The sequence below is a fragment of the Gobio gobio genome (assembly GCF_949357685.1).
Source record: "Gobio gobio genome assembly, chromosome: 9".
Taxonomy (NCBI): domain Eukaryota; kingdom Metazoa; phylum Chordata; class Actinopteri; order Cypriniformes; family Gobionidae; genus Gobio; species Gobio gobio.
This window is the reverse complement of record NC_137115.1, coordinates 6,237,789-6,526,146: the sequence shown is the minus strand read 5'-3', so window position 1 is coordinate 6,526,146 and position 288,358 is coordinate 6,237,789. Positions and strand designations below refer to the sequence as shown.

Genomic DNA, 288,358 nt, shown 5'->3' with positions numbered 1-288,358 from the left:
TGCAGGCTGGGCGACACCCAACACATTCGCCAGATTCTACAATCTCTGAGTGGAGCCAGTGTCCGACTATGTACTCGCCCCTACGGGTGGCCGGTAATGGGCCAGGCTCAGGTGTCTTCGCTTGCTCGCCATTCCACTCCAAGGACTGGATACGTGCGATATTTTCCTCAGGTGAGCTCCCCGAGAGCCCTGAGCTCCTCCAGCACTGCTTACGCCGACATCAGTTCAGTCTGCCCTTTCGAGCCCAGACCCTCATGTCCGGCCAGGTGCTCCGTGTGCATGGTTCCCTCCGGCAACCCCCACACGAGTATTTCCACCGTAAGCCTCCTCAGTGAGCAGGTGTCTTTCCCTTGGCAAGTCCCTGCCACCCCTAGGGTTAAAAATCCACCTTCGGCTGGTACCCTAGTGATCTTCCATATGCAGCCCTCAGCGGGTCATATATGTATTCTCTAAGCCCTCCCTTCGGTAGGCATCTTGGCATTCCTTCACTGGGATATGCTTCCCAGTGTACCTTGGTATTCCTGTGATAAGTGGGAGTCCTTCGTCCGTACTAGTCTTACGACAGGGTACTCACACTTACGCAGGGCACTGGATGACAGCTGAGTGGCGTTGTTGTATTGGAACCCCCATTCGTTAGTCACTAACGTACGTCGTAGTGACTGAACGAAAGGGAACGTCTCGGTTACGTATGTAACCCTCGTTCCCTGAGGAGGGAACGGAGACGTACGTTTCCTCTGCCACGTCAGCTGTGCTGCCTGGAACGCGGAGTTCAGTCTTGGCTCCTGCAGCAGTAACATAATGCGATGTTGCCAGCGTACTTCCTTATATACCCACGAGGTGGGGCGGAGTTACGCATGCAAATTCCGCATGCCCATGGCATTGGCACTGCCATTGGGCGCTGTTGAATACTCGAAGATAATTGGCTTCTAAGCGAAACCCCCATTCGTTAGTCACTAACGTTCCCTCCTCAGGGAACGAGGGTTACATACGTAACCGAGACGTTTTATAAAAGCTATTTATTATTTGTCGTAAAGTGTAAGAATCACCTCAGAAAAATAAATGATTCTGTCAGGCACAGTTGAAGCCTAGGACAAACACTGTCAAGATGAGATGGTGTAGCCAGGCTATGTCTGTGTCATTATTCCATCATCATGTTCATAACATGTTACGGAAAAAAAAGTTTAATACCTCAGAAAAATGAACTTTCCTCTCTTGTCAACATTAACCTGGTGTGAGCGCGGCGCGCGCTCTTCATGTGGAGGCGCGCGCTGTATATCACGTCACAGAAAGACGTGCACTCAAAGTAATCGGATCAGGTCGTTTACATGGTGGAATTTTTCGTTTGATCGGTTCATGAAAAGGTTTATCCCACCCCTCTCAAACCGATTACAATTTCATTCGGTTTGGCCATTTTTATTCCGATTGAGGTGTTTATATGGTGCATTTTCATTCGGATTGGACTTTTAAACCGATTACAGTGCTCCATGTAAACGCACTGATTGTTTGTACTCCTAGACGTGTATTAAATAAGGAATACAGTATGTGAATAAATACTCATCCTTCTGGCTAAGAATAGAAGGACCCTGTGAGGTATAATTCCTCATGAAATGGCAGAATGAGGTGCTGTGCAAAAGGAAAACAGGCAAAATACTCAGAGTCATCATATTAAAGCACCCAAAACTGGAGCAGCACGAGGCGTGACAAACTTTCAGTAATGTAATCTCAGTGACGTCATATTTAGCAGTATTAGATATATCAGTGGTTCTCATTTTTTTTATCAGGCATTGCAGGTGACCCAACATGACGCCAAAATTATGTTTGTACTCAAGTAAATAAGTAAGAAATATGTGCATGAAATGAAACATGGAAATGTATTAATATTGCAATGCACAGGGCCAACAATATGCAGAATGTTTTTGGATATCTCTTGCATTTTCACATTGCATCGTCGACAATAAAACAAATGGGAAGCATTTTCCTGCTCTTTTAAATTTTGATACGTTTGTATTGCTAATGCAAGATTATATGACCATATAGGATATGATGATATAATAATAAGTTTATCATTTGCATCAACTCTTTCCCCCCTGCACTCCACAGCTCAGAACCGATGATATAAGCCTTTCCGCAAGCGGGACTTCCATTAAATTGAATGTGAGATTGAAATCGTCCATCTTTGCAGTGAGAATTTCAGGGCCTTAATGACAGGGAATTTAAATTCTATTAAGTCACAGATAAAAGCCTGACACAAAATTGCATCTATATTTCATGAGGGAATAAGTACCTAATGAGCAATTAACGCCTACAGCCTTCAGCCACTTCAAAGATGCTAAAGTGATAAAGCAGTCATGCTTTAAAATATGCGTTTTAGCTAGCAGATGTTATAATTATGGTTGAAGAGATTTGACCTATAATGTAACCTCATTAAAATGAGCAATATGGGTCGAACATGGGAAACTTGTTGTTTCATTGTGATTTACTTGTACCTGGAGCGCTCGTACACCTGTTACCATCACTATGGGTGAGACTGTGATGTAAAATAAACTGTTGTTAACCCCTGCACCAATGATTTGTCATTACCTGTGAGCCAGTCCCCAATCAACTACTGTGGCCGTTTACCCTATAAATGTAAGGGCTTGTTTCTGTTTAAGTTTGCTATGTGTTGTAGTTCTGTGTCCTAGTTTTCAGGTCATTGCTATGGTTTCTCATTGATTTGGTTACGTCACACACCTGTTGTTGATTTCATTGATTCGTTCACCTGTGTATTTAAGCACTGTGTTTCTTTCAGTTCTCGTCGCATCAATAGCTCTTCACCGCAGTACATGAGATCCAGGGGGTGGAGATGGATAGGTTTAGGGATCAGTGTAGGCAGTCAATACTGTGATTGACATGACCAATAAAATCTGGCTTCTGATGTCATGCTCGGATGTGGTCCATGTTGGATGTGCACCGCAGGCTGCAGGAGGCGCTTCTCATATGTAAAGTGGGAGGAGTCGGATCTGGATCCAACCTCGCCCCCTGGATCTCGTGCTCTGCAGAGATGACCATTTCCGTCACATTGGTTGTTTTGTTCTTGTTTCTAGTCTTGAATTCGTTTGTAAAATAAAACTGCTGATTTAGATCCGATCTATCTTTGTTATTTGCAACAATCTGTGTCAATTCATAGTTTTCACGTTAGGTCACACGCTTATAAAGCCCACCTGGAGGGCAAAACAAGGCTTTCCTCCATTGCCCGCCAGTCATTTTTACCAGGTTTCTAGACCGTATTAATGCAGTAAGACAGTGATATTAAAAGACCAAATTCAATACACACCTTATTGATATTGCATACTTTGTACAGGCAAGCAGATGAACACAGAATATTAGTGCAAACCGAGGTTTCTCGTTAAGTGTTTTTCCCATCGAAAACCATTATAAAGAAAACGTTCATATTGTTGGCTCATCTACTCGCCTATAAAGTATGCATCATCAAAAAGGTGTAAACTGAATTTAATCTTTTAATATCACTGTAAATTAAGGTACTTTAAGGGTGGTTTGCATTAATATGAATTTCTGACACGTGACTGAAAACTATGAATAATGAGTTATATTTCACAATATTACTGCTTTTACCCTATTTTTCATCAAATAAATGCATCATTGGTGAGTATAAGAGACTTACTTTCAAAAGTATTAAAATATCTTAATTAATCTAAAATGTTGTGTGTATGTGTGTGTACAAATATATATACACCGAGGGGCCTCCATGGATCTGACTTTTTTGTTCGTGACACCAGGATGCACTATGGGAAGAAGGCAAGCCGGCGGAGGCAGTGATGCTTTGGGCAATGTTCTGCTGGGAAACCTTGGGTCCTGCTATCCATGTGGATGTTACTTTGACACATACCACCTACCTAAGCATTGTTGCAGACCATGCACACTCTTTCATGGAAACTGTATTCCCTGGTGGCTGTGGCTCTTTCAGCAGATAATGCGCCTGCCACAAAACAAAAATGGTTCAGGAATGGTTTGAGGAGCACAACAACAAGTTTGAGGTGTTGACTTGGCCTCCAAATTGCCCAGATCTCAATCCAATCGAGCATCTGTGGGATGTGCTGAACAAACAAGTCCGATCCATGGAGGTCCCACCTCGCAACTTACAGGACTTAAAGGATCTGTTGCTAACATCTTGGTGCCAGATACCACAGCACACCTTCAGGGGTCTAGTGGAGTCCATGCCTCGACGGGCCAGGGCTGTTTTGGCAGCAAAAGGGGGGCCGACACAATATTAGGTCATAATGTTATGCCATATATATATATGTAACCCCTGGAAGTATGTTGGCCAGCCTGGAAGATCAATATGGTCCAGCTTAAACCAGCTAACATAATAAAAACAACCTTAAAGCTGTTTTTCTTCATCTGGGTTATGTGTAATTTGTGTTATTCGGGAGAAGAAAATTGATCAAAGTCAAAATCAATTGTGTGAAGCAACATTATTGATGAAAGATTCATTCTGAGCAATGTAGTTTAGAAAAGAACATCTTACTACATAAAATCACTCATTTCATCAGGAGACAAACAGTAAAAGTATTGTGTTAGGCTGTGCTGGGCATCTGGGGATTTGCAGAGGGGGAAAACACCTGGAATCAAGAAGTTTCATTCAACTATGGAGAAATGAAATGAAGCTAATAATGTACAGATGATACGTTTACTGAAACTGATGTTCAGTCAGTCTTTTCCTTTCTCAAGAAAACTGTAAAAAAACACCTTTAACATAATTCCAGTAGTTCAAAGTAAACATGTATACAACATTATTTACACATCATGTGTCCAATCAAAACATATGTGCATAATTATTGGCTGTAACCAACTTTATATAAAGAGCCGTACGATTAATATTACATTGCAACAAACAAAAAAAATTCAGTTACGATTTGCTAGTACTTCTTGTTTTACATGAGTATGTATACTGTATGTATGCAGGTAAAATATGATTTCCAGCTTTTAATATATCACTGGGTGATGTAAAGCAACTTGTAACTCGCAACACATACAGTACAATCAATCCTCAGCATGCTATGATCGGACTGAAATAATTCTTTCTACATTTTTCTACATTGATAGTGCATTATAATGATCAATGTACTGATTAACAAATTAAGGTGAAAAGTATTACACCTGACTGGGATAAGATCATGATTTATAGTTTGTCCTGTAGTTTTCTGGCTGATGAGATCAGATGCAGTGAATCAGCAGGGCAGGACTAAGGGACGCCTGATAAGCACTCAACAAGCCTGATATCTGCTGTAACCCCTGTTTACACCTGCTATTAAGATGCGTTTTGGTCGATCGGATCGCATGTAGACGAGGGAGACACATTCCTGTTTACATCTGGTATTTTAATCCGTCTCTTTTGTCCACTTTCAACCACTTCTGTCCTGATTTCATCGATGGGAGGGTCTATGGGTGAGTAAATCAATGTGTTTTTTCCAAGCGGCAACCTCCCGCAGTTTCTCTTGAAGCCAATACGCAAGTGACTTAAACTGCAATTCATCGACTGGCGGCTAGGGACAGGCTCCAGAAAGGAGCAGAATCTCATTGAGCCCCATGTTAAAATGGCCAACTTTACAGCAGAAAAACACATGTTTAAATCATGGAATTTTGAAATGTACCTTTCATGTAGTGTGTAACATAGATCTAAGTGAACAAAAACATCCTGTGATAGCTTGAAATATGACAGTGCACCGTATATATAGTTATTTTCTTTCAAAAGTAAGAGTCGACTCTGAGTCATTTTTAAGAATCGTTAGAAGACCGAAGCTTTTTCTCTGACTAGATGACGTCAACTTGTCAAGTTATTTGAATACGATACGCCCACTTATTGCGCTCCAAGACGCCAGTGAAAACTAGAAAACATCATGGCGACGAGACGCTGTGTTCTGAAGTGCAACTCAAAAGCAAACTTCTTTCATCTGCCCAAGGATGAGCATTTGAAGACTAAGTGGCTTGAAGACAAACCATACATCGTCGCGATTGTGTGTTTATTAGTCGTCAAATGTATGTTTCGCGATCTCAGGAAGCTTTTATTATGGACTTCTATTATGGCACATGGTTCTTCTTCGTCTGTCTGTACCATACATGGACTACATGTGCACAGAGCGCCCTCCGGCTGCCAGTATGAATTGAAAACAACACATAAGAGACTCAATCGCTCATGATTAGGCTATAACTGCCCATTTTGAGGAAGTATTGAATAAAAAATACTCCTCTGTTTAGAAATTTGACACAGACATATGAGAATCTATCAATATGTCTCCTCATCTGCACACTTTTGAACTAAAAGCCCTGAGGGATGTTGATTTGTCGCGAGTCTTCGTGAGGAGAATAGAGGAGTTTTTTATGAATGAGATCAGCTGAGGCTCATATTACAATCAAACAGTACCGACGCGGTTTTCATATTCATAACTCCTGACACATATTAACAAATTACTGTCACTATAAGACTTTGATGGGCGTTCCGTTTCCGAAAATATCTGCACAGACTAAACCAATCACAACTGACTGGGTCATCGGACCAATCACCGCAGATTAGCGTCACGTAAAGGCGGGGTTTTGAAAAGTGAATCACTAAAGGAATCATTTGAGAATCGCTGTCAAAACAGGTAAAAATAAATGCATATTATAAGAAAACTAAAGTCTTTTTTGTCATTGCATGCATGCAAAACTGTTGTTGGGGACTTCTAAAACAATATTTGGAACATTTTAAATGCCATGATAGGTGCTCTTTAAGGCCTTTGCACACTGAGTCCGAAAATTTCACATGCGTCTTTTCGTATTAGTGATCCGAAAAATTCGTCACGCACAGAGACCTTGCACACTGAGTCCGATGCGTACTAATGAATGCGTTACGAAAAAAAAAAACGCAAAACAATACAAAATGCCGTCTTCAAGTAGTGAGGATGATTTTTTTGTCCTCTTTCTTCTTATATTCCAAAAGAGAAAAAGAAAGAGGAAATAACGGGTCCATCATCCACTCCTGCGATCGCGTAGAGAGGAAGGTGAGTTCCACCTCCTTATCAAGGAGCTGCGTGATTATCCAGACCGATTCAAAGTTTACTTTAGAATGTCAGTGACTCAGTTTGATGCTTTGCTTTGCCACATATTAAAAAGAAGACCACCAATTTCCGTGAAACAATTGATCCTGAACAGAGACTGGCAGTATGTCTAAGGGATCCGCGCGCGCACACACACACACACACACACACACACACGGTTTACAGGGACTTGGTGTGCTATAATTACAGCTGTGATATAATAAATAGTGGTTTTGGTCTATATGACAAATTTTGCCCTTCATGACAACTGTGAGGGGGGTGAATTTTTTTATAACTCATTCGTTTACATTATATAAAGCCTTCAAATTCTGCATAATTAAGGGCGTGGCCACTTCAAGGTGGATAGCCATTTATCTGCTGTCTGTTAGTCATCGCGTCACTTCAGCTCCGCCCACGTCCCGCCTTTTTGCCCATTTTCTGTTATCCGGGAGCTCGTCCCTACTTTGCACTTCAAAACTGCTCATCAGAATCCTATGGGTGACCTCACGGACACTACGTCCATATTTTTTTTACAGTCTATGGTTTTTTCAGATCTTTCGGTCTAATGGACAAAATGTACATGGTCTGTGTCTAGTCGTAGCTGGGGGCGTGGCATGGGGCGGAGTCAGCGTGCGGGAAAACAATCCTTTCCCCCTGACTGGAAAAGCATGGTGTTAACCCAGTACGGCCCATGCAGAATCACTTCTGCCACCCGAAAGAGCATGATACAGAAAAAACTGAGCCGTATTGGGTTTGTCCATACAGTATCTATAACTGGACAAAAAAAAACCCAACCGAATAGTGTCGTTTCCTCATCTAAATGCATGCTGCTCCCCCAAATATTATAATATCATTGCGCCGCTGCACCCATGGCACGGCAGCAAAGTTTCTTGATTATTACGCAGGTATGAGAGTATAGTTCCAAGAAAAATCGCAACTTTTAATTTTCTGTCAGTCTTAGTACACAATGTAACTACAGAAGAGTCAAGTTTTAAACAGGAAAAATATCGATACTCTTTGGTCATTTTTTGGAGTGAGATGCTAACGGTCTAATCAGATTCAACGATCTACGCTAAGCTATGCTAATAGTGCTACAGCCAGACACGGAGATCGGTAGCCTGGATGCCAGCCGAACTTAGCCCCGCCCACAACATTTGAGGTCGAGAAGTTCGGTCTGGACTTGATCCGTTGTGGAGCAACTATGCTCGAACCAGAGCTGTTCGGACCAATCAAATTTTCAGGGCGGGCTTTATACGATGATGGACAGATCATCAACAGTAACAATCATCACGTCACCAAAGAGCGCTTGGGTTGAATTCGTTCTAATCCTAAACGGAGAACTTGTTCATATATGAACATTCACCTTTACAATTTCTCTCAGAAATGATGATGGTGTTGGTAAGTACTCCGTGTAGCCTTAAATTATTTTTACTACACCAGCAAAGATCGTTTACACTCATCTTCTTCTTCTACTTCTTCCAGCGTGCGTGCAGTTGAGTTCTGTTGACAACTATGCGTTGCTCTGATTGGTTGTAGGTCTATCCAATTGAGTGCAGAGGCATTTTCTTTCCTGGTTTGGTTGAAACACGCCTCAGAATCACAGCCCAGAGCAGTATCAGACTCATATTCTGACTTGAATTGAGTGTGACGACGTCAGGCTAGGAGATCGGCAATGGATTCAAAAACAGTAAAACTCAACTGTTTATCTCTAGGGGAGTTGGAAAATAAGCCTATTTTCAAAAATAGTGGCGTGTTCCTTTAATGAGTGGAGAGAGCAGGTCTGATTTGGAGGGAATATGTATGACCATATGCCACCTGCCTCACAGAGTTTTGCATAATTTAAAATAAATATCCCACAAAACATCCTTAATCAAAACATTGCTAAATCCATTAATGACAAACTGCATTAGTTGAAATAGCCGCTTTATAAATACCACCATTAGCTGATGTGATGGACTGAAATGAATGCAAACCTCTATTCAAATATGTTTTAAAAAGAAGTGCTTCCAGAACATTATGTGTGTTTCCAGGGAATTGAGCTTATATGGTGCTAAATGTCATCATAAATGCCAGAATCAATCCATTCAGCAGACACACATTGATGAAAAAAGAGATTCTCCTCGCCTGCATTCAGTCAGGTTCCAATATCAGATACTAAAGCAGAAATCTCTGCCAATTATCATAAAAATAGGAGAGGAAATAATAACACACACACACACACACACACACACACACACACACACACACACACTCGCCCAAACGTGCATCACCTCAGTGTGAGCCAGTTCAGTGAATAAGCTTGATAAACAGGTTTGAAACAGCCTCCATCAAGTCTCTCATTGGACATTGTACATCCATAAAGGGCAAATGGAAAATGTATTGTATCCCATTTATTGCTATAAAAGGCTAACAACATTCTATGAGGTTTCCCAGATCTGGTACAATTACTCCTAAATTGTTATCTCTTCAGATGCCCTGCTGCATTTCTCTTGGTCAAAAGAATGGTTTCAAATGATTTGAGGCTATTTAGGCTTAAGCGACTACACACAGATCATAATACAACACAGAATTCAATTTCACCAAGCAATAACAATTCTGGATGCTGAATTATATATATATATATATATATATATATATATATATATATATATATATATATATATATATATATATATATATATATATATATATATATATATATATATATATATATATATATATTTAAATATAAAGCTAAATTTGCTTTTATATAAAACGATTAATAATAGTCAGTAAATGCTTGATTTAGATGACTTTCTCTAAAAGATGGGATGGGATTGCGGATGGCAAAACGCTGGTACATGAGATTTTTGTCAGTGTAAATGATATTTAGTTAAACATTGTCTGTGTGTAATTAACTGGTTTGTCAGCACTTATTAATGCTTCATTGTAAAATAATAGAGTAGAAAAAATTGTCAAATGCAAGTGAAAGGAATTTGATATTGAAAGTTTTTTTTTTTTTGCGACAGCATGCTTGCTGAACAAGTGAAGACAGAGATGGTGTTCTTTCAATAAGATGTTCTTTCCGAGGGAGTTCTCAGAGAAAAACAAAAGCATATTGACACTCGTAATGAAGATTTCTGTGAGTCATACAGTCGTGATTTCCTAAGAAGAACCTGTAATAAGTGAAGGAAACCACGGAGCGACTCCATTAAAAGTAGGAATAGTCACTTGTATGTTGTTCGCTTAAAAAACGCTATAGCTAGGGAAATGTACACTATTTTTAGAATAGACTATTTATTTCCCCTATAGCTGAGCAGGTTGGTAGTGCTCATTAAACCATCCCTTTCAGCGGAGTTCATCTTCATTATACCTGCTGAAACTCACGGCTCAGTGGCAGGAATTTTCCAGAAATTTCCCAGATGATACTCGTGTTCAGCAAAGCATAAAGCTGATCTGAGCTATGACAAACATCACTGTCAAGCCACAGTCAGTATATTCATGCCTTCACGGCGGGTTAAAGCCTTTATGTATAAAATATAATGCATTATAAAAGTATCTGAATGCATTAATTATGCCTGGTAATGCACCTTATAATGCATTGCATGGTCTCATTAATAATTGTAACCCCAGTTATAAAACATCATAATACACTTTTAGAAAGTAGAATGCATTAAAACACAACGAAATCCAATTTCAGATGTACCAAGGAATCTGCATTTTGCATTATAATATTCAATGCATAATACCACTGATTATGAAAACATTTATAATGCATTATACATAAAGGCTTTAAAGGTGCACTATGTAGCTTTTCCGTCCGCTAGAGGTCACCTATTCAAAACTAAGGCGTAGTTTGATGACGCCACGTTTGAGCGCAGAATCTTGGGACATGTGGTCTTCACCTCACAGCCGGTGGGAAAGAATCGGGATAAGACTCGGGCAGAAATCATGTTGATGTGATTATTAACGTTACTGTAGTCTGAAGCAGAGCAGGACCGAGTGTTGTGGAGCTGAGGAACCGCTGGAGCAATTGTTAATAAGATGAACGCAACACACGCCTCGCAAGCAGCGGGACTTTTATTATGCCAAAGTCGCCGGCGCCCCTTCCACTTTTCCGGTCATGAGTATGAGGTAACGCAGCTCTGTTTATCATAACAGATGCATTTGAGTGTGTTGAAAACACAGATATGACGGCACTGACAGGCGACTCCCTCACACGTCCCGGTTCCTTGGTTAAAATAGCAATTTTCTCACGATTTACAAAGAGTTGGAAACATTTGGGATATTGTAAGTACTCAACTGAACACAATATATAACACTGGCCTAGTAGTTTTTGGATATTTTACTGAAAAAAAATTTACCTTTAAGTAAAGTGTTACCAATAGGTTTAGACAATTTTAGTTTTTTGCAGAAAACAAGCCCTTTCATGGATTCGTACCAAACGGCCTGTTCAAACTTACGGGATAGAGAACAAGAATTGAAGTTTATCAATGAAACACTTGAAATATAGCACATATACTGTATAAATGATAAATTATATTTATGGTCCCTTTTTTAGCTTTCCAGCCTATAAACATTGTATGGCTGTATAGGATTCTTAAAGAAATATTTATAATGTGGAAATAATTTCTTAAAAGTACCACATTAAGCTGAGAAAGATGCCAAGGGAGACATTTCTGCAAATCTGCATTTTTAGGACCATTGGAAAAAAAAGACTTGTTAAGAACATATTAAAGCAATCTTCGGTTGTTCTATGGTTTGGAAAGGGGTTTTAGAAGAACTGTGCCTCCTGAGGTCTTGTGGGGGCAGGAGAGAGAAAGGCTTCCCGGGCTAATAGGTAGGAAAACACCAGGCATGCCTGTCTTTGGGGACTCGTTGCTATAACAACCTCAGGTTTCCATACAGCCGAAACAGGAATGGTACTCATGACCTTGTCTTGGAAACTCAAATGAGACACTACACTATCTGAAGATGCTCATGTTGAGTCAGGCTTAGATGTTCATAGCAATGATGCAGTACACAAGAACACATGATATTCTTTCTAGGCCCTGGTTCAGTTTAGTTTAGTAGATTTAAATAGGAGTGCAAATTCATTGGACATTGTGCTTTATGGCCAAATATATGGCCACTATATCCATGCCCTTGTTGAGCATTTACTGGAAATGACTGCATCCGTTTGATGTATCCATATTCCATGTTGCCCATTTAAATTTTTGTATGGTTTAATGGTTTAATTAAATTTTAATAATCAAAAATAATGTTTAATCAATTGAGTTCATAAAAAAATGGGTCACACTTTAGATTAGGGTCCAATTCTCACTATTAACTAACTATTAACTATGACTTTTGCCTCAATAAACTCCTAATTTCTGCAAATTAATAGTTAGTAAAGTAGTTGCGTTTAGGTATTGGGGAGGATTAAGGATGTAGATTATGGTCATGCAGAATAATGCATTAATATGTGCTTTATAAATACTAATAAACAGCCAATCTATGCATGCAAATAAACAACTAGTTAATAGCGAGAATTGAACTTTTAACTAAAGTGTTACCAAATAAAAAAAATTGACCATTTAAATTGGATTCAATACTAATTTATAATCAAAAACAATATTATTAATCACAAACAATTTTACCAGTTTAATTAATCTTGTAATCAAATGAATTTTGAACAATTCAATTCAACAAATTTCAATTAAAACATGGATGAAAATGTTTGTAATATTCTGTGATATTCCTTAAAAATAATGTTTTAATAGACTGTATTATTATTATTACTTTGAGAATAACTTTTTACTGTACAATAGTAATATATTTATGTTGTAATTTCTTCAAGCTAATCCAAACTTCTACTTTGATGGGATGTAGTGAAGAGCTTTGAGTTTCTGTGAGTATCTGGAAATAGTTTTTCTCAAATGAAAAGGTGAGATGCTGGTGAAGTGACTCTCAGAGCAGCTGTGGAGAGAAGTTCATGTGTTCATGTCCTCATATAGTGAGACGGCAGACGCTGAAAACACCACAAGTGTCACATGTGTGTTCAATGTGTGTGTGTGTGTGTGTGTGTGTGTGTAGATGAAACTGAGGTAGGCATACACCGAAATGAAAATTCTTGGCCGAAGCCGAATACCGAATGCGGTTTTTCATTTTTTTTTTTGCTAATTTTTTCACCATTGCATAAATTAAATTGTAAAAATTTGCTTTTTACTATTTTGTCTTGCTTTTTTTTAAAGAAAAATAAATTACAAAACAACAATTGAAAAATATTTATTTAACACTGAACACTTTTTAGCATTCCAGCAGACATTATACAAACAAAACACAATATAACAAAAAAAAAAAAATTAGATTTAGCCATCTTATGCCATCTTCTCTTATCTTTGGCTTATTATGCCTACAGGTCTCATAATCACATCACTGAGGGTGCTTCTGAAATCACTGAGGGTGCTCTAGTAAAGTGCAGATGTAGGCTAAGCAACGGCTCCACCACAGCACTGAGTGTACAGTGAGACATTTAGGATCATTTAGAATTTCACAAATATTTTGCAACACATATTTTTCTATTAATCTAGTCTGCCTTTACATTTGTTTAATGCATAACCATTTCACTTCCGAAATTTTGCATCGTGCAATTGGCCATTAATCCTTTTTGCAACATGAAATTTTTTTTGTAAATGGCAATTTTTGCATCTATCTCGGACACTTTAATGCTTCCACACTTCCGACATGTTTTCTGCATTTAGAGGCGTACGCGCCTCTCTCTCACATGCTGTATTTGATCGCGTCATCAAAAACCTCATTGTTCGGCAAAATTTAGTCTTTTCACTTATTCGGCCAAATAATTTTGTTTGTCGAACATTCGGTGAAACCCCTTACTGAGGTATTCATTCACACAGAGACAGAGCATGCAGCTGTAAACTTCCATCCATTTAGCCCAAAAACCGGATGCTAATGGCTTGGTCAAAAGGAATTCTGCGTGTAAGCCTTTTCAGCATTTTGGTGAAGTTCTCTTAATTTATTGATATCTCATTTCAAATCTGACTCCATTAATAATTGTATCTTTTATGTGACTCCATAAAGTGTGTTACGTTTAGAGTTTATTAGCTGATTTTAAGATTAGTTGCGATTTAATTTAGATCGTTGATTTTCTTTGTATCTTCCTAGTTTTCATATTCGTTCATCGAGAGACCCAAAATCGCAGAGAAACAGATGCGTCCGAACGCGCGTTCACGGACACAAAATGAATACTTCTTAGATTAGTCAGAGGATGCAGAGTGGATATGTTACCTTTAAGTGGTTGCCCATGCTCACTCAACAAAAAGCGTAATTTTTTGTCATATCCACTGACTACAACTTGCTAATCCAGCGATAATCGCGCACGCTGCGCCCCATGCTTCAGTCGTGCCGTCATCGGTGTGATCTATCATAACACTAGATTTTGCGGTAATTAAGGAGTCTACATCGATCCATACTAGAAAAATGATTTCAGAATAATACAAGATAAGTCAAGATTAACATTTATTTTGGCCAGACAGGAAAAGTAAATAAGTAAACAAGAATCCATGGTACACAACTGATCAGCGTAAAAACATAAAACACAATTGCAAAGCAATATGAAAATAATTTAAACGAGTCATCTTGTCTGGCTCATAGTCTACAAGTCGTGTATGTGTGTGCCCCAAAGACACAGACACAGCACCACATGGGGGTTCTGGCTACAGAATTTTTCCCACTGAAAGCTTGGTTACCCTGCCTTAAATACTCCAACTAGAACAAAAGGGTTGTAAATATTTCTAATACTACTAGTGACTGCAGTGAAACTGAGACCATTTTACCATTCGCACCGAGACCTTTAAAAAGACATCAAACATGAAAGGGATAAAACAATAGATTTACAAGATACATCATCACTGGTATATCTGGATTTGGTGACTTGAAAACAGGGCAAGGAAAGGGCAAAATGGGGAGGGGGGAGAAATGTTTCATCAGGGTGCTGTCACACAGTTTCTGTGAGATCTTCTCTCAAGATTAGTGACTTTTATTGTTCTATTGCTGGGGTTTGTATCTCAGCTTTTGTCTTAGCACCAAAACCGATCCTTACACAGCCTTTAGTAATAGCTGTATATTTGGCTAGTCCATATCGCAATTTAACTGTACAGCCCTGCTTTTGATTTATTCCTCCAAATTTCACCAAATTCTGTGATTCAGTTTTCTGCATCTCTGAAATCATAGGGCCCTAAGTCTGTTAATTATAAAGAGGTGCCCATATACTTTTGGTCATGTACTGTAAGTCGCAAATTGTGTTTTGGAAATATTTCATTATCTGATACCCAGCTAATTGTTGTGGAACAGATCACACTTAGCTGTTGCTAAAGCAACCGATTTTCATTCTACAATGCACACATGAGTCCAATTACAGACAGACAAAAAACACACAATGAAAATGCTGCATTGTTCTGCTAAACATGTGTTCTGCTAAACATGTAATGTGTGAATACATTTCCCTTGAGCGGACATGGATATCTTCTCTTGACCAGACTTCAACATTTAAAGAACTCTTAATTATCCCATTACAGGCGTTTAACTCATTCAGTCAGGCGTAGCATCACATCTAAGTGGCTCTTTGATTGATCAGATGAAAACTACTGCTGAGCTATTAACTTACTCCAGCAGGACGGACATGATGAAGCTTTTCAAAGAAAGATTTTTTTTAAAAGAAACGTTCATGGATTTTACAGTGCAGATCTCAATAGAGTCCAATGATCTGACAAATACACAGCAGTAGATTGAGTTGAGAGTAGATTGCTGAGTGAATTGGGAGGGTGGAAGAGTAGATGGGAAAAGCCCCAAAAAACTTTAAAGCAGAAAATCACATTCTGGTCATTACTCTATTAGAAAGAAAACATGTAGACATTTAATAACTACACAGGATTGCTCAGCATGCCTCCCTTAATGCTAATCTCTCCTCTGATTACAGCAAAGCCTGACAAATATGTTCCCCATTTCCCACAAACTATAGATCACGTAGACCATGAAATAAATAGCTCATATCTGTCACCGTTCTGTTTAGTTTTGTTCATTGACTTTCAGTTTGTTTTCATATGTCACGTTTCTTTGTTCAGTTTCCCGCCACTCGTCTGTCTCCCCGGTTACCGTCATTATGAGTTTATTTAGTTCAGCTGTCTGTTTAATTATCTTTTTTGTGTTCACCATTTAAGTTGTTCCTTCTCCTGCACTCCTTGTCCGGTCACCGTTATGTTAAGTTGTGTTGTGACAATATACATTATTAACCCAATATAATAAATAAATAGAAATCCTAATATTAGACGATAGTCAGTATGGTACCATTATAGAGTCCCTAGTACTTAGATATATTTCTCATTTAAAAGCAAAACATAAAGGGTTCATATCATTTATTTTTTAACACAAACATTAAATAAATAAATACATACATTCATACATAAATAGATAAATGTGTTCAAATTACCATTTTCTGCCCTCTCTCTGAGCCTTAGAAGTAAACAGGCCTTTTTACTGCCTTTTTTCTCTTTTTCCTACAAATTATTAAGATCAAAATAAAAGAAGAACTCTTTCCCAATTCCATAATCATTCAAAAAGTTGCCGATGTTTGGAAAGAGCCATATATTTTTATCATAGCACACTGAACTCAGCAGTCTTCACAGCAGGAACTTTATCATTTGAGGCTATGATCATTCTGGTTCCTCTCTCCTTTGATTAAGACTATGTGTTCACCCTCAGAAAACTTCACACAGCGCCTCACATGCCAGTTTTACCATAAGAAATCATTCTATTAAAGGGATAGTTCCATATTTAAAGGGTTACTTCAGCGATTTAGCATTAGGCTTTGTATCAGTAGAAGCCAGGTAGTAAACTTAAATGATGGTGCCCCCACATATCCCCCTGAGACGAGAGATTTATGCATTTTATGTCTGGAAAAAAACCTCAGATGATGCAAATATCGTCATTTTGCGTCATCTGATGCTTTTGGCCAGAGGCTAGAGACTACAGCCAGTAGTAGGAGCTAGTTCCGCATGTTTTAAACCCCGTCCATAGGGGTGGATCTCACTCACAGAATGTAAGACACAGACGCAATGAATTCCTATAAAAGTTAAGCTTCCATAGACATGAACTGAAAACGCGCCAGACTGGACACGCACCGTGGCCGAGGCCGTGAATGAATGACAATGCGGCCGTCAATGAATGCCGAATTCGGGGCGGGTTCATGAAAACACAACAGCAAAACGGTACAATGACAAACTCACTTAAATAGCCGCATTTCACTTTGAAACCAAATCTTCCGCGATCATCTGGTCTGTCAGCTCGACTAAAATTACTAGCTTCCGGCGGTCAGCGGTACGCAAGTCGACTTGCGCTAAAAGAGTATCCCCTTGACCCGATGTACAGGAGCATCGCCAGCTTTGACACCTCTCGTGGATAGGGCTGGGCAACTAACTCAAGCCCCTCTTCTCTTATATCGAAATCTTCAGCCATTTTTCTTTAAAAATTCTCAATTTAGACTCTAATTCATGACTGGTGTTTTGTTTTGCTCTATCTTCTGCGCTTCTGTGTTTGTCAGTACGCATGCGTCAAGGGTTCAAGGGTCAGGGGTTACTCTTTCACCAAAGTCGACTTGCGTACCGCTGACCGCCGGAAGCTGGTTATTTTAGTCAATAAAATTTTTAATATGGATATTTTTCTTACACAAGAAAAAATGTTGGCCACTTCGCTTCAGAAGGCCTTTATTAACCCCTCCGGAGCCTTGGGAGCACTTTTATGACAGACAGATGCACTTTTCTGGACTTCAAAAACAACCCATCAAGTCAATGCCATTATAAAGCTTGGAAGAGCAAGGACATTTTTTTTATATAACTCTGATTGTATTCGTCTGAAAGAAGAAAGCCACAAGCCACATTTCAACCGCAGGAACTTTCACCAGGAACTAGGGACTTTGGGGTGGTACTCGGTGTGTTTGGACTGCAGGAACCGGGGTCTAAATAAAGTTCCGGGTAAAGATTTCCCCCTCGAAATGTCTGTGCTCGCTAGGGTTGGGTATCGTTTGGTTTTTTTTCGATTCCGGTGCCAAACCGATACTTTAAAAATGGTTCTGGTGCCTAAACGGTGCCTGAACCGATCCTTTTTTTTTTTTTTTTAAAAGGCCACAAAACGAGGTGGATGAAATTAAATGGCTTTTTATTTATTTATTTATTTTTTATTTAAATTGAACCATTTATTAAAAGTTTAATGTATACTTAAATGTATGAATATAAATAAATACAAAACACAATTTACTTATTTACGAATTATAATTGACTTATTTACAAATTCACAGTAAAACCTAAGCCACCCAACTACAACAAGGCTAATATAACTCTAAATAACAGTTACAGTAATAACAGCAGTAGTCTGTTTTCTTGGTATGCTACTAACCAACTTCGAGCTTCAGCTTTACTTTGAAATATGATGATATTCTCTGGCTAAATATTTTAGAACGCATCGCCTTAATGTTTCCATGGCGACGCGTCATGTTTCTCACATGACACACAGCAGCCGCAATAGCGCTGACAGCTCAGCTGTATCGGGTTTATTTGTTTTTTCTTTTTATTCAAAATATTCACAAACTTCTTAACTGTGTCACGAACTATCTGATATTCAAATGTGTGAGTGAATGTGTGTTAGTTGATCTATTAAGCGCAATGGGCGGTGCCATGTTAGTTTGCGCCTCAGAATCGGATCTGCCGGATTTACAACACTTGAGTTCATTCTCGTCTCACGAAATACATGAAAGTAAGTGACCAGTGAACTGGAAGAAGAATAGAGTAAACTATATAGTTACTATATAATGTGCATGGATCTGATGTGAATAAAACATGTAACGTTAGTCAAATTATAACCGTCTGAAAGGATTGTCATTGCCGCTTTCATAGACATCAGTGTGTGTTTTTTGCTAGTAGCCTACTTATGAGCATTTAAATGTCAGAAACCTGAAATAAACATGATGTCGTTGAAAACACTGGATAGTTGTCATGAGTTGTGATGTGACCAGCGTTAAGCGTCTGTTTCTGGCTCGGTGCCAGCCAAAGCACGCGAAAGCACGTTTGAATTTTGGCACCGAAATGAGGAACCGAAATCTGCGTTCTGATTCGGTCCGGTACATACCGGTTATATAAGTACCATATTGGCACCGGGTTTCGGTACCCAACCCTGGTGCTCGCGAGGTAGTACTTTTTCAAAGTTCAGGAACTTTCAAGGGTGGGACTTAACATGCTGTGGCGCTGAACATGCTGATTGGTTGAGCTCACGCAGCATTTTATTTCAACCTAAAAGTCTGTTGCGGTGCGTGCAGTCAGAGTTGTTTGCAATTCGAATCAACAATGGAGTTTAAAAAATGTGACGGATGGGTTGACGGAGAGGTAAAGGCTTTATTAAGTTTATTTGCGGAGGATGAAATCCAGTGGGTTCTGGAAAGTTGCGTGTGGTCCTACGTCACCGGACTAATCTTCGCTGTACTGTAGACCGCGATGTAAGCGCAGACAGCAACAGGTCTGGGGGGAAAAAGAGTTCCTGAGGGTGAGTAAATAATGGGCTAATTTTCATTTTTGGGTGAATTATACCTTTATTAAGGAAACTACACTGTAAAATGTGGTAGCCTGCAATTGTTACCTTAAAGGGCTATATCTACCTGATTTGACTCTGATTTTGAAATTAGTATTGTTGGTATAAATTAATGTATTTAGGTTGATTCAGCGACATTAAGTAATATTTTTGACTTTTTTAATTATGATGTTATTATGTTCAGGTTACCATTTTTTTCAGTGTACCAATGGATAGCTCAGTTAAATGAAAACATGTGTTAAACGTTTACAGTGTGGTCAGTAGTTTGCAGTAAATTAAGAATATAATTTTCCTCATTACATAGTTTTACACATACAAATGAACAGTAGTTCCCTTTCAGCCGGTGACGTCCGACGTACATCTCCGTTCCCTCCTTCAGGAAACGAGGGTTACATACATAACATTTAAAAATATGTTTAAAATAAATCATGTGCAGTCAGTCACATGAGATGAAAACGCCACTAATATTAGTAGTCTAACAAAAGTTGTCTTGTTTTTCACCTCCTCCTGGAGGTCGCCATGTTGGGATCACATGACCAGCTGTATACTACTTCCTTCATCTTCCAGTTACTGGACATTATTTATCTTGCCTGATAGAAAATAGCACATTTCTACAATGGCATTTGTAACCAAAGAATTTAGCATCAAGTCCAAGATGACTGCTACATCAACAAAACAGTGAGTGAACCCTAATAATTAAATTAAATTTGAACAAAAACTAAGATTTAACAAAAATAACAATAATCATCCACAAAAATAACTGTGATCTCTGTGTGCTTTCCTTATTATCTGGACGCCAGCTGTTTATTATGCAGTCCATTGTGCTACAGAAGGCCACGAGGGACATTATTTAATAAGAAGTAATAAACTGAATACAGAATCAATTACAGCTCCCTTGGCTGATGCCGATGATGGCATTCCCTTCCTATTAATATCTCACACTAGCCGCACTCTGAATGCTAAAATGAGGATGTGGCATTTGGATGTCAATTCAGTGGCATTTGGTACCAATTTTTGACAAAAGTTAAATTTTAAGAGCACATTTTAAATTATATTTTCTTGCACAGTGAGTTGTGGGTGCTCAAAATCCATCAGTGCATCCTCACATGAGACTGTCAATCCTGGGATTTTGTGGGTCAGTGCATAGATGCTTCAATCAGATAGTAAAGTTAATAATGGCCTGCTGGTCAAGATTGTGTTTTTGAGGGGTTTTGGTTCAAAGGCCAACAATTGTCCCTCCTTTTCAGCAAAAGAAAGTGTATAAAAGCAGCTAAGGTTAACTTGATGTTAGCTATTACATTTGAGTCTTTTCAGTGATTACAGAACTTTGCAGGTCTATAATACAGATTTCTATTCTAAATGATTGAAATACAGTTTTTATGACACAGTCTTGTGGCTCTTACCAAATACGACTTTTTCTTTTACTCTGTATATTTCTTGCCTGATGCAATACTCAGGGCTCACATTTTCCTCCCAAGTTATTAAAAGGGGAAATCTTGAAACTTTTGGTTCAGTTTCCATGTTCTTTAATAGAGGGGTCTTCAACATTTTTCAGGGCAAGGACCCCTTAGGCGATAGAGACATGGAGCCGCCACAAAATGTGTCAAACAGAGCTACATATTAAGCATTATTAATAGAAACTTATATAATGATTAAGAATCAGTTATATTATGTTAAGACAGTAGATCAGAAGTATGCACATTATTGTTGTTGCACGCATGACTGTATATTACTTTTCATTGTTAAAATTGAGATTTATGCATCATAATAAACAACATGCTGCAGTAAATTATTGCTGCAGTTGTTGTAAATTATTTTAATTGAGATGGACAATTAAACATTTACCTGAACCTCACCGAGAAGACCCCCGAAAGTGTTTGGTCAGATCTGTGCTCTCTTTTCTTCAAGACGGGTTGGAGCGAAAGCTGTCTCCCTCCACCCTCAAGGTGTATGTTGCCGCTATAGCCGCAATCATGACCTGGTTAATGGTGAGTCCTTAGGCAAGCACGATCTGATTGTCAGGTTCCTGGGGGGGCGAGGAGATTAAATCCGCCTCGTCCTCCCTTTATACCCTCTTGGGACTTGACTCTGGTGCTGACCGCACTTCAGAGGGCGCCCTTTGAGCCTTTACAGTCAGCGGAGCTTAAGATCTTGTCACTAAAGACAATACTCCTGATTGCATTGGCCTCAGTTAAGAGGGTAGGGGACCTGCAGGCATTTTCGGTCGACGAATCGTGCCTGGGATTCGGGCCAGGTGACTCTCAGGTAACCTGAGACCCCGGCCTGGATATGTGCCAAGGTTCCCACTACTCCCTTCCGGGACCAAGTGGTGAGCCTGCAAGCGCTGCCTTCGGAGGAGGTAGACCCAGCCCTGGCTTTTCTCTGTCCAGTTCGCACCCTGCGCATCTATGTTGCCAGAACGCAAAGCTTTAGGACCTCAGAGCAGCTCTTCGTCTGTTACGGAGGACAGCAGAAGGGAAAGGCAGTCCCCAAGCTGAGGATGGCCCACTGGATAGTGGATGCCATCGTCTTGGCTTATGAAGCCCAAGACGTGCCCTGCCCGCTCGGGGTTAGAGCTCACTCCACCAGGGGTGTAGCTTCTTCCTGGGCGCTGGCTCGTGGCGCCTCGCTGACAGATATTTGTAGAGCTGCGGGCTGGGCGACACCTAACACGTTCGCTAGGTTTTATAGCCAACGTGTAGAACCGGTGGCTTCTTGTGTGCTCGCTTCCCATAGTCAGCTTCACTGAAGTGCCCGTTCTAAGTGTCGGCTTGCTGCGCCATTCCCTTCCCCATGGAACGGATACGTGCGCTTATTTTCTCCAGTCGATTTCCCCAGGATTGGCGAACCCTGTTGAGTCCTCCGCACCCCTCGGCAGTCGGATGTGGCGGAGCGTTCGACGCCAGGTCTGGCACTTGTATGCATTGGTGGAACTTGTGTCGGACTGGGGTCCGTATGTCGTGACCCCTACGGCGGTCCCATACGTGTATTCTCCATGGTACAGCTCCCTAAAGCGAGCTCGTGTCTTTCCCTTGGCAGAGTTCCTCTGCCGTCTCAGTTCGGTGTCGTCCCCCGCCTGTATAGGCCGGGGCCACCTCTGGGACTTCTGTATGTTGTGCTGCCCACGGCCAGCCCATACGTGTTCCCTCCACATGGTAACTCCCCCCGGGCATGATGTGGCTCCCGCAGCGTCCTTCGGGCACGCTTCCCCAGCGTTATCCAATAAGTCTGCTGAATGGGTCTTGCGGAACAGCAGTGTGACTCTCCCTGCGTGAATTTCCCCGCCCGCTTCAGAACGGGGTCTGAGGGGCTCTCGCTGGGCGCTGGAAGTGGTAGTAACTGTGGCGTTTTCCATAGGGATCCCAATTCGTCGGTAATACCGACGTACGTTGTAGTGACTGACTGAAAGGGAACGTCTCTGTTACGTATGGTAACCCTCGTTCCCTGAAGGAGGGAACGGAGACGTACGTCCCGTCGCCACAGTTCCTTACCATCACTGCATGGCCGAGTCACTAGTTCGGCTCCTCAGTGAAAAACGTCAGTGCGATGCTCTCGCTTCCCGTTTATACCCGCAGCGCGGGGCGGAGCGCGAGATGCAAATCTCGCACGCCAATGGCCCATTGGCCTGTTCTCTAAATCTCGAAGCTGATAGGGGCTCTCTAAAGTGATCCCAATTCGTCGGTTATTACCGACGTACGTCTCCGTTCCCTCCTTCAGGGAACGAGGGTTACCATACGTAACCGAGACGTTTCTTATTTAAGGTATAATTTAATTTCAATTTCAAAAACAATTTCATACTTCCATATTATTGAAAAAAGGTATAGTTCACCCAAACAATATTTATTTCTGATCTTTTGTAATGTCTATTTTTGTCATGTCTAATTTAACAGTGAAGCACTGAGCTTGAATTGATATTTTAAGTTAAAATGAACTTTTATTAACAACAGTAATGTGCAAAAAACTCATTTTTTATGGCAGCGGCTATTTGCACCAAGTGTACATGGCAACTAGATTCTACACTCAGTGAAAATAACATATTTTCTTAGCGATAGATGCTATTTACTAAAAGTAGCAGTTCTTTGCAATATGTGTAAATAGTAATTGCATGCAATGTATACTTTATTTTGAGACATACATACTAAATGCACCTCAGTATTGTTTTACATAATAATAACATGGAGTGTAAATGATTATATGTATTAAAATTATTAAATGGATGCCGCCTAGGACAATAAAAGCCCTCCCTACACCTACCCCTAACCCTACCCAATAAATGCTTATTAGTTTTAAACATTTCGATAGGCACTTTATTTCCATTTTTAGAACATTTTCTCAATTTTTATTTAAAATAAATGCCTTTCCGATGTGATAAGGCATGGGAAAAGAGAGAAGAGCGAACTCTGCAAAAGGCGGATTCGAACCCGGGACGATCGCGTCAAAAGCTAGCTCTTGAAGCCTTATGCTTTACTGATTACATCACTGAAAACATTGAAATACGCCCGTTATTTTTTTAATCTTGTTTTTCCCAAACATTGTTAGGTGGAGCTAGTGCGAATAGCACTTGCCAACAAGGCACGCTATTTGCACTTGGTGTGAATAGACACTCTGATTTTTTTAGGGAAAATATGGTTAATAAGTCAATAAGTGATCCTCTGAAGCCATCTACTGGTTATAGAGGTAATGTCATGTATTTTTTTAAATAAAAGTGTTTGTTTGCCACAGTGTGTTTTCCTACACCTTTAAACCTTTAGTTTTATAAATCATCACATTTAAAATAACATTAAAATTGGATAATATTTTGAGGTTTGAAGTGATTGAAAATGTGTGAAGCCGAAGCTGAAAAGTGAAAATATTTCTTTCTGAAGCTACTTTTTGTAGTCTATTTGATGCTTAACACAATAATGACTTAATTTCTCAGCAAAATTTGATGTGCGATTAATTTGCAATTAATTCGAACACATCATGTAGGCCTAATTTATTAGATATAAAATTGTAATCGCTTGACAGCCCTATATATTACATAATTGATGTTTGATTGGCCAAGACAGATTGGGCCAAAATATACTTTTACATTTCACCATTTAATAACTAAAAAAAACAAACAAAAAAAAACACACACACACCCTAATCCTAAGTACATAGTTAACTACTATTACTCAGTACTTAAATATATAATTACACTGTAACACGGACACCTTAAAATAAACAAAATATTAAATACTGCCTGGCAACTATATGTTTTTATCATTGTTGTCTTTGCACCTTATACTGAGATTCGAGAATAAAATATTTTAGACACAAGTTTTGAGTACCATTTTCCAAGAGGAACGCAATTATTGCAAAAACTGTGCTGTGTGACATTCTCTGTTAATAAATAAAGGTAAAGAACGTGGTGGCAATCATGCAGTAGAGTTGTGTGATTTGACCTCTGTAACCTCTGTCTGTCTTGGTTATGTCATCCAGATTCACAACCTATAGCAAAAAATCAATAAGCCAACATCACACTCACTTTGCCCTGTTAAGTGAACAATCTGCACAAAAACAAGAAATGAATGGCAGAGTTTTATGTTTTTCAATCTGCCATATGGTTACAGGGGCATAAAGCAGACCCCATTATACACCTGAGACTCTCTTGAAAAAGAGAGAGAGAAAGGAAAAAGGTGGGTGAGGATATGGCTGGAAAAGATCATGAAAGAGATCAAGAGATGTTGCTGGGGGAAGGAAAATGGCAGAGGAAGAGACAAAACAGAAGGGAACAGAGAATTATCACACTCCGGATTCACGTCCATTGAACAATACATGGCTGCAGAATCTCCAAAGATACCAGTGACATTACAAAGAGAGATAAACAACAAGAACAGATTTATTTCAGACAGTATTTCCACTTAAAGTCAACATAACAATAAAACATCTTCCTTTCTTGATGCACATTCCTGGTCTTATTGTGCACAATTCACTGATTCACCTGCTTCTCTTAAACTTCAATCAAAAATATAATAACTTCATCCGCCTATGAAGTGACATTTTCTGCTTGAACCTCTCCCCTCCAAACACTAGAATATTTTGCATGATCCAATCAGCTCCCAGTTTCACCATATTCTTTCTTATTAAATTCCCTGTTTCACCCAGAAATAACAAATTACAAAACTAAAGCAGTTGTGAATGCCGTTTCACATGGACTCCAAAGGACAATCCCTTCTTATCCTGAGCTATTCATAAACTCTCAATGGTACAATGAGAACTGAGCGTACATTGAGTACAACTCTTAAAAATAAGGTCATTAAAAAAATCCAGTTTAAATAGCACTATTTTTATTCACTATTGGCATGAACATAAATAATACATCGACAAGACATGCAGATTGAATAAGCACAATCGATATCATTTCCAAAATATATGATTTTTTTTTTAATAATCTAGAACATACTTTGATTTATATTCCAAAACTAGGGCTCCAGACTAAGATTAGATTTGGCACTATTGTTTTGCATTAATAAGTGCAGTTACTAATAATTTTAAATGGGGCGATTATGATTATGAGGCGTGTTTCAACCGAACCAGGAAAGAAAATGCACTCAATTGGATAGACCTACAACCAATCAGAGCAACGGAGTAAGTGAAGTAATTTGAGTGATGCATAGTTGTCAACAGAACTCAACCGCACCACGCTGGAAGAAGTAGAAGAAGAAGATGAGTGTAAACAATCTTTGCCGGTGTTTTAAAAAGAATTTAAGGATACACAGAGTACTTACCAACACGATCATCATTTTTTAAAGAAATAGTAAAGGTGAACGCATATACAAACAAGTTCTCCGTTTAGGATTAGAACAAATTCAACCCAAGCGCTCTTTGGTGACGTGGATGATGATTATGTTACTGTTGATGATCTGTCCATCATCGTCTAAAGCCCGCCCTGACAATTTGATTGGTCCGAACAGCTCTGTTCGAGCATAGTTGCTCAACAACGGATCAAGTCCAGACCGAACTTCCCGACCTCAAATGTTGTGGGCGGGGCTAAATTCAGCTGGTATCCAGGCTAACTTTTTTCCATATTATGGAGTGAAAATGGCTAATAAGTCAATAAGCGCTCCTCTGCAGCCATCTACTGGTTATAGTGGTAATTTCATGTCTTTTTAAAAATTAAAAGTGCTTGTTTGCCAAAGAGTGTTTTTCTACACCTTTAAACTTTTAGTTTTATAAATCATCACATTTAAAATAACACTAAAATTGGATAATATTTAGAGCTTTTGAAGTGCTGGAAAATGTGTGAAGTACCTGAAAGGCCTTGAAAAGTGCTTGAATTTCCCTCTCAAAAGGTTGTACGAACCCTGAGATGAATAATGGAATTAAATGTGCATTTACATGGGGCGTCGAATTGAATTTTTTAAAAATATTTTCATCTTTTCAAGCGCCAACACAGGCCAATCAGATCCTATGTAAAGGCCAATCAGGCCAACACAGGCCAATCAGGTACTATGTAAATACCCTAGCGCAGACGCTATCCAATTGTGTTTATGCAACACAAGAAAAGTAATTGTGATTGGCTGTTGTCACTATGACGGTTGAGTCAGCACCAAGCTTCATACACGCCCTCCGTCAAGCGTTGACACCCCGTTTGAATGCAGTGTAATAGTGTCGCATGACCAAGATCAGCCTGTGAGTAAACCTGTTCTGAGCTCGCGCTGCACTGTCTATTATTGCTCCGAGCTGATAAACGGTCCCCGGTGCGCAGCTCAAACGAGTAGCGTGATTTCGTTCCACTTTCATTTCTTTTCCGCTTGATGCTTCTCATATTCAACAGAAATGTCAGCTCTTCTCAGTTTGGAAACGTGGTGGTGGCACCAGTGCGACCTCTAACAAAATGTAGTCGCACCAGCAGTAAAAAAAAAGGTTGCAGTCTGGAGCCCTGAAAGTAACCTATAAAATGCAATTAAAGATGCAGTAAGCGATTTCTGAGAAACTCTGTTGAAAGTGCAAGTGTAGCCAATCAGCAGCAGGGGGCGTGTCCACTCATGATGGGGGAGGAGAGAGAGAGTGAAGTAAAGACTGTAGAAAGAGAGACTGTAGAAATTGAGTGAGGGAAACTATGTTTGGACATTATAGTTGTATATTTGCGTAATTTTATTTTTCTGTATTTTACATTATTTCTGAATGCAAAAATAAAATGTGACTTATACACCAATGCAACTTATCTGTGCTTATTTTTTTTACCCAATGCGACTTACAATATGGTGTGACTTATTTTCCAGAAAATACGATAATATGGTTTTGATTGAAGTGTGTATGCTCTTATTAAGCAGAACTGGAGTAAAATTGTGCCTGTAAACAAACTCAAAACTCAAAACAAGATTAATATTTCATATATAGAATGTCCTGATATGAAACAGAACAACACTAATCATCATGACTCAAGTATTTTGAAGTGCTTTGAAAGACCTACAGTACTCAAACGCTAATGAGTTCCATTTTTGTTGCTTTATCATTATACAACCACTGTTTTTATAGCAATAGCAATATGTCAGAAACAGACATAAGCAATCCTAACACCATCTTCCTTATTTCTGACTGGATGCAGCTTAGAAACTACAAACGGACTCCATTTTCCATCATTGTAAATTATGAATGAGTCCTTAGACGGCTGTCCCTGTTGTGGAACGAAACCATCCCAGCAGTGTATATCTCTGTGGATGAACGCTAGCATTAATGTGTGAAAAAAGAGAGACTTCCTATTCATCGATCTCATGGAATAGCCAGTGCACACAAATGACAGACCACTTTGTTCTTGTATTTAACAGCACACAGAAAGACCAGTTGCTGGGGATTGTGGGTAAGAGGACGCATTTTCACGGCTACTTAAGACTTGCTAATGGCTGGTTGGTCTCAGGGTGAGGATTTCTTGCAACTGCTCCAGGTATTTATAAGTGCGAACAACACATTTCCCACGTGAAATGACTGATTAAGGGACAGCCACCTTCTCAAATTAATTAGCACAGCATGAGGTAGCACTTTACCTTGTTTATCAGAGTAACCACGTTAAAGCCAGCCTCGAATAAAAATTAACCGTTTACTTCCTTAATACAGCTTTCTGATCTCATTGTGAACACCTCAATTTATATATATATATATATATATATATATATAAAGCAAGTCTTAAAGGGTTAGTTCACCCAAAGATTAAAATGTTGTCATTAATTTCTCACCCTCATGTCGTTCCAAACCCATAAGACATTCGTTTATCTTCGCAATACAAATGAAGATACTTTTGATGAAATCCGAGAAGTTTTTGACCTACGATAGACAACAACGTTTATTATCACTTTCAAGGCCCAGAAAGGTAGTAAAGACATCATTAATATAGTCCATGTGACTCCAGTGGTTCAACCTTAATGACCAAGATTGTGACCAAGATGGCGGCGCGAGTAGATCGCGAGGCTCAGCGTCTCTCCAGATTCTGCAACTTTGCGGTATTTTTCTTGTTCATCTCGGGTCTGTTCGTACAGAACAGTTGTGCTTTTACATCGTACACCCGTTGTGAGCTTTTGGATATTGGTTTGCGAATTTCCGACAGTTTTATGGACAATCTTCAACTCCTTCCTGAGATCGCTAGGACGCCCGAGGCGATGCGCTCTGCCCGGCCGGGCGGAAGTGCTAGAAGGCGGCGCTGTGATCGTAAACAAAGGCGGGGTAAGCGTGGAGGTCTAAGAGCAAAGCTAAGGCTAACTCCTTACCGGCTCTCTTTACCCAGCATTTTCCTTGCCAATGTACGATCGCTAGTGAACAAAATGGAGGAGATTCGACTCAGCATTACACACAGTAAGAAACTTTTGAACTGTAACGTCCTAATCTTCACTGAAACCTGGTTAAACAGCGGAATACCGGACAACGCTATTGAGCTAGCGGGACGCCACACACTCCGGGCGGATAGAACACTAGATGGCTCCGGGAAGAGCAGAGAGGGTGGATTGTGCATTTATATTAACAAAGCTTGGTGCACAAACTCTGCTATTGTTGGGAGTCATTGTTCAGCTAACCTGGAGTTTCTCATGGTTAAATGTAGACCGTTTTATCTACCGCGGGAGTTCACTTCCACCATTATAACTGCAGCCTATATTCCCCCGGATGCTGATGCCAAGCTTGCTATGAAAGAACTTCACGCAGCCATCAGTAAACAACAGACTGATCACCCGGAAGCTGCGTTTATTGTTGCAGGTGACTTTAATCATTCAAACCTAAAGTCAGTGCTACCCAAGTTTCACCAGCATGTTTCCTGCCACACCAGAGGAAACAAAACCTTAGACCATGTATATACAAACATGGCTGGAGCTTACGTTGCGACACCCCTCCCCCACCTGGGACAGTCAGACCACCTCTCTTTGTTTCTATCACCCAAATATTCACCCCTCATCAACCGTGTGAAGCCATCAGTAAAGACCATCAAGGTGTGGCCTGCGGGGGCAGACTCCACACTCCAGGAAAGGTTTCTAAACACAGACTGGAGTATGTTTGCTTCTCAAGCCACCAGTGGCGCTCACACGGACATTGACTCATTCACTTCCTCTGTATTGGATCATATCAATACCACCATCGACAGTGTTACAACCCAGAAACAGATCACCACATACCCTAATCAGAAGCCTTGGATGAACAGGGAAGTTCGACTCCTGCTGAAGTCACGCAATACTGCCTTCAGATCAGGTGATGCACAAGCCTACAGTACGTCCAGGGCAAACCTGAAGAGGGGCATCAAAAAGGCCAAGCACTGCTACAAGCTAAAGATAGAGGGTCACTTTTCCAACTCTGACCCTCGATGCATGTGGCAGGGCATTCAGGCTATCAGTGACTACAAACCCACCCACTCCACCCCCGCAGCCACTGATGTCAACTTCCTGAACGAGCTAAATTACTTTTATGCTCGTTTTGAAAGAGACAACAGAGAAACTGCCACCAAGCTCAAACCCTCAGCTGACCACCCACCAATCACACTCTCCTCCACAGATGTCTGCAAGGCACTGAGCCGGATCAGCGCACACAAGGCTGCTGGACCAGACAACATCCCTGGACGTGTGCTCAGGGCATGTGCGGAGCAGCTCGCTGGGGTTTTTACAGACATTTTCAACCTGTCTCTTGCCCAAGCAGCTGTACCGACATGCTTTAAACGCACTTCCATTGTGCCAGTGCCAAAACACTCTAACCCGAGGTGCCCTAATGACTACCGCCCTGTAGCACTCACACCCATCGTTATGAAGTGCTTTGAGCGGCTGGTCCTGGAACACCTAAAAGACTCTCTACCATCCACATTGGACTCACACCAGTTTGCCTACCGCAGCAATAGGAGCACAGAGGATGCCGTTTCCATGGCACTGCACTCTGTGCTCACCCATCTGGACCATAAGAACACGTATGCACGCATGCTGTTTGTTGACTTCAGCTCCGCATTCAACACTGTCATCCCATCCAAGTTAATAGCCAAACTTGGAGACCTGGGCATCAACACTTCAATGTGTAACTGGATTTTGGACTTCCTAACTGACAGACCCCAGAATGTTCGTTCAGGATTCACCTGCTCCACATCCATCACACTCAACACTGGTGTACCACAGGGCTGTGTGCTAAGCCCGTTTCTCTACTCCCTCTTCACCGCCGACTGCAAGCCTGTGTATGGATCTAATTCTATCGTCAAGTTTGCGGACGACACTACGGTGATCGGGCTCATCAGCAACAACGATGAGACTGCCTACAGGGAAGAGATCCAGCACCTGGCCACATGGTGCGCTGATAATAACCTGCTCCTCAACACCACCAAAACGAAGGAGCTCATCGTGGACTTCAGGAAAGAGTCAAGAGGCACACACGACACCATCCACATCAATGGAATGGCTGTTGAGCGTGTCTCCAGTTTCAAGTTCCTTGGGATCCACATCTCGGCGGACATGTCGTGGACGACCAACACCTCCAGCCTGGTCAAGAAGGCTCACCAGCGCCTCTTCTTCCTGAGGACACTGAGGAAGAATCAGCTCTCCTCGGCTATCCTGGTGAACTTCTATCGCTGCGCAATAGAAAGCATCCTGACCAACTGTGTGGCAGTGTGGTATGGGAGCTGCTCTGTTGCGGAGCGCAAGGCACTGCAGCGGGTGGTGAAAACTGCCCAGCGCATCACAGGGACTCCACTGCCTGCCATCGAGCACATCCAGAGGAAACGCTGTCTGCATCGAGCTCGCAGCATCCTCAAGGACTCCTCTCACCCAGCCCACAGACTGTTTTCTCTCCTGCCCTCCGGCAGGCGTTTCAGGATCCACCGGACCAGGACCAGCAGACTAAAGAACAGTTTTTTCCCCAGAGCTGTCTCTTTATTGAACTCAAACCCCCGTTGATCCACTTCCCTCATAAACTGATAACTCTCCTACCTCACATCTTCCTTCACTTTGTTATTTGCACTACCGACTGTTTATCACAGTAACAACTGTTTACATATGCATCTTGCACTGACATATCTTAACTGGATTATGCTCATTTGCACTGCCGACTGTATTTATAGTACCAATGTTTACATTTGCATTTTTGCACTGTACTTCTAACTGTAATATGCAACCACTTTCCACTGCACTTTACACTTTTTTTTTCCGGATAGCTCTGTCCATAATTTATTGCACTACCCTAATCCACTGCTATTCCTCATATTAGCCTAACATATTATTGTATACCTTTATCTGTAAAATTCTGTTTATAGTAATAGCCATCTGTATATTGTATTCATAGTACATATTCACCTGTAAATTCTGTTTATAGTAATAGCCATCTGTATATTTATTCACTGTACATATTCACCTGTAAATTCAGTTCTGTTTATAGTAATAACGTCTCTCTATTTATACATATTTATACATATTCAGTACATATCCATGTCCTGCACTTACGCATCCATTGTATATCCTGCACTTGCTGCTATTGCACTTCTGGTTAGACCTAAACTGCATTTCGTTGCCTTGTACTTGTACTTGTGTAATGACAATAAAGTTGAATCTAATCTAATCTAATCTTAATGTTATGAAGTGACGAGAATAATTTTTGTGTAAAAAAGTGTAGCCAAGTCAACAGGGGGCGCTGCTGGGCATATTTGTAAAAGGTACTCTGGGCCTTTAAATGCAGCTCTTCCTTTGAAGGCTTGTAGTGCCTGAATTGTTTGGTGTGCAGGTGGTGGTTAGTCGCTGGAAGAACAAGTTCTGTTGATTTTAGATGTGTGCTGAAAACATCTTACTGCTAATTAATTTGGACTGGAAGAGCAGAAACTGCTGAACTATTGCACAGAAGTGTACTTTAAAAGCCCTTAAATGTTAATGAGTTGGATGAGCAGTAGTTGCTGAATGTTTGGTACGAAATATTGCACAGGAGTGTACTTTAAAAGTCCTCACATGTTGAGTTGGATGAGCAGTGGATGTTGAAACGGCGGTTCAGACGCCTGTGGCACACAACAAAGAGTCTCGTGCTGTTGATCACTGTTTTCCCTACCTTTATTTTTGTTTATTTCACTTAATATTTTGTTGGTTTCGTGAAATATCACCCATTTAGTTTTGTATTTTCTTTGTATTGTTTGGTTGGCCCAGTATTAGTCAATTTGTGTTGTATTTAAATGGTTTATTTTGTGTTTCGCCACTAGGCCGTTCCAGCTAGGAGTAACCAAGAGGGGACATACTCACTTCCACTTCTATGAGTGCGGTGTGAAATGGTGTGTGGTTGAGTTTATGTATTATTGTGGTGTATATGACATTGTATTTCCTTTTGGGGTTGATTTGTATTTTTTTGATTGTGTTTCTTTTGAAGTGTTATGTCACACCCTCTAGCTGCTACTACTACTTTTATAACATCAATTGCCTGTTTTGAGTGAAACCAAATGAGACCAGAACTTATGTATCTAAATAAAAGGTCTTGTTTATAGTAATTCTGCCTTTAAGTTTATTCATTGAATTGAATAGCCGTGCGGGGAAACCTTTAAGTGATTTGGGGATCTCCTACCCAAGTAAAATCGGAGTGGCGTAGTCAAGAGCAGTTTAAAGCAAATAAAACATTATTTAGCCCCATTACAAAAGTAATGACTTTAAAATAACGACTTTATTCAACAATTTTTCTCGTCTGTGTCAGTCTCCTACGCTGTTGACTTAGTAAATACAGTGCAGCGCTTCCAAGAACTTCCATGGATCGGGCTTGTTTGTTCAGCACATCCCACAGATTCGTGATTGGATTGAGATCTGGGCAATTTGGAGGCCGAGTCAACGCCTCAAACTCATTGTTGTGCTCCTCAAACCATTCCTGAACCATTTTTGCTTTGTGGCAGGGAGCATTATCTGCTGAAAGAGCCACAGCCACCAGGGAATACCGTTTCTATGAATGCTTAGGTAGGTGGTACGTGTCAAAGTAACATCCACATGGATGGCAGGACCCAAGGTTTCCCAACAGAACATTGCCCAAAGCATCACTGCCTCTACCGGCTTGCCTTCTTCCCATAGTGCATCCTGGTGCCATGTGTTGCCCAGGTAAGTAACGCACACGCATCCGGCCATCCACGTGACGTAAAAGAAAACGTGATTCATCTGACCAGGCCACCTTCTTCCATTGGTCCAGTTCTGATGCTCACATGCCCACTGTTGGCGCTTTTGGTGGTGGACAGGGGTCAGCATGGGCACCCTGACTGGTCTGTGGCTATGCAGCCCCATACGCAACAAACAGCGAAGCACTGTGTATTCTGACACCTTTCTTTCAGAACCAGCATTAACTTCTTGAGCAATTTGAGCTCCAGTAGCTCGTCTGTTTGATCGGACCACATGGGCCAGCCTTCACTCCCCACGTGCATCAATGAGCCTCGGCCGCCCATGACCCTGTCGCCGTTTCACCACTGATCCTTCCTTGGAGCACTTTTGATAGAGACTGACCACTGCAGACCGGGAACACCCCACTAGAGCTGCAGTTTTGGAGATGCTCTGATCCAGTCGTCTAGCCATCACAATTTAGCCCTTGTCAAACTCGCTCAAATCCTTACGCTTGCCCATTTTTCCTGCTTGTAACACATCAACTTTGAGGACAAAATGTCCACTTGCTGCCTAATATATCCCACCCACTAACAGGTGCTGTGATGAAGAGATCATCAGTGTTATTCACTTCATCACATTCACTTCACACACACACACATACATAAAAAAACACAACAAATAAATACATTTTGGGTTACAATTTATTTCGATAGTTCACTTTAGACATTCAACTAACTATAACTAACTTTGCAACTACATGTGAATTTATTGTAATAAACCAAACTCTAAACTAACAGTCTGTTAGTTGACATGTAGTTGCAAAGTTACTAACAGTTAGTAGAATGTCTAAAGTGAACTATCAAAATAAAGTGTAACCTAATTTTTTTGCTCTTCATTTGGCAAAAACTTCCATCGTGTATACATAACACAACGTCAAACAAAGATATTTTTTTCAAATCAATATATATATCATTGAATATCCTTTTTCAGTCTGAAATACATTGCTTAAGTAAATTTGGTTGAAAATGCTGTTTCATGTAGACTGAATTAGCTCCAAGTTTGTGTAGGTGTAGAAAACAATTTTCGTTCAGAAATTGCTTGTTTTCACAGTTAAAATGTCCATTACAAAGGAACAGCAAGCAACACATCGAATTAAATGCAACATTTTGAAGTAGAAAAACTTAAATAGTATTTACTCCAATAATCATATTAATTTATTTACAACTTCGAAGAATCATTTTTTGCAGTCTAGTCAGTATCGTGTGGCTTTGGAAAAGTCACTAAAGTGCCCACCCACATTCTTTCCATGATTATAATGTTGGCGCGGAAAAGTGGGTGGATTATTTCTTAATAATCGCTCATGTCTGACATGTCATTCCACACACTAAGCTGAGAAAAGGATCACAAAGGTGTACAATCTGAGGTGCTCAGTTCAGTTTGAGGATAGAATATCTCATCATCCTCCGTCTCCTCAGGCAAACTGCCAGGGTGTGTTTCTGATGTAACTGAACGGAAACCTTAATGCGTTTCAGAAACAAATGTTTTGCCCATGGGGAATAACCTACATTTAATACTTCTGTCCTCGTCTGTTGAACTGCTGGATAGGTTTTTGTTTCTGAAGGCATTTCTGCTGACCTTATATCACACTACAATAAGTCATTAATTTATTCATTTTATTAGTACCGCTCCGAAGCAATTTCATTGTGCCCTGAGCTCAGGCTACTTTCCACAGAGTTTATTTACATAGAAGCGGCGTTCAACATAGTAGAGTTATGATCGCTCTGGGGTGGAAAGTGAAGGACGATGACTCTTAGATGGTCCCCGCAGCAAGAGACTTAACCCTAATGGATTCTCCTCTCTGCATCTCTCCCGTCCTCCATCTATTACCCCTCTCTGAGCTCATTACAGCTCTGCTCATTATGAGGAGTACAAGAGATAGATGCATTCAATAGTACAAATGTCTCACATTCTTCATGATGTGTTTTCATCAACATGCTGATGTCTTTCTTTCCTTTCAAACCCTTAACAATACAAACAAACCACCTCAGATCCAGCCGATTCTTAACAATACTAACTAAACTACCTCATATCCAGGAATGAATAAATCAATTAATCCAAAGTAGGGCTGTTCACTTTAATCAAATTGTGATATGGACAACTGTCTGCGAATATTAAATGTGTATCTGTGTGAATGAGCGCCTCAGTCTCATCTACACACACACACTGAACGCACACGTGATGCTCGTGGTGTTTTCAGCGGCTGCCGTCTCACTATATGAGGACATGAACTTCTCTCCACAGCTGCTCTGAGAGTCACTTCACCAGCATCTCACCTTTTCAGTTGAGAAAAACTATTTCCAGATACTCAGAGAAACTCAAAGCTCTTCACTACATCCCATCAAAGTAGAAGTTTGGATTAGCTTGAATGGTTTGACTTTATTTTGATGGTCCCTTTAACCCATTCTGTTGACTATAAGTAACGTTGCACCTACTGTATATGTCTACTAACTCTCATTAGAGTGTTAGTAGAGTATTAGTAGACTGGTAGGGTTAGGGTTAGAATAAGTTAACATGTAGTTGCAAAGTTACTTATTGTCAGTAGAATTTCTGTTGAGGACCATCACAATAGAGAGTTATGCTGCGTTCACACCAAACACAAATAGAGCGTCAGGAGCAAGTGATTTCAATGTTAAGTCAATGGAAAGGCCCGTTGATGCGTGTCTGGAGGTCCTGCGGCCGCGCGATTCCGCCTCATTCGCGCGTCCAGTTTGCGCGAACGACGCGAATTGGACGCGAATTGAGCGTCTTGCGCGATACGCGCGAGTGGTGCTTTTTGTGCATTCACGCGCTTGAAGCGAATTTGCATCTGACGCCCGAGTTGAAAAATTTGAACTTTGAATAATTTGCGCAGCGTTAACCAATCAGGAGCCTGCTTGCTGCGGTCACGTGGTAAAGTGACATGATGAGAAACCCGCATAATTAAAAAATACTACTAGTGTGTCACAAAATGAGGTTTTAAGACTTTTTCAGGTGAGAATGTAGTTGTTTAAAGCTCAAATCTGTGTTTATTTATAAAGAGAGCGCCTTTTTACTATTTAAAAAAAATAATCTTGTGTTTGTGGAGTTGTGAGATCCAGGCGATCACCAGGCGCTCAGCGCTCATTAACCCCGGTGAGAGCAGCCTTTCCTCGGCCAGTCCTTCTGGTGTTTGCCGCTGGCTCTGATGTCCTGTAGTGGTTCGTCTTGTGTGGATCTAACGGCCGATCTTTGCTCTCATGAATCTATAATTTGTTGTCTGCCAAATCGTTTTGACTGAGGGCAAAGAGAAGTTTCATAACTTTATTTTTTAAGGATATTTAAATATACATGCAGTGAAGATAATGTAGGAGTTGTCTGGACCACATTTGTGTGGCTATTAATGTTTAATAAATATTTTTAATGAAAATGAAAAGAGGCAGAGTGGTGTTTTATGACATATTTCTCCTGGAGCGCCTTGAACGCACGTCTATTTAGCTTCAAACACTCGATTTATACACGCGTCCAATTCACTGTGGACGCGCGAATGGATTCAAAATGTTCAAGCGTCCAACTAGACGCGGTAGATGTGATTTTGACGCTCTATTCGCGTTTGGTGTGAACGCAGCATTAAGGCTGCAACATACTCTGCGAGAACAGAGAAAAAAGTTCTCGCTCCCAGGGCTGCGAGAAAATGACGTCATTTTGTTCTCGGAGCCCTGGTTTGGGAGTTCTCGCAGCTCATTCTCGACACATCGTCTGAGCAGAACTTTTTTCTTGTGGGTGTCCGAGAACTATTGTGTGATTGGTCAGAATTTTATAGTGAGCGGGGTAAATGCGGAGAAACGGAGATGTTCGGCACCTGCTTTTCTCGTGAAGTATGGAATGTCCTGGCCAAAACGAACTTTGTTCTTGCTCTTGCCACCTCGAGAAAACAAACAAATTTCTTTGTTCTTGCAGAGCATGTTCCAAGCTTTAGGCCCCGATCAGACAGAACGCATTTTTGCATTGAGAGGATCCTTTTTTAAATAGTTTTCTGATGGCAGAGAGCGTTTTGCAAAGACATCCTTTTTCATTATTAAAATGTAATTAAACCATTAAAACAGAATCCAGAAAAATTAAAATGGACAAAATCAGAGCAATTAATTTGCCAATTCAAGAGCCCTATACAGCCAAAAAAAAAAATTATAATTAGTTTTGTCCCAAATGACCCACTATACACTATGCACTTATACTCTTAACATCTAGTGTATAATTCTTATAAGGTTTCTGACATTCACATTGGAGTCGGATAGCCCCTTCCACTACGACAGTTGAGTACATGAAGAGTCTAAGGGGCCATTCACAAAGAACATTTTTGCTGTTAAAAATGTCCGACGCAGGTCAGTGGAGTGAAAAAGTCAGAGCGCTGCATATTTAAAAAAGAAGCATCATGCATGAGACGCAAAAAACGCAAGATACTATCACGCGTTTACAATGAAAAACAACGGAAAAGTAGCACAGTGGAATGGAAAAATGCGTTCTGTGTGAATGGCCCCTAACACTCCACACCAAATATAGGACCAGATTTACTAAACAGGGAAAATTAGTGTGAGAGCGCAATTCCAAAAAAAGCCCAGATGGGTGTGGAAAGATGTGCATGTGATCTACTGACAAAGTGCAAATTAAAGAACACAGACGCAGCTGGATCATTTCCTTAATGAACGACACAATCTACCAAGAGCAGCGCAAATTAGCGTCTGGTTTGCATGCCTTTTTTGTAGGGGCCTAAAAATAATGGCGCAAATACCAGTAAATTGACGAGCTCGCATGATTCATTTAAATACTCTCCTCCCATAAATTTTGTATCTGAAAGGAAAACTTCTACAAATTGCATATGCAATAAGGTCAGCCGCAAAAATAACCCTTATCCACGCCTTTTCAGCGCTAATTTCTCACTGCACGTCTTTAGGAATTAAATCAGGAAAAGTCATTCAATCTAAAGCAAAAAAAATGATGTCAATCGTGTTTTTACAGACGTTAAACATTGAATGGGGTCAAATTGACCCCAAAGATAATAGGAGGGTTAAATGGCAAAAGAGAGTTTGTGCTGGCCCTTTATCTGTTAATTAAGCGCATCATCTGGATATTTGAATGGCAAGTGGTTGTTTTTTGAGGAGTTTTCAGTGAAAACACACTATTTATATTCTATTTATACTAAAAAATGTCACAGAATAGTACATGCTGTAAGTACGAGCTTTGGGGGTCTGATAAGAAGATGGAGAACAAAGGAAGAACCTTTGTTGGCCCCACTTTATATTAGGTGGCCTTAAGTACTATGTACTTACATCCAAAAATAAGTACAATGTACTTACTGTGTTTAAATTGTATTGCAAAACACCTCGGCTGATATTGAGGTGGGATACGGGTAGGGTTATGGACAGGTGTGGTTGTATGGGTAAGTTTAAGGGTAGGGTTAGGTGTAAGGGAAATGTCAACTGTGTAATTGCAAATGTAACTACAGAAATTAATTACAGATGTAATTACATGCAGGTATTTTTTTAAATGTAAGTACAATGTAAAAACATGCATGTACACAACAAGCGCATTGTATCAAATGATTAATTAAAATGTTAGTACATAGTTAAGGCCACATAATATAAAGTGGGTCCCCTTTAGTTTTAAGAGTGACTAAATTAAAACAAAATGACACAAAACAGCAAGAATCTGGCTCAGCTGTAAAATAGTTGGAAATAAAACAAACAAAATATTCATTTACGCCTATGTTTAGGAATTTACTCGTCCATTGCAAAAATCTATTTTACTATTTTGAGGTGTATTGTAAGCAAATATTGGTGTGTATGAACCACATTCTATACACACTGTCTTGTGCACCACACTGATCATTTACAGTTGCATGCACTTCTGGTTAAACACATTTTATTGGTTCTCTACTACTATGCTACTCAATGCCAATCAAGTCATATATAATCAAACAGCTTTAGAAACTGAAATACTGATGGGAAGTTGACAAGTTCTGCTGTGTAAATGCCATACTTCATCTAAATCCTCTTACACACAGTAAAGGGGTTTTATTACCATGAGCTCAAATTATTTAGAATAACTGAACTTTAAAAGATTCATGTCACACTGCAACACTGTTGAAATGAGCTAGCAAAGGCAAAAAAGTGAATAAATGCTGAACAAAACAAACACTTTCCCTACATTCAAATACAACTGAATGTCAATCTCATAGATTACGCATCGCACAGCCAGCAGAAGTAATCGAAGGTTTAATGGTTATTTAACAAGGGAGCATTTACTGTCAGACGGCTGATTCTCAGTTACAGTATGTATGCATGTGCGCACACACACACACAATAATACACATCCACACACAGCATGCAGCAAGAAAAACAGTGCAAAATAAGAGAGGAAGAGAGGCAAACACACAGAAAGCAAGCTCCATCCACACATTGACTCAGTGATGCTCCGTTACCTTGCAGCAGCTGAAGACAACACACTACGAGAGCGCTTCACTTTGCCATGCCATCTGCTCCGAGCACAGGGTGCAAAGACCAGGACCAACTCTGTCTTCCAACTCTGACGTTCCCGTGCTCTCTCTCTCTCTCTCTCTCCCACTTTCAGCGGACGGACTGCTCCTGTAGGATTTTTCTGAGGATTTTGCTAATGGAACTACATGTACACCTCTCTCTCTTTTTCCTCCTTCTTTCCCCTCCTGCTGTCTTTCTTCACAGTCTTACTCCAGCTCTGCCTTCAGCTCATCGTAGCGCTCTCTCTCTCTCTCTCTCTCTCTCTCTCTCTCTCTCTCTCTCTCTCTCTCTCTCTCTCTCTCTCTCTCTCTCGCTCTCTCTCTAACCCCCTCTTTCCCGCCCTCATTAGATCACTGAAATGACTACTTCTCACATGTATGTTTATTTATGGAGAAATTAGTGTGTGTGAACACATGTGCACCACTGGTTTTCCATATTAACCCTCTGATGCATCACAATGGAAAAATATTCATTTGTTTTTCAAAATAAGAAAAAAATCATCAGTTTTTCATTATTATCATTATTTTTTCAAAATGATTTTTTCTAGAGAGAGGTAAACACCTCTACACGTCTGTGGACACCTTGCATATAAACAATGTCAATTTTAAACTATCAGTTGCTATCTGTCTGTACTATGTGTGTTTGTATGGGAGAGAGAGCGGGAGAAAGAGAGAGCGTGCTTTCCATAGAGAGTGAAACGTAATTGCAAAAACATGGAAAACGTTTGTTATTTTTATCCTGTTGTTTGTCATATATTTCTTTGCTTGGTCAGTGTCTTTGTGCATTTTGTTTCATTTGCTGTTGTTGGCTGTAAGGACCTTTGAAACTATAATGCGGTCAAGACCTGCCTGGAACTAAGCAGATTGTTTACTGGAAAAATTTGCAACTTTTGCACACCTTAGAATGTACATCAGCCAATCAGAATCAAGCATTCAATAGCTCCGTAGTATTCACCTTTTCCAAATGAAAGTTTTAGATCAGGGAAGGCAATTTAGGGAAGTTTAACTCGGTAAGACTGAAACAAATCATTTCAAATCATAAGATTGCACTACAAATAGTCCTTAAAATGTCCTTTATGTCTCATGTTCAGACTTCAAAGAATAATGCAACACTTGGTATTTTAATGTGATGTGGTATCACACGAATATAGCAAGAACTATTTTCAATTGCTGCACTTTTCCTCCTGATTATTTTCTTTTTTTTCTCCTTTGTATTCCTCTGTATCAGTATGAAAAAGGATACTGCGCATTTATGGTCTGCTCTCCTGATTCAATTTACGATATATCCCATTAATAATTCACTGGAATGCACTAAGAACCTTTTTTTTTCTCCAAATCCTCACGTCTCTTTCCAGGTTTGTTTTCGCACGGATGCTTTAAAATGTAATTGTCTCCCCTTTTCACTATTAAATCCCTATCAGCAGTGTTTACTGGGATGTTTCTAAAGCAAGTAAATACAATATTTATTGTCTGTCAAAATGTGTGCATGTTGTGTGTGTGTGTCTAACCTCAAGTTGGAAGGCTGATACTGTAATAACTATACTGTTAATTATGGATTAAAGCATCTGCTGACAACTGCTATTCACTTTGTTACTAAATATAAACCTCAACATAAATAATATATGTAACATTATCTGTTTGCAATTAAATACACCCTAAAACCAAAAGTTTTGTCTAAAAACAAAAAAAACAAACAAACTGCATTGAGTTAGAAGAGTTTAATGATTTGTAGCATAAACAGTAAATAAACACATGCTAAATGTAACTTGCATGTAAATTTATTGAACAAGTTATATATTATTTTTCATTACATTGCTGATAGAACAACATTCAATGTAATGTATACCTTCATGAAGTCATGACAATCTCACCATGAGCTCTACTCTTCAGCACAATAATAACAACAAAACTTCAACAATATCAAACATAACGTCTCGGGTTACGACTGTAACCCTTGTTCCCTGAGAAAGAGAACGAGACACTGCGTCGTAAAGCACTTTGGGGACGCTCCATAAGCGTAGCGCATCTGAAGTATGAATGAAACTATTCCAATCCTGATTGGTGTTGCTTCATGGCGTAAGTGTCTCGTTCCAGTATCTCATTCCCTTTCTCAGGGAACAGTGGTTACAGTCGTAACCCGAGACATTCCCTTTCAAGGGAACTCGAACTGCGTCGTTAACACAGTTTGGGGAACGAGTACCCACTATGCCACACCGAAAATCATGCCTGCCCTAGTGTGAAGCTGGAAACCAGGTACACTTAGAACAAGAGCACCCTAGCGTCCCAGGGAGGTGCAGACTATAAAACCTAATGAATGTGTGCGGGGTGGCCCATCCAGCCGCATCACAGATCTCCTGTAGCAGAACTCCAGAAAGGAGGGCCCTAGAGGACGCCATGCCTCTAGTAGAGTGAGCCCTCACGGCCACAGGTGAGGACAGATTGCGCACCTGATAGGCAGAGGCTAGAGCCTGGACAATCCAATCACTGACTGTCTGCTTAGATGCAGGCAGCCCTTTCCTGGATGAGGCAAAGCATACCCACAACTGGTCTGACCTCCTCCACGAGAAGACTTCTCCATATAGATGTTCAGTGCTCTGACCAGGCACTCTCTTCTTCCACCGACGAATGTGGTGAAGGATGGAATGCCTGGAGGACCACTGACCGTGCCACACTTGATGGCACCTTAGGCATGTAGCCAGGTCTAGGATGAAGGATGGCCTTGACTCCAGCGGGGGCAAACTCTAGGCAAGTCGGCAAGATAGCCAAGGTCTGAAGGTCCCCCACTCTCTTGAGAGAAGTGATAGCAAGGAGAAAGGCCATCTTCAGGGTCAAGTTCTTTGCCTCAGCCGACTCGAACGGTTCGAAGGGAGCCATAGACAGCCCTTCAAGAACCATTGCCAGATCCCAGGTTAGGAGTCGCAGGCCTCATCCTCCGAGCACCGCGGAGGAAACGTACAACCAATTGGTGCCAATTGGCCCATCACTTAAAGGAGTGTCGAAAGCCGTACTGGCAGCCACATACACCTTGGTGTGGACGGGGCAAGACCAGCAATAAGAAACGATCTTGGAGGAACACCAGCACTGAAGCCACCGGGTAGTTAACTGGGTCCAACTCACGCTCTCTACACCAAGTGGAAAACACATTCCACTTTAGGCTGTACAACTTCCTTGTGGAAGGAGCCCTGGAGCTAAGTATGGTCTCGACTACACCTGCTGATAGGCCGGCCTCTAGATACCGCAACCCCCTCAGGGGCCAGAGCCACAGCTTCCACAACTCTGGCCAGGGGTGAAATATTGTGCCCCCTGCCTGAGACAGCAGGTCCCTTCTCAGAGGGATCTGCCATGGAAGGCCTGCTAGCAGTGCCATGATGTCTGAGAACCATACTCGGGCTGGCCAATAGGGGGCTACTAGAAGTAGACGGATCCCTTCTCAATGGACCCTCTCCAAGACTCCCGGGAGCAGAGCGATCGGGGGAAATGCAAACAGGCGTAGCCTCGGCCACGTCTGCACCATGACATCCAACCCCAGTGGAGCAACTCATTGTGCAAGTCAGGAAAAAAGGGTAAGCCCCGGAGCTGAGGTTGAGACATGTGCTTAAGAAAGCATTTGTACTGCTTGCTTTTTGGCTGGACTTCCTGCCTCAGGAAGGACCGGCCACAGCATGGGTCAAAACCTCAGCCAGCTCCTCCTGAGCAGGTGAATGAAGCGGGAGTCTTTGATGCAGTTTGAGTTCCCTCGTAAGGGAACATTAAACACTAACAGGTCTTTCCCTTTACCAAAACCCATACGACAACACTTAATTTTATTAACTAGAAATCCACTGCCCAATTTCTAAAGTTATGACAACTTAAAAAAATAATGTCATTTCAGTCAAAATTAAATTCCACCAACATTGTCAACAGAAATCATCAAAATAATTTTTGCAACTTAAAAGGTTTAATTAAATCAATAAATTAGAATTTGTATCTTGCAACCAAGCATTTAATTAAATTGTGGTAATAAGTCCCATGAGAGTGTATAAAGACAACAGATGGAAAATTAATATTAAAAGGTAGCAGTTTGGAAGTTAGTTAGCATTAGTTTACATTTATCAGACGCTTTTATCCAAAGCGACTTACAGTGCCCTTATTACAGGGACAATCCCCCTGGAGCAACATGGAGTAAAGTGCCTTGCTCAAGCCTTGCTCCGCTGGGATCGAACTAGCAACCTTCTGCATATCAGTTCATTGTTTAACCCACTGGACCACCATCTCACCATAGTTAGTAACAAATATTAAAACAATTTGCATGATCAAAGAAACATTGAATTCCTGGAATGTCAAATTAAAAGGGTTCTTTATGTAAAAGACATACCAAAACAATTACATAGAAAAAGTTTAATCATAAGCAATAAGTGGATTATTTATTTATTTATAAACTGGCAGGATAGCTGTTGTTTTAAATATGAGGATTTCATTTTTTTCAGTGTCTGTCATCATTTTATGCACACATCTTCATTCGTGTCTTATCATCTGACACTCACTGCAGTGAGCGCACTATGCCCATGTTTCATTATGAATACATGCAGCACGATGAGAGAACTATAAGATTTGTGATGAATTATTGCTCTCGAGTGAGGGAAGTAGAATGAGGTCTGTTTTAAATAAACCTTTTTAGATGGTTTTTGAAAGGCTAGTATTTATACGCAGTGACTGAATGGGGCATATCAAAATCCTGAATCAAAAGGACCTGAATTTACATACAAATTCCCTTTATATTGACTATAAAGTCTAAGTGTGAGACTGAGAGCTTTTATACTTTACTGCTTTTATTTATGATAAAATACACCGCAGTCTCCTGTAATTCAAACATTTTGTTATTACAGTCATATTCTGACACATTTATGCATTTTAAAGAAATAAACTCCCATTATGGTGCAAAATCACCTGTTGAGAAAAATTGGACAATTTGCAGAATTTAAGATCTTTTAAAAGGGAATAACAACAAAAACCTGGCTGTCACATTAATGCTGGTGTTAATTAGTTGCATTAACAAAATGGGCCCTATTTTAACGATCTGAGCGCATGGCGCAGGTGCACTTAAAGGCCCCCTGAAATCAAAATTTTATTTTTTTAGCTTTTAGTTTGACTATGTTAGCCTTAAGGTTATGAATAAGCTGGTGTGTTCCAAAACAATGACAAAATTTGCATTTAGGCAGGGCTCGACATTAACGCTTGTCCGGGACAAGTGGATTTTTTGAAGGGGCAAGTGAAAGAGAATTTTACTTGCTCGACGGACAAGTAGCCTGATAAAACGTCATTAACAAAAAATAACTAGGGAATCACCAAAATGCAAGAATGATTCTGCATTCATTACTGTAAGTGGCGATTGACAGTGAATGATAATAATGTATAATGAACTGACGTAACTAACGTTGCACTGTTGACGCTTGCGCAGCCTCTCGAGGAGAAATCGAAACAAATGTGCACTGCTCACACAGATAAACTCTGTTAACACACTCCCGTAAAAATTTAGAAATTTGGAGTTAATTTATATTTATAACATGATACAGTTGCAACATCACATTACCAAGAGTGCTGTTTTCCTGAATAACATCACGACTGAAAATGACACTGATTTCATATGACAGTTCCATAAACAATTATTAACATTAAGTCACTTACATTTTAGATGCAATATTGAGTGTTTTTGTTCTATTTCAGCAGCGAAAATAGTTCCAAATATCACAGCAGAACGAGTGTCACAGCAACAACGTGTTAGTGAATGATTCAGCGTTTCGAATGAATCGATAGAATCAAAGATTCAATGAACTATTCGTAAACGACTGCCTCATTCTTGAATGAATCAGAGTTTGAACGAATCGACTCAATGACTCACTCATTCAGACGGTCACCTGCTGCCACCTACTGGTGGTTTAGTTTCATCTTTCCAACATTTCTTATTTGTATATTCAAAAAATATTTAAAACAATCTCATAACATTATTTAATGCAGTTGTAATTTTTCAGTGTAAATTATTTAATTTGACTGGTAACAGCCAGTGTCTTCTTCTAATTTAATTTATTGATCCAATTTAAGAATATAAAAGGAAATCTGAATCATAGCCTACATTTAAAAAGATTAGGGGAAAAGTGCCCTTTATAAAAAGGTAAAAATATCACAGATATGCATATGTCAAAGCTGATTGAACACTGGTGAGAATATTGCTTCAGAATAAATTTTATTTACAACACACACACAAAAAAACTTTAAAAAATTCCGGACAAGCACATTTTTTACTCGGACAAGTGGTTAATGTCAAGCCCTGATTTAGGAGATATAAGCATTCAAAACTTAGTCTCTCACTTCCGTTAAAATGAATCACAGATTTTGATGACATCGCAGACTTAATCTTCTCATCACATCTTCTGTCCAATCAAATGCTCTCTAGAATCTGAAGCGTCCCGCCCCTACGCTATAAATAGACGCTAAAGTTGCTGAAATCGGTCAGCTGTTCACACATTTACTATTTTCTACATGGTGAATGGCACATAGCGCACTATACATGCGATAGGAAACGATTCAGACAGTGTAAATATGCTTTCGGTTGAGGCGAATTAAGTCTGGTTTCATGTTAGTTTTGCACGCACCGCGGCAGCGCACACACATAGTCTAGACCAGAGCTGTAGACTAGAGAGACACGAGAGCGCATCGCAGATCATATGCGTGAGTCGGTGCAGACAACAAAACACATCGGACCCGTTTAAATTCTGCACAGAATGCTGTATTTCAAAGCGATATGGAGGAGATTATGATGATTAACGGTTAGAGATTAGGAGGAAACTCTTACCAAACAGAAAGGCTCTAGTCAAACTGTGGTATTGACAAAACGCTATTGGCTGTTTCAAAAAAGGGGAGGAGCTGCTAACAGCTGGAGCCGTTTCAGGGGAAATGACGTCAACACAAGGAGGTGGCTCCCGGCTCTAGCTCCGGGATGGGCGTTGTGACAGGCTCTGGCTCCGAGGGTGAAGGTGGCTCTCGCACATGGTTTGTGACAGGCTCAGACATCGAGGTCAGGTCCGCTGCGGAAGATCGCTCATGTCCTCCGGGACACTCTGGAACGATTGATCCAGTCCGGAGCAGGAAGATGACTGCTGGAGATGATGGATATCTCAGGGAGTCAGGAATTGGTGAGGAAGGATCCGCACAGCTACAAAGTGTAATCCACAAATTCAGCGAAACGAAATCCTTCCCCATAAGCAGCATCTGGCCAAAGATATCAGCCATCCCGCTCCATAGACATGTTTGAACATGTCATTGTCCCAGTGCACCTCACTGTAGATGTCCAGATAACTCCTCACGTAATCCTCTAGCATCCGGCTATTTGTAGAAAACAGTCCTCTTTAACAGATAAAGAACTGGTTGGTTCTTCTCTCACGTTGATGCTGGTGTTAATTAGTTGCATGGCACAGAGTATGTGTCTTGTTAAACATTGATTAAAATAAAATTCTGGCACTCAAATGAAGCCAACTATTTCATCTAAAAACAAATCATGTGGAAGCATGGGGACAAATCTTGTTAGTGGAGGTCAGAGAATCTCTGAGTGCAATTGCTATGGATACCACTGGAAATGGGCCCATGCATCTCACTGGAGAGCTCTTAAAGTAATGGTCATGTCATGGGCAAGCACCAAACAGGTCAAAGGTCATCACTGAGCATGTTTACATGCACACCAATATCCTGAAAACTATTGAAAAATCAGCGTATTAAAGGGTTAGTTCACCCAAAAATAAAAATTCTGTCATTAATTACTCACCCTCATGTCGTTGGACACCCGTAAGACCGTTCATATTCGGAACACAAATGAAGATATTTTAGTTGAAAGCTGATGGCTGAGAAAGGCTTCAGAAAGGCCTCCATTGGCATTCAGTACATTGACACTTCCAAGATCCATGAAAGGCACTTAAAACGTCGTTACAAAGTCTATCTCACCACAGTGGCTCTACAATAACTTTACGATGCGACGACAATAGTTTTTGTGCGAAAAAAAAAATCTAAATAACACCTTTAACCAACTTGTTCTCGACTTCCGTGTGTGCCTCCACGACGCATGCGCGAGAATATGACGTAGCGCCGGCGTTCGGGAATCCATGAAATGCACACTTTAACCCCATTTTGAGAACTACGCCGAGACCTAAAGCACGATCAATGTAGAATCCAACAGCTTAGATACACGCGTCTTCCTCTGCTCGTAAACAACTCGCTTCTGGGTCATGTGTCCGAGCGCCGGATCTGCGTCATATTCTCGCACATGCGTCGTGGAGGCACACACGGAAGGGAAGAACAAGCTGGATAAAGGTGTTATTTAGATTTTTTTTTTTGCACAAAAACTATTGTCGTCGCATCGTAAAATTATTGTAGAGCCACTGTGGTGAGATAGACTTTGTAACGACGTTTTAAGTGCCTTTCATGGATCTTGGAAGTGTAAATGTACTGAATGCCAATGGAGGCCTATCTGAAGCCTTTCTCAGCCATCAGCTTTCAACTAAAATATCTTCATTTGTGTTCCGAATATGAACGGAGGTCTTACGGGTGTCCAACGACATGAGGGTGAGTAATTAATGACAGAATTTTCATTTTTGGGTGAACTAACCCTTTAATATATTCCGTTTTACAGATTTACATGCAAACTAATAACCTAGAAATGCAAGAAAAACAAACGGATACAGCATTTTGACTTTACCACTTTTACTTCAGCTGCATGCGATGAGAACACATTTTTCATTCTTGGGTCAAAGAAAGAGTCTCGACTTTTTCCTCCCCTACCACAAAACACTCAACACTGTGGCTTGATGCTCTTAAATCTTCAGTGATGACGCTTTCCTGTCACATACGTATCATACATGCGTACTTCAATAAGCCGACAAACAAAGGTTAAGCTGTTTACATGCTGGGCGAAATCAAGGTAATGGACAGAAACCTAGCTGTGCCATTCAGTTAATGCTTAAGGAAAATGGGTTAACTGTGTTTACATGGCCACACACTTTGTCGGCTTATTAAGCATAATTGGGTTAAGAACATACATGTAAACATGCTAACATGTTGCATGCACACAGACAGGTCTTAGCAGGAACATGAAAACACATTACATTCTGCAGTGACGTTCACACTGTAATTGTGTTTGAATTGAGTACAGTCTGACTTTTGCAAGATTCAGAGGTCACCCCGGGATTTATTCATTTATCCAAACGAGCACCCTCACACACTCTTCTATGTGAACAAGTAATGCAGGAGATATAAAAAGATTGACTTTTCCTTCTGTCAGTTGAGTAAGTTTCCATGATGGTGCAACTGGATTAATTTAGTAATGTTTATTACTTTAAAGTAATGTATACACACTATCTATCTATCTATCTATCTATCTATCTATCTATCTATCTATCTATCTATCTATCTATCTATCTATCTATCTATCTATCTATCTATCTATCTATCTATCTATCTATCTATCTATCTATCTATCTATCTATCTATCTATCTATCTATCTATCTATCTATCTATTATGGTGTGGGGTTGTTTTTCAGGGGTTGGGCTTGGCCCCTTAGTTCCAGTGAAAGGAAATGTTAATGCTTTAGCATACCAAAACATTTTGGACAATTTCATGCTCCCAAATTTGTGGGAACAGTTTGGGGAAGGCCCCTTCCAGTCATAACATGACTGTGCACCAGTTCACAAAGCGTTGGTCCATAAAGACATGGATGAGCGAGTTTGGTGTGGAGGAACTTGACTGGCCTGCACAGAGTCCTGACCTCAACCTGATAGAACACCTTTGGGATGAATTAGAGCGGAGACTCTCCAGGCCTTCTCGTCCAACATCAGTGCCTGACCTCACAAATGCGCTTCTAGAAGAATGGTCAAAAATTCCCATAAACACACTCCTAAACCTTGTGGAAAGCCTTCCCAGAAGAGTTGAAGCTGTTATAACTGTAAAGGGTGGGCCAACTCCATATTAAACCCTACGGATTAACAATGGGATGTCATTAAAGTTCATGTGCATGTAAAGGCAGGCGTCTCTAAACTTTTGGCAATATACTGTATGTATGGCCCAAATGTATGAGACCACATTAAAAATGTGGCATTCCAAAATCTAATTTTAACAAATGTTAAACATTTGACTAATCAAACATGTATATGTGATAATCTGAGTGATGTTCTTGCTTCAATTAAAGCTCAAGATGCTCCTCAAATCAAACTGGTGAACGTGAACATCAGGTTTTACACAAACATCAGGAATTCATAAAGCTTGAGTGCTGCTGTCATTGAACAAATAGGAGGAAAACCACATACAAAGACATTCTGGAATTCATATTAATTTGCCACTTAATATATTTTCTCTCAAATTATGCTGATAATATCTTTGGTAATGTTTTAAATTAGAAAAAAGGCAAAGTGCAAGCATTTTCACAACTGGTCTCTGACTTTTGGACCCCCCCACTACACATACTGTATATATAAACACACACACATGAAGTGCGATAGTTCTCCTGAAAGTGAGCGCTCACATGACCATCACCTCTGCTTCTGATTGGTAGATGGTATCTTGCTGATGATGTACATTCCTGTGGGCTGTTTAATAACAAAGCAGTCAGTGAAGGAATCCACAGTGTCACGTTCAACAATCCTGTTTGGTTTGAAAAGTAATGTTTGCTGTAACTGACATTTTTGCAATCTTTAAGCATGAGTGCTATCGATTCATGAAAAGACCAATGCACAGAAAACCCCTTTCAATGTAGACAAAGTGCAATTCCAGGCTTCTGTTAAATACAATCCAAAATACACCCAGTGAAATGGAGGATAAAGAGCATATTCTCTACTTCCTGTCAGAAAAGCTTGTTTTAGAAAAAGAAATTAGCCTGGTTGATAAACAAGTTCATTCAGTCGTTTCAGAAGCCTTTTCTTTCATTCCCCTTTTGAAATGATATACCAACTCCTGTGATCTGACAGAGCCACTGACATCATGCAGGAATATCTGAAGAAATATGGCAGTGGAAGTTTTCACGCATACACAGCACAGGGACATGATGTTTGGTTGAAGGACTTAAAATCTTTTTAATTGCATGCATTCATCTCCACTGACACAGCAGACACAATTAAAACACGTTGATGTCCATGGAGAATTCTATGGGAGTGTGAATAATGGTTTTAAAATAAATGCCAAATAACACAGCATACCACAGTGACTAACACACTTTGTAAGCTTAGATAAGTTTGAAACTGTTTAAATAGTTTGCTCGTGGATTGAGTTGTGTAAGCCAGCAAGAGCATATCAGGAACAATGCTATTCATTAAGAATTCAGAGAATGCAGGAGAAAATGCGAGTGTAATGACAAAGTGCAATGTAGTTTCTAAGAGTAAAAACACGGCAGGTCGTTATGCCGTTGCTAGGGTGTTCTGGGTGATTGGCAGGTCATCACGCGGTTGCTAAGGTTTTCATGAAGGTTGCTATATTTTGTTACTTACTGGCTCAAGAGCCTGACTCTATGGCTGCATCCGAAATCGCATACTCTCTTGAGTAGGTACTTATTTTAAATTACTTTGTGACGGCTATGAATGACACAGTATGAATGTGTGTAAGTAATCTGGACATGGTCCATTCACCTACACTCCAAAAAAATTGTTTGTCTAAACATAATATTTATGTATTTGAATTACCAGACTGATCTCATGAAATAGCGTATGTATGACACGCCAATTCGCTATGCCATTTTGGCATGCTATCAAGACGCATAATCGCTTTTTAGCGTGTTTATCAACGCAGTTTCATTCTATCCCCCTACACTGCCCCTACCCCTAAACCTACCCATCACACACACACACACACACACACACACTGCCCCTGCCCCTAAACCTACCCATCACAAGAAACATTCTACATTTTTACATTTTCAAAAAAACATAATTTAGTATGTTTATAAATCCATTTACATTCATCAATCACACGGTGTAGACATACACGCGGAATCACACGGTGTAGACATACACGCGGAATCACACGGCGTAGACATACACGCGGAATCACACGCCGTAGACATACACGCGGAATCACACAGCGTAGACATACACGCGGAATCACACGGCGTAGACATACACGCGGAATCACACGCCGTAGACATACACGCGGAATCACACGGCGTAGACATACACGCGGAATCACACGGCGTAGACATACACGCGGAATCACACGGCGTAGACATACACGCAGAGATTATGGTTCGTTTCGGCGTAGACATACACGCGGAATGACACGGCATAGACATACACGCGGATAGCTCAAAATGCGTACAGATAACACGCCATTTGGCTTTAGAAAGTGCCGTGTATGCTTACGCAAAGTCATGATGTCATGTTGGAATTACATATAAATTTCCCATGCATTTGGATTACATAATTTGAACATAAACAAATTAATAAACTTAATGTGATTCATATATGTAAGTCATACATAAATGTTACAGGTAAGATTTATTTAATTGTATTGATAAACTGAAAGTGATTCATATATGCCAGTTTTACGTAAATTACACAGTTAAGATTTATGTAACAGTGCACTGAAAAACGGCCATGTAAAAAAAAAAAAAAAAAATTCAAAAAAATTTCAGATAAACAGATCAACTGTTGGGGGGCCCCATGTGTCCCAGCATGCATTGCATTATGAATAAATCATGCATCTGAATTGTGACAAATTTCCTTTGATACTTACTAATTGCTTTTACTTTTGCTGTTTTTGTTGTGACATTTTAGTTGCTTATTTTATGTTCAGAGTTGATCTGTTTATCTGAACTTTTTTTGATTATCATCATTGTAGAGATTCATACACTGACGCATGATGTCTGTGTGTGTCTCAGTAATGCTGTCGATTAGAACCTTTTGTGCACTATTTTTTATTTATCTGCATATTATTTGATTACCACAACCGTCCTGGATCGTGTGCTGTAGAATCACATGGCTATTATTATGAATACTACAAAATTAATAACACATTAACTCTATAACCAGAGAATTAGATTCTGAATGAGATCAGTGATTCTGGCCACTACAAATAGCCAACATCACCTGATAACATTTTCTCTTGGATTCCCTTGACATGACAAATGTGTTTTACAAACACACAGTCATAGGAGCCAGAGAACAACTAAAGTTAAAGAGTTAAGGGTCAAGAGCCCAACTAAAGCAAACACTGATCTCCAGCATGGTGACTTCCAACGAAACTACTATTATCTGAGTATTTCACAATCTGCTCAGTTACTGGGATTTTCTCGCACAACCATTTTTAGGGTTTACAAAGAATGGTGTGAAAAGGGAAAAACATCCAGTATGCGGCAGTCCTGTGGGCGAAAATGCCTTGTTGATGCTAAAGGTCAGAGGAGAATGGGCCGACTGATTCAAGCTGATAGAAGAGCAACTTTGACTGAAATAACCACTCGTTACAACCAAGGTATGCAGCAAAGCATTTGTGAAGCCACAACACGCACAACCTTGAGGCGGATGGGCTACAACAGCAGAAGACCCCACCGGGTACCACTCATCTCCACTTCAAATAGGAAAAAGAGGCTACAATTTGCACGAGCTCACCAAAATTGGACAGTTGAAGACTGGAAAAATGTTGCCTGGTCTGATGAGTCTCGATTTCTGTTGAGACATTCAGATGGTAGAGTCAGAATTTGGCGTAAACAGAATGAGAACATGGATCCATCATGCCTTGTTACCCCTGTGCAGGCTGGTGGTGGTGGTGTAATGGTGTGGGGGATGTTTTCTTGGCACATTTTGGGCCCCTTAGTGCCAATTGGGCATCGTTTAAATGCCACGGCCTACCTGAGCATTGTTTCTGACCATGTCCATCCCTTTATGACCACCATGTACCCATCCTCTGATGGCTACTTCCAGCAGGATAATGCACCATGTCACAAAGCTTGAATCATTTCAAATTGGTTTATTGAACATGACAATGAGTTCACTGTACTAAAATGGCCCCCACAGTCACCAGATCTCAACCCAATAGAGCATCTTTGGGATGTGGTGGAACGGGAGCTTCGTGCCCTGGATGTGCATCCCACAAATCTCCATCAACTGCAAGATGCTATCCTATCAATATGGGCCAACATTTCTAAAGAATGCTTTCAGCACCTTGTTGAATCAATGCCACGTAGAATTAAGGCAGTTCTGAAGGCGAAAGGGGGTCAAACACAGTATTAGTATAGTGTTCCTAATAATCCTTTAGGTGAGTGTATATGAATCACATTACGTTTATTAATTTGTTTATGTTAAAATTATGTAATTCAAATGCATGGAAAATGTATATGCAATTCAAATACATAAATCTTATGTTTAGGCATTCTTTTTTTTTTTTTTTTGAGTGTACCAGCTTCACTTTCATCCCCAAATCCTCTCCCGTGGCATCATGGGATAGTAAAGTTTCCATTGAATGCACACTTCAGAATCTCGCCGGAAAGTAGTAGGTCATCCGAGTATTTTTTGCCTACTCTTTTATGAGTACTGTAAATTCAGACATGCTTCTTTTCTTATATATACTGTTGTTCACCTACTATACAGAAGCGAAACCTGGAAAGTTTATGCCAATCTTTTGTTGAACTTGTAAGTATGTTTGCTTCAAAATGTAAACACACACCTCTTCTCAATGATACAAAATGTGTTCCAGATGTGACGATGAAGATCATGCCTTTTATTTGCTGTTGGCTCTCATTATTATTATTTATAGCATTGGTTTGTGGTTTTGCACTCAGATTGTTGTCAAACAGTGAATGGAGATAGATTTGCATATCAAATGAAATATCCCCAATTTGGCATGAATGTGATTTGTGGATGGCTAATCCTGGGAGACAATAATGAATCTGCTTTAGTCCAGTTTTCCATCTCAGTCTTTGAGCAATTGAGTTATAAATCAATTTATTCAACACGTCCAATGCAGTTTCGGAGGGTGTGCGTGCGTGTGTGTGTGTGTGTGTGTGTGTGTGTGTGGGTCACATTAGCCCCAAAAATGTTGTTTGTGCATTAAATATAAATAGTGATATCAATAAGGATTTTTTGTTGATTTATAGGACATTTTGAATTATTTTCTGGGAGAACACTGCCAGTTCTGTCCGGTAACATAAAAAGTGTGGTAATCTAGATTAACTGGTTTTATTCAAGTATATGTTAGAAGTGATATAACAAAGCAATAGCAGTTTAAAGGATTAGTTCACTTCAAAATGAAAATGTCCTGATATTTTACTCTCCCCCATCTCATCCAAGATGTTCATGTCTTTCTTTCTTCGGTCAAAAAGAAAAAAGTTTTTTTGAGTAAAACATTCCAGGATTTTTCTCCACACCATTGACTTCCATGGCAACCAAAATATTGAAGGTCTAAATCAATGCAGTTTCAAAGGAAAGGCTTCAGAGGCTCTGCACGATCTCAGACTAGGAATAGGGAAATTTTCATTTTGAAGTGAACTTATCCTTTAAGGCAGTGGTTCTCAAAGTGTGGTAAGCGTTAGTGATGTGTCGTTCATGAACGAGAAGACTCGAGAGATGAATACATGCGTTTCCGGACGCATGTATTACATATATGAGGCTGTCACGATGACAAAAGAAAGAACAATTTAGATCGGGAGGTGAGGTGAACTAACTGACAGCATATAGTATATAGTAAGATATAGCAATTAATGAATCATTTCTTTCTCAAAGTTTGGCCATGGCTGCATTAGCTTATAGTTTATTTTTTATTCCAAAAGTACTAAATGTGTTGAAAAATGTAACAAGTAACATTTTAATTAGATTCTGCTGAAATGAACGAAATTACATGAAAAAAGATTTGTTCATTTTGCTGAACGAGATTCAAAGATCCGAGTCAGTAAAATGATCCGAACTTCCCACTACTAGTATGCGTACCACAAGTGGTACTCAGGCTCCCTCTAGTGGTATGCAGAGGAATCACTAAATTAAAGTCGCTGTAAAGGCGATTCTAAAATTTGTTTCTAAACACATTGTCACAGGGTGTTTTGGTGTTGGTTCATGTTCATGTTTCATGTTTTCAGTTTGTCATGTTCACAGTCATGTTTGTCTTGTCATGCACTTCCTGGTTTTTGTCATGTGACTCCCATGCCTTCATGTGATCTTGTTCTGTCATTGGTTTATTGTTTGATCACTGCATGACTGTACAAGAGGAAGAATCGGCGACAGCTCTGTCCCGTCTGCAAATTACGCTTCACAACAAAACACACGTGAGAAGGAAACCATGCGAGATCACACGTGCGTCAGACCGGAGTTCTCGCGCAAGACTGGAATTATTATTAAAAATATAGACTGCAGTGCAGAAACTTGCAGTCCAAATTGTCTGTGCGCTGATTTGCAGCAAAAGGGAGAACAAGAAAAAAGATTATTGTGGAGGAAATGATTGGGGAGACACAGGGAGCAACAATTGTGTTCTGCAAAGAGAGTTGGAGGTAAATAAATAGTTTTGCAATGTGCTGCTGTTGCGGCTGGTCAAGCAAATGTTTGTGCTTTGTTTCTGTTTGATATAATTGTAAATATATCTATTAAAATACTAATATTCGGGTCTATAACTCCTCCCCGAACCTCCCGCTGCCCTGTATCTTGCTCTCTCATTGGCTGTCAGTCTTTGCTGATGTATTTTTCAGTCGGAAAACAGTTCACACAGCAGGAGTTTGAATCGCCGACAGGTCCAGATATTTAGCATGGCAAATATCTCGCGGGCGTCAGCGACTCATCGCCGAGTCTCTGTGATCGCGTCTTTGATCATTCACACTGCGTGATTGTCACTCGCGTGCACGAGCACCGATTTGCCTATGATTTCAGGCATTTGTCAGCGATTTCGCAAAACCTGTCGGCGAGTCAAAATCGGGGCTAAAATCGGGCAGTCTGAACTAGGCATTACTGTCACTACCGTTAGTTACTACAGCCAACAGTTAGCTAGCTAGTTATGCCTTCATCATGTAAATGCATATTACCTAGTTGTAAAACGTATAAAAAACATTTACATTATTTAGTCATTTAGCAGACGCTTTTATCCAAAGCGACTTACAAATGAGAGCAAAAGAAGCAACTAGAACAGTCAAGGGAAACAGTATGCAAGTGCTGTAACAAGTCTCAGTTAATCTAACAGGACAGAATTTTTTTTTTTTTTTTTATAAATTAGACAGACAGAAAATGAATAGAATGATAAGTGCTATTCTTGATTGGTCAGGTGCTGCTGGAAGAGATGTGTCTTTAGGTGTTTTTTGAAAATGGCTACAGACTCGGCCGCACGAATTGAGATAGGCAGGTCATTCCACCAAGTGGGGGCGGTCCAAGAAAAGGTCCTTGAGAGCGATTTCATGCCTCTCTGCTATGGCACCACAAGGCGTCGTTCACTGGCAGAACGCAAGTTCCTGGTGGGTGTGTACGTCTGAACGAGCGAGTTTAGGTATATTGGTGCAGAGCCAGTGGTTGCTTTGAAGGCGAGCACCAGTGCCTTGAATTTAATGCGAGCGGGTATTGGTAGCCAGTGCAGACGGATGAAGAGAGGTGTGACGTGCGCTCTCTTCGGCTCATTAAAGACCACCCTTGCTGCTGCATTCTGGATCAGTTGCAAGGGTTTGATAGTGCATGCCGGAAGGCCTGCTAGAAGAGCATTACAATAGTCCAGTCTGGAGAGAACAAGAGCTTGGACCAGAAGTTGTGTGGCCTGCTCTGATAGGAAGGGTCTAATCTTCCTAATGTTGTATAACGCAAATCTACAGGATCGGGTTGTTGCAGTGATGTGGTCAGTGATTTTTAGCTGATCATCAATCACAACTCCAAGGTTCCTGGCTGTCTTGGACGGAGTTATGGTTGATGAACCTAGCTGAATGGAGAGATTGTGGTGAAGTGCTGGGTTGCCTGAGACCACAAGCAGTTCTGTCTTTGCAAGGTTGAGTTGAAGGTGATGTTCCTTCATCCAGGCAGAAATGTCTGTTAGGCAGGCAGCGATACGCACACCAACTGTGGGATCATCTGGTTGAAATGAGAAGTAGAGTTGAGTGTCGTCGGCATTGCAGTGATAGGAAAAGCCATGTTTCTGAATGACAGATCCCAGTGATGACATGTAGATGGAGAAGAGGAGTGGTCCAATCACTGAGCCCTGGGGAACTCCAGTAGCTAGATGATGTGACTTGGACACCTCACCTCTCCATGAAACCCTGAAGGACCTACCTGAGAGGTAAGACTTGAACCACTGGAGAGCAGTTCCTGAGATGCCCATCTTCATGAGAGTTGCCAGGAGGATCTGGTGGTTAACTGTGTTAAAAGCAGCAGACAAATCCAGTAAGATAAGTACTGTGGATTTGGAGGCTGCTCTTGCCTGTCGCAGTGCCTCCGTAACCGAGAGCAGGGCAGTCTCAGTTGAGTGGCCCCTTTTGAAGCCGGATTGGTTGATGTCCAGGAGGTTGTTCTGTTCAAGAAACGTAGACAGCTGGTTAAACACCACTCGCTCAAGTGTCTTTGCAATGAAAGGCAGAAGGGATACCGGTCTGTAGTTTTCTAAAAGTGCTGGGTTTAGAGAGGGTTTCTTAAGCAGTGGGGTTACCCTTTTTTTATAAAAAAGTTTATAAAAACTAAATCGATGATATGAAGAAGAGGTGGAGTAATTTTTTGAACAGCTACCTTGATCACCACCAACACCTGCCTCTGCAGTGATCATTTTACACTGGATAGTTTTACAAACGTTCATCGGAGACAACTGGGATACACAGATAATCCACTGCAGAATGGGGCCGAACCGACTATCTCCCGCCCCGGCCCGTCCCACCAACATTTGGTGCCATCGTTGCAGTACGTGCCACTGCCCAGTTGTCTTGTGTGCTTACTGCGGCTTTCCCGCTAGTGGGCAGGGTTTCAGCGCAGCCAGCGGACACGCACCCAGCGTTTGAGCACATAATGCTGCTTTTTTTTTCAAGATTTTTTATCATTCAAATTTGGCTGGGTGGTTAATAACATTTTTCTGTGGTGTGACAAACTCAGAACAAATATTTGATTCGGACTTTAAATATAAATTAATTTTAAAACAATACATTGTTATCATTTTAATTTTAATTTTTATCTTTATTTGAGTAAAGTTTTTTTTTTTACATTTAAAGCTACACTGTGTGATATTTTCCCCCATCTAGCGGTTAAAAGGTATATGACCATCCAGTGAATATTAGTTTCTCTTCCTCGCAATTCCGATTTCGTTTTAACTCCTACGGTGGCCGATTTAGTCCAAGATTAATATGGCTTCCAGTTCGACCTCATCCACATTCGACACGGTGCCATCGAGTGTTAAAACGCGAAAGGCGAAGCTTGAATTTACGGTTATAACCCTCTTTGGCTGATGTACTTTCAAGATGGAGGGGCAACATGGCGACCGGCATTCGAACCCATTACCGTATGTATTTTCAATGGCATATAAACTTACGAGAATACTTTATTACTTGAAAGAAGTAAATATACATTAATGAGCACATATATTTTTGAAAGAACTAAGTGTTTTTAGCTAAGAATAAACTAAAAAAGATACACAGTGTATACTTTTGGGTACAACACATTTTAATTTAATAATTATTTTATTATTTTATTTACCTGTATGTTAGCAAAGTGCAATGTTAATGTACAATCTGTGTATTTACAATGTTAAATTGTCTGACAACAATAAATATTCTTATTAGGAATAAACTGCCTCGTTTTTGAACTGTGCAGAGCTGTAGCTGAATTAATTAGGCCTACTATGCTACTGTATTTTAATGTTGGTCATTATGGTGGTACTTGGAGATCCAAATATTTTCTGAGGTGGTACTAAAAAGTTTGACAACCACTGCTTTAATGCAATTTCATTAATCAGTTTCCATGGCCAAAAACATTTTTAAACCAAATTGTAAATAGTGTAGTATAATTTGTGTAATAAAACATTTCTACTATGGTAACATTAAACAAAAGTAAAGCAGTTCACTAAAGTATGTAAAATGTTATTTTTAAAATGACATTCACAATTAATCAAACTTTTAAAAGTATTTTGATTAAGTTTAGTTGAACAGTATTAAAACTTAAAACTAGCCTTTACTGAGATGACTTCTGTAAAATAAATCCACCAGACGCTTACTCTTTTACAAAGTTGTGAGTGGAGCTTGCATAATTATGGAGCGTGATGCTGATTTAAGGGAATTGTGTGGCATTAGGGAAGACTTCTAGGAAAGGATCTTATTTATTATTTAAACTGGTTGTCATGCCAATAAAAAAATAAATCATGCTAACCAACTTAATTATGAATATGATCCGAGTACACATCATCTGTGTAAATAACCACAACAAATAATAATTCATCTGGAATGTTTTGTGAAAACATGTGAAAGTCATAGTATAAACTGTCAGATTTGAAATGGCTCAAGATGGCAGCAAATCTATTTTAATGTGTTTTTTAAATGAAAAAGGAATGGTGGGGCAGAGCTTCCCCCTCCATCTACTACAGTATGCAGGAAATCAATAGCATACAAGATGTTGGTTGCTGTTGAAGTGAACAGAAAAATTATGAGAATAAAGTGAACATAAGAGCTGATTTTTTTTTGTGTGTGTGGAAATCATATTGCATAGTCAGCTGCTGACATCATCAAAAAGTCACACGAGAGCTTATAAACCACTGTGACTGTGACTGGGAATCAACCTCGTGTGGCCTTTCAATATCCGGGGCGGGTGATTCTGGCAATAAACAATGGTCTCTTATGAAAGAATGAAACTTCTTATGAAAGAATGTCATTTATGGACATAAAGAGAATGTTATGAATCATTCTCAGCGTGGCGTTCCGTTCCGTCTGCGCTGATCAAGAAGACACTTGGAGATGAGGGGGCATTTGTCATTGTTAATGTGCAAAGTGCCTGGGCAAATTAATCAGAGGATTTTTGTGCACAGTTCAAAGCTGCTTCATCCCAGAATAACACTGCTTAACTGTTACAACCATGAGCATGAACTTCCAAAACATGTGCTAAAATAAGCGCTTAAAACTTTCCAGGTTATTTTCGGCTTTAAAACAAAATAACTGAATAATTTTGAAGCACCCATACAAATACATGCTTGAGGCTTCCAGTAACATGCAGAGACACAGATGGTGCGATAACAATTGAGGAATAATTGACTCTGGGCCGTTGAATTATTAGAAAAATAATGCACACCCGAGGTGGTAATGCGGCCACGACGCGAAGCTGCCGCTCATTTTATGCTTACCACACATCAAAACACTGTTGAGAGGATGTATTTCATGACATTTGTCAAGTTTTTGTCCTAAAATGCTCTTGTGTGTACAACTAATTTCTTACGCATCTCATCCCAAGCCCTCGTTGCTAATTCCAAAACGCCATTTAAAGCTAGTAATGGAGGCTTGAGCCACTGATAGCAGACTAATGCAGTTATTAATAGGGCTTGGGCGTCGTGACGTCATTACTTGGCGTGGCGGCCATGTTGATGGCCTCCTTTACTGCTACTCGGACTACTAAGCACTGTTTATAGACGTACTCCCTCTCAGTCGTGTGTCTTAATTTGATTAATTTGCCGTCGAAAATGTATTAACTTTCCACCGCTTTCCTGCTTGGAGGCGCAACCACAGAGACCAAGTATCTGAGGTAACAAAGAGTCGTCTGCTTTCACAAAAGGACGCTGTCAGCTGGATGCAAGAGATGTGGAGAGCACAAGAAAAAATGCCCACCTCCGAATTCACGTGGAAAGGGCGACAAGTACACTATTTGTCAGATAAAGTACTGATTCACATGGTGTTGCCAAGCAAGGATGGAGACATGACATTCCTCGATAAGATTGTGCCTGAATGTTGTGCTCTGACAAACATGAGCCCTAGTGTTGTCCTAAAATAAATGTGCATTAAATACAGCCACAAGTGTCTGTTGCATCCATACCCACAATCTTCACAATAAATATACTTAAATTAAATGCACGTGTCTTATAAACAAGACGCAATAACAGTATAATGTGCAAAAGCAAGAAGTGTCACACAATCAGATGTTTTTCAGTGTTTATTTGCAACCTGAGAACGGTGCAGTGCAGTTGAAAGGTTAACGTTACATAGGCTTCATGATCTGCAGCTCCTGAACCCATCCATTTGTGAACTGCACATTTCATATGGATCCAAACCGTTAAAGGGGTGGTAAAACACATTCTTTTGAAGGCTTGACTGTGTTTGTGGGGTGCACTGTAATATGTGTTCATGCTTCGTTTAAAAAAAAAAATTGCCTTATTTTTCATATATTTGACCTTTATTCTACACTGCTCTGTCCCTCCTTGTAAAACGGTCTGATGCTTTCCGGGTTGTATGAAGCCAGTCCCTCAAAAATACGCAATGGGCTCAGATTGGTTAGCTGGCCCAGTGTGTTGTGATTCGCTAAACGCCTAGTGCACATTTGTCGGAAACGTCACGCCCCTTACCGGAGGCTGTGCTTTGGTCAGTATTAGAAACAACGGCGTCAATAAAACCATATGAGCCCGAATCAGACCCAGAACATTTGAGTGAAGATGATCGAGCAGAACCTGTTCAGTCCTCAATAGTAAAGACTGCGGATCTATAATCGCTACTGAATGGCACTTTAACTTTTGTATTTTTAGAACGATTATAGACAAATATCTGTCACAAGAACTAACCCAAAACGAACACTAAGCACTGGCTTAAACTAGTAAGTTAGCCAAATCACACACAGAACCATGTTTAGCATGCCTGTAGATAAACAATACATAAAAGCTCTAATCAAAGAATCATTTACACTAATGCCAGGTTCGCTGTTGAGATTTTAACGTTAGTGTTTGTAACGTTAGGTGTTCGTCGGATAACGTTAAGTATGAATGAGCATTTAACAGACTGGTTTGCAGAACAGCGCTGTCATCTGTTTACTTCCTTGCTACAATGTACAACCTATTACAGGAAAACACATCGATGAAAAATAAATCAGACTTACAGGTTGTGGCCCGTAAACAGCTTCTGTTTGTAAATCCAGCTTTCAGGACAAGCCGTGGTGCATATCCTTTATTGAACTCGCGAAGTTTGTGGAAGTTGTCCTCCGTGAGATGTGCAGCGAGCACGTCGTGCATCCACGCACTGGCAGTGTTTTTTTCACGCAGCTGACGTTGTGCAAATCCGGCATTGAAATCGCGAAGACGGTGGATGTTTTCCTCCGTGAGATGTGCTGCGGGAGCCCCGCGCGCGCCTGTTCCCCGCTGTCTCATACACACGTGCATATAACATGCTGTATGTTAAACGCTCTGCAACGCACCCCCGTCCCAAGGAAGGCTGAACAGAGCAAGTACCCCAGACCTGCAATCCGGATGAAAATAACAGCGTTTGCTTGGCATCGCGGCAACAACACTCCAGCCTACTATACCACAACAGCGCCGCGATACAAAATGGCCTCACCCCCCCTTATTTAATATTCTCGGAGGAGGGGTTTATGTAAATATTGAGCCTGGTGATGTCACCAACCCTGGAGGAATGTCTGTAGTCGCCTAGCGGCCGTTTGCTGTAGTCCTTAGAAACTGATTTCTTTAAAAGCAAATATCTCCCTTTGCTTTAAACTTTGAACGTTGTAACTTTGCAGATGTTGTTTATGCTCAAGCAGCAACATTACACACTAGCTAAAGTTAGAATAGTGAAATCGTGGTTTACCACCCCTTTAATAGTTCCGATTTTGTCCATATACCGGTCCCTGGCTGCCCTATTTAACGTATCCCGGTAAATTCCACATACTTTTCGGGATTTTAACATAGTTTTTCTTTCTCCCAACTCAGCTTCTCCTCGTTCAATTTGCTGTATGTTTACATTAGTGAGGCCATCAACATAGCCGCCACATCCCAGAATGCAATGCGGCACCAGATCCAATCACGTGATCGGAAATCGGGCCCGATCATGTGGTTTCAGACTCGATCGGAATCGGATGTTACCTCCCGATCAGGACTCGGATGTATATATGTACTGGATTAACATACGGGCTAGCTAGGGCTGAAGCCCCAGGGCCCGAGCACGGAGGTTTGATTGGCCGAGGAAATGATTGACAATTCATTGGCAACTCGTTCAGCAATTTTGCCGCTCTATTGACGTGATAACAAGTTACGAGCACCAGGCAGTCGCTTTATAAATTTGAATTTGATACAAGCGCATAATCACATGTACAGTAAAGGCTCTGTGGCGAAACTAGCTGAACAAGACTGAAGAGCTCCGACCATGTAAACTGAAGTGTTGAGGTAAACTAGGCTGCCTACACGATGGCCGTAGCCAGCTATGAGGTCTGGACCTCTGTATTTTTCCGAGGTGTACATAATACATTTAGTCATTTAGAAGACACTTTTATCCAAAGTGACTTGCAAATGAGAGCAATAGAAGCAACTAGAACAGTCAAGGGCAACAATATACAAGTGTTAATATGTGTTAAATGTAATAAATGTTGCGAAATAATTGCCTAATAGAGTATTAACACTACTTTAATGCTGCAAGGTTATCTTCTTGTCTGAGCTGGCCTGCCTGCGGTCTGTCACCGCTCATCAATGTCAAAATATTTGAGATGATCAATCAAATGAAAATTATGCGGGCTTTATACGCAGAACCTGCTGTGCGAGTAACACAACGCTTCAGTAAACGGTGCAAGATGCAAGCAGCCAAACTAAACATTTCATATTTGACAGCTGTTTTAGTATATAAAATGTTAAACAATGAAAAGACTATCAGCCAGAGCTTAGGTTTAGGAGGGGAAGAGACAGGGCAAGAGAAGGAGACAAAAAGAAATGAAGTGATGGAAATGAGGAGGCTTATAGAAATGAGAGAATGATGAAAAAGGAGAGAGGAGGTATGACAGATAATCTACTGCCCACTAAAATATAGAAGTATATACTTATATTATAGAAGTATATACTTATATTATAGAAGTATCGGATCGGGACTCTGTATTGGTAGATACTCAAAATCAAATGACTCGGACTTGCACTCGAGGGCAAAAAAACCTGATCGGGACATCCCTAGTTATTAATCCAGTTATTAGAGAGAGAGAGAGAGAGAGAGAGAGAGAGAGACAGAGAGAGAGAGAGAGAGAGAGAGAGAGAGAGAGAGAGAGAGAGAGAGAGAGAGAGAGAGAGAGAGAGAGAGAGAGAGAGAGAGAGAGAGAGAGAGAGAGAGAGAGAGTGAGTGTTCGGCAGAAGCATCTCTCTCTACTAAAAGCGAAACTGTTTATCTGCTCCAAGAGCAGCGATGTTATTACCTCGCTAGTGAGAAATGTCATGTAGCTTTTTAGTTGTTAAACTATTTTACTGATAAAATCGTCAACATGTTTCTGTGCGAGTGTGTACTGCGTACTGTATGTGTGTGCGTTTGAGTAAGAGACAGAGCGGGAGAAAGACAGTATGTGCTTTCCGATCATAATAAAACGTAATTTTGTGGCAAAAAACATGGAAATAATTTGCTGTTTTGATCCTATTGTTTACTATATTTATTTTCTTGGTCAGTGTCATTGTGGGTTTGGGTTCCTTTGCTGTTGTTGGCTGTAATGACCTTTGCAATTACTGAAATCATTTGGCAAAGTGATATGGAACTGTAATGTGGTCATACCTGCCTGGAACTACTTTAGCCGTTTTTCCCTGAAAATAATTGCACACTATGGAATGTTCGTCAACCAATCAAATTCAAGCATTCCACAAGTATAAGATATTTTATAAAGAGGGTATGCACGTGAGGTCACGTCAGCTCGAGTAAAAAGTATTTCGGCAAAAAGACTAAAGGCAGCATTGGTTTTCAATGTGAATGCCGTGAAAAACACACAAAACCAGGCCCGGCACCAGAGGGGAGGTCGGGGGGTCTTGGCTACGGACCCCATGGGCATCCCTGTGCCCTCCTCCGGACCGAGGGAGACGGACTTAATAATAGCGTGTAATTTTCTCACTCAAACCACTTCCGCTGCTACTTCTGCTACTGACTGCTTTTAGAGGGAAAGCTGCCCATAACTGCTGGTCTAAAATCTGTTTTCTTTGTAATAATCACATATTATTAGCGAAAAAGAGTTGTCTAACGATCCAGTGCGTTTCTGTATTTGCGCATGTCAAATGATTACATTTCCGATGTGTTTTCGCTTCAGTTAATAAATGTAGCCAATCACAGACACTTTTGTTTATTTCTACAACACAATGGCCAATCCCAGGTGTTGAAGTTAGAATCCACTCACCGCTCAAGTGTTTGTCCAGTGCCGAGTTCTGCACGTGCGCTAATCCTCTCTAAGCGTGGACACTGGTCATCTTCACTGATTAAAATAACGGAACCGTGTGAGATTGTGTTCAATGAATGAGTGACAGCTGTTAGTGATTATAAAGGAAGCACTCTTTGCACGCTCTCTAGGCGATATAAAAAATAATTAATAGGCCAATATTCAGAATTTGAATAAAACTTTAGTTTTCCATTCTTGACAAGAGGCCACATACATAGGCCCATCCACATATAGCCTACATGCGGGATTCACTCTCGAACTTGTGATGACTGACAGTAATAAATATTTATGTATTGAATCAGGCTCATATAAATGTCAGGAAAACACGATTCCTGGCTGCATGTCAATATCCATAAATCACTGGATCTTTGACAAGTTGTAAGGAACACTATATTGAGTCCAGTCTTTATTTTAAACTGAAAACAGTTTGTTTTACTCGTTTTCCCCTATTAACTCCAGTCATGCAGCAGCTCTTCTGCCACTCAGCCCCGGCTGCGATGCATACCGTCTATATACACTATATTGCCAAAATTATTGGGACAGCCCTCCAAATCACTGAACTCAAGTGTTCCAGTCACTTCCATGGCCACAGGTGTATAAAATCAAGCACTAGTCATGCAGATGCTTCTACAAACATTTGTGAAAGAATGGGCCGCTCTCAGGAGCTCAGAGAACTCAAGTGTGGTACCATGATCGGTTGCCACCTGTGCAATAAGTCCATACGTGAAATTTCCTCACTACTAAATATTTCACTGTCAACTGTTAGTGGTATTATAACAAAGTGGAAGCAATTGGGAACAACAGCAACTCAGCCACAAAGTGGTAGGCCACGTAAAATCACAGAGCGGGGTCAGCGCATGCTGAGGTGCACAGTGTATAGAAGTCGTCAACTTTCTGCAGTCAATAGCTACAGACCTCCAAACTTTGTGTGGCCTTCAGATTAGCTCAAGAACAGTGTGTATAGAGCTTCATGGAATGGGTTTCCATTGCCGAGCAGCTCATCCAAGCCTTACATCACCAAGTGCAATGCAAAGCATCGGATGCAGTGGGGTAAAGCACGCCACCACTGGACTCTAGAGCAGTGGAGACACAAATCTTCTAGAAGAATGGTTAAAAATTCCCATAAACACACTCCTAAACCTTGTGGAAAGCCTTCCCAGAAGAGTTGAAGCTGTTATAGCTATAAAGGGTGGGCCAACTCCGTATTAAACCCTACAGATTAACAATGGGATGTCATTAAAGGTCCTGTTCTTCGAAATCCCATTTTTCAAACTTTAGTTAGTGTGTAATGTTGCTGTTAGAGCATAAATAATACCTGTAAAATTATAAAGCTCAAAGTTCAATGCCAAGCGAGATATTTTATTTAACAGAAGTTCCCTTTCAAAGCCTACAGCGAACGGCCGGTTCGGACTACATCCCTGTACTTCCTGCTTTAATGACTTCAGTAAAACAGTTTGGTCTTGTTGCTCCCTCGTGGAGAAGAGGAAGTGTTGCGTTCGGTTCGGTTGCGTTTGTCGCCATGTCGTTCAGACGCTGTTATTTTCATCCCGGAGTCAAATCACCTTTGTTTGGCCTTCAGGGGCTGTAGTTTGAGCGCGTTCATCTCCCCGTTATGGTAAGAGGCGTGACCTTTCCGGGCAACGTGCGCTAAGCTGCTGTCGAATCACAACACGGGAATTGCTGGCACAATCAGAACTCTTTACGTATTTCTGAAGGAGGGACTTCATAGAACGAGGAAATTCTCAGGCCGTTTTGAGGACAGTGAAAACAGCGGTATACAGATAAGTAAATTGTGTGAAAAATACTGTGGTTTTTTTACACATGAAACATGAACACATGTTATATTGCACACTGTAAACACAATCAAAGCTTCAAAAAAACACGAAAAACGGGACCTTTAAAGTTCATGTGCATGTAAAGGCAGGCGTCCCAAAACTTTTCGCAATATAGTTTATATATTTTTCTTCTTATCTTTTATTACATTTTAACTGCATGCATGTATTTCCATATAACAGAAACAACAGGAACAAGAACAAGAACAAAAAAAAATTATAGCACTTTGACAGTGTGCAGAGTTCACAATCAAGCCTTCTGTCGCCAGGCCAAAAGAACCCAATTTTATTTTCCCAGACATATCCTTAGAAACAAGCAAAGTCACTGGATCAAAGAGTCACCGACCCTTCCTTATTTAAACCCAGCAGGAAGCAGTGGCTCAATGCCCACTAAACCAGACACAGTGCACTACACTTCACACTACATGCATTCAATCAGAAAAATAGCAATGTGAGCAATGTGAGTTGGCGTGCATTTCTGCTACAAAGATTAATATGTGATACAGCAGAGAGAAAATGTTTTTTGAGATACATAAAAAAAAATTAAAGTCAAATTTCAAGTTGAATTACTAGTACAAGCACACATTTCAAGCAAAACTTTTTACACAAGAATTTTGTCATTCAAAAGAAATGAATACTTTTATTCAGCAAGGACAATTAGATTGATCAAAATTGACAGTAAAGACATTTATATTGTTACAAAAGTGTTTTTTGCAAATAAATGCTGAACGTTTTATTCATCAAAGAATACAGAAAATGAATGATTTCTGAAGGATCATGTGACACTGAAGACTGGAGTAATGATGCTGGAAATCCAGCTTTGATCACAGGAATAAATGACATTTTCAAAATATATTCAAATAGAATTTTTTATTTATTTGTATATTTCACAATATTAGTTTTTACTATATTTATGCATTTTAAATGTTCGATCTTTTGAATGGTAGTGTGCTAGGTAACACTTTATTTTAAGGTGTGTATGTTACAGTGTAATTATATATTTAAGTACTGAGTAATATTGGTTAATAGGGTTTGGTTGAGGGTTAGTAGCATGCAATCGTGCATGATTTACTGTTATTACTATAGTGCATGTAACATATGTAACAAGGACACTGTAAAATAACGTTTTACTCTATAGGGTTAGGGTTAGGATTAGGATTTGGATTGGTTTAGGGGTAGTTGCATATAATTATGCATAATTTATAGTAATTAGGCTTATAGAAATGAGAGAATGATGAAAAAAGGAGAGAGGGGGTATGACAGATAATCTACTGCCCACTAACATATAGAAGTAGATACTTATATTATAGAAGTATCGGATCAGGACTTGGTATCAGTAGATACTCAAAATCAAATGACTCGGACTCGCACTCGGGGGCAGAAAAACCTGATCGGGACATCTAGTATTAACACTTAATGACATTTTAATGACAAATTCAATTTGTACCACTATAGTTTAGGTCAAGAAAAATATGCATGACACGGTTATAAAATAATTTGACAAGAGTATTGACACTTAATGACATTTTAATGACAAATTCAATTTGTACCACTGAAAAAAAGAGGTCATAAAAAAATTCATGACATTATAATGGCCTCATGACAGCCAACGTCAAAACCAACCACATGACAGTTTACTGTTAACCCATAAAGCTAAGAAGTTTCTTAAGTTTGATAATTAATCTGCTATGTCATGTTTATGACAGGTTATGTTATCTTGGTAATGTCAAGTTGTCATGACAAAGACACTGACAGGTTATGATCTATTGGTTTATGTCAAGGTGTCATAACTAAGACATCTCAAATAATGTCATTTTTGCATTAAAAATGACATGATTGAGCGAATTACACTTAATTACAGTTGTCATTAATCATGCATAAAAACTCATGTGTCATGCCATGATTATGAAGGTGTCATGACAGTCTTATGCACACCCCTTCAAGTAAAGTGTTACCAAATCACAAAAGAACCAGATGTTTAAAAGTAATTCCCTCGCCAGATTACAAGTCACTGAAACAAAAAAGGCTCAGAAAATCGACATTAGTTCTGAGAAAGGCTCAGAGACGTTTTGTTTGGTGATGCCACTTGGTTAAGTTGGTTTGATTTTTGAATGCAATGAACGTTTACTAGCCCTGTCTCCTTTTTCTGCATTTCTCTACAGTCTTCTTTGTGCAAGTATGACACCAAGTGGCTAAAAGGCTTTGTTGCAGAATGGCCATGTACTTTCTGTACCACCTACCACAGTAACCAAGATTGTGTTAGATTAAAAATGCTCCTCCTACTGTGTTTATGCTTCTTTTGTCAGTCATGAAAGCCATTAAAGTGACAGTATATAGAGAGAGAGAGATGACAGATACATATATAAACAGAGGCAAACTTAAAAGAATGAGACAGTTACCACCAAAGTTAAATTCATTTCCAGTGGGGTGAAAGGTGGTGACAATTATAGGGGCCCTCACTGCCCAGGGGGCCCACTAAATCCAGTAGTTATGTTATATATTCCCCTACTCTTATTAATCATTATAGTATATACATTTGTATGCCTGAGAGTTAAATGAAAACCACAAAAAATGCAATATAGTTAAAAAAGTCTCCTCTCTCCCCTCTCTAAAAAATAGTTTAGTCCGATAGTTATTAGACCTAATTATTTCAGATCAGTCAGTGGCAAAACAGGAAAGAGACCCAATAAAATCGCACGTCCTACCCCAGCTAGTGAACAAGACCAATGCTCCGAGAACAGTTGAAGTCAGAAAAAGTGTCAGTGGTAGTGAGACTGACTGAAAATGTCGGGGGGGTCTGGGTACAAGAAAGGGAGGCCAGGAAAATTGCTAAATCAGTCAAAACGTTCTTTAAAATGGATTTATTCGTCTGTTTTGTTATTTTGTAAGAGATCTTTATTAGGTGCATGTCACCAGATGTGGGTCCATCTTATAGGGCCACTGTATATTATATGAGTGGCGTTGGGGGCCCACATCATGTTTTTTTTTTCAGGGGGCCCAGAATTCCCTAGCCACGGGTCTGTATTAGGGGTCGACCGATATGGATTTTTTAGTGCCGATGCCGATACCGATTTTTTTTCATCAGCCTTAGCCGATGACCGATACGGGCTGCCGATTTTCTTGAGCCGATATTTGAAGCCGATACTGCTTTTGCTCCCTCAATTTACAACATAAAAATGACACAATGATCAGGATGATAACTTAAAATTTACAGTTGAAAAAAAGGAACATTTATTAAACTAAAAAAAAAATATTTAACAAATAGTAAAAACAGGTGAGGTAGAACAAGAAAAAAAAAGAGTTCAGTGGTGAAAATAGATATTTAAGCATAAATAAAATAATTACACTATTGCACACAGTATCAACAAGCAAGCAGCATAATAAAGTGTACTGACTGTACTATACTTAATTTTAAAACTATTTACAACCTAGTCATTTAATGGTTACACTCTAAAAAATGCTGGGTTAAAAATAACCCAAATTGGGTTGAATATGGACTAACCCAGCAATTGGGTTGTTTTTGACTCAGCGGTTGGGTTAAATGTTTGCTTAAAACAACCCAATTGATGGGTTAGTCCATTTTCAACCCAACTTGGGTTATTTTTAACCCAGCATTTTTTAGAGTGTAGGTGCACTTAACTTAATCTCTTGTGGAGCAACACCAGCGGTAATTCAGGAAAAAAATCTCCCAATGCTCCACGTGAAACTTCAGTCTTTCGACCTTTTACCATCGTGTCAATTCTCAATTGATTTTGATTAATATGCGCGAGGGAGGGAGAGCAAGAGAGTTTGAAGACGGTGAGAGCTGCCTGTGGACGCCTGTCTGTAAATAATGCAGGGAAAAAAAATATCGACGAACGCAGCAGCCTTGTATCGGCCGATGCCGATACACGTAAAAATCGCAACTATCAGTCTAACACTAGTCTGTATATATATAATAGTTCCATTTTAGGGCTGAAACAATTAGTCGACATTGTCGACAAATATCTTTGTTGTCGAGTAGTCGTTTGATCTCATGTGGCCCAATGTAAGCGCCTGCAATATCGCGATTTGACCGCTACGGCGCTGTAGCGCTAGAGTGTAATGCAGCCCTTACAAATGTTGCGGTAGAAGAAAACAAAAACAAATCTGAACTAGCAAGATGTTGGAAAGTTTCACAAAACTTCAAACTAAGGCTGCGTCTCAATCAGCTCCCTAGTTCAGTAGTCAGGGCACTGATCAGGGATCAGTCCATTGACTCTTGTCCTGATCAGTGCCCTGACCTCTGAACCAGGAGCTGATTGAGACATGCAAGGCCAAACTTTTCACGGGAGCACAACATGCATGAACTAACTAACTAGCGGTAAATCTCTTTATTACAGAATGCAATACTACTAATAATTGTAATAATATTAACAATAATAATATAATTACAGTAATGTGAAGATTTATTTAGCATAGAATAAAGTTTGATCGAGCTTGGAGTCAGGACTGTTTTTATTATTATAACACTATTATTATAGTCTCATTACTTGCCTGTATTTTGTTCCATATGCATGGACGTACAAAAGGCGATGTTAGGAAGAATATCATGTCAGTTAATTTTTCATATTGTTAATTAAAAGGTGAATGAGAATCTGTCAGTTCAATTGTCATGTAAGAGATTAATATTATATTATGTATTTTTGTCTGCAATGTCATTTGCAGATTAATATTGTTACCATTCTTTGTGTCCTGAAGTAAATGTCCTCTTTTTCTGTTTCAGTTCTAAGAAAAGCAGTGGGCCTATTATTGTTTTACAAATGATGCTCTTAATACTGCGGCCAAGAGATGTTTTTTTTTTTTTTTTGTTGTCTGTAATGCAGCTAATTTTTGTTTATTATTATTTATTTTTTTCAATTGAAAGAGAACAGAATATTTAAACAATGCTTAGAGAGCATTTGTGTGTGATTTGAGTTCTGAGAACTTGGCTCAAAGTTAATTAAAACAACCATTTTAAAAGCTGAAGTGATTTTCTTTTTTATATATTATAGTTAGAATATGTATAACTAAATAATATGTAACTCAATGTTTTAACTAATTGAAAAAGCTGAATAATCGTTCAAAATTTACTGATTAGCCGTTGATGTTAATAATAGACGATTAGTCGATTAATCGTTATAATAATCGTTATATTAATCGATTATTAAAATAATCGTTTGTTGCAGCCCTATTCCATTTAATCTCTTACTTTCCAATAAATCATTTAATGCAGTGAACCCCATATAACCATTTCCTCCAGCCCACAAGACCATCACCAGCACAACCAGAAGACTTCTAGAAAAGAAGATCTAAGTCATTGGCCTGCTCTCATCTTTTGCTCCCTCTCTCTCTATCGCTCTTCCTTAAGCTGCCATGAAAAGGTAATCCTGTAGTTCACAGAGTGCGGCGCACCGAGAAGACCTCAGAGAAAGAGAGTTGGACATTTAAAATTCACAGTCGTGTTGCTTTGAAGTCGGCACAGCCAAAAGCTAATCAGAGAAAGCTGGCACGCTAGATTTGGCAGGATAAAGGTTTGTGATTATATTTACTGAAACCCAGCGCTGGGTCTCGTACCTCTAGGGCTTTAATTGAGTTCTCACATCAGGCTGCCAACAGCAGAAGATATGAAACATAGAAAAACCAGGCCTACAGTAGAGATCTGTTTTGGTAGAATATGCCTCCTGAGGTAAACATGCATATTAGTGCCTCATGACTCTTGTCTCTTGTTACCACATCCATGCCTTCTTGTTTGCCTGTTCAAAGACTTTGTATATAACACCCGATGAGCATTACACGAGTCTGTTTGTACAGTTCTGTAATTATTCAAAAATGAAGTAACTTTTTAAAAGTGGAATTTTGAATGTGATTGTAGCACTGTAAAATCCAACAGTTGTTCTTACTAAGACTTTTTTAGTAAACTTTACTTAATGTCCAATCATTTGTTGAACTTACTTAAAACAATTAAGTAATCTGAACTATTTGCATGCTATGCCTTCGTTACTTAGAAAACTCAATTAAACATTACTTGACTGGTTTAAGTACCATTTTGCCAAAGCAAAAAAAACAAGCAGGCGGACGGGCAAAGTGTTTTTGAGGTGGTGCAATTTTGTATAGTCTTATCACTCATTTCCTCCACTTCCTCTCACCATAATTGTGATTAGTGTTCCCTTTGGTTGGACACTTGGAACTTCATTCATATTATAGTAATTAACTTCCTATGAATGCAGCAATGCAACAAGAAATCATAGTTGTATGATTTCAAAAGAAGGGAAGTAATATATATATAAAATATTTGTCCATTAATGATATACAACATAACTATATTTAATGTCAAATAATGATCTTTTAACAATATTTTTGCTAATATTTATGGCATAACCTTTTAATTGAATTGATATAATCCCTCTATATTTGTCACAATATAATTTGACCATGCTTGAGTGTGTCACACACAGACTTCAACATTCAGCATGCAAAACACAACAATGGTAACAAGGATTTTTTTATTTTTGATTATTAATACGACCTTTACTATTTTACTTGCTGTCATTATTCGGGTTATACTGACAAAAGACAAATAGTAAAATAAAGCTAAAAATAGTAAAACGAAGCAATTAATTTATTCATGCCACAATGCACTCCGGGAGTACACTTCCTCAGATCCCAGATAGAATTAAGTTGACAACTTAAACGGTTTAAGTAAGAACAGCTTAATGCAATCAAGTAATGCTTACTTAATTGTTTTTACAGTGTAGTACCTGTAGACTATTGATAAGTAATAAATAAGTGTTGAATGGAGTTCAGTTGTTGCTTTTTGTCTTCACTTATTTTTTTTAAGTTCAGCTTACTTGAGAATTTTAAGGCAATCGGTTTCCTAATATTTTCCTAGTAATGTGAGCACTAATAACAAGTTAACATAACTAATAATTTTGAGTTAAGTATACTTCATTATCAAGTTTTCTGTACAAATTTTGTTAAGTTTTGCCGACAAAAAAATAATACGCTGCTTTACTTGAAAATTTTAAGGCAATCGGTTTCCTCACTTTTTCTAAGTAAAGTCACTAAACCAGTCTGAATCATGTATTTACATGTATTTAGTGCCCGTCCACTTTTTCAACAGAAGTATTTTCCATGGAGATTTATAGAATGATGCATATGATGCACAAAATGGGAAACATTTCGGGAGTTTTGAAGTCGGCATCTGATTGGTTGAATTCTCCAGGATTTTCGAGAGATGTGTGTGTTGCGTTCTTTAATGGTCCACCTGGAAACAAAGCCGCTGTGATGCAAAATCCCCCCATGGAAGAAGAAAGCCATCATGTGACAAACTGTGACACTGAGCTCTAAATGGATTTTCAAAAGGATGTAAAGCTCACAGCACCATTGTTGCAGTAAACTTGCACAACCTGGTCTGTTATTGAAGTAGGGACATGGACTTTACATTTCCACACCCCTAAACATGATGCTGAACAAAACAAACTGTGATTAGTTGCTTTGTTGGTCAGACGTCCTCTGGGCGGTCCTTGACCACTGAAAGCTGCGATGGAGTCCAGACCTTCTGCTGTCAGTCTGAAGGTCTGGCTAAGCGAGACTAGCGAGGGAAGGGCATAAAAAGTGGACTTATGCAGCCATGGTCTCTTTACTTAAGAACGGAAGTTAGCTCATTGGCTCCACATTGTGACTTAAAATGGTAGTACAATGACTACTGATTCCAGTTAAAATGGCCTTTCAATAGCCCAAAATCTTAATTATTAACTGCATTTTCCAACTTTGAAGCTTGTCACAAAAATAATGATAACATATATAAAAATATTAGGGGTAAAAGTAATAATTGTATACAAGTCTCCCCTTAATTAATTTAAGGAAAACTTTTTCTCAACATTGAATTACATTTTTCCAACAAAATCTAATTGGTAATCTTGTTGTATGAACTTAAATTCATTTAGTCAAGACTACTAAAAGTAGTAGTATATATAGTAGTAGATTAAAGGGTTAGTTCACCCAAAAATGAAATTTCTTCCATTAATGACTCACCCCAATGTTGTTCCACACCCGTAAGACCTCCGTTCATCCTCGGAACACAGTTTAAGATATTTTAGATTTAGTCCGAGGGCTTTCAGTCCTTTGAATGTAAGTGTATGCACACTTTGCTGTCCAGGTCCAGAAAGGTAATAAAAACATCATCAAAGTAGTCCATATGTGACATAATTTGGTTAGTTAGACTCTTTTGAAGCGTCGACAATACATTTTGGTCCAAAAATAACAAAAACTAAGACTTTATTAAGCATTGTCTTCTCTTCCGGCTTTGTTTGAATCCGTGTTCACGATGCCACAGTGACGCTGCTGACGTAAGACGCTGTGACGTGTTATCTGGTGCGACAGAGCTTCGTTTGTAGTCTGAGGGAGACGCACGCTGTAAACAAGCTGTTCTACATTGTTTGTATTGCTATATTTTTTTTTAAATGGTGCGTAAGTGTGCATGTCCCAGATGCCCTAATCGCCAAAAAAGAACACAACGATGTAAGACTGTGACTGACGTCACTGTGGCGTCGTGAACGCGGATTCAAACAAAACCGGAAGAGAAGACAATGCTTAATAAAGTCTTAGTTTTTGTTATTTTTGGACCAAAATGTATTGTCGACGCTTCAAAAGAGTCTAACTAACCAAATTATGTCACATATGGACTACTTTGATGATGTTTTCATTACCTTTCTGGACGTGGACAGCAAAGTGTGCATACACTTAGGGCGTTTTCACACCTGAAAGTCCGCACCAAGGTCCAAACCGAAGTTCATGTTTTGATACTTTTTATATATTCGGTTAGTTTTGGTTTGGTTTCACATTGCAGTTATGTGAGCGGACTAAAGAACTTTACATGACGCACTTGCGTCCACTCGTCATCATCTATGTGGGCGGCATCTGGACATTGATTGGTTTGTAAACGGACGTGCGTCTGACGTCAGCGTCTTTGACAAGTTGAATGAACGGACGCATATCGTTGCCACTATTGAACAGTGCGCATTGCTTGACTATTTTTTTATTCGTTACGTTTAAAAGTGGACATTTCAAGCTTTATATGCACACATTTCTCATGTTTGTAAGGCAAGTAGCCTGCTGAGTTTCGGTTTATTTGAGACCCGCTCCAGTTCATGTGTAAAGCATGTGATCGCTCCCGTGATTATTGTCTGCTATAGACTATTTGCTTCTTTTTTATTAAATCCAGGCAATTATCTGATTAAACGTTGATTAAAATTAAGATACAATTTATACAAAACGAAATTCCCATTAAAGAAATGCTTTCTAAGCAAAATCATACAAATTTTAGTTCAAAATTATTTCTGACTTTCTGTCTACTGACATATTGCGCATATTTTCACTTTTCATAATCAATGTAGCCTAGATTGAATTTAAAAATAACGTTATAATATTTAAACATAAACAGGAACTTCCTGTAAATGGTCTGAAAGTCCGAACCATACAGAAAATGCTTTCACACTAGAAACGAACCGAACCTTTGTTCAGTTTGATCCGGACCGAGACGACCTCTTTTCGCCGGACCAAATTTCGTCTGTTTGGTCCGGACCGTGGTATGGGGGAGGTTTCACACCTGCAATTTTGATTCGGACCAAACTGAAAAGTCAGAAAATCCGGACCAAACAAGGTAGGTGTGAAAACGCCCTTTCATTCAAAGGACTGAAAGCCCTCGGACTAAATCTAAAATATCTTAAACTGTGTTCCGAGGATGAACGGAGGTCTTACGGGTGTGGAACAACATTGGGGTGAGTCATTAATGGAAGAAATTTCATTTTTGGGTGAACTAACCCTTTAAGAGGGGTAGAACTGATGACCATATGTTGACTGTGGGAACTGTCGAACAAATGTATTTTATTTATTTATATAAAAACTAATAGTCAATGAAACACTTGTTCACATGCTAAGTGTAACATTTGTAGCATGCAAGTAATGATCCAGTAAAAAACTTCTCATTACTGGCATTAGCACAGATACAGCTCATTGAGATCAACTTATTTCACATAGCCACTCACAGCCTAACTTCAGTATAATGGTAACCTCAAAAATCGATACAACAACAACTTTTAAACGTCAAATATAACATCAAACTTGAACAGGTCTTTCCCTTTACTACAAAAGTGCTAAAAGCACTTAATTTCAACATTTACACTCCTGATCCATCCCTATGCAAAGCATGAACTAGCAATACACTGCTCAGCTTCAGTCAGGGCAACAGAAATGATTCACGTAGTCCCAACAAAAATGGTTTAGGTTAACTTAACATTTTACAAATTTAATTTCATTAAACATAATAAAATTGAGTGCAAATGGCAATTCAAAAACTAAAAATGTGTGTTGTTTCAGCTTATTTAATTTAAATAAACGGAGCAAACAGCTAAAATCATTTTTGGAGTGTAGATATGATTAGAGTTTGACTTAGAATCAGGCTTGTAAAATGATTCCGCAAAGAAAAAAAGATACCAAAACCAACCCACTGAATATTATACATCTCCCTCAAGTATCATATCAAATCAATCAAAACATATATCAATGAGAGCAGAGCTAATGTTATTTTACCCTGACACTGGCTGGAGGAGAGCAGTTCTCTCTCATAAGCTCATTTATTCTGGAGAGAAGACAGCTTGCACTGTTACAGGCTTTCCAGAGTGACTGATGAGTTCAGCTGAAAACAACCATAAATCTGCTTGTAGAGAAATGTGAAGTTATGGCATCATGACAGCATTGAAGAAAGTGCCAGATGCGATTGGAAAACTGGCGTTCTTGTGATCATTATGCAGTCAAGCTGAACTTTCAAGGCAAATTTAGTTTGCAAAAGCAGCCTCCTATGAGCATACCTTATTAATATGCATATACTAGGGAGTATGTTTTATCTGATTCTCATTAACAGTTCTGGTTCCATTTAAAATTCTTTTAGTACTTTTGAGGAATACATTTCGTTTGTTCGGGAATCAGACTACACTGGTCAAAGTACTATGGATGCACCCGAAATCTCTTGAGTAGGTTATTTTGTACAAGTAATTAATTCATGGCCACTTAAAAGGAACGTTCTATATAGTATGAATATAATTCATACGTACAACATCTGCTATGTTGTCATTATCATGTGACCTACCAGCATCAGTTGCGTCCATAGACTGTAAAAAAATGTGGACGTAGTGTCCGTGACGTCACCCATAGGATTCTGAAGAGCAGTTTTGAAGTGTAAAGTAGGGTCGAGCTGGCCGTTGCCATCTTTGATAACAGAAAATGGACAAAGAGGCGTGACGTGGGTGGAGCTGAGGTGACGTGATGACTAACAGACAGACCGCAATCCACCTATCACTCAACGTGGCCACGCCCCTAATTATGCAGAACTTTAAGGCTTCATATAATGTAAACAAATGAGTTATTTAAAAAAAATTCACCCCCCTCACAGTCGTCATGAAGGGCAAAATTAGTCGTAAAGACCAAAACCACAATTTGTACCAGGCTGTAAACATGTTTTTTTCTGCTTTAAAGTTGGGCATTTTAACATGGGGCTCAATGAGATTCTGCTCCCTTCTGGAGTCCCTAGTGGCCAGTCGATGAATTGCAGTTTAAGTCACTTCCATATTGGCTCCAAGAGAAACTGGGGAGGTTGCCGCTTGGTTGCGTCGTGTCACCGCCATTCACAAATCCTTTCCTGTGGCCTCATGGGATAGTACAGTTTCCATTGTATGCACACTTCAGAATCTCGCCGTAAGTAGTAGGTCATCCGGGTACTTTTTGCCTGCTCTTTTAGGAACACTGTGAATTCGGACATACTTCCTTTGTCACATACTGTTTTTCGTCTACTATATAATAGGAAAGTATGATTTTGGATGTAGCCAATATGTTTTTGATTAATTAACAAGAACCAGCTCATAAAAGTCATTCGTTTGATGTGGATTCATAAGAGTCATTTTTTTCAGGAATTGGATTACACTGGTCGCACTGTATGTCTTTTATTTCATCGGCAAAAGTTGGCAAATCCAGTTACCACTTCATACTCAAGTGTTCATTATGTCAAATCAATAACTCAGAACCACGCTTTTTTCCCCAGGCAAGCCAATCAGATTGGAACTGGTGATTTCTGCTAGTGCTTGACATTTTTATGTGCAACATGTATCAGTAAAACAAGAATAGAGCCAGCTGAGACTAGCATATCATTAACCCAGTAATGAGCGCTCTCTTCGTAAGGTTCGCCTAGAGCTTTTGCTTTAGAATTTAAACCAATTACTGTGAGGCACAACAAATCAAAAGCAAAATGTCCCAAAAACTAGTATAAAGCAAAACAACCGAGTATGAGTGAAAGGTAGAGGAGCCATTTAAGGCTCAGAAGGATCTGGAATAGAAATGAGAATAAACTAAGGGTGCTGATGAGCTAAAGTGTCTCTGAAGAATTCTCTTCTCTATTACTGGAATCACGATGGCAAAGAGGCTTAACAATATTGGTTACGGGATTTGAAATGATCTAGGGACAGGCTGCTTTTATTAAGCATGAGAAGGGAGTTATTAGTCTTTCATATCTCTCTTCTCTGTGCTTGAGCAAAGGTGCCCTTCAAAATCCTCAGCCCTCAGCTAAGAAATCTATTTCTGTACAAATCTAGCTATACTTGTTCACCTGGAATTGACATCCTGAAACAAATTAAGAAGTGCCTGTACAATCTCTGAACTATCTTTAGTTTAATCATTTTGGTTTCTCTCAACCGCCCGCCCGCATTAAATTCAAGGCCCTGATGCTACAGGGCCACACCTAAACACTTTCCCTCAACTCCCAAATTTCACACAAACACATTCATTCGGCCCTGTAATCTCGAACTGAGACTTAGATTGGATAATTATAGAGGCTTGCAGCAGATGACTGGAATCATGTATCATTATTAAGGATTCAGAGAGAATAATGCACCCAACAAATCATACAGCCAAAACAACATAATTATAACACTGATTTCAGAAAGAACTGAATATGATATCTTATAACATTAATAACAATTTCCATGGATATTCAAAGGGCTAGTTCACCCAAAAATGAAAATGATTCCATAATTTACTCACCCTCAAGCCATCCTATGTGTGTATGACATTCTTCTTTCAGTCAAACACAATCAGAGTTATATTAAAATATCCTGTCTCTTCCAAGCTTTATAATTAGTGATTGACCGATATATCAGTTTCCCGATATTTAAGCATTTTCCCATTGTCGGGTATCGGTTAGTAATATCGGATTCACAGATAAAATGGCACAATCTTGTGGACGTTTTGAGAATTGTGTACAAGCTCGCCATTAAATGGTTCATGAACTGGCTTTTGAACAATTTTTATACTGTTGTCTGAGGTCAATGTATGACGTTCGCGTGGTTTTTAAATTCAAAAACATCATAATGAATAAGTAATAGGCTATTTTCTGCCTTGGTTTTGAGGCTCTCTGAAAAACGCTCGGTTTTGATGGGCGTGCCAAACTGAAGACTTGGAAGTAAATGCCCACGGCTAGGATTGCATAAGATTTGCATATTTAATGAGCTTCAGCTCCCCTCAGTACATGTGGAAATTGTTTTGAAAGCGTCTGGGGAAAAACTCACAGGGCTCGCAAAATGCCTTCATCAAACAAAACATAATGGTTTATCTCTCATCCACCCGCGATTGATTGGAATGTTATTTTTGTATTACTTGGCCGGCCCAATCAGTGAATATAACCGCAAACCACACACACATGCACACATACAAGAAAGGAATGTTTTTTTTTTTTTTATGCAAGAATGGCATGTTTTACTCACATAAGTGTGTTGCAACGTTCCTGTCGGATCCAATATAGAAGGCACAGCATTGTGTTTTAATCTCAATATGTCTGCAAATCCAGTCTTGACCTATATCTTGTTTACAATCGATTTTGCGGTGAAATGAACCGAACAAACGCAATGTCTTACGTGAGCTGGAACCGGCATGTTTATTGTTCGGAAGCACGACCCGTATAGCTTCACGAGTCGGTGGGCGGGGCTAGAGGCGGCGCTTCTGCATTCTATGATGTCAGTGGTCAACATATTCTGAGATCTCTTGTTTTCTGGGCCTGGTTTCAATAAAAGCTTTTCTTTGACTAACAAGGAAGTTTTCAGCTCCGAAACGTACAGGATATTCTTATATCACCATGAACTTTTATATACCAAAGGCTCATGAAGTTGATTTCTCGATTCATCACCCCTTTAAAGGGCTGCGTCTGAGGGGAGATGTGTCAACAACGATGTTCAAAGGTAAAATAATTTGCATAATAAACTTTATTTAACATAACAGCCAGCCCAGTGCTGCACAAATGAGATGCACAAATAAGATGTTATGAGATGCTACTATGTAGTTTAAATTTGGCACTAAAAATAGACACAAACTCACTAACGAGTCAGGTAATCCGTCATGTCACAATAAAGACGTAGCTTTACATGAATTAAATGGAACATCCATGAATAAGAGCATGTTGGAAATAAAAGTGCCAAATTTATTTCTCTCTCTATGTTTATGCTCATCTGGTGAAGTCGCGTTCAGCCGTTCAACTCACCGGGTTGTACTCCATCCAGCATATAGGCTATTCACCGTATGTAACTTTTAACAAAACCCACTCGTTTAAAACTCCTTAAATTTTATTAACGTCTGCTATATAACATTTGTATAATAAACATCGAAATAATAACAGCTCTGTGGAAATGAATTATCAGGCCTATCTCCGCGAAAGACGTTCTGTGTAAACGCATAGATGAAAACAGCGCTCTGTCAGGTATTTCATAAATCTAGACTGCAAAAACAATAACGTGCCAGATGAGATGGACTCTGTAATAGCTATGATGTATTTGCGGTGTTGTTTATTTTTCTGACAATGTTTGCATATTCCAGAGAATATTCACTCTTTAGTCTATTAAACAACACATAAACATTTTAAAACTAATGCTTATATTTATGCTTATATTTATGGGGAGTTGATAGACTTACCTCTCATTTATTTATGTTCTCCATTTGAAAACATTAGACTTTGTACATGTATTTAGCTTGTTGTTAATGACCGCCTTACCTGTTAAATTTATGGAAAAATTGTTGAAAGTTCCCCTGCCGATCGAAAGACTAACGCGGCCAGGTAGGCTCGTCATGACGTCACGTACACATCTTGAGTTTCACTTTCAACATTCAACACTTTTCCACGGAAGGCGGTCTGCCGAAAGTTTACTTGATAAAGTTTTAAATATGAATATTTTTCTTACACAAACGCGTCAATTCGCTTCAGAAGGCCTTTATTAACCCCCCAGAGCCGTGGAGCAGTTATTTGACGGACAGATGCACTTTTTATGGACTTCAAAAACAGAGCAACTATGAATCAAATTCTAAAGCTTGGATTAGCCTGGACTTTTGTAATATAACTCCGATTTTATTAGTCTGAAAGAAGAATTTCATATACACCTAGAATGACTTGAGGGTGAGTAAATTATGGGCTAATTTTCATTTTTGGGTGAACTATCCCTTTAATGTGAATGAAAATACATTGCATGTATCTGATCTATTTTTAGTGGCATTCAGTATCAGGATTTGACTGTTCATTCGCTCTTGCGCTGCTGCTTCAATAGCATCGTCGGCATCGGGAGTTAACGCAGTTTGAGCCAGCGACTCGCATTGATAAGGCTCTGGGTCTGGGTCTACAGACAATTCACTTCAGGTGAAGGTGGGGGAGAATGGCCGCTTTGTTGCAAAGCTACTGGCGTCACTCCAGCCACTCTCCATCTTTGCGACTCGCGAGTCAGACAGCTGTCAATCAATCCGTCACTGCGGGTCTCACGCCCTCCGCTCAGCTCCGCCCTCGGTTCATCCCCTCTGTCTGCGCTGGGCTCTGCCCACTTTTCCAGCATTTTTCAAATATTGCCAGTGGGTGGAGTTAAGCGCTGAGCTGGGGTTTAGTTACTCTTTAACTGATATGAGATGTTTTGTGGTTTTTGAGGAGCTGAGAATTCAAAAAGTGATTACGGTTAGTGCAAAGTACAACCACCATTTTACTACAAAAGATAGAAAGAAAATGTCTAAACCAGAGAGAGAGAGAGAGAGAGAGAGAGAGAGAGAGAGAGAGAGAGAGAGAGAGAGAGAGAGAGAGAGAGAGAGAGAGAGAGAGAGAGAGAGAGAGAGAGAGAGAGAGAGAGAGAGAGAGAGAGAGAGTGTGTCTTGATAAACCCTACATTATGGGGACAAAATTTTCTCACAAAAATGGCAATATCCAAAATCATTTTTGGTCCCCATGAGGAAAACAGCTTGTAAATCTAAAAATGCTAAACGTTTTCTGTGATGGGTGGGGTTAGGGTAGAGGATATAATATACAGTTTGTACAGTATAAAAACCATTATGTTAATCATTATTATTATTATGTGGCGGCGCTTTAAATAGCTGAGCCGCAGCTATTTAAAGCGCCGCCACATAATACTTAAATATTTTTGGAGGCTTGCTCCAAACTCATTTCGTTGCATTGTACTTGTACATGTGTAATGACAATAAACTTGAATCTAATCTAATTATGGAAAGTCCCCATAAAACATGAAAACACAACGTGTGTGTGTGTGTGTGTGTGTGTGTGTGAGAGATTGCATGGGCAGCGATCTAAACTTACAATGGAAGCACTTTGGCCTTAAGTAATTAGATAGTTAAAGCAAAAACAGCAAAGCTGGTCTGTGTTTGTTAACCCCATTTTCAAAACCGCATTACTCCACAAAGTGCTGTGCCTGTAAACGGTGGCATGAAACCTGCCAGGCGGGCACTTAAGATCAGTCAATAACTATAAGTAATGTAAATAACAGTTACATAAAACCACTGTGTATCAATGTGAAAGGATGTATTACTGTAGACTCTCTTCCAGGGGTGTGCGATAGTAACATCTACGATAATATCATAGTTGTTGTTTTAACGATGTGGAAGCTTATCGAGTATGTCACTTTGGACAAAAACAGTTAAAAAATACCTCAAAGTATCTTTTTGTGTTCCACAGTAGAAATAGCGTCATACAGGTTTGGATTGAAGGTGAGTCTCTGGATTATACACTCTAAAAAAAAAAGGTTCTATATTGCACCAAAAATGGTTCTTGGCTCGTAATCATAGGGGAACCTTTTTTAGTGCTATATAGCACCAATTTTGGTGCTTCAGTGGTTCTTCAGCGGTTCTTCAGTGGTTCTTCAGCGGTTCTTCAGAGGTTCTTCAGAGGTTCTTCACCGGTTCTTTGACTAAGGTGCTATATAGCACCTCTGAAGAACCGCTGAAGAACCACTGAAGCACCAAAATTGGTGCTATATAGCACTAAAAAAGGTTCCCCTATGATTACAAGCCTTTTTTTTTAGAGTGTACAGTTGCTGTCACAATGGCTTTGTTGACCAGTATAAGAAGAATCCTTGAGGTGACCTTTGCTTTTACAGCCCATATACTGTATTTCGAAGCACAAGCCCATGGAAAAACTTTGGATAAACAGAAAGGCCAGGTATGAAATTGCCATTAGTCCCTGAAAGAGCAGATTGGGTCCTAGTTATTGCTTTTCTGTGGGCAAACATATAAAATGTCCTAAAGAGGTCTAAAAGCTGCGCTCTATTAAATTGGAATGGATGATCACATCTAATGTTACACTCCCTCGAAGCATCGATAGCATAGAGTGTAAGTCTCTAAAAGGCTTTTTTAAGCGTCTCATGTAAGTTCTGCTCTTCAGGATCAATTGCACGGCTCAAAGTGTAATTTGTGATCCCCAACACGGACAAGATGAGATTATCAGGGCAAATTGATTTTCTTGTTGGACATGTCTCCGTCTGGGATAGAGTTTCAAGAAATCTGATGAAATTTGCAGACAGCTTTCCCTAATCTAAGCACATGGAACAAGAATATTGGCTTTTCTCCTGCATGTAGTTTTACTGACAACCATCATTTGCAGGCCTGAGCAGGAGAGTAATAAAGCTAGTACTATTATACCTTACAATAATGTCATTTTAAAATTATTTAATTGTTATTTTGAATTAATATTAAGTTACTGTTCGCTGCAATGATGTATACACATGTTTTTCTGTGTATCCAGACGTTATAATACATTAAAAAGCAATCCTGCAGCAGTGTGAGTGTAACTCGTTTCTTACCTGTGCGGTTTTCTGCTCTTCCCAGGTGAGCTGCCCTGTTTCTGCACATTTGTGAAGGGTCTCAGAGTGTTCTTCAGCAAGCTGTCCTCCTCCAGCCTCAGCTGCGGTATAAGGTGTCCAAACGCCATCTATCCCAAACTACTGTCTTCCCGTGCCAGTCTCTCCTTTGAGTCCTTAGTTCAATTGATGAACTGAGCAGAAACAGAGTAGAGCAGCTGTCACTCAGAGATTAGAGCTCGCGCTGCACAGAGGAAACTGCATATTTTCCGTCCATGGCGGGATAATAAGTGATGAAACGGTGGTGTGGCGCTCTGCTGACTCCTTCATCAGCGGTTCAGAGGAGAGCACTCTATCCATCCGCCGTTCTCAGGATTACCGGGACAATTAAAGGAGAGTGTCATGCGCTGCACTCACCGACGCGCATGCGTGTCTGCATCAGGTGCAGCGAACTTCAAGGCTATGAAATCAAAGGCCGTTTTCTTCTGGAACAATATTGAATTAATTTGAATGTTGTTGGATGACAGAAAACGCACTAATGCTGTTTCTGGGTAAATTTGTCGTCCGTGAGTGTAAGTGTATGAAGAAAAAACGTATTTGTTTCTGTATTTAACCCACAAAAAATGTCTGTACTTTTTTAATTGATCACAAAATTACTCAACTACATTATTAGCTTGCATTTTAAATATTATTTTCTGAAAAAAAAAAAAAACTTTCATGATTATCTCAATTAAATAAGAGTTGTTTCTGGATATGGGTGTGATATATTTAAACATTATAAAATACTTTAAAATATAAACAGTATTATTGTGAAAGGTTATCATTTTTGTTGTTGATTGAAGTGTTTTGAAGTGTCTATTTTTGCAATAATGCCACGTAAATGAGCAAAAATATAACTAAAATGCCACTAATACAGATTGTATTCACAAATTATTTATTTCAATAAACCAAATGTTAAAAAATCATTAACGTTAGAATAAGAAATTACTGAAAAAAATTTAAAACCAATAGCAATAAGCAGAAATTAACCAGTTGTGTTTGCCAAATTCTATACAAATGCAGTCCCACCTCTCTCTCTCTTACTGTGTCTGTCACTGTGTGTGTGTCCTGTGTGTGTGTGTGTGTGTGTGTGTGTGTGTGTGTGTGTGTGTGTGTGTGTGTGTGTGTGTGTGTGTGTGTGTGTGTGTGTGTGTGTGTGTGTGTGTGTGTGTGTGTGTGTGTGTGTGTGTGTGTGTGTGTGTGTGTGTGTGTGTGTGTGTGTGTGTGTGTGTGTGTGTGTGTATGTGGGCATGTTTTCGTGAAATATCAGGACACAAATGTGTATAATGACATGGGTATGACATAGGTATTACAAAAAGAGGGTGAAATATGAGGACGTTCCCCATGTCCTCACTTTTCAAAATGCTTATAAATCACACAGAATTAGTTTTTTTTCACAGAAAGTGAACTGCACAGTCTCCTGTGAGGGTTAGGTTTAGGGACAGGGGCAGTGTAAGGGGATAGAAAATACAGTTTGTACGGTATAAAAACCATTACGCCTATGGAATGTCCTCACATTTCACAAAAACAAACATGTGTGCGTTCGTGTGTGCGTGCGTGCGTTTTTTGTGTCTCAGTGAGCATGCTTGTTCCACATTGCATTTGTGATCTAGAGCCAGGCCTTCATTTCTGTGTGAAAATGTTCAGATTTATGCTGGATTTATTGATTTTATTGAAAATTTAAAAATAAAAAACTCTTAATTTTTCACCTTTCCCATTCATTTTCAATGTGGGGTCCATATGGTCCCCGAATACCCAAGATGTGACATGTTTACATACCTTTTTTTTGTGCCCAGGTTGAGATAATGTAACAAAAGTCACAAAATCTCATGCCACTGAGATGAACAGAGCCATTTTTAATTAGGAAAACATCAAATCAGGTCCGAAAGGCCATATGAGGGTTAAAAAGAAAAGATTTTGTTTAAAAAAAAAAAAAAAGAAAAAAAAAATGTTTCCATAATTGAAATACATGAGGTGAAAGCAAGCCTGCAAATGCTGGCATAATAAGAGACTTTAATTTATTGGAAAATGAAGGAAAAAATACCATTCTTTGTTCATTTTGTGCCTTGCTTTATTATTTACACTTATAAATGTATTATTTATTTATTTAATTTTTGCATTATAAATCTATATTTTGTTTATAAAAAAGTTTAGAAAAAGAAAACAATTCAAAGGCCATGACATTAAATCTCAAAAAATTAATAAAATAAAATAAAAAATCTAAACAAATGTTAACAATAAGGTATGTATATATGCTGGTGTACAACAAAAAATGGACAACATGATCCTTTTAAAATGCACAGGCTCTCTTTTCCACAAAAATGGAAAATAACTATTGTGTCTTCCCACAATTTCTACATTTGGTAATGCATTTATTCCCATGCACCAACAATTAAGAATAATTTGTGCAAATGTAAATTCATGGTTATAGGAGCATGAGTTGACATTTAACATGAAAACCAAACAAAATTAGTATTATTTTTTATTACATGTTTTGCACAAGACAGGGAACCTATCAACAAAAAAAAATGAAGTAAAAAACAAGAAGTAATTATTTCAGGTTGTCAAATGGTAAAACAAACCCCATAAATACTCATGAAAAAAAAAAGCATTTTATCCTTCAAGGAGATATTATTTTGCAAAATAATTATAAGGTACTCATAAATTGCATTCAAGGTGTCAGGGATTTGTTTTTACTAATGTACTCTTGACTTGATGGTTGTGCTGCTGGACACATCTATAATACAATAATAAAAAAAGTTTGTAGAAAATATTTTTTCAAAGTTTTCTGTAATGCAGCTTTCCTTCCACATCCTCTCCCATCAGTCACTAACCTCAAAAAGTATAATTAGGGTGACAATTTCAATGTACTTTCCACAAGTGGGCCACAGGTCTCTGGTGACAGCTCATTTAAACTGAGCCATTAATCTTTATAAACGTAAGATTTGAAAGAAGCCGACCCACTGAACTCAATGAGCAACTGTATTTCCCTCATCTGACAGAGTTGCATTCATTTACTCTGGAGAAGCCACAAACGCATGTAGCTGAGAAGTGAACGTCGTCTGAGAGCTTTGTTGGCGCGTAGGTTTTTAAAAGGAGGATCATGCAGAAAGGCTGTTAAATATAACATCCCATTAACTTCTCCATTTAACTTTATAGCTGATGCATAATTAGGCGGCTCTACAGACGGTGAAATGTGCTTTAATTTGGGTCACAAAATGTGATCTTCATCATCCGAAGTGTCACATGAGACAAGAGAAATGAGATTGGAAGAAGGAAGTGTGCAAAAATACACACAGGCTATGTGAATATGTATGCCAAACAGAAAGGAGAAAAATACAGTCAATATAGTTGTTTGAATGTAATATTTCATATGGTTTACATGAGACAGTTTTCTTAGTAAGTTTGATGTTTTATCGGTAAGCGTTTACAATACGGATGCAATATGCATTCATTCATACTTAAATAATGCACAGATAATCATGAGTTAATGTATGACTCATGAAGGACTAACCCATTTATTAATGATTGCTGCAGCAACAAATGAAGATTATATCAGTAACAGATTAAGTAATCAATACATTGTATTAGTTAAATGTGTCATTAAAGGGTTAGTTCACCCAAAAATGAAAATTAGCCCATGATTTACTCACACTCAAGTCATTAGGTGTATATGACATCCTTCTTTCAGGCAAATCAAATCTGGCTAATCCAAGCTTTATAATGGCAGTGAATTGTTGTCTGGTTTATGAAGTCCATAAAAGTGCATCTATCCATCATATAACTGCTCTACACGGCTCCGGGGGGTTAAAGGGTAACTCAACCCCAGCTCAGAGCTTAACTCCACCCACTGGTAATATTTGAAAAATGCTGGAAAAGTGGGCATAGCCAAGCGGAGACAGAGGGGACAAACCGAGGGCGGGGCTGAGCGGGGGAGTGCACCTGAGACCCGCAGTGACGGATTGATTGACAGCTGTCAGATTCGCAAAACACGTTTTTGCGAACACGGTATTGTTGTTCGTTACCACGGCAACCACATGCGTGTCAGGGTTTGAAAGCACGTCTCATGTATGAAAAGTATCTGTACACCTGACGGGCGGCAAAAATATCGCAAGAAAATCCTGACGTGTACTTACAACTGCATTATTTAACCGTATTTTCTTCATTAGAATGTTGAATTCAAGTGTCAAGTGAGTTTCATTCATAATTCATACTGGAGTGAAGCCGTTCGCATGTGATCAATGCGAGACCACATTTCTTAGGGCGTGGTGAGCTCGTGCCAGTGGCGTGGGTAGTGAATCATTGGAAGAACCATCCTACGTCACAAGGACCTACAACGTCCAATAGGAAAAATCAACTGCAGTAGCCACCGTTCAACCTTAAGAGGGCAGCACTCTGACGTTTTTACACCATATATTGTAGCATTAAAACACTTTATACCCAAATGTCAAAATATTTACTCAAATAAATGAATATCACTAATAAAGCCCCAGTCTTGCAGATCATTAACTAAAAAAAGTTGGTCTAAGGTTTGGTTACCCTTTAATTAAGGCCTTCTGAAGTTCCGTTGGATTGCCGTATACATCGATTAACGGCGAAAGAGTAACCCTTGACCCATGAACCCTTGACACGTGTATTGACAAACACAGAAGCACAGAGGATAGAGCAAAACAAAACACTGGTCATGAATTAGAGTTTAAAACGTGAATTTTTAAAGAGAAATAGAGGATTTCGATATAAGAGAAGAGGGGTTTGAGTTTGTTGCCCAGCCCTATCCACGAGAGGCGTCAAAGCTGGCGATGCTCCTGTATATCGCGTCAGGGGTTACTCTTTTAGTCTAACTGCGTACAGCTTTCTGCCAGAAGTTAGTTATTTTAGTCCATAAAGTTTTAAATATGGATATTTTTCTAACACAAACGCGCCACCTCACTTCAGAAGGCCTTTATTAACCCCCCAAATATGATGGATCGATGCACTTTTATGGACTTCAAAAACGAGTTCACTGCCATTATAAAGCTTGGATTAGCCAGGACTATTTTAATATAATTCTGATTTTATTCGTCTGAAAGAAGAATGTCATATACACGATGGCTTGAGGGTGAGTAAATCATGGGCTTATTTTCACTTTTGGGTGAAATAACCCTTTAATTCCCTAATAACGTATTATATTAAAGCTACACTGTGTAACTTTTTTAGTTTATTCTTAGCTAAAAACACTTAGTTCTTTCAAAAATATATGTGCTCATTAATGTATATTTACTTCTTTCAAGTAATAAAGTATTCTCGTAAGTTTATAATATGTCATTGAAAATACATACGGGTGAGGGGTTCGAATGCGGGTCGCCATGTTGCCCCCCATCTTGAAAGCACATTAGCCAAAGAGGGACATACCCGTAAATTCAAGCTTCGCCTTTCGCGTTTTAACACTCGATGGCACCGTGTCGAATGTGGACGAGGTCGAACTGGAAGCCATGTTAATCTTGAACTAAATCGGCCACCGTAGGAGTTAAAACGAAATCGGAATTGAGAGGAACAGAAACTATTATTCACTGGATGGTCATATACCTTTCCACCGCTAGATGGGGGAAAATATCACACAGTGTAGCTTTAACTAATAATGTAAATTCATATGTTAAGTACCAAAATGGTCAAAGTACTTCTAGGCCCTGTCCACACGAAGCCAGAGCTTTCCCTATCCAATCTTTTCTTTCCCTTGTTTCAATAAATATCTGCGTACACACGAGAGCACTGAAACCGACTCAAAACAATGTAGTATACATGCCAGGCCAGTATGTGGCGCTGTAATTCTGCCACAGAAATACACAAAAAACGGAGAAGAAGAGTTGTGGCTAGAAGAGATTGCTGTCATAGATATACATAATAAAGGCTAGATATCTCGTCCGCGCTGCTGGAGATCGACGTCCGCATAGATATCCATAATAAAGGCTATGTCTCGTGCGCGCTGCTGGCCAATGGAGGTCGACGTCCGCACCTGGCGGCCATCTTGTCACAGGCAGCTCGCTCACTCGCAACATTGTTTTCATGGTGCTTGCACTTTTTAAATAACCATAACTTGCTCAATTTTCTACCGATTTTCAAACTGTTTGGTTTGTTATAAATATCAGAGATGTAGTTATAACACTGCATACTTATGAAAAATTATTCATAATTTGTTCAAGCATCCATAATTATAGCCACGTTAATAACGTTTGTAAGAAACCAAACCATTTGTAAATCCGTCAAGATTTCAGTGAGATAAGAGTATTTGTGTTCATGCAGATCACTCGCCTTACATCAGGTAGAGCCTTGCCTGTGACAAGATGGCCGCCGGTGATGACGTTAGAGACTCCGCCGTTAGACATCTAGCCTTTATTATGGATATCTATGGACGTCCGCACCTGGCGGCCATCTTGTCACAGTCAGCTCGCTCACTCGTAACATTGTTTTCATGGTGCTTGCACTTTTTAAATAACCATAACTTGCTCAATTTTCTACCGATTTTCAAACTGTTTGGTTTGTTATAAACGTCAGAGATGTAGTTATGACACTGCATACTTATGAAAAATTATTCATAATTTGTTCAAGCATCCATAATTATAGCCACGTTAATAACGTCTGTAAGAAACCAAACCATTTGTAAATCCGTCAAGATTTCAGTGAGATAAGAGTATTTGTGTTCATGCAGATCACTCGCCTTACATCAGGTAGAGCCCTGCCTGTGACAAGATGGCCGCCGGTGATGACATCAGAGACTCCTCCGTCAGACATCTAGCCTTTATTATGGATATCTATGGTCGACAGTGCTTCTGGAGGGCCGCTGTCCTGCAGAGTTGAACTCCAACCCCAATTAAACACACCTGAACCAGCTAATCAAGGTCTTACTACGAATACTAGAGACTTCTAGCAGGTGTGTTGTTGAGACAAGCTGGAGCTAAACTCTGCAGGACAGCGGCCCTCCAGGACCGAGTTTGGATACCCTTGGCTTATGTGGTAATACGCTATAAGTATCTTTAGATCAGTTCAATATTGTGTTTTGTTAGAATTCTGATCCTGTTCCTATTTCTCTTAACCTGCATTCAGCCTGCCACGCCCGGCCAACAAACTTCTCACTCGGCTCTACCAACACACCTCTGGCCTGTCGGGTCTCTAGCCCCCCTCGGTGATCTTCACCTGTTATGAGACCTGTGCTAGCTAATTTCTGGCAATAAATGACTTTTATTTGCATCATATTTAGTCTGTGTTCTGCTTTTTGGTTACAACAAGTTGTCTGCTTTAATTAATGATTAGCTAATGATTTGCAAAGGTATTATTATGCAATGACTTTACTCGTTGAGGAACACGACTCAACTAGTTAACTAACTAATTCAAAATTAATTCAAAACCATTACCACAATGGGTTAACTTATTACCTAATGAGTTAATAATCACGTGCCTCAACGAGTAAAGTCAGAACATAATTATACCTTTGCAAATCATTACAGTACATACAAGAGGCTTAATCACAACACAATATGTATTAAAGGGATGATTTATGTGAATGTTGTTCATCAGTACTCATAGCCTGCAGATGATCCCACAGAACTGGGAAAACATCCTAGAGTTATAAATTAATTGAACTGCAGTTGTGCAAGTCAGCCTCCACAATAGACACACAATGGTTTATGATTTGTCTTATATATCTGTTGGTTTATTAATTGTTTGGCATTTTGGTTGATTTTTATTTATTTATTTATTTATTTGTCAAAATGGACATTATCTGTCAATTTGGACTCACTTTGACATTTCAAACACTAGGGAGCAGAGTTCTACAACAAATGTGCCAGCTGAGCTAACTGTAGGCAATATACTGTGTGTATATATAGTCTAACATACAAATATAAACACTAATATCTATAGAATAAAACATACATTTCCTAGATATATAAAGTCATGTAACCTGTAACAGTTATGCTCAGGTTTGGTTTAATTTCCATCGTGATTTTTTGTTTTGCCTGCCTTTGTTTTTAACAAACTATTATTTTGACCTTCTTTGTCTTTGGACCCTAATAGGTTGAATATACACATGCATACACGAGAAGAGTAGTATGTCTATATCCACGAAAACAGTATGTGAAAAGTACCTAAATGAACTACTACTTCCACAGAGATTTGGAAGGGACACTTTACTATCCCATGAGGCCACGGGGGACTTGTGAATCACAGTGAAGCGATGCAACTGATGCCATAAATCACATGAAAACGACATGACCAGACTTCATTACACACATTCATACTATATAGAATGTACTTTATCACATAGTGACCAGGATGTCAGGAGAGGATACTTGTAATATTACTTATAATAATATTTAAAAAATATATATTTTAAATATGTGGGAAGAACAAAACACTAAACCTGGTATTTATTTGACAAAATTATTTGGCAAACAAAAATGTAAACTACAACTACAGACTACAGAACTACAGAACAACAAAAAGCTCACAGGATAGGTTTTTAATATTTTGTTGCTTCTCTCTTGTTTTTACGTGTTCATAATTTCTTTGCATGACAGCCTGGCAAAAAATTATGTCCGCACAATTTGGCATGTTTCATTGCATTATGAAACATTCTTAACAAATCCATAATAATACATTATATTACCAAAAGTTTTGGGACGCCTGCTTTTACGTGCACATGAACATCCCATTCTTAATCCGTAGGGTTTAATACGGAGTTGGCCCACCCTTTGCAGCTATAACAGCTTCAACTCTTCTGGGAAGGCTTTCCACAAGGTTTAGGAGTGTGTTTATGGGAGTTTTTGACCATTCTTCTAGATGCGCATATGTAAGGTCAAGCACTGATGTTGGACAAGAAGGCCTGGCTCGCAGTCTCCGCTCTAATTCATCCCAAAGGTGTTCTATCAGGTTGAGTTCAGGAGGACTCAAGTTCCTCCACAGGCCAGTCAAGTTCCTCCACAACAAACTCGCTCATCCATGTCTTTATGGACTGACGCTTTGTGCACTGGTCACAGTCATGTTGGAACAGGAAGGGGCCGTCCCCAAACCGTTCTCCTGGCAACCGCCAAACCCAGACTCGTCCATCGGTTTGCCAGACAGAGGCTGGTGAAGCGTGATTGGTCACTCCAAGGAACACGTCTCCACTGCTCTAGAGTCCAGTGGTGGCGTGCTTTACCCCACTGCATCCGATGCTTTGCATTGCACTTGGTGATGTAAGGCTTGGATGAGCTGCTCGGCCATGGAAACCCATTCCATGAAGCTCTCTACACACTGTTCTTGAGCTAATCTGAAGGCCACACAAAGTTTGGAGGTCTGTAGCTTTTAGCGACTTCTGCGCACTGTGCACCTCAGCATGCGCTGAACCCGCTTTGTAATTTTCTGTGGCCTACCACTTTGTGGCTGAGTTGCTGTTGTTCCCAATTACTTCCATTTGTTATAATACCACTAACAGTTGACAGTGGAATATTTAGTAGTGAGGAATTTTCATGAATGCACAGGTGGCAACCGATCATGGTACCACGCTTGAGTTCTCTGAGCTCCTGAGAGCGGCCCATTCTTTCACAAATGTTTGAGTCTGCATGACTAGGTGCTTGATTTACACACCTGTGGCCATGGAAGTGACTGGAACACCTGAGTTCAATGATTTGGAGGGGTTTCCCAATACTTTTGGCAATAAAGTGTATTTTAATAAAGGGAGATTTGCCTTGGCTGTACATCACTTTTGGCCACTACTATACACGAACAAGCAAATCAAGGCCTTAGGCTGATGGTTTAAAAAGTTCCACATCATAAAGATGGTGTATATTTGAAAAGTCACGACAACAATGCAAATGTCATCTCCATTTAAATTATAATTTGCTGAATCAAGGATGCATGAAAATGGAGTGTGGGAACATTATCAGTGTCTAATGACATCAATTGTTTCATTCATTTCACTTTGTATAATAGCTCAAATAAAATGATGATATTTTTGAATAATATTTGAATCATGCCTCTTTTGTTTCCAGCATATTTCCGCATGATTGCTCATAATAAAGGTAAATTCCATCACACATATTCTCTCTCTCTCTGTCACTACTTGTTTACACAAATGCATGTTGTTTCACTTTGGACTAATCAAATAACGGGCTCCCAAATAGCTTGTCATTGAATATTTTATTTGCAAATGAAGTATTAATAACTCAGAGTCCGTAAAAATATACATTTTTTTACTTGTAGAGGGACATATTTACAAGAATGGATCTTCTTCAAAATGAACAAACTGGTTTACAAAACTCAAAAAATGTGCGCAACCACAAAGAAGAAAAAAAAAAATGAAATCATGAGTATTTTCCCTTCAGTCTCAGCAGACAGGGACTCTCGGGCAAATACAGGCCCAAGATCCCGCATTTACAACAATAAAATAATAACAAAAAACCCTCAAGATAACAGAGGAAAGCACAGTAAATAAAAAAGCAATGTGATTGAAAGGAAAGAAAGAAAGAAATTAAGAAAGAAAGAAAGAAAGAAAACAGACAAACTCACAGAGAAGATGTTGGTCATATTTACACTTACATATTCAGCCGAATACAGGTATGAACACAGAAGCAAAGCATTCCCAATATCTGACCTGTAGGCCATAACATGCAATCCCTTTGCTTTTCCAATGGAAAAGAATTCCCTTTTTACACCCCTCAAAGTAACACATACTGCTACAGTTTCTAAGAGGAGTCGAAGGAGCCTTTTTTAGACATCCAACATTATTTTAATAACAACCATGTTGGGTAACACTGATCAGGCTACATAGATAGTCAAGTACGTCTTTTAAATAAGAGCGTTATGTCAAAAACACCTCGCCGATGGACTTTAACGGTTTTCCTGGCCTGAGCTCCCATTCAAAACGGAATGCCCTCATGCAATGTGAGCAACACTTTAGAAATGCATCGGCGGCTCTGAGGTGGTTTCTAAATACCACATTTAGCTGTGTTGAAATAAAAGCCACTAAAGATTAATTGTCTGAGGAAATAGACCGGTTCTTCTTGTTGGGAGGAGACGAGGCCCACGGGAGGGCTCATAAAGGAATAAAAATGACCTTAAGTGCCAAAACATAGGAACGGAACTGCTGGAAGGCAGCTTTCAATCAGCTTTCCTGGTAATACAGTGGTCTGATCTTGGCTAGTTTTGGTGCTGTAAAAGGACTAAACTAAACATAAAACAATGGCTCTGTTCCAAAACCTAGAGAGCTGTCCATGTAGGCAGCTTTAAAGCATTTAAGGCTGTTCCAAAAGGTTCTGAGATACCTTTTTCTGGCCCAGTTCTAAGGCAGCATCACCTGAATCCTTGCATTCACAATGCATTCCAATAAGCGCAGCGGAAACAAATCTATCCAAAATGGCTAGGAATATATTGATTAATAACTGAACTCGAACCGAGTTTCAGTTAGGATGCCGCTTTAGAGGCCCGTTACCTATTTAGGCAGTAGACAGCAAGGCAGCATTTCATAAATACTTACACTGTTAATGCAATCATTGCAACAACCAGAGTGAAAAATGACTATAAGTAATTCATTTAATACCAAAATGTATCGATAAAAAGTTCTAATTAAAAACGATTTGTCTGTGCTATATATTTTTACCTTAAGCGAATTCTGTTTTTTGCTTTGAAATGTGCTAACGCCCAACTCTATTGAAATCAAAACACTCGAAATTTCCTCTCTAGACGGTTCCACATGTGTCTTGTGAAGTTGCATTTCAATAAAGTGCAACAATCGGGTTCTGGAAGTAAAAATCCCATTCATTTTCTCCAAAGGGAACTATGAGCTGCGAGGTTGTTAATCAATGACTTTTGCTGAAGCCATCAGCCAACATTATTTCAACTTTTTTTTTTTTTATAATCAAGTTTAAATTAAAATTCTGTCATCATTTACTCACTCTTATGTCGTTCCAAATCTGTATGACTTTCTGTGAGAAATGGCTTAGTGTTTTTTTTTTTTTTTTTGATCCATACAATGGAAGTCAACGGGAACCAATATGGTTTGGTTACCAACATTAATCAAAATATCTGCCTTTATGTCCAACACAATAAGGAAAGTCATACAGTTTGGAATGGTGTGAGGATAGGTAAAAGATTTTTTTCATTTTTAGATTAACTATACCAGAGAGAATTTGAGGTGAAAAACTCCATCACCTATGATTCTGTAAAGAAAGCTCCACCAATCAGAGAAAGCGTAGGAATCTCTCTAAATGCTCTCGCGATACGTTGATGTCATTTACCGTTCGGTCTGTGTAGCGCCGCTTCAAGTAGAGCACATCTATTCTACAGTCGGTCTTCCTATGCTTTCAAACGACTTAAATATTTGTTTATATTTAGATATCTTGCAATAAACGCAAGATAGAATGTCCAAAATGTCCAGGACTTTTGCTTCAAATCAAAGTTTGTAATGTTTTTATTCACCTCATAAGGTCACAACTAGTCAGATTATAACTCTTTAACAAAGACTTTTAACAAACTCTTTCCTCACCAGCGTTTTTAAAAAAAGTTTGCAAGCCACCTCATTTTTGGTAATTTTCACAAAAATGTAATGTCCCCCCCCCCCCCCCCCCAAGATATTTTGTTGTATGACTATCAGAACGTTCAACATATCAAAAGAAAGAACAGAGCCTCTGCTCTACAAAAGCAATGCTTTTTATCGTTTGTTTCTGCTACTTTTTTCCTGTGTTTTGATCTGGAGATTCTGTACTCTTTCAGAAGATGTGTAATAGAGTATAACAGTGAAAACACGGAGGTACAGAACCTTTCGTCAATGGCCGGGAAAGAGTTAAGCATGCCTATGGGAAAAATGCTTCCAGAGCCAAGGCCGCTGAAAGTGTGCGGGCACTGTTGCACTCTATTAAGATGCTAACCTTTGAGCCAGCTACCTATGTAGGCAGTAGACAGCAAGGCAGCTCACTAAGTTTTGGAACAGAGCAAATATTTTAGACAAGGAGAGTAACCGTCAACAAAAACAGCCATATTGTGAAGGCCCAATTGGATGGGTTTCGTCTTGGGCTCTGTTTGAAGGTAAGGGTAGTGGAGAACCTCTGTAAGGTTTGGACCCACAGAACTCTGCATGTGTTCTCCTTACAATTCCCATCATTCACTCCCCACACTGCATGACAGCCCATCCATCACACTTACTGACAACAGTTCATCCAGCAACATCGCCTACACCGCCTTGTGGAGAATGTGGCCCTGGAGAGCACGTCTCGAGTGTGTCTCTATTTATGAGGTCGTGTTAGACTGTGTACACTTGGGAAGAAGTGTTTCGGGGTGTATCAAACACAATTGTTGGGGAAGGTAACAGGAAGGCGGTGAATTGGCATAGGCAGCACTCAGCTACATTACAGACTCAAATGCAACTGCAACCCAATAAGACTGACAAACAAGGTTATTCTGCTTGGCATATACACTTGTGAAAATGAAAGTGGCCCGAGAACACTGACAAGGGCGTGTGAGGGCAGAGTGTTGGGTAATTGCGTAGTATGCTTGCTCACGTTTTATGGCTTTACCTCTCTTAGATATATTCTTGAAGTCCATCAATGGCAGATATACAAGTAGCCATTAAGAAGGAAATGATTTTACTTATTAAAGGGAGCTTAGCGGGTCAGGGGCTACAATGACCAATTATTACTCTCTGAAAATGCATAATACCTCATCTACATCTTTATTATGGCCTATAACCTCAATCTTCAACTGATAACTTAAAGAATATTGTGTGCGTATATTTATCTGTATGTACAATATAAAACAGCATCATGACTACAGAGTGTACATTATTCGTGTGGCTGCGTTTGGACTGCCTCTTTGTGTCAGAATGCGCGCCGTTTTACACATGGCTTCCTTTTTTTTTGTCTGGTACATTGCGAAGGACAAAAGCAATCTCAGGGGAAGAATTCACTGTGAAGGCACACAAAACAGGCAACTTGTCCATTTCAAATTTCACAAATGCACCAAGCATGGTCTTCCCAGGGGTTTAGAGACACCACTAATGGAGAGGGGTTTGACAGCGCTTGGCAGAGGAAGCCGCGGGGCAGCTGGCACAAAAAGGCAGCCATCTTGAGACAGCCTGTTGTTAGAGGGTCCTAGGAGAGTCCTCGGACGGTACCGTGGTGCATACACGAACTAGAAGGAGAGTACCGCAAATGCGCACACACCATCACACGCACAAATTTCACACACGCTCTGTACATAACTCCCTGTTATGGCATTCCCTTTCATTTACTTGTCCACAGTACTGTGAGATTATAGTAAAAAGTTACTTGTGCCTCATATGCTATTACGTAGTACCACTGGGTATTCTAGAAAAGAAGGAAAAAATAAATAAAAACTCAAGCTATCTTTGATTTATACACATTCAAAGTATTTGTGACAGATTTTGGTTTCAGTATCATTGGAAATACAGCTGTAACGAATATACCGTGGTCGGTGTGTAATACAAACTGAAATTGTCCATGAAGCGGTGAGGATGACATCTGAAACCAGACTGCAGACTTTCTGTCAAGTATGTATACTCCATGTATATACACAGATGCAAAAATTCATATCAGTGTGTAACAGTGCAATTTAGTCGACACCGTCATGATTTGGCCAAGTAAGACATGTTCCTGGATCAACATATTTTGTTGATCCTGGAACAACATTCACGTCCAAAATTTTGTCCTAACTTATCCCTAAAATCAAAGGGAAATGATAGGTGAATAACACTATGTAGAAGCACCTAACCCCAGTTGTAAGCCTAATCTTGACATAAACGGTAAACGTGTCCCTCAAATCTGATTGGTTGATTGGAATGTTGGTCCAGGATCAACGTCGTGATTTTGCCAAGTAAGACATTGGTACTGGAACAACATTCTTGTCCAAAAACATAGTCCTATCCCTACCCCTAAACCTAATTATACCCTAACTTATCCCTAAAATCAAAGGGAAATGATAGGCAAATAACACTAATGTAGAAGCACCTAACCCCAATTGTAAGCCTAATCTTGACATAAACTGTAAATGTGTCCCTCAAATCTGATTGGTTGATTGGAATGTTGGTCCAGGATCAACGTCGTGATTTTGCCAAGTAAGGGTGCGTTCACACTTGTCATGTTTGGTTCGATTAAAACAAACCCTGGTGCGATTGCTCGGTTAGTGCGGTTCATTTGAACATATGTGAACGCTGCCATCCGAACCCTGGTGAGCACCAAACAAGCGGACCGAGACCGCTAAAAAGATGGGTCTCTGTCCGCTTCCAAACGAACTCTGGAGTGGTTCGATTGATATATGAACGCAACACCGACCAAAGACATGTAAACGAACCAAAAACAGGACGTGATGTCACAAGACGCGACGCTACAAGTCAGCTGATTTGACAGGAAAGATCGGCGTATCCACAATGAGTAGAGGGAAAACGAGGAGCAACAAGGAGGTAAAGTGCCTCATCAACTACCATCTCTTTGCAGTAGATCTTCGTTTCTGCACACAACGGAGGAAATCCTGCTGCTGTTTTGAATGTTTTGAACATTTTATGAGCTCTTCATGAGTTCTCAGCTGGTAAAAATAAAACCATATGTACACGTATAAAATGATCGCATTTAAGCCAGCACACAGCATTGTTTTGAATGTTCTGTAAGTAAGCTCCATCGCGAAATATATACGTCATAAAAGCCGACCAATCAGGTTGTGACCGTATCCCTATGCCTTTGGTTCGGTAACTTTAGGTTTGCTGTTAAAAATGCCAGTGTGAACGCTAAGCGAACCAGGACTAAATGTTTTGTTTTTGTTTTTTTGGTCCAGACCAAACGAACCAAACGGGCCAAACTACAAGTGTGAACGCACCCTAAGACATTGGTACTGAAACAACATTCCTGTCTAAAAATGTTGTCCAAACACTGTCTCTAACTCTAAACCTAACCCTACCCATAAGTGATCCCTAATTCAGAGGGAAATGATAGGTGAAAAACACTGATGTAAAAGAACCAAACCATAAACTGTAAACTTGTCCCTCAAATCTGATTGGTTGATTGGAATGTTGGTCCAGGATCAACGTTGTGATTTTTCCAAGTAAGACGTGTTCCTGGATCAACATCTTTTGTTGATCCTGGAACAACATTCCTGTCCAAAAACATAGTTCTAACCCCTGTCTCTACTCCTAAACCCAACCCTACCTAACCCTTAACTTATTCACATATCATTTCCCTCTGGTTTTAGGGATAAGAATGGGGTAGACGCCCCTAACACTTGTTGTAAGTCTAAACTTGACATAAACTGTAAACTTCAAATCTGATTGGTTGATTGGAATGTTGGTCCAGGATCAACAGGGATGTTGATCCAGGAACATGTTCTACTTGGTGTTTTCCCATTCACCTAGTTGACACACAGGGGAATTCACTAAGAGTCAAATGCACCCTAGTTGTTTTAACACGCAATTCACTAATCGAGTTATGCAAACCACATAATAGTTTAAACAATTTGCACGCTGCAATTCCGCAGGTCGGTTCTGATTGCTAGATTATCGCAGTCTGGCCTCCCTTACTGGGAATGTACATACAGCAACTCTAGGCACCTGAAAAGGTTATTAAAGTGCGCTCGACTGCATGACATTTTGGGATAAAATGCTCTTTTCCATCAACCTTTTAAGTCATTTGCAAGAAAATTTTCTTAGACAAAATCTCCTATACATTTCTTTTACCGTCTACTTGCTGTAGGCAGTAATAGCAATACTTTGTGGCCAGGCAAACACAATAGCACAGATTTTTGGTGAAAAGGTACAATAATCAGCCTAATTTTGGGTTTGACCAAAAAACGAATGACAACAACCATTTAAATACAGTTAAACTGGACAGCGGGTGGTTTTTGTGAAATATAGCACGTTAAGGTATAGCACACCCATTTAGTGAATTCACCCCACAGTGTGTTCTGCATGAACTGAACCATTTAAGTCTCTCTATGCCGCTACATCATTGACATGCTGCCATCCAATGGAATGTCCATCGAGGAGTCATTTTTTCCATTCACTTCAAGTTTACTACTTCTTAGTGGTCTGTTAAGGTATTAATAAGATTGCTTTTGCATTTTGATGTCTGGGTCACAGTCAATGTTTGCATTGCATTCCAGGAAAAAAAAATGAATGGGAACTTTGAAAATGAGATGGACAGTTCGTATTCCCAGAGCCGCCCCCTCACTATCAACAGGAACAACAGGTTTTGGGATAATATCCTTCATTTCTCTTCATAGGGGCAGTCGCTGGACCTCCCCCTCCCCATCGTGTTTCATCAACCCAGCCTGCCCTCAATCCTTTAACCTCTCTGATTCAATAAATAAATAAACTGCACTTGGGGAAATCTTTCCACCCCACCTCCCACAAAGCCTTCATGAGTTCAAAAAGGGAAACAAATAATGTGAAAAAGGGTCAAACTGCGCCATGAGATCAAAAGAAGTAGAGAGTACCAAAGAATGAGAATAAAACATTCTTGTTCTTCAGTTCCTGTCTTGTTTTCTTTTAATACTTCAGAAGGGGCAAGCACTGTATTTTCCCTTGTAAATATGCATTCAACTTTTTAGTTTTATATGACTGATTTTATTTTTACTTACATCCTTTAATTATGTATGTATTTTATTGTTTTTTTTGTGAGTGTGTGTGTGTGTGTGTGTATTTTTTTCCAATCATAGGTGCAACTTTTGGAAGAGTCACTGAGGGTGTCTTGTACAGAGGCCTGCATCAGGCTGTGTTTCCTTTACTCTCTACACTGTCTGAAAGGCCTTGCTTTGAGCAGGGACCATGACACCCGTCGGGATGGTCAAGCCCACCGGAGGATTGGGGGGTCTGAATTTTGGGGTGGCAGGGGGTTCTGGGGTTTTAGGCACGACCTGCGTGTAGGCCGGGGGAGATTGGGGGAAGCCGTGGGGCTGTCCGTTCTCCTTGAGGGCGGCGACAGCGGGTGGCCTTGGACGTTGGCTTCGGGGTACGCTGTTGTGCACCATGGACTGTGTAGAGGAAGCACCGGAGCGGGAGCTGCCAGACCGGGACGAGGAGAGGGAGTTGGGCTTCACCAGCTTGGCTTTTGGAGCTTCTGCATCCTCCCTGCAAAAGTAATGGAAATATAGACATTAGCAGTTACTTAGTAACGCGTTACTCTAAGCTGACTACTTTTTTTCCAGTAACAAGTAATCTAACGTGTTACTATTTCCAAACCAGTAATCAGATTAAAGTAACTTATCCAAGTCACTGTGAGTTACTATTTTTGTCATTTTCCTTAGTAAAAAATATATATTTTTGCTTTCTTCTTGCGTCTCGGGGAGAGTATTTATGTTAAGTGAAGTCAAGAAAGACTGTCTTTATTACATTTTTTATGAAAACATGTTTTTGTTTTTTTCAGGAAATATTTTTGTATTTCAACTTAAAATTTCAGGAGATACATTTTTGAACGTTACTGTTAAAAATGCAGGGAAAACGAGGTGGCAGGGATTTTGTCGGCAACTGCTGAATGTAACTAATAAAGTAACTTGTAATCTAACTTAGTTACTTTTAAAATCAAGTAATCTGTAAAGTAACTAGGTTACTTTTTAAAGGAGTAATCAGTAATCAGATTACTTTTTCAAAGTAACTGTGGCAACACTGGACATTAGAATCAATATTAAAATAAAACAAATACATAAAGCTCAAGTATAACCATTGTAGTCTGAATCTGAAGCGGACGTTGTGCCTAAGCTTGCTGCCATTTTAAATACATTTATTTCATCCTGAAAGACAGAAAAACTTCAGGCACTATTTACTCTATTTATATATTTATTATATCATATTTTTAAATAAAGAAGAGAGTTCAATAGCATATCAGTTTATAATGAAATTGATAAAAGAAATGTCAGTTGTATGGTATCAACTAGATACATTTGGTGTCAGGACAATCCTGGCAGGTTATAGACACTTCAGCAAACAATGTTTGCAGGGAACTTACTTACTATAAGTTTACCCCCAGTATTACAAAACTAAGGCCAGGTTTCACAGACAGGGCTTAGATCAAGTCAGAATTAGGCCTTAGTTCAATTAGGACACTTACGTAGCTTTTATAAACGTGCTTTAGAAAAAATACATCACTGATATGCATCTTGAGACAAAACAGTGGCAGTGTCATTTTTAAAGACGTGTCAGTGCAAAACATGCATTTTAGACTGGGATTAGACTCAAGCCTGGTCTGTAAAACTGGGGTAAATGTGCTAAAATGACTAAACTGAGATAGTACTCCAAAACTGACCACAGCAAGAGATCCTGACAGTGAATGTGCACAAGAACGGTCCCCATGTAGAGCTAATGTTTTTTTGTGTGCGCATAATTCAGAGATACAGCCATGGTTTATGGCTGCGTTATTCATGTGAGCACAATTAGTACATTTCTGTCACTATAGGCATAAAAACAGCTGTTTGATTGACCTGAAGACAATATGAGGCGTATATGTTCCACCATGAAGATACTCAAAAACGTAGTCAAAGCCACTGCTCTAGGTAATATTAAGAGTGAAAGTAGAACAATAAAAACACAATCGATACTAAGATCTCACCTGATCTCATTAGGTGTCTCCTCCTCCTCATATTTCTTCTTCTCCTTCTTGCGGAAGACCAGCCAGATGATGAGAATGAGGAGCAGAACGCCGAATGAAACGCCAACCACAGCGCCGGCCACCACACCGATGCCTCGCACATCTAAACACACAGAAGGACATTTTTGTCAAATTGTCATATTGTCACATCACATTTGCCACGTTCATATGATGACAAGAATTGTAAAATTATTAATAGTAGGGTGCAAAAGCCCGGACAACAGTGAAAATGATTATATTTTGTATTCTGTTTAAAATTAGTACAGAAAATCATTACAAATTATACTATCAGGAAAACGATTTGAGTGGAAAATTAACTTTTTTCCCCCCACATTTACAACAAATATGTTATATAGACACATGCATCTGATTCCCAAAAAAAGCCATACAGCCCTGAATATCAATAGTAAAATGATTTGCTGCAACATAAAATAAACAATCATTATAATTCTAAAACTAATTTCAGCTATGACTGAATGTCTGCAAGCCATGTTACATTTTATTCAAATGTAATTGTTTGTTTTACACCAATCCACATGGATATAAATGTAAAGTAACACTTTACAATACGGGTGCATTAATATGCATTCATTCATTCATTCATTCATTCATTCATTCATTCATTCATTCATTCATTCATTCATTCATTCATTCATTCATTCATTCATTCATTCATTCATTCATTCATTCATTCATTCATTCATTCATTCATTCATTCATTCATCACCAATGCACAGATAATCATAAGTTAATGTATGACTCATGAAGGACTAAACCATTGGTAACCCTTTACAATCAGGTTGTATTACAGTTTTTTTTATTCGCTTTGGTACTATTTTCACAACCAAGGTGTACATTTTCAAAACTCATAGTGCTAATATCACAACAGATCATCAAAAGTGGACTTTTTTCAAACATTTCAGCATATTTTCAAATGTGTTAATACAATACACAAAACCACAAAGTATCCTTTTCACTACACAAAATAAGTGTTTCCTCTTTATAAATGTTTCATTCACAGTAACTGCCTTTCATAAAGCTCTTACAATCAAACTTTTGATTTGCATCTCTTCTCGTTCACTTTAAAACATTTGTCTATTATTTAATCCAACTGATCTTAATGGTTAATCAATGAATCATTTGGTACACCTACAGATTTCTATAGATATTGATTATATAGACATAGTTTCTACTTTGTTTGCAATTTCGGATATGGATAACCATATGTAATGAATTCTTTTTACATTACAAGCGATTTATCTTAGATTATAACTACTTTGTCAAAGTGTGTGTGTGTGTGGGGGGGGCCTGGTAAACTCTACATTATGGGGACAAAATGTCCCCATAAAAATGGCAATATCCTAAATCCTTGTCCTTGCGGGGACATTTTTTTTGTCCCCATGGCCATGAGGAAACGTATAGATACAGAATGTTTTTTTTTTGTTGAAAATGTAAAAATGCAGAAAGTTTTGTGTGATGGGTAGGTTTAGGGGTTAGGGTTAGTGTTAGTGTAAGGGGAGAGAATATACAGTTTGTATAGCTTGTAACCATTATGCCTACGTATACCCAGACAGATTATAAGAGTATAAGGGAGAGGAAATAGTCAATGACGGTGTAACATCAGACTGATCAGAAATCAGAAGAAGGGCGACAGATGGCATCAAATATAACATTTTACATTACAGTATGTATGCCATGTGATACTGTAAACAGATTACCATGGTAGAGTCTGCCACAATACCGTAACTCACCTTTATAAAGCTCAACTTTAGATTCGAGTAATATGGTACAGTGAGAACATTTACTGTATTGGCAGCAAACTCTGTTATAGCACAGAGCATCATGGCTGTGTAATAACTTCATCACACCTTTTGATAACACTGAATAATGCTATTACAAACATTATGGATTCAATGACATAAGTTAGGTAATGTTAGTGTATTTTCTAATGAGGCAAATGTAGCCTCTGTTACAGTAGATAATTCAGCAACGAGGGAGATTTGAAACATGTATCTTATATTGTTTTCTGTTGGATGAACTGATTGTTAAAAGTACTAAACTGAAAGAAGATCACACTGTTGTGTTTCGGTGATTAAACCAAATGTTCTCATTATATATTATAATAATCTTGTGTTTGAAACAATGATTACATGGACTGAAAATATGTGCAACTGAATGAAAGCATGAGATCAGATTTTGAAAGAATGACTAGCTGTGTTACAAGTGTGATCAGTTTGGATTTTTGCACTAAGAGTTTTGAAAATGTACACCTTACTTGTGAAAATAGTACTAAAGCGAATAAAAAAAACTGTAGTTAACATTAGTTAATGCATTAGTTAACATGACCTAACCATGAACAACACCTCTGTTCAGCATTAGTTAATCTTTGTTAATGTTAGTTAATAAAACTACAGCTGTTCATGGTTTGTTCATGTTAGTTCACAGTGCCTTAACTAATGTTAACAATATTTTAATAATGCATTAGTAAATGTTGAAATTAACAAAGATAAATAAATGCTTTATAAGTGCAGTTCATTATTAGTTCATGTTCACTAATGTTAGCTAATGAACCTTATAGTAAAGTGTTACCAAACCATTTATTAATGATTACTGCATCAGCAACTAATGAAGATTCTGTATGATTAAGTAATATATGAATTGCTATTAATTAAATGTGTCATGTATCAATTCCCTAATAACATATTATATAAACTAATAGTGTAAATTCATGTGTTGTCTGCTTTAATCGAAGGTGGGGTAAGTGGTATTTCAAAAATGCTTTAGAAAAGTGTTTCGGGCCGAGTACCAAAACTTATAGCCAATCAGCAGTAAGGGGCGTGTCTGCTAATGATGGGGAGAAGAGAGCGCTCAGTGCACGTCATTATTCTAAAGACACAACACACAGGACGGACATTAGCCGAGCAACGACAGAAAGAGAGAGATGGCAGATAAAAAACAAATGTGGAAGATGTCTGTGGAACAAAAGAAGGCTTACGATCAGGCTAGAAGTGTCAGCTTTCCAGCGCTGGAGAGAACTCAATGAGTGAAGACCAAGGTTGCTTTATTTCTTCTCGATTCGAGTAACATTGATTTTGTTTTGTTTCACAGAACTAATAAATGCTGGCTTTTGCTTGAATATGCTCATGTATCATGTTTGCTTGCTTGTTCATTTGCGATCGTATTGTTGTTCTCTTCAGTGATGATAAAGACCCATTCATTTCCACACCATATAAGCCTGGAGCATCTAAACCTTCTCCACTGTCTGTTTTAAAGCATCAGCTCCCAAAGTGTGTACGAAAACTAGGATAATATACTCCTAATATATGTTTGTGTCCTTTGGTTCCTCTTTTCGTGATCGATATAACCCTCTAATCTTGTCATAACTGTAATATGTTCGCTTGTTGGTCTGTCATGCTCGTGCTATCGAGTTGTTCGTGAGAACTGTATTTGTGTTTTTGGGATGGAAGGGATGACTAACACACATTGCTTTCACTTATTGATGACATCATACCCTCGGCTGGCTGGCACAGCAGATTCCATAGTCGTTGCCTGGGTTACGTATGTGTGAGGCGGAGCTATCAAAATAGGGGCGTGTTTTTTTTGGTGATTTTAAATCAACACCGGTTATCAGAAAGCACTTACCACACCTTTAATGATTAGCTAATGAACTGTTAACTAACTAATTCAAAATTGATTCAAAACCCATAACCTCAATGACTTATTAGATTAGATTTAGATTAGATTCAACTTTATTGTCATTACACAAGTACAAGTACAAGGCAACGTTATTACTTGTTATTACTTAACAATCAGTTAATAGTCATGTGCCTCAACGAGTAAAGTCATAACATAATGATACCTTTGCAAATCATTAGCTAATGATTAATTAAAGCAGATTTAATTAAGAGCAATTCATATATTACTTAATCTATTAATCATAAATAATCTTCATTAGTTGCGGATGCAGTAATCATTAATAAATGGTTTAGTCCTTCATGAGTCATACATTAACTCATGATTATCTGTGCATTAGTTAAGCATAAATTAATGCATATAGTGCACACATATTGTAAAGTGTTACCAAATCATTTGTGCACCAACTTGGCTCTCAAAATATGTATCTGAAAGTAAGGAACAAATAAGATCTGTTTGACATGCAATGCTATACTAACACATATTGAAATGAGCCAAGAAAATTATAAGTTATTAAGTTATTAGCACTTGTTGGTTGGTCTTTTTTGGTATGTGACACAATGGGAATCCTGAGTGTGTTTTTTTTTTTTTTTTTTTTTTGGATGAATAAAAGACTGCTGCACATAGATCCTGCAGCTTTTCCATTCCTTCTGCAACCACTGCCATGACATTGACCAGCCAAATATTAGTTTTTCTCAGCAACCCTGCTATAATTTGTTTTGTTTTTTTTGCTCAGTTAATAAATGAATCATGTCCGTCTGACTAATAGCACATTTCTCCGGTACCTGAAAACTTTTGCTTTTGCGTGATTCTATATTCATACCACTGGGTGTCAGTATTTAAGTCTAAGGTGACTGTCGGGCTTAGCAACTTGAATAAATACTAGGTTCACCACATACTTTTGTATGACAAAGAGCTTTTGATTTTTTCATTATTTAAACATTATATTAGCAGGGGAGCCCATATGGTAGTTACACTGTATTAGTGTTCTCATGAGATATCTTGCGAGTAAAATGAATAAGGCAGACCCAAATTAAGTTTTGCCAGCCACAACTGTGAAACGCCTCTTTCACATTTTATTTCCTGTGTTGTGAAAGACTAGCACAAGGCCTAAGTGCAGGACAGTTGTCAAGAGTTTATATAACTCTCTCCATCTTCTCCTCTGGTGAACATTAAATTCTTCTGCCTCTTCCAAAACCATTACACACAAACACTGAAGGATGGCTATTTGAGCAAGACCAATGACAAATGGCCGCACTCTGGCTTTCTGCAGTTCCCAGGGCCCAGTAAAAGGCCAAAGTATGTCTTTTTAATTAAAATATAGTGTTTTGCACATGTTTTGTGATGGGTAGGTTTAGGGGATGGGTTAATATCATTAACCATGATCACATGAGAATGCATATCAATATACGTGTGCAATGTCGTGGAATGTATACACCAAAATGAGTCTTGTCATAAAGTGTGTATCATATGCATGCAAAAAACTGCGTACCATATGCACAACAAAACTCATTTTGGTGTATACATTCCACGACATTGCACACTCGTATTATTTATACGCATTTTCGTGTGATCGGGCTCGATATAAAATAGCTTATGCAATGCCTTCACTAATACATTGAAACAAACGTGTGTGTGTGTGTGTGTGTGTGTGTGTGGTCAAGGTATTCCCTACGTTACAGGGACCAAATGTCCCCACAAGGTTGGTAAAACCAGTAATTATAAAAAAATATAATTATATAAAATGATATAAATCTAAATATAAAAACAGCTTATAAATCATACAGAATTTTGTGTTTTAAAAATATAAAAATGCAGAAAGTTTTCTGTGATGATTAGGTTTAGGAGTAGGATTAGGATATATAATATACAGTTTGTGCAGTATAAAAAGTATTATGCCTATGGAAAGTCCCCATAAAACATGAAAACCCAACGTGTGATTGTCTGTGTGTGTGTGTGTGTGTGTGTGTGTGTGTGTGTGTGTGTGTGTGTGTGTGTGTGAATGAATGAGAGCAAAGTGAATATGGAAAATAAGTTTTTTTTCCCCCAAGACAACAAAGCAGGAAAATAGATAGTAATATTAACCAACTAACTAAATAAAACTAACCAATGTTAATTGTCAAAACAATGCAAACAATGGTGTCATACCCATGATATCATAATAAACAAACGCAAGCTCTCTGCAGTGTGGAAACAGCCTCCATCCATCAAACTGAGGCTGGAGCTTCAAGCTAAAAGCGCCACCGCCGACTGATCTGAGATCAGAGTATCATAACATCCACACTAATTACACCCAGGGCACGGGCTGACCTCAGAGCAGAACTCACATTGCATTGTGACCTCGATGATACAGTTCTCCTCTCCTACATCATTGCTGGCAGTGCACTTGTAGACCCCGGAGCTGTCCTGCGTCAAGTTCCTCAAGGTCACGATCTCTGGGTTCTTCAGATCTAAAAATAGGAAAAAATATTTATATACCTGCACATATATAAGCTGAGGTACAACTACAATCTATCAGGTAACATTGTACATTTCTTCAGTCACACAGCCAGAGTATCTGACAATTATTCAATACATACACAGCAAATAATGTCCTCTCTCTGTTTAGAAAAAGGAATGTGAATGTTTTGTATAAAATAATTAATATAATATAATCTTTTGATGCTTTTGAATAAAAATGGTCTATTTAGACACTATAGAGAATTTTACTTTTAACACAAGTTAAAAACAAAACAAAATCTAAGACTGAATGTTTTAACTTAATTACTTGATTTTACTTTACATAATTATAATGTTGCACACTCTTTCCACTAAGATGGAACAATTGTCATTAGACATGAAATATTAATAGACAGTATTGTCATCTTTTTTATATATAATCTATTAATGGTAACATTTATTTTTGCCACATACACTCTAAAAAAAAGAGTACAAAATTGTACCTTTTAAGGTACAAGTGGCCATCACTGAAGTGGGACCCTTAAGGGTACATTTTTGTACCTCTAAGTCAGGGGTAGGCAAGTTCAGTCCTAGAGAGCTGATGTCCTGCAGAGTTTAGCTCCAACCCTACTAAACCACCACAGTATAAAACTCATGGCTCCCAGCATGCATTGCAACACTAAAGGGTTAGTTCACCCAAAAATGAAAATTCTGTCACTGATTGTTTACCCTCATGTCGTTCGACACCCGTAAGACCTCTTCAGAACACAAATTAAGATATTTTAGTTGAAATCCGATGGCTCTGAAAGGCCTCCATTGGCACAATGGCACTTTACACTCTCAAGACCCATAAAAGGTACTAAAGACGTCGTTACAAAGTCCATCTCACTACAGTGGTTCTACAATAACTTTATGAATCGACGAGAATAGTTTTTGTGCGCAAAAAAATCCTAAATAACGATATAGTGATGACCGATTTCACAACACAGCATCATGAAGCTTCGAAGCGTTATGAATCAGCGAGTCAAATCATGATTCAGATTGTGTGTCAAACCGCCAAACTGCTGAAATCACTTGACTTTGGCGATCCAAACCGCTGAATCGACTCACTAATTCATAACGCTTTGAAACTTCATGATGCTGTGTTTTGAAATCAGTCATCACTATATAAGTCGTTATTTAGGTTTTTTTGCGCACAAAAACTATTCTTGTCGCTTCATAAAGTTATTGTAGAACCACTGTAGTGAGATGGACTTTGTAACGACGTCTTTAGTACCTTTTATGGGTCTTGAGAGTGTAAAGTGCCATTGTGCCAATGGAGGCCTTTCAGAGCCATCGGATTTCAATTAAAATATCTTCATTTGTGTTCCGAAGATGAACGGAGGTCTTACATGTGTCCAACGACATGAGGGGAAGTAATTAATGACAGAATTAAATTTTTTGGGTGAACTAACCCTTTAAGTATGTCACCATTGTTGAGATTCATATGCTGATCCTTGATATCTGTGTGTGTCTAAACCCCCCCCCCCCCCTAGAATGTATTTAAAAATCAAAATTCCGAATGTCTGATCTGTGGCAAGAAAGTATTGTTGGTGAATATTATTTTTTTATATTTTAGTCAGTGATGAGTTTTTTTTTGTTTATTTTTTATTTATTTGTATATTAATTTTTTGTTGTTGTTTATGGCTTATTTTGATGTGAACAGGTTATGTGTTTTGTTAACACTGTAACAAAAACCACAAACTCACATAAAAAGCCAAGAGTTAAACTGGCCAACTAAATGAAACACTGATCACCATTATGGTAACCAAAATGTTCAATAAAACATCAACATCGAAACCTCTGTTAATTCTCAATAAGAGCTTCAATAGATATCTTTCAGGGTTGGAGCCAAACTCTGCAGGACAGCGACTCACTAGGACCAAACTTGCCTGCCCCTGCTCTAAGTAGAGGAGGGTATAATTGTACCCTAAGGACCAATTGTGTACCTTTAAAGGTACAGTTATACGTTTTGTTCCCCAAGGAACAAAATTGTACCTCCACTGTACCTTTTTTTTTCTGAGAGTGTATAACAGTTAAACCAAAATATTAGATCTATAAAAGAAAATGTTATAGTGAATGATTCAATTGATTTTTTTTTTTTTTTTTTTTTTTTTTATCAAAACCTTCCAGTGCAAATGACTTGTGCAATCATTTAGTCCACTTAAACCCCGCCCTTTTCCTACAATCGACCACATGCTCACATTCAACCACCAATGCATAGAACCAAGTCCCCACCTCACATTATTCATTTCACAGATGTACGTCACAATACAGAAAAAACAATCTGCTGCTACTTCTGTCACCCCAACTTCCCAAATTAGATATTGGTGTTTTTGGTCACATTTTGTTAGTTTTCTTGTGTATTGTGTTATGTGCATTGCTCAAGGACACAATGCTGATGAAGCAGGATTATGGCATGAGTAACTCTGCAGTTCCCGACTCATGCAGAACCTACAAAACAGTGCTAGCAGTATTACCCGTCTTTTATGACTTCCTTTACTACACTACTTTACAGGTTTCAATCAAACAGAGTGTTTTAATCAGAGAGGGAAGTGAGAGCAAGCCCAGTAAAGTGTGTGCGCTTATGTGAATGAATTAGTGTTTGTGTGTGTCAGGGTGATTCATGGTTCTGCTGGAGCTCCAGCAGATGAGATGAACAGTAAATGTTTCCCTGCAGCCGGTGAGGAAGCGCTTGTGTCTTGAGAACCGAGAACCGCGCTTGCGTCTTCGACCGAGGAGCGTTTGTCAGCCGGAGTGATTTGAGTCGCCTGGATCATTTACACATCCGGGATGTAATGCCTCCTCTTTCACCCCCCCCCCCCCCCCCCCCCACACACACACACATTCCGTCCCATCATCCCTCTTCTCATCCACTATCTGCAGTGAATTCTGGGGCGGTGAAATGTTTATCGGCCAAAGAAAGCTTATTAGAGTGAGCAGGTGGTCATTGATGAGGGTGCTTAATTGTTGAGCTCGGGCGAAGGCACGGTTCATCTCTCCTGCAGCACTGACTGCATACGGCCTAAATAGATTGTAAAACAATATGGGGCTCTGATGATCTGGTGTCAGCAGGAGAAATTGTGCTGAAACTGTGCATTATTCTGTCCCATCTGCAAAGCCATATTACACTCGAATTTGTGTAATTCTTGCAGTTTCGTTAAGTTGTTTTGTTTTCACAAGCACAACCCAATGAGATCGAATTCTGACAACAGCCAACGGCTGTCAAACATCATCTTTTGCTGTATTTCATTATGTAGTCTCTGTTTACTCATTGTTTTGTCTAACCAAGGTCTATATGATACCTCATAGAAGTGGGCGGTGCAAACTAAATTTAAGTATTCGTGTACAATACAGTTGAAAAATTTAGATTCAGTAAGATTTTTGCTTTTTATTTACAGAAAGGATGCATTTTATTGACCAAAAGTAACAGTGAAGACAGTTATAATCTTGCAAAAAGTTCTACGTCAAATAAATGCTGTTGTTTTGAACTTTCTATTCATCTTGAAATGTTAAGCAGAAAAACCAACATTGATAATACTAAGAAATGCGCATATTAGAACGATTTCTGAAGGGTCATGAAGCTGAAGACTGGAGTAATGATGCAGAAATTTCAGCTTTGCGATCACACAAATAAATTATATTTTAAAATGTATTTAAATAGAAAACAGTGTTTTTAAATTGTGCAAATATTTCACAAAATATTACTGCTTTTACTATATTTTTTGATCAAATAAAAGCACCCTTTATGAGCATAAGAGATTTCTTTAAAAAAACATAGCAATAAGTAAAACATTTTTTACTTTTTAACACAAGTAAATCTATATAAAGTGTATAGCTGAGCTGCACGATTCTGGATAAATTGAGAATCGCAAAGTCAATGTCATTCATAAAGAATTGTTTTGTTATTGGATGAAGCAGCATTTGTTAATAAATCGTTTAAATGAATGATTCAATGCCAAAACTTATTTTTTACGCCACCTTCTAGCGTAACAATAAGCAATACAATACAAGTGTCAAAATCATTTTTAAAAGATGATTTACTCTTATTTTGACCACATCAGTGCTTAAAACTATAAACTTTTATCCCAGTACACTTTTATCCCTTGTTATTTAAATGTATGTAACGCATAAATAACAATAATGTGTGGTTGTAAAGATTGTTTGTTTGTGAAGCTGTACTGTACATCATGGGCGTCACTAGGCCCTTTTTAGGGGGGCTTCATGTGTAGCTCTCAGTAAATAAAAAAGCTCACCTTTTTTTTAGCCTGGGCATAAGATAAGTAATGAATGTGTGCATATTGTGAATTAATTTAATACATTTAGTTACCTAGCTTTCCTGTTAGCCTTCAGTAAATTAACATTATTCATAAAACATATAAATATCAGTTAAACATATGTTTACTTTCTTCACTGACAAAAATGGAAAAACTTTATCAGTCATATCTGCCCACTGACATGGTTTTCAAGTTATTGTTATCAAATTTTTTGGCATTCAGAACATTTTAAAATGCACATATGTAGATCATAGAAATCTAAATTTTCTCGAGGGGCCCCCAAACCCCCCTAACCTCACATTTGGGATCTCATTGATTATAAACCTGCCTACATTGTATGATAAAGGGATGTACAATATGGTCAGATATGCAGAATGAGGCATGAATATTTGCTTTTTAGGTATAAGTAATAATAAACAGCCAAAATCATAATATGCATACTAATAAGCTACTAGTTAATAGTGAGAATTGGACCCTAAACTAAAGTCTTACCAAAATTTTTTTTCATATCCTCACTGGGGGCTGAGCCCCCCTAAAATGAAAATCCTAAAAACGCCCCACTGTACATTTACATGCAGCTGCTCTTTCCAGATTTGAATGTTGCAGTGTGATGATCGTACTTTCAAAGGTTAACCAAAGTCTTTGGTTTAAACAGTTTCACATCAGAAGTGTGATGGCTGACCCTCTCATTCATTAACATGGGCAGTCACAAAACACGCGCTGTTCACTCTCCGCCAATGCTTGTGGTATGAAACAGGCATAAAAGACACAGCGGAAACGTTGTCATTTAGGAACAAGATTCATTTGAATGATTTATCGTGCATCTCTAGTGTAGAAGGCATGTGTGACTTCAGTTTGCAGGCTAGGCTACAGATTTCTGCTTGTGTTATATAGGTATGCTATAGCTCCACCGTTTGACACATTTCATATTATATGTCATCATACCGCACAACCCTATAATGCATATTGTGGGCTAATATCCCTACAGTTGGTGAAATCTGTTCTCATTTCATTGCCTGTTCGCCGCGCAGCGTCTGGGAGTCAACATGCTCAGGTTTAATCTGCTACAATCAGCACTTCTGTGGATGCATTTCTCAAAGTGTGTGAAGTTCATGGCACCACATCTTTCAAAGGCATGCAAAACTATTATTTGAGACAGATAGGAGCAAGTAACTGCACAAACCCCTTTCTGTCCAGAATAAGGTAAGATATGCTCCAGTCTGTTTTGCGAGATGTTCGGGTGTTTGACTCACCGATGAGGGCGAGGGGAGGCAGTTTCCCCACACTCTTGCCTTTATCCAGTACTCTCTCCCACTTGTACTGAATGGGGTCAGATCCGTCTGAAGACTTACAGCTCAGTTTCACATCACTGCTCTCCAGAAGCCGGCCCTCCATCCAGCACCGGGGTTTAGAGGGCTTCACTGTATACAAGAAAACACAAATGTGTGTTAATGTTAAGCTCACTAATGAGTCGTTTAATACTGTTGTCCAAAGCAACTATCCATCCATCCATCCATCCATCCATCCATTTTGATATTGTTCGACACTTTGAAGCAGTATTATGAAATTACACATGAAACTAAAAATTGCACACACAGTATACTGCCACTTTTTTGGAGGGAAATCAATATCAAAGAGGCAATCCATCTCAACTCTGGTCAAGGGTCGACTTTGGTCAAGGGTCAGGATTTGTTGTCCTGTGCTCTGACTGGTTTGAACTCCCCTATGACCAAACGCAGCAGATCTGAATGGACACTGAAGCCAAATCAAAGTCCACACTGCCTCACAAGAGTTTCCAAGTGACCTCCGACCGGTCCCACTGGCATCCTGCTTACCGCAGCACTGCTCTAAACTGTTCTGGGGTCAGTTAGATGAGCCTGTCCAGTGGGATCTGTCTGGAGGCTGAATGGCAGCTAAGAGACAGCCTGTAGACCTCTGTGGCCCTTTCTGGCCCTACTGACCTGGGTCTATAAACACACAAACACATCAGAAGGACACAGGAACCAATTCAGCTAAGATGTGTCAGGTTCTGGAGTTAGAGTTAGTGAATATTTCTGTCTTTGCTCTACAGTCAAAACATTATTTAACCAACATGGACAGGATGTGCAACAATTAAAAACGTGGAGGCGTCACAGTAAATACATCCTCTAATTTTTGCTTTGATGACAGATACTTTAGCCACCTAAACACACACACTCTAGTGTTAGTGCCATTTTCTACAATGAAATTATTTTTATTATGCTATTTACCACATTTTACATTACAAACTAAACCAAAACACAGAAATATAGAATAAAAAGCCCAAATTATAAAACAAAGAAAAGTGGACAAAAACAACAGATAAATAATATTTGAAATTCATGTTCATTTGTCACTCAAGTTGTTATGCTGATAATAAAATTTTCCATGAGTAATTTTGTATTAAATGAGAAAAATGTGGTCTTGTTTTGTGCCACACTGTATATGTAAATATTTTGTCAGAATCATGATTATTATAGTTAACTGAAACTACAACAATAAAATACTGTTATATGAAATAAAATAAACTTTAACTGAAATAAAAAAACGTAAACATATTTTATTTCAGCTAGTTGCCAATGCAGCACTCATATTTTAACTTTTTTTTTAAATGTACTGTATAAAGATGTATTTAACAAAAACACTAATAAAATGAAAAAACCACACAAGATAATTGAAATGAATACTGAAAATATAAAAATAAAAACTATTTCAAAATATTATATATCTAGTTTTGTTTTGTTGAGATCACAAGTTCACAAGAGTAGACAGTAAAATATGAATGCATTGATTCTGTGGACTGTATGATTGGAAACAGTTATTATTTTTGCCACTTGGCGCCTGAAATAACTATACTGTTCCAGGATGCGGTCCTCATCTCATAAAAAAATCAGTGAACAAGATTTTTCACAGCTTATGCTCCATACTGAAAATCAATGAACATGCGGATGGTCTCCAATTGAAACAATTCCCATTCGTTTAGCTCTGATTCAAGACATCTCAGGAAACAAGCAGAGCTTAGACGGACCATCATTTACAGAAGCGGCATGACATTTAACAAAAAGTTTTAGCCTAGTGATTGATGCACATGTGCGTCATTTCCTGTCCACTCTCAGTCTCAACTGCAGATTTTGATAAAGGCAAAATACAGGCTGAAAATAACATCATAATGTGAACACTAACTCTCTGTAATGTGTTTATAAAGTGACGGAGAGGAACTAAAAAAGAAGAGGAGCGAGAGAGACAGGGGGTGGAGAATGAGGATTATGGGAAGGCAGCATTGAGCTAATCTTCTGTGAAATGCTAAAACATGAGAGAAACTCTGGGGTGGAGGCCGGATTTACATCAACTCATCCACCCATTTCTCTCCCTTTTTCTCTTTCTTTCAACTTTACACCAATATCCTGTCCCTCTGTGGCTAGCGTACTAATCTGGTAATAAAATGATTTAGGAAATAACATTAGGACGTGATATACGACTTGAAACTGCTCGGCCTAAGCCGCGAGTCCTTGAAAATAGGAACTATGCAACAAAAGCATATGATAGAGATGAGTCTAAATAAAAAGAAGAAGCATATTTCTTTCCAGTTCTTCTCTTGGCTGAGCGCTGTAGTGTCAGAGATACTGCGTTTGAATGACGGCTTGGAAACCCTGTGGTCTAATAATGGAAACCAGACATAGCAAAATATCAAATCATGAGAAGCTCATCTGAACCTCATTTGGGATGACAGTAAACTGTTTTGCTAGAAGAAGAGAAATCACATAAGATCCTAATTCTGTCTCTTCTGTTTTTAAGAGATAGAGCTCAATCAATGTTTCTCTCATCCCACCATTTCAAATTAACATCCTCTCGATTTACCATCCAAAGTGAAGCAAACATAACCAGCAGCCACCAGAGTTGAGAGTGACTGGCCAGCAAATGCAACCAATCATATTTCTAGATTATGTCAATGACGGACAAATTTTGTCATCTGAATGATGATCAAATTGAATCAGAGCGAGGCTGGCTGATGGAGGAAATGGTTGGGAGCTGATTCCAGGAAGATGAGCCTTACCCAACACAATGAGGTTGACTTGGCTCCAGTGGTATTTGCCGCCGGTCTTGACCTTACAGTGGTATTCTCCAGAGTCCGTCAGCTGCAGATCATTGATCAGGAGAGAGGCGTCTCCGTTCAGGTAGTCGCCCGCGAAGGACAGGCGACTGGCGTGGTTGTCGTTGGTGTAGACCTCATTGTTGAAGAATGTGATGATCTGAAAGGTAACAGCGAGAGAGACAGAAAAAGCTTTTATATAAATAGAATAAATCTATTTCAGTCGAGGCAAAATGGACGATGAAACTAAAATATCATAGAAACTTGGGTTGGGCTCTTTTGACTCGGGCCAGTAAACAACCACCTAGAAAACACCCAGATGCATTGTCAGCCAACTAAACCAACCTATGATCTAGCAAATCTACATGCTAAAATCATTCAGAACACCACAGAAACAGAAATTTTGCAGCTAACCCAAAACCAGAGGTGTAACGTACTTGAGTCATTTTACTTGATTACTGTACTTAAGTATTATTTTTGGGGATTTTTACTTTACTTGAGTAGAATTAAAAATCAATACTTTTACTTTTACTTAATTACATTTTATAAGAAAAAAAGTACTTTTTACTCCTTACAATTTTATTTACAGTCAAAAAGTACTTTTTTGGAGATCACTTCATTCTTATTTCCCTTGCTATTACCAAACCAATTGAATTGCGCAGTTTAATTTAAATGTTGTTTATTCTGCCTATGAGATCAGCTTCTCCTTAAAGGAACACTCCACTATTTTTGAAAATAGGCTCATTTTCCAACTCCCCTAGAGTTAAACAGTTGAGTTTTACCGTTTTTGAATCCAACAGCCGATCCGGGTCCGGTGGTAGCACTTTTAGCATAGCTTAGCATAGATCATTGAATCTGATTAGACCATTAGCATCTCGCTTAAAATTTATACAAAGAGTTTTGATATTTTTCCAATTTAAAACTTTACTCTTCTGTAGTAACATCGTGTACTAAGACTGACGGGAAATGAAATGTTGAGATTTTCTAGGCCGATATGGCTAAGAACTGTACTCTCATTCCTGTGTAATGATCAAGGAGCTTTGAGCCGTACCATGGGTGCAGCGGTACAATGATATTACACAGCGCGGAAAAATAGTCCCAGGTTGTCACACTGGTTATGTTTACGGAAGTCAGCCTATTTTCAGGCGCTGCGTAATATCATTGCGCCTCCTGCACCCATGGTACGGATTATTCCGCAGAGTATAGTTCCTAGCCATATCGGCCTAGAAAATCGTAATTGAAAAATGTTCACTTAGTACACAATGTAACTACAGAAGAGTCAAGTTTTAAATAGGAAAAATATATATATAAGCTATGCTAAAAGTGCTATCACCAGACCTGGAGATCGGCTGAATGGATTCGAAAACTGTAAAACTCTGTTTAACTCTAGGAATGAGCTTATTTTAAAAAAAAGTGGAGTGTTCCTTCCTCCAACTTTGAGTAGGATGTTGCATACTGGCATTAGGTAGTAGTCTTATAGTTTGATAATTAAAAACAATTAAAGAAAAACAGTTCTAAATCAGGGTAAAACCTTGTATGTGGTTCATTCACTTCATGCTTTTAGAGATTAAAAGCTTAAACACGAATCTTTAAGAATTCAATAATAATTAGGATATTATTTTCCTATTACTAAAATAAATATGCACTTATTATACCAAGCATATGACATTTTATTTACAGCATACAATATTGACCACGTGAGCAGCCAATTCCCAGGTTCGTAGGATCACAAAACTCGCCCCCTCCACCGTGAATAAATCGTCATCCGAATGCACGAGTTTTATCACTGAGGTGGCATGCAAATGTATTTTTACGGACTTCCACGTGAGAAACAATTACCGTCCGAATAGGTCTAATGTCTTGGCAGCCACCTGAAACCATAGATATATATACGTAGATGCCACATTACACTGCTCAAGTCGCGCCCGCCATCTTGCAACGGTCAGTGTGTCACATTCTCACCTGTGAAAGGTTATCCCATTTCTTCTGGAATTTAAATATCGGCGGTTTGACAACCAGAAGCTGTGCAATGTTGTGGCATCATTGATTCTTACTGCGAGTGATGACACGCTAACCGTTGCAAGATGGCGGATGCACGTATCTGGAGCTGTGGAATGTGGCATCTTCACACACATACACACACACACACACAACACACAAACACAAATATATATATATATATATATATATATATATATATATATATATATATATATATATATATATATATATATATATATATATATATATATATATATATATATATATATATATATGCCCAAAACAACCAAACCACTCAGAATAAATTAACAGTGAACGAGTGAAATTCTGAAAACACTCAAAACACCATCGGAAACCTTTAGCAACATCCTGACAACTGCCTGCAACACTCTAGCATTGTAGTGTGGATGTTTGCATTAGAAAGCATTTCAATGTTTGCATTTCCTTTTCTTCAGAAAATGTCTGATTGTGACATTGTGACATCTGCTTGTTTTCTGTATTGTTCTTCTTTATTGTTCTTCTGATGGTTACTTTGCGACAACTGTAGCTACTACTCTGTACAAAAGACAAAAAGGGTATTTCTTAGAACCTGTGCTGACTTCCCTTGGAAAAGATGCTAAATGGCTGTCGCACACAAACACATCTGCCAACACACACATTCACACATAGTTTGACTGTGACAGCCTCCTGAATGCCTGGGGTAAAGAACTAAACACTGATGCCACGACACATCAGTAAACCTGCAGTTGGGTACACCTGCCAAAGCTGTCTGCGATGACTGCTCGTTTCACACACACACACACGCACACACAAACACACACTTACACACACACACACGCGCGCACGCACACACACACAACTCGTTTGCATTTCTGGCAAAACATCTGTGATTCTTATTGTGTGCATCAGTATCACTGACAGTCATGACATGATGCTCTTTATCATATTTATTTATTTAGATTACAATTGATGCCAGAATAATCTTCTCTAACACAAGTAACATCTGAGTCACAGGCTATGGCTTCACTTCAAAGAAAGAGGTTGTTTGCATTAGCCAAGTATAGGTGTAATATAGCTGGAAAGAGCTCTGTTAGCATTTCCTTTCATCTCGATAACAGCTGCATGGATGTCGTATGGATGTACATGCTACATATGCTACACATGAACATGCAAAGTCAAAGGCGAGTATACATTGCTGGTTGCTACGTCGAAAATGTTCACTCTGTCTGGTCTGTTAGCAGGTTTTAAAGGGTTTTTGCGTACTTTTCAGCTGGTCAAGCTGGGAGACCAGCTTAAACCACCTAAGACTAGCAAATGAGTTTAGGCTGGTTTAAAATATTTTTTCAACAGAATCTGTACTTCCTGTCCCTGATGATGCTGAAAATGCAGCTTTGTCTCACAATTGGACTGTTTTCACTGTATTTTTGATCAAATAAATGCAGACTTAGTGAGCATAGAAATCTTGTAGAAATTGTTTTTAGTCAGAATACTTAAAGAATATTGGATGTAGTTTAAGGTGACCAGATTTCTGAAATGGAAACCGGGGACATTTTCTATTTGAGTGGTCAAAATATCACTGAAATCTCATTTGTTTTTATCTATTCATTAACGGGGACAATACATTTTTGAACGTTTGTTGTGGGTTTTATATTGGGGTTCTGCGTTAGGCTATTAATAATTATTCTCATTTAGTTTGATTATTAGGATTTTTGGTCTGGTTTTAATACAATTCACCCCCAAAAAATATGAAAACAGTTCATAGCAACTACTGTAAATTGCAAGCAGTTCAAAACAATATTATATTATAATAAAATGATGTCTTTCCAAAAACACTTTATAAAAGTAAAACAAAATAAATGAGAAGATATGACAAATAAATAATATTATAATTAATATTTTTTTATATTTTATAATTGTATTGAACTCTTTCCCCGCCAGCGTTTTAAAAAAAAGTTGCCAGTCACCACCAGGGTTTCTGATCATTTTCACAAAAATGTAATGGCCCATAGAATTTTTTGTTGTATGAATATCTGAGAATGCAATATATCAAAGGAAAGAACAGACCTTCTGATTTTAAACAAAACAAAACAAAAACATTCTAGCTTCATGCATTCCTTTTTTATCAACACTTAAATATGGGTACGTTTCATAAAAAAACATTTTGAACAAAAAGCTGAGAAAAACACGTTTTTGTCAAAAACTACATCTAGATCAGATTCAGAGCGATGTTCAAAACAACAGATGGAGTAGCTGGAGTTCATCAACACCTCCAAAGCTTCACAGTCCTAAAGCTCGTCCTGGGACGACATTTCATTCAGTAACATCAGGCAGTTTTGATTTATATGATGTTTAACGTTGATGATCATGTTATTTTACATCTGCTTACTTACGATTGCTTGTTTTTTTTTGCGGCTTCTTTTCCTGTGTTTTGATGAGGAGATTCTATACTCATTCAGAAGATGTGTAATAGCGCCCCCTAGCGTTATTGTGAGAAAATGCTTCCCCGCCAAAATAACGGAAAATTATGTGTTTGGCGGATTTTTAAAAATTATTTTTATATTTAACTGTTTATACAGCAATTACAACTTTTTCTAAACTTTTCAAATGTTTTATGTTTGTGCTTGGAAACATTTTGGGGATGTTTAAAATTGTGCAAAACAGTCCTGCACCTTGTTGAGGTCCTGTTATAAAGCAAACAGTATTACTTTAATTTAACATGAATATTTAGTATGTTACTATCTTGAAAGCGATAATGATGTTTCTTTTGATATTTGTTGATAATGACGCTCTGCTCTGGTCCACGTTTGTCGCGAAGTAGCGGCGCTCGCGATAAAGTAGAGTCAGTGTAGCTCGCAGCGCCATCTGATGGTGAAAATAATCACTACACGATTGCTCTTTTAACCAGCAGGCTGCTGTATGTTGGTTGGGATTTTTTTGCAATGTATTTGGGGGTTGTTTTAAGATCGTAAAGATGCGTAAGTCTAAGATCAGCAAACAAATTTCTTTTAACCGTTACTCATGCACGTCTCAAAATGAAAGGTGATCGCGCTTTCTCTGTCGCTGGTCCTAGATTGTGGAATAATCTGCCGTTGGATGTTAGATCTTCCATAAATCTAAATGTTTTTAAGGGCCGCTCAAAATCGTACCTGTACTCTCTGGCATTTTAGTAAATCAGTACATGGATGTTTTGTGTTTTGTCTTATTGTGCTGTTGGTTTCTTCTTTTTACTGCAATGTACAGCACATTGGAACTATGGAGGTAGTCTGTAAGGTGCTATATAAATATATAAACGATCAAACGTTTTGAACGAGCTGTAAAACGGGGGACAGCTCCAGTCGGGGACAGAACACCAAAAACCGGGGACGTTTGGTCACCTTATGTAGTTACGGCATCTAAAAGCAGGGGCTAACTGGGCCATGCTAACCATGTAAACCCATTGACCTATTGGCATTATCAGTAGCATTCTTGTGAACACAACGCCTAGAGTCAGCAACACATTGCTAAACAAGCTGTGGCTAAATGTTGACAAGCTGAACGCTTCTAGTAACACAGGCCTTACAGTGGAACAAAAGGAATGACTTATTCATTATGCCAGAGGCTGTTTTATTCCTAATCACATTTCCAGACATTTAATTTTAATTAATGACGTCTCAACTGTTATCTTTCCATTAAATATTACATGCGATGGGCAACCCGTCCCAGAGGTTTCCAAGACTCTGATGCGAGATTCTTTTTAGGCCTTTTCTTTCTTCTGAAATGAAATCTCAACTGATTATGAACAGATTTGTGTTGACTTTCAAACAAAGGAAAGATCTCTGTCTGTTATGTGGGGGACTAAAAAGCCTTATCGCAATCAGATAATTCAATTCATCTGAAAGTATATCGCCTGACTGACACGTATTGACTTCCCCCTGATGAATTATTGTGCGCTGCTACATAAAGGATATCTAAACTTGAAGTGTGTTCAAACAATGTTAGTTTCACAGTGAAAGATTCTCACTTCAGGCAGATAAGACGAAGCTCTTATCTCGATGTGTTTATGCGAGAGCAAGGGAGAAAGAGAGATGGGAGAAGCGTCTGTAAGGTGTACTGATACATGCGTACCAGACGGCTGTGTATGTCAAAGAGAGATGTGTAGAAAAAGCTGAGGAGAAGCGCCGCGCACACAAGCCTCAGACTATGAAACCATGAAGGCAGTCATTGTGACTCCTATGTCACTGAGAGAGATGACAGTCAAAACTAGGCGGTTGCTAGGGTGTTTTGGGGGGTTGCTATGGTGTTCTGAGAGATTGTTAGATGGTATAGAGCTCCGGAGGTTGACGAGGCAATTAGGCTATAGTGGTAGCAAAAATAATTTAGACTATTTAAACCTTACTATTTCCACATGATGGACAGCTGCTGTGCGTCAGGATGCCAGAACAGGCGGAGAAAGCAAAGGGGAAATCATTTTATTGTAGTAAGTTGTTGAAATGCCATGAATTTCAGTTTATTCTTCATTCTAACTACTTTTGCCTCACGTACTGTAACTAATGATGATAAAAAATAAGTTCCCATTAAATACTATACTTAATCATGAATAACATAAGTGCTTTTATTTATAAATAACATTAATAATTAAGGATCAATAAATAAATACTGAAACGAAAAAATAAGAAATGGCATTTATTGATTTTATTTGACATGCACAACACGGACCGTTGGGACAGATGCACACAGCTCATCAATGTCATGATTAATCTATTAAGTTTTGATATGTACAGGTCCATGTCTTTTGAATTAAAGTGCGCAGTGAACTCCGTTGCCTTGAAACTCATGCTGGCGTCATTCATTTCATATTCGCTCCCGGCTGTTTCTGCCTGCCAATACGGCGTTGTAAACAGAATGTGTCACGTGACGTCCGGAGCTCTATAGCTTACAAGGTTGAGATTTGATGTCTGTCACATGCTGACAAACACGATAAAATATAAAATTAAGAGGAGACTTTCACTTGTTTCACTTGTTTTTTACTTTAAAAGGGGAAAAAAATGTATGGTAACAGGAATGACACACAACCTTGGGGCAACATTTCATAAATAAATAGTAAAACAGTAGTGGTCAATATATATTATATATAATATATCACATATTTTATATATTTAAAATATTTGAAATATTAAGGAAGAACAAAACACTAAACTCGGTTTCTATCTGACAAAATTATTTGGCAAAAAAGGGCAAACTACAGCTACAGGTTTTATTCTACTATGCTAAACAAAAAAAATGCATGGAAAAACAAAAAGCATGAAAAATAAATAATTAACATAACCTAAGGTTATTACAATAGTTGTAGGGTAATAGTCCTCAAACAAGATTATGTTTTTTTTGGACCATTTGAGCAATACAACACCATGGCCAAACGACGTAGCAAGTAACTTGGCTAGAATGTTTTTTTCCAGCGTGTAGGGACTAAAAAAGTTTGCTGGCTAGTATCTGTAAGGCTAAAATCACCTCACAGGTTTCTCAAAAAGTCATCATCCAAATAGATAAGCACATGGTTAGACCAGGTGTTTGGAAGGAGACAGGAGGACAGACTAAAGGGACGAGAGATAGGGCTGTAAAGATAGAGCAGATGCTGGGTCTTAGCGGCAGTTTATGTAAGATTTATACTGTAATCACTGAACACACAGAACACTTTTGGCAGCGGTTGCGTTACTCAGCCTGAGGGTGGCGCTCTATTGTTGACTGACAGGCTTTAAGTGCACACACATAGAATGCTACCTAATGCTGCTTTCACACCAAATGCGAATAGAGCGTCAAAATCGCGTTTACCGCGTCTAGTTGGACGCTTGAACATTTTGAATCCATTCGCGCGTCCAATTCGCTGTGGACGTGCGAATGGATTCAAAATTGTATAAATCAAGCATTTGAAGCGAAATAGATGCGCGTTTAAGTCGCTCCAACAGAAATATATCATAAAACACCACTATGCCTCTTATCAGTTTCTTTAAAATTTATATATTAAACATTAATAGCCACACAAATGTGGTCCAGACAACTCCTACATTATCTTCACTGCATGTATATTTAAATATCCTTAAACAATAAAGTTATGAAACTTCTCTTTGCCCTCAGTCAAAACGATTTGGCAGACAACAAATGATAGATTCATGTCACCAAAGATCACCCATTAGATCTACACAAGATGAACCACTACAGGACATCAGAGCCAGCGGCAAACGTCTGAAGGACTGGCCGAGGAAAGGCTGCTCTCGCCGGGGTTATGAGCGCTGAGCGCCCGGTGATCGCCTGGATCTCAAAACTCCAAAACCACAAGATTATTTTTAAAAGAATAGGGACTCTCTTTATAAATAAACACAGATTTGAGCGTTAAACAACTACATTCCCACCTGAAAAAGTCTTAAAACTACATTTTGTGACACAATAGTGGTATTTTTAAATTATGCAGGGTTTCTCATCACATCACTTTACCACGGGACAGCAGCGAGCAGGCTCCTGATTGGTTAACGCGGCGCGAATTGACGCCAAAGTTCAAATTTTTCAACTCGGGCGTCAGGCGCGAATTCGCTTCAAACGCGTGATTGCAAAAAAAGCACCACTCGCGCGTAACGCACGTATCGCACAAGACACTCAATTCTGGACGCGCGAATGAGGCGGAATCGCGTCCAACGCGCCTTTCCATTGACTTAATATTGAAATCACTTGCTCCTGACGCTCTATTCGCTTTTGGTGTGAACGCAGCATTAGAATTGCCTTCATGTAGTATTTATTGCCTCCGAATTTTGTATTAAAATAGTACAAGTTGTGGAGGATTTCCAGTGAGGAAAATAAAGTCATATCCATTCTCAAACATAAAACAAACACAACATAACTATATAAAGGAAACTAAAGGCTAATATACACACAACTGAAGTAGATTGAGATCGTTATTGTTTGGGGCAAGGTTTACGTAAGGTAACATGAAAACAAGCAGGGTGGTCTAAAGTCTGCCCTAATGGGCCCTATCATACACCCGGCACAATGCGACGCCAGGCGCGACGCAACTGTTTTTTGCTAGTTTCAGCCCAACACAGTTATCATTTTCATATCTTGCGCCACGTTGTTTAAATAAAAAAATTGTCTGAAAACCAGGTGTGTTCAGGTGCATTGTTGGCGCATTGCTATTTTGAGGAACTGAAAATGACTGCGCCACTGACCAAAAAAAACCTGGTCTAAAAACAATAGCGCAGTATTTTTTGTGTAATTTAAAGGACGCGTTAGTAGTAATACTAACAGGGACGCGCAGAAGCACACAAACATTAAAAATTAAAGGATTCAAATGTAAAAGATTATTATTGTGTGAATAAATATAAAAATGCCTATGTGTCATAATGGATAGTCATTGCATGTATCAGAATTAGAGCTGTGGACGCAAGGTCTCCGGTGCCTGTCGAGGCGGCAATCCCCGAACCCGGTGGTGGACACCGGAAGTAAGGGATGCCGTCAAGCTGAAGAAGGAGTCCTATCGGGCCTGGCTGGCTTGTGGGACTCCTGAGGCAGCTGACAGGTACCGGCAGGCTAAACGGACTGCAGCCCGGGTGGTTGTGGAGGCAAAAACTCGGGCCTGGGAGGAGTTCGGTGAGGCCATGGAAAAGGACTATCGGCTGGCCTCGAAGAGATTCTGGCAAACCGTCCGGCACCTCAGGAGGGGGAAGCAGTGCCCTACCAACGCTGTTTACAGTGGCGATGGGCGGCTGTTGACCTCGACTGGGGATGTTGTCGGACGGTGGAAGGAATACTTCGAGGATCTCCTCAATCCCGGTGTCACGTCTTCCATTGAAGAAGCAGAGGCTGGGGGCTCAGAGGAGGACTCGTCCATCACCCAAGCTGAAGTCACCGAGGTGGTCAAGAAACTCCTCGGTGGCAAGGCACCGGGGGTGGATGAGATCCGCCCTGAGTACCTCAAGTCTCTGGATGTTGTGGGGCTGTCTTGGCTGACACGCCTCTGCAGCATCGCGCGGCGGTCGCGGACAGTGCCTCTGGGATGGCAGACCGGGGTGGTGGTCCCTCTTTTTAAGAAGGGGGACCGGAGGGTGTGTTCCAATTATAGGGGGATCACACTTCTCAGCCTCCCCGGGAAAGTCTATGCCAGGGTACTGGAGAGGAGAATTCGGCCGATAGTGGAACCTCGGATTCAGGAGGAACAGTGTGGTTTTCGTCCTGGTCGTGGAACACTGGACCAGCTCTATACCCTCTACAGGGTGCTGGAGGGTTCATGGGAGTTTGCCCAACCAGTCCACATTTGTTTTGTGGATTTGGAGAAGGCATTCAACTGTTTCCCTCGCGGCATCCTGTGGAGGGTGCTGGGGGAATATGGGGTCCGGGGTCCTTTGCTGAGGGCTGTCCGGTCCCTGTATGACCGAAGCAGGAGTTTGGTCCGCATTGCCGGCAGTAAGTCAGACTTGTTCCCGGTGCATGTTGGACTCCGGCAGGGCTGCCCTTTGTCGCCGGTTCTGTTCATAATTTTTATGGACAGAATTTCTAGGCGCAGCCAAGGGCCGGAGGGTGTCAGGTTTGGGGACCACACGGTTTCGTCTCTGCTCTTTGCGGATGACGTTGTTGTGTTGGCCCCTTCTAACCAGGACCTTCAGCATGCACTGGGACGGTTTGCAGCCGAGTGTGAAGCGGCTGGGATGGGGATCAGCACCTCCAAATCCGAAGGCCATGGTCCTCAGTCGGAATAGGGTGGCTTGCCCACTTCAGGTTGGTGGAGAGTTCCTGCCCCAAGTGGAGGAGTTCAAGTATCTAGGGGTCTTGTTCACGAGTGAGGGGAGGATGGAACGGGAGATTGACAGACCGATCGGTGCCGCTTCTGCAGTAATGCGGTCGATGTACCGGTCTGTCGTGGTGAAGAAAGAGCTAAGCCGTAAGGCGAAGCTCTCGATTTACCGGTCAATCTACGTTCCTACTCTCACCTATGGTCATGAGCTTTGGGTCATGACCGAAAGGACAAGATCCCGGATACAGGCGGCCGAAATGAGCTTTCTCCGCAGGGTGGCTGGGCGCTCCCTTAGAGATAGGGTGAGAAGCTCAGTCACTCGGGAGGAACTCGGAGTAGAGCCGCTGCTCCTCTACATCGAGAGGGGACAGCTGAGGTGGCTCGGGCATCTGTTCCGGATGCCTCCTGAACGCCTTCCCGGGAAGGTGTTTCGGGCATGTCCAACCGGGAGGAGGCCCCGGGGAAGACCAAGGACACACTGGAGGGACTATGTCTCCCGGCTGGCCTTGGAACGCCTCGGTGTCCCCCCAGAAGAGCTAGAGGAAGTGTCTAGGGAGAGGGAAGTCTGGGCATCTCTGCTTAGACTGTTGCCCCTGCGACCCGGCCCCGGATAAGCGGAAGAAGATGGATGGATGGATGGATGTATCAGAATTAGCCTACCTATTTGCAGTAATGACCAGCAAGCAGATCCATTTCCTCGCTAGAGAAACGTTCCGTTTTTTTCCGCCATGTAAATAGCGAATCCGCCATGGTGTGAGCGCAACTTTTAAAGAGAATGGGAGATGAGACTCTGGTTGGTTTGTTGAATGTTACGCCCTAAACATCATTAATCATCATCGCTCATTACTCATTAAGATTAGACCACGACCATTTTTGCCGTTGTTAAACTAGAAGTGCACTTGTGCCATGTGCTTCAAACCATGTGCTTAGATTGTTAAAATATGGTCCAATGGCTCTCAATCAGAGCGTGCTGCAGTTCCATTATTCACCACAGATTAACATTGGAAAATTGTGAGGCGCTATAGAGCTGGGGAGGCTCAGGCACATCTTAGTTAGCCTGGATGCCAGCCGAACTTAGCCCCGCCCACAACATTTTAACTCGGGCAGTTCGGTCTGAACTTGACCCGTAGAGAAGTAATTATGCCCGAACAGAAACTGTTCGGACCAATGAAATTGTCAGGGCGGGCTTTAGACGATGATAACGTAATCATCCACGTCATCAAAGGCGCTTGGGTTGAGTTTGTTCTAATCCTAAACGGAGAACTTGTTCGCATATGCATTCACCTTCACTATTTCTCTCAGAAATGATGATCGTGTTGATAAGTACTCTGTGTATCTTTAAATTATTTTTTACAACACCGGCAAAGATCATTTACACACATCTTTTTCTTATAACGTTACTTATTCCAGCGTGCGGGCAGGGTTGCCAAGTTTTTACCACAAAACCCGCCCAATTGCTACTCAAAACTAGCCAAAAACAAGCCCAATAGTTATTTTGGCAGGGCTGCCTGCTAAAATTTGCATTCCTGGGTCGTTATATCACATAATTGGGGTCGCTTCAACCCGCGGACATGGAAAAACTCGCGGACTTGGCAACACTGTGTGCAGTTGAGACTGTGTGCACAACTAACGTTATGCGTTGCTCCGTTGCTCTGATTGGTTGTAGGTCTATCCAATTGAGGTCTTTCCTGGTTCGGTTGAAACACACCCCATAATCACAGCCCAACTAGGCAGTATCAGACTCAAATTCTGACTAGAATTGAGTATGACGACGTCAGGCTACGTCTTAGTATCATGATACACTCCTGTCGAAGCCATGCATTAAATTTTAATAGATCCTGCTCACTTTACAACTTAAAATAGTCTAGACAATCTGAAAAATATTTGTTGCAGAATTCTGAACACATTCAAGTTTATACAGAGGTCTATGTTTTGGATCAATATTTTGGTGGGGCAGATGAGCCGCGTCCAGAGAGAGAGAGAGAGAGAGAGAGAGAGAGACAGAAAAGACAAATTGTGAGAGAGGGTAAAAAGCAAAAGATCTCTCACCACACGCTGTTTGACGTTGGGCTTCTGCAGGAGCCATTCGATGTCCAGTGTTTGTCCATTCGACTGCCAGAACTGGTGATGGCAAGGCAATGTGGCGTTGTCCCCGACAACCCGCTTCATCTCGGTCTGAGCCCCAGTCGAGAGCAAACTCAACAGCACTGTAGAGAAAGACACAAACACAACATCCCTGTGAGACCAATGGAAAGGTGGACAATTCCACATTTAGGACATTATTTACTTTCTTTTTTTAAAAATTCAGGTTTTACTCAATGAAAAACGTGCCTGTGTCGACGTTTCTGCAAAACAATATTATGTTCCTCCTTGCATGTTTTGAAACATTTTACTTACATTACACACGTTTTATTACATTGGTTGTATCACAGCAGTTCAAGTGAAATGTCTGGCGAGTGAAGCTAAAAGGTTAATGCTCTATCACGTTCAAAAATAACATACCACCTACACCAAACCTTACCCTAATCCTAATTGATAGTGTTAAAAAAGCCAATGTGAGATAAAAACACATTTGTTGAAGCAACCATGTCAATTTCAGCTTGAGCTCTTTTATTGGGACTTGAACTCATTCACTCCAGCTACCGAGCAAGTTTACTACATTGGAAAAGCCACACTTAAGGAGCTGTGTATGTGATGAAAATGTCAAAATGTATTAGTTTACAAATCATGCACTATGGTAAAATCATTTTGAGGTCGTAACATGGTATTGTATGGAAGCTTATTTCCACCACAGAATAAAAATATAAAAAAGGTAATTGCAACTTTATATCTCACAATTCTGACCTTATATCTCACAATTTGGACTTTATATGATGCATTTCTGACTTTATAACTCGCAATTCTGGCCTTTTTCTCCGATTTGCGAGATGTAAATTCACAATTGTGAGATAAAAAGTCACAATTATCTTTAAAACGTTTATATCATGCAATTCTGACTTTAATTTGAAAGTCTGACTTTATATCACGCAATTCTGACTTTATATCATGCAATTCTTACTTTATTTCACGCAAATCTGACTTTAAATCATGCAATTCTGACTTTATATCTCACAATTCTGACTTTATATAATGCAATTCTGACTTTAATTCACAATTCTGACTTTATAACTCGCAATTCTGTTTTTTTTCTCTGATTTGCGAGATGTAAATTCCCAATTGTGAGATAAAAAGTCACAATTATCTTTTAAAATGTTTATATCATGCAATTCTGACTTAAATTCAAAATTCTGACTTTATATCATGCAATTCTGACTTTATATCTCACAATTCTAACTTTTCTCACAATTCTGACTTTATATCACGCAAATCTGACTTTATACTTTAAACTCTTATACTTTAAGCCACAGAAAAAATACATTTTAAAAGATAATTGCGACTTTATATCTCACAATTGTGAATTTACATCTCGCAAATCTGAGAAAAAAGCCAGAATTTCGAGTTATAAAGTTAGAATTGTGAGATATAAAGTCACAATTGCGATATAGTCACAATTGCAAGAAAAGTCACATTGTGAGTTTATATCTCACAATTCTGGCTTTATATTATGCATTTCTGACTTTAATTCGAAATTTTGACTTTATATCTCACAATTCTGACTTTATAACTCGCAATTCTGACTTTATATCACGCAATTCTAACTTTATATCTCACAATTCTGACTTAATATCACAATTCTGACTTTATAACTCACAATTCTGGCTTTTTTCTCCGATTTGCGAGAAGTAAACTCATGGAGTAAACTTTTCTTTTTTTTTGGCGTATTGTGCAAGTAACCGCGTGGAAATAAGTTAAACTAATTGATAATCTTTCCTTTATTTTAATTTGTGTAAAATGGAATACAAATTGTTGGTATTTTACTGCCACTAACGTGGTCATTTCAGCTGGAAATGTGATGGATAAAATTCCCTGGTTGCACTATTATCTGTCTAAAGGTTTCACTTGAGAATACCTTACATTTCAGGAGCAACATGTGTTGTGAATGTTCCACTACATGGGCTTCAACATGTATCATGCAGTCTAACAAGACTACGGTAGCAACAAAAATACTTTAGTACAACTTTGAAAGGTTAGCAAGTCCAAAAACCCCAGATAGGCCATTTCACACCCTTCCGTTTTATACATTTACAAATGCACCACAAAACGGCAAGTCCACATCAAGTACACTATTTCAGACTCCATGAACCCATAGTTCTTTCTGCCACAGGGATCCAGGCTAATTTACTTGAGGCTGTTGGACATTGCCGGAGGCTTGAGTAGCATTACAGACAGGCGTCGTGGGGATTTGCAGACTAGTTAGGTCCCACGAGGCAGGAATAGGACGAGATGCGCAATTCCTTCCACCTGGTGAGAGGAGCTTGCAATACAAACAATGCAGCATAACTCACAGCTTCACCGGTCTTAAACCAACAGATATTTATGGAGTTCCGGCATTAGCATAACGTTACAGTTAATCTGCTGTCGAATATCACAAATAACTGCAGACTCTTCACCTGTGCAACAGTTGCTAAAATTATGCCAGCATATAGATTTATCCTGCTTCTGTAAATATTATGACGTTTCCTCATTTTAGCTCTTCAACCCAAGGGAATAGGGAAGATAATTAGCTGTATTGCACAACACAGGGCTGGAATTGATGTACGTGCTGTTTCTAAGTGTGTTTTGTCTGGCTGTGCTCATTTGGCAATCACCACGTCATGGTAAGGATGCATGCGCCACGTGTCACTAACAAAGCACTCGTGATTAGTTGACTGACATGCATGAGTGACCCATGAGACACCATCTGGGCCGAAACACTGGTCCTACTGCGTCATGATACAGAATTAACGGGCTGTAATGCATGCAATTTATTGTGCCACACGTCTTCATACACACTTGAGTTTTACGTTTTTGGAACTGTTTGTTAAGTAAAAATATATTGAAACTGTTTTGTCAGAGCTGAGAGCTAGCGATTAGTGCACATGCTCCGATGTATTGAGCCTTCCTATTGCTAATGCTAATGCAGGTGACATGACATTTTTGTTAGTATGTTGAAACAAACCATTTTGGAGCTTGTTGTAAAGTCAAATACACTCATATACACTCATGTACATTGTTTTCCAGAGCTGTGACCTAATGGTTACCTCATGAGCTCTAACAGGTTTTAATGCGAATTCTAATGTGGATGACTTGAGTCTAACACTTTGTCAGCCTTTTAGATGTTTATACAAATTTGTTTGGAGCTTGTTGACAAAATGCAAAGCCAAAAACTCTTCAGTAGGCTACGTTGTGTTCCAAAGTTGTGGCCTAACATGAGCTCCAATGCATTGAGCTTTAATGCTAATGCAGATTACTTGAGTCTGGCATTTTTGTCACCATTTTAGATCTTCAGACAAGCATTATTGGAACATGTTGTCAAAATGTACTCTTCAGTAAATTATTTTCCATAGCTGTGGCCTAGTGGTTAAAGCATCCAATACATTTAGCTTTAATGCTAATGCTAATGCCTTGAGTCTGACACTTTTGCCTGCATTTCAGATTCAAACAAACATAGTTTTATGTTAATGTGCAAATCCACAAACACTTTAAAAGTATGTTGTTTGTCAGATCTCATGGTTAATACACATGCTTTGAAATGTTTGATCCTTGATGCTAACATGAGTTTCTTGAGTTTGAGTCAGGCAAAGGATGTTTTCTCATCGTCTCCTGTAGGCTACTATCTCTCTCTGTTTCTATGAATAAAAGTGTATGGTTAATCTATCCTACAGCATATTGTATCTGCACATATTATTCTTCAAACAGAAAGAACTGAATTAGCATAATGGAAATGTTGACACGTAGTACCTGCACTGAGTCAGCCATGCTGGAGAGGTTTAATGAGAGAACCCAGAAGTGATCTGCATGGGTCTCTTCAGGGTGCATCCTGAAGTCATTCTCATTAAGGCTGTGTTTCTGATTCAGCTCTATGATCTCAAATGGTTCTATAGGCTGCAGGCAGTGAGAAGAATTAGAGAAATTACTGCTCTGCCATGGCTCTTTGTCTCTTTGCGTGAACTGCCAAACTAAAACAATGAGTCAGCAAAAAAGCAGCGTGAAGTTCCCCTGCAGTCAGCCCTGCTCATGGTTTTTTAATGCATTGCTTGCATCCTCAATCATCTGGTGTGATCTCCACCGTCAGGCGCATGTGAGAAACATGGAAGTCAATTGATTTCAGTGGGGATGGTGCGGCTCAAGAATGCAAAAGAAAAGAATGTTTGTGAAAGTAAGGTTGAAAAGTTTTAAGTGTAAACTAGCAATTTGCATTCATTTCCATCAGAGCTTTCTTGAGGTGCTCAATGGGACTTACAGAAAACATGTAGGCCTAATGAAGGTGGTGTTGTTGGTTGATATTTTGTTCCTCAGCTGTGTGGCTATTCATAAATATTAATTCTATTCAAAAATGTAAATTGTTACACTAATGAAGGCAGAACAGCTGAAACGTTTGTCCTTATATCTCTTGTTATAAGTCAATATAATCTATTTTAGAGTGCAGACTTTTTGCATTTTTTATACATATTTAAAACTTTTTTATTATTTAAAATATTTTGATTTGAGATTTTAGGCATCTGCCAGTAATTGTGCCTGCTAGGCTGACAAAAGGTTCAAAATATACTGACAAATGGTGATGCATTTTATATTTTCAAATACCGTTTGAGGGATTTTGAATACGTGTTCAACTATTTTGTGTACATGTCTTTTGCTAACATATACCAATAGCATTATTTAATCAGTTATTGAAAAAACTATTTTAGTTGACCACTATTGATGAATTGTCTGTGTTGAGAAGAAGCAGACACAAGAGTGGTTCATTCTGTCGGGCCAGACTGGGTCTCCTGGGTTCTCACTGGTTTAGATGTGCTGATAAATGCTAAATGCCCTTATTCTCTCTCACCCACGTCTGAACTCAGAAATATGTGATTAAACTATGCTATAACTATCGTTCCTGTCCTCTTTGCATATAGAGACCTAGAGGTGAGAGGTGTGTCTCTATGCTCAGACCTTCGACAGCATATTTCCTTAGGCACTTTGTAGCTCAGCTTGCTGAGTCATTCCTCGCCTGCTATCGTTACGGATGGACATAATAATGTGTTGGAACAAGCTGGCAAGATATCAAAGAACAGAATGAAAGCTGTTTTAATTTCATCCTCCTTCAAGGAAAGTAAAACTCAACAGCAAAAATATCCAGCATACTGCCAGCCAGTTGGTTTAATAGCAATGCTTCACATGTTGGTCTGCTTTATACTTCAGTCCGGGCTGAAATGAAGAGCTACGTGATGTTGAAATTGGAAACTGTGCTTTTAAAGATGCTTTATTCTTTGCATGATGCAACGAAGCAATCAAATGTAAAATTAGATATTTTTGGGATAGGAATAAACCAACGAACGGATCAGCAACATTTTCAAAGGTTATAAGCGTTTTGGTAAAAAGCTGTTTTTCTTCAAAATGCTAGATGGCGCTGTCTTCAAACTTTTCAGGCACTTTTAGGACATGTTAAGGATTAGGTCTACCAAATGTTATGCCAATATGTCAAAGAGTTTAAAAAATATTACAGTTTATGATAAAATTCAAAATGGTGGAAACTGGATTGGTTCGATTCTGCAATATTGGTATTGATGGATACAATGTGGCCCAATAAATTGTTTTTCTGACCCTTTGTACCTTCTTAATACATGTCTGTTAAATATGCTTTATCCTTTCCATGATGCAAAGAAGCAATCAAATGTAAAATTAGATATTTTTGGGATAGGAATAAACCAACGAACGGATCAGCAACATTTTCAAAGGTTATAAGCATTTTGGTAAAAAGCTGTGTTTCTTCAGAATGCTAGGTGGCGCTGTCTTCAAACTTTTCAGGCACCTTTAGGACATGTTAATGATGAGGTCTACCAAATGTTATGCCAATATGTCAAAGAGATTAAAAAATATTACAGTTTTTGATGAAATTCTAAATGGTGGAAACTGGATTGGTCTGATTCTGCAAACTTGGTATTGATGGATACATTGTGACCCAATAAATTGTTTTTCTGTTATTGTGTCAACATGAAATAAGAATTGACCCTTTGTATCTTCTTAATACATGTCTGTCATCATATTTTAAATTATTTACTGGTGGTACATATATTCTAAAGGGAAAAGATAGTTCGTCTTGAAAATCATTTCAGAATTGGAGCAAGTTTTTGCATTTTGATGAAAGATTTTAATCACAAATCCCTTCCATCAACACCCTGGCTCTGGTAATTAAAGACAACTTTCAAATTAAATCAAATCCCGTTGTATTAAATCAAGTCCAACATGTTTCCTTGTTAAATATCCTATTTCATGCTTAAATAGCTTCATTCTCACTGTTACTGTATATTTTCTGTGTACACTATCTCGCTACCTGACAATTTAGCAAAAATCTACAAAACGTTTTATGTGTGAAGCCCTGGCATGAGTGAAAGAGTCTTCAACGCAAGCATAGTAGCATAGTGAGCGCCTGGTTTCTTTGGCTTGTGTTCACACTTCTGCTGCAGATGTTTAAATTGTCAATTTGCTGCATTCAATTGCCTTTTAGACTAAACTACCTCTTCAGAGGAAATGTAACAAAGGAAAATGGAAATGAAATGGATTTTAAGAGAGAGAGAGAGTTCTGGGAGAATGCCCTAGGGGGAGTTGTGCTCCATTAAATTCACCCCTCTCTCACACTCAATAAAAAGCATCTCCTTTGCTAGTCACCACAGCGTCACCAACCAATACCTCAAAATCTCGTCCTTAACTCCTTAACCCCTCAACCCTGCAAAAAATCCTGCAAATCTAATTTACGACTACATCCATCCCTGGATTACATTCAGAGCACAAAGGCAGTAAAGGAGATTCCGTGCTGACCAAAACAAAGACTGCTAATAAGCTATAATCTCATAATTCAATCTGAAGCACTAGCCAACACACAAACTTCCAGGCCAGCCGAGTCAGAATTTAAATTATATTCAGCGCTACAATACAATCCCTCTTTAACCCACATACGATAAGAAATTCACTGTCCCAGTGAACCGGCACAAAAGCAAATCAAGCTAGTCAAACTATGTCCAACATAAGTCTTTCTACATGAGCTATATGGTCAAAACATTTGACCTCTAAGAGCCTTACTTTAAGAACAGATCAAGAAGAGCTTATACGTCTTAATGCTGCTTGTCTTGTTATCCGCGATCTCTTGTGAGCTCTCTGTCGCTTGGAGGCCTAGGGACGATTGCTGGCATGTAAAGAAACACACAATGAAACTGACTTCCTGATGAATTTAACAGAATGATCAATATGTGCTGTTAACTAACAGGCTGTTAAGCAAGGCATTGTCTAAGCATGTTGTACCTTTACAGCATGTACTAAACACCTCAGATATATATATGTTTCGAGAAAAAAATATATATGGTTCGAGAATCTTCTTTTATACACTATACATGCTACCGTTCAAAAGTTATTACAATTTAAAATAAATATCCTCCATTTTAACATACTTTAAAACAAATGTATTCCTGTGATGGCAAAGCTGAATTTTTCAACAGCATTGGGCTCGTTTCTCAATTTTTTATATATATAACTCATTACTAGTTCAAAACTTTCAAAAGTAATATTATTACCTTACTTATTACTCCTGGCCAACAGTAATTAGTTACACAACTAGTTACATTACTCTTTCATTACACCCAAAAAAATTGGTAATTGCATCTTTTTTGCAGCCTGTGAATCCATAAAAGTTACGGATAAATAAAGAGTACAACTGGTTTAAACTGATGACAAGCCACTTCTGTTATTTAACAAAGCAGCATCATAGTAAAATCTGGAACAGGGCTCAAGCAGGTGTACCAGGGTTGCCAGGTTTTCACAACAAAACCAGCCCAATTGCTAAAAATTGCGTTCGGGGGGTAAAATGTGTTTTTTTTGTCAGGGTTCCCTGCAAAAATTTGCATTACCGGGGATAAATATCACATAATTGGGGTCGCATCAACCGGCGGACATGAAAAACAGCCCGTGTAAACAGTGTTAAAGACTTGGCAACACTGAGGTATACCTAACCAAACATGTTGGCAGAACGAAAAAGAGGACTACAAGCACCAGCACATTTAATCTGATGATATATGCTATGTATATATCTGGCAACAACAATTAATGGAATGTGATCTTTGAATGTTTCACTTAAATAATGACCTAAATATTACAGTAGACAAAAACATCTTAGTACCACTACACAATTTACATGGATGTTTTTGTCATCCTTTCTCTCTACAAAATTAAAATAATGGTTGTATTTCCACTATATGATCTAGGCTTCTCCATCTTCCAATGAAGCTAGCTTGCTGCGTTGGTGACGTCACATGCGTATGTAACCCCTCCAGTTTGAAACGCCCGCTCCAAGCGGGGCTCGAACCCCGGTCCGCTGGCATGAGAGTCGGACGCTCTAACAAGCAGGCTAAAGGCTGCAACCCCTAGTGTCAGTCGCTAGAGCGTCTCTTGAGATCAGAGGAGTAAGGTTTGCTCGCATAGCAACTACCAGCTGGCATCCGTAACACTCACCCCCTAAACCTCACTCTCAGCTGGGTCACAGCACCAATGTAACCCCTCCTGTTCGAACCACCCGCTCCACGAGGGGCTAGAACCCGGGTCCGCTGGCTTGAGACTCGGACGCTCTAACAAGGAGGCTAAAGGCTGAAACCCCTCACACTTTAACTACTAGCTGGCCTCCGTTACACGTACAACAACTATTTTGAAAACTGATAGGGATGACTGGATTTTTGAATTTCAAATATTTTTTTTATGTGCTTTACATTTATAAGACTTTGGGCCAGATTTATTAACAGCTTGCGCCAGCGCAAACCCTCTTTTGCCGTTACAAAACTACTGTCATGATTTACTAAAGACACGCAGTGATAAATTAGCTCTGAAAAGGTGTGGACAGGGTTATTTTGCGGCTGACCTTATTGCATATGCATTTGTAGGAGTTTCCATTTCAGACGCAAAATGTATGGGAGGAGAGTATTTAAATGAATCATGCAAGGTGATTTACTAAGGTTTACGCTAGTCAATTTACTGGTGTTTGCGGCATTATTTAAAACCCCCAAAATAGTATGCAAACCAGACTCTTGAGATGATCCGGCTGCGTCTGTGATCTTTAATTTCGTCAGGAGATCACACGCAGAACTCTCCAATTTCAATCGGCACTTTTTTTAAATTGAGCGCTCACGCTTATTTGCCCTGTTAAGTAAATCTGGCCCTTTATATGTAAATGACATCTGTTGTGATTGGCTAACCGCATGCACTGCTGTAGTTCACACTGGCAGGCCATGTTTCTAAACACTGAATAAGCAATGATATGTAAAGATGCTCAGTCACCCGATCTAATGTCAAGACCAAACAGTTTTGACTCATGGTGCAATTTTCATGAACAATCTCTGACTGTTGAGGGATGTTTGCATTGTTAAGTACATCTACAGAGCACACGGAACTCTTTATTTCAAAAGAGCAAGGACAATCCTGTTTTCCGTGGTCCCTTTAAAAGCTGTTGAACTGTTTGTTTAAACATCCCCAGACGTCTGATGCTGCTTTGCCCTGTCTTACATCTCAACTGAACTCAATTCAATTCATTTATGAAAATAAATTCATGGGCGCTGCTGACATACAGCACACATCATCTGATTCTCCCTGACACATGATAATGTGCCGTCGCAGATGAGAAAACACGGAAATATTCATGCCTCCGGGACGGTAGAGCACAACAGCACTTCCAGACAGGTGGCAGAATTAACAGACAAAACTACTTTATTTTTCCTAATATTGTGTTGGTCCCACTTTTGCTGCCAAAACAGCCCTGACCTGACCTGGCATGGACTCTACTAGACCCCTGAAGTTGTGCTGTGGTATCTGGCACCAAGATGTTAGCAGCAGATCCTTTAAGACCTGTAAGTTGTGAGGTGGGGCCTCCATGGATCGGACTTGTTTGTTCAGCACATCCCACAGATGCTCGATTGGATTGAGATCTGGGCAATTTGGAGGCCAAGTCAACACCTCAAACTTGTCGTTGTGCTCCTCAAACCATTCCTGAACCATTTTTGCTTTGTGGCAGAGAGCATTATCTGCTGAAAGAGCCACAGCCACCAGGGAATACAGTTTCCATTAAAGGGTGTACATGGTCTGCAACAATGCTTAGGTAGGTGGTATGTGTCAAAGTAACATCCACATGGATAGCAGGACCCAAGGTTTCCCAACAGAACATTGCCCAAAGCATCACACTGCCTCGACCGGCTTGACTTCTTCCCATAGTAAATCTTGGTGCCATGTTTTCCCCAGGTAAATAACGCACACACACCCGGCCATCCACATGATGTAAAAGAAAACGTGATTCATCAGACCAGGCCACCTTCTTCAGGCCACCAATCAGTGTTATTCCCTTCCCCTGTTATGCCTGATCGGTATATATATACAGTGTGTATATATATATATATATATATATATATACAGTGTATATATATATATATATATATATATATATATATATATATATATATATATATATATATATATATATATATATATATATATATATATATATATATATATATATATATATATATATATATATATATATATATATATATATATATATATATAATATTTAACAATATTTCTGTTTTTACTGTGTTTTTGATCTAATAAATGCAGTCTTCTTTCAAAAACATGAACAAAATGGTAATGTACATTATATAAATTGATTTAAAAAACAAAACAATAATCCATACACTTGTCATGATTCAGATGATTTTGAATTGTGCATGAAGGTTAGGTCACACTTGAATGTGATGGATGGACAGAAATAAGTTGTGCACACACTGCATGCAAAAAAACATAAAGTCACACAAACAGACTTTCCATCTGCTATTTTGAAGACTTGTTCTTCAGTAAGATCATCTGCAGCCTTCATCTGTTAGAAGGTTTATTAGCTTCCAACATCGTCCTTCCCAGTTTTTAAAATACACATTGCAAGTTCTCTTCAGAATATACCAGCAGGCACACCCTTAATCAAAAACATCTCATCAGCCAAACATCTGCTGCAGTTTACACATACACTTATGGGTTTCCATGTTTTATGGGGACTTTCCATAGACATAATGATTTTTATACTGTACAAACTGTGTTCTCTCCCCTAACCCTAAACCTACCCATCACATAAAATGTTCTGCATTTGTATATTTCCAAAAACATAATTCTGTATGATTTATAAGCTGTTCTCCTCGTGGGGACCAAAAAATGTCCCCACAAGATCAAAAATGTATGGTATTAAGGTAGCAAATACCTTAACCACACACATACACAGGGTAGTCCCAGACATGGGGGGGAGTTAGAGGAAGCAGGCACCCCTTCGGTACGTTCGCCATGGGGCCCGGTGTGGTCGCGCAGGTTGCACCCCTGCACACACACGTTAGCTACTTCTGACTGGACAACTATTCCTAAAGACGGTTCTTTGATGGGATAATGTCCCATAATCCTCTTCATGTCATGGGTAGTCACTGTAACCTCAGCTGGGTCCTCTCATTTACACTCCACTAATACCAGCAGAGCTCGTCCTTGAGAAACAACTGTGGGGGTTGTGATAGCGGTAATGCTAATAGTGAAGGATGTGACTAGCAGACTACAGGGTGACCGGACGTTTACCCTGGTTTCATAAGGTTCTGACAATTCACTAAAACATGTTTTAGCTGTTTGGGGCATATTTCAAATTAAAGGGTTAGTTCACCCAAAAATGAAAATTCTGTCATTAATTACTTACCCTCATGTCGTTCGAAACCCGTAAGACCTCCATTCATCTTCGGAACAGAAATGAAGATATTTTAGTTGAAATCTGATGGCTCTGAAAGGCCTCCATTGGCACAATGGCACTTTACACTATCAAGACCCTTAAAAGGTACTAAAGACGTCGTTACAAAGTCCATCTCACTACAGTGGTTCTAAAATAACTTTATGAATCGGCGAGAATAGTTTTTGTGCGCAAAAAAACCCTAAATAACGACTTACATAGTGATGACGATTTCAAAACAAGGCATCATGAAGCTTCGAAGCGTTATGAATCAGTGAGTCGATTCAGCAGTTTGAATCGCCAAATTTCAGCAATTTGGCGGTTTGACACGCGATCCGAATCATGATTCGACTCGCTGATTCATAACGCTTCGAAGCTTCATGATGCCTTGTTTTGAAATCATCATCACTATGTAAGTCGTTATTTAGGGTTTTTTTGCGCACAAAAACTATTATCGCTGATTCATAAAGTTATTTTAGAACCACTGTAGTGAGATGGACTTTGTAACGATGTCTTTAGTACCTTTTAAGGGTCTTGAGAGTGTAAAGTGCCATTGTGCCAATGGAGGCCTTTCAGAGCCATCAGATTTCAACTAAAATATCTTCATTTGTGTTCCGAAGATGAACGGAGGTCTTACGGGTGTCGAACGACATGAGGGTAAGTAATTAATGACAGAATTTTAATTTTTGGGTGAACTAACCCTTTAAGCATCCTCAATGAATTTTTTTTTATCTCGTTAAGTGTGCTTAATTGTATTGAATGTGCACTTATTTTGTACTTTAAAAATATATATATAATAAAAGGTCACTTAAACAGAGTCACTTGAAGACTGTTTCTTAACACACGTAAGAACCCTTTTAAAAAGTGCACTGTAATAATGTCAAATGAGAAATCATATCATATTTTCATTGAGCTTTTTACATATAAGAGGTGATTATACTAGAATAATATCCTGAAAACTGAAAACTTCCTTGTTAGTCCAAACACAGCTTTTATTGAAACCAATCTCAGACAACGACTCATTGTGGAATGAGCCTATCAGTGAAAGACCGCTTTGGCCCCGCCCACTGGTGTGTTAGTGAGATGACAAGGAAAGGAGATAATACAGGATCACTGGACTAAAAATAAGGATCCTAATGCTAGTTATGTGGTTATTAATTTTCAACAATGTGAATGTCTCAGTTGAGCATTATTTATTTGTGTTTGGTACACAGAATCACTGTGGATTCTTTGGTAAATCATTCGCAATTTCTGTGCAGGCTTTGCAAACAGACATTTATGACAGTAATGCCACAACATGCAAGTACTGTGTTACTAATAATGCCTGATCTGTGACCAGTGATTTCAAACCTGTGACTAAACAGTCAACTTCACATTGTTTCTCATAGTAGAATTAAAATATTCTGTTGTTTAAAATGTGACTGGACTGGACTCGCGCCAAAACTCCCATAATAATCAACAAATCTCTTATTTACAATAAGTTTGCACTGTTAGTTATGATGAAAGCATTCATTAGTGTGCAGAAATTCATCTCATCATTGCATTCATGTGTTCAACATGTCTGTGATCGGCTAGAATGCTCATCACTGTAACCTTTCATGCCACGATCTGAATTTAATGCCATAGATTTTAATATAATACTATAATCACCACTTTTCATGATTAGTTAGCCTTGAGAGCTGTAAAAGTAAAACATGCTAAAAGTTTCAGAGAGAGTTACACATGTAATACTTAGTTATTTCATATGCAAAGATGTTAGCCAATGACAGCAGTGGGCGTTTGCACTGAAGTCTTACAGCAGCCAATGACAGCAGTGGGCGTTTGCACTGAAGTCTCACAGCAGCCAATGACAGCAGTGGGCGTTTGCACTGAAGTCTTACAGCAGCCAATGACAGCAGTGGGCGTTTACACTGAAGTCTCACAGCAGCCAATCACAGCAGTGGGCGTTTCCACTGAAGTCTCACAGCAGCCAATCACAGCAGTGGGTGTTTGCACTGAAGTCTCACAGCAGCCAATCACAGCAGTGGGCGTTTCCACTGAAGTCTCACAGCAGCCAATGACAGCAGTGGGTGTTTGCACTGAAGTCTCACAGCAGCCAATCACAGCAGTGGGCGTTTCCACTGAAGTCTCACAGCAGCCAATCACAGCAGTGGGCGTTTGCACTGAAGTCTCACAGCAGCCAATGACAGCAGTGGGCGTTTACACTGAAGTCTTACAGCAGCCAATGACAGCAGTGGACGTTTCCACTGAAGTCTCACAGCAGCCAATCACAGCAGTGGGCGTTTCCACTGAAGTCTCACAGCAGCCAATCACAGCAGTGGGTGTTTGCACTGAAGTCTCACAGCAGCCAATCACAGCAGTGGGCGTTTCCACTGAAGTCTCACAGCAGCCAATGACAGCAGTGGGCGTTTCCACATTTAGTCTCACAGCAGACAATCACAGCAGTGGGCGTTTCCACTGAAGTCTCACAGCAGCCAATCACAGCAGTGGGTGTTTGCATTGAAGTCTCACAGCAGCCAATCACAGCAGTGGGCGTTTCCACTGAAGTCTCACAGCAGCCAATGACAGCAGTGGGTGTTTGCACTGAAGTCTCACAGCAGCCAATCACAGCAGTGGGCGTTTCCACTGAAGTCTCACAGCAGCCAATCACAGCAGTGGGCGTTTGCACTGAAGTCTCACAGCAGCCAATGACAGCAGTGGGCGTTTACACTGAAGTCTTACAGCAGCCAATGACAGCAGTGGACGTTTCCACTGAAGTCTCACAGCAGCCAATCACAGCAGTGGGCGTTTCCACTGAAGTCTCACAGCAGCCAATCACAGCAGTGGGTGTTTGCACTGAAGTCTCACAGCAGCCAATCACAGCAGTGGGCGTTTCCACTGAAGTCTCACAGCAGCCAATGACAGCAGTGGGCGTTTCCACATTTAGTCTCACAGCAGACAATCACAGCAGTGGACGTTTGCACTGAAGTCTCACAAACAGAGCGTTCAAATCATAGGCTAAAATCAGGGTAGGGAAATGCATTTTATTTCTAAATTATGACATTTAGTATGTAAAAATCATTATAAGTGCATCCCAGAAACATTATAAAACAATGCAGTTCATGAACCAATATTTTAAATGTTTAAATAATCTTTTGTTGTGCTTTAAAGAAGTACACGTATTTTGATGTGTTCACTAACGTACTAAAGTACTTTATTATAGATTTAACTGTAGTTTTTATACAGTATTTTAAATGTACTAAATTGCAACTTCATCATTGCAATTGTGTAATTACAAATGTATTTAAATGAATGACAAACAAGTTTCAATAGAAATGACATTAAAGTACATGTTTGTCTGCATTTTTTAAAGTATACTACGTAATAAGTATTCCTTTATAAAGTACACTTCTTTTTCTCTTTGGATTGCAAGTTAATTTTCCAATATATACAGTATATTTATTTCAGAAGAGGTTCTCAGTCAGGGAGCCTGGTGGGTCCTTCTAGGGGACTTACAAAAGAGGCCTCAAAATGACTTGAAATTCTATAAATTATACAATCAAAATAATAAGTCTGATCTAGATCAGCTTGAAATGTGTCTGGCTGCCATAACAACAACTTCGCATGCTTGCTATTGCTCCCTGTTGTCCCATCCTCTCAGAGCAAGAAGCTCAAGATACACAACATCAACCCCGACTGAAGTCGCACGTCTTTCTAAGCCTTCATGACAAACACAATCTGGGCTGGAACTTTCTAGACCTCATCTGCTTCCCATTAAAACACAACACTTTTGCCAAAATGCATTAAGCTCACATTCAATCACTCTTATTATAATACTGAAATAATCAAATATTAATCTGATCTGGATTCAATCTGTCTCTAGGAAACCAAAGCATGTTTTTACTGCAACGAGTCCAGTAGAGTCTGTCCCTTCTGGAATGCAGCTGGATCATGGAAAACCTGGCCATGTGGTCAAAACTGTGGTCACGTCACACGGACTGCTTTGTGCACAAGAAGAGAGAACGAGTGTTACTCATGTACAACGCTCCCAGAAACACCGTCAGATTTCCCATCATGCTTTGGCACACTGCCTTCGTCTCCCTATGTTTGTAAACCTAAAACACGCTCATGACAAAATGGAAAAGGGTAGAGGACATTTGAAGCTCAATCCTCACGCCCACGTCCCAGGCGCAGAGCTCCCTGCCCACGGTCGTTCGGCTGACGTTTCACTCAAAGCCGGTTAGACGTTTTTGGAATGGATGTTCGGCATTTACATTTTAATTATGCCTATGAATCTTTGAGTGTTCTGTCAAACTCTGAGACTAATCTGTGGGGGCCTTTAGGCTAGGAAAGCTCTGAAACAAATGGCCACCAAATAATGGCTGGTCAACACAAGATTTTAAAGCCGCAGTGTCTTTCCTTCACCTCTGATGGAGAACTGAACTGCAAGGATAATGACCAAACAGATGAGTAACAGACTAAACAAGATGATGTTTCCAAAGATGTGTTCCCACAACTCTACTGAAAACAACTGTCCGAAACGAGCTATTGTGTCCCTTGTGAAAATGAAGCAGGGCTTATAAGGACTTATTTGTATTGATTGTGCCCTTGTAGTGTACTTCAAATCATAAAAAAATATATTTAAAAAAGGTCTTGCAGATAATTCAATGAAATAAAAGGCCACTTAAGTGCACTTAAAGACGGTACACTTTCAAATCATGTTTTGTCATGCTTTAAAGAAATACACTTACTTTGCAGTGCACTCTCTCAAAAAAAAAAAGAGTTCAAAATTGAACCTTTTAAAGGAACACGCCGACTTTTTGGGACTTTAGCTTATTCACCATATCCCCCAGAGTTAGATAAGTCCATACGCACCATTCTCATCTCTGTGCGTGGCATAACTGCATAGTCTGATGCACCCACCGCTAGCCTAGCTTAGCACAAAGACTGGAGTTAAATGGCTCCAGCTAGCCTACTGCTCAATAAGAGACAAAATAACGCCAACATTTTCCTATTTACATGTTGTGATGTGTATTGTTACATCGTGTACTAAGACCGGCGGAAAATTAAAAGATGCGATTTTCTAGACCAATATGCCTAGGAACTATACTATCATTCCTGCGTAATAATCAAGGAACTTTGCTGCTCTACCATGGGTGCAGCGGCGCAATGATATTACACAGCGCCTGAAAATAGGCTAACTTGCGTCAACATAACCAATGTGACAACCTGCTTACACAGAGAGCATGCTGGGGACTATTTTCAGGCGCTGTGTATGGCACGGACGTAGTCCTTGAGAAGGTTCTATGGGGTCCCCAGAAAATTTCAGAGAACAAAAAGACAAGGCAAAAATGGATAAAGTCTACTGAACATAGTAACGGTTTAATTTCTAAATGTTTCTCTTCTTTCTTGCCGTATACATACTTTCCAGAATTGTATTATATGTTTGCTTTGTATCTTTCTAGTGAGTTTTTCTCACTATAGTCCCCGTTAACTTGCTCACTGGGGTTGTAAGGCAGTATTCTTAACGCAGTACCTGAGCTGCTTACATACATTTATTGTGAAAGTTGCTTTTATAATTTTTAATTGAAAATGTTCTTCGTCGGGTTTATACATCCAACATTAAGCACAGCCGATTTAAGGGTGCTCTAAGCGATGTCACAAAAAAACAAGCTGGTGCAGGCTTCACCACGAAGCACAACAAACAGTGCTCCAGCCAATAGCCGACAAGAATGATTTCCACCCCCAAATCATTCTTGTCGACTATTGGCTGGAGCACTGTGTGTTGTGCTTCGTGGTGAAGCCTGCTCCAGCTTGTTTTTGTTGCAGTTTGTGGAGCTGAGGTGGACTACAGAGACCGTGTTTTTTTACAGTGTGTTCAGGGGACAGGCAGCTAGCGGATAGCAGGGAGATGTTTGCTGTATGTGACAAAAAAATATTTGGCCTAAAAAACGCATGACATCGCTTAGAGCACCTTTAAGTTTGGAAACCATATGTTGTATTTATAATGTCACAGTTACTACTAATCTAACAGTTTAAAAAAAAAAATTTTCATTCATAAAAATATATAGAATATAAAGATGGATTTTTAGAAGGTGGTCCATCATAAAAGGTTGCTCATATTTGGGGGTCCTTGGCATCAAAAAGTTTGAAAACCCCTGGCCTTAGCTAAATTCCCAAAAATTTGGTGTGTTCCTTTAAGGTACAATTGGCCGTCACTGGGGTGGGACCCTTAAGGGTACATTTTTGTACCTCTAAGTCAGGGGTAGGCAAGTTCGGTCCTAGAGAGCTGATGTCCTGCAGAGTTTAGCTCTAAACCTACTAAGCCACCATAGTATAAAACTCATGGTTCCCAGCATGCATTGCAGCATTAAGTATGTCACCATTGTTGAGATTCATATGCTGATTCTTGATATCTGTGTGCAGAATGTCTGATCTGTGGCAAGAAAGTATTGTTGGTGAATATTATTTATTAAAATATTTAGTCAGTGATGAGTTTAGTCAAACATTTTTCTTCATGACAATTTTTGTGTATGGCTTCTTTTGATTTGAACAGATTATGCGTTTTGTTAACACTGTACCTGTATAAAACTGTATAAAAAGCCAAGAGTCAAACTGTCCAACTAAAGAAAACACTGATCACCATAACGGCGACCAAATGTTCAATAAAACATCAACATCTAAACCTCTGTTAATTCTCAATAAGAGCTTCTATAGATATCTTTCAGGGTTGGAGCCAAACTCTGCAGGACAGCGACTCACTAGGACCGAACTTGCCTACCCCTGCTCTAATAGAGGAATACAATGGTAGAATTGTACCCTAAGGACCAATTGTGTGCCTTTAACGGTACAGTTATACGTTTTGATGTTTTAAACAAAATTGTACCTCTACTGTAGCTTTTTTTCTGAGAGTGGACTAACATACGGAGTAACTGTAGAGTGTTTTTAAAGTCCATTTACTAAATTGCAACCTCATAATTAGTAATTGTGTGTAATTTTAATTATCTTGAAATACAAGGCATGCACATTTAAAATAGAAAAGACATTGACGTTATATTAAAGTTGGTATATTTCAGTCTTTTTAAAAGTATGCTAAAGTGTACTTCTGTTTCATGAGGGATAATATGAAAATCAAAGCAAACATATGTTTACTTAGCTATCATATTTCAGATAACTATGTAAACGTGTATGTGTGGGTCAGAAGAAATGAAGCTATGTGTTGTGTAGATCCTAGACCCTCATCTGTGTAAAAGGTAAGCTTATTTTATGGAAAGGACGCATTCCTTTCATCTCCTCCCTGTGACAAAACAAGCACCATTTTTTTCCAGGATATCTAGACACTTTTGTTTTTAGTAAAGCACCAATCTCAGGATGACAGTCTGTTATTTTCCCAGGCAGACGTTTCATTTTGTGAAAATGCAAAGTAAATATCCATTACTGGAAGCGTCCTTGATGAAGGAAAGCTCTACAACAGCCTCTCTTTCTCACTCCTGGTCTCTTGACTCTTTCTCTCTCTCTCTCACACACACACACACACACACACACTCAAACACGTATGTCCCTGCAAAGTTCAGGTTTATTCTTGACCGTGACATCCAAACAGATGGTCTGGGATCTGAGGAGGACAATGTCTGAGGGAAAGAGAGAGAAGCACACTCTCCTGCTCACCTGGACTTTACCTGTCAGCCAAAATACTGTTTGAGGAGTTAGAAAACTAGTCAAATGTGAAAGACATGAGAAATCTGCACAGAGACAAAAGAAATACGCACATTCAAAGTGTAATTGAAATTTCTTTCATACTCATAAGAAAGAAGAATACAGACATATTTGTAATATTTCAGTTGTGTCTCCTAGATTAGATAAGTGTATTTTAGTATTAATTATACTATTATATTTTGAATTAGCTGTTATTTTGATATATATATATATATATATATATATATATATATATATATATATAAATAATCATATAATATATATAAAAAGTATAAATGATTTATTTTAAATGGTCTAATATTTATTTATTGTATATTTTATTTTACCTAAAAAAAATGTACCTATTGTTTTAGTTACATATAATAGCCCTGCAAAGTATAGATAGGCAAAAAAAAAAATAATAATAATAATAATTCTGTCCACTGAAATACAGCACACAAGTCATATTGACCATTTTTACGATCACTGTAAAAAATTTGTAAATTTGTAAAAATTGTAATTTTCACAAAATAAATTAAGGTGATAATGAAAAATAGTGTGTACATTTTCTTAAGAAAATTGTGGTTCAGTGTTGTAAAGAAAATATTGAGAACATTTCACTAATAAAACTGCTCGGGTTATGTATATAACCCTTGTTCCCTGAGAAGGGGAACGAGCACTGCATCGGGACGACGCTTTGGGGATACTCCCTTAGCATCAGCGAATCTGAAACCAGAATGCCAACTAGGCCAATCCGATTGGCGTGCGTGATGACGTCATCGTGACGGCATACCCGGAAGTATAAAAGGGGTGCTGGAACGTAATGGCGGTAGTAATTGCTCTGAAGCATGCGCTCCAGGCGCGCCAAGGTGTGGCGTCGGGATGCAGTGCTCGTTCCCCTTCTCAGGGAACAAGGGTTATATACATAACCCGAGCAGTTCCCTTTCGAGGGAACTCGCACTGCATCGGGACGACGCTTTGGGGAACGAGTACCCACTAGGCCACACCGAAGGGTAGCGCCTGCCCTAGTGTGAAGCCGGAAACCGGGCACAGCTAGGACTGGAGCACCCTAGCACCAGGCGTCGTAGGGAGATCCAGGCTATAAAACCTGATAAAAGTGTGTGGGGTAGCCCACCCGGCCGCCTCGCAGATATCCTGCAAGGGGACCCCAGAAAGAAGGGCCACCGAAGAGGCCATGCCTCTGGTGGAATGAGCCCTCACAGCCACAGGTGAAGGCAAACTGCGCACCTGATAGGCCATGGTAATCGCCTGGACAATCCAATTACTGATTGTCTGAGTAGACGCAGGCAATCCCTTCTTAGGTGAGCCAAAACACACCAACAGTTGTTGTGATCTCCTCCACTGTGCAGACTTCGCCAAATAAACTCTGAGCGCCCTAACCGGGCAGAGTAGGTGAAGTCTCCCCTCTTCCGCCGTCACATGAGGCGGAGGATGAAATGCCTGCAGGACCAATGACCTGACCACCCTTGATGGCACCTTAGGCACGTAGCCCGGCCTAGGGTGTAAGATGGCCTTTACTCCTCCCGGGGCAAACTCCAGGCAGGTCGGCGTTACCGCCAAGGCCTGGAGATCTCCCACTCTCCTGAGAGAGGTAATGGCAAGGAGAAAAGCCACCTTAAGAGTCCGATCCTTTGGTCCGGCCGACTCCAATGGTTCGAAGGGGGCCTCAGCCATCCTTCGAGAACCACTGCCAGGTCCCAGGTTGGAACTCTGGTCCGAGCCGCAGGCCTCATCCTCCGAGCCCCACGGAGGAATTGTACAACCAGCTGGTGCCTACCCAGAGGCCCATCACCCAGAGGAGTGTGGAAAGCCGAAATGGCAGCCACGTACACCTTGAATGTGGACGGGGTAAGCCCTGCAGAAAAACGATCTTGGAGGAACTCCAGCACTGAAGCCACTGGGCAGTTAACTGGGTCCACCTCACGTTCTCTGCACCAAGTGGAAAATACATTCCACTTGAGGCTGTACAGTCTCCTCGTAGACGGAGCCCTGGAGCTGAGTAAGGTCTCTATCACCTCCGCCGATAGGCCAGCCTCTATGTACCTGGTCCCCTCAGGGGCCAGACCCATAGGTTCCAAATCTCCGGGCGGGGGTAAAATATCGTACCCGCCGCCTGAGATAGGAGATCCCTCCTCAGAGGAATCTCCCACGGCTGACCTGCTAGCAGAGCTATGATATCCGAGAACCAAACTCGAGTCGGCCAACGGGGTGCTACCAGAAGTAGACTGACCCCCTGTCGACGGACCCTTTCCAGGACTCCCGGGAGCAGAGCAATCGGGGGAAATGCGTACAGACGCAGCCTCGGCCACGTCTGCACCATGGCATCCAGCCCCAGCGGAGCTGGATGCGTGAGGGAAAACCACAGTGGACAGTGGGACGTCTCTCGAGACGCAAACAGATCCACTTCCACTGGGCCGAACCTCTTGCATATGGCCTCCACCACCTCTGGGTGGAGTCGCCACTCCCCGGGCCTCAGCCCCTGCCTCAGCAGGATGTCTGCTCCCTGATTTTGGACCCCCGGGACATACATTGCCCTGATGGACAACAGTTTCCCTTGGGACCACAGGAGGATGTGATGCGCCAGTCTGCAAAGAGGGCGCAACCTCAAACCCCCCTGCCGTGCCCCAACCAGTGAGGGAGGCGTCTGTTGAAACGGATTTCCGGCAACAGGACGCTCCCAACACTGGCCCTTGGGACAGAAACCAAGGTTTCTTCCATATGACTAGGGAACGAAGGCCACTGCGCGTTACCCTGATCATACAGAATGGATTTCCCCTCAAGGAAAGCCACCTGGTTTACTTCCATATCAGGACATGGTGGCCGCGGAGGTCCGGGAAAAAGCTCCTCAGAGCTTTGTAGACCGCCAGCATTTCCAGGCAGTAGATGTGCCAGGAGAAATGCCTGGTCTCCCACAGACCTCTCGCAAAGCGGCCGCCATGACCACGTCCCAGCCAGTGAGGGAGGCGTCTGTTGAAACGGATTCCCGGCAACAGAACGCTCCCAACACTGGCCCTTGGGACAGAAACCAAGGTTTCTTCCATATGACTAGGGAACGAAGGCCACTGCGCGTTACCCTGATCATACAGAATGGATTTCCCCTCAAGGAAAGCCACCTGGTTTACTTCCCATAACCACGTCCCAGCCAGTGAGGGAGGCGTCTGTTGAAACGGATTCCCGGCAACAGAACGCTCCCAACACTGGCCCCTGGGACAGAAACCAAGGTTTCTTCCATATGACTAGGGAACGAAGGCATCTGCGCGTTACCCTGATCATACAGAATGGTTTTCCCCCAGAGGAAAACCCCTTGATTCCCAGCTACCACTGTAAGGGTCTCATGCAGCAGGCCAAGAGATATTCTGTTGGACGCAGCCGCAATGAGCCCCAGCAGACCTTCAACTGCTTCACAGTGATGCTGTGGCCTAGCTTCATTTTAGAGACCAGGCCGCCTGGAAGAACCCGATATTGGTACGCTTTGCCCCAAAAAGCGAACCTCAGGAACTTCCTGTGACACAGAAGGATGGATACAGGGAAGTATGCGTCCTCTTCAGACCCATCGTGACAGACCAGTCCTCAGACTGGATCTGAATCACAATGGAGGAAATGCTAAGCATCTTGAATCTGAATCTCCTCAGAGAACGATTCAAGTACCTCCGGTCTAAAGTTGGATGCAACTCGCCATCCCTCTTAGGAACTATGAAGTACTGGCTGTAGAACCCGGACTCCCTGTCTGGCGGAGGAGCACATTCTGTGGCCTCCTTACCAACAGGGAGTGAACTTCCTGTTCCATTACCCGAACCTGCCCAGGGACCACTGCCGTCCAGACCACCCCACTGAACTTCAGGGGAAGGTAACCGGACTGCAGTCTGTATGCCCCTTCCTACAGTCGCAGGCCCCAAGCTGATATATTCGGAGGCATAACCATGCGCCGAGATAATCTGCTAAGGGAACCAGCCTCTCGAGGCCGGTCTCGGGTGTCAACCGAGCCTCCTCCCCGACCCCCTGAAGCGGCTTACCGGCAGGGCGAAATCGAGGAAGATTTTCGGTGTGCGTACGCGTTTGCTGGACCACCGCAAGTCTTGCTAGAGGCGGCTGGTGCAGCACGCGTGCACGGGGAAACGATGTGGCCCGAAGCGTACTAGACGGCGGGAACACAGCATCGATTCCCGAAAACTCCACAGGGGAGGCGACCTCGATCGCTCCTACCCGGGAGAGGGGGCTGGCCAGCAGGGGGCCTCATCTAAGGGAGCAGCTCAACAGGGCCACAACCCTAGAGCGGACACTGCGATTAGCAATTGCCTGAAACTGATGTGTCCCGCAGGCCACAAGGCGGCGAGAACGACATCAACTTCAGGAGGGCTCCATCTTAGATGAATATCTAGTTCACAAGTTAAACACGCTTGGGTGACAGAATTAAAGTATCCAACTTATCAAAGTCGGATAACATGACACTCAATTCCTCGGAATTAAATGCCATCATAATCACCAAACCCGTGCAACCTGATCTGAATAATAGGCTGAATAAAAAATATATCTAACTCCTCAAAGTCAGATAATATTTTAATTTAATTCCTCAGAATTAAATGCAGCCACAGTAAGGTGAAACATAGTCTGAATGATAGGCTGAATATCTAACTCCTCAAAGTTAGATTATATTTAATTTTAATTCCTTAGAATTAAATGTAGCCGTAATTAATCAGACGACACTGTTTTATTTGTATTTATACGGACTCATAGACCCCGCGTTGCCTCAGCAACGTGGTTCAAGCCGTCATAATACAATTGGCTTTCATCCCTCGAGAAAAAAAGCCAAACAGTGTCACACAATACAGTGAAACATGGTCTGAAATGACTGAATATCTAACTCCTCAGAGTCAGATAATATCTCATTTAAATCCTCAGACTTAAATGCAGCCATATCAGACAAATACTGATTTATTTTACTATACGGACTCGTCCGTTAAGCCAACCAGTATCTCATGCACACCGATCGCGTGTGTTCACATTAATTGCAGACCCATAACCTGCGCGCTGCCTTTTTTTTCTTTTTTCCAGCAATCGCGTGGATGGAATCTTGTATATTTAAGAAGTGCTTATGACTTTGACTGCCTCGATGCTGAGTACGTCTAATTCCTCAGAATCAGACCTCTCACACATCGCGTCCTCCGCCCCGGGGGAAGAAGCCGCAGCGCGGGCTTCCACACGGGGAAGGAGAACATCTGAACTGTCAGATAAAGACTGGGAAGATGCCTCAGCAGTCCCAGTCCCGCTGACAGTCCATCCGTGAGCCCCATGACCAGCCTCGCCGCACCGCCTCGGCGGATGCGGGACCGATCCACGGGGCTCACGCCGAGAGCGGAGCACTCTGAGCGTCAGCTTTCATAATGCTCACAAGCGGCTCCCTCGAGAGCCGCTCGAGCATGCTGAACGCCCAGGCAGTGCACACACAGCAGGTGTGTATCCGAGCCCGACATGTAGCGAGGGCAAGGATGCACACACTGCTTGAACTCTCTCACTTTTTCACACTTCATTTCAATCACACACTTTCACTGACATACAACAGTAAATAGACAGACAGTTTGACAGATAGCGCTTGCTGAAGAGCAATAACTGCCGCCATTACGTTCCAGCACCCCTTTTATACTTCCGGGTATGCCGTCACGATGACGTCATCACGCACGCCAATCGGATTGGCCTAGTTGGCATTCTGGTTTCAGATTCGCTGATGCTAAGGGAGTATCCCCAAAGCGTCGTCCCGATGCAGTGCGAGTTCCCTCGAAAGGGAACCAAGGGATACATTTTTCTAATTTTTAAAAGGAAATTTAAGCAATTTGAGTCTTGCATTGAGGAACCGATTAAGCTGATAAAATTAAGGAAAAAATTACATAAAAAAAATCTATTTTTAAGAGAATTAGTTCAATGATGCAGTTGTATTTAGCATATGGCTGGAAATGGAGAGTTAAAGGTGCACTGTGTAAAACATTTTCAGTAAAATATCCAAAAACCACTAGGCCAGTGTTATATATTTTGTTCAATTGAGTACTTACAATATCCCCAATGTTCCCAACTATTTGTAAATCGTGAGAAAACGGGACGTGTGAGGGAGTCATAATAAAAGTCCCGCTGCTCGAAAGGCTTGTGTTGTGCTCTTCTTATTAACAATCGCTCCTGCTTCTGCTTCATACAACAGCAACGTTAATAATCACATCCATGAACATGATTTCTGCCCGAGTCCTGTCCCGATTCTTTCCCACCGGCTGTGAGGTGAAGACCACATGTCCCAAGATTCTGCGCTCATACGTGGCTTCATCAAACTACGCCTTTGTTTTGAATAGGTGACCTCTAGTGGACGGAAAAGGTACATAGTGCACCTTTTAATATTGAAGTGTTCTATGTATTTTTTATATTTTATGTATTTTTGAGTGAAGGGAAACATCTGTTAGTGTTTAATGTTCAGTTATGTTTGACATTTGAAAGAGTTTCTGTTATGCGGAAGTTTTAACCGTTACCATTGTGCAGAAGAGCAGAGCTTATGGTTAGTTTGTGAATAACTGCATGTACTAATATTATGAAGCATATTGTTTTGAGCAATGACTTTGCTAATGCCGGTGCAGTAACGCGTTTGTTTCTACTTGTGCTGTGCTGCATACGGTCTATTAATTGTATAACGTAACTCAAAGTCAAATATAAACAGGTCACTTCCATTTATACTCTAATGATTTCCCTTTTTTAAAGTTAACTTAAAATAAAAACATTTCACATTTCACAAATATTAAATTAATTGTTTCATAGACTAAATAATTTAGGTGTTTTTACATGATTTATTCAGGTATATTGCATTAAATAATATATAAGCCTTAAAAACTACTCAAAAATATTGTGTAATATTGTTACCATACTTTTTTTAAAGTAAATAGCACATAGCATGTTTACAGTGATCCTTTTGTGGTGCTTTTTTCCTAATTGTGGAGTTTTCCAGCCACTCTTTCCCCACCATTGACAGGATTTTCTTTCATTTATGAGACAACACTTCCACACCATTGATGGAAATTTTCCGATCCATTTTCTCAAAGAGTACGAGAGTTATGGTATTTCTATGCTTTAGTACAGTCAAAAACGTACATACAGCATATTTAAACAGCATATAAATCCAAACTGCCTGATGTTACTGAATGAAATATCGACCCAGGACGAGCTTTAGGACTGTGAAGCTTTGAGGTGTTGATGGACACCATCTACTCCATCTGTGTTTGGTCATCGCTCTGAATCTGATCTGGATGTAATCTTTTTTTTTTTTTTAGCAGAAGCTCTGTTATTTCTTTTGATATATTGCATTTTCAGATATCCATACAACAAAATATTCTTGCAATTATTATTGCATTTTCTTCAAATACTGGCGTGGAAAGAGTTAACTTCCATTATATGGAAAAGAGCGTCCAGTACATGCTTTAAAATATCTCCATTTATGTTCAGTGGAAGAAAGAAAGTGATAAAGGTTTCAAAAATCATGAGGGTGAAAGATTTTTGGGCAAACTGTATTTCTTTAAAAATAGATCAAATGGAGAGCTTTCTCAGATTTAGCTCACAAATTCAAAGTGTTCTGAGAATTTCTCAAAGAACTCAAGCCTGAGAACTCAACATGACCTCAAACATTTCTCATAAAATTCTTCTGAAACCAAATTATCTGAGCTATGCTATCCTCATTCATATTACTCTGTGTCAATATTTGTCTTCTTTGTGTCTATTTTTATTTCTCCTAAGGATTTTTTATTTTTTTTAGCCATAGCCATAAAAATCTCCTTTGGGTAAGTTCAAACCTGCAATATCATAATAAAGTTTAGCTGTCAGGAAAGATGGAAGGTGGCCTCTCAGTTCCCTGACTGAAAAAGTGTCTGCGGCACAAAAAAATATGACTACAGAACATCCCAGAACTTTTTTCATGACTTCAGCAGAATCCGTCACAAAACGAATTCATTACCCAGCACAGAAAACACCCAAATCACTGACACAGGCCGTTCGGTTTCCATCTCCCACCTGACGTTTAAAGCCACAGTGGGCAGCGTTCCACCTGATCTGAGATTCCAGAACAAAAGGACACCTCCCGTTTTTTTATTGATAGCGTCTCATCTCCATTTCTGGCCGGCGGTGTCTGATCCTGTCGCACACTGTAGGAGTTGTGCTGAATTTCAGCAGTGACCTCCCTGGATCGATACTTAATAAGCTTTTGTGCAGTCGAGCCTGTTTTGCCACAATCTGCAATTTTTTTCATGCCCATTATGGGAAATCCAGCTGACTATAGGTGTATGAAGTGGAGTTGCAGAATGTATCTGCATCTCACAGCTATTGTTTGATGGATGCCCCGAAACTGCAGCAGACCAATGCAAACGTGAAATACTATCACCCCTAGCACTGCTTCTCTCTCTCACACCCAGTATTATGAGTAATTCAATACTCTGGAGGGTTCAAAAATGAGGCATTGACACAGTGTTCACGGATCATAAACAACTATAAAAAAAAAGGAATTCGAAAAATGTGTGAACATAAAAGCTAATTGACAGTGATTCCCATAATTCATATCTGATTGAGTCTAGGGCTGGGCGATATATAATGGAATATTCCTGACAATTTTGCTGATTATATATAATTAAAGCAATTTTAAATTAGCCCTTTTCTCTAAAGATATTTTTTTTCTAATAATAAGTAAGATGTAAGTAGCAAAACACTGCTTGAGTTTATTTCCATGATTGAGTTTAAACTGTCACTTTCATTGAATTGATTCAAAACTCTTATTCAGTGATTTTTTGGCATCATCACTCATTTTGATTCAAAATTCAAATGCCACTGCTCAAATTTGGAATTATTATCTAAGTTTATGCTCACCAACGTGGCATATATTTGATCAAAAATACAATAAAAACTACGGTGACCCAGTAGTGCACAATACAACAAAATATAAAAAGTAAACATAAATTCACAACACAACGAAATCAAGCCACAAAACCCACTAAATCAAGCCACAACACAACAAAATCATACCCCAACACAACAAAAAAGCCACAACACAATCAAGCCAAAACACAACGAAATCAAACCACATCACAACGAAAAAGCCAAAACACAACGAAATCAAGCCACATCACAATGAAATAAAACCACAATACAACTAAATCAAGCCACAACACAACAAAATCAAGCCATAAAACAAACAAAAAAAACACAACACAATGAAATCAACCCATAACACAATGAAATCAAGCCACAACACAACTAAATCAAGCCATAACACAACTAAATCAAGCCACAACACAACGAAATCAAGCCAAAACGAAACAAAATCAAGCCACAACACAATGAAATCAAGCCATAAAATAACGAAATCAAGCCATAACACAACGAAATCAAGCCATAACATAACGAAATCAAGCCAAAACGAAACAAAATCAAGCCACAACACAATGAAATCAAGCCATAACACAACAAAATCAAGCCATAACACAACGAAATCAAGCCATAACACAACGAAATCAAGCCAAAACGAAACAAAATCAAGCCATAACACAACAAAATCAAGCCATAACACAACGAAATCAAGCCATAACACAACGAAATCAAGCCAAAACGAAACAAAATCAAGCCACAACACAACGAAATCAAGCCACAACACAACGAAATCAAGCCATAACACAACGGAATCAAGCCATAACACAACGGAATCAAGCCATAACACAACGGAATCAAGCCATAACACAACAAAATCAAGCCACAACACAACGAAATCGAGCCATATCACAACGAAATCAAGCCATAACACAACTAAATCAAGCCATATCAAGCCAAAACGCAACAAAATCAAGCCATAACACAACAAAATCAAGCCATAACACAACGAAATCAAGCCATAACACAACGAAATCAAGCCAAAACGAAACAAAATCAAGCCACAACACAACGAAATCAAGCCATAACACAACAAAATCAAGCCATAACACAACGGAATCAAGCCATAACACAACTAAACAAAGCCACAACACAACGAAATCAAGTCACAACACAACAAAATCAAGTCACAACCAGTGATGGGAATAATGGTGTTATAGATAAACGGTGTTACTAACGGAATTAATTTTTTCAGTAACGAGTAATCAAACGAATTACTGTTTCTCCCGTTACAACGCTGTTAGCGTTACTGAGAAAAAAAATGCGGCGTTACTATAATTGAGCTCACTGAAGCGGTTTTCATCCGAACAGGCTCTCTGTCAGTCAGATCTGCAACGTGTGTGTGTGTATGTGCGCGTGCACCAGCCATGCGTGTTGGGGGAAGGGTGGGGTGGTACACATCACTGATGATGATTGGTGGGTGGGAGACAAGGTTGAGGTTGATAGGTTGAGTTCACACCTATTTTTTTACGGTCTATGGTTCACACACACACACACACACACACACACACACACACACACACACACACACACACACACACACACACACACACACACACACACACACACACACACACACACACACACACACACACACACACACACACACACACACACACACACCTATGACACACACGCATATGCATAGTCAGCGATGGCAAGTCAAACGACTTCAAAGGTAGCTTTCGCAAACTGGAAGTATAAGCACTACTTTTCCCTCGTTGAGGTGAAAGGTAAGAATGTTTATGTAACGTGCAACTTATGCCCAGGAAGAAAGAGTCTCTCCACGTCGGTGGCAAGTAGTTCTAATCTAATGAAGCCTCACATCATCACATGCCGCCACAAAATTAGTGGCTAAAAACCCAGGTGATAACGTGAGCTTCACTACCAAAGGAGTAGTATAGTACTGATAATATTTACACAATATTTACACTATAGTAGGTCTACTGATAATATTTACACTAATGTATTGAATTTGATAGGTGTCTCTCACATTGTCCCACAGCAACATTACAATAGTGTACATTAATGTACAATGTTTTATAATAATAATTTATTCTATTTAGTGTCCAATTCATTCCTTTAACATATTTAATAATGAGGGCATCCAAGTAATTTGACATATTTGAACATTTGAAAAAAAAAAAAAAGTAACACAGTAGTTACTTTCCCTGGTAATTAGTTACTTTTATAATGATGTAACTCAGTTACTAACTCAGTTAGGCTACTATTTGTAAGAAGTAACTAGTAACTATAACTAATTACTTTTTAAAAGTAACGTGCCCAACACTGGTCACAACACAACAAAAAAGCCACAACACAATGAAATCAAGCCACAACTATACTATGAAACTACTATGAAACTATAATCAATGATATACTTGAAAGCTTAGTTAATGTTATCATTTCATGGGTAACACACAATATTAACGTTTTACAGTAAAAACGCTGTATGCAGCCTTGCTGAGCATAAGAGACTTCTTCTAATTATTCCAAACTTTTGACCAGTAGTATACATAGCTCAGCTCTAGTTAATTGACAATTGTGTGTTATGTAATAATGATATGCCTTTAGCACATAAGCAGCCCTGCCTCTAACTGAAGCCTATCAGTGCTGGACTCTGACAGCACAGGAGACCGGGACACGATGACAACGCAACTGGACAGTTCACATGTTGCACGTCTAACTGGCTAATTAGCAACAGACGGAGCACCAGTGTTCCCATTACCCAGCATGAGGGAAATACTGAAGCTGTCTCTGACTTACTCCACTCCTCTCTGGATCATTTCCACAAGATGGTCACCTGCACCAGGAGCTGGGCGTTGGGAGAAGAAAGCAAACGAGATTGATGAGGCATGTTCATTCGGTGGGTTTTGTTGGCATCAGCTGTGCCCCTTGAGTTGAGCTGGTGTCAAGGCTTTATGTGCTACACATATGAGCGCATCTTTGATGTGAAGGTAGTGTGACAGAGACGAACTGCCACCTGTCCTGCCATGGCAAAGAGAGGCTTATATGAAGGTCCCATTAAAGCAGAGATGATCACTAATAGAGCAGGTTACCATCTGTCCTGTCGACTACTCGATAGGATCAAAACTGTAAAATGTTACCATTTTTTCACCCCCTTTTTTACTACTTCGTTTATAAACCAATCGTTTGGATGACCCAGATTGAAAATTCCAGGTAACCATAGGTTGTAACTATCATTCAACTCTTTCATTCTCTTTTTCTACTTCGTTTATACCCCAATCTTATGGATGACCCAACATTTTTAACCCAAATTATTTTAGATTGAAAATGCCAATGGTAACCATAGGTCATAACTATCATTATAAAACTACTTCCAAAAGCTCCAAAGATATTATCATGGTTTTGGAAACTGAACACATTTTTGTAATCTTCTGTGCTGCTTTTTCATAGTTTTTGTATGTAAACATGCACTAGAATGACGAGATTGACTGTTGCCCTCCCATTGTGCGCATGCCAGGACGGTAAAAAATGGCAGGACGTTAATTAACGGAGTATCTATTTACACCAAGTGCAAATAGCCTGCCTTGTTAGCAGAGGCTATTTACACTAACTCCACCCACTGACTTCTGGTTGGGCCAGAGAAAATTACGGAAGACATTGCATTGTCAACATTAGCAATAGTGTAGGGTAAGGCACATGGCAGAAAGTTTTGACGCAAATCGGCCGAGTTTAAACCCGCCTTTTGCAGAATTCACTCTACTCCCTTTTCCCATCACATATAAGATCGAAAAAGGCATTTATTTTCAATAAAAATGAAGAAAATATTGGAAAAGTGTAAATAGTGTCTAATTGTCACAGTGACGAACTCTGTGACTCCCTCCTTTGGCCACCGGAGGGAGCCATCACCAGAATACTAACTCACTATTGCACTACATTTCCCAATAGCCCGTACCTTGGACTGATTTCTCGCCAGCTGTTACCCATCACCCGGACTATAAAGGACTGCCACTCACTCCAGTGCACCGCGAAGTCTTGTTTTGCCTAGGTGGACATTTCTGAGCGTGCCGACCACTGTTGTTACCTGTCTATCTCAGCCTGCTGCCTGCCCTTTGATCCTTGCCTGGTTATTCTTCTGTGAGTGTTATCTGCCTGCCCTGACCATTTGCCTGTTATCTGACTACGTTTTCTGCCTGCCCCTGTCATTTCCAGTTTATCCCTGTCTGACCCTGCCTGTACGACCACGCTATTTCAATAAAGCATGCAAATGGATCCCAGTCTAAGTTTTGAATCATTACAGAAGACTTCGCCACCCCCGGATCCAGCTGCTTTCTCTCACCTGTGTGCCACCATGTCTGCTCAGGCCAGCCAGCTTGCTGCACATCAGCACCAGCTCAACCGTCTCACAAGTCTCTCAGAAGAGCTGGTGAATGCACTCCAATACTTGCATATCCGCACTCCCGCGGAGCCTTCACTGCCCGCCACGGCCGCCATTGCACACGTGGTGGAGACGCCGCCAACAACCAAACCCCGCCTCTCTTTACCTGAGAAATTCGACGGCGACCCTGCAAGGTGCAAAAGATTCATTCTCCAGTGTTCCCTCTTCCTCAAACAACAGCCTGCCATGTTCAGTACTGATGCCAGTAAGATTGCTTTGATTTGTTCATTGTTTACAGGGAGAGCGCTTGACTGGATTACAGCGATGTGGGGTGACGACGGGTCTGCTTTTCCGTCGTATGAATACTTTCTACAAAGATTCAGGGAGGTATTCGATCATCCCAGTGATGGCAAAGGGGCCGGCGACCACCTGTTGGAACTCACTCAGGGAAGGCGCACGGCGGCTGAGTATGCTTTGGCTTTCCGTACACTTGCAGCACAGACAACCTGGGTGAGTGATACGCTCAAAGTCTGTTTCAGAAGAGGTCTGTCACGAGAGTTACAAACTGAACTCGCCTGCCGAGATGAAGGGAAAAGTCTGGCTCAGTTTATTGAACTCACCATTCATATCGATAACCTCATCCGTGCTCGTAAAGCAGGTTCCAGATGTAACACTCGCGCTCCTCCTTCGACTGACCCTGAGTTCAATGAACCGATGCAAATCAACGCGTATCGTCTGTCTGAAGAGGAGAGAGGACGCCGTATTGCCCATCGACTGTGTCTGTACTGTGGGGGTTCAGGTCATATGAGAAACAACTGCGCTGTCGCTCTGAGACTCCACGTTCGGTGAGTGACTCCAAACCTCATTACTCTTCAGCTATGTGTGTGTCTGTGCCCATCAAATTGTTATTTAATGACGTTCCTCTGGAGACCCTTGCGTTACTGGATTCTGGGGCTGCGGGAAACTTCATATCCCAAAGCTATGTTGATCAGCAAAAGATCCCAGTAATTGAATGTCTCTCTTCCCTCACAGTGGAGGCCATAGATGGACGCCCTCTGGGTTCAGGAAGCATTAACACCATTACACAACCACTAACCATGCAGATTGGCATTTTCCACACCGAACGTATTCAATTTCATGTTCTACCCACGTCCACCTCTTCCATCATTCTGGGGTTACCGTGGCTCCGCACACACAACCCACACATCTGCTGGAGAGAGGGTCAAATCTTGCAATGGACCAAGCACTGCCTAACTAAATGTCTGCCTCAGTCACCCTCTTTATGTGTCAGGACCATCCAGGCCACCGAATCCACCGTGGTCACCACGGAACCTACCACAGAAGCTCCGGCAGGCTTGACACTCCCCCACGAATATCAAGACCTGGCTGTGGCCTTCAGCAAGGTACGAGCATCTCAATTACCACCTCACCGCATTCATGACTGTGCCATAGATCTTATTCCAGGAGCAACTCCGCCCAAGGGTCGTATCTTCCCGTTATCCCAACCTAAATCTGAATCTATGAAGAAGTACATAGAGGAGGAACTAGCCAAAGGCTTTATTCGACCGTCTACTTCACCTGCATCTGCTGGGTTCTTCTTCGTGGGGAAGAAGGACGGGGGTCTCCGCCCTTGCATCGACTACCGGGTCTAAACAAGATCACAGTTAAGTTTCGCTACCCTCTACCGTTGGTTCCCGCCGCCCTGGAACAACTTCGCACAGCCAGGTACTTTACCAAGCTTGACCTTCGTAGTGCCTATAACCTAATCCGCATAAGGAGAGGTGACGAATGGAAAACTGCATTCTCAACAACTACTGGGCACTATGAATATCTCGTGATGCACTTCGGGCTGGTTAATAGTCCTTCGGTATTTCAAGCCTTTATCAATGATGTATTCAGAGACATGTTACACAGGTTTGTGATCGTTTACATTGATGACATTTTGATTTATTCAGACACCATGGAGGAGCATATCACCCAGGTCAGACAGGTTCTGCAGAGGCTAATCCAGTTTCAACTATACACCAAGGCAGAGAAGTGTGAGTTCCATAAGACATCCACGTCCTTCCTCGGCTTCATCATCAGTCCGGAGGGCGTCGCAATGGATGAAAAGAAGGTAAACGCCATCATGAATTGGCCACTTCCCAATACACTCAAGGAATTACAGCGTTTCCTGGGGTTCGCCAACTTCTACCGCAGATTCATCCGACATTTCAGTACCATAGCCTGTCCGCTTACCAGCATGGTGAAGAAGGGGCAACATCGACTTAAGTGGTCTCCACCTGCCATTCAAGCCTTCCAGGACCTTAAGGAGCGCTTCGCTTCCGCTCCTATTCTCCACCATCCTGACCCTTCTCTCCCATTCGTTGTCGAGGTGGATGCATCCAGCACTGGTCTCGGGGCCATACTTTCTCAGAGGCAAGGTGATCCTTCTAAACTCTACCCATGTGCTTTTCATTCCAGGAAACTAACTCCGGCAGAACGTAACTATGATGATCGAGAACTACTGGCTATGAAGACCGCCTTCGAGGAGTGGCGTCACTGGCTGGAGGGGGCTACACATCCCTTCGTTGTCCTAACAGACCACAAAAACTTAGAGTACCTCCGAACGGCCAAAAGACTCAACCCACGTCAAGCCCGCTGGTCCCTGTTATTCTCCCGTTTCCACTTCACTGTCACCTACCGTCCTGGATCCAAGAACCTCAAAGCAGATGCCCTGTCGCGACAGTTCGAGGGTGAGAACCAAGCTCAAGACCATGAGACTGTATTACCTACTTCTCTTGTTGTTGCACATATACAGTGGGATATTATGACGGAGCTGGAACAGGCCAATGCTGAGAGCGAAATCCCTGCTGACTGTCCCCTGGAGAGAACCTTTGTTCCCCTGGGCTATCGCAATCGTGTCATGGAGATGGTTCACAATTCTCCCTCTTCCGGTCATCCTGGTATCACTGCAACCACTCAACTGCTTCAGAACCGGTTCTGGTGGTCATCTCTGCCCAAAGACACAAGTCACTTCGTCAACGCATGCCAAGTCTGCCAAAGAAATAAATCCTCTCACCAACTCCCCGCCGGCTTGCTGCAACCTCTGCCACTCCCGCAACGCCCCTGGTCCCACATCGCCGTGGACTTCATCACAGATCTGCCCGTCTCGAATGGATACACCACCATACTCACGGTGGTAGACCGATTCTCCAAGGCATGCCGCCTCATTCCCCTCGCCAAGCTGCCCACGGCCATGCAAACCGCTGAACATTTATGCAACTGGGTCTTTCGTATATATGGCCTACCAGAGGACATTGTGTCTGACCGGGGTCCCCAGTTTACCTCTCGCCTCTGGTCTGCATTCTGTCAGGCACTCAACATAAATGTCAGCCTCACCTCAGGCTATCACCCACAATCCAATGGCCAAACAGAATGTTTAAACCAAGAACTCACCCGCTTTCTCCGTTCATATTGCACTCAAAACCAAAGCGACTGGTCCCGATACTTGCTGTGGGCTGAATACGCCCAGAATTCCCTGCACAAACCGGCCACCGGAGTAACACCATTCCAGTGCATCCTTGGATTCCAACCGCCATTATTCCCATGGTCAGGAGAGCCCACTAACGTTCCCGCAGTCAACGACTGGATGACACGTAGCGAGGCAACGTGGGATAGAGCACACACCCACCTGCGACAGGCGGTCCGCCGACAGAAGGACCAAGCTGACCGCCACCGCCGTCCGGCCCCTCTGTACCAGCCGGGTCATTGGGTCTGGCTTTCCACACGGGACCTCCGGATGAAGCTCCCCTGCCACAAACAAAGCCCAAGGTACGTTGGCCCATATCAAATCACACACCAAATAACACCTGTTTCATTTCGTCTGGCCCTGCCTGACCATTTTCGCATTTCCCCCACGTTCCATGTCTCACTGCTCAAGCCTGCCGATGGTCCCAGCGAGGAGAGGTCAGGTGATCAGGGTCCCCCTCCCATCCTAGTGGAGGGCGAGGAGGCTTACCAAGTCCGTGAGTTGCTGAACTCCAGGCGCCGAGGACGCTTACTTCAATATCTGGTGGACTGGGAGGGGTATGGCCCGGAGGAACAAACCTGGGTCAACGCGGATGATATCCTGGACCCCAATCTATTGGAAGAATTCCACACCAACCATCCAGACAAGCCTGCCCCTCGTCCTCGTGGAAGACCTCGGCGCCGCTTGCCTCCTCACGCCAGGAGGCGTTCGCAGGGAGGGGGCTCTGTCACAGTGACGAACTCTGTGACTCCCTCCTCTGGCCACCGGAGGGAGCCATCACCAGAATACTAACTCACTATTGCACTACATTTCCCAATAGCCCGTACCTTGGACTGATTTCTCGCCAGCTGTTACCCATCACCCGGACTATAAAGGACTGCCACTCACTCCAGTGCACCGCGAAGTCTTGTTTTGCCTAGGTGGACATTTCTGAGCGTTTATATATCCTGTTTGACTGCCTGTTGCCGACCACTGTTGTTACCTGTCTATCTCTGCCTGCTGCCTGCCCTTTGATCCTTGCCTGGTTATTCTTCTGTGAGTGTTATCTGCCTGCCCTGACCATTTGCCTGTTATATGACTACGTTTTCTGCCTGCCCCTGTCATTTCCAGTTTATCCCTGTCTGACCCTGCCTGTACGACCACGCTATTTCAATAAAGCATGCAAATGGATCCCAGTCTAAGTGATGAATCATTACACTAATAATAAAGTGTTTAGGGTTAGGGGTATGTGTAGGGAGGGCTTTATTGTCTCAATTAGGTGGCATCAATTTAATAACTTTAATAAATATAATAATTTACACGCTGTTATTATTGCATACCATTAAGGGCCCTATCATAGACCTGGCCCAATGCAACATCAGGCGCCTGACGCAGTTATCATTTTCACATCCAGCACCACGTTGTTTAAATAGCAAATGCACTTGCGCCCCCATCTGTTCACCCATGGACATGCTGGTCTGAAAACAAGGTGTGTTCAGGCGCATTGTTGGAGCGTTGATATTTTGAGTAACTGAAAACGACTGCACCATTGCCCCCCAAAAAAAGAGCAGTATTTTTTGTGTTATTTAAAGGGCGTGTTTGTAATATGCCTATAGGTGGGTGCACAACGCAGGTACACTCTGCTAATTACACACACAGGGGTGCGCAGCAGCACACAAACATTTTTAAATATTAAAAATACAGGATTCCTCTCTGGAGAAGCTTTGAGTCTTTGCGCTCGCAAATTCCGCCATGTAAATAGCGAATCCGCCATGGTGTGAGCGCAACTGGCTTTTAAAGGGGATGGGAGATGAGACTCTGATCGGTTTATTGCACGTTACGCCCAAAACACACCCATGACTCATTAAGAGACTAGGTAAAACCCTTTTGGACCATGCACCTGTCACGCCGACCATTTTTTCAGTCGTTAAACTAGCAAAAGTGGATTCAGACACGCCCTAAGTGCACCTGCGCCATGCGCTTCAGACCATGCGCTCCGATCGATAAAATAGGGCCCTTAAATGTACAACCACACTGAGGTATAAATAGTATCTGCCACTATTTATAAGTATAAACATCATAAATACTACTTACACTATTTGCAAAGAAAATACTATTATTTTTGCAGTGTAAATCTATCACTATTTTCACTTAGTGTAAATAGCAGCTTTCTCTAAGGAAATATGGCTTTAATTAAAGTTAAACTTTTTTCTTTCCTATGGCACACATTTTAACGCTCTGTGTCTTTCTTCTTCTCACTGGACCCGCACAAGTCCCGGCTCGCTGCTGCCTCCCTCTCTGTCCCTGATAAGAATGCCCACGCGGCCATATCCTCCGGAGGAAAGCTGAGAAGATTGAAAGCAGATGAAGGAGGCGCTGGAGAGGCGGGTGTGGCAGCCTCGTATTTCACTCCCTAAAGGCTGATTAAAAGGCCACGCAGAGACTCCGGCTCTCTGGGCAGACTGCTGCTTTCTGACTGACGTCCCTGCCGCTTTGATTTCTCAGTGCGAGAGCCAGCGAGCCATCCAGGCTCATTCTCGCTTTCTCTCGCTCTTCGATTGGCCCTCTTGACCTTCTATTCCAGTCTGAGAGGATGATAAACACTGAAAAACAAACCAGCCTTCATATTTAACTTGGAAACATTGCTGCTGAGTAGGGGAGACATTTTTACATTCTCCTTCAAGACTCTTTGCCATCTTTTTGCATAAAAGCCATTCATTGTATGTGTGTCGTTTTTTGGAGTCAACTTCGACTACCGACAACAACAAAAACATTATTTGTTGACAAGCTAGACATAAACCAACAAAACTGTTTTGAAACTGATTCAAATACTACTCTTAAATAGGAAAGCAAAATTAAATACTGTACCAATGTCTGTATAGTTTGCATCTGTTTTTTATGTTAACTTTTAACCAATGTTTACACGAAAACCCTCAGAATCATCTTTTTCTCATATAGTGATACAATCACACTATTTTCTCATGTAGTGTGAGAAATTCAGTGAGTATTTACTGAATGAAGTCTTCAGTCTCATGAGTTTAATTCAAAAAAGGTTAGTTTAGTTGCATAGCATGATGCATTGTGGGGCTTTATTTCTAAATTAACTGACATGAAGGCGAAATGTAGGCCAAGGGGTGGAAATAATATGATGAAACACTTCCATAAAATTGAGCACAAAGTGTAAGAATTTTTTGAAAGTTTTCTTTAAACTAGAACGACTGTGAAGTGGCAGTGAATAGAAGCACAATTCAGTATAAATGCGCAGTCTGGTTCTGAACAGAACTGTTATCATTTCACACCTCAGCAATCCCTTTTCTTCTTACTAAACAATGTGTTGCCCTCGGGACACATGGTTTCTGGCCTTGTGGCGCAAAGTTTGACTAGCAGGCGTTCTGAAACCCACAATTGCAATGGATTGAGCAACTTGGCCTATTTCCTTCTGGTCTTTCCATTCCCTGAAGGACAGAAGAAAACAAATAAAGAGTGGAGGTCTTGTTTTTCCAGTCAGCTGGCCAGAGGAGGACCGAGCAGCGGCTGCCACGTGTCCCTGTGTGGAGGCTGGCGTAGTGCCGGAGCTCTGCGCACACAGAACAGCAGCGCTGGGGTTGGGTGTGGGTGACTGGAAGTCTTGTTTGCAGTGCCGTTGCACAGACGACAGCCCCTCTAGGGAGGCACTGCTGTGTTTTTTTTTTTCCCCCTCTCTGGATCCAGGTCTCTTTTCTCTCACTTACTTACACAGCTGGTCTGAGCAGCAACACTATGCAGCTCGTACCAACCAGCTATGCACATTCCCATGACATTGCAGCAATGTCATGATGCAGCCGCTGCAGCACAGCATAGAGATGCAGACACTCATGAAAAAACTAGGTTTGATGTGTTCATGAAAAAATATATAGATAATTATAGATCAATATCTTAGTCTGATTAATCAGCCAACATATAGTCTACACTGGCAGATAAACAGAAATGTTCTCTTTGTGTTAATATATATACATTTCTGTCATGATAACTGTCTGAGTGTTTGGCATGGTAATGGATATGACAATGTTGATATATTTGGTGTTGGCGGAATAGATCTGCTATGCTCAGTGGGGGTAACGCATTACAAGTAACTAGAGTAATGTAATCAGATTACTTTTTCAAGTAACTAGTAAAGTAACGCAAAATATCTGAATTACTTTTTCAAATAAGTAAAGCAAGTTACTTTGTTTTCCCATTCATTGACTGACAGCTCTCCTGTCCCCATGTTGAGAAAAATCGGGAGTGAGTGCGGAGACGTTGTGTGCACTGTGTGAACATGATGATTATTGTAGTTATAGACTAAATGTGGGCATGCCTTTAGTAATCTCACTTGCACAAAAAAAGATTCAGTATTGCTCAAAATTAATAAAAACAGTGAAATGTAAAATCAGATAAATATGTTAAACAAAAAAGTAACGCAAAAATAACGCAACACATTACTTTTCTTATAAAAGTAACTAAGTAACGCAATTCATTACTCTTTTAGGGAGTAACTCAATATTGTAATGCATTACTTTTCAAAGTAACTTTGCCCAACACTGGCTACGCTGCTGCAGAACAAGTAAGGGACTTGCTACTGCCAATAAATACATGACACGCTGCTGTGAGCAAGTAAGCCATGCTGCTGCTGTACAATATAGCATCATGTATGCTTAGCATAGCAGATCTATACAGGTGGAGCTGGGGAAGGTGGGGGTTTTCTGAAAGCACGCTGCATTGCAATAGCAATAGCTGACCAAGTATATGAAGGTTGAGCAGCTAGCTCATGGACTACTGATACAGCAGGAACATATCAGCTGTGCCCTATAGAACGAAGCAAGCAGATTAAGTTAAGGACCTATCAGCCTGCGCCATCTAGAGTTTCATGGCCTGACGCCACACTAACCATGCTTCGCTCACCACACTTGTGTATTCCATTTTATTGCCTCTAATTATTCATTATTATGTTGCAAAATTTGGCTTGTAAATGGAAGGTTAATCACATTCGTTTCTGGAGAAAACCACAGGCATTGCACTGTCATGAGGAACACAGTGCACTAAACATGCTGTTATTTAGGAGGAGTGCTACAAGTCACGACCTTAAGTGAGCCCAGCACGTCAGATCCACAAGCACTTGATCCAATAAAGATCCTCTAAGACACTGAGCCAAAGAGCCATTCACTAAAGCTAATGACTCATTACAAAAGCAGAGCAGAGAGACTAGGAGTTTTCCCAAAGAAGAAGTGAGTAGGAGATCTATGCATGTGGTTCCCATCATGCAGAGGGAGAGGAAGCCTTGCTAATATTCTACCTGCTGGGAGAAACTGTTTTATGGGAGACTTGTTCCCACAATACAAGTGTAGGCCAATTAGTCTTCTAATCAACTTAATAGGACTAAGGGCTGCTTCTCATTCACCTTTATCCCTCTTTCCTCCTGCTATGAATCATAGCCCGGCCTTAAGCGTTTTGTGGGTTTTAATTCATGTCTGTTAGCTTTGAGGTCATTACATGCTAGCATACTTCAAAAAGTCAACAAAATAAAACACGTTTTTTTCTCTTCCAGGTAAATGGAGCACAGCATCTAGCAAGCAGTGCCTATACAACGCCATTCCCCATTCACTTCAATGGCAGCAATAGCTGTTTGCTCATGGACGCTCACTTCTGGCCCATTTTGAAATGTAATTTGAACCATAAATTTGATGGGATTACTTTGGGGCTGCATGCTGAAAAAAAAAAGTCCTTACGATGCTGACTGGCTGGTGGTACAACAAGAGCAGTCCCAAACTCTTTATTAGCGACCTTCCTCCCAGCGAATATATGGCCAATAATTATACCAAATTATACCTTGGATTATGCCAATTTTTTGGGACTTATTTGACAAGCATAGGCTATTGTAAAAATAATTACTATCAAATACTGTTCATTTGTATTATGGTATGTTTATACTACAGCCATTCATTTGTCAAAGCACATGAATAAAGAAGGCTTTCCCCCCAGATTTCTACTAGATCTGTAACCAACAGAATCCCAAACTCAACATTTTCCCTGCTGACTTAAATCTATGAAAACTTCAGATCTGGTCCACCACCAGAGATAATTAACCCAAACAATTTGAGGAATTTTAAAAACCAAACCAACTAACCAGACCGACCCGACCTGACCTGACCTGACCTGACCCGACCCAAACCAACCAACTAACCAACCAACCAGACAGACTAAACCAACTAAACCAACCATCTAACCAACCAACCAAATCAACCAACCAGACCAACCAAGCCAACCAAACCAACCAACCAACCAGACCGACCGACTAAACCAACCATCTAACCAACCAACCAACCAACCAACCAACCAACTAACCAACCATCTAACCAACCAACCAACCATCTAACCAACCAACCAACCAACCAACCAACCAACCAACCAACCAACCAATCAATCAATCAATCAATCAATCAATCCATTTGGACTCCAGTTCAAAGTTTAAGGAACAAATATTTGTATAGTTTTTGGACCATTTGAGATGGACAGACCTGTTATATTCACATAAATATTATAGGAGTTTTCATTTCTACATTGTTCTATTGAGTATAAATGTTGAATATGCAAAATATTTGCAAGTTCACACATGAACTAACATACTAGTAAATCATTTATGCTAATGCAGACCAGACAAATCTTACCCTCTTTCTGCAACCAACTAACATTAGCGAATAAAGATTCATGGCTGCGCCGTAAACTAAAGGCTACTGGTTTTAAAAAAGCCATTTGCTCAAACTTCCTGCTTCAATCGTAAACACACCAACACATTAGGAAAACTGCACTCGGCAAGCAATAACACGGGACCAGCCTGCTTCCCCTGTGGCAACACTGAAGAAAGATCAGTGAACAAAGCTAACATCTCCCTCCATCTCCCACCAAATGAAGCTCTTGATTATTAATGAACGCGGCTCATGTGCTCATGCACTGCAGGAATGAAAAAGAATACATTTACAGATGATCGCATTTGAGATGCATTCGCAATGTTGGCTTTTGGGAGATAAAAGAAAACATAATTATCACTTCCTATCAGACTCTGTCTTTTCCTTCCCTGATTTATGTCTTCCCTTCACTTTCCATTCCTTTATTCTGCTTGTATTGTTTCGCATTTAGCGTAATAAAAATCAAACCTTCAATCTTCTCATTTCAATATGCCTCCCCAGCCTTAAAAAGAGAGAGAGGAATAGAAAGAAAGAGAGAAAGGAATGCACGTAAAAGACACAGCAAGAGAAAGGGAGTGAGTGCATTACGTTAATCAGAGCAAGCCCCCTCTCAGCCATGAGAAAGCATGCCCTGGAGTCCTACATAAATGAGGTTTATTTTTGGCAACAGAATGAAGAATCTTATTTAAGGCTAGACATTTTAAATGCCTTGTCTTTTATGTATCAGCCCAAGGGTAATGTTTTTGGCTGAATGTTAAAGAAATAGGGTGCAGTGGCTTGCAGCCTAAAGCTGGTGTGGCGATGGCTTTGTGTGTTAAAAAAAAAAAAAATCAAAAAATGGCATCTTTGGACACAGTCCCTTCTCCCTCCTCGGCTCAAACCTGGATTCTGCTGATGCAAGAGCTTTGTCCGAAGATTAATGACAGGCATTTGGCTTTCTGAATCCAACACAGAGGTTAAAAAACAACCCCCTCCAGAAAAGCCCACCGACTTTGTGAAGCAATTTCTCCCTCTCCACCATTTCATAGCAATATCAAATAAACAACAATAGAGCAGGTCTGCTTCAGAGGCAGGAAATCGGATTTGGACTGCACTGAAATGGCGATGACAGTCAGATCCAATAATGTTGTATGTTTGAGACCTCCCTTCAACTTCATCGTCTATATGTCATCCGCATGGACGTGCTGCGTTTCATAGAGTCGGAGACCAGTGTTGATAAAGGTATCCATGCATGTCCGTGTAACAACAAAGATTTATTGTGTTTCGCACACCTTATAATACTTGACAGAGCTCAACACTAAGGATTTTTTCTGTCTGTCCAGTTGAGCCAGTAGTTCAATGGCCTGTTGCACGAAGCCGGTTTCTGTTGCTACCCGGGGGTGCGTTTCCCAAAAGCGTCGTTGGCCAACTATGGTCGCAAGTTCCATCGTTATCAGCATAGTTCAACCAGTCGGAGTTTCCCGAAACCATAGCTCCAACGAACATTTACAAACAGCATCGCAAAGTTGTGTGGTTGCAACGACAGCTCTCGACTTGAGGTTAGAAGCAGAGTTTCTTGTTTGCATGTGGACTAACTCCTTATCTTGAGCAAAATAAGCAAGCTGACATTTAGTACAATCTATATCTTTTATTTAAAATACATACAAATGTAATGTATGTCTTTTAGTTTGTCAATTGATTTAAAGCGTTTTTTAAATTAAATCATTTACAACATGCATATGCTATTTTCTTAATAATCAAAATTATTCTTTGTAATTATTATAAATATTTCTATAATATTTCAATGCTGTTCGCATCAACATGCCCATGCTTTTTTCGGGGAAAAGACGTTTCAAAGCTGGATGTCCAACTTCAAGTAGTTCCGTTGCACTTTAACAAATAGGAATTTGGGATTTCTGCCTTTTGATTGAACGCAATAAGCAAAGGATTGTGGGTATTGTGGTCTATGTATTTCCTTCTCAGCTGGAGGTAGAATCATACAGAATAGTCTCAAAGGATATTTATTAATTCATAGCAAAATAAGTGCAATTCAGAGAGGAGCGAGGAGTCGAATGAGAGGCTTGACCCTAACGCTATCAGATAACTGAACCCTGGAGATTCTCACTGTGTCCTTCATCCAGTAGATCAAGTGCATCCTGCACGGTTAATGTATTATGATATTATATAAGTGTATTGTGATATTATGCATTTAATACTTGAATGCATATGTTTTCCTCTAACACTATGGGTTGTCTTTAGAAAAAGCCTGGTTCTCATAGGAGCCCTCCCACTGTCGTCACCACCAGACGCAACATTTCAACAGAACCATACACTCAGAGATTAATCTGCCTCTTTCTCTACCTTCCCTCTCGGTTTGCTCAGTCGCATGAATCCGTCTTGAAAATCTGCCAAAAAAAGCCCAGTGTCGAACATTCCTCCCTCCTCTGGTCCAGACTGTATTTGTGTCAACACTGAGTAACATTACTTTTGGCTGAACATGCATGGCTGAGTCTACTGCATTAAAAAACTCCCAGCGGGCGATTAAAGACAAAATGAAAACAAAAATTATGTTTTGTGGCTTTAGTCCATGTCTATTAGCTTTAAATGTCTTCAATATGGTATATTACATTACAGTTAAAAAGTCTTTCTCTTTCTAAAAAATGACCAAAAATATTGATGACTCATCCTGCACTGAAGGGCGTGTCCAAATTTTTGTCCAATCAAATGTCCTCTAGAATGAGAATGCCGTTTCCCCTAATTTCTCCTTACTAAAGCTGGGCATACACTGTGCGATTTTCGTCCGATCTCGAGCCGAATTCTGACTCGTGCGACTCTTTTTTGGGTCGGGCCGATTTTCAGCTTTGTTGTGCGTCATTTGTCGTGAGGTGTTCGTGCAGTGTACAGGGACCGAGAGGCGACAAACCTCTCCCGATCGGCAATCGGATGGTCGGGTGAATTTCTGGCATGTCAGAAATTCTGGTCGCTCCTCGTGAGGTTATTAAACAGCTGAAGCAGAGCTACGAACTGATTGCCCTATTTCTCATCACTGCGCCTGCGCGAAAGCAGAAGTTGAACCATGAATCTTTAATGCAGCAAGAAAGAAAACGAAAAGAGGGAGATCTTTAAGTTCTGTAGGCAGTTATCAAATAGCAGAAATTTAGCAAACTGTTGCTTGCCTCCAGTTCGTGTTGTAAAATGGATAATCTAAGACGTTCAAACTGCCGTGTTTAGCCTATGATCAGTGCCTCTTTTATTCATTTAACTTTGAATATTAATTTACTTTATTTACTTAATTTTATTTACTATTATTTAATATTTACTTAATTTTATTATCATGGGAAAAATGTGAATCGTTGTCCATCATTTGACAAAAGAAAATAATGAAAAATGTCACGGCGCAATATACATTTTTTTTTTACTTTTCGTTTTAAATCATGAATGCGAGTCAGTGGATATCACACAAAAACGCAATGTGCGCGAAAGTGCAAAAAGTCAACAAAATAAACCACGTTTTTTTCTCTTCCAGGTAAATGGAGCACAGCATCTCGCATGCAGTGCCTATAGTCACCGCGAAAGTCGGTGAAAGTGAAAGTAAAATCTGACAAGCTTTCGGCGCATATATTCTCACAGAGACAAGATTCATTCATTCAGTCTTAATTTATATTCTTAATATTTCTCTTGTGGCCCATATTGTGAAACAAATTAGAAGAGAAATATAGGCCCATTTCGTGTTAAACAAGTTGTTTTTTAAATAAAGCTGCTCTTACTTTCTGATATTATTGCAGTGTTATGAAATATTTTAGACTGATAATCATTTTAATTATAGGCATATAATTACTTGTTTAATTGGGCAAAATGTATTTAAATAATGAGGAGTAATTAAGCTAATCTATTTATTCTTTTATTATGCAGAGTATCGGTTGCATTGATGTTGTAAAATTAGCGCGGGGCAATAAATGTAATATCAATTTAATAATAAAAGTAGGCCTATCCTAATAATAATGTTCATTTATATACATACATTGTAAATGCTAAATGCTCTTGATATCGATAGCTGATGCATTTCATAGGCTATCTCTCTATTATAGGTTTTTTTGCGCATATTTCACTCGTACAGTGTGAGCAGACAAGTCGCGCTCGACGATCGGACCGCACAGTGTGAGCACATAAACCGTGAGCTTTGGCTTTATATCGCATGCGATCTACTCGTACAGTGTGAGTAGGTAACCTTGCTGAAATCGCACAGAAATCGCACAGTATATGCCCAGCTTAACAATAAAAAGTGTGTGAGTGTGTGTGTCTGTGGGGGGGGGGAGACACCTCTTTCTCCACATGGACTGTCTCTGCGGCCCCAGCCAATTGTTGTTGGTTGTTTTGTTGTTCACTAACTGATAGTGTAAATACTGAAATCTGTGATGAAGTCCACGGCGTATACTGTTGTGCTCTTGTCTAAAGTATTAATTCCAACCCTCAATGTTATTAACTCACGTCACTGTCTATTATTTGTTTTTTTTAGGGGTTCAAGCACGAAGTGCTGAAACCCTATTGTAATTGTATTGATTTTTAGGGGTTCAAGCACGAAGTGCTGAAACCCTATTGTAATTGTATTGTTAGGGGTTCAAGCACGAAGTGCTGAAACCCTATTGTATTTGTGCTGATTTTTAGGGGTTCAAGCACGAAGTGCTGAAACCCTATTGTATTTGTGCTGATTTTTATTATTATTATTATTCTGCCGTAAAACGCATCGTGCAGCCCAAACCGTAAGTGCTGGAGCTTTGAAACTTTGTCAGATGGTAGTACAAAAATCGAGGAGAGGTTATCAAATTATGAGCCAGATTGGATTATAGGTGGCGCTATAGCAATCAATTGCGCGAAACTGCTCATAACTCCTAAACCGTATGTCGTAGACTCAAGTGTCTTATATCATTGGAAAGGTGAGTCCCTGACGAACAAAACGTATATCTCCGATTTCATTTCCGTCATAATAGATTTTCCGCCATTTTGAATTTTGTCAAAAAACTACTTTTGCGAACTAGTCCCTGGATTTTTGCCCGATCGGAACCAAACCAGTGCAGAAATGTTCTCTGGAGTCTGAATATCAATAATTATCGAAAAAAAGTATAAATTTCGCTTCAAGGTCGCAAAGGGGCGGAAAACGAATGTTGTGGGAGGAGCCTATTTTACTAAAATGGCTATAACTCAAGAACAAAATGAGATATCTTTACCAAACTTGGTACACGTGTGTATGGGCTGAGTCTTTGGTCACGATAAAACAATCGCGACGATTGACCACTTGGTGGCGCTATAACACGAAAAAAACATGAAAATGGCTATAACCACCCGACCGCTAGTCCGATTGACTTGAAAATTGGTATGCAGTGTTTTGGTCCAAGGTACCATATATGTCTATGAGGACATTGGCGTATCTCAAAAAACATGGCTGCTATCGGCTAATGAAGTTTGAGCACCTCTAAGACAAGGTTAACGGAGGCCGATCGGAATGAAACTTGGTGGGCATCTTTGACTCATGGCCCTAGAGGTCTGTAAGAATTTTGAAAGAAATCGGCCACTAGTTGGCGCTAACGAGTTTTATGGCTCTGTAATCACGTGGTGTTGCACACATCAACCAAATATACACATCATATGATAGGTCTCCTCATGCTGAACAACTTTGCCTCTAGAAGCATTGCTGTCAATCAAATCGTTCATTAAATATTTGCGATTATGTTTAAAACCTACTTTTGCGAACTCGTCCCTGGATTTTTGCCCGATGGGAACCAAACCAGTCTAAAACAATTCTCTGGACTCTCTAGATCAATAATTATTGAAAAAAAGTTGAACTTTTGCATTTGGATGGCTATAACAGGGTCATTTAGAAGAGGGGCGTAGCAAAATACACTCAAAAGCCTATAAATCCTAAAGGAAAACTCAAAACTTCACGAAAGTTGTTATGTATATGTAACATAACATGCTGAAAAATCATGCAAAGTTTCATGGAGATCGGACCATAGGTGGCGCTATAACTGTTAAAAAGCTTTGAAAACCATGTAATCCTATGGTGAAATGCCTGTATTGGCTGTAAATGGTATTTTCCATCTCTGTAATCAGGTGGGGTTATAAACATCCACATAATATGCATAAATTATGATAGATCTCCTCATACTGAACAACTTTGCCTCAAGAACCAATACTGTCAATCAAATCGTTATTTAAACATTCACAATTATGTTAATAACCTACTTTTGCAAACTAGTCATAGATTTTTCAACCTGATCAGAACCAAACCAGTGCAGTACAATTCTCTGGACTCTTTAGAGCAATAATTATTTTAAAAAAAAGTTAAACTTTTGCATCTGAATGGCTATAACAGGGTTATTTCATGATGTGGCCTTGACCAAGTGTCCCCAAATGCCTATATCTATTCAATGAATGCTCAGATATTCTTAAAAATCAGGTCAGAACATGTGTACTATGCCTCTAAACAAGCATGAAAATTTTCAGACAGATAGGACAATATTTGCCTCTATAACAGTTAAAAAGCTGAAAATTATGAAAATAATGGTATATTAAGCCAATAAGTGGTCGTTTGCTGCCCCCTGCTGTTCATTTTAGTGTACTACACTCTAATATTGATCTACAAGTCATATTCAGCTTAAAATAAATCACTATTTTAACATTTGCAATCACATTTAGTTAAAATGAATATTTTAAGTATTACTATTGACAATTTTCACATTGAGAAATGTGAATCTTGAAGGAGACTGGCAGGAAACATTTTGATTACTGCAACATCATAAAGTATAAATGTCTGTATCTACAACAAAATGTGCGTGTGTAGTCCTATGTTTCTGAATACATTTTTAAAAATCTGATTAATAGTTACAAAGAGCTATGTTAAATGATTATAGACCATAGCATTAAAAAAGTGTGTGTGTGTGTGTGTGTGTGTGTCTGGCCTTGACCAAGTGTCCCAAAATGCCTATATCTATTCAATGAATGCTCAGATATTCTTAAAAACAAGTCAGAACATGTGTACTATGCCTCTAAACAAGCATGAAAAATTTCAGACAGATAGGACAATATTTGCCTCTATAACAGTTAAAAAGCTGAAAATTATGAAAATAATGGTATATTAAGCCAATAAGTGGTTGTTTGCTGCCCCCCGCTGTTCTTTTTATTGTACTACACTCTAATATTGATCTATAAGTCATATTCAGACTTTAAAAAAAATCACAATTTTAACATTTACAATCACATTTAGTCAAAATTAATCTATTAGCTATTACCATTGACAATAATTGTCACATTGAGAAATGTGAATCTTGAAGGAGACTTGCAGGAAACATTTTGTTTACTGCAACATCATATAGTTCAAATGTCTGTATCTACAACAAATTGTGTGTGTGTAGTCCTATGTTTCTGAATACATTTTTAATAATCTGATTAATAGTTACAAAGAGCTATGTGAAATGATTATAGACCATAGCATTAAAAGTGTGTGTGTGTGTGTGTGTGTGTGTGTGTGTGTGTGTGTGTGTGTGTGTGTGTGTGTGTGTGTGTGTGTGTGTGTGTGTGTGTGTGTGTGTGTGTGTGTGTGTGTGTGTGTGTGTGTGTGTGTATAAGCATGCATAATGGAATTAACATGGAAGACCAATTTGATATATAACTGATTTTATAGTGTTTATTGCAAAGCAACTGTGAAAAGACTTTATTAATAAGTAGAATGTCCAGCAGATGGCAGCAGAAGACCACTCATTGGTTCATTCTGTCCACTAAGCATATATATAAACTCTAAAAAAACATTATAATAGCATTGAAAATGACATTTTGTCAATGTTTATCAATTAATTTGTTCATTTGATTAATGTTTTTACAATAATTATTAAATTACAATTAAAATAATGCCTGAAAATATGTTTTAAAGGGGAAGACCTGGAATAAGCTATTTGTTACCCATCATTTATTTCAAATATTTATATCACCAACAAAATGTGCATGTGAGTTAAGCACGTTTGAAGACATTAACTTGGAAAATGTGCCCATTAAATGAAAAACAGACATTTAAAATGAAAATGAGTGGTTCTCTGCTGCCACCTGCTGGGGATAAATAGTCATTTTTTCATACTATTTACTTATCATGTTCTATAATTCCTATTTAGACATTATAAAGTCATTATTACAATATTTACAATCACATTTTGTCAAATTAATTTATCTCAAATATATTATGGCGTATTACCTAAAATTGCCACCAGATGGCAGCAGAAGACCACTCATTGGCTTATCCTCTAAACTAATATTGTTCAATCATATTTAAACTGTGATCGTGCAGACCAAAGCGTAAATGCTAGAGACTTGAAACTTCATCAGATGATAGTACAAAAATCGAGGCTAATGTTTTCAGAGTATGAACCCGATTGGACAATAGGTGGCGCTACAGCAATCAAAAGCGTGAAAGGGCTTATAACTCCTAAACCGTATGACGTACACTCAAGTGTCTTATATCATTGGAAAGGTGAGTCCATGACGAACAAAACGTATATCTCCGATTTAATTTCCGCCATTATAGATTTTCCGCCATTTTGAATTTTGTCAAAAAAGTACTTTTGCAAACTAGTCCTAGGTTTTTTGCCCGATCGGAACCAAACCAGTGACAAAATGTTCTCTGGAGTCAGGTTATGAATAATTATCAAAAAAAAGTCGAAATTTATATTCACGGTTGTTAAGGAGCGTAAAAATAGTCGTTCAGGGCGGAGCCTATTTACTAAAAAAGCTATAACTCAAGAACAAAATGAGATATCTTTACCAAACTTGGTAGACATGTGTATAGGCTGAGTCTTTGGTCACAATAAAAAAATTGCGACGATTTAACTCTTGGTGGCGCAATAACGTAAAAAAACATGAAAATGGCTTTAACCACCCGACCGCTAGTCCGATTGACTTGAAAATTGGTATGCAGTGTCCAAGGTACCAAGTATGTCTGTGAGGACATTGGCATATCTCAAAAAACATGGCTGCCACAGCCAATTAAATTTGAGCACCTATTAGACAAGTCTCATGGCCCTAGAGGTCGGTAAGAATTTTGAAAAAAATCGGCCACTAGTTGGCGCTAACGAGTTTTATGGCTCTGTAATCACGTGGTGTTGCACACATCAACCAAATATACATATCATATGATAGGTCTCCTCATGCTGAACAACTTTGCCTCTAGAAGCATATCTGTCAATCAAACCGTTCATTAAATATTCGCAATTTTGTTAAAAAATTACTTTTGCGAACTAGTCCCTGGATTTTTGCCCGATCGGAACCAAACCAGTCTAGAACAATTCTCTGGACTCTCTAGATCAAAAATTATCGAAAAAAAGTTGAACTTTTGCATTTAGATGGCTATAACAGGGTCATTTAGAAGAGGGGCGTAGCTAAATACACTCAAAAGCCTATAAATCCTAAAGGAAAACTCAAAACTTCACGAAAATTGTTATGTATAGGTGACATAACATGCTGAAGAAGCAAGCATAGTTTCATTGAGATCGGACCATAGGTGGCGCTATAACTGTTAAAAAGCTTTGAAAACCATGTATTCCTATGGTGAAATGCCTGTATTGGCTCTAAATGGTATTTTCCATCTCTGTAATCAGGTGGGGTAAAAAACATCCACATAATATGCAGAAATTATGATATATCTCCTCATACTGAACAACTTTGCCTCAAGAACCAATACTGTCGATCAAATTGTTATTTATTTATTGACAATTATGTTAAAAACGCATTATCTAAAATTGCCACCAGATGGCAGCAGAAGACCACTCATTGGTTCATTCTGCTTATTAAGCATATTTAAACTTTATAAAATCAATATAATAATGTTGAAAATGACATTTTGTCAATGTTTATCAATTAATTTGTTCATTTGATTAATGTTTTTACAATAATTATTAAATTACAATTAAAATAATGCCTGAAAATATGTTTTTAAAGGGGAAAACCTGGAATAAGCTATTTGTTATCCATCATTAATTTCAAATATCTATATATCCAACAAAATGTGCATTTGAGTTAAGCACGTTTGAAGACATTAACTTGGAAAATGTGCCCTTTAAATGAAAAACAGACATTTAAAATGAAAATGAGCCAATGAGTGGTTCTCTGCTGCCACCTGCTGGGCTTAAATAGTCATTTTTTCATACTATTTACTTATCATGTTCTATAATTCCTATTTAGACATTATAAAGTCACTTTTACAATATTTACAATCACATTTTGTCAAAATAATTTATTTCAAATATATCTGCAACAAAATTAAAGTTTAAATGAGTTAACATGGAAAATGTGCCTATTACATGTTCCTTACAATTACAAAACCACCAGAGGGCATTAGAAGACCACTCATTGGTTTATTATGCTCACTAAAATAATTATATATCATATTTTAACTGTATAAAATCATTATAATAACATTACAAATCATATTTTGTCAATGTTTACCAATTAATTTGTTCATTTGATGTATGTTTTTACAATAATATTATATTACAATTAAAATAACACCTGAAAAATATGTTTTTAAGGGGAAAACCTGGAATAAGCTATTTGTTATCCATCATTAATTTCAAATATCTATATCTCCAACAAAATGTGCATGTGAGTTAGCACATTTGAAGACGAACTTGGAAAATGTGCCCATTAAATGAAAAACAGACATTTAAAATGAAAATGAGCCAATGAGTGGTTCTCTGCTGCCACCTGCTGGGCTTAAATAGTCATTTTGTCATACTATTTACTTGTCATGTTCTATAATTCCTATTTAGACATTATAAAGTCACTATTACAATATTTACAATTACATTTTGTCAAAATAATTTATTTCAAATATATTATGGCGTATTACCTAAAATTGCCACCAGATGGCAGCAGAAGACTACTCATTGGCTTATCCTCTAAACTAATATTGTTCAATCATATTTAAACTGTGATCGTGCAGACCAAAGAGTAAATGCTAGAGACTTGAAACTTTATCAGATGGTAGTACAAAAATCGAGGCTAATATTGTCAGAGTATGAACCCGATTGGCCAATAGGTGGCGCTAAAGCAATCAAAAGCGCGAAATGGCCCATAACTCCTAAACCGTATGTCGTAGACTCAAGTGTCTTATATCATTGGAAAGGTGAGTCCATGACGAACAAATCGTATATCTCCGATTTCATTTGCGCCATGATAGATTTTCCGCCATTTTGAATTTTGTTAAAAAACTACTTTTGCAAACTAGTCCTAGGTTTTTTGCCCGATCGGAACCAAACCAGTGTCAACATGTTCTCTGGAGTCAGATTATCAATAATTATCAAAAAAACATCGAAATTTATATTCACGGTCGCTAAGGAGCGGAAAACGAATGTTGTGGGAGGAGCCTATTTACTAAAAAAGCTATAACTCAAGAACAAAATGAGATATCTTCACCAAACTTGGTACACATGTGTATAGGCTGAGTGTTTGGTCACGATAAAAAAATCGCGACGATTTAACACTTGGTGGCACAATAACGTGAAAAAACATCAAAATGGCTTTAACCACCTGACCGCTAGTCCGATTGACTTGAAAATTGGTATGCAGTGTCTTGGTCCAAGGTACCAAGTATGTCTATGAGGACATTGGCGTATCTTAAAAAACATGGCTGCCACAGCCAATTAAATTTTGACCACCTATTAGACAAGTCTCATGGCTCTAGAGGTCTGTAAGAATTTTGAAAGAAATCGGCCACTAGTTGGCGCTAATGAGTTTTATGGCTCTGTAATCACGTGGTGTTGCACACATCCACGAAATATACATATCATTTGATATATTCTAAGGGAAAACTCAAAACTTCACGAAAATTGGAGGGCATATGTGACATTAGATCCTTAACAAGCTTGCAAAGTTTTATAGATCTCGGACCATAGGTGGCGCTATAACTGTTAAAAACCTTTTAAAACCATGTTTCCTATGGTAAAATTGCCTATATTGCCTGAAAATTGACTTTTCCATCTATTATTTCAGTGTTTAAAATCTTGCTAAATAAAACTTAATGTCTTTTGATGCTTGTGTGCTTAAAGGCCTTAAAGGCTTGAACCCCGCTAAATGCTGCTTGCAGCTTTAATTTTTAGGGGTTCAAGCACGAAGTGCTGAACACCTATTGTATTTGTGCTGATTTTTATTATTATTATTATTATTATTATTATTCTGCCATAAAACGCATCGTGCAGCCCAAACCGTAAGTGCTGGAGCTTTGAAACTTTGTCAGATGGTAGTACAAAAATCGAGGAGAGGTTATCAAATTATGAGCCAGATTGGCCTATAGGTGGCGCTATAGCAATCAATTGCGCGAAACTGCTCATAACTCCTAAACCGTATGTCGTAGACTCAATTGTCTTATATCATTGGAAAGGTGAGTCCCTGACGAACAAAACGTATATCTCCGATTTCATTTCCGTCATAATAGATTTTCCGCCATTTTGAATTATGTCAAAAAACTACTTTTGCGAACTAGTCCCTGGATTTTTGCCCGATCGGAACCAAACCAGTGCAGAAATGTTCTCTGGAATCTGAATATCAATAATTATTGAAAAAAAGTAGAAATTTTGATTCACGGTCGCAAAGGGGCGGAAAACGAATGTTGTGGGAGGAGCCTATTTTACTAAAATGGCTATAACTCAAGAAAAAAATTAGATATCTTTACCAAACTTGGTACACATGTGTATGGGCTGAGTTTTTGGTCACGATAAAAAAATCGCGACGATTGAACACTTGGTGGCGCTATAACACGAAAAAAACATGAAAATGGCTATAACCACCCGACCGCTAGTCCGATTGACTTGAAAATTGGTATGCAGTGTCTTGGTCCAAGGTACCATGCATGTCTATGAGGACATTGGCGTATCTCAAAAAACATGGCTGCTATCGGCTAATGAAATTTGAGCACCTCTAAGACAAGGTTAACGGAGGCCGATCGGAATGAAACTTGGTGGGCATCTTTGACTCACGGCCCTAGAGGTCTGTAAGAATTTTGAAAGAAATCGGCCACTAGTTGGCGCTAACGAGTTTTATGGCTCTGTAATCACGTGGTGTTGCACACATCAACCAAATATACATATCATATGATAGGTCTCCTCATGCTGAACAACTTTGCCTCTAGAAGCATATCTGTCAATCAAACCGTTCATTAAATATTTGCAATTATGTTTAAAAACTACTTTTTCAAACTAGTCCCTGGATTTTTGCCCGATTGGAACCAAACTAGTCTAGAACAATTCTCTGGACTCTCTAGATCAATAATTATCGAAAAAAAGTTGAACTTTTGCATTTAGATGGCTATAACAGGGTCATTTAGAAGAGGGGCGTAGCTAAATACACTCAAAAGCCTATAAATCCTAAAGGAAAACTCAAAACTTCACGAAACTTGTTATGTATATGTGACATAAAATGCTGAAGAAGCATGCAGAGTTTCATGGAGATCGGACCATATGTGGCGCTATAACTGTTAAAAAGCTTGGAAAACCATGTATTCCCTATGGTGAATTGCCTGTATTGGCTGTAAATGGTATTTTCCATCTCTGTAATCAGGTGGGGTAAAAACATCCACATAATATGCAGAAATTATGATAGATCTCCTCATACTGAACAACTTTGCCTCAAGAACCAATACTGTCAATCAAATTGTTATTTATTTATTCACAATTATGTTAAAAACTTATTACCTAAAATTGCCACCAGATGGCAGCAGAAGACCACTCATTGGTTCATTCTGCTTACTAAGCATATTTAAACTTTATAAAATCATTATAATAAATGTTGCAAATGACATTTTGTCAATGTTTATCAATTAATTTGTTCATTTGATTAATGTTTTTACAATAATTATTAAATTACAATTAAAATAATGCCTGAAAATATATTTTAAAGGGGAAAACCTGGAATAAGCTATTTGTTACCCATCATTTATTTCAAATATCTATATCTCCAACAAAATGTACATTTGAGCTAAGCATGTTTGAAGACATTAACTTGGAAATGTGCCCATTAAATGAAAAACAGACATTTAAAATGAAAATGAGCCAATGAGTGGTTCTCTGCTGCCACCTGCTGGGCTTAAATGGTCATTTTGTCATACTATTTACTTATCATGTTCTATAATTCCTATTTAGACATTATAAAGTCACTATTACAATATTTACAATTATATTTTGTCAAATTAATTTATTTCAAATATATTATGGCGTATTACCTAAAATTGCCACCAGATGGCAGCAGAAGACCACTCATTGGCTTATCCTCTAAACTAATATTGTTCAATCATATTTAAACTGTGATCGTGCAGACCAAAGCGTAAATGCTAGAGACTTGAAACTTTATCAGATGGTGGTACAAAAATCGAGGCTAATGTTGTCAGAGAATGAACCCGATTGGCCAATAGGTGGCGCTACAGCAATCAAAAGCGTGAAATGGCTCATAACTCCTAAACCCTATGTCGTAGACTCAAGTGTCTTATATCATTGGAAAGGTGAGTCTATGACGAACACAACGTATATCTCCGATTTCATTTCCGCCATGATAGATTTTCCGCCATTTTGAATTTTGTCAAAAAACTACTTTTTCAAACTAGTCCTAGGTTTTTTGATTGATCGGAACCAAACCAGTGCAGAAATGTTCTCTGGAGTCTGATTATCAATAATTATTGAAAAAAAGTTGAAATTTCTATTCACGGTCGCTAAGGGGCGCAAAACGATTGTTGTGGGAGGAGCCTATTTTACTAAAATGGCTATAACTCAAGAACAAAATGAGATATCATCATCAAACTTGGTACACATGTGTAAGACCTCAATTTGTGGTCATGATAAAAAAATCGCGACGATTGAACACTTGGTGGCGCTATAACACGAAAAAAACATGAAAATGGCTATAACCACCCGACCGCTAGTCCGATTGACTTGAAAATGGGTATGCAGTGTCTTGGTCCAAGGTACCATGTATGTCTATGAGGACATTGGCGTATCTCAAAAAACATGGCCGCCACAGCCAATTAAATATGAGCACCTATTAGACAAGGTTAACGGAGGCCGATCAGAACGAAACTCAATGGGTATGTTTGACTCATGGCCTTAGAGGTATGTAAGAATTTTGAAAGAAATCGGCCACTAGTTGGCGCTAACGAGTTTTATGGCTCTGTAATCACGTGGTGTTGCACACATCCACAAAATATGCATATCAATTGATAGATCTCCTCATATTGAACAACTTTGCCTCTATAACCATTGCTGTCAATCAAATTGTTCATTAAATATTTGCAATAATGTTAAAAACCTACTTTTGCAAACTAGTCCCTGGTTTTTTGCCCGATCGGAACCAAACCAGTCTAGGACAATTCTCTGGACTCTCTAGATCAATAATTATCAAAAAAAAGTTCAACTTTTAGATTTAGATGACTATAACAGGGTGATTTAGAAGAGGGACGTAGCAAAACACACTCAATAGCCTATAAATTCTAAGGGAAAACTCAAAACTTCCCGAAAATTGGTGGGCATGTGTGACATTAGATCCTTAACAAGCATACAAAGCTTTATAGAGATCGGACCATAGGTGGCGCTATAATTGTTAAAAACCATATGTTTCCTATGGTAAATTGCCTACATTGCCTGTAATTTGAGTTTTCCATCTATTATTTCAGTGTTTAAAATCTTGCTAAATAAAACTTAATGTCTTTTGATGCTTGTGTGCTTAAAGGCCTTAAAGGCTTGAACCCCGCTAAATGCTGCTCGCAGCTTTAATTATTATTATTATTATTATTATTATTATTCTCCGCTAAAACGCATCGTGCAGCCCAAACCGTAAGGGCTGGAGCGTTGAAACTTTGTCAGATGGTAGTACAAAAATCGAGGAGAGGTTATCAAATTATGAGCCAGATTGGCCAATAGGTGGCGCTATAGCAATCAATTGCGCGAAACTGCTCATAACTCCTAAACCGTATGTCGTAGACTCAAGTGTCTTATATCATTGGAAAGGTGAGTCCATGAAAAACAAAACGTATATCTCCGATTTCATTTCCGCCATGATGGATTTTCCGCCATTTTGAATTTTGTCAAAAAACTACTTTTGCGAACTAGTCCCTGGATTTTAGACCGATCGGAACCAAACCAGTGCAGAAATGTTCTCTGGAGTCTGAATATCAATAATTATCGAAAAAAAGTTGAAATTTCGATTCAGGGTTGCTAAGGGGCGGAAAACGAATGTTGTGGGAGGAGCCTATTTTACTAAAATGGTTATAACTCAAGAACAAAATTAGATATATTTACCAAACTTGGTACACATGTGTATGGGCTGAGTCTTTGGTCACGATAAAAAAATCCCGACGATTGAACACTTGGTGGCGCTATAACATGAAAAAAACATGAAATTGGCTATAACCACCCGACCGCTAGTCCGATTGACTTGAAAATTGGTATGCAGTGTCTTGGTCCAAGGTACCATGTATGTCTATGAGGACATTGGCGTATGTCAAAAAACATGGCCGCCACAGCCAATTAAATTTGAGCACCTATTAGACAAGGTTAACGGAGGCCGATCGGAACGAAACTCTGTGGGCATGTTTAACTCATGGCCCTAGAGGTCTGTAAGAAGTTTGAAAGAAATCGGCCACTAGTTGGCGCCAACGAGTTTTACGGCTCTGTAATCACGTGGTGTTGCACACATCCATGAAATATGCATATCATTTGATAGAACTCCTCATACCAAACAACTTTGCCTCTAGAACTATTGCTGTCAATTAATATGTTCATTAAATATTTGCGTTTATGTTCAAAACCTACTTTTGCGAACTAGTCCCTGGATTTTTGCCCGATTGGAACCAAACTAGTCTAGGATAATTCTCTGGACTCTCTAGATCAAAAATTATCGAAAAAAGTTTAACTTTTGCATTTAAATGGCTATAACAGGGTAATTTAGAAAAGCGGCATGGCAAAATACACTCAAAAGCCTATAAATTCTAAGGGAAAACTCAAAACTTCACGAAAATTGTTATGCATATGTGAGATCAGATCTTTAACAAGCATGCAAAGTTTTATGGAAATCAGACCATGGGTGGCGCTATAACTGTTTAAAACCTTTTAAAACCACGTATTTCCTATTGGAAATTGCCTGTATTGACTGTAAATGGTATTTTCCATCTATTATTTCAGTGTTTAAAATCTTGCTAAATAAAACTTAATGTCTTTTGATGCTTGTGTGCTTAAAGGCCTTAAAGGCTTGAACCCCGCTAAATGCTGCTTGCAGCTTTAATTATTATTATTATTATTATTATTATTATTATTATTCTCCGCTAAAACGCATCGTGCAGCCCAAACCGTAAGGGCTGGAGCGTTGAAACTTTGTCAGATGGTAGTACAAAAATCGAGGAGAGGTTATCAAATTATGAGCCAGATTGGCCAATAGGTGGCGCTATAGCAATCAATTGCGCGAAACTGCTCATAACTCCTAAACCGTATGTCGTAGACTCAAGTGTCTTATATCATTGGAAAGGTGAGTCCATGACAAACAAAACGTATATCTTCGATTTCATTTCCGCCATGATGGATTTTCCGCCATTTTGAATTTTGTCAAAAAACTACTTTTGCAAACTAGTCCCTGGATTTTAGACCGATCGGAACCAAACCAGTGCAGAAATGTTCTCTGGAGTCTGAATATCAATAATTATCGAAAAAAAGTTGAAATTTCGATTCACGGTTGCTAAGGGGCGGAAAACGAATGTTGTGGGAGGAGCCTATTTTACTAAAATGGTTATAACTCAAGAACAAAATGAGATATATTTACCAAACTTGGTACACATGTGTATGGGCTGAGTTTTTGGTCACGATAAAAAAATCCCGACGATTGAACACTTGGTGGCGCTATAACATAAAAAAAACATGAAATTGGCTATAACCACCCGACCGCAAGTCCGATTGACTTGAAAATTGGTATGCAGTGTCTTGGTCCAAGGTACCATATATGTCTATGAGGACATTGGCGTATGTCAAAAAACATGGCCGCCACAGCCAATTAAATTTGAGCACCTATTAGACAAGGTTAACGGAGGCCGATCGGAACGAAACTCTGTGGGCATGTTTAACTCATGGCCCTAGAGGTCTGTAAGAAGTTTGAAAGAAATCGGCCACTAGTTGGCGCCAACGAGTTTTACGGCTCTGTAATCACGTGGTGTTGCACACATCCATGAAATATGCATATCATTTGATAGAACTCCTCATACCAAACAACTTTGCCTCTAGAACTATTGCTGTCAATTAATAAGTTCATTAAATATTTGCGTTTATGTTCAAAACCTACTTTTGCGAACTAGTCCCTGGATTTTTGCCCGATTGGAACCAAACTAGTCTAGGATAATTCTCTGGACTCTCTAGATCAATAATTATCGAAAAAAAGTTTAACTTTTGCATTTAAATGGCTATAACAGGGTAATTTAGAAAAGCGGCATGGCAAAATACACTCAAAAGCCTATAAATTCTAAGGGAAAACTCAAAACTTCACGAAAATTGTTATGCATATGTGAGATCACATCTTTAACAAGCATGCAAAGTTTTATGGAAATCAGACCATAGGTGGCGCTATAACTGTTTAAAACCTTTTAAAACCACGTATTTCCTATTGGAAATTGCCTGTATTGACTGTAAATGGTATTTTCCATCTATTATTTCAGTGTTTAAAATCTTGCTAAATAAAACTTAATGTCTTTTGATGATTGTGTGCTTAAAGGCCTTAAAGGCTTGAACCCCGCTAAATGCTGCTTGCAGCTTTAATTATTATTATTCTCCGCTAAAACGCATCGTGCAGCCCAAACCGTAAAGGCTGGAGCATTGAAACTTTGTCAGATGGTAGCCCAAAAATCGAGGAGAGGTTATCAAATTATGAGCCAAATTGGCCTATAGGTGGCGCTATAGCAATCAATTGCGCGAAACTGCTCATAACTCCTAAACCGTAAGTCATAGACTCAAGTGTCTTATATCATTGGAAAGCTGAATACCTGACGTAAATAATGTATATCTCCGATTTCATTTCCGGTAGGCAAATTTTTCCGTCATTTTGAATTTTGTTGAAAAACTACTTTTGCGAACTAGTCCCTGGATTTTAACCCGATCGGAACCAAACCAGTGCAGAAATGTTCTCTGGAGTCTGAATATCAATAATTATCGAAAAAAAGTTGAAATTTCGATTCACGGTTGCTAAGGTGCGGAAAACGAATGTTGTGGGAGGAGCCTATTTTACTAAAATGGCTATAACTCAAGAACAAAATGAGATATCTTTACCAAACTTGGTACACATGTGTATGGGCTGAGTCTTTGGTCACGATAAAACAATCGCGACGATTGAACACTTGGTGGCGCTATAACACAAAAAAAACATGAAAATGGCTATAACCACCCGACCGCTAGTCCAATTGACTTGAAAATTGGTATGCAGTGTCTTGGTCCAAGGTACCATATATGTCTATGAGGACATTGGCGTATCTCAAAAAACATGGCCGCTATCGGCTAATGAAGTTTGAGCACCTCTAAGACAAGGTTAACGGAGGCCGATCGGAATGAAACTCGGTGGGCATGTTTGACTCATGGCCCTAGAGGTCTGTAAGAATTTTGAAAGAAATCGGCCTCTAGTTGGCGCTAACGAGTTTTATGGCCCTGTAATCACGTGGTGTTGCACACATAAACCAAATATACATATCATATGATAGGTCTCCTCATGCTGAATAACTTTGCCTCTAGAAGCATTGCTGTCAATCAAAGCGTTCATTAAATATTTGCAATTATGTTTAAAACCTACTTTTGCGAACTAGTCCCTGGATTTTTGCCTGATCGGAACCAAACCAGTCTAGGACAATTCTCTGGACTCTCTAGATTAATAATTATTGAAAAAAAATTGAACTTTTGCATTTGGATGGCTATAACAGGGTCATTTAGAAGAGGGGCGTAGCAAAATACACTATACAGCTTATAAATCCTAAAGGAAAACTCAAAACTTCACGAAAATTGTTATGTATATGTGACATAACATGCTGAAGAAGCATGCAAAGTTTTATGGAGATCGGACCATAGGTTGCGCTATAACTGTTAAAAAGCTTTGAAAACCATGTATTCCCTATGGTGAATTGCCTGTATTGGCTGTAAATGGTATTTTCTATCTCTGTAATCAGGTGGGGTAAAAAACATCCACATAATGTGCAGAAATTATGATAGATCTCTTCATACTGAACAACTTTGCCTCAAGAACCAATACTGTCAATCAAATTGTTATTTATTTATTCACAATTATGTTAAAAACGTATTACCTAAAATTGCCACCAGATGGCAGCAGAAGACCACTCATTGGTTCATTCTGCTTACTAAGCATATTTAAACTTTATAAAATCATTATAATAAATGTTGCAAATGACATTTTGTCAATGTTTATCAATTAATTTGTTCATTTGATTAATGTTTTTACAATAATTATTAAATTACAATTAAAATAATGCCTGAAAATATGTTTTAAAGGGGAAAACCTGGAATAAGCTATTTGTTACCCATCATTTATTTCAAATATCTATATCTCCAACAAAATGTGCATGTGAGTTAAGCACGTCTGAAGACATTAACTTGGAAAATGTGCCAATTAAATGAAAAACAGACATTTAAAATGAAAATGAGCCAATGAGTGGTTCTCTGCTGCCACCTGCTGGGCTTAAATGGTCATTTTGTCATTCTATTTACTTATCATGTTCTATAATTCCTATTTAGACATTATAAAGTCACTATTACAATATTTACAATTACATTTTGTCAAATTAATTTATTTCAAATATATTATGGCGTATTACCTAAAATTGCCACCAGATGGCAGCAGAAGACCACTCATTGGCTTATCCTCTAAACTAATATTGTTCAATCATATTTAAACTGTGATCGTGCAGACCAAAGCGTAAATGCTAGAGACTTGAAACTTTATCAGATGGTAGTACAAAAATCGAGGCTAATGTTGTCAGAGTATGAACTTGATTGGCCAATAGGTGGCGCTACAGCAATCAAAAGGGCGAAATGGCTCATAACTCCTAAACCGTATGTCGTAGACTCAAGTGTCTTATATCATTGGAAAGGTGAGTCCATGACGAATAAAACGTATATCTCCGATTTCATTTCCGCCATGATAGATTTTCCGCCATTTTGCATTTTGTCAAACAACTACTTTTGCAAACTAGTCCTAGGTTTTTTGCCGGATCGGAACCAAACCAGTGTCAAAATGTTCTCTGGAGTCAGATTATCAATAATTATCAAAAAAAGTCGAAATTTATATTCACGGTTGTTAAGGAGCGTAAAAATAATCGTTCAGGGGGGAGCCTATTTACTAAAAGGGCTATAACTCAGGAACAAAATGAGATATCTTCACCAAACTTGGTACACATGTGTATAGGCTGAGTCTTTGGTCACGATAAAAAAATCGCGACGATTTAACACTTGGTGGCACAATAACGTGAAAAAACATCAAAATGGCTTTAACCACCTGACCGCTGGTCCGATTGACTTGAAAATTGGTATGCAGTGTCTTGGTCCAAGGTACCAAGTATGTCTATGAGGACATTGGCGTATCTTAAAAAACATGGCTGCCACAGCCAATTAAATTTGAGCACCTATTAGACAAGTCTCATGGCCCTAGAGGTCTGTAAGAATTTTGAAAGAAATCGGCCACTAGTTGGCGCTAACGAGTTTTACGGCTCTGTAATCACGTGGTGTTGCACACATCCACGAAATATGCATATCATTTGATAGATCTCCTCATACCAAACAACTTTTTCTCTAGAACTGTTGCTGTCAATTAATATGTTCATTAAATATTCCTGAGTATGTTCAAAACCTACTTTTGCGAACTAGTCCCTGGTTTTTTGCCCGATTGGAACCAAACTAGTCTAGGATAATTCTCTGGACTCTCTAGATCAATAATTATTGAAAAAAAGTTGAACTTTTGCATTTGAATGGCTATTACAGGGTCATTTAGAAAAGAGGTGTGGCAACATACACTCAAAAGCCTATAAATTCTAAGGGAAAACTCAAAACTTCACGAAAATTGTTTTTGCATATGTAAGATAACATCTTTAACAAGCATGCAAAGTTTTATGGAAATCGGACCATAGGTGACGCTATAACTGTTAAAAGCCTTTTAAAACCACGTATTTCCTATTGTAAATTGCCTGTATTGACTGTAAATGGTATTTTCCATCTATTATTTCAGTGTTTAAAATCTTGCTAAATAAAAATTAATGTCTTTTGATGTTTGTGTGCTTAAAGGCCTTAAAGGCTTGAACCCCGCTAAATGCTGCTTGCAGCTTTAATTAATATTGTAGTTGTATTTTGTAGGGAGGAGGGTGCCCTTTTTTTGCCAATTATTTTTCTCCTGTTTTTGGGATAAGATAGGGAGTTAAGGAAGTGCTATTGTCTTTTTGTTTTCTTTCGGTGGTTAGGCAAGATACATTTTTAAAATTGAGTTAGACGCTATTTGGTTTGTTATTTTGGCTATGCCCCCTCCTGAAGCCATTTTGTGTTCCTCTTTTTATTTCTTCATACAATAAATCAAACTTGCAGTCGTTTTCAGTGGTTGATGGTGTTCTTTAGTGCTGGGACTGGGAATGAGAAGCTCCATGTGGTCTCTCTGTTCGTCTTATTACGTTTTCCCTCAATTCCCTAGACCAGGGTTCCTCAAATCTTGCCCTGGAGGGCCAATACACTGCAGAGTTTAGCTCCAACCCTGATCAAACTCACCTACCTGTGATTTTCTAATGAACCTGAAGACATTGTTTAGCATGTCCAGGTGTGTTTGATTAGGGTTAAAGCTAAACTCTGCAGGAAAGTGGATCTTGTGGGCCAAATTTGAGGATCCCTGCCCTAGACTTGAAACGGAGAGCGTAACATCAGTAAGACATTTTTTATTTTTTTCAACAAGGATGCATTCAATTGATCAAAAGTAACAGTAAAGACATTTATACTGTTATTGTTCTTTTGAACTTTTATTCATCAAAGAATCATCAAAAATGTATCAGTCTCCACAAAAACAATTTTAAACATAGATATTGAGAAATGTTCCTTGAGCATCAAATCATCATATTAGAATGATTTCTGAAGGATCATGTGACACGTAAGACTGGCGTAATGATGCTGAAAATTCAGCTTTGATCACAGGAATAAATTATATTTAAAAAAATATTTTAAATGGAAAACAGTTTTCATTTTAAACTGTACTATTATTATCTTCACTTTTGAACATATAAGCAGCCTTGGTGAGCAAAAGAGACTTTTTTCAAAAACAAAAACAAATTCTTACTAACCAATTTTCGAATGGTAAATATAGGATCTTAGAGTCATCATGTGTTCGGATTTCTCAGACTCCCACAGGGACGATCCGAGCAGAATCTCAGTTCCCCCAACATCCCTTGCCCTGTTCATATTAATCACATGATTCCTAGGGCACAATTTAGATTACCCATATTCTCGGTGGATTAGTCGGGCCTAATCTGCTCAGCAGCCCAAGCATCGCTCCAGTATTTGTGTTTCTATCATTCCAGGCACGGACAGCCTCCTGTGCAGCACGTCACAAGTCGCCTCGTGTGGAGGAGTCCGCTAATGGGGTCGTGAGAGGAGAAGCTATATGTTACAAGAGACTCAATTTTCTTGTACGCCGTTATCTCGGCCCCTTTTTCATTAGCTGTCTCTCTTTTCACCCTATTTCTGTAAGTCTCTGGTTCTCGCTTACAACCTGTCTCATTTGTAAACATGCCTGTGCTCCATTCATCCTCTCTCTTTCTCTTTACCTCTGTGGTGCTGATGTAGCGGACTTTGTGAATGTGGCTTAAGAAACATGTCTCCTCAATTCATGCTCACACAGAGATTACCCAGAATCCCTCCAGTGAGGAAGAGGGAGACACAGCAGGCACGATTTAATGAGCAGCGGAGGCTTCCCTAGAGCAAACACACATATACCACCATGTTTACACACGTGCACGCGCCATCGGCCGGAGCTGTGCTGAAGGCTCTGGGGAAAGAGCAACACACAACCCATGATATGACCTTCAAGCCCAAGTGTCTGTCCTGGTTCAGATAACGGTGGGATACTTGTAAACTGCCAGTCAAACAAAAAGGCAGGGATATTTGCATAAGCGTGAAGGGCAGGGTGATCTTGACTTTCTGTCATACTGCGTGAATCAAACTGGCCACTACTGTGGATACGGTGTCAGAGAACACGGCTAAATAAAAATGTGCTGCCCAGAGGAATGTTTTATTGCTCAGAGCTCGCTCTTTCAGAGCTCAGGAGACTGTTGTTTCGTTTACAGTAGGTATGTTGTCTCAGACATTTTCCTAAACTTCCTTACAGACTCCAAACAGACTGAAAAGTCTCAGTTTGCTCTCATTTTAAGCTCATTGCTCAGTCCTTCCAGAAAAATGTGGCTTTTTTTGTGATTGTTGCGGGCAAAAATCCTTGATTATGCAGCACGTTTTCTTAAAAAATGCGATGGAAAATGCGGGATGTTTATGCAATTTTATGCGATAAAATTGCGGGAATTTGCAAAAACTGCGGTTTGGTGATCATGAAAAAGAGAAAAAAAGCACTACATCACAGAAAGTGCAGGGAATATTTAAGTTCTCATCTTGTTTTATTGAAGACCTTAATAAACACATGGCTCAAATTTACAAAACATTGAGTCAAACAAGTTCTGTAGCTTTACAAAAGGAATATGCTACAACTTCTGAAAAAATGAATAAATAACTTCCTGTTTTACAGAGGTAGCTATACAAAACAGACATTTGAGTGCTTCCAATGTAATCTCTTAAAGGGTTAGTTCACCCAAAAATGAAAATTCTGTCATTAATGACTTCCCCTCATGTCGGAACACAAATTAAGATATTTTAGTGTAAATCCGATGGCTCAGAAAGGCCCTGTGCACTGCACTTTACACTCAAGACCCATAAAAGGTACTAAAGACGTTGTTACAAAGTCCATCTCACTACAGCAGTTCTACAATAACTTTATGAAGTGACGAGAATAGTTTTTGTGCTAAAACCTAAATAACGATTTATATAGTGATGACCGATTTAAAAAAAAACAGCATCATGAAGCTTTGAAGCGTTATGAATCAGCAAGTCGATTCATGATTCAGATCGCGTGTTAAACTGCTGAAAAATGTGACTTTGGCGATCCGAACCGCTGAATCGACTCACTGATTCATAATGCTTCGAAGCTTCATGATGCTGTTTTTTGAAATCGGTCAACACACCGCAAAACTGCTTTGCTGTTATTTTTGTTGGCAAATGGGAATTTGCGTGCTTCATCATGGTTTCACCGATATCTATGGTTTCATCACCACGGGGTTTGCAGCTTTTCGATGACGTTCACGTCGGGTAATTACGTCACTTCAAAACATTCCCATGGCAATAGGTGGAAATGCCGGCTTTTGTGTGAAGTAAACAAACATTTTTCAACACTCTGCAATAGCAATTTACGCTGCAAAAGTGTGCCGTATTTGAAAAAATGCGGCCCCCGCATAAATATGCGGACTTTGGCTGATTATGCATTAAATCATGCGATCGCATAATCGCGTTTTTCTGGAGGGACTGATTGCTATGTAAAGAGATGTATATAGATGTGTATATACCTCGTCCTGGGTCGACATTTCATTCAGTAACATTATTTTTAGTGCTGGGCAAATTAACGCGTTAACGCGGGCAATACATTTTTTCATTTTAACGCATTAAAAACTTTTATCATGTTAACTACTTATACAGCATGTTATATGCATATGTGTTTGGGACAGAGGGGAACACGGTCGCATTTGCAGCAGATATGCTGCCCATCATAAATCAAAGCAAGAGACAGACGGGTCGGAGGAGAACACCGGAAAAGGTGACAGAATGGCCGGTATTCGTCTGTATTTGCAGTACACATGCCACGGTTCAGCTGCGCATGACAAACGCTGGCAGTGTGAAAGCACGACGGGCGCGCGCTGCTCCTGCTCTCCATACGCACAGCTTCTGCGCTGCCACCGCACTGCTTGCGTGTGCAGTGTGAAACCGGTGTAACTGTTTCTCCACATAATCTCCTCCATATGGAAAACATATTTACACTGTCTGAATCGTTCCGTATCCCCTACATAGTGCTCTATGTCCATGTAGAAAATAGTGAATGTGTGACTGATTTCAGCCGCAGCTTCAGCTTCTTGAAAGCAAGTTTTGAATGGTTATATCTTTTAAATGCAAATGTTGTCGTTGTTTTGGGGCACACTTGCTTATATATAGTCTCAGCCTCAGATGTCATGCCCATGGACCGTTGGCTGAATGTCTGATGCATATGGCAGACTTAACTGGAAACACTTCAGGATTTTCGAAGTCGTCATCTGATTGGTTGAATTCTACAGGATGTCCAGGAAACGCGTGTCACATTCGTCAATGGTCCGCCTGGAAACAAATGCCGTGACGCCAAACCCCCACGTGGAAGAAGAACGGCGTTGTGTTTACAACTGTGACAGTGAGCGCTTACCAGGATCAACTAAACGCTGGATTTTCAATAGTATGTGAAGTTCACTGCTCCATTGTTGTTGTAAACCTGCATAATGTTCTTGAATTAATCATTTATTAGATGCACGCCGGTCTGTTATTGTAGGGACATCGACTTTACACTTTTCACGTCCCTATACACGATAAACTGTGATTGGTTGCGTTACATGTCAGTCAAACGTCCTCTTGAGCGGTCCTTGGGCAATGAAAAATGCAAGTCCAGACCTTCTGCCGTCAGTCTAAAGGTCTGGCTATGTGAGACTAGCTTATAGATATCATATTCATACTTAAAGCCAAAAAACTTTAACTTCATTTTGATTTCATGGTGACTTTAAGCTTTGGTCACAATAGACTTTGAGCATGTGAAATTTCTATGGACACTGCAATGGTTGTGTATGACGCTACACTTAATTATACATAATACATTCAAAATGTAATAAATGCAATCTACTCCACTTTACTGCAATCCTGCAGTTTTAAAAATTTAACAGGTCACTTTGTGACACACCAATCTTACACTCACCTAAAGGATTATTAGGAACACCATACTAATACTGTCACTGGCATTGAACAAGATGCTGAAAGCATTCTTTAGAAATGTTGGCGCATATTGATAGGATAGCATCTTGCAGTTGATGGAGATTTGTGGGATGCACATCCAGGGCACGAAGCTCACGTTCCACCACATCCCAAAGATGCTCTATTGGGTTGAGATCTGGTGACTGTGGGGGCCATTTTAGTACAGTGAACTCATTGTCCTGTTCAAGAAACCAATTTGAAATGATTCGAGCTTTGTGACATGGTGCATTATCCTGCTGGAAGTAGCCATCAGAGGATGGGTACATGGTGGTCATAAAGGGATGGACATGGTCAGAAACAATGCTCAGGTAGGCCGTGACATTTAAACGATGCCCAATTGGCACTAAGGGGCCTAAAGTGTGCCAAGAAAACATCCCCCACACCATTACACCACCACAACCAGCCTGCACAGTGGTAACAAGGCATGATGGATCCATGTTCTCATTCTGTTTACGCCAAATTCTGACTCTACCATCTGAATATATCAACAGAAATCGAGACTCATCAGACCAGGCAACATTTTTCCAGTCTTCAACTGTCCAATTTTGGTGAGCTTGTGCAAATTGTAGCCTCTTTTACCTATTTGTAGTGGAGATGAGTGGTACCCGGTGGGGTCTTCTGCTGTTGTAGCCCATCCGCCTCAAGGTTGTGCGTGTTGTGGCTTCACAAATGCTTTGCTGCATACCTCGGTTGTAACAATTGGTTATTTCAGTCATAGTTGCTCTTCTATCAGCTTGAATCAGTCGGCCCATTCTCCTGTGACCTCTAGCATCAACAAGGCATTTTCGCCCACAGGACTGCCACATACTGGATGTTTTTTCCTTTTCACACCATTCTTTGTAAACCCTAGAAATTGTTGTGCGCGAAAATACCAGTAACTGAGCAGATTGTGAAATACTCAGACCGGCCCGTCTGGCACCAACAACCATGCCACGCTCAAAATTGCTTAAATCACCTTTCTTTCCCATTCTGACATTCAGTTTGGAGTTCAGGAGATTGTTTTGACCAGGACCACACACCTAAATGCATTGAAGCAACTGCCATGTGATTGGTTGATTAGATAATTGCATTAATGAGAAATTGAACAGGTGTTCCTAATAATCCTTTAGGTGAGTGTATATTGGTCACAGGTCTTCATGTTATATGAATTCACAGGGCAGAGTTCCCTGCTGAATAATCCACCATAAATCAGCAATAATTCCATGTTGCTAACCAGTCCAAGCTGGTTAGACCTGGTATGGTGCTGATGGAGTCATGGTGTTTTCAAGCAAAACCAAGCAGGTGTAGCTGCTGGTCCTAGTATGCAAAACCAACAACCAACAAGACTGTATTTTCAGGACTTTGGAGCACAGCGGAATTCACATGAGCTTGTGTTTCCTGTCTCCCACGTATGACTGGATGTCAATGGAATGAACGTGTAGTGTAAAGATAAAAAGCATAGTGTGGTTTGAACATTTAATTTTGTTACACATGCACACTAGAACGACATTTTCCAGATCAACTTAAACTCCAGAGCATGTATATTGTTGCCCAGAGAGGGACTGCGATAAAGGTGTGTGCGCGCTCTCAGCGAGTGATCAGCGGCGTAATGTCACTGGCTTTTATAAGAAATTAATCTTAATGTCACTCTACCCACATACTCTGAATGTCAGTGCCGTTTAATTGGCTGCTCAAATGGCACTGTTGTTTGTGTCCAAAGGCAACATGAGATACGGACAAATATGAAAAAAAAAAAGAAACCTCTATATTGGGCTTTCTAGTGTAGCGTCACACTCCGCTGGCTCGCTGCCACTGAGGTGAATGTTTCGATGACAAAACCAAAAGGAAAATGTCACTGCTGCTATGATTAAAATAGAGGTCACATGCTGTTTATAAGACTATTTGTATTAGTTGTTGTAGTAGTAGTTATTTGTAGATACTAAACAAAATACTGCAGCTTTGTTGGACTGTCAAGTAAACCTTTTTCTTTTTTTAACCACAGTTTTTGACAAACATGTCTCCTTTACATGTGGTCATGGCAGTGCCTTTAAAACAGGTAAGAGCATCATGCCTCAATTTGCAGTGAGACTCAATCGGACATTTCCACCTTTGCAAAAAAAAAATGTAATGGTACCCAAAAAGTTACTTCGTTGTGACAGTTACCTGTCATTTCCCCAGTATCGATAAATGTGAATTAAACACAGCAGGCCTTTATTTAATCATGTAAGGAAGCTTGGAACAAATATTGTTTATAGAATAAAATGTCCTGGACTGTATTATCAACTTCAGTCAACGGAGACTATGGAGGAAATGAGGTGAGAGTGTGAAAGGGCCCAATTTTCACATATTCAGTCCCAGACTATATTTAGACCAGTACTGCCAATTCTGAGGCCTACACCCACATCAGACAGTCACCTGAACATAACACACTGTAGAAAACAGTCTTTACACTCTTAAAAAGCAGAATCGTTTAAAAGACTCATTCTGAAAACGCGCTCATGTGTGCTAACAAAAACACTCCCATTGCCAGTAAGAGTTGTTGGATTAAACAAAGCAGACCTGAACCTGTCAAGGGGAGCAACGTGGTGGCTGCGTGAGCCGCACATTTCCTGTTAAGTCTCACAGACACACACACTCCTGTCACACAGCTGAACAGCTCCTCTCTACTCTAACCATATACAGGCATGATGGGAAGCCCTTGCCTTTCATGGGCGAGAACAGGCTGGAACAGGGGGAAGAGAGAGAGAGAGAGAACGAAAAAGAGACACAGCAAGAGATAAGTCTAATCAGCCAGGACTTTTATAATATGTTATTTTCCATGCTCGTATCAATCACGTCATAAAGAAAGGACCTGAGGTAAGATGTAGGTGAAGGGAGAGAGCAAGACATGAGTAAAGAAAGGCCTTTTTCTGGTTTACACAACCTGCCGTCCCTCCAGGACTTTGCAACCTTGAAATTCAACCAATGCATTATGTGCACTACCTTTTTGGATTTTTGAATTTTGTCTTATTACTGCAGTATTTTCACCTTTAAACTTGGGGGAGAAATACAGCATTTCATTTGATATAAGCAAGCAATTATTCTCTGCCGTTCTCCTCTTTTCTAGCTTGCTTCCTAATCTAGTGGACTAATAAACCTGACATTGTATATTATGAATATTTATGGTGTAATAAACCTGGCATTGTATATTGTGAATTTTTACAATGGAGATCAATCAATTAAAAACTTACTTAAACTGGACATTGACATTGTTCTAGAGTTGCTGTACAGCCAAAACAATATTTGTTGCATTATTTTCTATTATCACTGTAAAGCTGCTTTGAATCAATCTGTATTGTATACACTATATAAATGGTTACTCGACTTGACTATTGTTGACTTTGCCTGTGTTCTTCATTTTTTAAGTCACTTTGGATTAAAGCATCTGTTAAAATGGATAAATGCCGTGTTGTCAAAAGTACCGACTTCGGTACCACCTCTAAACCTAGGTAAACCTCTGATTACCTATTATGTTCACGTGCTCATTGGATATGTCTTTGATTGGCTACAGATACACACGGGAGCATTTGAAAGCACAAGCAGGCGTCTATCAGCGGACCGGTCCCACTTTCAAAACACTTTCCAACACTTCCGTGTGCTTTCAAATGCTCCCATGCATTGATCATTGTAGCCAATCACAGACATATCCGATGAGCGTGTGAATACAATGGTCAGAGGTGTTTACAATTAAGCTCAACAGTGCTCAAAGCGTCACATTTTTACAATTTCATTACCGACTTGGTACCGAAGTTGGTACTTTTGACAACACTAGATAAATATAAATGTAACAGCAATCGCAGCAAAATTCAGTAATCAGAAAGAAAAAAAGTTTTTCCTGGTGTGAATGACCCCTGTTGAAATGATGCTGGCGTCTTTAACTAGCTTAACCAGCAAGACTACACTGGTCAACCAGCTTCACCTGAAACACCATGCTGGTTCACCAGCTTCACCACTTAAGTATTGTTAGCCAGCACCTATGTTTTCCAAGCTGTTCCATCAGCTAACCAGACATGAGAAAGGGATTGCTGGAGTCCCCAGTAGAGGTCTACCTGTTCTATCAAGTTTTTCTGATGAACAATTTTGCTAGTTCAGAAGGAAGACCAGCACCGAATCAGCAACCGGGATTCCTAATTCAAGTACAGCAGCTTCTCCGTCTCAGCAAGAATTGTAACTTCCCCATGACACAGAGAAGAGTCTTCTGTCCTAGGACGATCTGCTCGACTGCACTTTAGGAGTTTGCCCTCCACACACTGCAACTCCGGGGAACAGCGGCAGACTCATTATAAATGGATGACAATAACTGCTGCCACGCATGCACATTAGAACTGACATACCTTAATGGAGGCAGTTAAAAAGCCACAACATTTTAAACAAGTTATGGGAATTACAACTGCCTTATTGATTTGCGCTCACAGTAAAACAAGTGGCTTCACTTGTTACAGCAATGATAAGACATGATTGCGCAGATGTGGAAAAGGCACGGGCGGTAAGCACTGAGGAACAGCAGCACAACACAAATAACCAAACAAAATCTGATTATTTATTGCATACAATATGTGCATGTCAGTGACGCAGGAGTGGAGGGACCAAATCGACTGCTGTCATGTGATGGATGACATACTCTAAACCACGGTCCGTTGCATGTATGTGCAGTTTTGCAGGTCAAAAGGGCCCAGAAATGAGACAGAAGTGTGTTATGTCTTCCCAGTGAACACAATACAACCTGACAGTCCAAGCAGGACTTTGGCAATCCATTGAGGGAAATTCTACAATTTCGTAACTTAAATCCCCGTTTGCCTAGAACTTCCAAGAAGGAAAAATTAATGCACTCAATTTTTTAAACACTCCTGCAGTTCATATAGTTTAAACATATCTGCCATTTCCAAAGTTTCCCACAATCCTGCAATCACGGTCCTTTCTAGTTCAAGGCTGGTTGACAGTGTTCAACAAACACAAAACCAATAGTAGTGGGGTTTTGTTGGATCACTAAAAGGTGCATACTGATACGTTAAAGTCTTGATGAAACAGAAGTAGTGACAGACCTTTTCTTGCATATTCGATGTACATCCAAGTGTAACAGATTATGGGGGGAAAAAGGTAGGGCAGGGACTTGGTTGTATCCACCGGTTGTTAAATGGATTTTGAAATGTAGGCATTGCACTCAAAGGTGGAGGCAAATGAATGTGAGCTTGCAATTATCTCCAAATGATCAGAGAAGTCCTGCATATGTCAACAGAAAGAAGTCTGTCATTCGCAACATGCTGTTATACTAAAGGTCCATTTTGTACACATTTTCTTGGACAGTGTAGATTGCACAAAGTACTGGTATCAATGTATCAAGGCATATATCAAAGTGCAATGGATGCACTATCACTGTACCATGTTTTTTTGTAAGTTGCATGGGTTGTTTCACCTACCATAGTCTACATTTCCCTCTACAGTCCTGTTGAGAAAATAATGTACCTTCCCATCAGTCATCTGAGGCTGAGTTTCCCAGCTGCCCTTCCTTGGATTCACAACCATCCATCTCTTTAGCTGCTGCCTGGTGAGCCACAGCAAGAGCTGAGTTTCTATCTTCCTCTCTCTCTCTTCAATCTCTTTCTCTGCTCTCGTTCTCTTAGTGTAGAGTGAACAGATGGAGCGCTGGCATCAGCAGTAAGTCAAGAGCCCAAAAACAGGTAAATGAGACCACAAGGAGTCTGACTTTACATAGTTAAAACCGTCTTGCTCTAAGGTTTACCGTGGATGTTAAGGCATATTTGTGCTTTGTAAACTGGGGCCCATATGGTTTTGGTATGTCTGCCTGTGATATAGTTAAAAAAAATTAAATTAGCCATTAGATGAATCTATACTTTTCCTCTTCAACCGATGTTGGCCTTGTTTCTGGATAATGGTCAATCCAATTACAAAAAGTAATACAATTACAATTTACATACATTTACAAGCACAGAGAATTCCATAAAAGATGGCATGGGCTTTCTTGATCACTGCTGGAAAATCCTACTGTGGGGAAGGAATATGGTAGCTGGCTTCTACAAGTGTAACCGGTCCTACTCTACCTGCTCCAAGCGGGATGATTCAAACCGGGGTCTCCAGAGTGGGAGGCGGGTGCACTAACAGGGATGCTAAAGACCGCAGCCTCTAGCGTCAGTCGCTAGAGCACCTCTTGTGACCAGGGGAGGGAGGTTTACATGCACAGTTCTTACTGGCCTACGTCCGTTACACTCATGCCCCTAAACCTCACTCCCATCTGGGTCACGGCACCAAATGTAACAGGTCTTACTCTACCCGATCGAAGCGAGCTTGTTACACAAGCTGACCACCTTACCAGTACGGTGGACATACCGTACCAGTAAAATGTGGTCAAACTGTTTTTTTGGCACATGGTGGTTTGGAACCAGCTAATGACTAGTTTAGACTGGTTAATAACTAGCTTGAACCAGCTAATGACCAGTTTGGACCGGTTAATGACTAGCTTGAACCGGCAAATAGCCAGTTTGGTTCGGCTAATGAGTAGTTTAAAGTAGCAAATTACCAGTTTGGATCAACTAATGACCAGTTAGGATCAGATAATGACTAGGTTGAACCAGCTAATTACCAATTGGACCAGATATAATTTAGTTACCATGTTGCAAAACACAACTACCATCTTAAGCTGTATTTTTTACTGGTGAGACAGGTATAAAACATAATGCAATCTTAATAATTTCCTCTTTGATTACTGGCATCTGCCTTCTCCCTTCATCTTCACTCTTTACGTTATCTGTCTCTTCTGAACATTCCTCCACCCACGTTCTCTCACTCTTTCATTAGCTGTCACACAGAGATGTTCCTCTGAGAGCTGCAGATAAAAGCTAGTGAGCATAGCATGTTGCAATGACCCTCCCGTAACCGCATGGACCATTATCAGTGACAAGCTTTCATCCTCAGACCTGCTTTCACCTCGCCCGAGGCCCAAGGGTCTCATTCTCATCGTAAATACTGCTCTGCTTAACCCTCCCAGAATCAGCGAGGCCACAAGGTTAACAGAGCAATGGGTGGCCATCTTTTTTCCCTCTGCTCTTACCACTTTGAGTCTTAGGGTGGAAATCAGATGGGGGCTGGAAGCAAGTCCTTGAGGTTTGGCCATAAATACAAGGCTTTACCTTCTGTTCATATTAGATGCTAGGCCTAATGGCCCCGTGCTGTGACATAAACAGCAACCATTTATCACTGGGGACAGGAGCTTTCACGTTTATCAGGCACGCTTAAGTAACTCCTATGACCCCGGGAGGTCAGCTTTGACCCTGTGTATGGGTTCAATGACCAGGTGACGAAGATCAGATTTTGGGTCTTCTAAGGTGATCACTGTTAACGAACATTTCATCAGCTCCTTCATCACATTCAGACAGTCTAAGGTGTTTTATTAGAGCCGAGAGGTCTGTGACGGTAAATCTTAATTTCTGATTAATTCAGTTCCCACACCAGGACTTGAAGGGACTTGAACCAATTTAATCACACAGATGAGAAAGCCAGCCATCCCATTACTGCATTTAAAATAAAAAGATAATTTGAAGGGTCCCTGAATGGGGCCTCTGAATCAGCAGTCATTCAGAGCAGCAGATCCACAGTTGCCTTTCGGTAGGTTAGCCTGTCTTTAGAGGGGAAAGGGACGCACATCTGAATAAGAGGGGGTTTTAATTGTTTTTGCTTTTAAGTCCTAATTGGGTGAAGGAGAAACTCTGATTCAGAAGATGAGAGGATGAAAACAGAGGGACTGAGAGAAAGTTGGCATCTCTTAGATTGCACTGCTCAGGCAGAGAGAAGGCCTTGCCGTGCCAAGGAGAAAACACAGTGAGCCATTCCAAACCTTCTCACATCTGGGACTGGGAGTAAGTGAGCTGCGTACACTCATCCCCTCCCATCAACCATTTCTCCTCACACTATAAACATCTGGTGTCCAAACTGCGCAATGAAACCTGATCCCCAGACTGGGATTCAAAGCCAACATGGGGTCATTTGATTGGCTGAGAGTGGGCTGGACATTCTGATGATTCACTCCCACCAATAATACATGATGATTCTGCAGGGTCTCATTGGAAGGCTAGTTGTTATTCTAAATAGTCCAGGAATTAAAAAAAAATCATAAACAGAGAAGCAATGAACCAGTTAAACATGCTCACTCTGAGGACAAATGCCATAAAAAATGACAGAGTAAGCCAAGCATATCTAATTTTACTCAGACATTCACACACACAGATGACTGTCAATTTACACATTTAGCAATTTTGTAAACTTTGAATCATTCTCCACTGACAGTGATGAGCTTCGAAAATTCCTCAAGGGGTGAATAGCTTCAGCAGTAATTTCTTTGAAATTACATTGGCATGCAATTTCTCCTCATTACTCTTTCCTTCTATAGAGAGGCAGCAATTGTTCAAACAGTTGATTTGCTGCAAGTGGAATTTCTGGTAAGAGCATCAGGAGACAGAAGTTTCCATCATTCCACGTCAGTCATTCCCAGTTTTTCCGTGATTAGCGCATTAGTCGTGATGATGATGATGAGGAACGGCATCTGCGTCGTGATTATCTGCCTGAAGTCTGTACATGAATTGACCTTGCAAGAGAGCAGATCAGTCTGCTTCCTTACGACATGAAAGAGGGTAAATGATCAAAGTTGATTCATTTTATCTCTTTATATCTCAGTTCAGGCAAAACCCGTAGCTTATCAAGGTCTACAATAATTAAATAAATCTGATTAATTTATACTAGGCCCAGCTAAACTAAAAACAATCCATATTTCATAATTTGATCAAATGAAATACTACATCAGATTCCCACAGGTAACTGTATTTTTTAATAATAAAAAGCAAAAAGCTATCCTGAAAAAATATGAATTACCACATGTATAAGGTATATATACATATACACACACACAAAAATAGATTTACCATATATGGCACCAAAACACATGGATTCACCAACCTGAACACAATCATGCACGCTTGTAACCAAATCTCTCTCAACATGCTCTCTCTGTCTGAACAAAGAGAGACAGAGACTTAATTAATTCGTTCTTTGCTGTCTCTCCGTGTTGTCTTATGCTAATCTTTTCATCAGCACTCACTGTATCATTTCGTTATCATTCATTTCAGTAATAATCCTCTGGTGAAACAGCAGCTGGGGTTGTGTGCTCTGCTGAACCTCCCCAACCCCACACTCCTATAGATTGGTCCAAGGCAAATACAATCAGATTGATTCAGAAGTCGCTGAAGTAGAGGTGCACAGATGTACTTGTTTAGGCTGGATTACACTCCATTAAGTGAGTGTGAGAACAGAGGTGACCTGCCACACTTCCCACAGTAGCAAAGGACAGTGTCTCTAAGTGATGGAAAATAACGGGTGCTGTTTACTTAGTGTTAAACAGGGTTCTGCTGCACAAACATGTCTTAGGATATTTGAAAGAACATCAGATAAAAAGTTGCCAGAATAAGTCAAAGAATATGTCTACATATACAGTATAATGCAGAGAAATACAGTAGTCACTAATCTTGCTTAGTGTGTAACTAATACCTGATCTTTAAACAATATTTTTGTCTTCTTTTCAGATTTTTTTCTCTCTCTATATCGATGTCACTGTTTCAGAATTCCCTGAAACGCCTACACTGTAGTCTTGAGTTTTCTTCCGGGAACGAACACGTCACAATATTCCTCATTTAAATAACCCCCGCCCAAAGTATACAGGAACAAAGCCTGGTTGAGTTAGTTAGAGTTTAGCTCCAACCCTGATCAAACACACCTGAGCAAACTCATCAAGGTATTCGGGATCACTAAGGCTGTGTTCGAAACCTGGAAAATGCTGCCTTCGGAGGACACATTTCAAGGCAGGAAGGCACGTCCGAATCTAATGTTAGCTTCACTTCCTCTCTCCTGAGATACCTTCATCTGATCGAATTTTGAATTTGTATCCTTCGCTGCCTTTGATATCCCACAATCCTGTGCTTTCAATTCTGTGACAGTTAAGTTGGGAAAAAAAGATGGCGTCCGAAAGTTTTGTTTGTGTGTAAATGTACGTATTTTACCAAAATTGTCTACTTTTGATGTCATTTCTAGCGAGAAATTACTATTGTAGAAATTAAATATTTGTTTAGTTTTCACCAGAGCTCACTCTATTTTGCTGTAGATCATTAAACAGTTACACTGCCTAAGAAGTCTGTCTGAAATTAGTTTTGTGAGGTGCCTTCATGCCCAAACGCTGCCTTAAAAGCTGCCTTCATTGTCTGATAAGGCAGTGAGGCAACGAGTCAGCTGCCTAGGTTTTCGGACGCAGCCTAGAAAATCACAGGTAGGTGTGTCTGATCAGGGTTGGAGCTAAACTCTGCAGGACAGAGTTTGAGGAACCCCGGTCTATGCCATCGCAGTGAATGTTTTTATATAAATTGACATTTTATCGAGAAGCCAATATAATTGTCGCTATTAGCCCAACCATTTTTGGAGGCCAATCCAAATGGCAAATCCAGCCCACACTCTTGATCCGCATGTTTAGAAACACTGCAAAAAGAGTTTGTTTAAACAAAAAAAAATACTGCATTTTGCTTCTGGTTCAATAAATGGAAATATTAAAGCTGTTGAAATTACTACAGGGATTTTTCTAGCAAACTGAAGACCTTACTGTTTTAACTCGTGTGTGGTGTTTTTTAAGAATTATGAAATGAGTGAATAAACAGTGCTAAACAAAATGTTCCAGTGTTCTGCACTAATTCATTTAGAGCTAAATTGCACCGTTGTGAATGAATCCCCCGGGGCGTCTCTCCATGAAGCTAATTGAGCACTTGAGGAGCTCAAACTTGCAGCTACTGCTGATTAATGTACCTGTGACCATTTGTAAGAAGGCGAGATCTGAGAGAATATGAATGAGTCGGAGTGCGGTAGGAAAAGGGGTCATTCAGACTGTTAAGAGACAAATTAGCATTCCTGCTAATCGCACAAAGAGGCAGACAGGGAGACGGAGAGCTCTCCGAGGCGCTATCATTAAGAACTGCTAAATAGCTTTTCATTAGCGCGTGGAGTGCCGAGGTCCTTGTATCTGCACGGGCGACCAACTGAAAAGACTGAACTCCGTGACCGAAGAAATGCTCCGGACTGGCAACTGCCCTGAGAAAAGAGCGATACGATCGCTTTCCCACCGAGGGACATTTCGTTATCGCACCATCATTACAAACGGCTCGCTGCAACACAAAAAAGCCAGGAACCAGCGCACAAGAAAGTCTTTACTCACGTCTGCACCCTACCTCTGTAATTTATTTAACTATTTACTGTGGTTAATGATGTTACTTTTTAGGATGTAATTACACACTCCTCACACACACATTGTCTTCCTGTAAATAAGGAAGTGGCTTAAATGGAGAATAAAATTTGTCCATTTTATTGCACATTCAGAGGTTGCTCTTTTATTGCTCCGGATAATTAATAAGAGATGTCTGTTATGTTTCTGTACTTTGTCTCAGAGTTTGCTCCTAAAATTGCTTAGGATAAATACAAATACAGAGTAGCATTTAAGATTATTGCCATATCAGCTGCCGGCTATTTCATGGTAGATGCAGATTTTCCACTTTTTGCTAGTTTAACGGCAATAAACCAATCAGAGTCTCATCTCCCATTCTCTTTAAAAGCCAGTTGCGCTCGCGCCATAGAGACAGAGCGACACGCGTCATAATCTGAAGACCACGCCCACCGGGGGGGAAAACAATCAAACAGTCTAAATTGACTTTGTATTGCATGAAACGGCCTCCTTGTCATTTCTGTCTTTTAACAAAAAACAGAACAATGTCTAAAAGCTGATATGTGACAAGGTTTACAGCAAACAAGCTAATAAACCCAGAACTCCAGAAGTTTTTATAAACTGTTGACCCCAAAAAAACGAGTGTTTAAGGACACAAAAGTGGATACAGGGAAATGAGACAGAGCGCGACACTGAGAACTACACCCAGAAGGGAACGTAATCAGGGACAGGAAATATAATATATAAAACTGACATTTGGATATTTAACTTAACTGTAAAAAAATGTTTACTGCACATGTAGGCATACTGAGTGTCAGGATCCCAAAATGTACCCATTCTTCCTGCTGATGCTTCACGTCTTATTGCCTATATCCACTTTTGTCTCCTTTTTATTTGGGTTATAATAAATAAAGCTTGTTTTTTTTTTTTTTTTTTTGGTGCAGTCGTTTTCAGTTCCTCAAAATAGCAACGCGCCAACAATGCACCTGAACACATCTGGTTTTCAGAACAGCACACCCATGGGCGAACAGATGGGTGTCAGTGCAATGTGCCGCTGGACGTGAAAATGATAACTGCATCAGGCTGAAACTAGCAAAACACACTTTTACACACTGGTGTTGCATTGCGCCGGGGGTATGATAGGGCCCAATATCTCTCTGATGTCAAGGAGAAACATTTAAGATTTCTCTTATTGGGCAACAGCATAAATATCGAAGCACTTGGACTTTTCAGTCTGTGAATTTATTGTTTGTATGGCATTTCATTCTGATAACTGTCTGGATCTTCAGTTTTGTTTTGTTAGTCCCACAGCTGAGATGGAGAAAATATGGAGCAACGGGAAGAGAAAAACACAGAGGAACATCAAAGGTCTGCTCCAAACCCAAGAAAAACCCATGTTCTCCGAAGAACCCCTAGAGACAGACAGAAGAACAGAGCGCTGTGACTGTAATGTGTGATATTTAGGTGAATGGAGAGCGACATACACACACAGACATGGCTCAGCTCTTTTTTGAAGGCCTCAGCTTTTGTCCTCTAATGAAACAGTTCCAGCACACCATCCACAGAGACTACCTGCGTTTATGAGAGACGGCCACGTAATTCCTTTACTGTGTATCTATTGTGTGTTGTGAATGGCTCAGCGTGAGGCAGCAGGTGCACCAGCACTGTTCATTATGACTGAATGACTGAACTGACAACTCCTACTTAACTGATACACACACACACACACACACACACACACACACACACACACACACACACGCACACACACACAAACACACACACACACACACACACACACACACACACACACACACACACACACACACACAAACACACTCTCTTTGTTCTCCCTGTTTTTGTCATTGAAACTGTACACAGCATTCAAGTGGGCAGCTTTCCCATGCAATGCAACTATGCAAATGTAGGACCACAAACTTACCTTTTAAAATCTCAGATCACTGCAGAGATGATAATGTATTTATATGTTATATCTAGGCTAAGTTCCAAATAGCATACTAGTATTACTGTACTACAATTAGAGTATGCAGACAACCTGCTAAATTCAGCAAAAAGTGCAGTGTAGGGCACATTATAGAGTCACAAATGAACTAGAGTTAATATATGACACAGCATCTTGACTGCCAAGAGTTAACACATTTTACACAAATAAGCAATAAAATGCAAAATAAGCATATTTACGTTCTGCATGATAACTAGATGCCATTTGAATAATTGAATATGCAATGTGATGAGGTCATGTGGCAGTAATGGTGCATACTACAGTTTCAAAAGCTATCTATTTTTTACAGAATGTTGCAGTGTTTATCATAAATGATTTATGTGTGTGCAACATTTTTTTTAAATGTACGTGCACTCGTAATCTTTAATCATAAACGTTAACCTCCCCTCCCCCTCCAAACGACATCTGTTCTCTTCATGACGTGTCTCGGCGGAGGGTGGCATTTAGATCTGCCTTCATTTAGTTAGCAACGCCCAACTTCCTATCATCCAATCAATTCCCAAGGATGAAATCATGTCCTGAACTACATTTTTTTTTCTCATTCCAGAAGCTGTTTCACTTGGATATACTATACACCGATCAGGCATAACATTATGACCTAATAACTATGATATGTATGATGTTCCTAATAACTATGATAATTATGATGTTCCTAATATTGTGTTGGTCCCCCTTTTGCTGCCAAAACAGCCCTGACCCATCGAGGCATGGACTCCACTAGACCCCTGAAGGTGTGCTGTGGTATCTGGCACCAAGATGTTAGCAAGCAGATCCTTTAAGTCCTGTAAGTTGTGAGGTGGGGCCTCCATGGATCAGACTTTTTTGTTCAGCACATCCCACAGATGCTCGATAGGATTGAGATCTGGGGAATTTGGAGGTCGAGTCAACACCTCAAACTCGTTGTCCTCCTCAAACCATTCCATTTTTGCTTTGTGGCAGGTGCATTATCTGCTGAAAGAGACCACAGCCACCAGGGAATACCGTTTCCATGAGAGGGTGTAAATGGTTAGCAACAATGCTTAGGTAGGTGGTACGTGTAAAGGTAACATCCACATGGATGGCAGGACCCAAGGTTTCCTAGCACAACATTGCCCAAAGCATCACTGCCTCCGCCGACTTGCTTTCTTCTCATAGTGCATCCTGGTGCCATGTGTTCCCCAGGTAAGCAATGCAAACGCAACCGGCAATCCACGTGATGTAAAAGAAAACGTGATTCATCTGACCAGGCCACCTTCTTCCATTGCTCTGTGGTCCAGTTCTGATGCTCACATGCCCACTGTTGGCGCTTTCAGCGGTGGACAGGGGTCAGCATGGCCACCCTGAGATGCTCTTTGTATTCTGACACCTTTCTATCAAAACCAGCATTAACTTCTTGAACAATTTGTGCTCCAGTAGCTCGTCTGTTTGATTAGACCACATGAGCCAGCCTTCGCTCCCAACGTGCATCAATGAGCCTTGGCCGCCCATGACCCTGTCGCCAGTTCACTTCTGTTCCTTCCTTGGAGCACTTTTGATAGAGACTGACCACTGCAGACCGGGAACACCCCACAAGAGCTGCAGTTTTGGAGATGCTCTGACCCAGTCGTCTAGCCATCACAATTTGTCCCTTGTCAAACTCATTCAAATCCTTACGCTTGCCCATTTTTCCTGCTTCTAACACATCAACTTTGAGGACAAAATGTTCACATGCTGCCTAATATATCCCACCCACTAACAGGTGCCGTGATGAAGAGATAATCAGTGTTATTCACTTCACCTGATAATGATCATAATGTTTTTGTTATGCCTGACCGGTGTACATCACAATTGGGAAGAAAAGACCACCACAACTTCCGTTTCATGTTGACTTTAAATATTTAAGAACAGTGCAAATTTGCGTAAGGTCACAAACAACCGCAAAGTGGCTGAAGACATGATTTTTTAGGCCATTAAACAATGCCGCACTGCGTGTCTTTAGTAAATCCTGACAGTAGTTTTTAAATGCCAAAAGAGGGTCTGCGATGGCGCAAGCTGTTAGTAAATCTGGCCCTAAATATTTCATCTGTTTTCTTGCATGTAATTTGACCATTAACCAACATCAGAGAACTGTGAATATGCAAATATGTTTTTAAATGATTGAAATATTAACTTTAAATCTCAGTAAATATTTTATGTCTCATGGGTTTGCCTGACAAAAAAGTTTTGTAACTCCTGGTACAGAACATTGATATAAATCATGCTGGTGTTCCTGAGATGGACAGTTTTTCCCCCTTACATTTCTGTAATAGTGAAATTTTTCAGTGGAGAAAGATGACTGACAGAGCGGGTGGATTAAAGCACTGATCCTCCTGCTCGTATCATGACCTCTATCCTTTAAGTGCATTGTGGATTATCGAATGAAGTGACATATGCCACACCATAAAAAAAGATTACTGTTCCTCGATAAGCCAATGGCATGTGCTATTCACCACTTTGTTACACATGACTGAAACATGGAGCCTCTTACGTCTGGAAGGAAAAACTCACTGAAGAACGATGTGTGCATTATTTATTTGTGAGGTTGTTTCAACGTGTACAAAAAAAATCCAGCCGCATTAGCGTTCAGACATATGTGCGGATCTGGGGAAAGCCTGGGAAATTCATAGATTCTCAAACCTTGGCGAAGTTATCTAGTATTGATTCACGGGCAGGAAGGAAGTCTTTTGAAGTTACGCCCCTGGAGAACTCAACACAACTGTGCGATTGAATCCAGATTAATTCAGACAAGCAAAAAATGTTGTGAAGTAAGAGGGTGGGTGAGAGAAAATGAATAAATGTGCATGTGTGGTAAAACCTGGAAGGATGTACTAGACTTGAGGTTGAATTCTGAGCAGATGTAATCAAATCGGTGAAGGCCAGGATTTTAACGATGCATCTATGACCAATAAGCTGTTTTACCGCTTACATGGAACATTATAGGGTTGATGAGATAGAGAGGCCAGAGATAAAGACGTTAAAAAAGGACTTTGTATAAATGGGATGGATGGATGGATGGATGGATGGATGGATGGATGGATGGATGGATGGATGGATGGATGGATGGATGGATGGATGGATGGATGGATGGATGGATGGATGGATGGATGGATGGATGGATGGATGGATGGATGGATGGATGGATGGATAGATGGATAGATAGATAGATAGATAGATAGATAGATAGATAGATAGATAGATAGATAGATAGATAGATAGATAGATAGATAGATAGATAGATAGATAGATAGATAGATAGATAGATAGATAGATAGATAGATAGATAGAGTGAAAAGGAAAGGGCATTGAGCATTCAGAAACTAGCACTGACCTTGGCCCACCCATCCCATCTGAGACAGGAGGAGTAAATTTCATATAATGCACCTGTACGAGCACACACACACACACACACACACACACACACACACACACACATGCATACACACACACGCATACACACACACACACACACACACACACACACACACACACACACACACACACACACACTTCTCTTCAGCGACTGGGTCTTGCTGATTCACACAATGGTTGGAGTGGGGAGCGTGACCTCCCAAGGTTACCACACAGCCTGTGTTCACATATTTACAAGCACACAAGAACTAAAGCTGGGCCTATGGGATATATTCACAATCATTTTGCTGATGATATAAATGTAAGCAACATTTTAATATTGCAATGGATTAAGACTTATTTGCGAGTAGGAGTATACAATACATTTTTTGTGAATCAGTTCAAAATTCTGATTCAATGATTTGTTTGTAACATTACCCCAAAATCTATTTTTGAAGGTTTTTACATATTAAAATTGTTCATATTATAAAGTAAAATGCATGCAGGTAAACTGCTATTTATTACTGTGCATTATTCATTTTGTGAATAATGAGGAAAAGTGCCTTAATTTTTAAATGAATATTATGTTTTGTACTTTTTTTCTTCATTACACATTTTGAATGAATTAATTTTGATGAAGAAGCTACAAGCTCTGAAGAGAGCTGTTTGGTTAAAATAATGGTTCATGTGACTGCAAAAAACAAAAAAAACAAAACACTTTTAAAGGTGACCTATATGTCCCATTTCAAGGTCTTGCTTTTGTTTTCAGGCTCTCCTAGAATAGATTTTCATGTTTGAATGTTCAAAAAACATTATTTTCACCATATTATCCATTGTTGCAGCTCCACTCTTCATAGTCTGTCAGTAATGCTCTGTTTAGTTCCTGTCTCTATGAAGCCCCTCCGTCTGAAAAGCACAGTGTGCTCTGATATCCATAATTAAGGCTAGATGTCTTATTGCCGAGTCTCTAACGTCATCACCGGCGGCCATCTTGTCACAGGCAAGCTTTCTGGCAGGCTCTGTGGTACCTGATGTAAGGTGAGTGATCTGCACAAACACAAATACTCTTATCTCGCTAAAATCTTGACGGATTTACAAATGGTTTGGTCTCTTACAAACGTTATTAACGTGGCTATAATTATGAATGCTTGAACAAATTATGAATAATTATTCATAAGTATGCAGTGTCATAACTACATCTCTCACGTTTATAACAAACCAAACGGTTTGAAAAATCGGTAGAAAATTGAGCAAGTTATGGTTATTTAAAAAAGTACATGCACCATTACAACACAATGTTACGAGTGAGCGAGCTGACTGTGACAAGATGGCCGCCAGGTGCGGACGTCGATCTCCATTGGCCAGCAGCGCGCACGAGACATCTAGCCTTTATTATGTATATCTATGGGCTGGACCAGTGCATTGTGATTGGTCAACCATAACCAGGAGTTTCAACACACTTCCAACAAACTCAGCCAGGCCTGTCCCCTTTTTTGCGTATGCCTTGGGCGGGAATTATTTAAATGAGGAATATCGTGACGTGTTCGTTCCCAGAAGAAAACCCAAGACTACAATCGAGGCATTTCAGGGAGACCTTCTTCAAGGTCAAACAGCAACATCACCCACTAAATAGAGTTGAGCATGTAAATAAGCATAATAGGACCTTTTTAAGTCATATTAGAGATTGAATAGATATAACCATTATTTTATTCCTTGGCAAAGGCTGCGATTATTGCATGCGTAGCTTCTCAGTGCAGCACGGCCGTGATCAGTAGTAAATGCTGCTCCATCTGAAAGCCAGAGGGCGCTCTCGCGCAGAAACTCTGAATATGCACCGCAGAAGTACAATAGCACGCGTCATTCATGGAAATCCCTATAAACATCATACTATCAGTGAGCTGAATAAACAGATTGAAACGCTTTAATTGACTAAATGCTTCTCATGTTTGGAAAGATGTTTGACGCATGTTGCTTTTTCAAATGCACGTTGTAAGCGACTCAAACTCGCAGTGCTTTCAGATGGAGCAGCGTTTACTACTGATCAAAGCACTGACAAATTGCCCAAAAAAGATAATAGCAGCCTTTGCAATTTCATAATCGCGATAGGCACGATTTCATGTAAATTGCGATTTATTGTGCAGCCCTAGTGTGTTTGTTCAATTTCTCAGAGGGTTCTCAGGCCAAGATGCCATGTGATGGATGAGGTTACATGACTCTCTATCTCTCTCTCTCTCTCTAGATCACGTCCATGTATAACTGCACACAGCCTTGACTCACTGATACCTGTTTTCATCCCCATCAGATCGACACGTGAGCTGTCTGGTAGGCAGGATTCAAAGCAATTATGAGGATCCATCATCATCATTTTCGTTGCTCTGCCCCCTGCAGCAGAACGTATCACACGCAGCGGGAGTGAAAGAGAGCGCCGGCCGCATGTTTGAGATCAGGAAAATGGGCTGATGGAAACGTTTCCTCACACAAGTGTATGTCAAAGGGGACAATACCAATTCAGAGAGTGAATCGGGGCTGTGCCTTCAGATTGATGGAGTAAGAACAGTGATAGAATAGTGTGTGTGTTTGTTTGAGAGGGTCACAGGAGTGTTAATGTGGATATTTTGAAGTGCGGCACCCTTGAAATGACAGGGAGCCTATTGTTTAAGTACACAGGGGGATCAGGTCAGACCCGAAACCCTGCTGTCACCGAGCACAGGAGCCTATAAAGGGCAAACTACAGCTATCCTCATTTAACTATGTCCTTCCTGCCACAACACACATGTACACATGGGACTCCTCATGATTAGGTCTTTCTACCAATCAATTCACAGGAAGGTAATGATTTCCTGCTCAATTCATGAACGACCTCCAAGAGCATCTGTGATAAGCAGAAACTAGTTCAAATATGAAAAAGAGAGGGGTAAAATAATAGGTGCTTTGTATCTCACCCCGGGGTCAATGGATGCTAATGCGATCACATGATAATGCGCCGATTGATAAATCAAAATGTCTGCCTGCCGGATGAGATGGGTTAAATGCTTTTCTCTATGCCACTGGAATATCCTTCTGAATCAATAGTGGGAAGTGATTAAATATAGAATAAAATGCCATGGAATAATACAAGGTTAATGGCAATGGCACTGAAGGGAGGGTCAAAAAAGAGGCATTCAAGTTAACCATGTTAAGACTGAACTATGAAATAATAGTCAGAAAATTATTTTTTAAATGGAACAGCTATATAACCTTCATATAAAACAACAGAAAATGTTTGCAAAAGTGTTTTTTTTTTTTTCTTGGCCCTTACAGCAATGCGATAAGATTCCAGTGACAAGCAATTTGTCTGTACTCACCAGACGCGACAAAATCAATCAAAAATTACAGCCAATCATAAGAGCGTGTAAGCGGGCTCTCTCTATGAATAAGTACATAATCAAGTTCATAAATATTACACAATTTTAACATTACACAGTGTTATAGTATGATATAGTTAGAATATGGAGCTCTTACTCTACGTTGAAAAATACCAACATTTTATTCAGAAGCCCAAGCTGAACAAAAATATGCAATTTGGTGCTGTAGTTGTTATTTATAAACAAAAAGTAAAATGGAATTCTGATAGCTTGTAATGTAAATTATATCTGTATAGTATAGTGGACTACGGTTATAGGTCTGTCATTTAGTTTTTAGGCCATGAAATCATCAATGTCACTAAAGAGTGTGTTTCTGGTTGTGAGGGAAAGATAACCTTGTTCAGCTTCCTAAATAACCCAGCGTTAAAGGAACAGTGGATGCAGTTTGTGTTTCCAGAGTTCTGCAAGTGTGTTTGTTTGTTTGTAACCGGTCATGAGTCGAAACTGCTTCAAATGTCTGTGTTTTATTGGCAATCGGCACATAATTGCATATAATGTCAACAACACAAATGTATAGTGAATCAAAAGTTATCCAGGGATAATGCCATGATGTATAGTGTGTGTGTGCTTGTGACTCTTTAGCTCCGCCCACTGCACGCCTCCACGAGTTCAGATAATTTCAGAAAGAATTGGTACAGTGTATCTGTCTTTTATAAATATGATAAAACCAAAGACTCTTCGGAGATATGAAGGATGCAATACTACTCTATAGGTACTCAAGATTAACATGAGACTGGCAGAAACTATGTGTTATGTACCCTTTAATAAAAATCAGGAAAGATTTCACTGCAAAAAGACATATGCACCATGACCTGATGGGGGGTGTTTTTACAACTATACTAAGGCGACTTTAAACACAGCAATATTTAGAGAGCACAACTGTTTACACCGGAATGGCTTGTGGAAAAAAAAAAATCACAACATTTTACATGACATAAATCAGAGTGAAACACAAAACTCAATCAAAAAAAATGAAGGACTCTATCCATCATGAATTTTTATCAGATTGGGACCTGAGCGACCCACAGAGAAAAGTCACTTTAGAAGTGGAGCTAGTTACCAAATTTTGATGGAAGTGTCCAAAACAACAGAAAATGCATTACGATTACATTAAATGTGTCTAATTTTCATTCACGTTGACTTCAAAAGGACAGGTTAGCAATGTTAGATCCCCACAACACCCAGGATGCTGTTGTTGGAAGGAATTCAATGCTTCCAGGCAGAAGTCTAGAGCGGTAACCAGCTGGTCAATATTCCCGTCCCCTTCATGCCTCAATGTGTCTGTTACTGATGCTGCAGCTAAAAGGTGCCATGTTGTCGATCCATCTTCAAGTCGATTGTTAGATCTTGCTAACAAGCACATGTCAATCACTCATTACAGCCGAGACTCCAAAGTCAAGTCTTGACATACCCAAAGAGCAAGTAATGTCTTACACTGCTATAGCCAGACATACATCTAACTCTCCAAGGCACTTCAACTTCAATTCCAAGTCTTTTGTAATGAAACATCCAACACAGCCACACTACGAAGCAGAACCTTTGCATGCCGTCGGATGTTTCTGTGAAACTCAAGAGGGAATAACTTCCCCGAATGCCCTACAGGGCCATAAATACATCCGTGCTGGAAGGATGACCTTCCTCTTGCCATGAGAGAATTGATGCGCTCAGCCACTGCAAACCGGAGCACTTTCAAGGACCCGTCCTTGCGCCCTAGAGCTGACCTTTAGAAGCCAGACCGCCTTTCCGTCCCCTCGCTGTCACTGAATACAGGGCAGTGATTTCTGGGTATTGATTCAGGTCACATGATCCAAAGATCAATACGCACCATACATCACCCCACAGGGTGTTCTGAGATGCTAAAGGCAACCAAGGATGAGTTAGTTGCCTAGCATGGGTCTAAGAAAACAGAGAGAAGCTAATTACTCAGATCTTTCAGAGCAATGCAGCTACAATTAAAGGAAATGTTTTCTTATTGAACCCAAAACAGGTGCACACTAAGATATACTAGTGTTCTGTGTCATTGAAAAACATCAGTGCCCTTGGTAAAGAAGTGTCTCAATAGCAAGTGTTATAAGATCTTACACTGTAAAAAATTTATTATGATCATTAAGTCATGACAACATGCTTTTCCCTTACTTGAAATAATCTACAGAGTTTCATTTTTCAGCATTAAAGGCAAAATATGTAAGATTTTTGGATTAAAATATCCAAAAACCACTAGAACAACATTATATATTTTGGTGACTTGTGTACTTACATTATCCCAAATGTTTACAAGAATGTTTAAATCTAGAGAAATAAGCAATTTTAACCAGGACACGGACCGTGTCCGTGCGTCAACTATCAATGACATCATACCTGTGTTACCCGTATTTTCTAGAAACCATGGAAACACCAAAGACGCTTTAATATATGATGTGCATTATTAGACAGGTGAGCAACTGTTTGGATGCGTTCATCAACAGAAAACTAATCATTGTTATATAACTCAACACAGTTAGTCTTATTGTTTAAATCTTTTTTTCTTGATTTACCTCGAGTACCATGTTTTACCAGGCCTAATGTCAATCTAGCTCACTGCAGTGTGCATCAACGAATAGTCCTGTCGGATTCTTTTCCACGGGCTGTAGAGGTGAAGACTATGATTCTCCCATGACTTCCGCGAAATCAAGGCATCATCAAGCTATGCCTTTGTTTTGAATAAGAGACCTCTAGTGGCGAAAACTACATATTGTGCCTTTAAGTTGCATGTGATTCAACAAGACAAGATATTTAAAAAATAAGTTGAAATGAGTTGAAATGGCAGCAAATGTGATTATTAGCACGATCAGGTGCTAAAGTCTATTGCAGAGTTCGTCTCCAAAGCTATGGCCAACAATAAGCACGGCTGCCACCGGAGGAACATCACCTTTGTCAAGGCTGGGGAAAACTTAAATGAAGTTAATTAGGTGGACATCTTTTTATTGGTTTTGTGTGGCATTTTATAAACATTTAGGCACTTTTCCAGTATCAAATTGGTAGCCTGACGTCGTCATACTCAAGTCAGAATTTGAGTCTGATACTGCTCTGTTGGGCTGTGATTATGGGGCGTGTTTCAACCGAACAACGAAAGACCTAAATTGGATAGACCTACAACCAATCAGAGCAATGGAGCGACTCATAACGTTAGTTGTCAAATGTCAACAGAACTCAACTGCACTGTGTTTCCAAGTCCGCGGGTTGAAGCGACCCCAATTATGTGATATACAGACCCAGGAATGCAAATTTTAGCAGGCAGCCCTGCCAAAATAACACATATTTTACCCCCAAATGCTTTTTTTCCCGGAGAACCCCCCCGGAAAGCTATTGGGCTTGTTTTTGGCTAGTTTTGAGTAACGTTAGCAATTGGGCGGGTTTTGTTGTAAAAACTTGGATAAAAATGAATGAATATACGAACAAGTTCAAGAATATTAGAACAAATTCAACCCAAGCGCCTTTGATGACGTGGATGATGACGTTACTGTTTATCATCTGTCCATCATCGTCTAAAGCCCGCCCTGACAATTTCATTGGTCCGAACAGTTTCTGTTCGGGCATAATTACTTCTCTACGGATCAAGTCCAGACCGAACTGCCCGAGTTAAAATGTTGTGGGTGGGGCTAAGTTCGGCTGGCATCCAGGCTATCAAATTGGTGCAACCACCTTAAATACACGTGTGTTCACATCTTATCTAATTATTGTCAAAAATGTTAAATATAATAAATTATACATTTTTGGAGAGTCTCACCACATGGTGATTTACCACCAGAACGAACCTTACATTGTCACAAAAGGTCAAATTATCTGATATGTAAGAGATTTATTGACTACAGAGCGTCATGAGCATTTACAGGTCTATGACATAATTTCCTGTTTTTGTTTTTTTCTTCATATTGGTTGCACCTGATTTTGTGGAAACATTTGCAGAAACTAAAGTCATTATAATGCTATGCAGTGAAGTAGTTTTCTTAATAAATAATAATGAAAGATAATGCCAAAATAATCTGAAGAATGCAAAAATGCATTGAAACAAAACAAAACGATATCTAGTCATTTACCCACTAGAGACTGTTTGCAGAAGAACACACAATAACACAACACAGTCTTCTGATATGCGAGACAGACAACAATTCTGTCCTTTATTGACAGCTTCTCCCGTCCCGTTACTGTCCAGACCCCACCTGTGAGGCGATAATGAGCCCTGCTCTGCATCACTCAGCACGAGACGCCGCCTTTCATGCATTCTGCCTAAAGATACGCCACACCAGCCATTCATTACCGCCAGCAAAAGAGAAAGAATCTGTCGGATAAGCTGCACATTATAAGATAGACAGCTATACTCCGTAATTCCTTTAGAGTAGCTGTAAGCCTGTCGTTATCAGTCGGCGCGTTCGTTTTAATTGTGTCTGCTTTAAACACATTAGCCTGGTGCCCTAATGCGAACCCCGTCATGGTGTAACATTACAGTGAACCGCACTGCTAGCAGCTAATTGATGTCACTCTAATTAAATTGCACAAAAGGAGGCACTTTATTTCCACAATTCTCAACTTGCGATGTGGTGTAAACAAACAGAATCAAACTATGAATAATATCAGGCCAGATGGGAGAAAAACTGCTCTGCAATATTTCTGTCCTGGAGCTAAAGTGCTGTAGAGGTCAGAATGAGGTGAGTAACAAAAGATGAAATACAAAAAAAAAATGCTTTCCCTGCCCACTGAGGTGCAGACGCTGCGGTTTACATGAGCATACGTTTTCTTTCTGAAGTGTAGCGGCTCGCACTGTGTTATGAATAAGTCATGGATGTAGCGGGAAGGAAAAGTTAACACTCGAGCAGCGGAGGACTCAGTGACCACTTCCTAGACGCTTCGGCTGTGTTTGCCTGGGTCAAACGCTCCTAAATAGCCAAGAACACACAGACCCAAGGACAGCAATCAGGCAGAGGAGATGCTGTGCTAAACTGGCTTCGGTGGGCAAACACCAACTGTGATGCTCAGCGCCTATGGGAAATGTTTTCCACTTAAAAAGCACAGTAAAAAAACTGCTCTATACCCAAAACAGAAGCACTTGCTGTGACAACTACAACATGCTCATTACAAATAACATCAGCTAGTGAAGAAAAGTCACCAGCACTGCTCTACACAGCATGTCTTCTAGTTGTCTACTCTTTTAGTAGGACCACAAACCCTGCAGTACAAGAAAAACTACAGTACTGATCAAGGAAGGTTGTCACCAGCTAAAAAAAACACTTGCATAGCTGTTTACAGCAATGTTTTGGATGCTAGTTTCACCACTAAGTTTCATACCTAGCTTAAAGGATAAGTTTGCAGATTTTCAACCAGCTTTGTATTGTTGGCCAGTAATGTATGTGAACAATGTGTTACCTGCACCCAGATATCCCTGTTTATTTGTCAGCAAAAGTCCAATTTTGCTAGCCTGGATGCCAAAAAACGTAGTCCCGCCTACAACATTTGAGGTCGGGCAGTTCGGTCTGGAATTGATCTGTTGTGGAGCAACTATGCCCGAACAGGAGCTGTTCGGACCAATGAAATTGTCAGGGCGGGCTTTAGACGATGATTGACAGATGATAAACAGTAACGTAAGCATCCACGTCACCAAAGAGCGCTAGGGTTGAATTTGTTCTAATCCTAAACGGAGAACTTGTTCATATATGTATTCACCTTTACTCTTTTTTACAACTCATCTTCTTCGTCTCCTTCTTCCAGCGTGCGTGCAGACAGGGTTGCCAAGTTTTCACAACAAAACCCACCCAATTGCTACTCAAAACTAGCCCAAAACAAGCCCAATAGCTCCCGGGGGGGGGGGGGGGGGGGGTTCTCTGGAAAAAATGGCATTTGGGGGGTAAAATATGTGGGTTTTTTTGGCAGGGTTGCCTGCTTGTGGACATGGAAAAACCGCGGACTTGGCAACACTGTGTGCAGTTGAGTTCTGTTGACATTTGACAACTAACGTTATGCGTCGCTCCGTTGCTCTGATTGGTTGTAGTTCTATCCAATTGAGGACTCTTCTGGTTCGGTTGAAACACGCCCCATAATCACAGCCCAATGGAGCAGTATCAGACTCATTTTCTGACTAGAATTGAGTATAACAACGTCAGGCTACAATTTTGCATCACCTGTTTGTTAAAACTACAGATCAACTGAACGGAATAACGGCACAATTATTTCTTCTGTAAAGCTGTTTTATAGCTGAATTGAACTTGTTTCATAATTGACAAAATTTAAACATTATCGAACTGAACTGAATCAACACTCAACTGACTTGAGCTGAAACATGACACTTCCTAGCAAGTAATTTTCCTTTTAAAAACGTCTTGCCGTCCAAACACAGTCCTGACGTCTAGGCTAAAACAAGACAAAATTTGGTCTGTCGGTGAAAATGTAATAGACCTCTAATAGCCCAAGAATAGCGTGAAAGTGTCAAAGTGATTACACCTTGTAATCACTGTTGACTTTGCTTACATGAAGGAATATTATACATCTCGCAACTTATTTAGGCAAAAACGACATGTAACCAAATTCAAGGTTATTTTGGCTAGAAGTGGGTTACTCAAAGCCGGACTATATCAGGTCTATAGTTAACCGAGACGGTGAAATGATGGCTATTGCATGCTAGATATTATCTTTTGTGACAGAATTCGAATGTGTCAATATTTGATGAAGTTTACATCATGGATGGTTATTTTCCTATCTATTACTGTAAAGCAACTTTGAAACTATCTGTTTTGTATAAATCTGACTAGACAATCAAACTTCTGCCTATTTTCTTTCCCCTGCTCACAAACACTTATTTTCTACTGCATAGACAGGCATGTTTTATTCAAACTCGCCAGCTGTGATTTACTCAAAGTATGTAGTTTTTGCAACACCAATTGCACCTAACAGAATTACAAAAATTAAAAAAAATTCAAACAACCTTGCAAATGCCCCTTTTCGGGTGTTGCGCCTCCCAAAGTCAAACAACACAAACACTTACGGGGGCTTGTGATGGCATGGTGATGACAGGTAAAAGTAGGCTACTTCTTTACATGTTCATGACCTGTTTAATCTGTGAAGGCAAATTTTTGACTTGCACTTCTGTAACCGAAGCTGAATGTCTTTTCCCATGTAGCGCATCAGCCATGGTCGCACAGCAGCGAAACACTACCTGACTCCGCCTGCTACAGTAGCCACACCTGGAAAGACATTGGAAAGACATTGATTCTCTCAATGTTTTTATTTTATTTTTATGGTGCCTGGATGACTCGATGTTTAAACTTTTGTGGTTGATAAACCTATGAATGGCAAACTAATAGTAGTCAATGAGGGCAGTCAATTTGGGGCAGTCGTGGCCTAATGGTTAGAGAGTCGGACCTGAAGGTTGGGGATTCGAGTCTCAGGTCCAGCAGGAATTGTCGGTGGGGGGAGTGAATAACCAGCGCTCTCCTTAACCCTCAATACCACGACTGAGGTGAGACCCTTAAGCAAGGCACCAAACTCCCAACTGCTCCCCTGTTTTCCCAGGACATGTCCTGTTTTCAAGTCCTGTCCTGGCCCTAATATAAACATTTTCTATCCATACAGAGGAGGCATATTTCGCACGTATTGAAATTAATAAGAAATCTTTGAGTAAACTTCGAGTATCATTTGAGTATCTCATTGCAGGGCAGAGTGTCCTGGTTTTCGGTAATCAAAATATGGTCACCCTAGTTAAATGCAGAGTATAAATTCCAAGTATGGGTCACCATACTTGGCCACACATCACTTCACTTTCCCTTAACAATAAACTTGGTTAAGCAAATCTATTTCAACATAGCTCTTAGGGTTGGTTTACACGACAATAATGTACTGAAAACAGACGACACCGTCTAAACGATCCCCGTTCACACGGATTATTGTTATGCAATCCATGCCAGTAGTTGGCGATGTCACTTTGTCAAGAAACACCCAGCAAACACATAATACGCATGAGTGAACCTGTAATACACAAATTCACGTGTTTGTTGTTTTCATGGAGACAGTAAAGGCATCGTTTTCAAAAGCTTGCACTTTAAAACCCGTTTTCAAAAGCTTGCGTTTTCAGGCCCCCAAAACGCCGTTGTGATGTAAATGAGCAGCCAAAATGCATACAAAGTTTTCAGTTTTCAGTTGAAAACAGTGTCATGTAAACATGCGACAACCTTACATACATCACCCTTAACTACCTTAGTCAATCAGCAAAATAACATGCAAAGCGGTGCCAACCACATTGTACCAATTTTGTTTGCTTGCGCGAGATAAAATCGGTCAACTACATTTTCTACATTTTTAAATTGCTAGTGGAGCTTGGCCATTTTTGGTGGTTGTCACTGTGCTGTGATTGAATTGAAATGTGTTTTTTTATGGTGTTGTGGGTGGTTGCTTATTGGAAAAAAGTCAAACGAGAGCATTTCGATATGGCATCCCATTTTCTGACCTATTTTATTTTCTAGCAGGTCTGAGATTTGAAATGATTAACCTTACACATAAGCCACCATATCATCATTTGCATGCCAACAGGGCTTGTTCTTAGAATAACATCCAGATCTCATTGCAATGAGCCTAAACATTTCTCAAGAAAAGGAAAATGGCAAACCATTAGTCGCACCATTCAATTCAAGTACTGGACGTGGACATGTGACGGGACTGTGTAGCACCCAGCAGAGCTCGGCTTCTGCATTCAGATGGAATTTAGAGGCGCTGTGGGCTGTTCTTTGCTGAGGCAGCACACCCCTTTCCTCCCTCATTCCCAGCCCTCTGCACCACGACACCAGGGATTTAATTGCCTCATTAGCACAGAGCCTGGTGAGGAGCTGAATCCACCACATTGCTCAATGTCAAAAGAGCATCCAAGAGGAAAGGTTAACCAACTAAGAGATCACATACCCTTTCACATCACAGCGTGTTGGTTTCGCATAATCAAGGCAAGAAGATCCTAAGAGCAAACAAAGACCAGATCAACTATAAGTTAACAGATGTATGGACTCCTGAGGAGCTGAAAATAATAAAATTGGCACTAGTGCTCCATATGTTGCAATACATCAAAAGTCAGAGTCAATAAGACTGTTTACTGAAGCTGTAAAGCATTGTTTAAGGTCTGCTGCAGTCCTCGCTTGGGTTTTAATTATTCTGAAAGCCTCATTTTGCAAACGTAGCCATTTTCCCCCCACCAAGTCTCCTTGGACCAAGGCTAACAAATCATGCTAAATCAGATTCCAAAAAGGTAAAATTTTGAGATTAAATGGGATTTAATTTTACTGTACCTGCAACTAGTCCCGAAATGTAATTTCAAGTCGGTAGTGAACAAGAACAAAGTGTAAGCTATGAAAAATTAGATTTGCAAGTCCAAAAATACAGCTGCTTCCATGGCAGCAAAAGAACAATCAAAATTGTAAGCGTTTAAGGTTTAAGGCTTCGGTTCTTTGTAAATGAAATGCCACATTAGATCCGTTTTGCTGTTGTCAAAAAGACACATGAGACACTGTCATCTGAGCACAAACATCAACTCAATGAAACCCAATCTTTTCTTTGCAGTGTAAATGTGGCTATAACAAAAAAAAATGCAAATAAATACAAGAAAGAAGACCAATCTCATTTCAGAATACAAATATTACTTTGACATATACTGTGGGTTAAATTTAGATTATCAAGCATTCTTTCAGGTCAGCGCAAGATTTTCAAATTTCAAGCTTATAAAGTTTACCTGAAATCTGTATGTTAAGTGGTTCAACGTCAACGAATTGCAAAAGGTTTTGTAGTAAATTGAGCAAAAAAAAAGGGCAAAATATTTAGTGGTCTTTTGATGGTCTTAACAATTTTATTCACAAATCATCACTGGTCATGAAATTAGCAATAATTGCACAAATACTGTAGATAAAGTCAGTGTTGTTCCACTCATTGTTAATGGCTTCAAAAAGTTCATGAGTAGTTGAAAAATAACACCATTCCTCTTTAGAAAACAACTTTTCAACTGTGGGAAGCAAGCCATTCTGCAAAATTCTCCTGTACTCCAAAGCATTGAATGACTCACAGTGAAGTAGCTCACAAACACCAGCAGCTAAAAGACTCTCCACACAATGACACTCTTCCTCTGTGCTCCACTGTGGTAGAGAGGCAATTATTATTATATTTCTCACCAGATTTTTTGAAGACACCGCTCTGGAGCATCAGAAAGAATGCAAAGAGAGAATTCTCGTGTTCAACGCGCGTTTCATAGTGATTCATCAACTCTGCTGAAGCCCTCTGAATCCAACTTCCCATATTCTGCCCAAAACTTCATTCTGTCTTTTATGTTTTTCTGAGACAGCAATGGATTTTTAAGTAGAGCATTTGCTTATATTTTGCTAATTTCGTGACCAATAATTTGTGGTTAAGACAATTAAAAGCGTAGTGTTAAGCCATTTGGGCTTCCCTTACGAAAAAGAAGTCAATTCAAGAGCTCTATTCGTTTACTTCTTTTAAACTAAAAATAAGAAAGTATACTTTTTAGTCTACTTTATACTTCTCAGAAAAATACTTAAAATTGCACTTGATGTGTACTTGACTACACTGACAGGAAAGTCTAAGTATATTTGGCCTGTACTTGTACTCAATCTTTTGATCGAGATATATTTAAAAGTATAATTAAGTATTCAAAGTATACTTGGCTTGTAATTGTGTTTACTCTTTTGATTGAGTAGCCTATTCAAAATACTTTTTAAACATAGTTTTTCATACAGTCTTATGAAACTTCTAATGTTTCAAAATATTGATATAAAACATATGTTCCTAATTCTGCGTATCTGAATTTTGTGTAGGCTAGTCCACTGGTAGTGTATATAGGAATTTACTTCAAATTTACTTTACTCTTTCCCCACCATTGACTGAATTTTCCATCTATCCATATTTTCACTGTTATACATTAGGGGGCACTATGCCACATCTTCTAGTACAGAATCTCTGAATCAAAACACAGGAGAAGAAGAAGCAGAAACAAGTGATAGAAGATTGCTCACTCAAATGTAAAATAACGCGATCATCAAACATTAAACAGCATATAAATCAAAACTGCCTAATGTTACCAAATTAAATGTCAAACCCATGAAAAGGGAAACGAGTTTGAAGCTTTGGGGTGTTGATGGACTCGATCTAGTCCATCTGTGTTTTGATCATTGTTCTGAATCTGATCAAGGCATAGTCTTTTTTTTCTCAACTTTTAGTTTGAAATGTTGCCTTTCTTTATGAAATTTACCACATTCAAGAGTTGATAAGAAAGGATGTATGAAGCTATAATAAAATGTTTTAAAAATGAATTAAAGCAAAGTTAAATGTATATTTCAAGTAAAAAAACTAAATCTACATTTGAACATAGTAGTATACAGAAAGTGCAAAAATTATATATAAATAGTAAACTATAAGTATAATGTTATGTTCACAGAAAATGTACAAGCATACTTGCAGTATAAAACTACTAAAGTAGTAGTTTACTGAGAGTAGCAACACTTCAAAGTGTACTTTCATAAACTAAAAAAAATGACTACTTGTATTAAAATAGTAACCTACAAGGATACTTAGAAGTTCACTTGAAGTACAGATGCAGTACAAATGAGAAATCTAGTTGTGCATTTAAGGTTTACTACAGTTACACTTATAGTACACTTAAACATATACTTTTGTATACTAAAGTGGGCCAATTTAGTCCCAAATGTATTGAAATAGTACACTTACAAGTTTACTACTAGTACACATTGATATTAGTATACTACATACAGTATACTTAAAAATATACTTGAACATTACTTAAGTATACTTCATAAAATTAACTTGAAGTATACTTCTTTTTCGAGTTTATATAACATTATATGTAACATTTTAGCAAAACGCATCTGGATCTGGGAAAAGTTTCAGCAAAGAAATGCAGTTATTTATGTGTAGTCTAGGCAAGAGTACAACTTTAGACAGTGTAAGGAAATGTTTGCAAAGAGTGACGAATGACTGAACAGGAGAGGTTGTGTGGAAAGTCTTTATTAGGAAATGATCACACGCACCATCATTTAGAATAATCCGGATTCGTTGACATTAAAAGAAGGCCATGAACAAATTCAATGTGCGTACACACCTGTTCCGAGAGAATATTTTCTGCTCACATAAGAACACTTATGTGCAATTAATAGTGAATGAGATCCACTGTGTGCAAATACATTTATGCATTTTTAGAATTTCTGACTCGCAAAACTACACTGCTTATATTCCATCCGTTCCAAGCATTGCTCCCTCTGAAATTGTACCATTTTCTAGTTTGATGGAGACAGCTATCCTACATGAAAATCATAAATAATCAGCTGTAAAGAGACGCAAGGGAGGCCAAAATGACTAAGCAATTAAGCATGTACAGAGAAATATGGCTGCAGGCTGGGATTCAGGAAGAAGGCGGCTTTAATGTTTGATCCCTGAGGTGCGGTAAGCTTGTTATACCATACGCAGACCTAGTCTCAAGGTCTCAATGTGGGAGTGTGCATGTTTTAACCAAACAGAGTAACAACCAAAGGCTTTGGCTACATCTCTTAGTAAATCTGCTGTGTTTTACACACTAACAGCGGAGGCCTCCCGATATCACCTCCTGTGTAATGTACAGAGATGCTGTCGGCTGTAAAGCGCTTCCTGCACCTGGGATGCAAGGACACGGAAGATATATTAAATGTAAAGATACACATCTGCATGAGCAGGGTAGCGGAAGGTCTCCATTTCATCAACAAGTCAAGTCTAACGACTCGTAAAAAAAAAATGAGGGTGGGTTCGCCATCTGTTCTGAAGCCGTTTCCGAAGAATAAAGATGGGAGGTGGGTGCTTTTTACAGCAGACTAGTGCACAAACCCGTTTTTTCAAGGTGAAAGCTCCTGGACAAGGGGTTTAATCTAGAGTGCAAACAGTGAGTGTGCGCAGCGGCTGGCCGGTTAAAAGGTTGAGGCACTTAGTTAAACGGCCGCACTGGAGTCGGTGTAATCAGGCGCATTAGGGAGTTAATTGCAGACAGGCTTGCGATTGATCAGCGATACTCCTTTATGCAATGTTTTTGCTCTAGTATGAAGAACGAAATGTCTGACACTGAGGCCTGATAATTAAGCCATTCATCACCCAGGCCTATTACTTTCCTAGTACAAGTACCATTTAGGAACTCTCCAGGTTCTCCAAATAAAATCCATTTAAATCCGTCAGAATCTCAAAATATGAGTTTTTCGTTTGTTTTTTATATATATTTTAAATGAGGGAAGAACAAAACAGTAAACTTGGCCAAAAAATGCTAACTACAGCTACAGGTTTTATTGAAAACAAAGCTCACATTAAAAAAGTATACATTGATTATAACATAATCAGTTTTTAATATTTCGTTGGTTCTTGGTTCTGTCTTGTTTGTTTTTGTTTTCATAACTTATTTGTATGACAGCCTTGCCAAAAACAAAATTTCATTGTATCATCACACACTTGACTCCAAGCTCGCCTGACAAGCCAGAGCAACTAAGTTGATAGATTAAACTTTCGCCGTATGCGGTCGGCAAAACTCAGAACACATCTTCCTATCTTAAGAATGACCGTTCTTTTTTCTCAAAGAAAAGCTTCGTCTTCCAGAGTCGCGGCCAAAGCCGTTTCGAAAGACCACTGTTCTCAAGCTTCTTGGTTTTCAGTAGAATGCGGAACCGCCGCAACTCTGCCATCATTATGTTAAGCCCGCCCACCGACTCTATACACAATGTGATTGGCCTGACTAGAGTTTGGCTTTTCCAGCTCGCAAGCCAACGGAGAGTTGCTAGACGCCCTGGCTGCAAATTACATTTGCTGCCGCTAGGTTGCGTCTAGATTTCTAGGCTACAACTTTGCAATATGCTTACAAAATCTTTGACACATTTTCTATTTGAAAAAAGGGTGATGTCCATTTTTCTAGTCCGGACATCACTTTTGGCCACTACAATATTTGGTTTATGGACAACTTTTTATATTGTAATTTGAGTACTCTTATATCAGTGAAAAAAAAAAAGGGTTTAGATTATTATACATGTGGTAATGGCTATGTCTGGATAAACTGAACAGTGAATTAAATTAAAGTCAACTACAAATCAAAGATAATTCATCTCATTTAATTATTTCCTGTTTGGAACTTGATGGACTCAATGCAAAATATCATATTCATAAAAATCAATAAGTCTCATGTTAAAACAAAAGATTCAAATAATAGAGCTTGATGAATAAGCCAAACAGCTGGGACTCATTTATCAGTAAACAATGAAGAACCTGTCTAAAAGAAGCACTTTTTTAATCAATTTATTGATATGAATGAAATCCAAATTGCATGAATTTAATTATCAAACTCAGAAAGTATGAAATATAAGTGACACTTTGGCGATTATATAACATTAATGTCTGTCTCATTTATATTCTCTGAATTCATAAAGGTCCATTAAGGGAACTGTGAATATATAACAGTCATCGTCTTGGAAGCACAAACATCAACTCAGTTTAGAACACAGTATTATAAAATCCCCAGTCCTGGCCTGCATCTCATCAATCAGTTCAATAACCGATCGATGCAATCATATTCCGCTTGCGCAGATCTCTTCCACTAATTAATGACCTTTCAGAGGTAAAACAAAGTATTCGCCAACAACAAATGAGTCATTTTCCATTTCGCAATGCGACTTATGAAGTAGCCTACATTTCTGTACGAATGCTTTTAAGTGCTAATGTCTTTGCAATGTTTTAAAGGGATAGTTCACCCAAAAATGAAGATTATGTCATTAATTCCCTAATGTCGTTCCAAACCCATAAGACCTTCATTCATCTTCAAAACACACATTTTTGAAAAATATATATTTTTGATGAAATCCGAGAGCTTTCTGACACCTGATAGACAGCAACGTTATTACCACTTTCAAGGCCCAGAAAGGTAGTAAAGACATCATTAATATAGTTCATGTGACTCCAGTGGTTCAACCTTAATGTTATGAAGCAACGAGAATATTTTTTGTGCGCAAAAACTTTATTCAATCATTTATTTTCTTCCAAGTCAGTCTCCTACGCTGTTCACGTCGTAAACACAGTGAAGCACTTCCGGGTTCTACGTCAGAACGGCCCCTGCATCAGCATCATACGCATACGTCATTGTGGTCACGTGAACAGCGTCGGCCAATAGTGAGCCAGCATTCTCATGAGGTTTGGTTCTCAAATGCTGGCTCACTATTGGCCGACGCTGTTCACGTGACCACAATGACGTATGCGTATGATGCTGATGCAGGGGCCGTTCTGACGTAGAACCCAGAAGCGCTGCACTGTGTTTACTACGTCAACAGCGTATGAGACTGACATGGAGGAGAAATTTTAATTTAGTAAAGTCATTATTTTTGTTTGTTTTTTTGCACACAAAAAGTATTCTCGTTGCTTCATAACATTAAGATTGAACCACTGGAGTCACATGGACTATTTTAACAATCTACCTTTCTTGCCCTTGAAAGTGGTAATAATGTTGCTGTCTATCATGGGTCAGAAAGCTCTCGGATTTCATCAAAAATATCTTAATCTGTGTTCTGAAGATGAACAAAGGTCTCACGGCAGGGGTGTAAAAACTTTTTTAAAAGGGGGCCAGATTCGATGTTTTGGACACACCTGGGGGCCGGCTACTTTTCTATCATTCATATATATATATATATATATATATATATATATATATATATATATATATATATATATATATATATATATATATATATATATATATATATATATATATATATATATATATATATATATATATATATATATATATATATATATATATATATATATATATAATATTTTGTTTCTTGGAAACATGACAGATTTGAAAAAAGCTTGAGCTGACAGTAGAGTAGCTTGAGATAGGATGCAGATGTACATTTAATACACAAACAATATCTATAAAACTTAACTTGTTTTTTAAATTAACGAGCACTCTATTTCGATCACAGGCAAAACCTCAAACCTCACTATGTTAAAAAATATTGTTTCTATATCTAGAATGGCTTTATGGTATTTAGTCTACATTTAATATAAATACAAAGGCACAAAACGGCAAGTTTATGACAAAAATATAGTCTGTAATTTGGCCTTTATTACTCATTTAATACATGTCTACATTAAAAATGAAATAAAATTAGATATTAACTACATTTCTGACAAAATACCACGGTTACAGTTAGTGTTACCACAGTAAATCCATGATGGTGAATTGTTGGTTAAATGTATTCTGACTGGATCGTCTCAACATTTCTACTGATTTGCACGTTAGTGTTGTTGATTAAGTCGGCGCTGTTTCAACTGGCTTTAAACTAAATTAAATCACAGAGAGATTTTACTGGAGACCTCTACTTCTACTTATCACGTGATCAAGACACTCAGCAAGTAAACACATTTGTGAGCTTGTGAGTCGCGCGTAAGATTTTGGACACCCCAGTATTAAGGGTTTGGAGCGACATTAGGGTGAGGAATTACTGACAGAACATAACTTTTTGTTTGAACTAACCATTAAACTGCCTCTATGATATAAGCTATAGTATAGATATAGTTTTAAGCATTTAATTAGCAAATCTGTTTGACATATGAGATAACAACAGAATAAATTCATAATTTTGAATGGTTTTGGCATGGAATGACTAAAACGTTTCCTTTCAACAGGTCATGACTGAATTTACTGCCGATCAGTGCAAACCTGTGGACCGGCAGATAGAAACAAGGTGGTCAAGGATGAGCAAAAGTGAGGCAGAGGAGATTTCTGCTAGAACGATGGAAATGAAGTGAGACCCTGGAGCAAGCCTGTACAAAACAGCAAATGGAGTGGCCTGCTAGCAGAGCTAATAGACTGTTTCAAATTGAAAGGAACAGCAGGTGTCTAAATAGAGCGACGTGGAACATTTCCCCTCACATTCCATCTCCAGCCTTTCCCAGAACAAAGAGAAAAGGATACCAGCAACAAAGAGTCTAAAGGCCGCGAGCTCTGCAGTGGAGAAGATATTTATCTATCTATAATCAATTCAATTCAATTACAGCTGCCTGTCAAACCAATGGAAACAAAGCAGGAGTCTCATGCTAATGAATTCCTGGTGGAAGACAGAAGATGCTTTCCTGCCTGAGGATGAAACATCCCTTCCTGCTGTAATAGAATATCTTGCTTTGAGGCATTCTGTGCATCGGCAATGAAAACATTAAACAATCAAAACACAAGCAGCCTCTTCAGACTGTCTTATTCTGATTTCCCTGAAAGCAGACAGCTCTCGGATAGCAATTATCAGTGTTTTTGGATGGATATACAAAAACTTGTGGCAATGCTACAAAATAAAGAGGGAAAAACTCATTTGGAAGATATTGCATCATTGCAACAGACACCAGAGCAGGTGCATGCAATCTTATCAGAAAATAAATACATAAGCACAGTGAAAAGCAGCAGATACAACAAAGAGAAATGCTAAACTGGGCAAGTAAATTAGTACAGAGCATTAGTGCAAAAACACATTATGCCTACGAATGCGAAACAACCGCTGCATGAAATCAGATCAGAGTAAATAAAAGCTAACCACACACCTCGGAAATGCCACCATCCATCCGTATTTTAAAAGAATAGTTCACCCAAGAAACTTCATTTTGACATCAAATTAAGTCAATTAGTCATTAGAAACAAAGAGCTTGATGCAATGCATATTGAAATTTTTTTACTTCAAAAATTGTTTTTTTTAGAAGTCGGCATGAAATCAGAATTAACCACTAGGTTACACATTACTAGTCTTGTGGTGAACAGTTCAACAAAAAAAAAAAAAATGTCTTTGTAATCTTTTATCAAAATTTGAAAGCACAACAAGGAGAACTTCCTTCTCTGATGACGTCGGTTTGACGGCTTGGAAAGAAAATGGAATGCCAAAAAAACAAAACAAGCCACGCCCTCTATTCTTCTCGTTCAATATTCAAGTTCATATTCAGTACGTCACAAAACTGAAGTAAAGTCAGTCGCAACTGCCGGTGATTATGAATCACTAATGAGATATCTATGTGGTGTTTTTTGTCATAATTGACCTGTCGGTAAGCCCCGCCCCCCTTAGTTACTGTTGCTAACTCGGACAAACAAACAGAGTTGCTAACTCTCTTACAGTGTGAAACCCTTATCCGGAGATGTTTTTGGACACAGAATGTAGCGGACCCCCTCCGATTGATGGACAAACTTTACTGATGGTTTGTGAAGTTTATTACATCATTTTTCGCAGCATAAGAAGTGCGCATTAACGTCTTTTCGGGGTTGCTAATAAACTGTAAACTTTGTATCTGCAAAACAACTCAGATATACTGCTAGCGTTAGCTCTCCCTTTCAATACCCGTAGACTATAATACCCTTCAAAATAGTCCCTCCTTAATAAGACAGATAACGCAGACCTTAAACATATCTAAACTCTCAGAAATATCACTATATACAAAAACAAATTAGATGATAAATCACAATAAAATCTGTGACATGTAGACCTTCGTTTATGTGTTTTTGACCAACACTGTTATCGTTACATGACGTGAGAACAGTTAATTATTTCGGTTTGTATGTTAGCAGGGTCTCACTAACTTTAATCGTAACTTAATGAGAGTATGACAACCATAAAATCATTTCAGGATCCCTGGAATCAGTTTTACAGTACTCCAGGCACATCGTTTTACCATTTTTGTAGCGTAAACATTGGATTTTCCAATGTTTCTCTATGCCGCTGAAACCTAAAGATGTCAAAGTTCTACTCAACTGCCATTGGCTCATGTGCGTTTGAGGGGAGGGGCTTACCAATAGGTCAATAGGAGCTTGATATTGACATTCATTTACATTGTATCTAAAAGAGCGACCAGGACACTCTAAAAAGCTTTATTTGAGGGCGCAACAGATACAAGAAGGTTCATTTAAAGGCTGAAAATCATTCAGCCATCACTCAATCATTGAGAAATTGTGGTAAAACTATCACCCGGTCATATGTGATCTGGTGACAACACAAGGGAACATTTGCCATCACAGCTCTAGTCTCTAGCTTCACTTAACAGACAAACCCATTCCTCTAGCTCCAGCAAAACCGCCTCTGCAGATCAACAAAGCTGTACCTCTCAGAATAGAGCGGGTTATCTCCTGGGTATTCTTTCCTGAGCAAACACTTACTTTTATATCCATGATCCTCATGTACACTCTTCAAAATTTGATAAGATAGGCGTTTTTTTTCTTCTAAAGCAGTTTGCTATCTTTTTTGGCAATCGGTTTATTTATTTATTTTTGGTCTCTCTGAATAGACAGATCACTGCTCCTCACAGAAAATGGAAATATATACCTGCTTCCCTCCCTAAAAAAAAGTCTAGATCAAAAGCTGCTCGAGCTCAGAATAGACAAGCATGCCAGCCTCATGCTGCATGGTTTCACTGAGGTACTGCTTCCTTTCTCGAGAGGAAGCAAGCAAAGCCTCTGGCACAGGCGGAGAATGTTCAGTCAGTATACATCCATGATGAAATCACTCCTATCAACATGATGCAAAAGCTGAGACACTGTTCTCTGTGCTCTTTCTGGATGTTTTAAGAAAGCCAATACATGCATCACCACACTGATGATGAAAAAGATTCACATCTTTCGCAAAAGGGGGATTTGCTAAGGAATAACTGTATAGCATTGTCAATTTATGTACTCGATAGCACGACTGTGAGTTCGATATTGTGGCATTTTACTTCACCTGTTTTAGTTTCACCCAAGAAAATAGCTCCAAACGAAGCCAAAGCCAAAGCCAGAATCAAAACTGGCAATTCTTATTTCTTTATGGAATACTGCGGTATTTATTGCAAATGATCATTATTTGTATTTTTTAAATTCACGTGATCTTTAATCAGAATAACTTCCCCTCCCTCTTGCAGCGATATCTCTTCTCTGATGACGAGGGCGGGGCAACCTGTCACTCACATGAGATCCACCAATAGCAAACTACAAAAATCACAAAATCCAGCCCCGCCCTACATTTTTTCTTGTTTGAGAAGCTGTTTAACTTTGATATACGTCACAATAGGGAAGGAAAGACGGTTGGGACGGCAGTGAGATTCCAATCCGAAGGGAGCTATCAGTTTGAAGGACACTGCAAACGACATAGGGAATAGGGAAACATCATACATCACTTCACATGAAGTGGAGAGGGAAATTTACCAGTCATTGCACAGAACACTTGAGTAAAAAAAAAGGCAATGAAAAGGAGATGAGGCTCCAGCATTGTTATTATAAATATGAATATTATTGAGTCCTATAGATGTAGTTTATTTGTGGGTATAAAGTGGGCAAGACACAATACTTAATGAAAATGTCAGGATTATGAATAAATAAGATAAAAGACACAGCTAATATAACCAAATACATTTATTTTCACGTAAAAGTGCCCCTATTATGCTACTTTAAAGGCTCCTAATTTTGTTTTGGAGGTCTCCTACAACAGGTCTCCATGCATCACCGGTCAAAAAACACTTTCCTTTTCTCATAATATTCATTGTGCATCACCACATTTTTCAATGATTCTCAAACGACTCGACGGAGTCGTCTCAAACAAACTCTCTTTTCAAAGAGCTCACTCTACTCTGATTGGCCAGACGGCCCAGTCTGTTGTGATTGGTCGACTGCTTACAGGGCGTGTCGGCAGCTAAAGGCTCATTACCATAACTGAACTTCAGCTCCTTCCGGAGGCTTCCGACAGCTCAGCGATTGTACACACTGTAAAGACAGTAATGATGACATTGATTTTACCATATCAATCCGAGTGCAAGTCCGATGATGAAACATTGGAGGAACTAGTTATTCAACCTGAACCTCCATCTCAAGGACGACTTTCTCAGTGATACGCTACTCATTTTGAGGTACATTATGAGATGTTGCAAGTGTAATTCCTCACCCTCAGCCTTTACAAGTGTTTGCCCACCATTGACGAGTCAAGTTGTTCACGGGCGGAAACGTATAACATAGGCATTATGCAAATGTATTTTTATATTGACGTAGATCTGTAACGCAGTGGGATTCGAATTAAAAACTAATCGTATAGGCGGTTCAGAGTCGATTCTTTCGTTTGGGAGATTTGTCGTGCACTTTCGACTTTACAACTTTGCAGAACGTTTACATTCATAAGCCCTATTCGGACGGGATTAGTTTTACATGGGGAGGTGGGGGTAAAGTAATTTTACCTCAGGACATCTGTAATATTAATGGCCAATTCACACGGGATAAGACATCTCAGTAAAACTAGCAGAAGTGGGAGGGGTAACTCGCTTTACGCACCAGAGTAACCTCCTTGTTGCCATGTGCGTATGACGTTGCTTCCTGTTATCACGTGAGCAAACACACAACATGGCGCCAAGAAGAAAAACGCAACACTGAAGCAGGGAGGTAACGCTGTGTTTAATCTCAGTTTGGGGAGAACGTCGGTTTCAGAGGCAGTTTGAGACCATGGTGCAAAATCACACTATTTGGTAATAGACACTTACCCAGCGTTGAAGTGTTGTGCCTCTAATAAGTGGTTTTGATCTTCTTTTTGCTTTAAATGGTATGCGGAAAATACTCAAGGTTTGCCACAGAGTTGTCCCACCACCTACAACACAACCAAGAGCTTCTTCAAGCACCTCCATGCTTGCAAAACACGCCAAAAACTACTTTTAAACAGGAAATGATGGAATTTTACCATACATTTTTACAGCGGGTCTATTTGACCGGGATTAGTATTACCCGAGGTCATTTTTCCGGACCTTTTTACAGAAGGTAAAAGTCTCCTTAATCTTTACTGACATTGTCCGTAATGATTACAAAGATGGCACATTCGAACGGGACTAAAATCACAGAGAACCTCTGGTAATAACTACTTTACCCCCACCTCCCCATGTAAAACGAATCCCGTCCGAATAGGGTTATAGATAGCTATATTGCACACTGAATATTCGAAAAAACATAATAGGGGCACTTTAAACATCGCCACAGACATTTGTCACTGTTTAGCGATTTCATATATGACAATTTATATTAATTCAGGGGTCTCCAAACTCGGTCCTGGAGGGCCGCTGTCCTGCAGAGTTTATCTCCAACCCCATTTAAACACACCTGAACAAGCTAATCGGTGTCTTACTAGGACTGTGTAAGACCTTGATTAGCTGGTTCAGGTGAGTTTATTTGGGGTTGCCTATATTACCCTCCAAAATACCACAAAAAAAGTGACACAACCATGCAGTCAATTCTCTCCTCGATATTCATTGTTTGGTTCATTGGCAATTTTTCTGACAATATTGTTTATCATTGTGCTAATCTCAGCTCCTCATTGAGAACTCTCATCAAACTGTTTACACTCACTACAAACAAAGTACTTCCAGGAATCAGGGAAAAAGTAATTGCCCTTGCACCATTGACTTTTATAGTTATTTACTGCATCAAATAATGCACACAATCCCCAATTCTTTCTCTTGCAAATAAGCATGGAGGTGGTGATTAGCAAAATCCTGTTGGGCCATGCAATTCTAGAAGGCAAAACCTGCATATCAGGGCTTGAGTGAGGGGCGGGGGCCGCTCGAGACCAATGACTTATGTAAGCGAACCGGGCATTGCTACACCAAGATGCAGCTGGATTGAATTATTGTCAAACCAGACCATTCATGAACATCTGTCAAAGGTTAGCCGTAAAGGAAAATAGGCAGTTCCTGTTGAGCGGCTCCAAAGTAATCTGGGAGTAATTTAGCCAAGGGAGTCAAAAGAGTCTGAGATTTATAGGCTAGAGGACGACGGCCTGGTGTTTACTGTGGGCTCCTTTGATTTGTTTCAGTCAAGGAGTGTGTAATAGTTGTTCATTGTTGCAAACATAAAAGTTTTCTTCATAATTAAGGGTTTTATATTTGAGACAAATACAGCTAACATTTACTTATAGTCTATAGACACGAGACAGCAGCTGAGGGAAGGGTGGTTTGAAATGCCAGGAATGATAAAACTAATATTTCCTTTGTGTTTTTATTAATGAATGATATTCCTTAATACTCCCACGATTGGCCAACAGATAGTCCTGTCCCAAACAAATATATACATGTAAATACACACTAAAGTTCAAATGTAAAAAGTTCAGATTTCTTTTTTTTTTCTTGAAAGAAATTAACTTTTATTCAGCAAGGATGCATTAAATTGACCAGAATTGACAGTCAAGACATTTATAATGTTACAAAAAGATTTATATTTCAAATCGAGTCTGTTCTTTCTGTTAATTTATTATCCATCAAAGGATCCTGAATCAAATATATCACAGTTTCCACAAAAATGTGAAGCAACTATTTTCAACGTTGATAATAATAAGAGACGTTTCTTACGCAACAAATCAGCTGATACAAATTATTTCTGAAGGATCATGTGACACTGAAGAGTCAAAATTCATCTTCGGTCACATGCAGAAATAAATGACATAATATAGTACATTAGAAAGCAGTTCTTTCAAATTGTAATGTATCTGTTTTTACTCTATTTTTGATCAAATTAATGCAAACATTAAAAAAATCTTACCGACTCCAAACTTTTGTTTTATATATTATTTTTTAACATATTTTAACTTCAATGACACAATCTTTGACAAACATAATTACAAACAAAACATCTATTACACAGATGAAGCACCTCCCACAGATTGAGTCACAGCATATTTACAAAATGACACCGCACCACATGTTCCTCAAGGCCAAACGAGTAGAATAACACATCTGGAGGACTCTTCAAGCTGTTTATCTGCTCTGCGAGGAGTACATACAGTACAGGGAGAATATTGAATTTCAGTACAGAGTTGAGACAATGTCACCTCAGATGTGCTGCAGCAGGAAACAAGTATTTCAGGAGAAGGTTGTTCTACCAGCACTGCACCAGCTAACTAGAAGCTCCGAGTCCATAATGTAGAGGTCTGTCATATCATCCCATGACAAAAAGAATATCAAATAGCCGAGACAAGGAGGACAAACATAGGTTAGACCTGGAGCACTGTGTTTTTGTGAGGCTTTAAATGCAGATAGGCTTGATTTGGATGATATCCTGATGGAAAACCTCAGAAATGTTCATGTCACTGCAGAGCCAGACACCCAAACCACTTCGAGAAAATTGCAATGCTATTTATGTTGCCTAACCAAACATCTGAGCTTCAGTAAACAAGGCAAACAAAAACCCAAATCTCCAGATGAACATTTCAGGCACTTGAACCCACTCAAATCATTCTGCACATATTAAATTAAAGTCTGCAAAAGTTTTCTCATAAATATTTTTTGTAAAAAAAAAACAATCCCCTAAAATGTAATATACATCATAGTTTCACCATGTTAAGAAGAAAAATGTATTACAATGCCAAAAAACGATTTAAACGCCAAAGCTCTCATCACTGCGCAGCATTTTACCGTAAACATTTATTCATTCATTCATTCTGCTCACATTTCCTGTGATTCAGGGACGTGCGCATCGAGATGTCATTTTATAACCTCTGGGTCTGCAGTGTCCTGTCATTTTCAGATATGAGAGATCTTCTTACTGCCTGTGGTTATCAGCCAAATATAGCACAGGATGAGAAAATGAGTTACTTTAACCAACACTTTTCCATGTTAGTGTAACTAATGGCAACCTGATTTTCTTAACAGAAGGCTGATGACTGCATTCATTCATTATGGAAAAGTCAAATATCTAGTGATCAGGCCACACTCACACAGCGACAGAATCTGGTTGTCAGTCCAGTATTTTAGTCCTTTTATGGTTGCGTTCACATCAGGGGCGATTCTAGGATTTTCATTTTTCAGGAGGGTATGAAAAAAATGGCAACACTTTAGTTTAGGGTCCAATTCTCACTATTAACTAGTAGCTTATTAGTATGCATATTAGGATATTGGCTGTTATAAAGCAACTATTAATGCCTTATTCTGCATTACCATAGTGTGCATCCCTTAATCATACAATGTAGGCAGGTTTATAATCACTGAGATCCCAAAAGCGATGTTGTTTGGGGGGTTCGGGGGCTTGCTCCCCCGAGAAAAAGTTGATTTCCATGATCTACATATGTGCATTTTAATATATTCTGAACTCCAAAAATTAGATAACAATAGCTTGAAAACCATGTCAGTGAGCAGATATGACTGATAAAGTTCGTCCGTGAAGAAAGTAAACATATGTTTAACGGATATTTATGTTTTGTAATCATTTTCATAATACATGTTAATTTACTGAAGGCTACCAGGAAAGGTAACTACATTTATTAAATTAATTCAAAATATGCACACATTCATTACTAATATTATGCCCTATACAGGCTGAAAAAAGCAGCACTTTTTTATTTAGGCTACTGAGAGCTACTAATGGAATTATTAAAATTACAATATGCACACATTCATTACTACTATTCATTACACATACTATGCCTAATCTGAAGGAAATGGCTTTGTTAATATTTCTTGTTTGTTAATTATATTATAAATGACATTACATAGGCCTATTTCAATTCAAAATGGCGAAATTAGAAAAATTAATTTGCCTGAATATTTTTGTCATTTGTTTAACATTTTTGACTTAAAGAAGCAGCTGTCAAATATGAAATGATTAGTTTAGCTACATATCTCGCACTTGACGTCAAGTTGTGCAGCTAAAATTCGCTCTCAGCCTCAGCAGCATCTGTGCGTACATAAAGCCCGCCTACTCTGATTTGATTGGTTTTCTCAAATATTTTGACATTGACGAGCGGTGACAGACCAATGAGGCTCAGATCAACGCACACACCTCTGCTTCTGACGTGCGCTCTGTTCGCCGCCACATCTGATTGAAGAACACGCTGATTAAAAGACGTGACGAAGCAATATAACATATGAAAATCAATTTTATATGTTATAAAGGTTAATCACAGATTTTTTAGGGGGGCTGGGCAGAAGTTTGGGGGGGCTGAAATGGGCCTAGTGACGCCCATGGTTCACATAGTATTTACAGGAGTGAAAACCGCATTCTATAACCAAATTCAACCGCATGTTTGGAAAACCCGCACTGTGTGAACGGAAACTGACTGGAGAACTAGTTGTCTGTCATGTCATACAGTGTGAGAGATCCGCTCTGAGCTGCACAAACGTGTGTATACTGTGTGTTGCAGGTTTTCAGGTTGTGGTCTTGCTTTCGGTAATGGACATATGAGCATCTGAAGGTTTTATATCCAGTCACTAGCCTGGTTTCCATTACCGATAAATGTCTAAATGTCGATAAAAAACTATTGCGAAATGACAGCGTTTTCCATTAACCGATGTTATGCAACTAAAACTTATTCCAAATAAGTTGTTCCAAAAATCATGGTGACGGTTCATTAGTTCACACTAACAAATAATCAGATAGAGTAAATTAGTTTGCGTACTTGGCATGATGTCTGAGGAGAGCTGTCTCGGAACATATGTGAGTGGGCTACATATATTTAGGCCTCCTCTCATGCTGATAGATCATGTTAACGTGTTCCTCCCGAACTTTGTTAATAAAACATCATGGGCCCTAGTTTAACGGTCTGAGCACATGGTCCGAAGTGCACGGCGCAGGTGCACTTAGGGCGTGTCCGAATCCACTTTTGCTAGTTTACCGATGGAAAACGCACCAAAAGGGATGTACCTAGTCGCTTAATGAGTCATGGGTGTGAATTGGGCGTAACGTGCAATAAACCAATCAGAGTCTCATCTCCCATTCCGAGTTGCGCTTGCACAATGGCGGATTCTTTATTTACGTGGCGTAATTCGCGAGCGGATAGACTGAACACTTCTCCAGAGAGGAATCCTTTTATTTTTAACATTTAAAATGTTTGTGTGCTGCTGCGCATGTGTGTAATAAGTGTACGCGCATTGTGTACCCGCCCATAGGCGCATATTACTAACACGCCCTTTAAATAACACAAAAAGTACTGCGCTATTAACTTTAGAGACGGTTTTGGTTAGCCAATGGTGCAGTCGTTTTCAGTTACTCAAAATAGGAACCCACCAACAATGCGCCAGAACACACCTGGTTTTCAGACCAGCATACCCGTGGGTGAACAGATGGGTGCGAGTTAATTTGCTATTTAAACAACGTGGCACTGGATGTGAAAATGATAACTGTGTCGGGCTGAAACTAGCAAAAACCACTTGTGTCGCGTTTGGCGTCGCATTGTGCCGGGTGTATGATAGGGCCCAAAATGTTTACGTACCGCACATACACCGTATAAGCCAATATTTTTATGTAGGTGTATTATCCAAGCATTAATCGCAAGGAAAGCCCCTTATACCTGGGACAGCCACGAATGAGGTGTTTCTAGGAGGTTATAGTACACGATTTCACTGTGGATTCAGAATGATCATGTGACTTTTACATACGCCAGGTGACCTGTAAATGCGAAAAAACTTTCCATTGCAGTTTTGCGAAATATTCCTTTTTTGAACTGCCTGAAAAACCACCTCATGTGAATGTAATTTGTTTTGTTTTTTTGTGATATATGGGAGTTTTTTCAAAATTGACTACTGTTCTCCACACCAGAGCTGCTCCTGTTCCACCTAGATATAAAAGCTGCTAATTAATATTTGAGGGATGAACTTATGGCTCGATTGGACTCATATCAAAAGTGATCAAACTTTTAAGTTTCATGTACATCGCCATCTGTGATCTTACTTTGGTCACTGTCGATATGGTTACTGGTAAGAGAATATGAGCTTGACTCCCAATGCACTGTCATTCAGACAGTATTCAGGACATTTCGAGACTCGCAAGTAAATGCGGTTGTCAATCCCCAAAACTGACACTGTGAACGTCGTGGAGTCTGTGTGTTGGATGAGCATTAATCACGTGACATGGAGAAAGGTCTTTATTATGATTCCATTCCATTTCTGACAAGCAAATTACAATCTGTTATTACTTCCCAGACTTCCCATTTAACGTTTTCCATTCAAGTCAGTCGGGGTTAGACAACTGATTTATCATCCATGTGGTTTGCCATGATTTCTGCACAGTTTGGTTGGTTTGTCCTTTTTTTTTAAGCTCATTTCCAGATAGTAGAAGCAGCTCATTTTTCCAATAAGACTTTTAAAATATATATTACTTTCCTCCAGGGTGCTAGATTTAAGTAATGTAAGATCTTCGAAAGCATCAAATCAAATCAAATGGAAATTACCCTATTATGCACCATTGATTCCGTCTATCAATGAGGATATTCTGCAATGAGATGAGCTCGACATGCCAAACATACTAGCTTAAAAGCTTTTTTCATTAATGGAGTTGTACATTCTTGAAGAAATGTACTTCTAATGATACCACAAGGCTATTTCATTGAACTAATTTAATGCACAAGCCAATGGGATTTACTACAAGCACACTCAGTTCTCAATCAATTCCTGTCTCACAACACAGACCAAGTAGATAATCATTAACCACAACACATTAAAATGATCTAATAACATGTCTGAAAATAATTAAGGCTCAGTCAATGGCCAAAGACAAAAAACGGCATAGGACAGACAATAGCAAAAAAGCATGACCTTTTAAAATGCAGTAACCTGATTGATAAATCAATATCTCAATGCAATGTGAGACTATCCCTTTATATTGCATTTATAACTGTGAATTTATATATCTCTATATATTTGGATACAACCATCTTGCTTAGCTTGAAGCAAATGCAAATGTGCAAAGCTGTGTTTTATTGAACTCCTTTGAAATTGTACAGCACTTTGGTACACTCTGTGTTTTATAAGGTGCTTTCTAAATACATCTTGATTTGATTACATTTTAATGTGATAAAGGATTTTATTCTTTACATTGAAAAATATACATGATCTAGATGCACGTGTCAGGGCGCATGTAAAACGCTCTCCGTCTCCTCTTGCCATCTTGCCATTACCCTATAATGGGATTACGCCAACTAGAAGCATCCCATAGGTGTGTGGGTTACAGTTTCAGCACTGTAAGCAATGCACACTTTACACTGCAGCGTAGCTATTAAACATAACATATGTAAATGAAGGCTAACTAATTACTATAGCAATAATTTCCTATTAAGTGTGCAATTAATTGCAAATTAAGTCATGGACACTAATGTAAAGTGTGACCAGGCATTTTATATTCCTATAAGACAGATATGGGCTAGTTAGTTGTAACATGCCCCGTGAATTAGCGAGATTTGATCCACCAAATTAAAATAACAGTAACATTATATTTCGCTGTATAGTTCGAGTAAACAAGCAAAGGCACTAAAAACATACTGGGATACATTTTAAGGATTCGTGTATCAAATGAAAGTAGATTTGAACCCAAAGGTTGAACTATTTATTGAATTGTTAATTTGTTGGGTCATCAGGATGTCACATTTTATTCCGTATTAAAATGATATTACTTGGTTAGTCTACATTTTTACTCACATATTTTGTGTTTCATAATTGTTTTACTGTATGTGAAATACGCTATATAGGTTCCCATGCAGCGTCACAACTTAGCTACCCCGGACAGTGTGACAACATGCCCTGCTATTGGATCGTGTGTTAAATCAACTATCTTTGTTCCTAGCTCAGATGGATGTACAGCTTTTTTTGGTATGTAACGTCACAGAGAAACTGACTTTCCAAACAAACCTGAGAAACTGTAGCCATACTATTCCCATGAGCCTAATAACACTTTACTGAAACATTTGAGGAAAAATTAATTGCATGCATTATGCTGATATGAAACAATAGTGTGGGAAGATGTTGTCTTCAAGCTGATGCTCTGTCACGGGTGTCTCGGCAGCGTTGACCTTCTCAACACGCCACGGAGAATGCGCGAGGAATTTTAATACAGCGTATCATACATTTAGGGAGCACAATAGCCAGACTCAACACACACCGCTTTCATCCTGCATCACATAGACGCGCAGAGGACGCGAAAGATGGGACAAAGTTTGGCGCAGTGATTATAATAAACGATGGGTCACGCGCACTAAACTCCCGTTACAAACGTGCTCGAGAATCGGACAATGAACCGCGAGCGAGACGGTGGAGGACTCCGAATGTGACCCATGCATGCATGCTTTCACACATCCTCCAGCACACGCAGACACGCGAGACCCTCGTGCACACCGGACACCAGCGGCTCGCGCCACCGGCTCATCACTGGACGTTTAACATGAGGATCTATTTTTGCCATCCGATGTCACAACAAATTAAGAAATCTGGATTGGGCGACGTGCCCTGTCTTTGTTTCGCTCTGCGCGGAACGTTAAATTTAGTGCCGTGGCACAAATGTAACCAAACCAATGCTAACATTTGTATTAATGTTTGGATGATGCATAATCATCAAAATCATGCTTTAATATTTCCATATATGTACATTATGCTGTCTCTCCCAGTTATCCTTATGTGGGGTCTCAGACACTTAAACACAAAGATGGAATGTTTAAAAAAAGATGCTCAGGTTCGACATAAAATCATAAAAATCATTTAAAAAAATTAATAAATTTGAGTTGAGCTAAATGGTCAAAATCAGCATTTTGCACCAGAACATGATTTAGTGAACTAGCGAATTAAAAGTTCTCCATTGAACTTTTGGTTTTGGAATCTTTATTTTCAAGAGTTGTCTGTCTGAAGGGTGTGGGCTAACTCATCAGATCCCGAAAGCCAAAAACATCTGGATTTGATTTACTCAACTGGGTGGGGGTCTTATTATGAACAGTAGCCTACTTCTGACTATTCTGCAAAGCTTAGAGTATTCGTATTGAATACTTCATAATGCTTAAACTTATGGCATGGATGTAGGTGAACAATATCCTACTACAAACGATAGGGCGGAACAACTTAAAACACAAGGTTAGATTTCCCCCCCAAAAAAATGAAACCGAATGCCATACTCTAAAGAAATGAATAACTCAGTTTACTTACAAAGGAACAAGGAGCGGTATGTTGCAGACATCACGAATCCCGTATGAACTGGAAGTCCTTTATAATAATGATAATAGAACAAATAAACAATGCGTCCCGCTTCCTTCGGTGCTCTTCACGCCGTCTCAAGTGTTCAATCACAAAAGCTGTAGTAAAGCAGAAGTACTTGAGGAGAAAAATGGACCAGCTGTCTATTAGGAGACGAGCACAAGGACGGCATAGCTGGACATGCTGAAAGACGAATCCATCATCAAGGACTGGGACATCATCTCCACGTTTCCATCGGTTTCACCGTCAGATCATCAAAGTTCCCGTTCGCACTGAGGGAGGACACGCGTCTCAGGTTGCCGTTGCGCGGTGTCCTCTGTCTCTCTTTCTCTCTTTCTCTCTCTCCCTCTCCCTCCCTCCCTCTCTCTCTCTCTCTCTCTCTCTCTCTCTCTCTCTCTCTCTCTCTCTCTCTCTCTCTCTCTCTCTCTCTCTCTCTCTGAGTCTGTGGCCGATGCAGAAGAATGCACAGCGCGTGGATGCTGAAGGATGGAGACCTCTAGAGTCTGAAGTACACTCGCACTGTCTGGATGGAGAGGGGCAGAGCACATGTGCTCTGATGGAAGCGGATGCAAAAAAGCCACAGTGTAAGAGCAGCGTGTTAACAATACACGACACGTCAGACTTCATATTTCACAATGTGCATGTTTTGTTTTTTTTGTTGCTGCTATTTTCCACAATATATCGTACAGTTATGTATGCTATAAAATGACCTTGCAAAATCCAAGAGGTTTTATTTATCAAATATATCCTTTGTAATTATTAGTATCACATAGGCTACTTAATATTTCACAATATATCATGTGCGTATTTTTGTTGCTATTTTCACAATATATTGTACGGTTATGTAGGCTATAAAAGGATCTTGCAAAATCCAAGATGTTTAGCAAGCATATCCTATGTAATTGTTATTATTATGAAAATTACTGTTAAATGGCTGTGCATATTAAATATAATAAAGCATATTGAATACAATAAACACAGTTAAATGGATTCTGGAGATCTAGCATGAAATATCATGTTATAAGTGTTTAATAATAATTAGTATTCATATAATAATAATAATAATTGGAATATTACTAATGGCTGTGTATATTTATACAATACAATAAGAATGAATATCAATACTCATATTTCTTTATACAATATTGTGCAGTTTTTGCAAATAATATCAGATATTGTGCAACATAATATGTTCTAAAAGTCTACAAAACAACAACAAAAACAGCTAAATATAAACTTTTGGTTACACTCAATATATTATAATACATTTGAATATATATTGTATTAAATAAGTTATATATCCAATAAAACATATTAGTTTATTAAATAAATATGGTTACACTAATTAAGTTGCTCTTGTTACAGTGTAAATATGCATTTAAGTGAGTAATATTAATTAACTTGGTTACACTTTATTTGGTTAAACTTTATTTTAAGGTGTCAGTGTTGCGGTGTAATTATGCGTTTAAGTACTGAGTGATATTAAATAACTACATGTTCTTAGGGTTAGGATTAGGAATATGGGTTGGTTTAGGGTTAGTTGCGTGAAATTCTGCATAATTTATAGTTATTACTACAGTAGCTACATGTAACAAGTGTTACCCTTTATTTTAAGGCGTCATTGTTAAAGTGTAATTATATGTTTACTGTAAGAACTGAGTAATATTAATTAACTACATGTACTTACTATACACTCTAAAAAATGCTGGGTTAAAAATAACCCAAATTGGGCTGAAAATGGACTAAGCCAGCGATTGGGTTGTTTTAAACCAGCAATTGGGTTGTTTTATGCAAACATTTAACCCAACCGCTGGGTTAATCCATTTTCAACCCAAGTTGGGTTATTTTTAACCCAGCATTTTTTAGAGTGTAGGGTTAGGGTAGGATTAGGGTTTGGTTAAGGGTTAGTTGCATGTAGTTATGATTTACTGTTGTTACCATGGGAAGTATGTAAAATATGTAACAAGGACACAGTAAAATAAAGTGTTACCATTAACATTATGTACTTATCGGGTTGGGGTTTAGTAATTATGCATAATTTACTGTTATTACTAAGCATATGTAAGAATATGTGTGACAAGGACACTTACATAAAATATTTTAGGTTGGTTTTCCTGAAAAGCGTGGCTTTATCAAACATTTTCTGCTTATTTGATCCCAATCAATGATGTGAATAAGTGAACCATAAGTTGCTTTGCATGCATGCATGTGCTAAACGAGTATTTGATTACTTTACATAATTGCGTACTTAATTGCTATTCCATCTTCAGCCTCCTCTTGATTGTGAAATATCGTTGCTAATTGCGTTAATCATGAAGATTTTCCATATTAAGATGCTACATATAGAAGTCACTCCAATCATGTTTCGGATCCTCGTGAATAATTTGGTCATAAATAGCAATATCAGCTTTTTAAAATAGTATAGTGTAAATAGAATACTTTATTCTTAGAAACACACGTGTCATTTCAACCATATGGCTTACTTATTGTCTGGGCATATGCTGGGATAGAAAGAAAAGAAATAGTGACACATTTTAGCTTGAACTACTGCGGCACCAAAGCGATGACAGTTATGATGCAGCTCTCTCTTGTATTTTTGATAGTCGATAGTCACAGTTCATTCACGACATGATGAGCTAAATGACATTAAATAGAATCCAGCTTTGATCTGTATTCAACGTGTTCCTGAGAGAACTAACTTCCCACACTACCGCATTCCCTTCAAGGCAGTTTGGGCTGGTGATTTATTTATTCTGTTTCTATGAGAATTGAGATGGAGGGTTGGAGCAAGAACAGGCTGAGAAAGGCAAACAAGCTGAATGGAGAGAAGATCCCAGCGGTGTGTGTGTGTCTCAAGGCACATAGAGAAGCACTGACCTCTCTAAACAACTAGCCCGCTCTGCAAGAGGCCTGAACTTCCTCATCTGGCCTGGACGTCTACATACACTTATAAAGCACGAGTGAATATATACATGTAGTATGTATGCACCCGTATAAACACACACCAGGTTCTTTTGACCTTGCCTGTTCTTCTCAGGATTGTCTTTCATCTGGCCACTGCTAGGAGTATCATCACATATCACAAGTATCTGTTTCGGCATCTACGTCCTCCTTATTTAACATGAATTGAACACCGGAGGCTATTTTTAAGCTCTTGTCACAGGGGACTTTTTTTTGGGAAAGGACTTATTATGGTCTGCATGGGAAATAGTTTTCCGTCTTCTTAATCACATAGCTTCATAGGAAGAAAGCAGTCTGTGATGTATTCTGTGAAGCTCCCTTTCATTTTGTTTAAGCTGTAAGGAATAAGAAGCCCATTTCTGTTCTCTCATTTCCCTACAGGACTACAGACATAGAGCAATTTTTTTTTCTAACATAGTGACAGACCCAAGGACACTCATTTGCAAATCAAACATTTTGTTCAGTAGTTACTTTCAACACAACTTTTTACTTTCAACTACTTGGTAACATTTATAATTATTTGATTCCATTTGGAGTCCTGTGCCTTTAAGGTTTCTCCTGCAGTGTTCCTGAGTAACTATCTAAAAGTTACAGCCCTACTACTATCTTAAAGGCATAGCTCACCTAATAATTAGAAATTCCAAAAATGATTTACTCACTCTGACATTATTCCAAATCAGTGTGCGTTTCATTTTCCTTCTGTGGAACACCAATGTTTAAAAGGTTTTTAAATATAAATTGTAAAGTATTTCATTACATAGAAAATAAACAGACATTTTTGCAATTGTATGTGAATGTAGCTGCTGATATTTGATAGCTTTCACAGTTACAAACTAAATATGCCATCAGTATATGTGAACATACTCAGAAGAAGCATTGGTAATATATAACTATGCAACTCTTTTTTTTTTGTTCAAAATGAACTAAAATAATGAGTCAAAACTAGTGCTGTGAATTGATTAAAAAACAACAACTAATTAATCACATTTTTTCTGTAAATAATCATGATTAATCGCAATTAAAAAACATTGAAGTTTTAATTTCAGTTACTCTCCAAATTAATGAAGAAACAATTTAAAGACAGTATATTTTAAATATGTGTTGTAATGGCATCTTTTTATGAATGAAGGCCAGTATCACTGATACTAATGTCTCTATGAAACATTAATGACATTACATTACAGTATTGTCACGTACAATAAACAAAAACTGAGGTAAGGACTCATTAGCAGAAGTGAATTTATTTACAAAAATAAACATAAACACAAAACAAAACCCCACAAGGGGGAAAAAAACACATAATCCAACATACAAAAACAAACTCAAAACATACCATGGGAATCACAGGGAAAATGGGAGACATAGACACGACAACGATCCGACAAAGACTAACAAACACAATGAGCTTATAAAGGGGACAAATCAAGCAGGGAATGAGGGAACACAGGTGGGGCAAATTAAACCAATAACGAGATAACAAGGGACGTGGGATCTATACAGAGAGAGGAGCACATGGCCCAAAATAACAAAACACCACATGTGCACACGAGACAGGACAGGCATGTGACATTAGGGACAGAAGGGACAGACCAGGGAGAGACGGGAGGAACAGACCAGGGAGAGACGGGAGGAACAGACCAGGGAGAGACGGGAGGAACAGACCAGGGCGGGACGGGAGGGACAGACCAGGGAGGAACGGGGGGAACAGACCAGGGAGGAACGGGAGGGACAGACCAGGGAGGAACGGGAGGGACAGGCCAGGGAGGAACGGGAGGGACAGACCAGGGAGGAACGGGAGGGACAGGCCAGGGAGGAACGGGAGGGACAGACCGGGGAGGAACGGGAGGGACAGGCCAGGGAGGGACGGGAGGGACAGGCCAGGGAGGAACGGGAGGGACAGACCAGGGAGGAACGGGAGGGACAGACCAGGGAGGAACGGGAGGGACAGGCCAGGGAGGGACGGGAGGGACAGACCGGGGAGGAACGGGAGGGACAGGCCAGGGAGGGACGGGAGGGACAGGCCAGGGAGGAACGGGAGGGACAGACCAGGGAGGAACGGGAGGGACAGGCCAGGGAGGAACAGGAGGGACAGACCAGGGAGGAACGGGAGGGACAGACCAGGGAGGAACGGGAGGGACAGACCAGGGAGGAACGGGAGGGACAGGCCAGGGAGGAACGGGAGGGACAGACCAGGGAGGGACGGGAGGGACAGACCAGGGAGGGACGGGAGGGACAGACCAGGGAGGGACGGGAGGGACAGACCAGGGAGGAACGGGAGGGACAGACAAGGGAGGAACGGGAGGGACAGGCCAGGGAGGGACGGGAGGGACAGACCAGGGAGGAACGGGAGGGACAGACCAGGGAGGAACGGGACGGACAGGCCAGGGAGGAACGGGAGGGACAGGCCAGGGAGGAACGGGAGGGACAGGCCAGGGAGGGACGGGAGGGACAGACCAGGGAGGAACGGGAGGGACAGACCAGGGAGGGACGGGAGGGACAGACCGGGGAGGAACGGGAGGGACAGACCGGGGAGGGACGGGAGGGACAGACCAGGGAGGGACGGGAGGGACAGACCAGGGAGGAACGGGAGGGACAGGCCAGGGAGGAACAGGAGGGACAGACCAGGGAGGGACAGACCAGGGAGGGACAGACCAGGGAGGAATGGGAGGGACAGACCAGGGAGGAACAGGAGGGACAGACCAGGGAGGGACGGGAGGGACAGACCGGGGAGGAACGGGAGGGACAGATCAGGGAGGGACGGGAGGGACAGACCAGGGAGGAACGGGAGGGACAGACCAGGGAGGAACAGGAGGGACAGACCAGGGAGGAACGGGAGGGACAGACCAGGGAGGAACGGGAGGGACAGACCAGGGAGGGACGGGAGGGACAGGCCAGGGAGGAACGGGAGGGACAGACCGGGGAGGAACGGGAGGGACAGACCGGGGCGGGACCGGGAGGGACAGACCGGGGCGGGACGGGAGGGACAGACCGGGGAGGGACGGGAGGGACAGACCGGGGAGGGACGGGAGGGACAGACCGGGGAGAAACGGGAGGGACAGACCGGGGAGAAACGGGAGGGACAGACCGGGGAGGAACGGGAGGGACAGACCAGGGAGGAACGGGAGGGACAGACCAGGGAGGAACGGGAGGGACAGGCCAGGGAGGGACAGGCCGGGGAGGAACGGGAGGGACAGACCGGGGAGGAACGGGAGGGACAGACCGGGGAGGAACGGGAGGGACAGACCAGGGAGGAACGGGGGGGGCAGACCAGGGAGGAACGGGAGGGACAGACCAGGGAGGAACGGGAGGGACAGACCAGGGAGGAACGGGAGGGACAGACCGGGGAGGAACGGGAGGGACAGACCGGGGAGGAACGGGAGGGACAGACCGGGGAGGGACGGGAGGGACAGACCGGGGAGGGACGGGAGGGACAGACCGGGGAGGAACGGGAGGGACAGACCAGGGAGGAACGGGAGGGACAGGCCAGGGAGGAACGGGAGGGACAGACCGGGGAGGAATGGGAGGGACAGACCGGGGAGGAACGGGAGGGACAGGCCAGGGAGGAACGGGAGGGACAGACCGGGGAGGAATGGGAGGGACAGACCGGGGAGGGACGGGAGGGACAGACCAGGGAGGGACGGGAGGGACAGACCAGGGAGGGACGGGAGGGACAGACCAGGGAGGGACGGGAGGGACAGACCAGGGAGGGACGGGAGGGACAGACCAGGGAGGGACGGGAGGGACAGACCAGGGAGGGACGGGAGGGACAGACCAGGGAGGAACGGGAGGGACAGGCCAGGGAGGGACAGGCCAGGGAGGAACGGGAGGGACAGGCCGGGGAGGGACGGGAGGGACAGACCGGGGAGGAACGGGAGGGACAGACCGGGGAGGAACGGGAGGGACAGACCGGGGAGGAACGGGAGGGACAGACCGGGGAGGAACGGGAGGGACAGACCGGGGAGGAACGGGAGGGACAGACCGGGGAGGAACGGGAGGGACAGACCGGGGAGGGACGGGAGGGACAGACCGGGGAGGGACGGGAGGGACAGACCGGGGAGGGACGGGAGGGACAGACCGGGGAGGGACGGGAGGGACAGACCGGGGAGGGACGGGAGGGACAGACCGGGGAGGAACGGGAGGGACAGACCGGGGAGGAACGGGAGGGACAGACCGGGGAGGAACGGGAGGGACAGACCGGGGAGGAACGGGAGGGACAGACCAGGGAGGAATGGGAGGGACAGGCCAGGGAGGGACAGGCCAGGGAGGAACGGGAGGGACAGACCGGGGAGGAATGGGAGGGACAGACCGGGGAGGAACGGGAGGGACAGGCCAGGGAGGGACAGGCCAGGGAGGAACGGGAGGGACAGGCCAGGGAGGAACGGGAGGGACAGACCGGGGAGGGACGGGAGGGACAGACCGGGGAGGGACGGGAGGGACAGACCAGGGAGGAACGGGAGGGACAGACCAGGGAGGAACGGGAGGGACAGACCAGGGAGGAACGGGAGGGACAGACCAGGGAGGAACGGGAGGGACAGACCGGGGAGGAACGGGAGGGACAGACCGGGGAGGGACGGGAGGGACAGACCGGGGAGGAACGGGAGGGACAGACCAGGGAGGAACGGGAGGGACAGGCCAGGGAGGAACGGGAGGGACAGACCGGGGAGGAATGGGAGGGACAGACCAGGGAGGAATGGGAGGGACAGACCAGGGAGGAATGGGAGGGACAGGCCAGGGAGGGACAGGCCAGGGAGGAACGGGAGGGACAGACCGGGGAGGAATGGGAGGGACAGACCGGGGAGGAACGGGAGGGACAGGCCAGGGAGGGACAGGCCAGGGAGGAACGGGAGGGACAGACCGGGGAGGGACGGGAGGGACAGACCGGGGAGGAACGGGAGGGACAGACCAGGGAGGAACGGGAGGGACAGACCAGGGAGGAACGGGAGGGACAGACCAGGGAGGAACGGGAGGGACAGACCGGGGAGGAACGGGAGGGACAGACCAGGGAGAAACGGGAGGGACAGGCCAGGGAGGAACGGGAGGGACAGACCAGGGAGGGACGGGAGGGACAGACCAGGGAGGGACGGGAGGGACAGACCAGGGAGGGACGGGAGGGACAAACCGGGGAGGAACGGGAGGGACAGACCAGGGAGAAACGGGAGGGACAGACCGGGGAGGGACAGGGGGAACAAAAAGTTCAAGAGGCCAGGGCGGCCCACAGAGTTTGTGAGGCTGGGATGGCCCGCAGAGCACCCTGGGCGGCGCAGGACGTCTGGACAGCGTGGACAGAGCAGGGCGCCTGGATGGCGCGTCTGGAACGGTCGGGACCACCGGACTCGGGACCACCGGAGCAGGGATCACCGGAGCTGCGACCACCGGAAAGTCACGGATGGCGCCTTCCTTCTCCTCCTCCGCTTAGAGACCACCGGAACAGGGTCCACCGGAACTGGGTCCACCGGAACTGGGACCACCGGAGCTGGGACCACCGGAGCTGCGACCACCGGAAAGTCACGGATGGCGCCTTCCTTCTCCTCCTCCGCTTAGAGACCACCGGAACAGGGTCCACCGGAACTGGGTCCACCGGAACTGGGATCACCGGAGCTGGGACCACCGGAGCAGGGACCACCGGAACAGGGTCCACCGGAACTGGGACCACCGGAGCAGGGACCACCGGAACAGGGTCCACCAGAACTGGGACCACCGGAGCAGGGACCACCGGAGCAGGGACCACCGGAACAGGGTCCACCGGAACTGGGACCACCGGAGCAGGGACCACCGGAGCAGGGACCACCGGAGCAGGGATCACCGGAGCTGCGACCACCGGAGCAGTCACGGATGGCGCCTTCCTTCTCCTCCTCCGCTTAGAGACCACCGGAACTGGGTCCACCGGAACTGGGACCACCGGAGCTGGGACCACCGGAGCAGGGACCACCGGAGCAGGGACCACCGGAACAGGGTCCACCAGAACTGGGTCCACCGGAGCAGGGACCACCAGAACAGGGTCCACCGGAACAGGGTCCACCGGAACTGGGACCACCGGAACACGGTCCACCGGAACAGGGTCCACCGGAACTGGGACCACCGGAGCAGGGACCACTGGAACAGGGACCACCGGAGCAGTGACCACCGGAGCAGGGACCACCGGAGCAGTGACCACCGGAGCAGGGACCACCGGAGCAGTGACCACCAGAGCAGGGACCACCGGAACAGGGTCCACCGGAACTGGGACCACCGGAGCAGGGACCACCGGAGCAGGGACCACCGGAGCAGGGACCACTGGAACAGGGACCACCGGAGCAGGGACCACCGGAACAGGGTCCACCGGAACTGGGACCACCAGAGCAGGGACCACCGGAACAGGGTCCACCGGAACTGGGACCACCGGAACAGGGTCCACCGGAACTGGGACCACCAGAGCAGGGACCACCGGAACAGGGTCCACCGGAACTGGGACCACCGGAACAGGGTCCACCGAAACTGGGACCACCGGAGCAGGGACCACCGGAGCAGGGACCACCGGAGCAGGGACCACCGAAGCAGTGACCACCGGAACACGGTCCACCAGAGCAGGGACCACCGGAACAGGGTCCACCGGAACTGGGACCACCGGAACTGGGACCACCGGAACAGGGTCCACCGGAGCAGGGACCACCGGAGCAGTGACCACCGGAACAGGGTCCACCTGAGCAGGGACCACCGGAACAGGGTCCACCGGAACTGGGACCACCAGAACTGGGACCACCGGAACAGGGTCCACCGGAACTGGGACCACCGGAACAGGGTCCACCGGAGCAGGGACCACCGGAGCAGGGACCACCGGAGCAGGGACCACCGGAGCAGGGACCACCGGAGCAGGGACCACCGGAACTGGGACCACCGGAGCAGGGACCACCGGAGCAGTCATGGATGGCGCCTTCCATCTCCTCCTCTGCTTAGAGACCACCGGTGACTTTTGACTCATTCCCTCCACTCCACCCCACTAAACTCTAAACACTCTACATTAGACACATCACTCAAAACGAACAGCTCTTGTGTGTCATTTAGAAAACACTGCTATTTAAATGACACAATAATTTCCCGTTTACCTGCACTCAATGATCATGTGTGGAAACACTTATACATAAATTGATCACTTAAATCAAAACTCATTTTTTGAGAAACAAATATATTGTTCACCCTTGATATGTACTGAATATACGTATAACAGTAAGTCGTCACCTTTTAGTGCTTTATACAATACAGAGTGTTTCAAAGTAGCTTCACAATAGTAACAGCTCTAACAAGCCAAATGTGTCAGTATTCAGCTAAAGTCAGTTCAACAACTGTAGAATACATCAATTGTGCATACATACTGTATATTCAGTGTATTTGTGCACACACTCTAAAAAATGCTGGTTTGAAAATAACCCAAGTTGGGTTGAAAATGGACTAACCCAGCAATTGGGTTGTTTTAAGCAAACATTTAACCCAACTGCTGGGTTAAAACAACCCAATTGCTGGGTTAGTCCATTTTCAACCCAACTTGGGTTATTTTTAACCCAGCATTTTTTAGAGTGCATACATGCGTGCGACAAACTCCTGTACAATCCACTAAACTACATATCTATTCCATAAATATAATTTAGTACCATAAAATCCCCTAAAAATTCAAAGTTTAAATAAAAAACATTATTCAACTAAACATTAATTTCATTTTTGACCGCCATGTGAGAAGCACCAGAGGGTTAATTACATCTAGAATGCCTTCCATGGTATTTTACTTCATTTTTACAGTTAAATGCTTCAATTTGCCATGTTTTCAGCTTTCAGATTTAGATTTTTTTTTCTTTTTTTCCCCTTTTCAATTTGGCCCTAATCTGTCCTAATTGAGAATCTCATTGTTTTTGTACCAGATAAACATTACTGAGATAATCCTTTTTAACTTTGTACACTTGCCATTTTTAGCATGTAATTAGCCGACTTGAATCTGTGACTGTCAAATTTGGATTTTGCTTGTATCTTCCGAATTTCTATGGATTATTGTATTTCCATTTTGAGTAAATCAATAACAAAACTAAATGCACTCTCACTGGACTCAAGATGATGTCTTGAAGTCCAGCCGCTCTCAAAACATTACTCTAAAAAACATATGAACAACTCAAGGGCTCCTTGAAAACCAATAAGTCTTGGATTATCCTGCCTCGAGGAAAAGCAGGAACAGAGAATATGAATATAGTTCAGGTCTCAAGATGGAGGACCAATATGAGGGTGTTGGGTGGCTTGGCCTTTGCACTTGATGTAGCATCTGAATGCAGATGGTCACACAGATGGTTGATATTTATATCGCAGGTCCCAAAAACTCATCCGGGTGGAAAGAGCTTTTTAAAACCAATTGGTTTGGAATACATTGTAGCACTAAACAACGACTCTGGCCTTCCGTCTATCTAAAGAAGGAGAGTGAGTCAATTGCTTTCTGATTTAACAAACACGCAATGACTTGTGAGTGTGTGTTTTTGTGTTAATGTTTAGAAGAAGACCTCTTCATAAGTCATGTTTGGGAACTCTTTCCATGCATGAAAACGTAATCTTTCCTAAGTGCAAAGGCAATGATTTTTTTAAAAGTCCCAGGGATCTATTTTAGTTTGAGCCCTTTTTTCCTTACATGCCACAAGCGGCTTCATGATGCTAATTGTGAGTATACCGTCAGTAGCCGGTCGTGCCTTTGCGAAGACTTCCTGTCTCCTCCAGCACGCACACACCTCGCTCCGTGACATCTTTCAGAGACGTGTGAGCATTATTCTGACAAGAAAACGAAAAGAGACACATTTGCACTGAGGGAAGGAGAATGCATGTCTTTGGTGACCTCTGGGACTGAGACAAAGTTAAAAGGCTTCTGAAGAAACAATACGGACGGAAAAGTCTGTAGAAGTCTATTTTTAGGCACCACTGAGATCTTTCGGCCTCAGAATTTCACGGCTCATGGATCTTTTATAATTTAATGAACGGGTGGCCTTCTGAGATTTATGGACAGTGGCTCAAGGCCTCAGTGGCCACATGGCTTATTGATCCACATCATTTTGTTTGTTTATGGATCAGCAAAGAGCATTCCCATTCATTTTAATAGAGCAGGGTCTGGGTCACTGCACATTTGCATCCAGCACCTTTTAATCTAATATAAAATCATCTTCCTTTCATGTCACCTGCAACATTTTATATATCAGTATACAGTATATCAGGCTTCATTTAGTAAAGAGGAAGATTTCCTGACCCAAAATGTGTGTTGAGGTAATGACAGCTTTGCCTGACTGAATAACATGCATTATAATACATGGTTACATGCATATATTTAGTACTACCAAATTAAGCACAATTGACCTTGATCTTCAAATTCGATCCCCCCATGCCCCCCGGCTCTTAACCCCTTAACTGTCACCCCCCTTTTTGAGAATACACATGAAAATGCACTAACCAAACTTAAAGGGCTGTAATTCAAGTTTGGTCTTGTTTTAAAGAAGACACTCTGCAGATTATTGCTGAAGTGAAATACATTCAAAATATGAATGTATGAAACAGTTATGGAAGTTTAAATTTACGGTAAATGAAAAATACTGTACTAAATCTTTTTTATTTTATATAAAATATATATTTTACAAAAAATGTTTTACTCCAAATTTACTATAAAATCAAAGCCATATGTCTAACCAAGTTGTGTTCCAAATTTGAAGTTGATATCACAAAAATTGAAGTTCCCATGAGATTTTGTTTAGGCACTATACCAAAAATAGCCACCGGGAGTCATCCAAATTCCATTGATTGTTTTTTTTTAATGCATTTTCCTGTATATTTCTGTCCAAATATCACTTCCATCACAAAACAGTCACCAAATATGGAACCTTGAAACTCAGACCTTTCCGACAATATGTGTTTTGTCAAGATTAGAAAAGATTTTGATTATAAAGTACATTTACATTTACATTTACATTTAGTCATTTAGCAGACGCTTTTATCCAAAGCGACTTACAAATGAGAGCAATAGAAGCAACTACAACAGTCAGAGGCTACAGTATGCAAGTGCTGTAACAAGTCTCAGTTAATCTAACACAGAACACACAGGATTTTTTTTATTTTTTTATTTTTATTTTTTTTTATAAATTAATTAGACAGACAGAAAAATGAATAGAATGTTAAGTGCTATTCTTGATTGGTCAGGTGCTGCTGGAAGAGATGCGTCTTTAGATGTTTTTTGAAAATGGCTACAGACTCGGCCGCACGAATTGAGATAGGAAGGTCATTCCACCAGGTGGGGGCAGTCCAGGAAAAGGTCTGTGACAGTGATTTCATGCCTCTCTGGTATTGCACCACAAGGCGTCGTTCACTGGTAGAACGCAAACTCCTGGAGGGTGTGTATGTCTGAACAAGCGAGTTTAGGTATATTGGTGCAGAGCCAGTGGTTGCTTTGAAGGCGAGCACCAGTGCCTTGAATTTGATGCGAGCGGCTATTGGTAGCCAGTGGAGTCTGATGAAGAGAGGCGTGACGTGCGCTCTCTTCGGCTCGTTAAAGATCACCCTCGCCGCTGCATTCGTTCAAATAAAGTTGTAATATGAAATATGAACTACTTACATATGCAAGTAGTTCAAATAAATGTTGTGATATGAAATATGACACCGCCCGCTAGGGAAGGAGCCTGCTAGAAGAATTTAGAGTACTGTTTCCATGGTAACACAACGTCCAATTTCAATTTTGAGTTTGTGAGCTTTCAAATGATACCTAATTTATGATAATTACTAAACTATATGATACAAAAAAGGAGATCAAAAAAGAGCGCCAGCGGGACGGTGACAGATAAGGGTTAATGCATCGTGTTTCCTTCTGGAGCATCAGTGAATGTTTCAACCTTTTTTAATAGTGTTGTGTTTGAGTCCCTCAATCGTCCTCAGTGTGAAAAGATGGATCTCAAAATCATACAGTCACTGCTGGAAAGGGTTCAAATATGCAACCGATGCTGAAAACTGAAGAATTTGCAGGAAATGAAGGATTTTTCTGAAGAACGATGGGCAGTTTAACTGCTCAGGATAAACAAAAGAAAAAATCCAGGCACTGACACACAGTATTACAGTTTTTCTCAATCGCTTTGGCACATTTCTTGAAACAGTCATTATCTAAACTGTAAGTGCAATTGTCACAACTGTTCACTGAAATTTGGGAACTAAAATGTAGTTACCCAAACACTCACCCAAAACATTTAATTCATGTTTCAAAACCTAGTTTTGTGTCAGTAAATTGGCCAATGCCACCAAAATAGAAAGTGTTTTTATCATCGTGTGAGCAACACTGGTCAAAATGTTTAGATGTTTTTTCACCATGGCAGTCAAGCGTGGAAATTATTGTTATATACAAATTTCATGCATGTTGTACATTTTTGATGAAACTTAGTGCTTATTGTACTATACAAAAATGTTACAACGCTTACAGTAGGTGAATTTTGACTGCAAAGAGTTAGTACTGTAGTATACAGAACAAGATTTATACAGTACATTTATTTTAGGGCTGCAACTAACGATTATTTTGATAATCGATTAGTTGGTCGATTATTTTTCCGATTAATCGAACAAAAAAGCCCTTTTTTATTGATACAACACACAAAAACGAACCATGGTTTTACAACAAATAAAACTAGCAAAAATAAATAAATAATGATAAATAAATAAATAAATAACAGGGTTATTGTAGTCAGGTAACCACAAATTAACCATGATTTTGCTTCAAATCCATAGTTTAACTATATGGTATTTGTGTGGTTATACAAATGGTAATCAATACGCAAAAAAAACATGGTTTTACCATAATAAACCATGGTTAATTTTTGAAAGGATATGTTTGTGCTACATGATGTGCAAAAGTTACTAAGCAAAAGGGATGGATCTAATAATGTTTATGGGGAAATAATGTTTCTGGATGAGTAAATGCATTCATGTTTTTTTAACATGACTGTAGTATGAAGCAGGGAGCGATTACTAATAAGAGACAGATATCACACGCGAGTCATTTCAGTGGCCCTCATTTATCAATCTTGTGTAGAATCGGGTGTATATGTTGGTGTAAGATTATGCTTACACTCCTCTCACCGCCTGATTTATGAAGCTGTGCGCACCTCTGAAATCCAGGTGTACGCAAAACCTGCCCTTGATAAATGCCGCGGCTGAAAACGATCGTCATTAGAATAACACGCCCCTATATATTCAAGTCTCTCATTTTACGCCATGGACACACGGAAGACGGCAAAGAAGTGAAACTTCTCCGACGTGGAGATCAAGACCATCACCAGGGAAGTGGAGAAAAACAAAATTGTTTTATTTGGGAGTTTAAAGAGTGGGATTAAAGGCACCCACAAAAACAAAATATGGACCCAAATTACGAGTACTCTTAATAGTGTGGGGGTTGAGAAGCACACTCCAGCAGAGGTAATAATGTTTTATTGCTTAATATATAGACCAATAGTGATCAAGTTAAGTATGAGATATTGTAAGTACTCAAGTGAACAAAACTAGTGATATTTTTATATCGTACTGCAAAAATCCTACATAGTGCACCTTCAAAGAAAAACTAAAAATCACAAACTCAGTGTTAGCAGATAAGAAGAATGTTCTGCAGGAATCCACGCACGCACGCACGCACACACACACACAGTATTTCTTAATCCTTTAAATAGGCTATAAGAAACATCTTATATTTAATTACACGCTGTTATCCCTTTACAGTTACTACTTGAATACCTGTTGACTTTTAAACCTTAATTTAGCGTCCAACAGCAGATATTGCAATGAATGTTTTTGCGCTCAATATTATCAATGTCTCCCTCTCGAATTTTGCGCTGAGGACGCACACGCATATGTCAAAGCCCATGACAGGGTATGTTAAACGTTAATGCATTCGCTTGAAGCTTAAAATACAGAATTTTCATGTTTGCACCGGGGAAAAAAATCTCCTTGATTTAGCTAAATACTGCTGCTCTGCCACCAGCATGAGGTTGATGTGCAGTTTTATTTATGTATATTGTACAGATAGATTGTTTATTCCATGTTTTTGATTTGATTATCTATGGTATGTTGTGCTTTTCAGATTTATCCTCACAATATTGTTATGTATAAAAAGTCAGAAGTGTTTATGGAATATACACAGCCTGGATGCCAGCCGAACTTAGCCCCGCCCACAACATTTGAGCTCGGGCAGTTCGGTCTGGACTTGATCCGTAGAGAAGTAATTATGCCCTAACAGAAACTTTTCAGACCAATGAAATTGTCAGGGCGGGCTTTAGACGATGATGGACGGATGATAAACAGTAACGTAAGCATCCACGTCACCAAAGAGTGCTTGGGTTGAATTTGTTCTAATCCTAAATGGAGAACTTGTTCGTATATGCGTTCACCTTTACTATTTCTCTCAGAAATGATGATCGTGTTGGTAAGTACTCTGTGTATCCTTAAATAATTTTTTTACAACACCGGCAAAGATCGTTTACACTCATCGTTTTCTTCTAAAGTTACTTATTCCAGCGTGCGTGCAGACAGGGTTGCCAAGTTTTTACCACAAAACCCGCCCAATTGCTATTCAAAACTAGCCAAAAACAAGCCCAATAGCTTTTCGGGGGATTCTCCGGAAAAATAGCATTTGGGGGGTAAAATATATGTTATTTTGTCAGGGCTGCCTGCTAAAATACGCATTCCTGGGTCTGTATATGAAATAATTGGGGTCACTTCAACCCGCGGACATGGAAAAACCCGCGGACCTGGCAACACAGTGCAGTTGAGTTCTGTTGACATTTGACAACTAACGTTATTGCTCTGATTGGTTGTTGGTCTATCCAATTGAGGTCTTTCCTGGTTCGGTTGAAACGCCCCATAATCACAGCCCAACAGAGCAGTATCAGACTCAGGCTAGAATATACATGAATGCCTGACAGATTTTGATAATTGAATAGATAATTTTGCATGTGGAGGCTCACACGATGAAAGAATGTTTAGAAGTTGTGAAAAGTTTGACAGTGAAAATCTACTCGTCAGTTTTGATCTACAACCCATGTGCATTTAGTTGTTGTGAAAATTGTAGACAATTGTACTCTTATTGTTACTCTTTTGCACACGTGTGCCAAAACACATGCAAATTGCTTAAATCAATAAGAAATCCAACTCTGATGTGAACAAGAATCGAATTGTCCAGAGACCTGAATTTGTCGTTTTGATAAATAAAAGTCTCATTCAAAGCGATTGAGAAAAACTGTAAGAATCAAGGCTTCATAAACTTTTGAATGGGGTCATTTTCTTGTGGACTACATGTAAACATCTTTTATGTAAAATGTCTTATTCAGGACAGCACTACACAAAAAATAACATGCATTTTGTATGATCTCCCTTTGTTAAAATGATTCACATTCACAGATTCTGCAAGGGGTTCACATACTTTTTCTTGCAATTGTATGGAAGGAAAGGAAAGGAAAGGAAAGGAAAGGAAAGGAAAGGAAAGGAAAGGAAAGGAAAGGAAAGGAAAGGAAAGGAAAGGAAAGGAAAGGAAAGGAAAGGAAAGGAAAGGAAAGGAAAGGAAATGAAGCATGAGGATCAAACAGAAAATCAATGCCAAATAAAATGTGGATATTGTGATGTCGGAGAAGGTTTAGACATGCCGCCAGGTTTTGTCTTTGTTTCTGATGTACTTAAAGTAAAGATACTTTACTGTGAGTAAAAGAGAGAATAGCATAAAGGTTGTGATCAAGAACGTGTGCTTTCAAAAGATGGACAGCAGCTACAAATTGTATTTGACAGTATATTAATACCAAATCCAAATTCTTACACTTCTCAAAAAGTATGTCTGCACAAGGTATGGTTGTGTTATTAAAAGGTCAATAGGTTACTTAACTGAAATCTTGTAATCATTTTAAATGGTTTATCATTCTAGTTTATTCAAACAACGACATTATATTCAATTTATTCTCTATGCCTGCTGCCCATGTATTATTCTTAAAGGGATATCCACATCCTATTTGAATTAGGCGCATATTCGTGGAGTTCATGAGCATCTTCTCCTCCACCGTCTTGTATTCGCTCTCTTTACATTCCTTCCAGAACCTGATGGTGAACAGAGTGCTTCAGCACACTGAGACGACAGAGACACTAATAAGATGAGATCAACTGAGATTGTGGCCAAATTGAGTTAAAGTCCCGACACCAACCCCCAACTCCAACCCTGACCAGACGCAAACCAGTGCTCTTTCCATCCCGTCTCGCCTCTGGGGATGTCCTGTTGGGAGTTCATTAACCATTAAAAGAATCACAGCCAATAATGTTTTTGCTCACTGTTACTTGCTGGTGTAATAATCTTCCCAACACCATCCGGACAGCCGAATCCCTGACAATTTTCAAGAGACGGCTGAAAACTCATCTCTTCAGTGAGCACTTAACTGGAACCTGCCATATTAGTGCTGTCAATCGATTACATTTAATATTTTTATATTGTAATAATTTCACAGTTACTCTTCAAATTAACGTAGAATCAACTTAAAGACAGTATATTTTAAAGATGTGTTGTATGGCATCTTTTTTATGAATGAAGGCCATTATCACTGATACTAACGTCTCTATGAAATAGAATTTTTTAAAACATTAATGATAGACATTCAACATTATAGTATAATTCAAAGCTAATATCAACATGTCTTAGGCTTTAAAAAATAACAACTTTTAATTTATATAAACTTAAAACAATCTTCACATAAACCCATTATAATAAGTGTCATATTTATAATAAATTAAATATACAGAAATTGGATAAAGTTATCAGACTGCATAAATAATAAATGAAATATAGATTAATCATTATTAAAGGTAACATTTTCTTTGCTATCTTTGTTCTTTGATTAAAGGTCTCATGGCATGGCATTTTTCTATTATTTTATAATGTTTCCTGAGGTGTTCTTATATTGTTAGTATGATTTTTACATCATAAAATGTCATAATTTAGAAATAAAAGGCATTTTTTCTATACTGATGTTTGCCCTCTGGCTGAATGCCCCGTTTCAAGAGGCGTGTCTGCAGTGAGACTGCTGTGAGACCAGTAAAAACGCCCACTGTTGTGATTGGCTGACATCTTTGCATTTGAATGAGTATCAGATCTTGTAGCGGAGGGGGCGTGGTTTAACGAGATCTACCAGGCACGAGCAGAGCCTGCTGGCAGAGGGACGGATGGACCGGAGTTCACTTCTCATCAGTTCTGTCAGTACGTCTCAGTTCAGTGAACTGTTTTAGTTACTATAGCATATACAACAGGTTATTCGTTTATTTCTAGTCGGAGGGGCTGTCACTCATGTCAGAAAGTTAGTAACTCTGGTAAATTATGGATCTGCGCTGACTGGAGACGTGAACCCTTTAGAACGATTCAGTCCGATTTGGTGAACTGGTTCTGTTCACTAAAAAGAACCGGTTCAAAAGAATGATTTGTTTGCGAACTGGACATCACGGACCAGAGACAGGGCCATTGCTAACAAAGTTATTTATAGTAACTACTGATTTGTGAGAGCGCTGTCTTTCAGCACAATTTTACTTTGTTTGTATCTGAGAGTTTCTGAATAAACACGAGTCCCAGTCACGCCGAGTCCATCTTCCTCCTTATTCTACCAACTTTGTAACACATGCAATGTACCATTACAGCTGTCAAGATGAACAAGTTACGAGTAAGTGTTGATTATAGCATTATTTTTAGATATTTTCCTTTCATATGAAAAGCGTCAGTGATGCGCATTGAGTACACAGCGCAAACAAAGACACAACAGCAGTAATCGAATGTAATCCAGTTTATTGTGGGGAAAGCTGGCTAGCCTAGCCGGATACCCTCACGCTTACCCCCCTTCTGCTTAATCTCACGCCGCGTTTGGTGCCTCCGCTGTGGGCCAGATGCAGTACTGGGGGTCGGGGATGTTGAAGGCCGACCGGTCAGTGCAGTCCGAGCTTCGGCGTTGTGAGGTTCATCTCTAAAGAGATGTGAGTCTGCCGATGTTGAGTAGAAACTCACGACTGTATGCACATTGTAAAACAGATAGACGCGATGAGGACGTACAAAAACACTGACTCACAAGATAGAAAACACCATTCTGTCGGGAGAGAGAGAAGCCGCAGCGTGTGCACGAATAATAAAGTTCTGTGTGAACTTGAATAATTAGCTACACATCAGAAATCACTGATCACAGATCAGAAGGAACTGAAAAAAGACTGAAAAAAGTTTTCATTTGTACATCCAAACACTGAGAAACTGCCAGCATTCACTCGTTCACAAGCCATGATCTCTCGAGGACAAATATGGCGCTTGCATGGGCATACCAAAATCTCTGGGAGGAGGAAAGGGAGGTAACCGTTCCTGTTTTGACTTCATAACAGGAGACTTCAGGATTGGCTAGTCTGGCCTGTCATTTTCTCAAAGGCAGAGAAAGACAGCCAGAATTCGGTTTACAACGATCAAAATTTATAGCCACTTGGGGACAATATTCAGGCTAGGGGAACTCATATTAAGACCTAAGGGTATTTTTACACTTAATTTTCCGCCTGGCTTTATTTACTAAAAAAGCTTGTAAAACATCAACCCTGTTGTGCACAGACAATTGACACACATCTTTTTTTTTGCACTAAAGTTGCACTGTCAGTATTTTTGTGTTGCATTGATGTCACCTGAATGTAAAATAAGTTATGGAACCATAAAGACAAATAACATAAAACGGAAATTGAATCACTTAAATATTTATTAAAAACACACACAAATAAATAAATAAAAGCTAAGCATATTTCCTATGGAAAACAGTTTGTTCAAGTCTTTGGAGTCCTGGAACTCAGGAATAAACATGATAACTTATACAGAACCAAAACTATTTACATTTTTCCAAAAAAAAAACACATTTTTGGCCTCTTTGGATTTTGGATATTTACTGGTGCCAAGCCTCAAAACAGTTCCTATCAGGAACTTCTCCTCAAACTTTCTCCTCAAACTTTTTCCTCAAACTTTCTCCACAAAACTACTCAAAACTCCAGCGCGTCTCTCTCTCTCTCTCCTCAACACTAGCCGTGCGTCTCTCTCTATCCACAATAACAGAGCTGTGGTTCATGCGTAATGACGCACACCAACGTGGATGACGGATCAGCCTGTCATTGGTCAAACCCTCATCCAAAATGGCAGCTAGCATCGAGCTAGCGGCAAAAATGACGGAAAAATTATAAATTATGGACATCAAGTGGATAAATCTTGGATGTAAGCGTTTTGATTTATTGCTGAACAACTCCAAAAAGATGCACATGTTCCAGGCTAGATAGAAAACCTTCTGTAAAGGCTACAAAGACACCAAAGACATCCCCGTGATGGCTAGCTCGTTAGCTTTCTGCTGGAAAAACGGTAAGAAAATAAATAAAAGTTTCATGAAATAATATAGATATTTATCGGAGGTGCCGTGTGACGTCGTGGGCGATGCCGTCGGGCTCTGAGGGTTAATGTTGAAAAACCTCATAAAATGACAATTTCATGCCATGGGACCTTTAACATTAATGACAGACATCAGTAACTGGTTTATTAGGCTGCTGTTACTTTAAGATCTGCCGCTGCTGAATATTACGGATCTGGCGCTGTCACTCGCATCTCATTTTCTCACAACTCTTTAAAGTCCCAGTGAACCGGAAGTTGCAACTGATTTTATTTCAGTGCTGTGATGTATTTCCAAGCGAAACGGAATAATCAATAGAGGGCAGGGTTTCACTCCAGCGCTCCTCCTCTCCATCTCACGCTCATAGCAGACTAACAGTTGGAGGGGAGTGGTTAAGGATATTCAAACCCAAGCCGGCGCATAGTCGTCATCGGAAAGGGAACGCCATTCAAGACCGGAAGTTACTTTTCAGATTTTGATTAAAGATTACCACGGCAAACAATTTTTTTATGTGTATTAACTTGCACGGATTAATTGTTCACCCTAAGACCTGTAATGTGGGCTAACAAAGTAAATAAGACCGATTTTGATTTCATGAGGACTTTAAGTTCATTTAAGACATTATTCAACTCATTTAAGATTGCTCTTGAGGATACTCGACAAAACATAATTTTGGCATAATTCTGTGTGTTATTGTTTGTTCAAGGTCATCTTTCTGTGTGTTGTGTGTGCGTTGTGTGTGTTCACAGACAGTGTGTTCTCAGGGGTCCATTTTGTGTCCTGTTTCATCACATGTGCACAGGTCACATGGCTGCATATTTTATCCAATGAAAAGAGCATTTTTCACTAACTTGCGTCCAGTTAATCACCCACAAAAAAATATGAGTCACCTTCACTAGTATAAGTAAAGAAGTATTTTTAAGAACTTTACATTATATCATCAAATGTTTTAGAATAAATAACAAAAAACTGTGTGTTGCATCAAGGCAACATTGTACCATACCAGATACACTAGGTTAGATACAAATATTGTATATTTGTAAGGAAAATAATTATCTTTTTTTTAATTAAGCTAGAATTATCTAAATTGATGTTTTTCCATTTTATATTCCATCATGATTTTTTCCATTATGGTACAATGTTGCCTTGAGGCAACAAACTTAAAAAAGAAAATTAAAAAAAGTAAAAAAAAAATAGGGAAATTTGTATTGATATTGTTATAGTTTTAAGCAGGAAAAACACCACACATATTTTTTTCCTCAGTGATATCATATTGCATACCATATAATCCCTCCATATAGCTTGTACTATACTGAACGATTGATGAAACTTTGTATTAACAGCACTTCTCAAGTCCATGAAAATGAAACTAACTGAACATAATTGTGACATTTAGTTCATTAGTAAGTTTATTAGTTTGTGTTTACGGTGTAAACAAAATGGGTCTTAAATTTAGGCTGATATATGTTTTTGAGTGCAGGTTTCCAAACCTAAAACCTCAACCCCACTCAAATAAACAGAGCGTATGAGGGTAATTGGAAAAATGGAAGCTTTTATTCCTATGAGGACTTTTGAGCAGCAGCAGCGACAGACTGTAGAGCTTAGGCTACTTTATTGAACTGAATGAATGACTAAATTAATTAGCTGATTAGCCTTGGATTTAGATGCAAATTGAACACATTGATTCCTTAGCTGGTGTGTTGATAAGGAAAAGATTTGAACAGAATTCTGGCAAATCCTCTTTCAGTTATAAAGCATTTCTGTCCTTTATGAATACGTTTACTGATGAGAGCGACTCTGCTTATGTTAATTAAATTGTCTTAATCGTTGAATCACAGACGGCTGTTGATGTACAGGACTACCATTTTATTAATTTAATATTTTTAATGCCATGGTGAGAACAAGGTAAATAACAAAAGCCATACAGATAACAAAAAGCTATATAAGACACTTAAGATTAACAAATTCTAAAATGGTTAAAGGTGATACTTTTTAAAATACATCGGTTAAGCATCCAATAAAATATTATTAATAGTCATTGGAGTTTGACATGGTGGTGGTTCTTCATCTTATGTGTACATACCCATGTGTGAATCTTCAATGACCTAAATGGAACCTAGTAAAATCAACTTGATTATACCTATTTTAAAGCACTAAAACACTTTTATACTAGGATTTAATTCATATAACTTATTTTGTGAACACTCTTAAAAATAAAGATGATTCCATAGAAGAACCATTTTCCGTTCCTCAGAGAGCCTTTTGGTAAACAGATATTTTTTTATTCGTGTGAAGAACATTTAAAAACAACTTTTTTAACTCTAAAAACATTTTGTGCAATAAAAAGGTTCCGTGGATTTTAAAGGTTCTTCATGGAACCATAAGGGGCTTTCGAACTAGCCACCAGGGCGATCCCCCGAGAACTAAAGCTTCCCCTATAGGCCCTTTTCCTAGTTGCATTTGCACCGCCGGTAGGAACTCTGAAGTGACGCAAGCCATTGTTGTTGTGCAGGACTTTAAAATTTTAATTTCACCCTCAGAAAGTCCCTGCTCGCGAAGTAGTACTTTTTTAAAGTTCAGAAACTTGGGGTGGGACTTGGGCGCTGAACATGTTGATTGGTTGAGTTCACGCAGCATTTTAATTTCATAGAACTGCCTTAATTCTACGTGACATTGATTCAACAAGGTGCTGAAAGCATTCTTTAGAAATGTTGGCCCATATTGATAGGATAGCATCTTGCAGTTGATGGAGATTTGTGAGATTTGTTCGTTATTTCAGTCAAAGTTGCTCTTCTATCAGCTTGAATCAGTCGGCCCATTCTCCTGTGACCTCTAGCATCAACAAGGCATTTTCGCCCACAGGACTGCCGCATACTGGATGTTTTTCCCTTTTCACGCCATTCTTTGTAAACCCTAGAAATGGTTGTGTGTGAAAATCCCAGTAACTGAGCAGATTGTGAAATACTCAGACCGGCCCGTCTGGCACCAACAACCATGCCACGCTCAAAATTGCTTAAATCACCTTTCTTTCCCATTCTGACATTCAGTTTGGTGTTCAGGAGATTGTCTTGACCAGGACCACACCCCTAAATGCATTGAAGCAACTGCCATGTGATTGGTTGATTAGATAATTGCATTAATGAGAAATTGAACAGGTGTTCCTAATTATCCTTTAGGTGAGTGTATATATATATATATATATAAAAAAGGAGGAGCAGGGGAGGAGGAGGGATGCTGCAAGAACTAACAACGGGAAGAGGTAAGCTGCTGATTTTATACCTTGGTATTAATTGGAAGATTAGATGGGTGTACTCCTCCCGAAATTACGTTTAATAACTTCACTTGTGGTGCGTGCAGTAAGAGTTGTTTGCTATTCGAATTAACAATGGAATTTAAAAAAATACGACCGACAACAAGGTTCTGTCACAGGTTTGTGCTCAGGAACAGGCAGAGGACACAGGAGATGCAGATTCAGACGTATTTTAATTCACAATAAACTAAAGGCAGGCAAAACACACAACTTAACATAACGGTGACCAGACAAAGAGTGAATGAACAGGGAGGAACTTAAATAGTGAACAGAAACGAGATAATTAACAAGACACAGCTGAACAGAACTAGACTAACGAGGGTAACCAAGGAAACAGACAAGTGGCGGGAAACTAAGACAAAGGAACACGTGACAGAATCAAAAACACAACCAAAACAGACTAACATGTGACATTACGGGCATCCTGGAGTCCTGGAGGACTGTGGCAGGTGTGTGGGAAGTCTCCAGGGTGGATTGGGAGCCTCGGGCGACCATGGTGGATCGGGGGCTGGAGCCTCAGGCGGCCATGGCAGATCGTGAGCCTCGGGTGCCCATGGCGGATCGTGAGCCTCGGGCGGCCATGGCGGATCGTGAGCCGGAGCCGTGGGCAGCCATGGCGGATCGGGAGACATGGGCGGCCATGGCGGAATCAAAAACACAACCAAAACAGACTAACAGGAGATAGGTTCAGACTTTATTAAGCTTAAATGCAGAAGAAGAAATCCAGTTGGAACTGGAAAGTTGACTAACAGACTAATATTCATGGTACTTTAGACCGCGATGGAAACAAAGACAGCAACAGGTCTGGGAGAAAAATTTCCTGGGACAAATTGTTCCGGGTAGTTTTGGTGGAAACGAGGCTTGTTGATTCAAAAAAGCTGTGTTTCCACCACAGGAACTTTCCCTAGGAATTCCAAGGGACTTTGGGGTTGGTACTTGTTGTGTTTCGACCACAGGAGCCGGGGTCTAAATAAAGTTCCAGGTAAAAAAAAGTCCCCCCCCCCACAAAAAAAAAACGGCCCTGCTTGCAAGGTAGTACTTTTTCAAAGTTCAGGAACTTTCGGGGGCGGGACTTGGGCGCTGAACATGCTGATTGGTTTAGTTCACACAGCATTTTATTTCAACCTAAAAGTCTGTTGCGGTGCGTGCAGTAAGTTGTTCACTATTCGAGTCAACCAATTAAAATGATGTGTGAACTCAATCAGCTAATCAGCAGTCCAACCCCCAAAAGTTCCTTCGAAAAAGTACTAACATTTTTACCCAGAACTTAATTTAGACCCCGGTCCCTGCGGTCGAAACACACAGAGTACCACCCCAAAGTCCCTAGTTCCTGGGGAAAGTTCCTGCGGTGGAAACACAGCTTTAGGCCCCCAAAAAGTCGTTCCTATAACTAAAACCGTTCCCAGTTCCTGCGGTGCGAACACACTTAAAAAGCGGGTACTTCCGCCAAGTTTTAGGAACTATGAAAACGTTCCTCCCTGTAGATGACAATAAAGAAGCTTTATTTTTAAGAGTGAAGTATGTGGGAGTGCAGGAGGATGGAAAGACCTTTAAATCAACAAGTCAGCATCGGAGGGCAAACTCGAGCACAACCAATCGCTTTGGTTTGTCAGTCACGTCATGAATCAAATGGCTAAATGAACCATCCAGCCTTGACCACAGAATAAGGTGCCTGTGATTTACACACTAACCAGGCGGTCCAGTCCAGTCAACAAAACCTAAGAAGCAGGCTTCGAATTTATGGCTTCGAATAAGAAATTGAAACTTGGCAAAGCCCATGACTGAAACTGAAGAAAACTGGCAAGAGTTGTTATTTCAGGCCACAAAGGTTTCCTCATGCAATTCACCTGAAGGGGACAGCGTGGACGTCCGTTGTCTCTGCCCTGGAGCTTTTCTCTTGGGTAATTGGGAATCACCTGTCCGTGTCGTCTCTTTCTAGCTTAAACTAGCACAGACAGCACTTTTCTTTACTGCTGTCTTTTAACCATCTGAATCACCAAGGTTAAAGGTGAGATTGCATTTCTGAGAGTTTTGACCCCGTGCACAACGGCAGTGTGATGAGCCAGGTAAAAAGGTCCAGCTTTCAATTTATGGAAGTGAAGAAAGACGAGACGACTCATATCTCCGTGTGTAAAGGCTCACGGTCTCTCAGAATTTAAAGATAACTGTGAGGTTCACCTTTGCTCAACTCATAATTCCGGCTAAAGGGGAGATGTCATCATATTCTCTCATCTCATCAATAGAGGGAACATTGTTTGTTGTAATGTATAATGGGTTTTAGGCCACATTAAATAGGCTACATACCATTACATTAAATACTAAATGTCTGAAAGATGCTAAATGGAGCACTGCATGCATGCAGTTTTTAAAGCGAACTAATTAAACTAATTAAAAGTGATTTTTTTTTAAATGTTCAACTATTTGTGCTTGTCCTGCCTTGAGACAAAGTCAGAAGCCATTCATAGTTTGATTTCTCCTGAAAACTGAGTGACTCAGTGACCCTCTCAAATATGAAAAACATAACCACAGACTTAAAATCCGGCACCCTTGGTAAATATGAACAAAGAACCCTGTAAAAAATAAATCTGCATTGTTAATCCTTTTGATCTTTTATACCAAAACTTTTCATTGAAGTAAAAGAATTGAAAATGTGGGGAAAATCTTGTTGTGTAATAAATGTTTTTCTCTAAAACACACGTAGGCCATAATTACTGGCACCCTTTTATTAAATACTTTTTTCAACCTCCTTTTGCTAAGATTTATATAGCACTTTTCATAATACATATCGTTTCAAAGCAGCTTTACAGAAAATGCATGTGTCTACATTACAATTTAGAGTGATTTGTTATCAGAGGAGACTGTGTCCAAGTTATAGATTTCAGAAAAGTACATATATCAATAACACAGGTAGCTAACAATGTATTAACAAACAATGTAATAATTTAAGGCAGAAACATACATGTTGTTAACAATACTATTGAAAAATACATTTAGCATTGGTGCATGTTGATTCAGAGCTGCGTCATCGCAGGAGTTGGAGTCGTCTCTTCACAGTTGTTGGTCATCTGAAGTCTTCATAAGAGGCTGGATCCAGACTGGAGCTGACAGACTCTCTAGTTACCTCGGGATGGGTAACAGCAAGATAACAGCTCTGAGTGTTCTTCTATAAGGCCTGATGAGTTTGGAGAATACCTGACAAGAGATCAGAGACCATTCCTTCATGCAGAATCTCTCCAGATTCTTCAGATTCCCAGCTCTTCTCTTCAGTTCATCACTAATTTTCAATAGGATTCAGGTCAGGGGACTGTGACAGCCATGGTAGATGCTTCAATTTGTGTCCAGTGACATATTTTTGTTTTGATTTTGATGTTTGTTTATCAGAAGCAGTCAGGTTTTGATTTTGTACCTGTTGATATTTGATAGAATCCATGATGCCATGTATCTGAACAAGATGTCCAGGACCTCCAGCATAAAAACAGGCCCACAACATTAAAGATCCAGCAGTATATTTAACCGTGGACATGGGGTACTTTTTATTCCTGTTTGCACAAAACCCATCAGGTGGGTTTTCTGAAAACAAAACATTTTCATCTTCATCTGACCATAGAAGCCGGTTCCGTTTGAAGTTCCAGTCGTGCATGACAACTGAATACACTGAGTTTGTTTTTGGATGAGCGAGGAGGATTTTTTCTGCTGCTTCATATTTCATATTTTTGAAGAAACCCTGACCAAAACTTGACCCAAGTGGCTAGAAATTGTAATAGGTGAAAACCGAGTTCTGGGTGTCCTGCGCTGCCTTTGAGAAAATGAGAGCTCAGACGAGCCGATCTGGAATCATCCCTATGTCGACATACGGGGAACGGTTACCTCCCCTTCCTCTGCTTTGCTTTTCACAAACAGTGAGTAACAGTGTTCATTTATGCCTGATCTGTGATCAGTGATTTCTGACGTGTAGCTAATCATTCAAGTTCACACAGACTTTCTTTCTAGATCATTTAATACTGTCAGTCCCGCCACTGGCCGTCTTGATGCCATAAGCGTAATGCATCAGTGAATCAAGCCAGTGACTAAAACAATCAACTTCACATCGTTTCTGTTAGTAGCATGAAACAAATCCATTATTTAAATGATTACAGAGAGCGATCAAAGAACACTCTCTTTATAATGTTCGGATCTGTCAATCACACGTCGCGAGTGTATCTGGAGTACACACTTGTCCAAACTGCCATAACAACGAATGACACTGTTATACTGCACAACAAAAGCTCTTACTGTAATCATGTTGATGTCGTGTTTGCTGTTAGTTGTGGTGAAAGCATTTCGTGAGAGATATAGCGTTGCAATGACGAGATCCCTGCATTCATGCGATCAACAAACTGCCTGTGTACTCAATGCTCATCACTGCAGCCTTTCATGTAATTGGAAAAGATCGAAAAATAATGCTATAATCAACACTTTCACGATTCGTTCATCTCGACAGCTGTGATGGTAAAAAAAAACGTAGTAAAAGCATTCGAGAGGGGTTCCACATGTTACACAGTTCGTAGAATAAGGAGGAAGAAGACAGGGTCACGTGACTGGTACTCATGTTTATTCAGAACTCTCAGATACAAACAAAATAAACTCAACAACTCGGTACAATAAAACTTTCTCAGCTATCTTGTGCGCCCAGTCCATCTCTCTCTGGACTGACAGTTCTTGCAGAGTCAGACTGTGCCTCGCAACCACGCCCCCTCCGCCACATAATCTAATACTCATTTCAAATGCAAAGATGTCAGCCAATCACAACAGTGGTCGTTTTCACTGAAATCTCACATCAGACACGCCCCTTGAAACAGAGCATTCAAGCCAGAGGGCAAATATCAGAATAGAAAAAAATATTTTTATTTCTAAATTATGACATTTTTTGATGTAAAAATCATACTAACAATATACACTCACCTAAAGGATTATTAGGAACACCTGTTCAATTTCTCATTAATGCAATTATCTAATCAACCAATCACATGGCAGTTGCTTCAATGCATTTAGGGGTGTGGTCCTGGTCAAGACAATCTCCTGAACACCAAACTGAATGTCAGAATGGGAAAGAAAGGTGATTTAAGCAATTTTGAGCGTGGCATGGTTGTTGGTGACAGATGGGCCGGTCTGAGTATTTCACAATCTGCTCAGTTACTGGGATTTTCACGCACAACCATTTCTAGGGTTTACAAAGAATGGTGTAAAAAGGGAAAAACATCTAGTATGCGGCAGTCCTGTGGGCGAAAATGCCTTGTTGATGCTAGAGGTCAGAGGAGAATGGGCCGACTGATTCAAGCTGATAGAAGAGCAACTTTGACCGAAATAACCACTCGTTACAACTGAGGTATGCAGCAAAGCATTTGTGAAGCCACAACACGCACAACCTTGAGGCGGATGGGCAACAACAGCAGAAGACCCCACCGGGTACCACTCATCTCCACTACAAATAGGAAAATGAGGCTACAATTTGCACAAGCTCACCAAAATTGGACAGTTGAAGAAAAATGTTGCCTGGTCTAATGAGTCTTGATTTCTGTTGAGACATTCAGATGGTAGAGTCAGAATATGGCGTAAACAGAATGAGAACATGGAGCCATCATGCCTTATTACCACTCTGCAGGCTGGGGGTGGTGGTGTAATGGTGTGGGGGATGTTTTCCTGGCACACTTTAGGCTCCTTAGTGCCAATTGGGCATCGTTTAAATGCCACGGCCAACCTGAGCATTGTTTCTGACCATGTCCATCCCTTTATGACCACCATGTACCCATCCTCTGATGGCTACTTCCAGCAGGATAATGCACCATGTCACAAAGCTCGAATCATTTCAAATTGGTTTCTTGAACATGACAATGAGTTCACTGTACTAAAATGACCCCCACAGTCACCAGATCTCAACCCAATAGAGCATCTTTGGGATGTGGTGGAACGGGAGCTTCGTGCCCTGGATGTGCATCCCACAAATCTCCATCAACTGCAAGATGCTATCCTATCAATATGGGCCAACATTTCTAAAGAATGCTTTCAGCACCTTGTTGAATCACGTAGAATTAAGGCAGTTCTGAAGGCGAAAGGGGGTCAAACACAGTATTAGTATAGTGTTCTTAATAATCCTTTAGGTGAGTGTAAGTACACCTCAGGAAACATTATACAATAATAAAAAATCCATGCCATGGGACCTTTAAAAGAACAGCATTGAATTATACAAATCTTACTGATGACACACTTTTTAATAGTGTGTCACACAGTTGTTTCCGCTGCTCTGGAAGGCTTCCTGGAGTATGATAATTATGTCAAGTGTTTGAATTTGCGCACACATTTCCATTCCCTCCTTCTCCATATTGTGCCATTCACTATATAGAACAACCATGAAAATCATGCACAGGTAGGATTCAGTTTATGGCACTTGTAATCAATTTCTGTAGTATCTACAAACAGTGATTCAATGATGTCAAGGTTATAATGTAATGTGGGTTATCAAGGCACATGTGAACCAAGTTGACCATTGCACTTGCTCCAATGGTAGAGCCACAGAGGTCGGTATCTCTTAATAATAAAGAAAATCTCTGAACTATCTACTTCCTCAATCGCTGGCCAACATGGATGACAGCAATACATGTGACTCATAATCTTTGATCAAAATAATTTCCCATCCCTCTTTCAGCGACATATCTTCTCTTCTCTGATGATGTGTTTACTGTCGCAAGAGTGGGACAACCTTTCACTCACACGAGATCAACCAATAGCAAACCATAACCATCCAATAAATTCCCCATGGACAAAATCAAGTCCAGCCCTACATTTATTCTTCTTCGAGAAGCTGTTTCACTCGGATACAAGTCACAATAGAAAAGAAAAGATTATTGAAGATTTGGAACTTTCATTCCAAATACGGCCCAAAGGGATTTTTCCATATTGATTTTTCACAGGTGTTTCACCAACATATTGAATAACACTTTGCATTGTGTTGTTTCATTATGAACTGTGCATAAGCAAACTTAAGTTTAAACATACAGTCATGCTCAAAAGTTTACATCTCCCTTGCAGAATCTGCAAGAACAACCATCACAAAATAAAGGTCAAGGTATCGACACACAGGATTAAGAGTCAAGGGTATGTAAACGTTTGAACAGGGTCATATTTATAAATTCAGCTTTTTTTGTGGACTATGTGTAAAAATCTTTTATGTAAAATATATTATTCAGGACAGTACTAAATAAAAAATAACATGCATTTTGTATGATCCCTCTTATTTTGTAAAAATAATGAACACTTTGCAGATTCTGTAAACTTTTGAGCACGACTGTATCTGTTTTTAACCCAATTATTTTACAGTGTAGTAAAGAATGGAAAGAGTTAAGCCAAGCAAGGACATTTCTTTGACAAAGGAAAAGTGACAGTGCATCAAAACCTCAACAGGATTAAAAGATACTTTATCTCCAAACACTCACACAACTGCAGAGACTCATTAAACGGCCCTGCAGCATATGATACGGAAGATTATACGATTTACATTTGCTCCTAATGAACGTACAGCAGAGCCGCTGTTCCACAATCCCTTTGTATGCCGAGCTTATTCTTGTGAAGTAACAGCCAGTGCTGAGCTAAAAATAGATTTCCTCTAGTCTGGGGTTCAAGGAGCCATGAATTCCTCCTCACAGTCTCTGAAAATGCAGTCAACGGACAATTAAAGAGGAAAGAATGGCTTTTTGTGGAAATACCAAAGGTTGCTGGGTCTTTCCAGGCAAAAAAGATTTTCAAGGTTCGCTATTTAACATTCTCAGCAGCCGTGTGTAGATTATGCTGGGAGTCCACCGTCTCCACACAGGCTTCCAGCCCTCGCACATTAAAACAAAAATCAATAAATCCCCCCTCGTTCACAGACTCTCCTGGAGACCGCATACAGATTATATCCAGAGATAAGAATGCATATGAACGATTTGTGACACTTGAATGCGAATAAGTTGACGATAATGTGCATGTAATTGGTTGTTTCAAAGGCTTTGTGCTGGAAAATAGCACAGGCTATTATTTGATGTCAGTTGAATGATAATGGCAGTCTTCTGTCTTTCCAGTTCAATCGCCGCATGAGTGCCATCCTAAACGTCAGATTTCTGTGATGTATATATATTCGACTGCACTCTGTGAATAGAAGACGTGTGAATTGCCTAAAGGATATCAGATGGGAGAAAAACACTATTGTTAATCCTATTTCGGATTATAACCGTTTTGATTTACAAGCCTTTAACACAAATCTGCCTCTTTTTTCAGCCTTGACTATTGCTTCATTTATCACCAAAGTAAATAAAGAAATCTCCATAGATTTTCTTCCCCTGCAAGGAATTTAGGACATTTAACAGCAATACTTCTGGCGTTTGGCAGAATGGGGTAAATCAAATCCCTGCAGTCCAAGGCCTTCCTCGTGTCAGCTCAAATGCCA

At 40.1% G+C, this 288,358-nt stretch overlaps 1 protein-coding gene across 1 annotated transcript; it reads right to left on the bottom strand.

Annotated features, from left to right (window-relative positions):
* Positions 1 to 101,695: 101,695 nt before the first annotated feature.
* clmpb (CXADR like membrane protein b) lies at positions 101,696 to 255,759 on the bottom strand. Its single transcript, XM_079825680.1, has 7 exons — positions 255,157 to 255,759; positions 134,009 to 134,166; positions 121,168 to 121,363; positions 118,349 to 118,516; positions 112,668 to 112,790; positions 106,609 to 106,750; positions 101,696 to 105,134 (listed from the first exon to the last, which is right to left on the bottom strand). The coding sequence occupies exons 1-7, from the start codon at positions 255,185 to 255,187 to the stop codon at positions 104,795 to 104,797; spliced, it is 1,158 nt and encodes a 385-aa protein (XP_079681806.1). The 5' UTR covers positions 255,188 to 255,759; the 3' UTR covers positions 101,696 to 104,794.
* Between the last annotated feature and the right edge of the window lie 32,599 nt (positions 255,760 to 288,358).

Excerpts from the sequence above, each read along its gene's own strand:
- clmpb (XM_079825680.1), bottom strand. The coding sequence starts at position 255,187 with ATGTCTGCAACATACCGCTCCTTGTTCCTTT. Across the intron at positions 121,364-134,008 it reads CCAACGTCAAACAGCGTGTG|ATCATCACATTCTTCAACAA; the intron begins GTGAGAGATCTT and ends GTTACCTTTCAG. Across the intron at positions 112,791-118,348 it reads GCCTCCCCTCGCCCTCATCG|ATCTGAAGAACCCAGAGATC; the intron begins GTGAGTCAAACA and ends TCCTATTTTTAG.